Here is a 285,909-nt window from a genome sequence, read left to right on the forward strand (position 1 = left end):
TAGCAGTACTGTTCTGTAGCTTCTTTCAGAGGAACGTCTCAAAGCCTTTCACGGACTTCACACTGCTTTATACGTTCTATGTGAGACAAAGGCAAAAAGGGAAGAAGTCCCTGCCTCCCCCGTGAAAGGGAACTTCCTCCCTAGCCTAAGACCTTTAATGTAGTCTGCAGGAGCAAGGCAAGCCTGGATGTCACAGATCTGATTTTTCACAGCCTACGACTTATAAATTAAGACATTTCTGGGGCTTCCACAGTAAACAGAACAGATCTCTGCATGACCCCATGTGCATCATAATTTTTCTTCCTCCATTTTCAAACCATGGAGTGAAACTCGTGGTTCATCAGACTCTGGTCTCCCCTGGAGAAAATATTCCTGTTTTACATGCAGAAAGTCTGAGCTTGATGCATCATCCCCACAGTCAAGGAATGAGTCAGACCGAGGCCAGGTGCAGGACAGAGGGGTGTGACAGTGCAAGTGGTGACCTGCAAGGGGAATTGAAATGAGTGAACTTCTAAGGTTTCAAAAAAAGCTTCCTCAGCCTGGGGGAGCATGTAACTGCATCTGTTTGTTGTGCAGTTCTGTTACTGTGTGGTGCTGCGTAGGCCAGGTATGGACAAATGTGCCCTAACTTGCAGCCTGAGCCAGTTGCTGGTGTGTAATGCTTTCTGTGTCAGCAGAAGCACTGGCCTGGGCTGACTGGAGGCAGGGGAGATGCTGCACTGCGTAGCGGAGCTGATGACAGGGACTAGAAGATGGCTCTAGAGATGCTACTGCTATTACGGGCAGCAAAAACACGTACTTCCCTCGTGAGTTTAAAGGATAATGGAGATTGTTGGTTTTTTTTTTCCCCTTGATTAGGACTAGAATAAAAACTCCCGATCGCATTCCCGAGTGAACGGTCTATTCCATTAGTCCTACTATTGTTGCCTTACGATTACAGTATAAAGAGTAAAGTTACAAGCTAGCCACTCTGGACCTGCAACCCCTGTGCTACCTGCCCCCAGAAACCAAAGGTGGGCTGAACACTGGGCTGTGGTGTGCTGCGGGTGAAAGCCTGGAGAGCCGTGTGTCCCGTTTCGCTCTGTTTGGGCAATGGGGCTGTCAGGCCTGCTTGGCACGGGAGTCATTAATTTCAATGCGTATTAAGAGCGCTCACTAGCATTTGTCTTAAGTATGCTGAACTGTCAATAACTTGCCTCTCATTCTAACTTGTGGTGGTTTTTTTTGTTTTTTTTTTTTTTTAATAGTCAGATAGTTTAGGGGTGAGGGGAAGGCTAGGTTTTTGTTTGCTTGCTTGTTTAACATAGGGAAAAGCAGCTTTTCCAGATAATTTAGGGCAGGGTGATAGGTAGCATCAGCGATGGCTGAAATTTGGCTTGTGATGAGGTCCGAGAGGTGTATCTTGGCCTCACTGAAGGCACGCTAGTGTGTGGTACCTCTTGCTGCTTTGGGTGAGTTGATAGAGCTCGTTCCCAGCAGGGCTTGGTGCCAGCCAGGATTCTCCTACACAGTGCTGAGCCACGATCTGGCAGTCAGCGTTGCCAAAGAGGTATTGGTTTGGAGGGCAAGGTGGTTCCACACTAGCATTGACCCAGCCACTCCTGGTGATGTGATGGGCCGTACCAGCCATCATTTGGTGGTCCTGCTATACTGATCCACGTTTCTGTGGTGCCTGGGTCTAACAAAGTTCCAGAGACCATTAATTGGCAGATTACAGTTCATTTAGAGAAACTTGGGAGATACAGTTCATAACATGGTTGGGGTTTTTTGGGGTTGTTTTTTTTTTTGTTTGGGTTTGTTTTTTTTTTTTAAATCCCAAACTTTGTTTCAGACTGTTAAGTAAAATAGCACTTATTTGCTATTGCTTGCCTCAAAGCTATTCTGAACTGAAGGGCTACAGCTTCTTATCCTCTGCCTCCCGTCTATTCATCTGAAGAGGCTTTGACTTGCCTGCAGTCATACAGTTTTCTTCCACCCCACCTTTGCTTTCATGCGAGTTCCTAGGCAAAACCACACACAGCCTGTTTGGAGGGCACAGGAACTACTGAACTGCTGAATCCTATGGAGGATTTCAGATTTCATACGGAACAGTGAGGTGAAATGGACAAATGTACACAGGGGAAGAGAACCGTTCCACTTCGCGTGACCCAGGTCGTGGAAGAGCAGTAGATGATGCAGCACTGAACACTCATCAAATTTAGCCATACGCAGCTTGACTGAACAGCACATTACAAAACTTGCTGCACTAAAAAAAATGATCCACCAAAGTAGCTAAAACTAGAAAAGTAATTTTCTGTTCCTAACTTCTGTACCTAAGCATCACCTTAGAATGTAAAGTATTGATTGCAGGTCTGGCAACCAGTCCCAGGCAGATTATTGTTGTGATTTGTGTAGTCAGTTCAGGAACACAGTGTTCCCCCAACACTACTTTAGGTAATGTCAAGGGAAGTCGTATTTTTCTTTATGTCGTTCAAGAGACAAAAGAATGTCCTGTGCCAGTGCAGAGCATAAGGAAGCAAATACTGCTAGATGTTCACTGAAGAATAAACTGCCTTTAAACCGGACATTTGAAAACGTGCCTTCAGTACCCTGCCCTATCTTAACGCTATCTGCGGGACCTGGCAAAAAAGCTGGAGAAAAGCATTGCCCCAGCTCCTGGCTGACTCCCCTGAGCACGTGAGCTGTTTGGTTTGTACCTGTTCTCAGGATTTACATGATTCTGTCCTTCACTGGAACTTCCCTGTATGAGAGCCATCGGCAGTGTTTAAGAGGCATTTGAGCTGTATATCCAAATACAAAAGCAGTGGCTGATGGACACCTACTATGCACCATTTGCGCTGGGTGAAGAGTGTTTGTGTGGGGAGCTGAAAAGATGTGCTTAACTCAGAAATAGCTCTCTTCCTTGGAAAGCTTAAAGTCTGAATCACACTGTGTTGGCTCAGTTTTTAGCAGACAAGCTATCACATATGCCTCCCTGTAGGCGAAGAGTCGTCACTGGCATCAGGATTAGCAGCCAGGTTCTTTCTCTTTGAAAACTAGGGAATAATGATACTGAAGGCTAAGGCTGACTTTAAGCGTGGTCAGGGCAGGAGGCTGCCCAGGGCTGGTGGCGTGGGGAGGTGGGCCAGCAAAACCAGGAGCAGGAAGGGTCCACTCGTGCTTGGCCTGCGCTGGCCCCCGTGTTCCTCTGTTCAAAAGCAACCAGATAACATGGCCCGAAATTGAACTTTGTTATTGCAAAGACAGGGACAAAATAAGTTATTTTGCTCCAGATCCTTGAGGCATTAACCACTCCCCTGCTGTCTGTGAAGCTGAGAAGACTAGAGTCAGCCCTAACATATCCATGGTTGGTTGCCCTGAGTCAAGTGAAAATACTAGCGACGTGGGCAAATGGGAACACTGGAGAAAAATGTGGAAATCTAGGAGGGAACAAGACAGCCATTGAGCTGAGGTACCTGAAAAGTGAAAGCACATGAGAGCCAACACTAGCTTCACAGACACTGGGGAACTTAAAGCAGAGTCCGCCTGATAAAGACTACAGGGACAGAAATGCAGACACTTTTTTCTTTCTTTTTTCTGAAACACAGTGTAAGTTGATGCGTAGTCCTTAAATACGTGCTGCTCCTGATCTCAGCAGTCCAGAGGAAGTCTTGGGGGAAAAAGGGATGAAGGAGATTTGGCAAAGTTTTTGTAGTTAGCTCAAGAAACAAATTCTAGATACGGATTTTAAAACGCTTCAGAGATGCAGGATTTTTTTGATCTACAGTTTTGGACTCAGGGGCCCACTACTGCAGTAACATTGATTTTCAAGCCTCACCTCCAGGTTCAGGACTCGAGCACTGCCACAGTTGCAAGAATGTGGGTTGGGAGTTGCTGAACCAACTGGTCACTGAGTCAGGGGAGTGACCTTGCAGCAAGGCAGCTCATGGTACCTCTCGGAGCCATGCCAGTATAAACGGCACTGGCATCTCTGAATGCTGCTGAAACCATTTTGTGAGATTCCTGTGTTGCCCTTTTCTACTGCTGCCTTTGCACCAAAACTTTTGGGTGGGTGAGAACAGACTAGAATACTCCTTGCTTGTTCCATAACGAGGGCATCTTCACAGCCCTAGGCTTGGGACTGTCTGTATCTTTATACAGATACGTAGAGGATATGGGCAACTCGTAGCTCTTGTCTACATCTCAGTCCATTAGTATCAGCGATAAAGATACTTAACAGACTTAAATCTTGCCCTGCCCCCCCAGCCACACCCGTATTAAACTGTAAAAAAACACTCTGAACAAGTTTTAGAAAAAATACATGGCAGCAATGAATTTTCTGGATAGGTCTGGAAGTGATTTGTCAGAGGAGTGAGGGTAGAATACTTGGCATTCGGACATTTTAATGAATTTTCCCAAATAAGAAAAGAAAAACATTTGCTTGTAGACTTTAAGCTTCTCACAGCATCAGTAAAGCTCCTGACACAGAGCCCAACGCTGTATTTGTATGACATGGAAATTAACAGCAGCAGCAGCAGCAGCGCTGCAGGCTTAGCGTCTACTCTGCGAGCAACAAAATGGCTAGGGGTGCTGTCGTGTGCATTCGAATTCCTTCACCGTTTGTGGGTGGTGAAATAGGTGGATGCTGCTATCCCTGACACTTCAGGTACGGTTGTGAACTTTAAAAGCAATATTAAATTAATGTTTCTAACCGCATTCAAGCCCGTGCCCTCATCAGCTCAACTCCATAAAGCACAGAGAGGAACGAACAGCAAAATCGGACTGCGTCACAGATGTAACATGACCATCGGCAAAACAAATGCAGGAAGAGATCATGGCTGTCTCGTCAGTCAGAGAGCCTTCCTTCGATAGCAAAGAAGAACAAGATGGTAATCCTTTTAAATTTATGTCGTGAGCATTTGCAATCCTCGACTTCCTTTACCAAATTTTGCGGACCTTGAACATTAAAAACTCCCAAGAAAATTGCATGTATTTTGCCAACAGACCCAACGCATTAACAACAAACACTGCGTCATAATGCCGCACTAAGGCTGAAAGATAAAATAAAGCCCACTTTACAAAGGAAGGAATCCAAAATACAGAAAAATGAATCAGCTTACACAATGTCACACACACAAGTGTCAGAGGGAGGAAGAAATCACAGCTTTCCCAGGTCCTTTGGAGGCAATACGCAGAAAACCATCGAGGACCAGTTAGCCATGTACAGCTAACATACAGCAAATACCATCATGCGCAAATCGCTGCCGTCCTACAGAAATATGCCGTGTCCCCTTCTTAGCCTTGTTTCTTGCCAGTCCCACAGATTTACCTGCTGACAGTAACCTCAATTCCTGAGTAATGAGATTTACAGCTGAAGTTTAACATTGAAATAACTCCTCTTTTATCTCTGTCTCCTTAACCCTCCTTGCATTTAGTCGCAATTAAAGTACCACTGTGGCAAAACGATGGTAGCAAAAGGAATAAAAACAAATGCATCCCTACACTCAACACAGACACTCAGAAAGTACACATATGCCCGAGCAAGTTGCACGTCCGTTCAAAGGCCTGAGAAATGCCATTAAGAGGCCCAAGCTTTGCACATTAACGGGGTTCTGCCCCACAACTGCGATGGGGAAAAAGGCAAAGGGTTGTCCGTTCAGACGGCACTCGGTGAAACAGACTCAACCACCCGTCTTCCATGCAACTGAACCCCTGGCTGTACAGAATTACCTCCGAGGCTGCCTTGTACTGTTCCTGTTTGTGTGTATTTATGCCTGTCCATCTTGCTGCAGGGACCACCGTCGTCGCTGCTATTCCTGTTGTTCCCCTGCTCTGCGGAACTGGCGCTGCAGGAGGCAAGGATGCTCCAAGGGAGCCAGCTACAGCCAGTGAAGACTCAGTGAGTCAGGAGGGGTTGTGACGACTGCGGTAACAGTCTGAAATTCCCTATGGAATCTGGCAGAAAAGGAGGGGAGGCAAGAAAGGTGGAGATGGGAAAGGGGAAAAAAAGTGGGGAGTGGCACTGTCTGTTTTCTTCTTCCCTCCCTGTTCCTACCACCGCACTGCCGTTGGAAATGGCGTCCTCCCCTCCTCGGTACTGCGCAAAGGACTGGAGTCGGGGATAAAACCGCAGTGCGTACAGCCTTTGTAACCAAACAACCACAGTTCGGTTGGGGTGGGTGCGCGTGTGTAAATAGAGCCCTTCTCTCTCCCTCTCTCTCAGGCTGCCTTTCGGAGGACGGGCTGCTGCTGAAGGAATGGCGACGCTGGACGCAGTATGTTTGAGCCGGTTCTCAACCCAGCAGTTGTTGCTAAACAACCGGACCTGACGTCTGAGATGTCAGCAAGTGAGTAATATAGATTAAACGCTTATGCTACCACATCCTTCAACTTGTTTAAGCCTAGATATGATGAAAGGCTATGGAATAATGTTCCCTGCTGTATGAGAAAGCAAAGTTACCACTCCACTGCATAATCGGGAGACTTCCTCGGCCAGAAGGACCAAACTCAAAGCTGGTTGTGTCCTCAGCACTTCCAGGCAGAGTTGCCATCTTCATTGCTGGTCGCTTTAAGAAGAGAGGTGAAAAAATAGTACAGTAAATGGTTAAGAGAGAAAAGTTCTCCCCTTATTTCCTCATCCTCTCTGTGGAGCTGCTCCCTGCCCTCTGTCTCCCACTCATCCTTACCCAGTCCTTCCCAGTCCTTCAGTCCCTGCTTTCTAACGCTGTTATTTCTTTTGCGAACCCTTAGAGACCCATCGCTTAGGGCTGCCTCCAGCTCTCCCTGATGTTACCGTGCCTGCGGCAAACTCACACTTATGCAAACAAAAGCTGAGTTTGGGCAAGAGTCTTTTTCACTTCTTTAATTATTCCCACGGCATAATTTCCAGCTGCGATCCCTGCCCCGAGCAGTTTACCGTCCTGCTAACACTTCGCCACCTTATAAGGGAGAAGGAGGGAAGCAAGCGAGCGAGAAGAGCCCCAAACCCCAGCACTTTCCCGTTCCCCGTGGTTCGCAGTTCTGACACGTCATCGTCGCAACTGAGTGGTGAAACGAAACCTCACCGGCACCCATGCAGGGCACCCAGGGGTGCAGGATGTGGCGCACTGAGGGGGGAACTGCTTCGGTCCTGCCCGAAAGGGGCACCCAGGGGCACCCAGCCGCCCCGGGAGCCGGGACCGGGCAGGCAGCGAGCGAGCAGGGAGCTGCCGGCACTTTGAAGCAAGCGAAATCAACGTTGAGATTTGACACCCAGTCCTCGACCAATCCGGGAGGGCTTTTCACCTGCCATCACCTCCTCCGCCAATCGGACGGCGCCTTTGGGCTGAGAGCCCTCCCCGGCCAATGGGGAGCCGGCTCCGCCACTTAGTTAATGATGCAGCAGTACAGGGAAGACTATCACATGTGAGCTGGAAGGCTGCCAACATGGAGACACGGAGAGAGCAAGGTAAACAACTTTCCAACGCCAAAATGATGACATTTAATCCCTAAATGCTAGCTTCCCCCGGCTCGACTCATCCTTAACCCCTTTCAGCTGGCGTGGAAGCGTCTGGAAGGCACCCCTCTACCTGTCCCCGGTGCTTTTTAAAAACTGGACGACATGCCCTGCAATGATCACTGCGTCACCGTTTACCACTTTCCGAACTACGCAGTCACAAACCTCCTGGCTCTGAAACGCAGGGCGCCTGTTAACCCCTCCACCAAACCCTCACCACCGTGCCAGCCTTCAGAGAGATGGGGGGGGGAATAAAAAGCCCAAACAAAACACGAAAACAGCAGTCTTTGCAAAGTTGTCATCTCTCCCCCACGACTACTACCCTCCTCTGCAGTACAGCAATGCCGGCAAGAGCGACATTAGTACAACCTGTGCCGTCGTTCCATTGAGAAAACAGCTCTGACGCAGAACAGAGCAATCATACCCAGCCAAAATAATAATAAAAGCACTTTGGGAACCGAACTTAGGGACGCGGGGGGAAAGGGACGCCCTGTAAATAATTAAAATACGTAGCTGCAGCTCAAGCCCCATCCTGATCAAAGGGTACGTACGTGGGAAAGACGAACCGGACCGAAGAGCTCTGCCCGTGCACCATCTGCGCAGTCCTCAGCCCTCCGCTCGCTGTGTAGCGCCGCAGAATAGAAGGTTCCAGAAATTTCCTTTCCGTTAACCCTTTTGGTGTCTGCCCACTCTCCCTCCCCGCGGGATTAAGCGCGCCGGGTCTCCAGCATCGTCAACGGGCAAAGCCTCCTACGCCAACCGAGCCCAAATACGATCTTTAAATGGCAGTGGATGGTGGCAGGAGCCCAGTCCCTGGTGTTGGTGGTACTTCTCAGGCTGGAGCCCTCTCTGCCTCTCTTGCTGCCTCTCTCCCCTCTTGCTGCAGCAGGGCTGTTGCTGGTAGACCTATCGACGGAGCTTGCTCTCTCACTCTCTCGCTGAGCTCTGTGACGCAGCTCTAAATTCTCCAGCCTGCTCCCTGTGTTATAAGAGCGGAACTGCAGCTTTCCAGGGAGCCCGTGCCAGCGGTGCCAGGGCCAGGCAAACCGAGGGGAACGTCGCTCCTGGACTCTGCACCTTTTTTTGGTAATTATTATGTTCCTCACCTCTGTTTCTATGCTTCCTGCAAGGCTCTCAGCCTCGCATCTCCTTCTCTGCTTCTTAGTCATACTTACTAGGTTAACTCTTTTAGGATTGGTAGTCAGCAATACAAATCTCGAACAAGCGCAGCTGAAACCACAGCCAACTTTGTGGTGGTTTCTGCTTTAAAAAAAACCAAAGCAAATCTTCTTGGCTCTAAAAAACAAAAATACACACACACACATGCACACACACACGTTCCAGTAGAGAGTTAGTGTTTTCTCATTAACTGTTTCGGTGACAGGAACTACTACTTGACTTGCTAAAATAAAATATTTTAGGCCTACATCTTGCAAATGCTCACCAGGCATTTACTGTGAAGCACAAGGCAACTTGAAAGGAGCTGCTCCTGTGGACGAACACAGGTCTTCTGGGCGTAAAAGCATGAGGCTACTGCTGGGCCCACAAGACCCAGCTATGCTGGCCGCAAGACATTGATCTGAAGGTGGTTCAGCTGCCGAGCAGATGCGTGGTGTAAGATAAGGTACTGAAAGTGCTAGAAAGGTATAGGCTCTGCTTAATCTGAACAGCATTAATAAGTGTTATCACACACACAGATTCAAAATGCTCGGCGTAGGCAGGGGAACTAATAACTGCGTTCCCAGAGTCACTAGAATCTAATAATCTCTGTGAAAGAAAGTCCACAAAGAGCAATGTATTTCAGCACAGCAGGCATCACCAGGCAAGAAGAATTTTGCAGACGGACATTCTCTCCTTGCATTAGCTCTGGTGCCTTCAGTCAACTTCAGCACCAGGCAGGGGAAGCAGTGCCCTCCCGGCTTGTAGCCTCAAAACCGGGAAATGTGGAGGAGGATCACTGGTAGATACAGCATCTGGGAATCAAAGGGAAGCTAATGGAAAGGCAGCGCTGCGTGAGGGAGTTCGTGCGTCAGGCTGCATATACAAAAGAGCGAGGGAGAGCCAGCAGTCCATTTGAAAAACACCAATTCAGGAGAGAGAGATCACTACTATGCAGTACATCTGCCATTTTAATTCCAGACTTCAGAGCTGTCTGCAAGCTTTGGGTTTTTCACTACAACTAAAGCTGAAGTAACCACTATTTTTTCTCTTTGCAGCGTCTGAAGAGCCTGAGCTATTTTGGGATTTGTCTGTACTACACTGAAAATGACACCTGTTACGCACAGACACAAATGAGAAGAATTGCAAGCTCCCGGTTTCTCAGATACGATTCTACAAAAAAAAAAAAAAAAATCCTCTCAGCTAGGGACCTAGGAGAGCAGCGCAGGCTCTCAGTGTGGGGTGAAGGGGGTGACCCTTGCGCATGGAACAGTCAGACACCAGCACAAGAAATATAAAAGGTCCGTTGTAGCTGATGCAAGGGGAAATCAAACCTCCATGTGACCCAAAGAAGTAGTGCTTGATCAACTAAATGCCACAAGACATGGTTTCTTACGCAATCAAACCCATGGGACTTCAAGCCTTAACATAGGCGCTTTGTGGCCAAAGCTGCAAGCATTAACTACTTCAGTTAACGAAGGTAAAATTGTAAGAGCACTACGGCTACTTAAATGAGTCACCCAGCAGTGATACTCGCTGAAGTAGGCCAGTGTTTCATGTGATGGTAAGCTCTGTGCTGGTTTCAGTTACCTCTGAGTTCTCTCGGAAGCCCCACCAACACGCAGGGTCAGAGCGGATTTTCCGCATTCCCCGTTTTCCCCATCGGCGTGTGGCTGATTTACAACACAACGGCGCTGTGCAAAGGAGGCGGGGGCCGTCTCGCTGGACCTGCGCGACCCAGGGAAGCTCTGAGCATGATTGCGTGCGGCACTGGAGCAAGATAAAGGACTGGCAGGCTCAGAAATGGGACAGTTGGCTGATGCTTTTAGCTCAGCGATTTTGTCCGTCTCGTGGTATATTAAGACAGTAAAATAGAGCTTTGATTTATTTCAAATTATATCTTTTTGATTGCTTTCAGGGGAAAGGCAGCATTTATTTTACAGTTTGGTTTAATTTGAAAATCGCCAGCTGTGGAACATTCCTACCTTTACCCGACTGGCAGCATTTATGGTGGCACTCGGGCTCCCAGGAAGACCAAAGCTGCACTGCAGCGGGCAACGCTCACGTGCGCAGCTGAGAATAGATGGCACCGTGGAAAGCTTCAGCACTCGGAACTGAATAATGAGGCTCCCCCCCCCCCCCCCCCCCCGCCTCAGATTAAGGCATCTTCTCCCGGAGTTGGTCAGGATTTGGCATTTTCTGTGCGCTGAAGTAAGGAAATAGAGGCTGTGATTCCATGGTAGAATTCTAGGCGGCTTTTCTGTTTTAAGTGGAGCCCATGTGCATGCCAAACCATCTGTAAAGGTGCATCCTCGGTTCTCTGGCATCTCCCGTGCTGTTTTCTGCTGTCATGCTACAACGACCACACATAGCAACCACATATGAAGTGTGGCCTTACGAAATTCCAACCTTCATGCGCGTCATTATTGGTGTTTTGGGTGATTAAATAATCTCAGCCATCCACTGAGGAGGGTCCTTGGTCTTTTTAATGCCGAAGAAAACTCCGGTGGTACTGCCCGCACTTTCGGCTTCCTGCTAGTGAAGCCTTGGCTCAGGTTTCGGTTTAAATGCCATCGGCCACACCTTCCTCCAACTGCAGGAAACTGCGATTGTTAAAATCGGGGCATGTTCCTGTTTAACTAAAAGGCTGAGGTCAAATAATCCAAAGGCCCCGACAGTGCCAAACAAATACCTGCCCAAGACGTAGCAGGTCTGCGCAGCTGTAAATCTATAACCCCTCGCCCTCAATATCCATGTAAGTGCCGCTCGGCACGTCACCGCGGGGAGCAGTTGGGAGTAAACGGAAGGAGCAAAGAATCGGGCAGAAGCAGGCAGGGGAATGTAAAACTGAGTGATGACGCCGAGGACGGCGTTCAGGTTACCGACCGCAAGTCCCGAAAGTTGCTTTGAAGTGCAAATAGTACGTTTTTCAAATCCTGACGTGGGGTAGGTCTTTTTTGAAATGTGAAATTGGTCAGCGCTACCTCTGTCTCACAGAATGCTCACAGCCTCAGCAAAATGAGATTTTAAAAAAAAAACAAACCCCTGTTTTGGCACAGAATTCCCAGCCAGCTCCATTTGAGGAATACCAGCAGAAACAGCAATGCCATAGCCCATCTGCCAGGACTGTTTCCCCTAACCCTCACCAATCAAAGCATGATTAATTTTAAATTTTTTTTTTAATCTGAATGTTGTAATAGAAAATGTTCCTTCTTTAAAAAAAAAAAACTTACTTAGCTCTTTGCTATGATAAAACAATTGTCTACATTGACTGCAAATAAGGAAGTAGTGTTAGTTGTTACTTACAAGAGCTGGTAAGTTTTTAATGTTTGCTTACTTAAAATCGATACAATTTTGTATATGGGAAAGCTGAACTAAATAAAGGTTAACACAGTGTATGTGGAATCGGGGGGGGGTCAGTGCTGAGAGGGAAGTTATTTGTTAGTTCCTTGCCCCCAGATTTTATGCACGTTGTGCCTCTTGCTTAATTATTGCCCTTACTGAACAGCAGGCCCCCAGTCAATTAGTGAGACGTAACCCTCATCCGAAACAGAAGCTACCGGAACAGTGTGGCTTTTAGAGGAAATTGATAGGAAATGATAGCGAGGAGGCACTTGCTTTCATTTTTCAAAGAGAAGCAGAAATAAGACTTTGACATCTTCCTTCTGTTTTCCCGTGTACATGGACAACAACAGGCAATTCGCACTCCTATGGTGCTGTCCTGCCAGTCACCAGGGATGCAGATTTCCAGGAAACCGGAGACTCCAAAATAGGAATATTTGCTAACACAGCTACCGAAGTCCGTGAAGGGATATTCTACATGGTTCACCATGCATCGGGTTTTGTTCCACTGCAATAATTGAAAAGTTACAGAGTCACAACAAACATTTAGGTTCAGTTTTTTCTCCCAAAGGTTTATTGTTTTCCAGACAGGCTTCGTTAGTGAATGCCAGAGAATCGGCCAGCACTCCCAGTTCTTTGCCAGCCCCGTGCGTACACACACAGTTACTCTCACTGGGGTCCCAACCAACGGGAGGATGAGCAGGCAGGCGGATAAATAATAATTTAAAAACCCTTCTGCAACAGGTTTTAAAGTCGATTCTGTGCGCCTGCTTGGACGGGCACAACTGGCTGTGCACAAAGACCGGGGTGGGGATTTTTCCGTAGTCCTCTTTGGGGTTTGGTTCAGGGGAATTGGATGAAAGAGCTGGCGTTGGCTCAGAAGCCCGCAGAGCCAGAGGTGTGGGTTTGTTCCCCAGAGCTGCCGGGGCTGCGATGGCATCGAGTGGTCCTGTTTGCATAAAATGCTTGCATTCTTCGTGCTAACAGCCCACGCAATAAAGCAGGCACTGGAATGGAAACCTGCAGGTGAAAACCTGGCCCTCCCTTTGAAACCTGGAATTCTGGAATGTACCCTCTGCAGTCTAAGAAAATCCCAGCTGGAATTGCCGAGATCCTTTTCAAAGGGGTGGCACCACATTAAATACAAGCAGAGCTTACGCCTTGTGCTGAAGCCGGGTCCAAGGCGTTCAGCATCCTGCACCGGCAGCTCTGCTCTGCTCGCTCTCCCGCAGCGTTCCTGCTCGGCGCGATGACGGGACGCTGCGATGATGGGATGCTGCTCGGAGGTCGGCGTGACGGCTGGCCCGGACCCCCGGCCGCTCCCCGAGCTGTGGGTTTTGCTCAGTTCCAAATCGAAGGAGCCCACGGCGCTGAGACAAAAGGAATTATTTCAGCTGTTAGCTGCTAAGAATAGAGCTGGCGGGGGTGCCGTGCGTGGCGGAGGCGCTGGCAGCAGCCGGAGGGAGCGGGGCTGGCAGGGGGAGCACAGAAATGGCCATTCTCCCTGCTCCTGGGAGCATCATGAGTCACCCAAATACGTGGAGGGGTGGGAGACAGGCGGGATGTGGAGGAAAATACCCCCTGCCCCTGCGTGCGAAGCAGAACGCAGCCCTGTGCAGATCGCCGTGTTTGCTGGGAGAGAAGGGCGTTCTGCTGGGGAGCCTCGTCTTTCCAAAGGAGAGCATCTTCCCAGGACCGCCCTCACGCTTCCCACCCGTCCGAGGGCGCGGCAAGGAAAGCTTCAAACAGACCTGGTGTCCCAATGCCACGTAAAGGTACTGTTCTGCCCGGGGAGGGACATGGCCCCGGGAGGCACCGGGCCCGTCCTCCCGCCGCCCCGCATTGGGCGTGAGGATTTGCAAAAAAAGCCAAATGTTACCATGGTGGGGGGGGGGGGGGACAGCGGGGTGGAGGACTCTATTAAATATCTCCGCCAGCTGTTTCACGGTGTTCTCCTAGCTGCCTGCTAATTTTACTCGAAGTTCCCTTTACAAATACCTTATGAAAGGTTAAACACAGGACCAGCAGATATTTCAGTACGGGATCAGTGAATGCGAGACGCTCGGCTGGCTGTTCACAGATGTCTTGAGCATCTCGTCCGGATGCCATTTAGCAAACGCTGTGCTGCTATCTCTGTGTGTTTTCACTCAGCGCGGCTTGGAGGAGGCAATTTTCCTTCCGTGCTGTTTGTGCAGCCCAGGGTACAACACATTCCTGATCTATGACTAGGTTTCCAAACTGCATAGTAAAATGAATAATAATGATTGATAGTAAAAAGTGTACAACTTTTTTTTTTCATACAGCAACCTCTGGATTCCTTTAGGGCTGGATTTTCCAGCTATTGTATGTGGGAGAAAAGAAGGTATTTTTGTAAAAAAAACTACCACACACAATCAAAACAAAACCAAAACCCCAACACATTCAAGGTTCAAAAGCAAATCCTGAATGCAACTGCAGAAAGAGTCGAGCTAGATAGAATTAAACATCTCAGCTGGAGCCCGGACAGGGCACCAGACAGCTGGCTAAAAATAGATTAATCCTAATTACAGCCACACTTCTGCTTTTTCAAGGTTTCCCGTTTCACGTGGGGACGCGGAGGCTGTGCGTGGAGAGGGGCACTGGTGCCCACGGCGGCGGCAGAGGGGCCGGGGGCGCACGGTGCCCGTTGTTGCATAACCCTGGGAACACGCCGTGCTCCGCCGCAGCGCCGGCAGCATCCCGCCTCGCCGGCCTTGGCTGCCCAGCTCCAGCTGATCGGCCCCGGAAATCTGCTCTCCCCCGTTAGCAAACCCAGACCAAACCGCTGGAAAACAGGGTGTCAGGGAACGCGTGCTTTGCTGGTTAAAGATTTCCACATCGCCAGCGTCCTCCCGGCTCTCGGAACTGCCGGCAGCCCGGGGAGCTCGGTCCTGTGCCAGTTAAATCCCCGGCACGGTGCTGTGCGCCAGTGTGTCCTGTAAGAACTGCCGTAAATCCCTCCCCCTTTTTTTTTTTTTTTTTATTTCCTCCTGGACAACATTCACACAGAGCTGACTTCCTCTCTCATAAGCAGCATTGCAAAATGTTTAGTATGAAATAAACGTATTTAAGCCTCTGCTTTCCAAACTGCAGTAGTTTATTTCTCCCGTAAAGCCTATGAAACTGTGGAAAACACCCATTTTCCCACCCCAACGGATGTATATTAATCACCAACCTAAATATTTAGCCAGAAAATGTATTGCTTCAGCTAGAATAACTTAGTTCTCTTTTACCAGGAACCAGGCGTTGGTGCTATGTTGTGTTTTTTTTTTTTTTCTTTTCTGTAGCAGTAACTGGTAAGTAAGCACGAGACCCCTCTGCTCGAGCTGGATCTCGGTCCGCACACATCGCTGCTGCTGCGAAAAACAGCCAGCGACTGAGAGACCGTCTAGCTGGTAAAACGGGAAAAATTCATCCACACTCCTTAATATCTTGGATTTACCTAACTGAGGAGTAACTCCCCCCAGGTACAGGGGGAGCAGCACGAACTTCATTTAAAGTGTGCGACTGTGCCTCTTCGGGTGTTTCAGGCAAAAAAAAAAATGTTAGGACACAGCCGTCGCAGAGGGCAGGACCTGTAAGGCCGAGAGCATCGCGCCCAGGAGAGGTTTTGGGCACACGGGGTGGATTCGGCTGTGTTCCGCGGGGACACTGATGCTTACGGCCCGGCTGAGCGGTCGGAGGAGAGGAGGGTTAGGAAGAGGGTCTCTGGAAAATAGTGTCTTAGTTCTGAGCAGGACTGCCACTTCAGTAAATAGCGTTTTTACTTAGAGCTCATCAGAAAAGATTCCGTTTTCCATTTTTGAGATTTGTTTCCCTCTGCACTGGAACGCAGGTGCGGGGCTTGCTCTTGGCGTGGGAAGCGCGCTGCCGAGCGGCTGGTACCTCTGGGCTGCCCTGGGCCGGCAGGGATTCGCCCGCACATCGCTGCACATCTCCACGGAGGACAAGTCTTGCGGCTCCGGCCTCCCGTACCCTGGCTGAGGCCGTAGCGGAGTTTTTGGCCGTCCCGCAGACCCAGCTGCCAGTCCCGCTGCCGCCTCCCGACTCCCTTGTTACGCCTTGGGTACAAGAAAATCTCCCGTTAAGAGTTTCACTGACCTTAATATGACAAAGCAATATTTTCCAGTTGGGAAATGAATAAACAGGAAAAAAAAAATAAAAAATGGACCTTCCTAAGCAGCTTTCTTAGCAGGACACCAGCAGACCTCCTCCCTCCTCCCGACGCACACGAGGGCCCATCTCGCTGCCTGCCTGTGTCTGCCAGCCCCTGCCCGGAGCGGCTGCTTTATAAGCACAGTGAGAGATTGGGAAACCTGCTGTGATTCACAGGGATGGCTCCAGTCCCCGCTCCCACCCCAGCACAGCACCCACGGGCGCCCGGGAGCTGCCACCCGCGCGCGGGGGCAAACGCCGCCCCTGCCCGCGGCTCCTCGCCTGCCAGGACGCTCCCAGAATATTTAAAACCTGATGTCACAAATTATTTGTTCTTATCTGAAAAACTCCCCAAATCCTTTTTATTTTTATTCCTGAAAATTCCCACGCTCGGCGTGGTTCCGGCAGCGCGGCTGAGCTCACCGGCACCGTCCCGAGCCGGGGCCGTCGGCTGCCGCTGCCCGAGGTTTGTCGCTGCCTCTTGTCCCGGCCCTGAAACTGGGTTTGTAAATTATTTTCGCCAGGGTTAAGCTGCCTTTGCTGGTACAGCGCTGAGCCACACTGGCCCCTGGGGCTCAGCTACGGCTTCTGGATGGTTCTAAAAATAAGTAATTATAAGCTATTATCTCTTTAAAATACTTGTAAAAACAAGGAGCAAGAAGAGACTCCTTTCCCAGCGGTTTTCTCCTCAAAGTGCCGGGATTATTTTTTTTAAACTATGTCTTTTTGATCACTTCTCTTTGCAGCCTTTCATAGAACACCAGTTTAAACATTAGGACAGGTATTTTGCACTTATATAGCAATAATCACGTGAAAACCACTAGTAAGTTCTAAAAATCCAAGCAATTAACAAAATAAAAATTAATCTAAAAAAATATTTTTATGCACGAGTTGATTACTCTTCCCAGCCTGCAATTATTTTGCAAACAAATCTCAATTAGAGGTTGAACTTTTCAATTTTTTTTTTCCTAAGAAAAAATATATATATTGTTATTTTTCAAGATATTTTGGGTTTTTTCTTACTTGGCCAAGTCTGATTAGTCACATTAGTCCCACTGTAGATTTTTTTTTTTTTTCTTTTTCCAGAATGGGAGCCCTTTGCTTTGAGTGATTCCATTGTGTAATGCGTAAAGTAGAAACCAAAACACAAAACATTACAAAACAAAACAGATGAAATTACTTTCAGCTTTGCTCATGTTCCTGCCAACTATTTTCCCTTTTACAAAAACCCACACAGAGCGGCTCCGTCGCAGCCCGGCCGCGGCCGCGTCGTTTTATCCTTTGAAGCGGGACAGAGCGGGAGGGCCCGCACCTGGAAATGGCAGGGACTGGTTTTAAGCCTCTAAGTCAGCTTCTAGCTATTCCTTCCCCCAGAAGGGAAGGCAATAAGAATGTATTGTGGTGAAGGCACAAACTTCATGACTTCTTTAAATATATATTTTGAACAGCACACCAAAGATCAGTGAAAGAGAAACAGCAGCACCCCAAGGTGATTTCATGGCGCTTCCAAAACCAATAGCAGCTCTGCTTGGGGTGGAAATTTTTTTTTAACTTTTTTTTTTTTTCACTCCATCCCTTGGTTTGCCTGGGAGTTTTTCACCACATCCTGAAGATGACCGTGTTCTCGGGACACTCTGCTGCCGGAAGTGTCGCGTCGCTGGCTGGTCCAGCAGGCCCTGCATCACCTCCGTCCCTCTGGTCCAGCTGAAGACCCCGGCTTTGGCTCCGAGCTGCAACCGCAGGCTAGAGGTGAGGTGTGTGACTCTGAGAATTCCTTCTAAAATATTCAGAGCGTGAAAGCTCAGAAAAATCAGAGCTTATGTAAGGCCTTTAAATTTGGGGCGCACCAGTAAGTCACAGGGCGGAGACGGGCTCCTTCTGCCGGAGTCTCGCAGGGGGCCCATCCACGCCGACCCCAGTTCCGTCCCTGAGGCTGTTGCACACAATGGTTTCGTTTCGGGAAGTTTTGGAAAGTTTAACCTACACGCTCGGGGCTGGGCGGGGAGCAGGGGATTTGCGGCGGCCGACGCTTCGGCTGTCGCTGTCTCAGGTGCACGCAAAACGACGTGGGATGTTGTGCTTCATGCGACACTGGCCCCAGTTAACCCGTAGCCCTATTTTCCATCTGTAACCATGGCAACCCGAGTTATCTTGCAGAGGTGCCTGTCTCACCCCGTGGTAGTAACACCCGGCTTGTCACAGCCAAACCTACAGTCCCACCGCCGGGACTGTCCACGCACACGGCCCTGTTGCCTGAAACTGCACAAAAAAAAAAAAACAACCCCAAACCAACCCCACAACCCCCAAAGTGAGGTGGTGGTTGCAGGATCAGCATCTCTAACAAAATCCTGGCCGAGTGGGAGGTGGGAGAAGGCAGAGAAAGAGCGGGGATGCCGGAGCAGTTCAGGCACAGTCCCACCTCTCCGCACCGTGGCAACGGGACGAAGGGGTGCCAGGGCGGAGGGGACACAGACGCCGGCTCCCGCAACAGCTCCAGGAGAGAGGAGCATCCCCGCTGCCATGGCTCGTCTAATTTTGCCTTGGGGCACTTAAACAGTAACAGCTGGAAATAGCCTCCCACTAAGCGTGTTATACAACAGCTTGAGGTCCTCTGCTGTCCATTTTTATAAAATATTTCTCACACAACAGCATTTAATTGTGTTCAGGAGAAAGAAAGTTGCCCGTACTGACCCTCTGCCTACGCGGGAATTTTCTCATACGGCAAGGGAAGATGGCTGGTACCACAGAAGGAGAGAACAAATTTGGAGGTTGGACTAGATGGTCTTTAAGTGGTTCCAACCCAAACCATTCCACGGTTCCAAACGCATCAGCCCTTCAGGCTATCCTGTGGGATTTCATGGTTGCCATTCTCCAGGAGGTACTGCCCATCTATTATTTCTCATAAGAGGAACAGGCCTTCAAATCTTCTGAAGGCTAAATCCTTAGAAAGGTTTTACAAGACTTCACTGACTTTTTTACTGGCCTTTGCTGCACTAGTACGCTAAATTATCAGCGCTGAGAAGCTGAAGAGTCTCATAAAGTCTTTAAAACCAAGATAAGGGGAAGAGATGCATATAACTTAAATAATGAAAAAGACATGGACTTAAAAGTTATTATTGAATGGAGTCTAACTTAGCGGTAATATTAGAAGAAAAGTCATTCCTAAGCAGGCGATGGCTGCTGAGCTGGCAGTCCGACACTGTAACTGTGATACTCCAGGTGTGCGGAGGCACCGAGACTTTAATTCCAATTACATTTACATTGAGCATCTCGCCTCACACAAGGAGGACAGAAAACACAGCTAAATTCCTTTGTAAACACACAAATACGGTTTCCACACTCACTTTGTATTGCACAGCAGTACTAAAGAGGTTTCATCTCTGAGGTAAAGAATTGCATAGAAAAGTACAGGCTGGCACAAATGAGCCATCAAGAACCAGGCACCCGTGAGCAGGAGACGCGATGGGCGCCCAGCGTGGGGCTGTGAACTGTCAGGGACCTACAGCCAAAGCAGAACAGCGTGCTGGAGCAAGGTACGAAAAGCGAGCTGGCAGCGTGTGGTGGAAATTCTGCTTCCCCGTGCAAAGGCACGGAGACATGCCGCGTGGTTTGGGGTGGGAAGGGAGGCAGCGTGTGCGTGAACCTTGCTGCTCTGCACTGATCAGTTTTCCTACAGCCCCCAACCCCACAACAGAGCTTTTCTTCTTTGAAAAATGCTGTCTGGCGTTTCTGCCCGCATCCATAGGATGCGTTGCTTTGGAAGAGGGACATCTACGGCAGGCTGAAAGGCTTGGGATGTTCGTTAGGGCTCAAGAGTCTGAAATGGGAGCTTCTGCAGGAAAGTGTCTTCTGGTGTTAGGGGCAGGGTGAGAAGAGAGGTGCTCCAGTGGAATGCAGGGAAGCAGACTGGATACAACAGGTGAAAATAAAGCCACCAGATGTGCACGTGAATAAGCCAAGAATGATTGAGACCTAAGTCCCAGCCTTCCCTCTGACACTCGCTCTTTCAGCAGCTCTGCCTCCCAGCAGCTCCAGCATCCTGGGGTTTGCTTTCCAGCCTCTCGCATTAGCATTTCCCTCTGTGAGGTGGAACAGATGCTTTCTGTAAGGTTGTTCTGGAGATCTGCAGCTCCTTTGCTGGAGGTGGAGCATTGCTCCACCTCTTTCCACTGCAGCTACAGGTGACGTGTACGAGAGAGCGAACCCATGATGCCCCAACTGGTATGAGCAAGCATTTGGTTCTGCACAGCCTCAACACCAAACCCAAGGATGAAATGTGGGTTCTATGAAGCCATTCCTGCCTCAAAATGGTGAGGTTAAAATGTGGTTGTCCCAGATGAGAGCTGCCTTGGGAGGACGATTCACTGCCTGCGCCAAACTTCAAGTACAGGTGAAAACTGAAACGCTCAGTGCTCCAGTGTATAGATACAGGCCAGGATGCTGGGAGCATCTTGAGCATTCAGGGCGTTTGCAAATGCTCTGGGAAATGAGCACGTAGTGAGCTGACAACATCCAGAGATGACACCAAACCAGCCAGCCGCGTCCATGGCAAAGCGGCGAGGAGTAAAGGAAGGGTCTCATGATGTGCAGTGGCTGGGGAAAAAATTAACTGATTCAATTCAGAATTTAGTGATAGGTTAAAAAACACCCAAGCCATAACCAAACACATTCAAGTGATGGAGGTGGTGTTACTCAGAAGTTCACGGAGAGCTGCAGGATGGGGGAAGGACCGCCCTGCCTGCCGTGCCGGCGGGCTCCCTGCCAGGCACACAAAAGGCAGGCTCCTGGCGTGGTGGATTTGCACAGTCCCAGCAGAGCAGGGCTAATTCTTATATTTGCATCATTCCATTTCAGCGACAAGCTGTACTGAGCAGGCAGCGTGACGTCCACAATCACAGAGCACTGCGAAACCATAGGATGCCAGATGAACTCACCAGAGAGAAGCTTTATACCCTACCTCACCACAGTTCCTGCTGCTTTCACAGCCCAGTACTGAAAACCGCACAATTAAAACATTTTTAAAGGGTGCAGAGCTTACATTATCCCTTCTGTCAGTGCTTCCTGAGAACGGCCAGCTGACTGGTATGCTGCGGGAGGGCCATGACGTGAAAGTGGGCCCAGGTAAGAAAGTGTGGGACTGTAAGAGAAATGCGAAATCACGCTTTAAAGGCAGAGATTTCTTTTCCAGACTAATGTAGTTCCTACAGCACAAAGAACAAAAGCTTCCTTCTGTAAATCCATTTCACAGAGACCACGAGATGGGGAAATCTCTCACGCTGAGGTACCTGGTCTTGAAAGCGAGCTGCTCAGAGTGGCCCGGTGTTAACACACCAGCAAGCTGTGATGCTGGAGGTTTAGTCGTGCGATGCTGGAGAGAATGGCAGTGATGGAAACCACTAAAACCAACACACAGATGCCTTACAACTGTGGACCATCGCAAAGGAAGAGAGACAGAAGGTCATGTCATCAAGACCGCACAAGTTTTTTGAGGAGGACCTGTTGCTATTGGAATAGCATGGAAAAAAAATCCCACCCAGCTTTCCCTCTCTGTGGTGCTTCCTTCCTCCAAAAGCACTTTTAAAGTGGTTTGTTTCCTGCTCCTCTAACTTCTTTGATGGCTTTAGAATAGAGCAGTCAAGGCTGAAGTGCTGGTAGCACACCTGCAGCAGGACAGCGGATGAGAAACCACGTGAACATGTGTGGAATGATTCCTGACTGCAGAAAAAAAGCAACAGGTGAATTCTCTGCAGAAGAGGATAGCACTGCTTCAGCCTCTCTCCTAGCAGGAGCTGCTGCACGAGCTATACAGGGCACTTCTCCTGGAGGTCCCACCTCAGGATGGATCCCTGTGTCTGCATTCCAAAGGGCCTTGGCTTGCAACGGCAATGTTACTGCTAGCTTTTGCTGCCCTTCACATCAACACAGCCTTTCGTGGTGCTTGTCTTCCCTGCCCGCCTCAGAGGACAGGCGGGGCGAGAACTCAGAAGGGCCACAGCCAGGGCAGTGCCATCTTGTAAAACCCCGCTGCAGTCTGACAGAGCGATACTGCGAAAGGGAATTATCCTGAGCACAAATACTCAAACCGGCCATGAGCACAGCCGCGGGACGCTTTGGTAGCGGCCGATAACGCGGGCGAGAAGTATTTTGTCAAATGGGCAAATGAGAGAAAGAGAGAGAGAGAGAACGTGCCTGAGCGAAAGAAACTTTAGCCTTTTAAATATTAAAGTTCCAAAATGAAACCCTTGTTTGTATAAGGACAGGGTCACTGCTGCAGAACAGGGCGGTGCGCAGCGTTGTACCAAAAAGGCCCCACGGAACGCGGCCGGTCACACAGGGCCCCGTCTCTCACAGGAGCAGGCTCCGCAGCGTGCTTCCGCTCGCCTGGGGACTTTCTGCTCCTCTCTCTGTCTCTCCCTGACTCCTGTCCCCACCCAGGCAAGCTCCCACCCACCGGTCAGGTGGCACTGGGGACCCCATGCAGCGGGGATGCTCGGGGGTGGCTGGTCCCATTCGCCTCAGCAGGGAGCGGGGTCCTGGTACCCGAAACCAAAGGGCTGCTCGGAGACTTCACCCTGAAACTCAGATTTGCGTCCCTGCTGCTCGTTAAATTCCCCGGGGGTGCACGGGGTGGGAAAGCAGGGCTGGTGCCACTGGCTCTGAGCTAAATGTGTTAAATGAAGTCCATCCTCAGTGCCTTTTCCAAAACCATCCATCCCTTTTGGATGGTTTGCAGGCCAAGAGCTGGATTTTGTGGATTGGAACAACCATGCAGACGATGTTTTTTTTTTTCTTTTCAGAATAAGGAACAAAGCTGGTAATGAAGACAAGAAGTCTGCAGCCACTCCAACAAACAGTCAGATATCCCTGCTGCTTTAGCTTGGCTAATTACAAATACCACTGCAGCAAGCTACAAGTGAAAAAATTTACACACAAAATATAGAAAATAACTTTATGGAGCTTCTGTATTGCAGAGTATCTTTAAAAAGCATTCTAGAAAGCCTTTGACCGTGTTACCAAACACACCTTTATTTATTATTTTTTTAAGAAAAGAGCATAAAAGAACTTAATCCAAATTAAATATTTAACCAAATAGCAATTAACTAACAATGATGAATGGTAAATAGTCCTAGTCCCACGCTAAACTGGGACTTTAAAGCCCATTTATCTAAGCTAAAGCTGCTCAAGGGGAAAGGCAAGTTTATTGAGTAAACTTTGTCTCAGCCACCTCGCTATTAAACAGTCTACAAACAGAAAGTACAACATATATTCTGTGAGAGAAAAAAAAGAAGCAAGCACATTACAATCCAGCACACAGCAATTACAATGCTATATGGAGCAATTATCCCAAAATATAAAAGGGGAGAAAACACGAAGCTGCAAAGCAGCCACTTTCAACCCCCATGGCCTTGCGATAAAACAGAAATAAGTGAGTATCATGGTTCAGCCTGACTCGACAGCTAAAATACCATGCAGTTACTCGCTCACTCCCCTCCTCATCATCCCCTCGTGGAGGAGAATTGAGAAAGAAAAGGCAGCAAAACTTGTGGGTTGAGATAAAAGCAGTGTAAAAGATAACAACAGAAGAAGAGAAAACAGAGATGGAAAACAATAACAGGACCTCCCCAAGCACACAATTTCCAGTAGAATAGCTCACTGTGAATCCTGATGCCCAGCTCTCTCCCCAGTAGCCAAATGTACCCCTCAGCACCGTCCCCACTTTATACCCTGGGCATGATTCCCATGGGATGGAAGAGCCCTGGGGCTCGTTTGGGGAAGCTGTCCCAGCTGTTGGGTAACGAGTAACCCATCCCAGCTGTGTCCCACAGCCATGGGTGCCACCAGCTCAGCTCCTCGCCCAGCTCAGGTGAAAATTAACTCCATCCTAGCTGGAGCCAGGACATGAGGGACCCCTTACACTCCACTTGTTGTTCCCATTTGGCCCAGGACAGTCAGCCTGGGTAGAGTCACCTGAGGTTTCATCCGTGTGCACCCCTTTGTTGAACTGTAACAGAATTAACTGCTGCTGCTGCTTCTTCTCACCTTTATTATTGTTATTATTGTTGATGTCATTATTTTCATTATTTTTTAAATCATGCCCATCGCTCTGAGGAACAGAGCAGCCGGGGACACAGGGGCCGTGCCGAAGCCCTCAGCACCCCCTCCACCCTGTGCCCACCCCCAGCCCCGGTGCCTGGGATGGAGGGCTCGCAGAGCCTGGCCCGCCGCTCCCCACCGCCCCATCCCCCGAAACAGCGACCGGACCCGGCTGGGGGGGTGGATGTGCGTGGGATGGGCACGGGATGGCCACGGCCCCGGCCCCGCTGTCCACACACCCCCCCCCCCCGCCCTCCCCGTCGCGGTACCTGCCCGGCGCAGCATCCCCCGGCTCCCGGCGCTGCATCCCCGGGGGTCCCGGCCCAGCATCCCCCGGCTCCCCCCGGTGCCTCCTCCCGGCACATCGCGGCATTTTCCTCTTCTTCCCCACCGGACCGGGGTGTCCGGACCCCGGGAAATGGCAGAGAAATCATAAATCCTGCACGGGAGAGCGATCTGTCTCTTCTTCAATAAAAGAGCAGCAGGAGGAGAAATGCATTTCTAAAAGCCGGTTTTACAGTTCTACGTGCTCCGTGCGGGTCTGCAGGCACCACGCGTGTCTCTGGGGCCACCTTCCAGCACCTCCACGGTCCTTAGTGGGTGTTATTCTCACTCCCTCTTAGGAAGCGGGGGGATAATCATTCCCCATTTAACGAATGGGAAGCTTGGCACAGCACAGAGCCAGCGATTTGCTGACAGGCACGTAAGAAAATTGCTCTAGTCGAGCGTTCTCTCCGTTATGCTGTCCTGGTAACGGCGTAATTTCCCCGAGTGATTCCAAACACGGCGCATCCCCCTGCGCAGGGCTTCATCTCTGCATTAACCACGGCAGGATGGGTTACACTGGGCTGCATCCTTGGTGTGGGGGTCCCTGGAATGCAGAATCACCGCTCTGGGCCCCCAGACCACCCGGGGCGGGGGGCAAAGGCTGCCAATCTGGGAGCCCGGGACGTGCAGGTGTGAACTGGGGGGACAGGAGAGGCCTGGGGAGCCTGTGGGATGCCCGGGGATGCTGTGCAGACACCAGCACCGCTGCAGCCAAACGCCACTTCGCCTTTGCCGGCCGCGCAGGGGCCGGCAGCTCCTTCTGCAGCCCAGTGGAAATTCCCCAGCGGCGCTGGGGCCTCCGGAGATCAGCAAAACCTCCCGGGACCCGGCCAAGAATTGAGGCACTGCCATCTCTGTGCAGTCTTCCCTCCGCAGCCGGGGACAATCCGGAGCGGGGAGGCTGGTGGGTGCTGAGCTGGGGCTGCGCTTGCCCCCGAGCCGCTCCCTGTCCTTGCCTCGCCGGCTGCGTCATCCCTCGCGTGATTTTTCCAGGCTCCCCTGCCCTCGTTTGAATGGGCCCTGCCTGCCCAGCGCTCGTAATCTGCCACTAAGTGGGACTGCCGATGAACGCTGTGATAAATTTAGAAAGAAATCTTTGTGTGGGTCAGAGGAAAAACACGGCGGCCTGGGGAATCCGAGCTGCAGCGAAGCGGCGCGGCTCGGTTTGATTTCCCTCTGCTCTCTGCCTGCGGAGCGGGATTTAACGCTGAGTTTCTGCCTGATAAAAGCGAGAGGGGTCCGGAGGGCTTGGAGATGGTCCTTACTCTGCCGGAGTTTACAAGCCAGGGATGCCCGCGTATAAAAATAACCAGTTTTAACAAATCGGAGTGAAGAAGGAGCGGGGAGGATCGCAGCCTGCGCGGGCTGAGCTGCCCCAGCTCCCAGCACCACCCGACATTTCAGCCGGAGCCTCTTAAAGAGCAACTTTACCTTCCCCCAGCACCCGTTTTACGCAGAAGCGGGGAAGGCAGTTTTACTTCATTCCGCTCCCAGGCTCTGCCGCACCGCAGTGACATTGTTCCGTCGCGATTGCTTTTGTTAATCTGCCCAATTCTTTTTTAAACAGCGACCAAAAAAAAATACTATTAGTGGTGCAAAATCCCCCGTGAAATCACGGATCCAGCAGCATTTTCCTGACTAAAAGTCTGAGGGCTATTCAGAACTGTTTTATCATTTGCTGAGAAATTATATCGTACCAACGCAAGAAAGGGAAAAGAATTTTCTGAATGTATTTCCTTTAATAAGCTATTAAGACCTTGTACTGCTAATTAAACTATTAATTAGACGTCTTATCGTTCCTAAACACGTTAGCGTGTTGCCAAAGCAGCACTAAGCCTCTGGGGCAGGCAGAAGATAAGAAAAGAAGGAAGATGCAAACATGGAGATTAAAAAAAAAAAAAAGAAGAAAAAAAACCTCACAAGAACCAGAAATAGCAAAAAAAATAATAAAGGGTCAGTAGAGTAACATATTGTTTAATGTATAGCAATAAAAGAAATGTAACTTGAAAATAAATGTCCTAGGTGGAGGCCCTTGGGACATCTTCTATGTCTTACGCAGGACAAGCAGAGGCGTAACTGTTTGCAGACCTTTTTTTCCTGCAGCTAGAGTGAGAAACTGGAACTACTCTCCTTCGCTCTAAACAAAAAAGCTTTCCATTAGAACACTAACAGAAGAGCTGTTCAAAATTGTTCCCCCTGCAGACACGGGAACGGCTCCGTGTATTAGCCCAGAACGCCTTGTGTTTGCCACCCGAGTCCTGGCTCACGCTGAGCTGCGTTCGTCCCGGGCTCCATCGCAGGGTTTGCAACACGAGCATCTTAAAATGTTTTTAGAGCCCGATTCTTCAGCGTTTGCCTTTGACAGTTTATCTCAGGGGACAGATAATCTCATTTCTGTCTGTTACTCCAAATCAAAACACCAGCAAATTAAATGGATCCGAGGGCTGAGATTAAAGACAGAACTAAAACACCTGAGAAGTGCCTGTAATGCAAATAGCTGTAAATACCTTTTTTTTTTTTTTTTTTCCTGGGGGCTGGAAAAGCCCTACACAGATGCTGTTCCCTTTATGCTGAAGGCAAAGGCAGAAAGACCGCACCGGTGCAGACAGGCTACATACACGGGCGTTACGTGACGCCGGTTTCTTCTCCCTGGTTAGAAAAGGAGCGAAAAGGAGCTTGAGCATCACCCTTTACCAGCGCTGGGAGGCGGCTTCGCGGCCATCGGATGCTGACGGAGCTTTTGGCTGACTCACAGCTGGTTCCATGCATGGATTCACCTGCAGCACAACAGCAGCCGGTCCCAAGGCCTGCGGTGCTCCTGCGTTCCCTGTGCTCGGCCCAAAAATCCTGCCTGGCCCGCCAGCGGATGGGGCAGCGAATGCCGCCGAGCTCCAGCGCCAGTGCTGCTGGAGCGGGCACTGACCGAGCGGATGGGAAAAAGTCATTTGGGAAATTTTATTTTAGCTGTTCCCTGCTCCTAGAATATGGGCTTCAAAGCCCACTGTACGTATCGCGTCTTTCCTAATTTTGTAATGTTGATACGTCAGCACCCCTGGGTGCAGCAGGGGATCGTGGTGGAGATGGCTCTTCTTCAGACTCCTGTCCTCTACCCCGGTACCAGCTTCCCAGCGACGTATGACGTGTTTTAGCCGAGCACAGCCAGCAGATAGCAGCATCGTTATGTACAATATCCCCTGGCCTATTTCTGCTGCCGATTCGGCGCCGAGCGGAAACCTTGGCGCGTTCGGGGCTGAGGCCGTGGCCCGCTGCGTGGGTACGCCGGGCGCGAGCTGCCGCTGCGCTGGGCTGCAGAAGTAAAGATCCGTTACCAGCCAAGGGAAGCGGTATTTCTGTAGCCTTGAAGCTAAATTGCGTTGAACAAAATTTCAGAGTGGGGGCGGGGAGTGAAAATTTTGCAGCGCGACAAGGGCCATGAGCAGGAACCGGGCACCTCGCCGCTTGTGCGAGGGATCTGGGGCACGGGGCAGCTCTTCCCAGCGCTACACCAATGAAAAAGAAATTAACGGCCAGTAAACGGAGAAAGGAGCAACGTTTCCCTGACCTGGGGTGCACTGCTTTGCTGGGAAGGGCTGGCGATACTGCAGGGCAGGAGTTCTCTCCCCTGGGAGGGCTGTGCTGTTTTTATTAGGAAAGGGATGGAAGCTCCATTGAGGGACATCGTTAATAAGACTTAATTAAAACTTATTTGCTCTGATAAATGTGATTGGCTTCAGCAATGCACGGAGCAAGCCACCTTCAGGTCACAGTAGCGTTCTATGGCAGCTCAGACAGGAAGGGAATTCCTTCGTTTCTGACAAAATCTTTGATTTCCACCTGCGGAAGGATTCAGGGGCTGCCCGGACTGGTGTCAGCACTCCCGCTTCTGTTCCAGGCTGGGACATGGACATGTCATTTAATGGCTTTGTCATGTTCATATTTATATTTAACACCTTGTGTTTGCCACCATTATTCCCCAGAGGATGCTTACATGCTCATTATTTCCAGCAGGGAAGGGTCCCCACCAGCTGAATGGGACATGAGATCATGAACCACGCAAAAGCCCTTGCGTCAACCTTGAGCCACGTTTCTGGGAAAGCAGGTCGCTGTTGGAAGCTGAGATGGATTTAGTCCCCCAAAAGCCCCCCAAAGTGGCCCAAAAGCTGCTGCAAGCCTGCAGGCAGCACGGGACGGCGAGAGGAGGAGGCTGCCCGGCAGCCGGTGGGACCGGCAAGGAAGGAATGCAAGGACTTTGATAAGGAACGAATAATCATCATCATCATAACCTTTTCGGCAAGGCCAGCGCTGACCCTGCCTGTGTTTACACACAGGCAAAAAACTTCCTGAGCTGGAAGCGCAGCCTTTTCCGCTGGCTCGGCCCCGTCCCTGCTCGGCCACCGCTGCTCTCGGCATTTCCCTCAATCTGGACGTTTTAGAGCAAGCTTTTGTTCTGCCAAAGGAATTGACTGTAACTGTATTGTCTCTGCTTGGCTGCAGGACATACTCTGAGCTGTGAAAAACACACCTGACATTTGATTACATCTCTTACTTTTCATACAGCAAGTAGCGCTGATTAGATAAACAACTGCCAAAAAAAATAAAAGCCAACCCCGGCTCCCTTTCCTGCCCCGCAGCGCAAATCGCAGCTCCGGGAGAGCTGCCCCCGCGCTCCGCAGCAGCTGAGGCTCTCGGGAGACAAAGCCATTTCGTTTTCCAGCACCTCTTCCCCTTGCAGCCAGGCTGCGGAGGTCAGAGCACCCGAAATCGCGGCAGAACTGGCAGCAGGGGGTTTCTAGCCATACCCAGTGCCCCCCAAGAAGCACCCGGTGTGCCCCTGCCCAGGAGAGAAGCACCAGGAAGGGTCCGGCATCCCGCAGAGGAGGGGGCCAGGTCAGTAAAGGTACCCAGCCAAAACCCTGCTTTCAGTGGAGCTCGAGCATCTCTGCAAGAACTCAAGGGCCACAGCGCATCGCCCTGCAAATTCTTCAAGGCAGGAACCATTGCACAGTGCACAGAGTGAGGAAGCCTTCATCCTCATCCTCACGCACACACATGCCCGTCCCCCCACTGCCAGGTCAGACCCCAGCCCTGCAAATGGCTCCATGGGACCGGAGTCTCATTTATTTATCCAGGAATTAACTGGGCGTCTTCAACATCCGAAAATCAAACAAACGAGGTTTAATAATGTGATGTACGCCACTCGTCCTGCAAACGTGTTTGTTGGAAAACAGGGAGAATGTGCAGAGAACAAGCCACAGGCTTTAGTCATAGCATTTCTGCTGGGAACCAACCTCTCTGCGAGGCGTTGTCCTCTCATCGCGCTGGCACGTGCCGCAGCCAGAGCCACGCGTCCCAGTGGGATAAATACACTGTTGTTCCAAGGATACAGCAGAGAAGCTGATTTTTAATACTAATTTTTTTTTTTTTTCAGCTGGGATTATTTACAACAGCATTTGGGAGAAGTAATTCACACTAAAACAACCAAAACCTGAAACATTTTAAATCATGTCTAAATGACCCTTGCACTCGTGCAAACAGCCCCAGATGATGATGGGCATGGCTTTAAGTGCTGTACCAAAAGAAAAGACTTCCCCTCGGGTGTTCAGCACTGAGAAAAGGTTGCAATAAATTCACTATGGTGAGGGTAGATCAGCTTCAAGGGCTGACCCATCCCTGGGTCCCTGGCTCCCACCGGCTGCACGCAGCTCACCGGGAGCAGGATTGGCGCAGAGCGAGGTAGGACTTGCTCCTTGGTAAGGTTTTGAGGTTCACCTTCGCTTCCCAAAGGGAAAATGCTTCTTTTTTGTTCATGCTGATGCTGAGGGAGAAACAGCTGTAACAGAGCCAGGTTCCTATCTACCACTCATCTCGCTGGGAGCCCTTTGGCATCTTTTATTTCCTAGGCACTACCCCATGTATCAGGAAAGAAGGCAATGGGGCTGCCAGCCACAGGCATCCGCAGATCCCTCTGCAGCTGCATCGGATGTTCTCCGTCTTACTCAATCGTCCCACCTCAGCTCCAGCCCCTGACATGGAGACTGGGGAAGTTTTTTACTCTGAAACAACTACCTGCATACTGGTAGGACTGAAAAAGAAACAAGTTTGAGGTCTATTCACATTTCATCCTTCAATTCCGTGTGAAAATCTTACACAGAGCTTCAGCAAATTCTGCTGGAGTAGGAAATACTAAAGAAGACCTAACGCACAAGAAGGGGGTTAAACGCCTGATGTTCTTAACAGAGGACGAAATCCTGCACTTAAACATAAAGATGAGAGAAAAAGACAATTCCATTAACCAAAATTATCTGAAACCTGAGAGGTTTTTGTCACTGAAATCCCAAATTTAACTATTTTAATCAGCCTAGCACACTGCCACCAAAAATTGTGGCTGTTTGGAGTCCGGCTCAAGGCGGCTGTAGCTTCAGTCTGCCTCTGCCGACAGCTGCTCAGGGCTAAGGGCACTTGTGTTTCTTGTTATGTTCTTCTAACAACTAAAGCAGGGAAAAGCGGCGAAAAATTGTCTTGTGTGGTCAACAGGAGAAGTAGGAGGAGGCAGAGCAGCAGGTCTTTGGCAGATCTGGCACTTAATGTGACTTAGGCTGATTTTGAAGTTCTTCACAGAAATAATGACAAAAAAAAAAAAATTCTCTAACTGTCCATAGAAAATGCTTGCGTCTCTCCGCTCCCCTCCTAGATTGTGGTACGGATGCGCTTCTCTGCCCGGTTCACATTTCGGTGTCAGCGGGGCTGTGCTGCCGGGCTGAGTGGCCATTTTTGGAGGACGCTTGGCCAGTGCCGTTCTCCTGAGTCCCACCGTTGAGGTTTGGCTTCTCCGGCAGCTCGGCTTGCTCTTGCGGGGGCATCATCAACATCGTGTTCCCCTGGCTACTGTTTTCCGGGTAATATGGGTCTTCAGCCTAAACAGGTACATAAATAACAAAGGCAGGGTTAGGGGAGGGAAAGGGCTGACAGCACCCGGCTGCGGCAGCGGCAGCGGCTTGGCTGCCTGAGCTTCCTGGACGGGAAGAACAAACAACCACAGGCATGGGAACCTGCTCGCGCCGGCGAGAAGGGGAAGAGAGGGCCTGAACCATGTCGTGGCAAGACGGAGCAAGAAAATAACTCAGGAACTGCAATTTTTTTTTTTTTTTTTCTCCTGGACCTGAAAAGAGAAGTCATCAGGGTTTGTTTTTTGCTCATAACCAGGTTTTGGAGCTGCCCCACACCAGACCACCTCTGCCTTCCACTTTGGCACCACTGAATGAAAGCTATGGAAATTGCCTCGTTTTCTTTCCCATTCCTTCCTTCTTTCAGCCTGTAAACAGATAAGAGGTTCGCAGCAAGGTGCCAGCAGAAGTCCAGGATTGCACTCCAGCAAATGCAAAGACGCGCTGCGTGGATTGTTATTGCTAGCGTGATGGGGAGCAGACATCTCTGGAGGCCCCAGAGCCAGAGCAGAGCTGCCCAGGTCTCCCACCACAGTACCTCCCCGTGTCGGACGGTGCCAGGTCTGACAGCGATGCAGTGCTGGTGGTCCCGGGCTGCGGGTGGAGATCTCCAGCCAGGAGATCTGGGATGCAGATCTCCATCATCAACATCTCCAGGGATGCAGGCACCAGCCTCACTCCTTGTTTGCCCAGTGGCATCCAGCAGCACAGCAGGCTGCTGAGCATCCTACCCGCCCCATCGTTTCATTAATTCCTCGTCTTTTCTCCAGCCAGGTGAACTCAGCAGACGGGCACAGCTTGGCCCCTTTGCTGACACCCTCGTCTGTGCTGGACACATCTCGCCTAGAAACTGGATTGATGCTGCCGTGCATTTACACGGGCAGCTCCCAGCACTTCCCCTTGCTGCCAGCATCCGGGAGACGACACTCGGAGGCAGTGGGCTCGAGAGCCCAAGCTGCAGTGTCCCTGCATCTCACAAATGCGCTTGACTTCCCATCTGCCTGTTTTGAGAGCATCCTCTCTGGCAATGGAATAACCTAACAGCTTCCCAGGACACCGCTGTTCACGTGCCCGTGAGCGGCAATGGAGGCGAAGCATGGCCCGTCCTCGCTTCACCGAGGGCTCACGTCCCTGAAAGTCACGGGTAGGGAAGAGTCTTCGGCGGTCAGCCTGCCTGGAAAGGGGAAAATGGAAATCGGAAATTTCTTCTTCTTTCTTTCGTGATATATTTTATTACCATTGCTTGTTAAGTGAGGGGGGAAGTAGCCTTTATTACAGCATTGGCACAAGACGGACATAGAACTCAAACACAGGGAACGGAAAGTTAAAGTGTGTCACTTTTAATGACAAATTCATAAGGTCTCAGTGTCTCTGGAGGGGTCTTGCTGGATGAGTTCTTACTGCTGAGCAGAAATAAGAGTTAGACCTAGAAGGACGAGTGAGAAAGGGGCAGTTTTCCCACAGAGGCAATCAGCTAAGAGTTAACTTCAGAAGCCAAGAGAGGTTTCCCTTCACCCCGCAGGGTCTGGCTTCCCTGCTCCTGCCCTTCACCTTGCCCGGCCTGACCCAGCCCTGGGTCACAACACCCCGCGTGCCGGCCGAGCCGCCCCGTCGAGCTGGGGACACGCGCACAGGCTGAGGGCACCGAGCCGCAGGGCGTGGGGGAGCCCCGTTTCCCACCCGGGCACCCTTCCGCCGCTCTGCTGCCACCGGCTCCTCGCTACCGGCCGCTCTGCCATCTATAAGCACTAACCAGCCTCTCGCCCGCCGGGCTCCAGCTCCGCCGCTTCATCAGGAAATATCCAGCCAAGCCCAGGAACGCCAGCAAGAGCCCAGATGTGACCAAGGCGATCAGGGTCTTCTGAGAAAAGTCCTGGTGGTTCCTCACGCTCTCCCGCTTAAGGGATTTTATTCCAAGCTGGAAAAAACACCAAAGAGAGCTGTGAGTCTGACAAACAGGAAACGTGCATCTGCTGAACAGGCACCAGGCGTAAAACAATGCTGCTCTTCACCTCCTTGTTAAACTCCACCTAAACAAAGCTGGGCTTTGCTACCCTGGCTCCTGAGCTTTGCGCTTGCGCTTGCCCTGTCAGCTCTCACATCCTCATGGGTTCATTTCCATCCTAGCGTCTTCTGTGGCACAGGGAAACTTTCTGCCTTGGACAAGAGTGCTCAGGCCCTGAGATGCTCTAGCATTGATCTGCACGGCTGCTGCAGCTCTGTTGGCTGCCATTTATACAGGCACCTGGAGCTTGGCTTTACGAGCCGATGGCAGCCTCACCAGAGTGCTGGCAAGAGGAGTTAATTAATGTCAGCCTGGCACTTTGAAGAAGCCAAGTGCCAATTACATCCTAAGAGTTAATGTTGGGATCTAGGCCTTTTTTTAAAGAAAACACTACCAAATTTTACAGCACCTATTTGAGGCATTTCTGCCATCAGAGGTTGTATTAGGTCTCTCTTGATGATTCGCTGCACATCTGGCTCCAACAAGCCCCTCCAAGACAGAGGCAGGTTCAGGTCTCAGCTGCCTGCCCCAGCCTCAACTGACCATCTAAGCACCCCCTTTCTCCAGCCACTCAGGCCACCCATTTTTTTTTTCCAGCTGAATTTGCTCAAGGAATTTACCTGTTCCCAGTGAGACTCCTGGAGCACACCTGTAGCAGGATCTGCAAGGTTTAAAACAGGAGAGGCAGGTTAGATAGAAGGTCACACACTGCAGGTGATGCCAGCATCGAAGAACCTGGCCATCGCTGGACGCGGCAGAGCCTTTAGTCCCTTTGCTGCTCTGAAGGCAATGCCACGGCTCTGTAGCTCTGGCAAGACCCCAAAAGAATGAGCAGTAGGTGCAGAGAGAAGTCTCCTCCCCACAAACAGTCCCCTTCTCCCATTGCCCGCATCGTTATCCAGCAGTATTAACGACCCGCAAAGGAATTAGCCCGGCTGACCTTTCTCTCCGACGAGGACAAGGAGCATGCAGTCAGGGTCCACCTCGGATTTAGCGAGTTTAATCTGGCAGGGGGGTGGGATGCGGTGGGCACCCTCTTCACATATCGCACTCCATAAAACCGATCCCTTCATCTCCAAAAAATGGTTCTGCAAGATTTTCAAACAAACAGCCATTGAACCAACCCAGCCACCTAATTCTCCGTCTCAGCTGTGCCGATGATCCTACGGGTAGCGTTGTGCGTTCACCCGTTGTGTTTTGGTGGCTCCTCTCTGTTGGCAAAGCTGAGCAGTGACCAAGGGCGCTGGGCTGGGTGTCAGCCCTCCGCCTCCCACTCTGCCACCGCTTTGGGCCCCAGTACCAACACCTAGAAAATAGAGATGCTTATGTCTTGTCTCTTAACTTAATGAGAATACATTAAAATAAGATATTTTTAGCAACTCTTGCAAATGGCGTTTAAACAAAACTAAATTTAGGATCTGAATTGCATGGCAAGTCCCTCCAATTTTTGGACTGAAACAGCCGCTGAAGAGCCCTATTGTTTCGGAGTCCCAGGCAGGGGCTGGGAAAGGAGGGAAATAACAAAGAAGCATTGAGCCTTCCTGTTTAGGAAATGTCTTCGATGTTTTTGCTAGGTTGCTGATCAAAGGCTAGGCAAAAAAATACAAATTTCTCACATTTTAGAGCTGAGCCAACTGGAAGAGGAAGAGGAGTGAGGAGCTGCAGCCTTTCCCTTCTGTGGGCCAATTTCTGTCGGACAGGATAGGCTTTCTCCTTGGGTCTATTTTCAGCCACAGGCAAGCTTGGAGACAGAGCCCACAGTTGCTAAAAGACGTTATCAGCTTCCCCAACATCCTCCCAGCCGGGGCCGTCCTCCCAGCTGTGCCCGTGCCCACGCTTGAGACAGCCACCGGCTCCAGCCGAATCCCCTGACCCGCTCCCCAGGCGGCATCCACCAGCGTGGGGCTGCGAAAGAGGAGCAACCCCCTCGTCTCGCAGCCTTGCATGGAGCCTCTTTGCCTTAGAATTACCTCGGTATTGTGCTGGGACCGCCACATCCTCTTAGCATCCAAAAATGCAGAAACTTATCCACGGGAGAAAAACAAACAAATCACTTTCAGCTGTTTCTATAGAGCTTGGCCTGGGGTGAGGAAGGCCAAGATGGAACAAGAGACCCAAGCGTGTATTTTCCTTTCTCTGCTGTGGAAAGAACTCAGCAGAGTGTCAGAATTTCCCTTTGCAATTAACAGCGCTGGGTGCCAGCTCATTGCTCACTCGCTTCGGGAAGGGCCAGCGGGAAGGCGAGGCACGGACGGTCCCTCCTATCTGCTCTGCTCGCAGATGCTCTTATCTGCTCCCCGCGTTCTGTGGCTGCTGAGCCTCAGCCGGATTTTTCCCACTGGGTGACGAGTTGAGGTGGAGGCATGGGAGAGGTCTGCTGTGGGGTGAGAGCTCCCAGGAAAACACGTCTGGAAGCGGGGCGGTTTGACGTGGAGTGAGGGCTAAGAGTGCGTGCAATGAGGTGCAACGCTGTGGGATATTCTGGTGTTAGATATGCACCCGATGATGTGCATCAGGTACGTAATGTGTGCGTTAGGTGGGCGAGCCCTGCGCCCAGGAGGTGCCATTCCCTACCAGACGGCATCTGCGATCGGAATCCCTCACTCCGGAGGAATTCCCGTGTGAATTCTCGCTAAAGAGCAGTCCCTGTAAACAGGAGCAACTCTAAATGCCATTTAATTGCCAATGTGCAGAGAAAAGCCAAGTACGAATTCGCTGGCCCTAAGCGGTGGCAGTGTGGTTGCCTAGCAGAGATAAAATTAATAATTGTCATTTTCTACCCAGGGCATTGCCAAACCTACTGCCCCACAAGTTCCACACCATCTGGCCTCCGCGCAGGCTGTACCTCCTGCAGGAAAGGCTTCTTTCCTCCCACCCACGGTGCTGTCTCAGCCGGACCCTCTGCTGCTGTTACAAAGGCTTCATTTTCGGGGCGTAAGGCCAAGGGCAGTGACAGAGAGCCTGGGATTCCCTTGGGACTCACTGCAGATGGGGACACTGATCTACCACCCGTGCTCCTTCAGATGCCCTGCTCTCTTGCCTAGGGCAGTTGGCAAGACAAAAGAAAAGGCACTCGTCTTCCCAACAGGGAAGAGGAAGAAGAAGAACAAAGGCAATTTCCTGTTAAACATGGTGGGAGATCCGTTAGAAGCTAAAGAGACCCCAGAGCTTAATCACAAAAAAGGAGGTTTTATGCAACCAGGAGGTTGCATTTCCCCTGGGACTGCTGTCATCGTCCCTTTGGGATCGTCCTGGGATTGCTGTGATCATCCCCACCTCTGTTTGGCACAGCTCAAATGCTCTGCTCCAGGGATAACAGTGTGAGCTCCCCATCCCAAACCGACCCCCCAGGTACAGTGGGTGCCCCCATCGCTGCAAGCCTGCGGGTGCTGCAGGAACCTCCCCTCGGCTGCTTGCTTGCTTGCAGCCCCCCTCCTCCCGCCTGTCCCCCCGCTGCTCGGAGACACGTGGCCACCCAGGGCTTCAACTCACGCAAGTGTTGGACTCGTTGAGCTGCAAGCAGACGGCTCCGGTGTCACTCAGCTCTTTGATGTTGTGGCATGTGATGGGCTGAAAGGGAAAAAACGCAGTGCTGGTATCAAGTCCAGCCTCCTCATGGTCCCACAGCCCGTGTGCCAGGCTGCATCCTCACCTTCGGGCTGACCCTGCTCGTGTGCGGTGGCGTGGTGGCAGTCGAGACAGGAAGATGCTCTGAGGTGGCAGAAGAGCTCGTCAGAGCCGGCGTGGACCTTAGGGTTTCTGCCATCGTGCTGGGTCGCGTTGCTGGGCTCTTGGTTGTGGGGACCCATTGGCTCGCGTGGTTGGGCTCCGAGGGGATGCCCAGCAGCTGCGTGGGGGCTTGGCTGGGCTGCAGGCTCGTCCGCTCGCTGCTGAGCCCCGGGGAGGTGGGGCTGGCTGTCAGGGACCTGGTTGTAGCTTCAGTTTTGAAGAAACACAATAAAAAGGATAGATGAGAAAGCTTAAGTCCTCTCAAATCAACGCGTGGCATTGCGATGACTGCAGTACAATATTGATTTGTCATAGCCGGCGGTACCAGAACGTGTTATTGGCCGTATAAAAAACACGCATTAGCCTTGCTTCACTTACCTAATTGTTACATGCGCTTCATAATCTTTTAACGATGGGCTAATTTCCTGGGCACACGCTGCACCACAACAAGGATGCCATTGCCCGACATCGCCCTCGCCTCCCCCTTGACCCCTGTTCTCCAAAAGCTGTGCTGCTCCCAAACAGCACGCGAGAAAGGCACCGCGCGTCTGTGCAAGGGTCCCTGCTTCACAGCCCGTTCGCTGAGCAGAGAATAGGTGTGTCGAGATAAAAGATTGAGGAGCGCTTTGCCCCCTCATCTCTTGGCTGTTTTGAAAAGGTTGGGTCTAAGCCGCCCGTCCCGCAGCCAGCGACGCTGGGCTGCCCCAGGTGGGATGTTTCGGACAGGATCAGGCTCTTGTTTGAGAGCACCGCCCGTACACCAACTGCGTGGTTTCTTAGGGCGAGCTGGGCCTGTGCACTTAATCAACCTGATAATTAACGCAAACGCTACCGGGAACCACGGGGGAGCGATTACCGGATGTCTCTGGCCTTGGCTGGGCACTGCTGGACGTTGTGGGGGCTCCGGTGGCTGCCGTGCTGCCGGTGCTTTCCGTTGCCGTGGCCGTGAGCGTAGACGTGGCTATTGAGCTCCCAGAAGCTTTACCTGGGAAGAGAGGAAGGTGTTAGGGCCTGCCATCCCCCCGGCGCCTGCCTGTCCCCGAGGGTCCCTGCGGGCGGGGCAGGGAGGCGATAGCCGCTTTCACACATTTGCTTTTTTTTTGCCCCAAAATGGCAGGCTGCCTTGGAGCTCGTGTGGGAGAGGCTCAGAGACGGAACATTTTGGCTGGGCAAGTCCCGGATTTTGGAGCAGCCCTCGCAGAGGCTCCAGGGCGGCGCTGGAGGAGGACAGGCTCCTCTCTGCCCGATCCTGGCTCTTCCCACGGGACGCACAAAGCTCCACGCAAAGCTGGGTTTCATAGTACTTTGGGTTTATAATCTTTGGAGGAAAGACTCGGGCCTTGGAAGGGATCGCTCGTGCGCCTCAGGAAAAATAAGTTGGACTCGCAGTTGCAGGCACAATCTCAAAGTAAATAGAAACATTCCCACTGGCTCGGGCTCAGCTCTGACTCATGAGCAAAAACATCTTTGGAGGTGAAACTGAGTGTTTGGAGAACAGTTTGCTGTTCTAACTTAAAGTTTATATACTGCTTCCTGCTATGTAACCAAGACGACACTTCCAGCTTTTCCTTCTGGAACGAGCTGTATGAGTCAGTGAAAATGCATTTCTTCCTATTTCTCAACCTTTTCTGTCCTTCAGATCTATCTCCACTTTCACAAACAGCTCCAGTCTCTACTCCACGGCTGTTGCTGTTTCAGATTCTTACCCAGACACTAAAGAGAAAAATCATACAGAACAGGTTATTTTGTTTGTATTTCAGCCCAGGAGAGCCACAGCTCCAAGACCACTGACTTCATCCCTCCAAACAACCCTTGGAGATGGAGCAGCACGGACGGGTCCTGAGCAGCCGCCCATCATCGGCATCAGGGCAGCAGCTGGGCCGGACGCACCCGCTGCCAGTTACACACACGTTCATACGTCGGGCACTGCAATGATGCCCTGGCAGGAATTTTTCTACATTGGGATGTCCGTACGTTGCTGGATCAGGTCCAGGGGACCAGGATGGCTGATGAAAAGCAAAGACTGAGTTCATTTGGGCAGCGGGTGACAGCAGGCAGAGCGGCTCGGCTCTCCCAGTGGGTGGCTGTACCGGAGGGTGCTGAGGGGAAGGTGCACCCCATCCCATCCTGTCCTGTCCCATCCCGTCCCATCCGCAGCTGCTCTGGGCGCGGGAGCACCGTGGAGGCGGGGGCCCTGCCGAGGGCTCGGTGCAGGTGTCTGGAGCTGGGATTTAAGTTCTGGCTTCACTTTTATTTAACAGAGAAGTTTCTTCTCTCCAACACAATTCAGTTCCAACTGGTTAAATCACCGAGTTTTTCTGATGAATTTTAACAAATCAAAAGCAGGAGGCATGACTGCATGCCCAGAATAATGAGTAGCACAAAGTTAAATCCACGCTTGGCGTTCAGCTCTGTGCTTGCATGGAGGTTCGCAGGAAACTTTACATCACCAGAACAACGTGGTGCCTGCACTTGACCTCCCCAGGTGCCACAGCCACCCAAGCACCCGTGAACTGTTCCAGATGTTTGTAAAGCACCAGAGGTATTTCTAACCAAAGCCTTTTCACCACTGAATTTCATAAATTGAAGCCTGGATCATTGCTCAGTGTAATTTGTGAGAAGACTTGTCACATAGTATTGCTTTTTCTTCCCTCTATTTTAGCGAATGCAGGCACTTTTATAGAAAACACGTCTAAGTTTTTTCAAACCTTAGGACTCATGAGATAAATAATGATCCAGATGTGAGCTGGATAATCCATATGGTGCTCAGCTAAAGTGGGTCATTTATTGCACCATACATTTTTACTAGTTTTGCTCAACTTTGTCAATTTGTTAGTATTAAAAGTTTGAGAGTTTAAGCCAAGCCACTTATTAACTTGGAGAAATCTTCACCTGGCAGTGCTAGCACACGCAGGAGCAAAGGCATGCAGGTCTGTGAAAGAAAACTGTACTTCACGGTACCTCTTGCACCTAGCTTTTGAAAAGTAAATGCATCTGATTGTTAAAGATATTTTACTAATGAGGCTGAGGAAGTATCAGCTCAGATCAAATAAAAACTCCAACAATATAAATGTTAAAGTAGTTGGCTTGGCACAACGCGCATCCCTGGGCGCTAAAGCAGGACCATAGAAGGCAAAACTCCGCAGCGGCAAAGACTCAGGGAACAGGAGAAAAGTTCCCACCCCTCGTGCCCAGCTCTGCACCCGCACGAAATCAAACACGGGGGTTTCTCCCCAACACCTCCACCCCTGCAAGGTGGAAGGGGCAACCCGGAGGGGATTCCCGGGGAGTAGCTGCACCTCCCGTGTCGATACCGGCTGACGCACCCAGTCACCGCATCTCTCGGTAGCGGCGGCTGCGGGAGAGGAGGGTGAGAAACCAGGGGAGCCGCGAGCGCTGCAGCTGCGGCCAGCCCGGGCTTCCCGCAGCCCCTCCGGCCCGCGTCGCTCGCGCCTTCCCAGTTGTGCTCCCAGCCATGTGGCAGGAATTCAAGCGGGTGGAGCCCTCTTCCCTCTGGAAAGTTCTGATAAAAATCCCTTCCCTCCCCCTTTTCCTTCTCCTGGACAGGATGTGGGTGTGGGGCCGCAGTCAGGCTGGGCACAGGGGGTAGGGGGCTGCGGGAAGCCCCCCGCGCCACCCCGCCGAACCCCCGCTGCTGGGGCTCAGGGCCTCACCCGCAGCCCTGGCGCCTTCCCTGGGATGAGGATGCTCCTGGCTTGCGCAGCTACGATGTGCAGCTCTCTAAAGGATGTTAAACTCCAGGGGCTGGGAGTTTTAAAGCTCCTTTTTCCTTCCCTGATTTTGAGAGCTTTTCTAGATCTTGCAAAAGGAATGAAGGAAAGAAGGAATGCTTTAAAATGACAACAAACGATATTTTTTTTTAAAAATCAAGTTTCACAGAGATGAATAAAAAAAAAGATATAAGCCAGAAAGATAAAAAATAATTTAAAGAAGAAAAAATGTTTGTATTAGGTACAACTAGAATAGATACACTCTTATCCACGTAAATTTTGAGACAAGCCCAGGACGGCTCTGCACGTGGCTGATCAACCCAGCGTTGCCACCACGAACTGCTCGCAGCATCGCGCCGCCGCGCGGGCGGAGGGGTCTTGAGCGGCCCCGCAGCATCAGCCCACTCTGCGGACCAGGGACGAGCGTAAACTTCTCCCACGCTCACTGCAACCCAGCAGCAAGGACCAGGCAGACCTCAGAACTGAATATTTCACTTGCAATTCCCTCCCGGCGAGGCTGGGTACCCAGCTCCATCCTCCTCACATGGCATTTGTAGGCGACCTGCACCCAGCCTGGCGTGGCACGGGGATTTTTTCCCCTCCGTTTAAAACACGTGGCTTTAGCTGAAACTGTCCTGGGCTTGTCAGCAGCCAACCCGAGCGCAAGCGCTCAGAATTGGAATTTCCATCAGGTGATGCACAACTGAAACCTTCCGTCATTCACTCGGACTCCCCAAAGAGGTGACGAGCGCCAGGGACGGGCTCCCTCGTTTGCCTCTGCTCGGCACTGAACAGAAATAAACCTCCTCTACTTTTCCGCAAGTGCTAATCGAGGAACGTGGAGCATTGGCTGTGCCGGCAAAAGGAATGCCATTTTGCAGCGTTAAACCCTCTGTCGCCTGGTTTTTATCACTTTCATATCACTTTTGCTTTGTACTGCAAGGAACTTTGGTTTTTTGTTTCAGGTGAACACTTCGGTCTTACACCCTCGCTCCCTGCTCACTTCAGCCCAACCAGACAGTCCTAAATTTTATTTCTCTCAAATTAAATTGTGGGGTTTTTTTTCCTCCCTGTAAAATTAACATAGACTGGGGGGTCAGGGACAACAGCTCAGTGATCAACATACCCAAAGGGAACATGAAAGGAGCACCGGGAAACAGAAGAACGAAATACAGCAAATTCTCTCAGTAGATCTAGTCGCTCATATTCATGGGAGTAAGGAAAAATCACATTTGAGGAGACACCCGCAATTCCTGGCTCCCATCCCAGCACACTGTGCAGCACACAGTGCTGCTTCACTTTCTTTCGTCCCTTTTTATTGCTTTGTGGTTGTTGGGTTTGGGACAAAAGTGATAATATTTCCCTAAAATATAACCCTTTAAAAAGCAGTAGCTGTGGAAAATCTCTGTCTTATTATTCAGTTTTTCTATGATGAATATTGGAAGAGCCGCAATAGGAGATTTTAGTTTTTATGGAGATTCATTTGATTTTCAGAAAATGTTTAGTTCCTACCACCGAACAAGAGCAAGGCTAATTTACACCAGCGCAGACCGAGAAATGACTTGAGCTGTGGCTGCACGTCACAGCTTTGCGCGCTGTGTTTGCATCCCCTTGCGTTAGCCGGAGCTCTCCCGTCCCAAATCCCGACGGCTCTCCTTTCCCAACCGGCAGCATTCCCTGTTCGCAGGACAGGGCTGTGAGCGCGCTGGCCAGGATGCCTGACGCAGCGCTGCTCCGTACGATGTCACCGTACGGGACGTTCTCGTCAAAGGCATCCCCCCAAGCTGTGTTTCGGGAGTTAGAGAGAAGTTGCCCCACGCGCTGGTCTCGCGCTGCTCAGCGCTTGCAAGCCTGGCGTTTCCCGCAGTCAGTACTCACCAGACAGCTCCACCACACAGAACGCAATCCAGAAAAGCTGCCTCCACTTCATTATTTTTAAACTTCCCGAGAACAGCGTTGCTGCTCGCAGCTCCCGCCCGAGCTGGGTCTGGCTGCCACGGCTCTTGGCTTTCCAGTCCCGCAGCGGCGCTGAGCTCATGCAGCCTGGTTGTGGTTCAAGCCTTTGAAATCACTGGGTTGTGGGGTGGGCTTCTCTTCAGGGGTTGTGCTTAGGGTTCAAGACTGCGAGGTGGAGTTTCTCTGGTTTGATTTCACGGTTTTATACAGTTCGTGGCAAGCTCGCTATCACTTAGGTAATTTTCTCCTCCCCACTTTCCTGCCAGTGCTTCAAAACAAACAAAGGAGCAACCCTCTCCCCAGCAAAGGAGCCCAGAGCCTCGCTGGGCTTAACTCTTTCCTGAGAGCTGATTCCTTCCTTTCCAGCTAAAGCAAATGCAGGGATACGGCGTGCTCCAGCCGGGAGGAAGGATTACAGTGAAGCCTGCTGCTAAACTTCCCTCCAAGTGAAGTAATCACGATCTGATGAGAGTACAGAAGCGGTGGTCCGGCCACCGTCAGCCAGCCCCGTGCACGGTCCCAGGGCCACGGCAATGGGGGAAACTCTGAAAACCGACTTCAGAATCAGAAATTTTCTCAGTAAATTAAGCAAGGAACTCAAGGATGCAAAATCATCACTGACCTGAAGAGAAGTAACTCCATTAGCCTCACTAAATTGACTGATCAAGCAGAGCAGGACTGGAGTGGTCTGGAGAAGGTCTGGGGGAGAAAAAAACCCACAGGCAAAAACTTCTGCATAAATCCCGGGGCCGAAGAGGGACTCGAGGCCAACAAATAGCTTCCTGCAGCTCACGTCCATTAATAACGGATTATGGAAACCTTAAAAACAGCACAGAAATACTGACTTCACTTTTATTACCAGGCTGAACTTCACCAGGTGGAAATGGCTGGCCCTGGCCCTGGGGACGGCACCGCAGGCGCGCGAGGACCAGCGCTGGAACCAGCGGCACCGGGGATGCTCTGCCGCGGGCAGCAAGCGGGGCTGAGCCACTGCATCCGACCGTGGCCTTAGAGTAACACGAGTATCTCCAGAAGTACTGGCTTTTTTAAAAAAATAATTATTTTAAAATACTTTGGTGCTTCCCTTTCTTGATTTTTATGTCTGGGGACGGCAAAGACAACAGAAACATCTTACTAATAATTTTGCCTTTGGGAATTAAAAAAAAAAAAAATCACTTAGGAAACTAAACTCTAGTTAAGTCTGAATTCTTTCTTTCCTTTTACAGCTAAATAACGCAGTCACTAAAGGAGTCATTGCTAACAGGAAATCAAAAGTGAGGTGGCCAGGAAAATAGCTATGGAAGGAAGGACAATGAAGCAGTTACCCAATATATTATCTTTTTGTGGATGCCCCCATGACACCGCTACAGTCAGCAAAAGGATTAAGACAGAAAAGAAGACAGGGCAGTATTACCTACAAAGAAATCCCCCAAAGAGCCTTTCCATTACATTTATTGCTCTGACAAAATTCCAGTAGCTTTTGGTTTTAGCACGAGACAGGGGTTGGACGAGATGATGTTTAAAGGTCACTTCCAACCCAAACCATTCTGTGATTCTCTGACAGGAAAAAGTCTCTTGGTTGGGAATATCTGTAGCTAAGAAATGTGCCCCAACATCTGTATAAAGATTTCTGTTCAGTAATCTATTGCTGAGTGACAGAGCTATACAGCTCTATCAAAGACCAAGATACCCCGGTAAAATCCGATCTCCAGCGCAGTATAAACCCGAGCATGGCCACAGCCCCGCCATCTCCAACAGCCCCCCCAAGAATTTTCTCTTTTTCCTCTCAAACACACACCACACATTGGGAAACGCGTGACTCAGTACGCAGCGCAGGTTTGTGTGCATACCAGTTTAGAAAAGTATATTCAAAAGATGAAATGAGAAAAGCAGAGTGAGACAAAGGTCCTATTTAAATAACAGATTTGTATATTTTTTTTCTATTCAAGTGAGAATTTGGGTTGAATAACACAGCTAAAAATAAGAAATTGGAATTTCGAAGCATCAGCCGCTGAGACAGAACTCCATCTGGTGAGGACCAAGCCCATCCCGCTGAGCGGCACCGAGAAAAGCTGCTGGGCTGCCTCTGGCAGGACAGGGCTTGGGACCGCTCTCGTACAGCGAAGGCAAAAAGCTTAGAAACCCTTAGAAATTTTATTTCAGTCCTAAAAATAAAGTGAACTGTAGGAAAAGAATAAAACAAATCATCTCACACTGAGCTCCTGCTTTGCACAGGAGTTGCTGGGGAGCCCCAGACCATGAGCAGGTGCAGCCCCATGGTGGGACCCCGCCGGCAGCTGGACCCCTGCGCCCCCACCCCCCTCCTGCCCCCCGGGGCTCTCCACCCCGCCCTGCCAGGTTTCCTGCCATTCTCCTCCAGCGCTGCTCTGGCCTCCTGAATGAAAGAAACCAACGGAATCATCTGGGTTTGGTTGCCGGTTTCGTTTCACCTTTCAAAACCAGACTAAAAATAGAGAGCCGGGCTAAAAATAGGTGATGACTGGGTCTGCCAGACACCGAGCACGGGAAGCTCGCGGGTTTGGTTTCCAGTGGAAACTGGGCTGAGTTTAAATGACATTCCCTGTGTCACAGATGTAAGGGTTTCATTAATACCTATGTCCATGTGCGCGCTGAGTACATCAGACCATGCCTTTGAACACATTTTAGGGTAGCAACTCAGCTAAGCATGGCACAACAGGTAAATCTAACATATCCTCAAATAAAGAGCAAAAAAAACCAGAACCCAAATCAGTTACTTGAGACTATTCTTTAATTTAAAGCATTACCTTCGGAGGATTTTAAAAGAGAGACCTAGAGATGCTTCCACCCATCAACGACTCTGCCGTTGGAGCTTCCAGCGCGGGCATTGCCAAGCTCCCCGTCGGGTGGCGGCAGCGGGACGCTGCCCGCCTCCTGTGCGGCATCACCGGCTGCGGGGCTTCTACACGGCCAGCCCAGCCTAACCAGGAGCTGGTCGGGCTTTGTGGTCTGACGTCCATTCACAATCGTGGTTCAGAGATGCTGTGAAGTGGGTAAGCTCTTTGGGTGGGGAGTGTGTGTGTGTGTACACACCTCCAAGCATATTCCAAATATTCAGAATACCCAGCTGTAATCAGTTATTTCCGCCTGTTTATTCAAGATGTGGAAGATAACACCTTTTCTCATTGATCTGACGCTCCAGTTAAACCTCTGTATAAAGTGACTGGAGCAGGTTGCAAATTAATACTCTAGAATTATCTCCTCCTTCCAGCGTCATAACAAATTTTTATAGTTAAAAATTTAAAGACCAAAATAAGAAACATGCACTTGAATTATCTCGCAGCAGTCTGTATCAGCTGTATAAGGTTAACAACGGCTGAGCCCATTTCAATTAAACATTTACAGCATCAAGTGTCCAAATTTCAAACCCACGGTGATGAAGGCTTGTTCACAAGCCTGGGAATTTCTCCAAGTATTTAAGGGTGATTTAATTTAATTGTGAATGATGCAATAGACATATGGCTAGGAAGTTATATACCAGGAAACATGTTTTCTATAAGTATTTTAGCAGGCAGATGGCACACAATAGTTTTGTTGTAGTCATTTCCCCACCTCTTAAAAGTTGCTATTTTGGACAACTGAAATAATTGGATTCCCACCATCCTCCCAAGGCACCAGCACTGCTGTCCCAGAGGATGTGCAGCCTGAGAGGGCTATTTCTGTACAAAACCCCATCAAATAAACCCAACCTTACACTCCCCTATCCACTGCCATTCAAGAGTTTCAAAGCATTTTAATAACTTTCCCACTTAAGTGGAAAGTGAGTGAGTATTAATGCTTTACCACGCTCCCACCGCGCGGGCGAGAGCAGAGGAACTGCTTGGAGCAAGGCCAGACCACAACGAAACCCCAAAAGCCAGAAGTTATGCGTCTCAGTCCTCAGCCTTAGCAACCAAAACCACACCACTTCCCAGAGAGACCAACGCTTTCTGGAAATCACCACCCATCTCCTACGGCCACTGCGCTCGGGCCTCCGAAGAACTGCCGTGGGAGGTGCGGCTTTCGGAAGCGCTACGAGCATCCCTGCGCCTGTACGGGGTGGGACAGCCGGAGGGGAGCACAAAGCTGCAAATAAAATTATATTTGAGTGAAGCTTGAGTTATTTCTCCTAGTAATCCCAACAGGATCTCAGAAGCTTTACATCTCCTTTGTGTGAACGGGAGGCGCGGGACCAAATCCTGACGGGGCTGAGCAAGGGGAACTCCTGTCCACCGGTACCGCAGGACGCAAGCTCTCTGCTCCGAGCAGACGGCTCCTGAGGAATTAACTGATTGTGATTCATCTAAAAAAGGGCAAAGAGCTCAAAAGCTTCCCTAATATTATCACCGCTATAGCCATTTCCTTAAGATCTTGTCATCCGTTTGTTTTATCATGCTTGGCTTTGCACGTTTTATGTTTATACTGTAACTCTCGGGGCAGGAAACGCTTCCTTTCTTAGTGCTTCAGCACCGACATCCTGAGACTCCTAGCAAGGCAGCCTTTGGGCGAAAGCTGTTCTGGAGAGTCTCATTTCAATAGAGTTCTCAGAATTAAAGACCAAATTTTTTTTTTTTTTTTTTTAACTTGGGCAAAGCCTTGCCTCTTCATAATCCTTGCAACTGCATTTAACGGGCGCCTTGCTCTTTATTACCCCCTTCCACAGCTACTGCTTATTCATTTACACTCAGAGTTGTTCCTCGGAGAGGGACAGCTGAAAAAACCCAGGAATATCAGACTTTTGATCCGTAGATCAAAAAAAAGAAAAAGAAAAAAGATGATCGTTTAAATGGTAGCATACTGTTAATAAAAGTCGTATATTAAAACAAATTGCTTAGTATGATTATTCCACTAAAATCAATATCTTCAAATAATAAAGCAAATTTGAAGCGTACACGTGACTACATTCGAGCAAACCATATGGTGGATAGATTGCTGCACAGTTTTATGCCTTCAACTTTTACTTCAAGATTGTTTGTTGAAATCTAATCAAGGCTGCGCTCATTTACTACCTTCTGGCTGTTCAGCGATTTGTAGGATATTATTAGGTCTTTAATCTAGCTTTAAGGGGCAAGCTACAATGTAAATCAAGTGACTTAAGCATTTTTTCATGAAACTGTTCCCCAGACGCGCATTTTCCGCAGCCATAGCGGAGGCTGAACGAGTCAGAAGGAATTGCCTTGGAAAAACACGGCAAGAACGGGCAAAACCAGAAGCCTGCCAAAAGCGGCAGCTTTCCTAAGTCGCAAGAACAGGGACCTGAAGGCAAAGAAGGGAACTCTGGGACGACGTAGGATGGGCAAAGAGCCAGAAGATGCTCGGAAACCGCTCCCACTGCCCCAGCACAGGGGCTGAAGAAAAGCCTTTGTGGCCTTTGAAAGCAATTCCTCCTGGCTTTGTGACGGAAAGAGGGAGATCTGCGGTGACGCTATCTCACTACTGGACAGAGACAGTGATGGCCGGGAGCTCAGCAGCACCGTGTCACAGGAACGGGGCCAGCGGTGAGGGAGCCTGCCTGCTCGCATGGGAGCCGGCGACAGCAGTGAAACCTAGCTGAGAGCACCTTGAAATTGTGCTTTTGTCAGTGTGAGAGAACTGGCTCTCACCGGAGTCATGAAAATGCCTCGGAAAAAGCAAATGAGGTAATTAATCCTTGGTAAGGATGCCTGCGCTAGTGTGGTGATTTTGGATGGGTACCGCTGGCGCGCTGACGTGATGGGATGTCCTCAAGACCTGCTTTTGTGTTTTTCTGGAAATACCCACATTTGTTTGAACATACAAAGAGTGACAAGAGGCTGCAGCAATATCAGAAAGCGACCAGGAGAGGACGGAGATGGACTATTCCTATTTCCGTTACCATCCATCCCCACCTTCGGGCTGTATCAGGGTCTCATTAACCCGGCGGATTTCATTGACTGCTTCTCATTGCTGCACCGTCCAAAGTACTTAACTATAATAAACAGCAGCGCCACAAAACACCAATAAAAATCATTAAAGCATAAGTCTCGTAATTTAGTACAAAGATTAGCTTCTCCATCCAGATCTGCAGCCTGCTGATTGCAATTTATTTCTCTCATTTATGGATGTCATACGAACATGCAAGCTGGATTCATTGCTTGGGCTTTCCATCCATCACCAGGACTGCAGCAAGTCCATCTTGTTGATACACCAAGCCAACTGTACCTGAGATATACACGATGCTCAATTAAAGCTTTAATTCCAAATAAATGCTATTTGCAATACTGTTCATTTTAAATGTGATGAAATTACAGAATCACAGAATCGTTTAGGTTGGAAAAGATCTTTAGGATCATAGAGCCCAGCTGTAAACCTAGCAGTGCCAAGTCCACCACTAAACCATGTCTCTAAGCATCACATCCACACGTCTTTTAAACCCCCCCAGGGATGGTGACTCCACCACCTCCCTGGGCAGCCTCTTCCAGAGCTCGACAACCCTTTTGGTGAAGAGATTTTTCCTATTAGCTGTTTTTATATTTTTAATTTGTTATATGTGCAAATATACCTCAAATATAGACACCTAATATGTTGCCCTGCTGTCATGGCTTAGCCCCACTCGGCAGCTAAAATACCACAGAGTTGCTCGCTCACTCCATCCCTCACAGCCCCCTCAGTGGGATGGGGAGGAGAACTGGGAAAGAAAAGAAGGCAAAACTCATGGATTAGGATTAAAGCAGTTCAACAGAACAACAGAAGAAGAGAATACAGAGATGATAAACAAAACCAGAACATACTTAAGCATGTAATTTCCAGTACAATAGCTCACCATGGATCCTGGTGCTCTGCTCCCGCCCACACAGCAAAACCTGCAGCCAAACCTGCCCCTTCCCACATCCCCACTTTATACCCTGAGCACGATCCCACGGGATGGAAGAGCCCTGGGGCTCGTTTGGGGAAGCTGTCCCAGCTGTTGGGTAACGAGTAACCCATCCCAGCTGTGTCCCCAGAGCCGCGAGAGGTCATTGGTGAAACACCACTGACCAAGATTAGGGTGGGGAAGAAGTCTACACTGCCTTTACTTGCAGGAAGAACTCTCACTCCCGCTGTATTTTGTGTAAGCACAGCCTCAAAACTATGGTGGTATTTCTCAGAGAGAAACCCAAACTGTAATTAGGAAATAAAGGAACGGCTTTTGCTCTAAGTAAATATCAGGTTAGTGCCAGGTGTTACTGAAGCATCAGTGGAGATGTAAAACTCATCAGTGGCAGCGGTGAAAGGCGTCTTTAAAAGCACCGGGGGAAAAGGACTGGAAAGGGCTCTCATCTCCACCCTGGCAATTGCCGATAATAAAGTGCTGCTGTTTTCTGCCTGGGAAATGAGGTCCCAGAGGCACCAGTCTTTCCGTTTTTCAAAGGAGGGTTTGTTCAAACACGGAGACAGGAGCATCCTCAGTCATTACCAGCTCCTGCTGCTGCTGACCCACCGCCCTGGAAACCCAAACGGCCCGCATTCAGAATTATCCGTTTGGTTTGATTTTAAAGTCGAGTCCTCGGTCTTGGAGGGATAAATAAAATGAGACAGAAATCCAAGAGGCCCTTCTTTGGTTGTCTCCTGAAGAGAAGGATGCAACAGCAAAACTATTTCAACTCCAGTGCTAGATGACCTGAAAAAACGACGGGGCTCTGCTAACGGTTATGAGCACACAGCTAAATTCAGACACCGCTTATTTATTGATGTGTTTGTACAATAGCAGTGGCTGGGAAGGCTGCCGACTCCCAGGTATCTTCTGATGGCACATAATAAGCGCAGACAACACAGACCTACAGTGAATAATAGAACAAAAAGCTTCCAGTACCATTGCAAATCAAAGCGCATATGCAATCAGATGCTATCCGGTTAAACCTCCCGGGAAGGGGAGCGAGGGGCATCTTAAGAGCCCAGCTCTCACCACGGAGGAGGGGGCATTGCAGGACAGTCGCATTAGAATATAAACATCCAGCAGTATTAGCGTTTAAAATTATTTCACCAGACAAATTATAGCGTGTCTCATAATGCTATTGATAAGGTCCAACTAAAGGAGCAGCCTAAAAAAAGATGTCCAAACTGCGGACACAGTGCCAACCCCATATTCTCAGTACTACCATGATCTAGGGAGGGGAAAAAAAAAATAAATCTATTTATGAGATAAGAAAAGATGCATTAGAAATGACCAAGACGAATAAACTCCCCACAGTAACAGAGAGTTAACGACTCTGGTTTTCCCCTGAGCCGCAGGAAGGGTTTTAGGCCCCAGCAGAGCTGCTGGGCACAGCACCGTTGTCCGCGCTCCGCTCGGGATGGCACATCCCATGGCACAGCCCGGGTGCAGTGGGGATGCTCCAGCGCTGCCCGGCCTCTCCCCGCCGAGGGACGCAGTCAGAGCGACTGCCGGGCTGAGAGATTTCCAGATGGGAGGATTTTGCAAGCGATGCCACACGTGGAATCCAAAGCCAACGAGAAGAAAGGCTTCTTATTTCCAGTACCTCTGCAGACCCCAGACATCTACCCACCCACATTGCTCCCTCCATTTTCACGTGCGGCCGGTGTCACAGTGCAGCAGCATCCCCAGGGCCACAGCCATCCTTTCCCCGCTCCCCTTTGCCCACTGGTAATAACACCGTGGTGTCTCCTATTCCATTTTGCTTTCAGGTATTTTTCTCCTTAGCTCCATGAAATGCGTTTCCCCCCTGCGGCACCGCACCAGAACTGCTGCTGCTGGAGGTCCCGACACGACGCAGAACAGCCTCTGTCAGCTGTTTTCTGAAGAGCAGGACTCCCTGGTACGGGAATATTTCTGTTTTGTGCTTTTAGAAAGTATTTTCTGCAAGGATCTCAAGCAGCTATGATGAACAAAGAGCACCTTAATTTTATCCAGGCAGAGCCCAGGGATCCGTTAAGGGGGGAATAAGGGGAGGCTGGGGCGTGCTGCGGTGCAGAGCTGGGAGATGCTGCGATGGGGACTGGGGGGAGCAGGTCCATACATGCGCAAGATGCATACATGTGGATGCACAAGAGCAAACAGCATCTTCACGAGGCAGTCAGCAATGCACAGCCTCTGCTGCCACAGGAATTGTGTTTTCCCACCATCTCCCGTGCAGAAGAATCGCAACGGGCACGGCTTTTAGTGCTGCTCAGCGTGGCTTTGGCTGGGCGGTCGGAGGACTCAGGGAATTGGCGCTGTAAGTCTGGCATGAGGAATACTACAAATTGACTGGGTTTTTTTCCCCCACCTCCAAGAACTTTTCCTTGGACCCTTTGGGACGCAGCCCCTCTCAGCAGCATCGGTAGCCTTAGGGAGAGCGCCGGTGATGAGAAGCGAGGCCGCATCATTTAGCTAAAGCGCTCCGGTGACACAGGGCACACGATCGATACCTGGAGGCTGAGGCTCCATTACTTACAGCAAACGCTTCAGAGAGTGTTTGGGAAGCACAGGCCCTCTCCTGAGAGCTCTCCTGGATGCTTTCAGATTAATTGTTACAGGTTTGTTGGTTTGTTTCTATGGAAGAAAGAAGATTTGTTTGCTTTTATTCCCCCTGGAGTTTTACTATCATCTTTTCTCATTAGGACGGTGGCGGGAGGTCAATAGAGTTCCCCGCCTGAGTGTGACTCCTCCGTAATCTGGAAGGGAAACTTTCGGAGCTGCGGCATTGGAGGCACTCCGCGTTTCAGAGAGAACACTGACGACCGCCTCCCCGCTACCAGCTGCTTCGTGAAACACAAAAAGCTTCACCAGTGCTACCAAGGTGTAAGGACAGGCTGTGGCTGGGCTGGCCTCCAGGCTCGGGCTTGCTGGCTCGCTGGTCTCCAGCCGCGCGGCTGCTGGCATTTTATTGCCACACGTGGGAGCAAAGCCGAGCAGAAAAGCTCTGCAGCCTGGGATGCTCTGCTGAGGTCGGTCGGTCCCTCCCGCCCTGGGGACAGGTCAAGAGCTGCCTCCCTGCCTCGGCCCACCCTCCTCGTCACCCTTCTCTCTGGGTTTTTGGTTTTCTTAATTGTTTTGGAATCTAGAGAATAATCTGTTGTCAAATCCTGCAGAACAAATTGAATGTCAGGTTTTCCAGCCGTTCTAATAAAGCAGATGGTACCACGAGCCTGTAAATCTCCTCCCAACTTCAATGCCTCCAAACGCTGACAGATTATCCATTAACAGGCAGATTAATCCTGAGCAGCAAAAACAGTGGGAAGGAAAATACACGCTTTTGTCTCCGTAACCGGGAAAATGAACGCGCTAATATGTACAACTCACAGGAGAGGTGCGCTTACATCCGTTACGAGCGCACGGAGCGGCTGGCAGAGCCCAGAGGCACAGGAAGACACGCGCGGCCGCGGAGCGTGAGGTGACGGCTTCCTCCAGCCACCCAGTACCTTGCTGGGACCAGTAAAGAACATCAACTTAGAATCATAGAATGCTTAGGGTTGGAAGGGACCTTCAAAGGTCATCTAGTCCAACCCCCCTGCAAGGAGCAGGGACATCCCTGACTAGGTCAGGTTGCTCAGAGCCTCATCCAGCCTGGCCTTGAACGTTTCCAGGGATGGGGCATCCACCATCTTTCTGGGCAACCTGTTCCAGTGTTCTATAACTTGCATCATAAAAAATTTTTTCCTAATTTCTAATCTAAATCTACCCCCCTCTATTTTAAAACCATTACCTCTCATCCTATTGCAACAGGCCCTACTGAACAGCCTCTCCCCATCTTTCTTGTAGGCCCCCTTGAGGTACTGGAAGACCGCTATCATGATGGAAGGGGCAGGGCTGACCATCCTGATGTTGGAATCTACTTCCCAAACAGACCAGGATATTGCCAGGCTTTCTGATTATTTCCCTTCCCGCCGGGCTGGGACGGGACATGGCCTTCCCGCAGACTCTCTCCCTGACAAGGGTGGTTTCGCCGGTGTCCATTTTGGCCAACTCCTCTTTGTCAGCCTCAACGGTGGCCAGTGCTGCTTCACTGGCCGTTGTACCGCCAAGCGAAGGATCTTCGGTCTTCCGCGTGGTGAGCGCCGGCCCCCGCCGGCGCAGCGTCCCCTTTACAATGCCATCCCCTCCTCTCCCCGCCGCTGATTTGCTTGGCAGGTGTGAAATATTAATTGCCTCACACGGGAGCTTGGCTCACTGTCTGTCGCGTTTGACTGAAATATCATTCTCTGCTGCAAATATAATTACTGGGGGTCTGGATTTTAAAAATAGCCTCTCTCCTGTCTGTTAATTAGGAGCCATGCTTTGCTGCACAACAAGATATTTTGGTTAATTATAAAAGAGAAAAGGACAAATTTGTCACGTCTTTTGTTTTCGTTCCGTCGTGCTTCCCGGTGACAGCCGTGCTGGGCCGTGATGGACTGCTCAGCCGACAGCACCAGCTGCTCCCTCCCAGAACGGGGAGGGGGTCAGCGCTGGCTGGGGTCTCAGCGCTGGGGGGGGGGGGTGTGTGCTCCCACCTCTCCTCACTGCAGAGAAGTTTAACAAAGGAAATGAAAATTTCAGTCAAAACCTAGGGCTTCACTCAAACGCTCCCCAGCCAAGTCTTTAAGGACCCCCTGATTCAAAGCACTGATATATCCTCACAAAATCTGCCAGGATTCCCGACTTGAGGCGTTCTGGGCTCCACTGCCCAGCAGCTCTCCTGTCCACCCCCTGCTCGGGCCGGCAACACGGCAGCAGTGGCACGAGTGCATCCTTCCCCCGCCATTCCCAAATGAAGATGACCTATCTCCTCGGGCTTGCTGAATGCTCCCACCAATATCCATACACGTTTCCAGTTTGTTTCTTAAAAAGAAGGAAAATCCATTCCGTAGGTGCCAGCACAAACAGAAGACAGCACTGACAAGTTTGGAAATGGCACAGGAAAGTGCTAATGAACCTCCTCTTGGCCACATGTGCTAATTGATAATGTGCTAATAAACCCCCAGAAGAATAAAGATCAATAGAGCTGCTGCGTTCCCAGGCCCCCTTGACACCCGCAGCGCAGGAGAGGGAAGGGCCAAGTGCGGCTCTGCCGGTCCCGAAATCCCTGCGCACAGAAAGCGGCACCCACCCTTGGCACTCGCCAGATACAACACCGTTCTGGGTTAAACAAACTCCTTTTAACAGGAGCGATGGGAATAACCGGACGAGCTGCTGGTGTTTTAGGGATGCCCGGTGCCATCGGAGGAGCTGGCCCACGGCCGGAGCTCACAGCCAGCGTTCAGGACCCGGGCTGCCCAATGCAGCCCCGTTGGGTTCCTGCTGCCCGGGCTGCCCACTCCACACTGGAGACGCCTACGTCGCGGTCAGGGTTTTGGCGTGCTGCTCTGAATCACCATCCTAATCGCCAGCTCCAGAGAAAAGTACCGGCTCAACCAGATTATCGATGCCCAGGGACCTCTGCAGTGAAAAATAAATTTTCAGCAACCTGCAGGTGAGGGAGCCTCGGCCAGCTCCCGTCTGCGGACCCAGGCAGCAGCACGTGAGGAACCAAAAGGAGAGCGAAGGGAAGCAAGCGAGGTGGTGGCAGTTCATTTCTTCATCTGATGCTCAAATTGCCTGGTATTCGGGTGTGTGCATAAGGGAAACGACCCATGCAGCACGTGCCGTGGATTCCCCCTTCCTTTCACAAACGCTGTTTCTAGTTCTGTGTCGATAAAAGATCAGCAGCAATACTTTGCGTTGAGATGCATGGATGGAATGTTTCATAATTATTTATGTAATTATCCAGCATTTCAAAGAACCCGTGATAACAGCTTAAACTGATGTATTAGACGAGCATAATAATTATTCCGACAATATTGAATGCTGTTCTGTCAAACAATCATCTCGTATATATGAAGAAAGCTTTCAGAAATAGCTCCATCATTCGATATGCTACCAAATTAATGGCCCAAAAATTCCATATCCTTTTCCTGAAGGCAGACGGAACTTTGTACATGGAAAATCAAATGTGTATGTATGGAATATACAGAAATACCATCTATCAAAACCAGTAAGAAACAATAGAAAAGGGAGATTTTAAAAGAATGGCACTTATTCAGGCTAGAATAATTGTGCAAGGATTACGCTGCTTCAGAAACTTCTCCAGGTGACAAAGCAATCAGGAATAGAAAGTGTTGTCTCTAAACCAACTGGTGGCCCAAACTCCATCCCAAGCCAGGTCCATATTGTCCTCCCAGTCTTAGTTTTCCCCCAATAGTAGCTACTGGGGAAAATAATAATAATAATAATAATAATAATAGGTTCCAATATAACATAAGAAAACCCCATTAAATGAACTGCAGCAAATCTCTGCCTGCCTCCTCTTTCTGCTGATACTTCAGTAACAGCGTAAAGTTTATCACTGCTTACTACTCAGCTTTTTTTTTTTTTTTTTTTTGTGCACCCAGTTTAGAGCCCAGTAAGTCAGGAGGGTTTCTGATGCTCCATCTCTGCTGCTGGAACCTGCTCTGGCACAGAGCTCCAACCTGCCAGGGCAGGCACTTGCTGCTCCACTGTGTTGCTGCATCCTCAGCCCTGCAGCCTGTTCCTTTCTCTGCCTAAAGCACCCAATTTGTGGCAGCCCCTGTTCCTCATTTTGCAATACAGAGCTTTGAGATAAAAGTGTTGAGCTTGGACAAAAGGCGAGCTCAGGATTTATAAGGGTCCCACCCTTGGACGTGTCCACGCGGAGGGTGTGATGCTGTTGATAATGATCAAAACCAGCTGCTAACTGCCTAAGGCAGAGCAGAAAGGGGAATTTGGGGATTTTTTTTTTCCTGATTGCAGGAAAATGGACAACAAAAAACCCGCAGCAGGCACAATCCTTCTGCCCAGACCTTTCAGGAGGAACCTACTGCAATGGCCATGACCCAAGGGGCAGAGAGGCTTCCGCGGGAGAGAGCCACAAGCCCTGAGCGGCGAGCCAGTTGCCAGCGCTGCTGCTCCCGTGGCACTGCTGGCATTTCTGCTCTCCTGTGGGTATATTTGCGTGACACTTTGCCCATAAAGCACATCACGTGATGCACTGTGTAAGAGTGACACACCTTCTACCAAGGGGAAATTTAAGGCTTAAGTGCCCTTAAAATGCTGGCATCACTCACCATACGTGCTAGCCCTTTTGGAATATTACACCCATTCGATGTAATTCTTTTTCCTCTTGGAGAAATATTAGCATGTACTTTTCTCCTCATCAATCACTTTTTTGACCTTTGCATCACCAGCTGTCTCGAAGAGGGTCGCGTTCACTCCGACGTCTGCGCCTTCCAGAGCCTCTGCTAACACCACCGCAGAGCCAGGCTGGAATGAAGATTCTCCTACGTTTATACGGCACAATCCCTTCTGGGAATTCAGGCTGTTCTGAACTCGGTCCTGAGGCTCCCATCGCTCACCGGGGAAAAGCAGCCATCGCCAGGGCGGGGATGAGCTGAACAGTCCCCGTGCTCACGCGTGCGCAGGCTGGCCCCCAAGACCCTCTTGCCAAAACGTACAGATTGGGGGTTTTTGTGGTTTTTTTTTTTTTTTTTTTTTTTACCATTTGCCCTGCTACACAGATCACAACTGTCTTGCAGAGACAGGACACCTCAGACCATTAGTCAGGCTACACCTCTTCCCTGAGTTCATCACCAACATCTCAACTGGAGAGGACGGATGCGCTTCACTATCTGTGGGTGGGGGTCAGAAATGCGCCCAAGGCGAAACCAGTGAGAAGCAGAACCAGAGGAGAGACAGAGAGGTGCTTTACGAATAACGGCCCGATTTCTCCCCACCTACTGCTAATCCTGCGCAGTCTGCTGTCGCCTTATGTCCCTCTCGTCCCTCCGGAGCCCGGCCAGCGCTTCACGGCCGCCCCAGCGCGGCAGAGACCTGCAGGGCGGAGGGAACTGCGCCCGGGCTGCGCAACCAGCGGGAAACGGGAAAAGAAAAAAAGAAAAAGGCTGGAAAAGCCACTAGATGGCAGCCCGACCGCCAGCATCCGCTCCCCGCACGCTGTGTTGCTGCTCCTTGCCTGGGGTGGGAGCCGGGTCCCGCGTGGAACGCGCCCCTCAGACACCCGTGGGGCGATGGGCAGGCGGGGAGCAGCGGAGCCGAGTCGGAGGAGCCCAGGAGCAGCAGCCAGCAAACTCCACCATCATCAACTGCGTTGCATAAATTATCCCCATAATTACCCAGGGTGGCCCCAGCTGCAGGGCGTTAGCTGAGAAATTCCCAATTTCCCCAAGTGGGAGGCGCTGGGAAGAGCATTTGTTTTAACAAAGCTCCTTTGTGCGCATTTGGTGGCTGTTGCAGCGGTTTTGGGGTTGTCGTTGTGATAATGGAGGCTGGAGGAGCAAAGTTCCCGTTCTGGGCCTCTCGTCCTGCCCCTCGCACCCCAAAGCTGTACTTTAACGAGCCTCGCCCAGCAGCAATTAACACTCCACTTTGGCTGGGTCTCAGTACATGCAAAGCATTGAGTTAAAGCAAAAATAAGTGGAGAGCGAACCCTTGCCTGATCCTCCACCGTGGAGCAGCCCCACCAAACCTGGGCTCTGAGAAAACTCATGTTACCCATGCCACGGGACGGCTGCTGTCTCCCCTCAGTATCCCACATGCCGCTCCCCATCCCAGCCCCTGCCATGTTTCAGACGGCTCGTTCGTGAAACGTGCGGCGCGGAGGAGATGAAACACCGTCCTGTGTGTAAATGGGAACCCGCGCAAACGTGCTCGGGAGCTCTGGGGAAGGAGCAGCTGTGACCTGCCAAGCCGACCAGAAAATTAAAAAGATCGTTCTACAAACACGCAGAGGGTGTGCGTGTGTGGGCACACGCGTGTGCAGGGGTGGCCCTGGCTTTGGGCAGACCTGTGGGTCCTCGCTGCTCCTCACAGGGTGGGAGCGGTGCTGGAGCAAGCGCAGGGGAGGATTTGCAGCCCCTCGGTTCCCAGATCCCGGCTGCCAAAGGCCACGCTCATCCTGAGGGCAGTGAAAGGCAATTGAGGGGACGTGCTCTGGAGCTCTGAGCTGCAGGGTAGTCAGGCAGCTGAAAGCCTCCTTCCCTTCTAGGTCAGTGCTTTGCAGACAGGTCAGGGATCCATCTGTGCGTTTAACCCGCCTTTGAAGTGAGAACACCAGTGCTTTCAGGGCTCAGCAGAGGTGGGAAAACTCGGTGCACCTCACAGCACCTCTGGAGCCCCACAGTGGATGCTTTTGCTCAAGACAAAGCTGAGCCGAGCTCACAGAGGGTAATGCAGCCGCAGAGAAGTGGCTGGTGGCTGTGTGACCCCGGCCAGGAGCCGTGCGGAGGGCAGCAGCTCCAAGGAGCGAGGTAAAGGAGGCGGCAGCGAAACCCCGTGAGCAGTGCTGGGCACAGGGCTATGGGGCAGGAGGGGCCCCCCGCTTAACCACCCCGGATCAAAAGGCAGGCGATTCGTTTGTGTGAGTGAGGTATTTGTTTGAGATCTGCATTTAGCACAGCGCTGAGACCGCTGTGGATGAATGTCCTGTGGCCTTGCTATGCCACTACGCACCGAGCCCCGGCAGCAGGAATACCGCTCTCACGTGCTGGATGGGGACTCACAGCATCTCCAGAAGGAGATTTAGCTCAGCTGGGTGCCTCCTCCTCCAGAAGCACAGGTCTCTGCTGTACATGTGCAGCAGGAGAGGGGAATCTCACCCATGAGCAGGAGAGGAGCTGCTGGCCAGGGCCGTTCCTTCGCTGCCGGCCCCGCAGCCCACAGAGCTTCCAATCCTTCCGGAAGCATTGGGCCATCGTCCTGCTCCTGCCTGCGTTGGCAAAAAGGCCAGCCCATGCACAGAGCAATCCTTGGCGTTCTCTCCCAAGGTGGGTTTGAGCATTTCTGGTGCTTGACGTCTTTGGCATACTGACCCTGTGTGACCAGCCTTGAGCCGCTTCCCTCCCGGGCAGGGCGCTGGCACTCTGACCCCTGCTTGTCGAAGGCTGAAATGCTATTTGAGCAGATATAAAATACGCATGAAGCCTGTGACCTAGTCTATAAACTCCTGTACAGCCTGAGGCAATGCCTTTGTGGTGAGCTCAGAGAGATTGCAGGTTCCTGCTGCCAAAATCAAATGAACGTCAAAAGAACGCTTAAAAATGCGTGCGAGAGCAACTCTCCCCCTCGAGATCATCCCAACGTTTCCCTTTGTGAACGCTGAACACGGAAAAAAAAACCCCAACTTTTAAGCGTTAATATCCTCTCCTCGGCCTGATTGAGCGCTAACAAAAGAGAAAATGCTTTCTCCTCTCCGGGCAGCTGGAGTGGCTGGAGCAGCACGACAACACCAGCACCGCATGGTGCCGGCTCCGCACAGCCAAGCCCAGCATCCCTGGCCACCCACCGCCGCTCGAAGGGTGCGTGTGCCCGGAGCCAGCCCCGGCACCCGGCGGGCACTCGGCTAACAAGCGCCTCGCTCCCCGCTGCTTCTGCAGTGCCTTTCATCCGAGGCTCTCCAAGCAGAATTAAATCTCCCAGCACCCGCGTAAGGGATGGGAAGCAGCTCCGTTCTGTTTTTCAGAAGGGAAGGAGGCAGGCAGGCTGCTCACACGGCCAGGCAGCGGCAAGGCTGGGAGCAAACCACAGGGGAGAGTAGTTCTCCCCGCCGCAGGAGTGACCGGAGGCTGTTTATTGCTCGGAAGCTCCAGGAAGACGCGGCATCCCCAGCTTTTGTGTCTGTGGAGCCAGAGGTGCCAGGGCTGGGCTCTTCGCTTTAGCCAGCAGCCGGTTGTCGGTGGCCCTTTGAAGGTGTTGGGGAGTCGGAGGAGCTGGAGGGACTCTGCAGCCCCTGAGTCCCTTTTTCCCCTCCCTGAGGGGCTGGTGCTACTGGGGACGTGGCTCTGTGCACTGGGGCACAGAGGGACTGCGCCCGCATGGCAAGGAGCACGGCACAGCCCCATGGCTCCTGGTGAGGGCTGAGCAAAGCAAAGCCGTCACGGATAGGATAACTTTGAAATGATGGTGAGCATTGCTGCTTTTATTTAAACAGGCTACAAAGCAGAAACCCCATGTTTTGTATTTCATACCACCCAGACCCCCCGCTCCCTCCCCAGCCTGCTCCGAAACAGAGATGCTGGAGGAAGGATCCATGCGCAGCCCCAGGTGGACCCAGTTACGGAGCTCCAAGCCTTGTCTGGGTGATAAAAAATATAAATAGAATTTTACTAGGGAAAGAACGGGATCTATTTATAAACCCCTAAACATTATTCCTGGTGCTCAGGCCACGGAGAAGCCTATTTCCAGGAGCAATAAGAGTGAAATGGCCGTCATAAAACTCCAGTAACCACATGTGAAGAGAACAGCCCCATTCATTAACACCCAGACAAGCTGACGGAGACATGCTTAGTTATCAGACATTACCATGGAGTTCATTTTTACCTGAGTTCTTTAAGCCTGGCCATCCTCCTTCCCTTGTCTTAGACGTTTTGCCATAGGGCACCATTGAACATTTGTAATTAGATCCCTTCACTGGAGTTAATTATGAAGCGACAATAAAGCCTGAGTGGTTTCCGTTTTCACGAGGATTATTTTGAATGAAAAACAAATCCTTCGTTTTTGGCATCGATATTTGTAATTTGAAGTTTAACACGAACCCTGGGGTATACTCTTGATATAAATAGATACAGACACGTTCATGTATTGTGCTGTGCATCTATTTCAGATTGTGTTCTGATACTTTCACGTTATTTTATACACACTTGTCTGCACAAACATTTCTATACACTGGAGCAGACACAAGATTTCTCTTCTGGAAGATCTCGAAGTTAATTAGCTGCTCCTCATCCCCGTGATGCCAGGACCCCCCATAGCAACGTCAGCACATTGCAGGCTCCGGATTGACCCAGCACGCGGGGCAATGCGCCACCGCAGCGGCACGGTGAGGGTCCCGAGTGTCCCATGAAACGATTCTGGCTTAGGGAGGAGGGTTTAGCATGGTTATTAGTGATGTGCTGCATTTTAAGGGATGTCCAGTCAACACTAAGCTGAATTTCCATTACAAATGAGAGTTAGCCACTTAAATAGACCAAGGCCGTGCTTGTTGGTATAAAAAGCAATAGATTTTTGTGGTTATTATTGCCAGTTAAAAATAACTGTCTGATTACAGACAATTATATGCCACCCTCTAGCTAAGCATCCACAGAGGAGAAAAGATGCTGGAATTTAAACAGGTCAATATTAATGCCACGATTGTATTTGACAATGGAAAGTGTCACCTCCATTACTCGCCCTGGTAACCAGGCTTGAAATGCCAGCACCAGGATGTCCAAACTCCTTCCCGCTACGTGCAGAGCGATGGTGATCAGTACGCAACGGGGCAACCCCGTGTACTCAGAAGGTGAAGGAAAAGCCGGCCCAGGGGATGCAGAGGGCGAGTGCAGACGCAGCTAAAATGGGAGAACGGAGGAGAAACTCAAAGTGGTTTTTCTGCTGTTTCAGAGAGAAAAACTGCCCCAGGTGGTCCGCGGAGCTGTGGGAGCCCGGCTCGATGCTGTAGCTGCAGCCTTTCGGGGGAACGTTGGCTCAGCCCCACAGCCTGACCAAAGCAAGGTCCAGACCTGCTGCTCTGGCAATGCCTTCCAAAGCCTGTTGCTGTGGGTCTTTGCTCTTCCGCAGGGGACATGGAAAATGACAGAGGGCTCCACGCCATCTGCATCTTAGAAACACTTTATTAAGCATCACTTGACCTTGTCAGTGCTGATAAAGCCCTGTGAAGTGCATGCCAGATAAAATGTAATTTTTAATTGAGTATACTTATTGTATTACATATATTAACAAGGTGCAGATGAATACAAATGACCCCACGGTCAATGCTGTCGATTCATGTTGAAATTTCTTTTGCCCTTGCTGAGACGAGGCAGTCAATAACCTCTCAAAGGTCGCACGTGGAGTGGAAGTGGTTCCTGCCAGCTCCGTCCTGCCACCTGCCCCCAGCGACTCCGCTGTAACGCAGCGGCCACGAGGAATTCAGCGCAGCCGTCAGCATCTCCGGAGGTCCCCTGTAAAACACCACGCCCCGCTCCTCCAGCCTTTAGGACAGCTCTGGGAAACCCAGTTCAGGTCATATTTTATTCTTGGTATAAATTTAGACTAACCCAAGGCACAAGTGAAAAACAGTCATCTCCTCTTTTATTCCCTAACTTCACAAATAGTGTAAAAATTAACTCAATTTTGGTTTGACGGACCCCAGTTCAGCACTGGACCGGTTACAGGACCGCCAGCATCAGAGCTGGGAAAGCCTATGGGATTGATCTGTGGAGTTTAGCATCTACGGCAGGATGCGGCCCCGCTGCCTTCCTAAGGCTCGTGTCGAGCTTTGCTCTCAATTTGAGGAAAATAAGATGAAATGACCCGCCTGAGGAGCAGGCTGCCGCGCTGACATGATATATTTGCATTCGCTTCAAACAGGAGCAGCTCCCCCTCGCCCTGTTAGCACTGCGCTAAAACACACGGCCGCGGTGCCAGACGCCTGTGTAAAAACTACATCTCGGGGCAGCCCTGCACTCCCTGCTGTGATCCGCAGAGCGCCGTGCCTTCCCCTTCTGGGTTAGATTTATCCTTTTAGTACCTAATTTATACAGGAAAAAACCCAAGATCCTTCTGAAAAAGCAGTAAGACCTCTTGTTTCAGTTCCTCATGCTTCTTTTTTAATGCTTCCTTAAGGGTCTCCATTCTTCTGTCACTTATCATCATCCAGAGTAATTTTGGGCTGTTAGAGAAAGTTCATTGCTGTAATTGCAACCATATTGGCCATTAAAGTTGACAGGCAGCTGCTGAAGAAGTCACTTGCTGATTCCTAGCACTCAGCGTTTGCTCAAACGTTAGCTCGAATTTATGAAATAGAAGCAAATGCATTTTACCTTAAGTACCGATAATTTCAAGGAGGGGAAAACATCCAGGCCTTTTATTCGTCACGAGCATTTGCCTGCTCCTTCCCCGGCCGGAGCAGAGGTGCCCAGTGCTCCCCGCAGCCCGCGTGCCCTCTCTTCGCTGCGAGGACCGGTGCTCCTCGGGGACACGCCTCAGCCCCGCCGCCCCTTCTTCTGAGGCGATGACCTAGCACATGTCCCGGGACATTTGTGAGCTCGTGGCCAATTAGCAGCGATGCTAAAACTCTGCCCCGACGGCTCGCGAGAGGCCAGCGAGGACAGGAGCAGCCTCGCCTGCCCCGCTCCACGAAGCAGCATCGCTCGGTCCCTCAGCGCATCCCTGCATCCACTGCACTTTGTTTTTCATTTACTGCTGGAAAAGTTGTCTGTGCTGCCAAGGAAGAAGCTGCTTTTCAAAGGCTGGAGGCCGGGGGCAATGCCAGACCCCCATCCAGCCCAGCTGCACCCGCGGCTTCGCTGCGCAGGGGTTATTTCCAGATTTCCACTTACCCATCTCTTGCTGGTGTGACTCAGTCAGCAAAGATTTCTCACCAGTGTACTCAGCTTACACCACAAATGCCACACACCATGAAGTAGAAAATAAGGACCCACTCAGGAGGGCTTTTTTAACCAGTAAACTTTATTTATATATAACAACAGTACAAAGTGAGTCCTTGGCTTGCAAAATAGGAGTGTTTCATATTTACACTAGGTACACAATAATATATTAGAATAATAACAAAACCCCCTTTTTCCTTGGGACATTTTTAAATACTTAAACTTTCTTACATTTTTTCCACAACACTTGTAAAAACAACAAAAAAACAGACAATCATCTTAAAAAAAATATATAATACAGAACTCCAGTGTGTCAAGTATTACAAGGAGGGGAGGAGCCAGAGAACGACACGGCGGAACGGGTACGGATACAAATCATTCGTTATTCCTGCCAAGACACAAATCCCCTAAAACTGGCATGTGTTTATTTTAAGGATAGGGGGCAGAAGAAACCGGAATCTGGTCCATGGCTGATACCTCTACATTCTGTGACGCCTTTGGGGACTCCCGAAGTTTTAGTACCTGTACGTTCCCTTCCCCCTGCTGCTTCCCACCGCTTCTTGGAACGGCCCAAGGTGCCATGAACACCCAAATGCTCCTCAATAAGAGGAGGACATTTCACTGCAGTAATTTCCAAAGCTGTGAAATATCGTGGCAAAATCAGCTCATCGGCTCGTCTACCTTCCCTCAGCTCCTCCTCCAGGCACGCCTTTCTGCCGCGCGGTCTGTGAGATGGAAACATCTGATGGAGAAGCCGTTGCATAAACTTCCAGGCTCATTCAAACAGAGGTATTAAAGATCTCCAAGGAAAGGCCGTACAGGAGATCTCCTATGTGATCCGGCAGCCTCAGGAGGCCCGGTGAGTTTGGGATATTGTCCGTGCAACCGGATGGACCCTGCAGGTCCTCCGAGCACGTTCGCACGCGCTGCAGGAACGTCTGATTTTTCAGCGTTATGTTCCACTTTTACAAAGAAAGGAGAGGAATGGGTAACACGGGGGAAAGGGGATCTGAAAGGACAAGCACATAGACACCGCCGTGCTCGCGCCGTGGCCCAAACACCTTCAGCTGCTGCCTTCGAGCTGCTCCTGGTGCGACTGCAGCCACATCGGTGCAGGCGCCCGGGCGAGACGAGGAGCTGCTTTTTCAGCGTGGGAGCAGGGGGTCCCTGCCGTCCCGTGCTGCCCCGCTGCCCTCGCCTCCCCATCTCCCACCCTCCAGCGAAGCACCCCGGGCCGCAGGGCGCAGACGGGGAACCAGAGCTTTCCGCCGGCAAGGCAACAGGTACCGCGCGCAGCCGGGATGCCGGCTCTGCGCCCTGCCTTGCCCAGCACAGGACCATCGCCCGAGGTGGGGATTTTTTCATGGCGAACAGAGGCTTTGCACAAAGCCTTCCAGGTGGCAAAAATCAGTTTGAAGACTGCCAGGCTCTTCCCCTTCATAACTGATCCGACCCACCTACATTTAATCTGCCCATTCAGGGTTGCTCAGCTCAGCAGATCCTGAACAGCACCCCCTTCGCAGCGCACACTGGCATCACTTACTCTCATTATCTCCCCACTCAATGTCTAATTAAAAAAAAAACCAAACAACCACATCCTCTCCACATGGGTGCTGGGTGGCCTCGTTGCTGTCACCAGCGCTGAGCCTTCAGCCTTCTGACCCACTGGTCTCGGCGGCCTCGGGCGACGCGGGAGTTTGCACCAAAGACACATTCACTAAACGGACGGGACTGCTCACCCAGCGCTACCCGGTACGAACTATGTACAGCGTCGCAGCTCCCTGCGTTATTGGCTTGTGGTTTGTGGTACAGACGCAATTCTGAGACAGGATGGCTGAAGCTTTCTGGCATTTTAATGCATCTTTGATGTCAGTTATTTATCCTTCTCCAAACTTTTTTTTCTTCTCTCCAGGGTACAGTCACTCGTGAGCTTTCCCTGATGTCCCAGCTTATTCAAGTCAGTCTATTTTAGTTTAATTTAGTTTGGTGAGCCGCGTCCCGGTGACAGCCCAGCTCTGACAGCACTGCAAAGTGGATGGAGAAGAGCCAGCGATGGGTGAGGACGTGGCTGAGCTGCTGCCGGGGACCAGGCTCGAGGCACAGGCTTGGACAGGAGCATCACGAGGACCGTGCTGGGAGCCGCTCTCCCCTTTGCCAACCTGCTGCCCTGGGGACAGAGCGAGCGCAGCGGGCAGGTCCGTGCTCCTCATCCTGGCTGCTCAGGACTTCTGGAAATAAGACCTTGTTTGTAGGCTGTGCCCACTGGAGGAGGGAAGTGCTCCGAGCCTTTCCATGCAGAATTAACCGACTCGCACCGAGGCGCTCGGAGTCAGCAGCATACAGAAATGCACCCCAGAGCTCTACGTCCTCTTGCTTTTGTCCTCCATGTGCCCACCCAAATTGTTTCCTACATTATGACATTTTTGGTGAAGTCCAGTTGAAGGTAGGAGAGAGAACTTAGGTGGGGATGGGCCGTTAGGATTTTAAGACAGTGTGTGGAAGGCACTGCTGTGATGAAGGTCTCTGTTGCCACCGCGTCGAGTGGCTGCACTTGTGACCCCGACTGTGCCACAGCACCGAGACCCTGCGGGAAGCCATCGCTGTCCCGCACGGCCACGTCCAGCATCCTTCATCCAACCAGGCTGTGGAGCGGTTTTGTTTCTCGGTGCTGGTTCCCATGGTGGGTCTTCACGCAGCTGCGGACTGGTCCATACTGGATCCCATAAGGACTCCAGCACTTTGGCCGTGCTGATCTCTCCTGCCTCCCTTTAAACAGAAATCTGTCCTTTATGGCAAAGCGTGGACCGCTTGATGTCCACACCCTCTGTACTTTGGTGGGCTGCAGCGTTGCGGTGCTCCACAGCGGGGCTTATGCAGAGACAAGCTTGCCTCTAAGACTCTAGTACATGGTTTTTTTAAATAAAGGCTTTCAAGGTGGAGAAGCGTTTGATTAGCACCTTGCTCCCCCCTCGGAGTGGGTGCTTTGATAGCTCATGAGCAGAAGATTAAATGGAATTATTTAAGCAGTGACACCAGGCAGAGAGATTCCGGAAAATGACGTCTCCCACTTTGATGTCGAAATACCTGAAACAAAGTGAGCTGGAGAATCAAAACACCAACCGGCCTTGCAGGAGGAAGGAGGCAATGAGAGGGATGTGAAATCGTTTCATCTAAGGCAAAGTCACTGCCCCCTCCCGACCAAACCTCCAGTCCAGTTTGCTGCGAGTGTGAAGAAAATGCCCTTTTGAGATCTGAGGCTTCTTCCTCTTCCCGAAGGAGTAACTGCGAAGTCGGATGCAGACAGGGCAATAGATTACAAGCGCTTTGCCCCAGGGGGATATGTTGCTTCATTCCATATAATTGCCTGTAAAGATCCATAATTCATGTCAAGCACCCCGAGCAGACACTTGGCAGATTATCTGCAGGCCACCCCTTCCAGCCGGCACCGTGCTGTTCCCTGCGCCATCCTCCTGACACCCTCTCAGATGATGGAAGAAGAGATGCTTCTGCTGCTTCTCTCGGAAGTCAGTCAAAAGTGTAATAGCTTACTGGCTTGCAAAGTGCTCCTGCTGCTTTCTCTTTCCTCCTCTCCTCAAGTTCCTCCCACAGCACAGAAAATAAACTCCCTTGTCCACTTCTCTCCTTAGCGCTCTGGTGTATTCATGGAATACAGACCCCGTGGTGACTCAGCTTGGACACGTTGGGTTCTTTTAATCCTTGCTCACAAACCCGTCCCTCTGGGCTTTGCAATTATTTTTCTTTTTTCCCTCTCACCTTTAACCTTTGAGGATAATCCCAGTTTACGGGCCCTTTCCCAGGCTCCTGCCAGCAGAGGGGGAGAGGTTGTGAAGGGGCAAACCAGCCGAGTGGGGCTGGCAGCCCACCGCGCCGCACACGGAGCATCTCCCGTGTGCCACCTCTCCTGGTGCCTGCCCGTGGGGGGACAGGTAGCCAAAATGCATGTGGAATAGAGACCAGTAACCGGCATCATCGGCATCACCGCTGGGTGCCTGCGGCACCTGCCCTCGGCGCTGCCCAAAACCCCTTGCCAGAGAACCCAGGGGATGGTCAGGGACCTCCGCCTTTGCTGAAGAAATACTGGGGAAGGGGGAATGACAAAATATTTGCTTACAGGGTGCTCCTGGCCAGAAGGTAGAGCAGGAGGAAAGTAGGCTTAAATCAGCTACGCTAAAGTCTCTCAAAGAGTTGTGAAGAAAAGAAGTCGATGAGAGCCTGACTTGGGCTGTAGGGCAAGCACAAGTTCACCAGCACCCAGGCGATGAAAAGCCAGGTCTTTGCTTCGGGCACTACTCCCATCTTGTGAATCCTGCAGAAATCACTATGCAGACTAACATTTAGACGTGTTCTGAAACCATCTGGAGTGCTTTCTTTGGGTTTCAGAGTACCGTAAGGATTTGGTGAACAATCTGGATACGAATACCCAAAACAATGACCACAGATCTGGAAGTCACCCACATAAGCTGCATGCCAGATCGCTGTGAACAGCGCTAACAGGAACCGGTACAAAACGAGACCTGGAGGATTTCAAACCCTGACACTCCGCCGTCCCTGTAACGCCCCAGCAAAGAGCCGGGCGGGCTGGCGGCTGCTGCAACGGTGGCGCATTCACCAGATTTCATAGGGCAACCGGGACGTTTACACCATTTCTGCCTTTAAAATTACAATCACTGCGCAGGAGAAGGATCCCTGGAAGGGAATTCTCCCGATACCGGGCAGCACGAAACCCGCTCTGCTTCTCGGTCTCTCTGTCTCTGCCAGCTCTCGCCGTGCCTGGCTAAATCCGAGCCCTCCAGGTACAAAGCTCAGGCTGTTGTAAATGTCAGGAACTTATTGCACAAGGTTGATCATTAGCATTTTCTTCCAGAGTATTAACAGGGCCCAGAGAAACTCACAAAAGTGGATTACCAAAAGAAAGTGGACTTGGCATGGCTTTTACTGAACGGTAATTAAACCAACAAGTTTCCTGAGTATTTCTCTTCATGCTTCTCCCCTTGGGGCTGCGTCTCCAGACCCAGAGCCAGCAGCGCTCTCGGCGCACGGGGAGCCCACGGGCACCTTCCCGGGCTCCTTTGAGCGGGAACGCTGGAGGAAGGGGATGGATATGAAAATGGATTTTCCTTCAACACACACCCGGCTGCAAACTAACGTCCCAGTCCAGCACGGCACGGCCCAGACAGGCACTGGGAGCTATTCCGCTGCCAAGCTCCTGCGGTCAACGCTTCTGTTTCCATTAGACCTAACCAGCCTGTCCTCCCCACTGCAGCCAGCACAAGTATCAATATTTATTACAGAGAGAAATATTTACAGCATTCCTTCCCCTCCTGGCACTCTACAAAGGGACACACGTAAGCTTTGGTGTCTTGGAAAGAAATAACACTCACAAACACGTGCCTGCCACTGGCCGCAAGAACACGCGGCGTTGGGGCCAGCGAGGAACTGGACATCACAACGAGACGCCGAGACAGAGACAAGACAGCAGTGCTAGCTGGCCCGGGAAGCGCTGGTTGAGGTTCCCCCTCGCCTGGAGCAAAGATTTCCTTCTCCCTCCCAGTGGAAACACAAGTCCCGACCCCGGGCGGCACCGCGAATGCTGGCAGAGAAACCCAAAGGGAGCCTGTGCTGATCAGCTCCGCAAGTCAAAGAGAAAAGCAATAAATACCTCATCTCGCCACGGCGGGTCTCTTCAAGCATCTCTCGCTGTAAACATTGGGGTTTGTTGGGTTTTACTGCAAGAAAAAGTGGTGGCCGCCAGGAGCCACCACCAAAATGCACCCAAGGGGGCTTCATCCCAGCGGGGAGAGGGCAGCCGGCCGCTTCCGCCCAACCTGCACCCGCAGAAACCAGCAACGCGCCGGCCGCCGCTCGGCACGGCCGTGGCACCCCTCGCCTGCTGCCGGATCACCGCGGCGGGGCCGGCGAGGCGCAACGGGGGCGGACAAGGGGAAAGCATTTAAAATCAGGTCTTTCCTCATTCGACAGTAAATGGGATTTAAAAAAAATAGATATATTGACACTATATAAATACAGAGATAAAGCTGGATTTCAAGACAGGTTGGATGATCCGATGGTTTTGCCATTCAGGTAAAGGTCCTTCTAGTGCCTATAAGTTACTCAGCCACTGCACTATTTTCTGGCTAAACTGCTATTTTCCTTGTGTAAAAAGGTGTGGTGCAAATTTGTGCTCATATTTTCGTAAGATCCCAAAAAGAAGAACATTTTGGTTTTTCAGACTTTCCAATTGGCGTTGAGTCCGTTTGCAGAGCGCCTGAGCCGTGTCCCCGGGAGCCTCTCGAGGACAGGATTCAGAGCCGAACCTTGTTGGCAGGATTATCTCTGTGGCCTCTGTGGTTTTTGCTCTATTTCTTTTTTTTTCCCTTTTTCTTTCTGTTTTTTTTTTTTTAAAAAAAACCCCTTTAAATAAAGTTTTATTTTCTAATATACATCAAAGAATTTTCATGCAAAGCAGCAGTCATGGAGACATCCAGACTTTCCAGGTTCCTTCTTTCCATGTATGCTGGAAAAAATGCTCCATCTTCATTTGACTTGGATCGAGATGCTTCGTCTTTTTCTCTTCCTGCCTTTTCAAACCGGATCCTGTACGATTTTGAACACAGTCAGTCCTTGGGCCAGTCTCTGCTCCCTCCAGAAGAGCCTTGGTGTGTCTAGGTGTGCAGTGCCTTCCTTGCTTGTTCTCCCTCTTCATTCCCGAGAGTCCGTGCGATCCTCTGCCCTTTGCCGTCCGCGAGCACCGCGACCTTTCCTCAGCTCTCGATAGACATGGCACCAATGAGTTGCTCTACTTTGTATGCCAGACGCTGCCTACGCGCCTGTTCATCCTGCTCCAAAGCCCCGATGAGCTGGTACGGAAAAAAATAAAAAGGGAGGGGGGTGGGGGGGAAGAAAAGAGAAAGAAGTCAGCATGTGAGAGGGGGTGGGAGAGGCGAGTGGGCAGCAAGACGTGAGCAACTTGAAATGTGGATGTGTGAAACTTAAATAACGAACGGCAAAGCGACGCGGCGAGCGCTCCGCCGCGCTGCAGCCGAGCTCATTGATTTGTTGGACGGCTCGGCGCGTGTTGCCCACGCAACACAATCGTTCCCACTCTTGCACCTTGAACTCCACATCCCTTGTCTCACTGAGCAAGGAAGTGATGAGATTTTTAAACCCGAATCGGGAAATGGCTGTGGCATCGTATCACAAATGCACACACGCAATTAAACGACAAACCCCTTCCTTTTAATGGGCGTAATTGCAAAATAGATTCTTCCCGCGCTGGAATGAAGGGGTGGAACAGATGGCGAGAACTTGGTTTCAAGTGATGCATTCATTAAAGAAGCTCGTGCTGCCAGGGGCTCTTTGCAAACAGGAGCCTGCGTCACTGCAACACGGGATTTGTACCATGCTCTTCCCAAAAGACAGGGACATTTCTGGGGAGCTTCACTGGGTCACGATGATTTTCCACTGCATTTAGGAGTGGGCTGCACTGGGCGCATGCCAAGGCTGAGGAACTGCAGTTGCTCCCACAATATTTTGGCTCTCAGTCCTCCTGGGAATACGCAGCAGGCATGGCCAGGACTTGAAGCAATTTATGCACGAAGAGAACGGAGCGGGGCAGCAGTGGTTCGGGCACGGTGACGCTGCATCGAGGACCGGGAAGGAGCTCGGGGCGGCAGCGAGGGGGACGCGCGCCCGCCGCGGGGGACACTCACCTCTTCACTGTACTTGCTGACGTAGGAGTAGATCTCGTTGAGCGCGCTCAGCATGTTGAATTCGGCGGCGTGCAGGCGCGACTGCTCGGCGAGGTAGGCGTTCATGTCCTGGTCGCTGATGGCGGGGAGCTTGGCGATGTCGGCGTAATACCTACAGGAAGGAAGGGCCGAGGGGGGCCGTGAGAAACACGGATGCTCAAAATGCCCCTCTCCCTCTTGGGATTTAATCTAAGCTCTGCAGGAAAAGGGATCCTGCTCTGTAGGAAGCTGAAAATAAGCAGAGGGATGCTCGGCAGGGCTCTGCGCTGCAAGAGCCGCCCTGCTGCATCATTGGCCGCCGAGAGCAAAGCTGCTCAGCACGGGAAGTCGGGCCGAACCCCAGTGCCCAGGCCAGCCCCACGCTCACGCTCACCTCTCCACCCAGCTCTTGTAGCTGGGGATGTCCTTAGCGTAGAGCAGCTTGTTGGAGGGGGAGTCCTTGCCCAGGCGGTGCTCCGAGGTGGAGCAGGAATCCATGAAGGTCTGCGCCACGACGGAGAGGCAGGCGTCCGTGATGCTGCCTTTGTGGATATCAAACACAAACTGGGGGTTTTTGATTACGTTCACCCAGAATCGGAGAGGGAGGCTGGAGGGAAATCAAGAAACACAATCAAATGTTGAGACAAAGGCTAGGAAAGGGCACTTGCTGCCGTTTGTGTTCCCAAATGGTACGAAGCAGCAATAATCTGAATAGGAGCTGGGCCAGCTCCATCGAACACCAGTTAGACCAGTTCTGCCTGGACGCTGCTGCCCCGCTCCAGGGTCTGACGCCGTGCAGGGAGGTGGAGGAGGCGAGAGGCAGGCGGGCGGCAGTTGCGGAGGGCAGGCTGTCCGTGCCAGGGCAGAGCCAGGCCATGCTGGCTGGTACCGGCTGACCGGCTCTGCGAGGAGCCCATTAAACCAGGTTCGTTAGAGCCGAGTCCGCGGCGCAGGGCTGGGCCCAGGGCAGCGGTGCTGCCGCCCCCACGCTAATCAGCCACCGCCCAGCCACGCCGCGGTCCATCATCTGCCAGCGGTGCAGCAGGCATCAGAGGCTTTGTCCCCAAATCCTGAGGCCTTTGCAATCAAAGGGGAATTATTATTCCTTTTTTCTTTGCCTGTATAGCAGGATCAAAAAACCAGCTGCTGCTTTCTATTACCTTTCAAGTCGCGGCGCTCTGTCTACCCAGCTAGCTGCACGGAAGGTTTCAGCCTTAACTCTTGCACTGCAGGCACGCAGCTCAGCGGCATCCCCGCATCCCTGACCCCCATCACCCAGCTCTCTCGTCCGAGCCCCTGTTTGATTTGATCTGCTCCAGCGGCCTCCTCCCATCTCCCCACCAAAATTCCCTTTCTGGGGATGCTGCAGCTGACCAAAGCGCTCAGCAGATCTGTGGGTTCAGAGACCAAATTTTCGCCTTTCTCCTGAGCCCCCCGTGCCCCAGGGCAGAGGGAAGGACCAGGGCTCGCGTGCTCTGATGGCTCTGGCAGAGCAAACGCTGCTGGTCAGCGCCTTCTCTTTATTGCTTTAAGAAGTCTCATCTTTTATTTTTTTTTTTGTGATACTAGAGTTTTTATCCTAATAACTCCTTCTTCTAAGGCTTTCAATAAATTGTTTTCAGCTTCCCACAGCCTTAGCGGGGAACCAAGCTTTTGCGGCCATGACGATTAGACTTTTAAAGCATGAGGGATTCGGGGGAAAATACAAAGTCTTCAGGGAGCAACCATTTGCCGTGCTTTTTTTTCTTCCTCGCAGAGGTAAATTTCTAACCCACGGAGCTTTTAATCCTAAAATAACAGCAGAGGCAGAGACGTGAGGGCTCCCGTTGTTCGGGGAAGGCTGAGCCGGGCTGCAGTCTGTGTTGGCCGCACGCGGGGTGGCTGCCTCCCCCCCTCGCCACCTCCTCCCGCTGCTCCCCAAAGTGATGGGGAAGGTGCAGCCACTCCCAAGCTCTCCCATCCCTGGCATTTGTGTCCCGGCAGGGAGCCCTGCTTCCCACCAGCAGACCGGCTCCGCAAACCCAGCGATTCCCAAAGTCCAGGTATGCGGATCCACAGCCCAAGGCCAGTGCCCGGCGCCCACCTGGGTAGAGGATTCGGAGACAGCCAGGCTCATGGTTTAACACAGCACCGGGGTTCCAGCTCGTGTGTGCACAGGGGACAGCACGAACCAGGATCAAACCCCACCGCCACATGTGCATGGGGCAGCAGAGGTGCTGGATGAAAAGCAGCAGCATGGCTTTGTGGTAGAGTCATAGAATAAATCACAGGATGGTTTGGGTGGGAAGGGACCTTTCAAGCCCACCCAGCCCAACCCCCCCGCCAGGAGCAGGGACATCTCCAACCAGATCAGGTTGCTCAGAGCCCTGTCCCACCTGGCCTGGAACGTTCCCAAGGATGGGGCATCCACCGCCTCTCTGGGCAACCTGGGCCAGTGCTCCACCACCCTCAGTGTAACAAATTTCTTCCTTACATCCAGTCTAAATCTCTCCTCTTGTAATTTAAAACCATTACACCTTGTCCTATCACAGCAGGCCCTGCTGAAGAGTCTCTCCCCATCTTTCCTGTAGCCCCCTTTGGGCACTGGGAGGCTGCTCTCAGGTCTCCCTGGAGCCTCCTCTTCTCCAGGTTGAACAGCCCCAGCTCTCTCAGCCATTACCTCTCATGCTTTGGAGCTATGGGAGTTGGTTGTTCCTGGCCTTCCCAAGCTCTTCCCCATCCCTGTTTTTCCGCAGGACACAGATAATTGCTCAGTACTCAGGCCTGCCCCCCTTCCCTTCCACTCCCCTCCTCCATCCTTACCAATTGCTCTTCCACGTGTGCCTCACATCTGTGTCGTGGATGCCGTGCTTATCTGCCTGCTCATCCAAGAAATCGAACATATACTTGATGGCCAGGGGGAGCGCGCTGCCGCGGTGCACGGTGCTGAACAGCGTCTCGAACAAGTCGTCCACAAATTTCTGCAGCGTACCCTAACGGGAGCAGCAAGCGAGAAGGTGAAGGGAGGGATGGGCGCACGCTTGGTTGAGCAGCGGTGGCAGGGGAGGGGATGCCAGATGGTGCTGCCAGCCCCGCAAAGCACAGCCACGGGCCCCACAGGAATAGGGAGGGGCAGGGTCTTTACGAACACTGCCTGCACTGCCGAAGGACCCCGGGGAAACGCTCCAGCTACTCACGGCTGTACTGACGCCTTATTTCTAACCTGGAAAAACATCTTTCGCTTTCAGAAGCAAATCTGCGTTATCTACAGCGATGAACACACAGCGCAAGGCAGGAGAACTCTCCGGCCAAGGAAACCAGTTAAATATTTACAGGCGCTGCTGCCTCTCTCCAACTCTTTGCCTTTTAATACTGTGCAGAACAATGAAGCATTGCAGCAACTGCCTTGCAGCGTGAGGAAATCTGGGCTTCTGGTCCAGGAGCCACCCAACCCCTGGGGCCCAGGAAAGCCTGGCGGGGTCGGTCCCCCCGGGAGATGAGCATCCCCCCAGCAAGTACGTATAAGGTAGACCTCCCTACACGTTTCCCAAGGAATTTAGGGCACAGCAATTACCTTTGTAGCTAATAGCCTGGTCAGGTAGATTTCAGACACCATCTTACTGCCCCGGTCTCCTTCCTTCTGGTCTCCGTGGTCATGGTTTTTGACCAAGTGCCAGACCTTGACCCCGCTCTCCAGGTCGGGAGTGATCATGGGGGCCCGGGAGCGCAGGCTGTCGGGGCTGCCGGTGTAGCGGAACGTGGAGTCTGAACGTCGGGAAGAGAAGTCGGTCACGCTCAAAGCAAACCCTTTCTTTCATTTCCCCATCTCCTAGCGATGCCACCATGCTCGCTAATGCCAAAATCATCTGCACCATCTAGGCACCAACAAAATTTGGCATTTGCCAGAGGTACGTGTTGGTCTTCACTGAATAGAGTTCCTCAGACCTGAGCCTTTCTGTTTTCACGCTCAGACCTGTGACTTTTCTGCTCCATTCTCATCCTTTCCTTATGTGAACTCAATCACACGGTCTGTGCAAGATTCCCCCAGCAGCTACAGCTCACGCTAACCCCAGGCATCAGCTCCTGCGGCACCGGAGTCCCGATATCAGGATTTTGTAACTAATAACAAGCTGCCCGGCACAGCCAGCACAAAGGGCAGAAGAAACTGCTGTTCCTCCTCTGGAGCCTTTCATTAGAGCACCAAGGGCTCAAGCTGAGCATCGACTGCAGAGCCCGAGGCCAGCGCCGCATCCCGGCCGAGCGTTCCGGCCTCCCTGCTGTCCCCGAGTCTGCCCTCCTCCGCAGGGAAAAGGAGCAGACAAAGGTTTTTCCCTTAATTGCTCAGAAACTAGGGAGGGATGTGAAAAATATTTAATTTCCCAAAGAATGTGCCTCTCTGGATCCCATCACTATGTCTTCAAGCCGAGACATGGGGCTGTTGGGTCCTCCTCTCACCGAATTTCTTTGTTCTCTGGGAGTGAGGGGATCAATCACAAATCAGCCGAGGGAAATACGCAAGTCATTACCAAACTCGCTAGATTTTCATCCCCAATTAAGGCTTAGATAAATGGGTACTCCAACTGACATAATTAAGGAGACAGACAGGGGGACAGCTAGGGAAGCATCTAGTAATTCTATTTTTAAACAGACCTCTGTACTTATATAATGGGAGAAGTAAATAAATCCCTCATTTAAATTCTACCTGCACAATTAGAAGTATTAATCTTAATGTGAGCAGTGACAGTTCACATTGGTAGTTTGCAAAAGCTTTTCCACCTGGCATAGATCAGCGAGCACCGCGGGCTCGGGCTGCGCGACCCGGCCTCGCTTTTCCCATCACCTGCACTGCGGGAAGTGCTGGGCGCTCGAGGGGCTTACACCTCACAGGGAGAAACGCCTTTTCTCCTGGCTTTTCCCTAAAGATTCTCCTGTGGAGGGCTCCTCAGAACCCTCGCTTGAGGAAAAAAAAAACCACATTATTTTGGGAGCTATCGACAAGAGAAGGTGAGGGGTTTGTCAGGAGACCTCTTGTTTGTAAAACACTCTGTAAAATGAAAGACAACGAAAGATCAGCGCACTCGAGACGTTGCCTCTGCTGCCTTTTATGGCAGTACATTATTACCATTATCGTGGATTTAGCGCCATAAACGCACGCCTGGCACCTCGCATGCTCATTTACTGCGGCTGCAGCGTCTTCAGGGACTTGCAAAGTGCTGAGCCCTGCCATTCTGCGGATAATGAATTCCCAGTGCGCACATCCGAGCACACCGAGTTAAGCTTGCCGTTACCTGTTTCTGACCCATTAGCTAAGAATTCAGGATCCTCCACTTAGACGAGAAATAGATGAAGGAATCGGGCTTTTCCCTCGCGCAGCCCCGCTTACACGCAAAGGACACAGAGCCGCTTTCCGGCAGCGGGAGCCCCGTGCAGAGGGTGCTCTGCAGCATCTCTCCCATCTTGGCCAAAAGCCTTCCCCTGCCTTTTTCCAAGAGCCATGTTTCCAAAGGCTGCTCGTGTGCTTGGCATTTCCTTTTCCCTCCTCTCAGCTTCTCTGGTCTTTTTGCTGTTCTGCTCACAGATGGAAAAGCCTTTGCAAAAAAAAACCAAACCAGTAGCCAAGGACATTTTTCTGTTTGGCACATGAATGCACTTTCCTTTTGGCTGACGTGGTGCCCACCTAAATCCCTTAAGGTGTCGCACCTCCAGAGCTTCAAGAGCAGCCCCATCAGGACATCCTTTCTCCAGGAAAGCTGCACGCTCCAGGCTGGCTCCGAAATGTGTGGCAGTGCAGGAGCGATGCCCAGGTGCTAGCCCTGAGCCGTGGTTCCCCAGCCCTTAACTCTGCTTCTTACCGTATCTGCTAATGGACGTCCGGGATATACTGGCAGAGGCAGGGATATTGTAGGAGGAGGTCTGTTTGGGAACCAGCGCCACGACCGAGCGGTCCGATACCTGGGGAGGAAAAGGAAGGGAAGGAACGATCAGCGAGATCCAGCATTCGCACCGCGATCGCCGGCCGCTCCTCCAGCAAGGGCAGGTAACAGAAATCCACGGGGCACGGACTGGGCAGGGAGCTTGGGGTGCAGGGCTCCAGGGGAGCACGGGGGGTATGGGGGACACGGGTGGCCGTCCCCCCGCCAGCACTCGCAGAGACGCCGAGCCCCGCGCTGGGTCCGCAGCAGCTCGACAGCATGGGACAGAAGGAATGGAGCAATAAATCAAAAGACGTATGGAAGATGTTTTGGGTTGTTCTGATTTAAGATTACATTTCAGCCAATAAAAATGAGAATCTCAAGAATTGTTGTGATCCAATTAAAGTAACAATGCAGAGGGAATAAAAGGGCTATAATAACGTTATGGATCATAAAACATTGCTATTAAACCATTTTTTATTTTAGCAATTTTTACGAACTTTAAAAGTTTGATTTACAGCTGAGCAAGTCATAAAGCCATCTTTCAGGGTATTAAATTGTCAGTCCCTCTGCTGCACCAGAGAAGGAATTAAACACTAGGAAGTCAAACTATAAATGAACATTAGTCCTAACAAGATTTTGTTATAGCAGATTTTAGTAGCCATGTTTAATTTTATCCTCCCTATAAATCTAGTAGTCGCTGGAAGTTTTTTAACTTATTTCCCTTAATTAAGAATCTGCAGGTTTCCAGGGAACGAGCCTGAGTGTCTTTTAATTCGGAACGCGTGGCCCGTGGTGCCGCACGGCGAGGGAGCGGAGAGCGGAGTCACTGCATCGCACGGGCTGATGGACCCGCCGGGACCCAGCCAACAAATCACTTAGAGGAGCTGTGCGAAAGAAATGCTTCTTCGGGCTGGAGGAATTGCTTTTGGGGCTAAGTTCTCCGTTATTCGCTGGGAGTCCTGCGAGGGACGCGGTACCATCCCCACGCACGGGGAAGCTCTGGGGCAGCAGCTGCATTTTGTTCCCCCAGCATCTCCCTGCGCTGGCAGCAGCAGGAGCGTTCGTACAACGTCCTCTGCTGCGAGGTGACCTGCACACAGCGACTGTCGCTGCCTCCAAGGCTTTGGGTTCCATTCTGATGAAAGGTTTCATGTAAACGAGCTATTATTATTGCTAGTGATAATGGAAATAATAGTCACTTGCGTTTCACAGCACAAAAGTGAGATATTTCTAAGCAAAACACTTCAAACACCTCTGTTATTTCCTCTTCTGCTCCTGCCTCACTTCATTGAATTTATTAAGTCAATGGAAGAAGCAATCAGCGGCGATATTAATTTCTCAGGCTGTCATTAGCTGCCACTTGAGTTCAATTTCACCAGGGAGGAACCGGAGCTGCTGTGCCGGGATCCGTTTCCACCATGGCTGTGGTTAACTGGGAGAGAGGCATTAAAAATTCCACACACACACACACACACACACTGAGCACTCTCACTCTCTAAATTTTGGGTCGAATGACTCTTGACAGCTAAAAAACACCAGCCTGCAAATTAGCATCAGATGGAACACACATTCGTTTCCCATCTCGCTCTGCTGTTGCCACGCTCCCATAAAACCCCAGAGACGCCTGCAAAGCTGGCTGGCTGGTTTACAAATTTATAAATATTCCGATTCTTCTACGAGCTGGAAACGTGCTGCACAAAACACCTTAAAGAAAAGAAAACCTGGCGCAGGGACAGCGGCGGTGCAGGAGCCCAGAGAACACCACCACGTTTGCGTGGGGTAGCGAGGATGCGGTGAGGACGCAGCGAGGATGCTGGCTCCACATCCATGCCATCCTCAGCTCCTAAGTCTCACTTTCCACACAAATCTTCCCTCTCCACTTCTAATTTTTCATTTAAAACAGTTTCCTCGTCTCGCGGCCTTTCCAGACGCGCAGGGGCTGACAGGTACTCATGCTCTGCTGCCTCTGAGTTAACCCTGCTTGAGCCACTCTAAATCATTGGATATTAAATTCAGGGTTTCATTTTTCTTGAGTAAAACCAGGCAGGGTGAGACTCTCCCGTGGAGCTTAATAGGCATGAGAGCAAAAGGATACCACACAAATGTAATACAATTCCTTACGACATAATTTAAAAGCTCCAAAGAACTTAACAAAGAATTACACCTATTTAACCTATCATCTGCTTTTATAAATGAAGAAATAAGCAGCAGGCATACAGTTCTCGAAATAATTCTGCAAAGTGGTTCAAAAAATACTGCAGAAAAATGAATATTTCTTTCTAAAGCCAACCTGGCTTTTGCATGCAAAGGCTTCCCAGGAAAAATACATTTTATCGGTTGATGCAGATCTATATCGTATGTGTATCATCCTAAACATGTAGAAAACAAAGGTAATGGTGTCAAAATCCAGCAGCCAAGTGTGGAGCTGAGAAATTTTGGGAATTAAAGAACCGTGCTCCACAGAGCTGGCCCCAGCGCTCGGTGTGCAGGAGGGGGCCGGAGCCCCGGCCCAGGAGCCGCAGGGAACGGGGCTGCGGAGCCAAAGGAGCCCGGAGATCAGGAGCGGGGCCAAGGCTGCCAGGACCAGGCGGGGTCTGGTCCCGGTACTTCGCGCTCACGCCCAGGTACCGGCACCTCCGCAAAAGACGCCAAAACGCCCGGGGTTATCGGGTGGAGGCGTGGGCTGCACGTCTCCAATGACCAAACCCAGAGACAGCTTTGCCTGCCGATCAGCAGAGAAAAGTAGATGGCATCTGACCAAAAATACAGACACGACAGCTCTGAATAAAAGACCGAGGCAGCTTTACAGACAAAGCTTTCATTTTTTTTTCTAGAGATTTAGAAATCCTCTTCACTAGTCCTCCAGAAGCTGGAGAAACCTAGATTTCCTTTTTATGGCTTGAACCACCCCTGCTTTGTCTGTAACGCTCCTGGTTGAAGTGGTGGGACAGCAGCGCTCGAAACTCAAATGATTGTACCCCCTCTTCGGAGCCATGCCTTTGCCCATGTATTTGTTTTACTGTGAGCATCTGTATTTTTGATACCTAATAAAAATATTTATTACTCAAATAGAAAAAAAAAACTGGTAGGAATAAAAAAAAAAAAAAAATTGCTGTCTGTTTTTGGCAGAAGCCCTGCCTTGACAAGACTTCTGTTGCAGCGCAGAGAACCTGGCATCTTCTTAACGGCTGAAACGGCGCTGCTGGGCGGCGCGGCGCTCGGGCTGGAGCGGGGAGAGAGATGTGCCACCGCTACCTGCTCAGGTGTCTGGCAGCAAACTTCTGCTTTGTTCCAGAGCAAAACCGGCATTCAAATGGCAGGAAGAGCTGCAGCATCTTGAGTGCTGCAAGGATTTTGGTTTTTTTAAGGGTAAACTTGCGGCTCAGATTTTCCCACAGGCACTGAAATGAAAGCGCTCCCTCCCCTCGCACCCAACGCACGGCACACAAACGTGGCTTTCGCCGGTGACTCCCTTACGATGACTTTTAAAGATCAAGGCGTAATAAAGTCTCGCTGCTCCCCCGCATGTTGGTTAATCCCTCGCAACTGTCAGGTAAAACAGGTTTTAGAAACAATGGAATTCATCTGCACAGCTCCTGTGACATTTTACAGTAATCGGTGTTTAAATCCTTTGGGCCGCTTGGAAAAGTTGACCCTCAAGGTGCTTTTTTACATGCACTTTGCATATTGATGCCATTCTCTCTGCCTCGCTGCCTGATTCTACGGCTCCTGTCAATACCGGCTCGCATTCAGCTTGCACGGCGTGAGTCAGGCTGACGGACTTGAGCTGGTGCCTAACCAGGGGAAGATGCCAGATTAAATACTAAACACCTCTGCCTAGGTAGTGATGGACAGCAGTAGGTTACAGGTCCCGCTTAATGCAGTTATCCTCTGCTGCAGACAGGCTTGGAGTAAAAGTCTTTGATTCTCTTTAACCAAACCTTCCTCAGCTCCGTCTTTCCATCTTTCCCGCACCGTACGGAGCCCTTTCCAACAGACGCACGCCTATCCGGGGCAGCCGTGGCTGGGCTGGGGCACGCAAGCTGCAAATGCTAAAGACAGCAGCAATTCCTTAGGTCACCTCACCAACCATGGCTGATGCACAATGGAGCATCTTCACTGTCTGGGTTTGTTTTACATGAATTTAGCAGCAAAACTCCTGTTTCTGGGCTTGGAAGACTAGGTCTGTGACACAGGAGGTTTGATGTCACCCTATCAAGAAGCAGCCTCTGATACTTGCCCTTTCTTGACATGGCCCCATTCCATACCTCCCCGCAGCACTCCCTTGGCCCTCCCATGTGACAGTATTTGAAATATTTGCCCTGTTTCCCTTCTTCACTCCCTGCACGATGCTCAAGGGTCAACACGTAGGAAGATCACGAGCAAGAGAGAGACGAGTGGCTGCTGCAGCCTGGAGCTTTGCATCGGACTGCCTGACAGTGCAGTGCCTGCAACGCTTTGAAGGAAGGCAGCGACTCCTCTTCCTTCCCTGCTGCGCCCCTGGTTGTCTCAGAGCCCCCCGTGAAGACCTGAGCCCCGCGGGCCATCCCTCCCCTGGCCCCGCGTCTCCAGCAGCAGCAGCAGCTCAGCCCTCCCCGCGCTCGCTCTATCTCACCAGCACGGCTGGCGGTTTTAATTTAGCCAATTTTCAACTCTGCTAGTTTCTTTAAGATCCATGTCAAGGTTGCTTTCCCGTCTAATGCATAAGCACATTGAACCCTTCTGGTTTATCATACAAATGTGACCTCCCTGTCTGTCTTGGTAGACGAGATACTCGGGAATTAAATTTCTGCTCTGCTTTTCTTCCCTCCTGGCAGCTTTCTGGGAGCAGTCTGCTGGGGCTGCTTGCTTACCTGATAATGCATCAAGGTGTTCAAGCGCTTCCAGTCGCCTTCAATCTTGGTGGTGATGTCTTCATCCTGCAGGACCACACGGGCTATCCGGCCCTGCCGCCACTCTGCGGGAGAGGTAAAACCAGGCAGACACCATGGGCAGGGGGAAAAGGCGCTGACAGGCTCTGTCCTCTCTGACCCAAGTGACCATGGGAGAGACGAGCCTGTAGGAAAACCCACCGCCCAGGGAAGAGGCACCCCGAGAAAGCTAAATCCTGCTCTTTAACCTTACAACTGCAAGGAAGGTCACACCGAGAGTTTTCTTGCAGCTTTTTAACTCCCACGCAGGGGGTCTGCGGTGTTTGGCTCAATTAACGCGCAGGACCTTCCCAGCCCCTCTGCCTCTCGGAAGATACACAAGCCTGGGGAGAAGCTTTGCTCAGCAAAGCGAAGGAGGCTTTGGGAATGATTTGCTCTGTGGTCAGTGGACAATTAGCTGGTCCCACAGAGCTCAAATCCCAGCTGGCAGGAGCAGTGCCCACGCTTTCCAGCGACAGAAACGCGTGTGTCGTTGTGCAGCCTGAGCTCTCGCTTTCAAGCTCTGCAAAACCCACTGAGAATCACTGATGATAACACCCTCTCCGATCTTCCCCTTCCTACGAGGCAGGGAAGCTCCTACCCAGGTCCATGTCAATGGCTCTCGGTCGTTGAGAATACGGGACGTTTTTGTACACTGCATCCAGGATCTTCTCTTTGACCTGAGTGATGGTATCACAGTTCAGCACCTTCACCGGGATCTCCGGGCTGTTCTCGTTATCCGGGTTCACACAGTTTAGGATCTGGAAGGGAAGGAGAACCACACCAGGCTCTAAAGGGCTCCAGAGAAGCATCCAGAACTGTAACCACATCTGTCACAACCTGTTCTCATTAAAAAAACCCCCACTGCATCCCTATTTGCATCATAGCTGTTGCATCCAGTACATCTTTACATCGACTACAAGGACAGGAGTCCTGGATGTCTGTTCTCATTTGCTAGAGGGAGGGCAATGCTCAGCACAAAGGAGGTAAAATGCTCCCCTCAGACCCTGCCTTTCAAAACCTCAGCTCATTTCTACCTGGAAATCAGGGATACATCTGGCTTGGGCATGGGTCTAGCAGCAGGAGGCTTTACTGCACTGGCAACACTCGCGCTTCACGGAGGTGTCCTAATCGCTGGCCTAAAGGTCAGAACACCTTATGTCCAAGTGAGGAGGACAGAAGCTTCTACAGCGATCACTCACCAGAGTCTTGTACTCAATCTGCTGCCGGATGAGCTTGTCCTCACTGAGGGAGTAACGGGCCTCTCCCGTGATGGCATCGATCGGACCTTTCTCCATCTGTTGCTTGATGGCACAGTAGAGCATGAAGAGCGGCTCTCCAGCGCATTCCTACACAAGGAGACAGACAGCAAAACCAACGCAGCCGTGAAGGTGCGGCTCCTCCCAGGCCACTGGCCTGCGGGCAGGAATTGCACATGATGCATTTCAGCAGAGTCCCTTTGACTCAGTCTTCAGCACGTGTGCAACCCAGGCTCGGCCCTCAGCAGCTCCTGGAGAGGAGAGCCAAAACCATGAGCTCTGCTGCTCAATGGGCACGTTGTCTTTGGCTTGGTGAATCTCTACTGACTCTATATGGCTGTAAAAAAAGGAATGTGAGGTCTCGATTTCACTGTTCACGCCCATGAAGCAAATTCTGTGGGAGCTTTCAAAACCACAAATAAAGTTAAAAAATATGGAAGTAAGTGGTGTAAGTAAGAACTTCTCCTAAGTACTAAAGAGACGCAACAGAAACTCCGCTACGTGAGAATTGCACCAGGTGGTCTCAGGGCTGAAGAAGGTCGAGCACAGGGGCTGTGCAGCGGCCCCACGTGTAGGCATCTCCAAGCAAACTTCCAGCTGCCCTGCCTCGCTACTAGAGCGTTGGACTTGGAGTCTGACTGAACCATTTCAGGCCCAGATTCACCCCAAGACAGTTGGCGGGGGAAAGAGCAAAACAGCAGCAAGGTCTCAGCTCCATCCCTCCTTACCTTGAGGAATTTGTGGAGGAGGAAGGCAAACCAGTTCGTCAGCATCTTCTCCGCCACTGACTCGGTCCTAGGGAAGCCAGGAGGACACGTGTGTTAGGTACAAAACTAAACCAAACCTCAGAGGCCCCAAATCCCGGCTGCACCCCGGCCCAGCTCCCGCTGTGCTCCGACCCGCGGCCGCAGCTCTGGCGCAGGCGGGCAGCAGGATGCGGCCGGCGCTGTCCCCCCCGCCGCGCCGCACCGAGCTGATGGCAGCTGGCCCAGCTGACAGCCGTCAGAGCCCTGACGGGGCTGGTGACAGGGAGCCTGGTGACACTCGGCTCCCTGCACGTGGTGCAAATTACAGCCTGGCCGGGTAAATCACTGGGATTTGCAGCGGTCCCTGGCAATCAGGGACAGCAGAGCGACAATGGCAGGGAAATTGCAGCTTTCTCCCCGGTCCCACTCAACGCCCTCTCCCCACATTGTGCCCAAGATTATCTCTAATTTAAATACAACGGCTCCTAATGATAGTTTTTAATACTGGCTCTGCAGGACCCGGAGACTTTCCGTCCCTTTTCCCAGGACAGAGCGGCTGTGCTGGTGGCAGGGTGTCCCACGGTCCACCCCTGAGCCCCAGCCGCACAGCTCAGGCTGGGCTGGCACGGGAGAGTGGCTCTGCCGCTGGCGGCGAACACATCCCCGGGCAGCCAGGCTCTGCACCGCGGCACTGCCATCGCCACCAGCCTGCCCCTCATGCCACATGTGATACCAGGACCTGGTCCGAATTTCAGCATGCGAAGAGGGGTGGATCGAACGCCTTGCCCCCCTGCCGCAGCCTTTGCTCTGGGGACCATGCCCCCCGCCGTCACCGTGAGCAAGGCAGCATCCTCGCTGGGTCTGGGCACCACTTTGTGCCTTCATCCCCTCGGCCGGCAGCTCGGCTCCCGCTGCCGTCCCTGCCAACTGCCTTTTCCACCACCGTGCAAACCAACGTGCCCAGGAGGTGCCCAGCGGGCATGGGCACACGCCGAGCTCTGCCTGCACCCGCGCCCCGTCCCGGAGCGAGTCACCGTCCCGCTCCGGACCCATCTTCCCCATTCTCCCCATCTGCTCTGCTGCCTTGAATTAAGAAGGACTGCCCCTGGGCATGTATTTATACAGCATCCCGCACGTTTGAAAACTCCAGCATTTAATGAAAACCACACGCTACTGAAGCAACAGGGTTTGATCACAAAGTCAAGTAGATCAAGTATAAACAGGAGCCAGAGATTTCAGCAAACAAAAACTGACGCCAGTCTGCAAACGGACCCCGGGTCACATCATCTCTTAGGATCGCGACATCTGCCAGGAATGTGTAAAAATGTCTGCAGATCCCCAAAGAACTTAAGCCTGAATTGATTAACTGCCTCAAAATTCATCCTACAAAGTGACAAAGGCATTGTTCTCCTGTTTGAAATATTTCAGTCCCCCAGTTCCGGAGGAGAAGCGCTAGCACACTGCCGCACCAGCAAGGCACGGAAAACAGAGTCAGTAAGACAAACTAAAGAATAGGTGAAAACCTCAGAAAATGATACCTTCAGGGTGAATATTAATTTAATAAACTACTTGGTTAATAGGATATTAAATTAAGAACTGGCAAGCCCCTCTATGAGCTCTACCGGGGAGGTAACGCTGTGTCCCATCCCTGTTGGCTGCTCACAGCCCGACACCGACACCGTAAAAATAACTGAATCAGGGAGTGACAGAGAAGTTGGGGCATACTGTGTGGGAAAAGGGACCGGCTGCTCCGTGCCCAGCTGTTCCCTTTCATTTCCGTATCAGAATTACAAGATCAGCTGAATGGAACAGCAAAAAGTGAGCATCTCTGGAGCATCGCTGTCAAATCCCATTTCTCCTTCCCTTAAAGCACTGAATCTCACTTTCGTCTCGACACAGACTGACACCGTGATATCTGCAGCGCATCCGTCCCGGGGACGGCCAGCAATTAAGTTAATCATCACTGTCCTACACTGGCTGAGGAGCAGGGCTGCTTATAACCAACATCGCTGCTGGGTGCGGCTGCAGGAGCACCGCGGGCTCCTCATATACACTTTCCTGGGCCCCTCCGCCCCAGCAAGCCTTTGAAACGGGACGGCTGACTAAGCCATCCCTCGCACTCTGCCCTGCACCCCGGGGCCCGAGCGGGCTCTCTGCGGCGCTGGGGCTGCGGAGCCGCAGCAGGAGCTGACCCGCAGCAGGCATCGCTCCCACGCCGCAGCTGAAACACTGCTACAGACCTGCCTCAAGAATAAATAAAATAAGCTCTGGAAGATTAACACAGCAGGGGAGAATCCCTAGACTCGGAGAAATCCCTTCTCATATTGACCACATAGCAAGGGCAAAGCACCATCCAGAGATGACCTTCCACAGGAGCCCGACGCCAGCAACCCGCGCCTTGGCTGCTCCTCCGACTTTCTGAGGCACCGGGAAGAAAACACAACTAAACAAAAAGAGCTGAGAGAACCCAAAAGATAAATATGTAGTTTATTAATTTTCCCTGCTATATCTAGGTCTCCAAACTGCTGTGTGCAGCTCTCTGTGCCAGACACCAGAGCAGCAGTTTGATTTCATGTCAACGTTATTGCTGCCTCCCGTGAGGAGCAGTTGTGGAAGACAGAGAGAGGGGAAAACGAGGAAGAAAGAGAGAAAGAACTGAGTGCCAATTATCAACTGCTGCCACCAGAGAGCTCAAAAAAGAAACAAAACAAGAATCCTACTTTGTGGCTGATCGCTCCGTATCCAGTCAGAGCAAGAGGTTCCAGCCCGGGCTGGTTTGTGCACCGACACGGCCTGGGAGCCCGTGGGGCTGCGACAGGGCTGCACTGCGGGTTTAACGGGGCCACAGCGACGGGACAAGGGGCAATGGTTTTACACTGACAGAGGGCAGGTTCAGACTAGATATGAGGAAATGTTTTGTGATGAGGGTGGTGAAACACTGGCCCAGGTTGCCCAGAGAGGTGCTAGATGCCCCATCCCTGGAAACATTCCAGGTCAGGCTTCCCACAAAATGGGTAAATCCTGGCGCAGGACAGCCGGCCTTGATGCTGCTGGCGTTGCCCATGGCCCCGTCTCTTTGCTGGGTGCTGTGGGAAGGAGTGGGCAGCTCTGACTGCCAGCCGTGTACGTTTTGGAGCACCGTGAAAAGTCATTATTGGTGGCTGAGGCAGAAGACGCCTTCCCAGCGACTCGTCAAACCACGGGGGAAATTAAGACGGCTTCCTTTTCTGAGATGAGTTATTGCCTCCGCAAACACAGCCAGATTTAAAGCAATTTCCTGTCAAGTATACTCATTATGGCTGGAGGAATCCCTGAAATTTTCCTAGAGCTGTGAAATCCTCCCCTCTCCTTTATCCACCCACTCCAGCGAGATGCTGGCAGAGCCGCGGGTGCAGGCAATGGGGCAGCTGCATCCCTGCCGCCGGCCGAGGCCAGGCTCTGCAGCACAGCCTGGAGCCAAAGGGACGCGGATGGAGGTGGCTTGTGACACGGAGAAGAGGGGGAGCCTTTTACTTTTGGCTGCTTTTTCCCCTTTTTCCCTCTGCGATTTCCCCGCACGATCATGGGTGAGTTGCTTAATCCGTCCTTGAGCTCCTTCCCAGCTGGGAAACACGAGCGCTGCTGCTCCACCCAGGCAGGCACGGATGCTGCGAGGATAAAGCCCATAAATACCTGCGAGGTAGCGCAGAGTCGTGGGGGGAGGAAGGCCACACAGGCAGCCTGGCTGCCATCAGGAGGGGGATCAAGCCTGGCTGGGCAACCTGCCTTTCCCTGCCAGCTCCAGGGGCAACTCACCGCACTGCCCATCCGAGAGCTGCTTCTCTTCACTTTGATGCTTTACTCCCCACAGCTCGCGGGAGACAAGGACCCCCAAGTACTGCACAGACATGTAAGAAACCAGGCTCCTGCTCGAGCCTGGAGTCCATAAGATGACGGAAAGAGCTGCACCTCTGCTCCTGCAGACCTGCGGTACCCGAGCTGGTCCCTGCCCAGAGGCACAGGGCACTGCTTGGCACCAACAACCTGCAGGTGATGGAGAGCTCCAGGTTTTGTGCCGTTCACCTTCCTGCCATGACGCTGCCCCGAGGCAGCAGGTGTGGGCAACAGGGGCTAAAGCCCTGTGCTGAACCGCTCGGGCATCTCTGCTCACACAGGCGAGAGAAGCAGGAGCTGGGTCAGGCGGGTGCAGGTGGGGCAGGGAGCAAGAAGCTGAATGGCAGAGGTGACAGTGCTGGCATCACCACCAGCAAGGTGATGGGATTAGGAGTGAGAGACACGCATCAGAGGTAATAGCTCTCCCGGATCCAACTTAAGACCCTGTTCAGCCATCTGTGAAATCACAGAGTAGAGTCAACCCCGTGTCCTGGAGGCAGGCAAAGAAACGGATGGGTCACCTGAAGTCCCCCAGGGAGAGCAGCGCTTTCCTCCTGACACCAGCACCCCGGTCCCACAGAGCCCGCGTACGCCACCAGCAGCTGACCTCCCCGCAGCCCCGGCCCCTCACATTACCTGCGCAGGAGCAGTTTGGGGTGGTTCTTGTTTTCCAGGTTCTTCTCGATGAGGTCGGAGAGCAGCTGCTTCAGCACGTCGGTGGCGTACTCCAGCTTGCCTTGCAGACCCGTCATGATGAGCGAGGCCACGTTGCCGCGATCGCGCATGGAGAAGCTGCGCTGCAGCTCCAGCGTCCGGATGAAGGTCAGCAAGAAGACTTTGTTGTTGATCAGCTGAGCAAAGAGCTTCAAGGCTTTCTCCACGCTCTGCTGCCCGTTCCCTTGGACCTGCGGTGGAGGAGAGCACGCCCATCAGCCAAGGCACGGGAGGACTGGTTGCCTTAATCATTGCTCTGAGCTGCACTCTCTGCATGCCATAAAGCTGCTGCTTTGAGGCTAACGGCCCTATAAACGACACAGTTTTGCTTGTTCTGCACAAAAAGTGACACTCTTGTAAGTATATTAAATACTAATTTAGAGTACTGCTTTATTATGGGACAAGTGTAAAAAAATTAATTGAGGCTTTCAGCCAGTTGCAGATTCCACTAATTCATTACAAGTGGAAATGATGAACTACATCAAGCAACTCTTTACCAAACATCTTGGAGACTTATGTATTGGTTTTACTAATGTTACATAATTAAGCAACTGTGTAATTGGCAACACATTTATCACTTCTGCGATGCTGTTTTTCATGAGTAAAACAAATAAAAAGCATTCATATTTGTTTGCTAGAGCGTCAGCTTATTTGGCAATTTAAACAGTGAACATAATGCGTGGGACTGGAAAACTCAGGGCATGAGAACGGGCTGGGAGAGGCTGGTTCAAAGCCCGTGCGAGTTTTACCAACACCACGGCAAGGAAAGGAAGCTAATTTTTGATGCATTAATGCTGAGCAGTGCTTGCCTGGAAAAGCAACGCAGCCATACGCAGCACAAGGAATCAAGACTTCGTCCTCTTACACCTCTGGCAATGGGACTTTCAGGATTTGCTGGAGCAGCGCCAGCCCCCGAGAGGGAGCACCCAGCCCCATACCTCTGGGCATCCCAGGTGGAGGACGGCAGCCCCACGCTCGGTGGCACATCATGTTTCTTCAAGCACCATCATTTTTTTTTCGGCACTCTCACGGATGAGCACGCCTCTCACAAGGCGATCTGATGGACCCTTGTAGGCTACCAATTTTTCTACATCCTCAGTGAAAATCTCATGTGTTATGTTTACACACGCTGGCGGAACAGCCCGGGAGATGGCAGGGCTCGAGCACAGCCGGGCGCTTGCCCTCCCGTGGACACGGCGTGGAACAGCAGCAGGATGCTCGGGGCGCGCAGCCTTCCTCCGCACCGGGAGGACTGAGGAGGGCTTTAAAAGGACACCGATAACTCACCTGGCCTGCTTGCTGCTGGCCTAGAGCAATAAAAACCTCATGAAATAAAACTAAAGCAACAGTAGGGAGAGGAAATCAAGAGGAATCAAGCAGTGTGCAACGGAGATAAAACTCCAGGTTCTCACTTAAAATGAACCCGGGGCTCATCCTGGTAACCCTGTGCCTCTCATAAGATTCGGTGTGGAAGGTGTAAAGGTGCTTCACGGTTTCACGCTGGCTTCCCCGAGGGCTCAGGGACGCTGCGAAGGGCCGGAGCACAGCTGGTTCCTTACCTCCAGCTCCCGCAGCACAGGATGGTCCTCGATGCCAGGGAAAAGGACCCTCATGGCATACGTCCGATAGTCGAGGTATGGGATCCCGGCGCGATCCAGGTCGCTGGTTAATTCATTGATGTCCGTCTGCAGCTCCGCAAAAGCTGTTTGGGGAGAACAGAATAAGACAGGGACACACGGGAGCTCTGAGAGCCGAGGCGGCGGGGCGGCGGCTTTGGGGACGGCTTGCCTGCCTGCTGCCCTCGGGGGCACAGCAGCAACCAGAAACGGGCCAGCCCAGAAAACCAATTTGGAGGAGACCTTGCCATGTAAGAGAGTCTGTCTCAGCAGCTGAGAGCGAGAGAGCACACACGGCACGGAGCAGACGCCGGGAACAAAAGATGCTTATTAATTTGTATGCGGTTCACACCTATGTACACACACCTAGAACACCTTTAAAGGCTGCAGGCAGAAATGACAAACCATTCTCATCACTTGGTGCATCCTATATTTTCCTTTCTTCTCCTCCTCCTCTATCAACAGTTGCCAAAATAATAAAATCTGATGCAGATCAAATCCAAGCAGAAACTGCTTGCTGCAGGGGTCAGGAAGGAGTTTATTCATCCTCACACAACAAAACATCACCGTGCTATACAGCTTTATGGGCATCCTTGTGTTCATTCTCCAGTGTATGAAACGCTGGCTCAGTAAGCTCTCTGTACCCCAGCTATGCTGAAGCTGTGGTCTCTCCTGAATAGATCTCATTTTCTGTCCTGTGCTTTCAAGGCTATCCTTTTAAAATCAGCTGAACAAATCCAGAGCAACTCTCTATATACAGAGGTCACTATGAAATTTGCAGCTTTCTATTTATTTTTCTTTGATTCAGTAAGCTCCCTTCCAGCTGGAAGGATGTACCACACAACAGCAGCAGCTCTCCTCAGAATGCTTTTTCTCTCAACGCACCAGCTACAGAAACCACTGCCCCCCTCTGCCTTCGCTCCCGCGCGGAGAGGCCAGGCTCAGCTGCCTCCTCGCAAGGGACAGGACTTGTCTGTGCTGAAATCTGCAAGCGGTAGGCTAGCTTATCCAGCTAACACATGGGATTTCCCAGGAACAAGTGCCTGAGGAGCTTCTTCCCGTCCCTCAGACCTGCTCTGACTGCTCTGGGCTCACATCTCATAGCCTGGAGGAGTCTAGAGCCTCCAGCCCTCCTGCTTTCCGTTTGGGACACACGCCATTTCCTGGGGGTGCCCACCTCCTCCGCTCCCTGTCTCACTGTGCCTTTCTAAAACCCCTTTGCTGAAAGGCCATTAGACAAGGGGCCATGCTGTGCTGGGCACCCCGGGGCTCGCGCCGCCCTCGCAATGGGATCCAGGCACGTCGCTGACGCAGGATCAAGCTCTAATCCTATTCTCCGTGAGGCAGCGGAGCCGCGTCCCTGCCTTGTCGCTGCCCTCCCTCCCACGGCGAAGCAGGCATGCAGACTTCCCCAGGGCACGCACCCTGCTCCTCACCACAAAAATTGGGTGACTGGGGTGGCTCCGGTGGGGAAAGCCGGGGATTAGAGCATGGGAACGCCGCACACAGCAGAGAGTGCCCGGTCGCAGGCAGTACCGACCCTCCTTGCACTCCAGGGCCACCCGCGACTCCAGATTGTCCATCTGCATCTGCAGCCTCTTGAGGGTCAGGTCGTTCTCTCGGGACTTGCGCTTGTAGGCGATGAGGACAATGATGACAATGATGAGGAGCAGGCTGCCTCCGGCCGCGATGCTGACGATGGCCGGCAGGGTCAGGAGGCTGTCGGAGAGGATGCTCACCGCACCAGGGGAGAAAACGATGCCACCGACGCGCACCTACAAAGAATAAGGGAAGTAACCAGCAGCTTCGGGTAAGGGTGTCAGCCTGTCCCAAAGCCCCGTCCCTCCCGGCCGGGGCACACACTGCGCGGGCTGCGCAGACCCCTGAGGAAGCACCAAACCGCCTCTGTTTCAGCCAGCAACTCCGATCGCCTTCAAACACAGAGGGTGCAGCTTGTGTGAACGCGGCGAGGCTTCAAGTCATGATAAATGTGCCAGCCCTTCGCTATCTGAGCTTCCTTCTCATTATCTGATGGCTCCATTTGACTTTCATTTTATAAGCTTTCAACTCCCTTTTGTAAACCGTGGACACCAGCAACCCAGTGATAATTTCACTGACAAGATACCAGAGCGAGAGAACAGAGAAGGGAAGAGAAAGCCCCACGTGAAAGCTACAGAGCAAACACGCTGGAGGTCAGTGCTGGGACAGGATTTTCTTGGATGTGCCCTGGCCACAGATGCAGGCAGCTCTCAGCCAGGTTGTGCTTCTGTGAATCACACTGTGATAATCTGAACATGTTTTGGATGCTGAACTTAAAGGGAAATAAATCACAATTACAATCTCATTTGGGCTCCACTCGAGCACTTCAGCAGCTGCGTGCTTGCTCTGCGAGCGGATCAGAGGAAGCAGCAATGCCCAAAACCAAAGTGGAGGATGACACTGACTGTTATTTTGGACGAGGCCATTGATCCAACCAGTCCAGTGCTCAGTCGTCCCTGGCTGCTGCTGCCTGGGGAAAAGGCAAAACCTTCCAACCCGCTTAGCAGATCAGGTCTGCTGAGGAGAACACAGCCAATGGAAAATGCTCTCACCTACTGAAGGAAGAGCAAGCACCAGCAGAGAACGGTTGGATGGTACCTGGTGCTGAAGGCACTGCCAGAAAGATTTGTTTTTTCTGGAATGCTCTGATAGTAGGTGGGAAGTCTCAGGGAGGGAATAAGAAGTTTCTCTACACTAATCCACATCAACATTAATATAAGCTCCCAATTAGACAGCCATAAAGATCTAAAATCCTAGCAATCCTCGGACAAGGAACTGCACATCTGAGGGAGTTGGGGAGCTGGAGGAGAAAGGATGGGAAGGGATGCTGATGGGAGTGTTTGGTCCCTCACCACCACTTTGTGCTGTCCGGTGAGATTCGGCGGCTCGCACAGCAGCTGGGTCTCGGAGACGGTGACGGCGCAGGGCGTTTCTCCGATCAGCACGGTGTAGTTGAGCTTGGCTCCTCCAGGAGCGGGTGGGCACAGGTTTCTGCCCTAGGGACAAGGGGGGAGAGGACCGTACAAAGGTGCAGCACATTTCTCCAATTTTCATCTCATTCCCAGCTTGTACAGATGATAGGACTCCATCCACCCCACCTCGCTCTCCAAAGGGAGTATAGAACTCCTCTCTCTGGGATTTTTTCTCTGCTCCCCACCGGGTGAGGGTCTCCTTACCTTCAGGATGATGGGCGACCCCGGCTTCTGCTCCAGCACCCCAGTCGGGCTCAGGAGTTCGAACGTCGGGTTGGGGTAGTATATGAACTTGGTGTCGTTGTAGACCAGCAGTGACTGCACGTTGTTGAAGATAAACCCAAACTCGTCCGGCCGCTCGACGGCGTCCAGGCCGGGCCGGTACTCGGAGGTCAGGGGGGGCGCGAGGCAGGCCAGTGCCGTGGCGTTCACCGCCTTGCAGACCTGCGGGGAAGGCACTGCTTTGAAAGACGCCAAGGAAAACTCTACCCTGACCTGGACAGCGATGTTCCGATTCCTTTACTCCCTGGGAAGTCCAGCGGATTCGAGTTTAGCTGGAAATATGTAATCGAGGCTTGATTACAGCCTTAGTCTGGGGGAATCTGCATCCGCTCCAGCCAGCGTGAAGGCACTGGTGCAGAGATGGAGAACGAGCTTCAAAATGAGCAGTGTTTCAAAGGAGCTAGAAGCTTGCATAGCAGATCACTTAGCCCTTTTTCTTTATTTTATTTCTTTTTTTTTTTCCAGTTGCATCCTCTTTGGCAACGCTAGCTTGGAAACAGACCCATAGCGAATACCCGCTCCCTGCTACGAACTCGTGACCAGAGACAATTCCCGAACGCCAGCGAGGGAGGGGAACGGCTATCTGAATACTGCGGGCTGGAGGCAATGCCAAGGTCATCTCCCGCCGGGCTGAGGACACCCACAGCTCCTCCAGCCCTGGGAGCTGCCTGATTTATGAGGTTCTCGCCTTATAAAGCAGCAAGAGCCCAGCCGTTTGGCCTCCCTCTATAAGGGGAAGATTTAATTTCACTCAATTTCGTATCTTCAGGATTATTTTTGTAGCACTGTAACTGCAACTGCTAACAACAAAATTAGATGTCTTTTTAAAAAGAGCTCAGATGAAAAAGGTCTTCAGAGGGGAAGGGGAAAGGGAATAGGAAAAGACTGCTAAGTGATTTGCCCTTTCCAAGACAGTACAGGTTCAGTCAGGAAGATCACTGCATAGAAACAATATTTTCCAGTTTTATTTTCTCAAAATAATTTCTACAGGTCCTGGAGGTACAATTCTTATTCATATCACACAAGAACACCGCTTAGTTCCCGTTCAGCTGAGGATTCATTTCAGTTTCTCACTCTTGGACTGAAAAAATACAGATAGGGGAAAGGGGTGGCATTCCGGATCAACCCCAAACTCTGCTACCAGCTCCTTGCTTCAGGAACATCAGGGTGATAGGAGGGAGGAGGGGAAGGAGGCACAAAAATAACACCCAGCTTCACCAGAATACCTGCAGCCCCATGCCCAGCATCCTTCGCACAGCGAGGAGGGCGCAGGGAAGCAGCACTTGGCCTTATTCTGCCAAAGTGGCCTGAAAGCTGCTTCTTCAGAAGGGGTTCCCCTCTCTCCGTCCCTCCCCAGGCTGGTACAGGCTTGCCAGGCCCGGAGCTGCGGCAGTAGGAGGTTTATTTATAGAGGCAGCTAGGGAGAGACTTAGTTAAACATCGCAGCCTCACGGCTGGCAGGTTTGACACCCAGCTCTGGGCTTTGACAGACAGAGCAGGACTAAAACGGGAAGCGTGGCGTAGCTGGGGATGACGGGGACAGCTACACTTGGACTTCCCACCGTAACGTGCCTGTAGAGCTGAGCTGGGCGCGGGAAGGGAAGGATGCTGGGGATGGGAGAACTTTCAAGGCTCAAGGACTCTGGCAAATGTGGGAGTATTTCAGGAGTGAAACGAGTTTATCTGACCCAAAATAGAATTTGAGGTGATGGAGATGACCTAAAATGCAGTCCTCCATTTCTAGCTTTTAAAAATCCTTGGCAGTTACTGTGTTGCTGAGGAATTTCCCATTTCCATGTGTCAGAATCCCTCTTTCCAGGCTCCCCAGTTTGGGTAAGCCTGGGGAAATACCCCCAGAGCAGCTTTTGCCATGGCAAGTCTCACCATACAGAGAGCACCGGCACCAGCAACGCTACGCGCGCAACCGGGTGGGATGCTCCCCGGCACAGCCCGGCGGCACCGCGCCGACAGCAGTTACTTACGTTGACAAACTCCTTGCCGTTGTACTTGACGCGGATCCGCGGCTCCTGGATCACGTCCAGGTTGGAGCCGGTGACGGTCAGAGGCGTGTGTCCGCTGCGGAGAACCAGGAGACACTTGATTAATGCACCGGGCAGGAGGGGCTGGGGCTGCGCAGAGAGGCTGCGCTTGACAGTAAGGATGCTTGTTGATCTCAGAAGGATGTTCTCTGCAGACACTTCAGGCACCAGGCGACAGCGTGGATTAATACCCACTCCTCGCGTCGCCGGGGACTGGTGTCTCACAAGTGAGCTAGCTTCTCCGCTCTCCCAGCCAACAGCACTGCAAGGCAGCAGGATGAGAAATGGGACCAAAGAAGTGAACTGAGCTGAGACTAAATACGTAAGACAATAAATTAGTAACAGTGTTTAATGATTTACATAGAGACATTTTTAGGGAACACGGTAAATGGTATGTGCGGTGAAGGAACTGACGTGCGCTTGCATCTGGACTGCAGACGCAGCAAGTTGTCCCACGGAGCCAGGGAGGGATGAAGAGCGCGCGGTGCCATCCGGGCCAGGGAGGAGACAACCCCCGGGGCTAGAGCATCCCCATTCTCCTACAGCCAGTGCCCCCGAGCAAAGCCTTTCGCTCTCGGCTGCTCCTTTCACGCGTTAACTGGAGCAGCGCAGCCCGGATTCACCCGAGTCCCCAGCACCTCCAGAGCAGAGCCCGGCTGCTCCCTTCAGACCCGCTCTGCCACGGCCCAGACCCACCTCCCCCAAAACCAGGGCCGAGCTTGAATTGGGACTCAACTGCAGAGCCTGCTGCGAGATGCTTTCTTCTTTCATGGGCAATTTTAAAAAATAATTGGAATTTGAAATTAATAGATGCATAACAGCCCTTGTGAGCAGAACCATTACAGTAACACCAGGGGACGAGTACGGCCCAGGGTTTTTAGCAGCGAGGACGTCACGGCGATGTGACAGCATCGGCTGCCCTGTTCCTAGCGGTGAATCTGGGACAAATAGTACATTTTGATTAGCGTCAGCTTTTTCCTTTTTGGTGGCTGCTGGTTTTGTTTTATTCCAGGATGACAAGAAGGAGCCTTTAATGAGCAATTGTGCACCTCTTCAGCAGGTGGGAGCGATCTGGGAGCTTCCTTTGTGCTCCCAGAACCTCGGGTGCAGACTGCGACTGCCGTCACTGCCTTGGTAATCACAACTGCTTTAGCGACTCGGGACCCGATTTTCGGTAAACGCCGCAGACACCCGGCCCTGACAAATCCAGGATGCTGGGTGGGATGAGCATCTCCAGACAGACCCTCTTTTTCCCTCACTGAGTGAATGCTGGGAGAGAAGCAGGCGAGCTGGCTCCCCTCCCGCTGCCAGAGCCGCGCGTTACCTGGCGATGCTCCACTCGGGCTCGATGTGCTGCACCTTCGGGTCGTCGATGTACTCGAACAGCAAGGTCCGCTCCAGCTGGGCCCGGTCCACGCTGACGGAGACCTGGACGGGCCCCAGGCCGTGGGCTGATGGGGCCGACACGCAGACGATCTCATTCATGGATCGCCTGCGCAAGAGAGAAGCCGGGGAAGCGTTAACGGGCGGTCACGGCGCAGGGGCAGAAAATAACCCTTCGTCCTGGCGCTGCCCTGCAGCGGGGCAGCTCACACAAAGGCTGAGCCATCCGACAGCCCCAGATCCTGGCTCCCGAGATGGGCAGGAGGGTTTCACTGGTACGGGAGGGAGGGAACAGAGCTCAGCACGGGAGGGGACCCTGCCTGCCCACCAAAATAGAAGTGCACGCTCCCTGGAACGATTAGTTGTGCCAAATTGCAGCCGCCCGCATCCCTCTGCGAACCCGCTGCCTTCTGTCGGGCGTGTGAAAACAGATGGCTGCTTTTTAAATGGGCTGCATAAGCTCACTCAAAAGCCAGATTCTTCCCCTCCCTGCCCCACAGCACACACGGGTCCTTGTGAGCCGCATAATGGAGCCCACCGAGCCCCCGCCTGGGAAGGGCAATGCCACCGCCGCCGCTGCCGCCTGGCTTTGTCTCCCCGTCAGAGCAGCGGTGACCCCGGCCTCGGCGCTGGCTGGCCGGGCACAACAGACCATCTGCTGCCATCGCTGTTCGGGAGGAGGTCGAGGCAGTGGGGTAGCGAGGCACTGCCAAAGCACAAAGGCGCTAGTGGGTGGATGGATGGATGGATGGAGAAGGGGAATGAGATCCCAGTGGTGCTGCTCCAGTTGCCGGGACAGAGCTGGGAGGATCCACACAGCTCCATGGGAAGCCTGGATGCTGCTCCTGTGAAAAGTGCTGGAGAGGTGTCCCTGTAAGGCCAGTGTCCCTTCACGGCCACCCGCGGGTCATCCCGCCTGCCCAAACCTGCCCCTGGCTCGCCAAAAAGGCCGTGCTGTTTCCGTGGCTCATTCAGCTTTGGCTTCTCACAGGGGAGAGGGGGCAGGCAGGTCTTCGGCATCTCGCTGCCGGTTTGGCACTGAAATAAAAAACTGGCACTCCTGAACGCCCAGTCTTCACCATCCTCACCCTCCTCAGAGGCTGCACGGCTCGCGGAGGTGCCTGGACAGCTGAGGCTGGAGCGCAGCCATGGCCCTGCTCTGCTTCCAGCAAAGCTCCCGTGTCTCCACCTGGGCCAGCGGGTGCCACGTGTCCCCTTTTCGGGGCCCTTACGCACTCCTCACCCTCCCCAGGGAGTGCGGGCAGATCAGGGGGGTATTGACCAGTGGGTACCACAGCGTTCCCAGCTCACACCTCGGCACTCCCATCCACCACAACTGAGGGAACGGAAACAACTTCCTAAAATACCTGAAACAAACTGGACTCCGCTGCACGGATGCAATCACACATCTGCTCCTTCCCACCCTTCTCCTCCCTCCCTCATCTTACTCCCACTCTCCACTCAGGTTTAATTTAACCAGGAAGGCATCCTTGTGCCAGGAGCGCATTTCCCCACCCTCCTTGGCGATGCTCGGAGCACTGCCCGCCCGCTCTGCCACCCCACGCCGGCGCGGCCGCTCTGCCCCGCCGGCCTCCACCGCGCCTGCTTAGCTCTGGCGCGAGACGCAGAGTGACGCATGGCTGCTGGCAGAGCTGCTCTCAGCTCCCTGTGATCAGTTAATTAGCTTCCTCTGCTATTATTATGTCGTCATGGTGAATCTACCCACTCCTCCGATCAGAGAGGGGAGAATGGGGGAAGCTGTAATTAGAGTGAATCTCATTAGAAACTGCTTCATCTAATCAGGCTCGCCCACACCCCGGAGTACAATCGGAGTTCACCGCCTCAAAACAGTCCAAGCAAAACAACGTGCACAGCGTGACCCCGCGTGAAGGACGGTGCCGTTCACCCACTGCCGCTCGCTTTGTCGGAGCTCCTGCTCGCCTGCTGTAATCAGAACACACAGACAATTCCAAAAGGTCCTGCAGGTCAGCGTCTGCAGGTTGCCTGAATATAATCGTGTGTTTAAGGGATTACATTTCGGGGCTGATTCTGCTCCCAGGCTGCTTCTGCTGGCGGCAACGTCGTTACCCGCGAGCATCCGAGGATGCAGGCCGGCATCTTTGCTTCGGATACGGGAACAAACGTCGATGGATCAGTTACAGCGCTGAGCACTCGGAGAGTTCATCTGTGCTGGAAGAGCTCGGCGTGCCCAGGCCTGCTGAAGCACCGTTCCAGGGCGGATCTAGGATAAGCACTGCTGATATCCCAACACGCTCCCACGTCGGAACGCCCACAGCGCCTGTATCAGAGAACCTCTCAGTCTTCCAGATGAGAAATTCACCTCCGGGGGTCTTTACATTCCCAGAAACTTCCTCGGTCCCTCCTGGGAAGCCTGAGCGAGGATCTGAGAGGCTGAATCCCTTTGCACATCCCACCGCTTTGCTTTCGGGCTCCCGCTCCGCCTGCGCCCACGCTGTGAAACGCACGCTGCCAGCTGCTCCGGGGCACCCGCGCGCTCGGTACCGGGCGCAGACGTGCACGTGACGCACACAGATGTACGCTGCATGTATCTTTCTTTAACTAAGCCCCCAAGAAAACCCATTAAACCCTGCAAATGTCAACTCTGTGTTTACACTGCTGGGTAGAAAGCAAATTTGCCATCGAAATCCCAGAGGAGACTGATGGCTGTGCGAGTTTCTCAGCAGGAGGTGTGTGCAGACCCTGGTTTTGCTCCGCCGTGCAGAAGCCCACCCCTCGCTCAGACCACTTCTAGGAGGCTGCGGTACCTGCAGCAGTGGCTGCTAAAAAAGTAATGGAGGCCGTTGATCTGTGAAAAGAAAACCTAGATGTTTCTCAAACACTACATTTTTTTTTCAGATCAGCTGGGCTGAGACCAAGTCCTGGTGACTACCATAAGCATTTCAGAATTGCAGCGATATCTGCAGTTGATGTGCAGGACGCCGGAGCCCGCGCCGGCCCGGCTCGGCCCCTTACCCGTAGAATTCGCAGGTCTGGTTCCCCAGGAGCACCGACACGCGGCTGCCGGCTCCGAGGTAGTGCCCGGAGATAGTCACCATCGTCCCTCCCGACTCCGGGCCGCGGCTGGGATTCAGGAAGCTCACCGCCGGAGTCTGAGAAAGAAAAGGACAAACTCAGCGCTCCGTCTGCTGCGAGGGGAGCTGCCAGCGAGCGACTGCCCAGCTGGACAAGCACCGTCCCCCAGCATCTCCTCGTCTTTGGCTGAGCGGGGATACCTTTTTTAAAATAAAAAAGCAAACTGGGGATGCATTCTGGACATCTGACGAATCTCCTGCTAAATTTTCAATCCCAGCTCTGAGACAGACATGCATCAACCAATTTACCTTCGGCAAAAGTGCGTATTTACCTTCAGCTTTGCTCTTAAACAAAGGTAAGCTGTTTGCACCACAGTTTCAAAAACCAAATATATCTGAGCCAAGCAACCTGCTAAAATGGAAACTTGAACCCAGATGTTTAAAGCTTGACAATGTGTAGAGCATCAGAAAAACCCCACCAGGGTCTGGCAATGGGAAACGCTGCACAGCTTTAACAAAAGGCAGAACCAGCAGCTCCAGCTTAAGATGAGCCACCGGTGATAATATCGTGGGGGCAGAGCCTGTTTCCCACTGCTGGCGGGAAGACCTCCTTGGTGGGCGAACTCAGCTCTCACCCGGTATTTTATCGGGGATTTATTGCAGCAACGCCACTGCTTTATCCTGCCTTGCACCATCACAGGTATTTATGCCTCTTAATAGAATGTGCAGAAAGCAGGTACCTTTCGATTTGTTTCCAATCAGTGGATATTACCAAATTGTTTCACTACTGCTTTCGCACTACCCTCTCCATGGCTCTCAGCCTCCCAGCGCCGCTCCCCTGGTACCACCCGCCTGGCAGCTCGGTGCTCTCGTCCTCTTTTCCCCGCGGCTTTCACAACGCAACACGTGTTTTCTGGGTGCCACAGCATTCCCCAAAGCAGCTCCAACCAAAAGCCTGTTTGACCCTGACTGCTGAATGGAGCAGAGAAAAACACACAGCCCACCCTGTTGTGGGCGATTACGGAACGATGCTGCAGGAGGGAAAGATTCGTCCTTCAGCCGCTCATGGTCAGCTCACAGCTCGTATCCTCACTGGGGTCAGGAGTTGGACTCGACGAGCCTCGTGGGTCCCTTCCAGCTCAGGATCTGCTGCGATTACCCCAGCTAACAGCAACACTGGACAATATGGACGGTAACAGCAATCGTCACACTGGGCAGGCTTGGGAGCGCTTCAGACAACCCAGAGGAGGGATTCCAAAATGCAAAAAACCCTCCAAAGGATGTTCAGTGTACAACTGCCCATCAGAAACCTCCTTCAGCCTCCAGCCCAAGCCTGGCAACGGTTCCCAAGGTGAATTAGGAACGAGCTGCAGTGCTGCGAACGCTGCAGAGAGCGAGAGCCCGCGGCCAGCCACCCTCCTCCTCCGGCCCCGTCCCTGGGGCCAGCCTGCTCGCGGCAGCCGGGGACAGAAACGAGCCACGAGCCATCGCTTGACAACTCCATGGGGCCCGGCAGCTCCCACCGCACACCAGTGACAGGGCTGCATGCGTGTTGGGAAGCGCAGCCCTCCGCTGCATTCTAAGCGAATTACAAGCACCTCCTGGCTACAAGCATCTGACATCTCTGGTGTGAGCATCACCTTGTCTGAGCATTGCAAGCCTTGGAAATTCAAAGCATTGCCAAAAATAGAAACTCAGGCTGGAACCCCGAGCAGTCATTCTTGTAAACAAGGAAAAGACAGGGGAGCTGAGCCCCCACCCTAGGGACCTGCAAAAGCTGCCAAGGCTGGCGTAAGGCCGGCATCAGATGAGAGCTTGAAAGCTGAATAAGAATTTTCCGTCTTCGGCTCATGATTTGGTGATAATTATGACAGATTTACAGACCCAAAGTAGCTCCAAGGTTCCCCAGATAAAACGGGTGTAATTAAGGTGACAGCATCGCTCCTGCGCGGTGTCAGGCACCAGATGAGCTCACCAAGGCATGAACCCTCCCAGGGTCAGCACAGAGCTCTGCTGGAAGGTACCAATCAATTTTACTACTGACTTTAATGGCACAAACCAGCTGTAATGGAATTTGTGGCAGGGCTGAAGAGAAAAATAGAGGCCAACTAACAAAAGGAAATGATGTGCTGGAAGTTTTAGATGCCCGAGAAAAAGAAACGATGTAATCAGGGCAAGGGCTGGAAATCAGAAGCAACAATGCAAAGGATGATGATGCTCAGCGTACGCTCACCAGGCTGCTGCGAGGTACTGCTCCAAGATTCATCTCCGCAATTACCTTCCACCGGCTCCTGGTTATTATTTAACAGAAAGCACCCTCCTCGTGTCGCCCGGGAACCTGCCTGTCGATAATGGGAAATCTGGGACCATACTGGCAGCGCCCTGGGACCATCAGAGGGGTTTCTGGCATATTTGAGCAAAACGCGGTGATGCTTTGCACCCCTGCCACGTTGTTGGATAAATGAAATCCCAGGGGAGGGGGTCGCTTACGACGCCGATGGCGTGGCAGGGGCTAGCCTGATTTATCTCTCAATTAGCCTACAAATTGTGGACAATCGGTGAGTGCTGGCGTCTCCCTGCATGCAGACTCCACTAAGCGCAAAATCAATGTGGCTGGATGGAGTGCCCTGTTTAGGGAAAACCGGAGACATGAGAAACCCCAGCTGTGGCTTTTAAGTTTATTAATCAAAAGGCTGCTAATTAAACAGCAGAAAGAAACCACCCACTCAGCCCGTGGAAGCCCACCAACCCAAAGGGCAGCTCTCCAACGAGCAGACAGAGAAAGCCGACGCTGAACCAGCATCCTTGGAGGGGGAAAAAAAAAAAAAACAATCCTTGAATATTTGGATGCAGAATTACCATTCCATGCCAAAGGGCGTCATGAGGACAAAATTAAATCTATAGACACAGAAAACAGCTCAGATATGTTTAGGTTTCACAGGCAGTTGATTGAGTTTCTGCAGGACCTCAGCACCCCAGAAGGACTCTGGTGCTTGCTCTCCCTCCTGTGTGTCTCTGAGTTTGTGCAGAAACATCTCAAAACCAGCAAGAAGCAGCACCCTAGATTCACCCGCAGTAACTAAGCACTGAAGTAACAAGGTCCCTTCGTTACAAACAGAGGAAAACCAACTCCAAGTCCATGACAGCTCCTCGCGCGCAGACATTCCTCGGGTAGAGAACAAAGCCGGGCTCCGCGTGAGGCTCCTGCGGGATGACAGCAAGGCGCTTTGCGAGGAGCAAGTGAGCCCAGCAACTCAAAGGAGGTTGTCACTGTTTTGGAGGTGCAAAGCTGAAACCAAACGCTGCGGAACCCCGGGTTTATGTTCACACCTAAACCTTGTCTGCTCTGTAGGCTTGTGTGAGCTCCGCATCCTCAGAACTGGGCTCGTTCACCGCGCTACCAAAACTTGTGCAATGCCATGGGGAAAAGATGGCAATTCTGGGATTGTCTTTGGGTGTTGAACCCCATCCATTTCACGCGCACACTCGCAGAGCGTGGCTGCTCCCGCGGGGGACGCGTGCCGCCCCCGCCCCGGCACACTCACCACGAACATGTACTGCTGCGCGGACTTGGCCGTGAACTCCGGCTTGCACTCTCCGATGCACAGGAGCACTGGGCCGGAGCTGATCCCTGGAAGCGCCTGCCCCATTTCACAGACGATCCTGGAAGCAGAAATGCCGCAGCGAGGCTTTAGCAGGAGGTGCCAACAGTGCCCTGTGCAGCTCCGCACAGGGCTGGCTTTTTTTTTTTTTTTTTTCTCCTCTCCCTCTTTAACTTTGATATCTGCCTCTTTGGAAGAAGTTAATTACTGAGTCTATTTTTACCCCATGTAGTAATTTAAAGGAAAAAATCAAAATTAGACATAATTATTACAAGCTGTAAACTCCAGAGCAAAGCAGAGCACTAATGGCAATATATTAGCCAGTAGCAAAGTGAGTGCGAAGTCCTTAGAGTAACAGATGAGTTCATTAAGGGAACAGCTCACACTGCAGTCTCCCAGTTAATCACAAATGGAGAAACCTGCTCGGGGATGATAGAGACAGCCGCCGCGAGCAGCCCGTGCAGGGAGACAGGGCTGGCTAACGCAGGACCAATGCTGGTAAACGGAGTCAGCGGCACTCAGAGATCTGGTGCGGCTCGCGTGGTCCGGCTCAGCCCCGTGGGTGCATCCCGAGGCAGGGAACGCCGTAAGGACCTCGCGTGGTCCGGCTCAGCCCCGTGGGCGCATCCCGAGGCAGGGAACGCCGTAAGGACCTCGCGTGGTCCGGCTCAGCCCCGTGGGCGCATCCCGAGGCAGGGAACGCTGCAAGGATGGGGAGAGCCGCAGGGGCTGACCACAGTGGGCCAGGCTGGAGGATGGGGAAACAACTGCTTGTAATGTAAAAATCCCAGGGAACTGAGGAGGTGCAACAGCAACTGGAGATGAGAAAAGGCAAACGCCTGTCATGCCAGAAGGTTTGAGAAGAGTTCAAGGGACGTCGGCTGGCAGGGCTCTCTAGCTTCACCTAAAGGGGACAGATGCTGCTTGCTCCCACGGCAACGCTGGAAGGACAAATTCAAGAGCATCTTGCTAGGCACTGGGAAACCTGAGGACAAGAGTAACCTCAGGGCAGAGGGTGCAGTAACAAGGGTGGTGAGACCCTTGTTGGCGTCCGGCCTCGAGAGCGAGATCAGAGAAGGAGCCGGAGCATCCTTTCCCCAGCGAGGATGAAGGTGCTTTGGCAAAGCGGCGGGGGAAACGCTCGTTCTCCTGCTGATCACATGCAAACGCATGAAAGGCTCCAATTTGTGAAGGCAGCGCTTCAGCTGCCTTCAGCAGCATTAAATACACTACAAATGAAATAAAATACAAAGACTAAAGGAAAAAAGAGCGCGCAGATAGCATGCGCAGGTGATGCCAGGAGGCCTAATGAAATACACACACGCTGGTAAAGAGCTCTAACGCGAAAATCCTCACTGCTGCACATCAAACCGGGCTGCCTGGAAAGAGAAAAGCAACGGAAGCACCTCGGCTGCGTGCCTCAATCTGCCACGCGCTCCCCTCGCCACCCTTCAGCCCGCCATCGCTCACGCACGCCTCCCCTCTCCCCAACACCTCATCGCTTCTCCCGCCAGCCGGCCGCGGGGTGAGGATGCAGGGCTTCCACGCTGCGGGGGCGTGGGCAGGGCTGGCATTTGGGAGCGGAAATCTCCGCTCCCGCCAGCCCACGGGAGAACAACAGGAGATGAAGTGATGCCTGACACTGCACGGGCCAGGTAGAAGAGCAGAGGTTTTTTGAACAGGTTGCCCAGCGAGGCGGTGGATGCCCCATCCCTGGAAACATTCCAGGCCAGGTTGGCCGGGGCTCTGAGCCACCTGATCTGGTTGGAGATGTCCCTGCTCCTGGCAGGGGGTTGGACTGGGTGGCCTTTGAAGGACCCTTCCAACCCAAACCATTCCATGACTCTATGATTCCATACTGGGGGAAGCGCCAAATACCGGACTATTTGCCAGTAAAGCAGCAGCTGCCGTAGGTACCAGGCACAACGGGGCGCAGGACGGGGCACAAGCGACCTGGTACACCTGATCCCCATTCCTGAAAAAAGCCAAATTCCCAGCAGGTACCTTGTTACAACATGATGCATTCGGCAGAGCCGTAGGGTGCTGATTGCCGGGCTAAGCGGCCCTTTCACCAACATTAACCTAATTGCTGGCTGATAGATTGCGTGGCTGCAGCATATGGTGAGTCATTACAGCCCTGGAACTCCGTCTGCCCACAGAACCCTTCAGAGGGGCCTTTTATCCGGATTCGTCTTTAAAAGGCAGCTCTCATGCTAACGCTTGCTGTTATCTGCCCAGGGTAAATGTTTTAATGATGTTAACAAACTTTGAAAGCTCAAGAGCTGTAATTAGAGTCATGATTATGAAATCAGGGTTTCATACCATCAAAGGAGGATAATTTTATAATCTTCTATCCTTTATTTGAAAAATAAAATAAAACAAAACACTGCTCAGCAGAACAGCCCCAGCAGCTAGCAGTGGCAGTTCTGTCGGTGCAGCGCTCGGAGCCATTCCTGCATCAACACCAACCGTGCTCTGCGCGTCCAGAGCGCCCTTCACCCAGTGATCCGAAAATACCTCCTACCTGATAAACCGCACCCATCCTCGCTGTTTGGAAGAGGAGATTAACGTAATTTCTGTCTCAGAGGTGGGGAAACAAAGACAAGGAGCGAGCAAAAACCACACCACTGCCAACCACGTCCTAGTGACAGGCCATTCCACTGCACTGGGGGGATCAGGCTGGGACCCACCAAATGCATCTCGCCACCAGCGGACGAGCGCTCCCAGCTGCTGCCGAAGCCGGGGCAGATCTGTGCTGCTGGGACCGCTCGTGGGCCCGGGGCTCCCCCACGCAGCCACGGCCCTACCACGCACGACGCCGTCCTGGTCCCTAGCAGGTGAGACGAGACAGCCCAAGGGGAGACATCACATATTGGTCCTCTCCTGCCCTGCACAAGCGACCCCCAACAGACCTCTCCGCACCTTGGCTGCGCCAGGACAACTCCCCCCTGACAGCAACAGGAGCGCGTGTCGCGTCGGGAGGTTTATTCACCCATCCTCTGTTACATGCCTATTTTCTAATTTTCGGTTGACATTTTTCTTAGTGAAATAAATGAATTGACTCCAGCGGAGGCCCATTCGGATTAAGCGGCTGTCACCGCCTCACCCGCCTAACAAATGGCTGCGCGCAGGCAGCAGCGCCGGCTGAATTTCAAGTGCGATGGGGAGCGGAGGGGGCAGAGAGGCTCGGCGTCAACGGCAAGGTGCTCATCAAAAAAGTTGCTTAGCAAAGCAGGAACTGCGGTGTGGAAGGAAACAAAACACTGAATGAAAGCTTAAAGGGCTGCTTAACCACCCTGAGAGAGTATCCAAGCACCTCATCCCCTCCTGGTGCAGGAACCGCATGCCCTGGGCCAGGCACCGTCCACCTCCAGACCCTGTCCCGCAGGGCTGGAAAGGGTGCAGAGATGGTGGCCGGGGTCTGGATGAGTTGTGGTCCCCCATGCGTTTGTTGGAGGTCAGGGAAGAGGCTTTGTGCAGGCTGGCCGTCCCCGGGGACGCGCGGTGGGGACACGCGAGGTTTGCGAGGCCACTCACTGTTCCGCGACGACGTACTGCTCGGGCAGGGGCGTGCACTGCACCCCTGCAACCTGCACCCCGTGGGCGATCTCCGAGAAATCCAGGCCCAGGTTCACGCCGCGGATGGTCACCCTCGTCCCTCCTTCCGGGGGGCCCGACACCGTCAGGATCTAGAGGGAAACAAAACACAGGGAAGTTGAGCTGGTGTCCCCACAACACCCACGCTTCCTCAACCCGGCATCCGGCTTGGACACAGGCTTTTGCTCTGCAGGCTTCTGCAACCTCCACCCCCTTCTGCCGCCGTACCGTGGCCACTGTCACCTTCTCATGACTTCTCCGGATGCCTTGGAGAAGCCCAAGGATGCTGAAATCCATCTGTGGCGTGCTCTGAGAGAGGACAGGAGGCGTGGGCAATGCCATCCTCCAGAAAGCCCTACGGAGGATAACACTGACTCCTTTCTTACACGTACGGAAGATGGTAAGTCACCTTGCAGAAGTTGCCTGCTGCTTTAGAGAACTTCAGCTTCTGCCTTGGCTGTTCTCTGAACGTTAATGTCACATTTTATTAGTAAGTTGGCACCTCAAATCACTTACAAATGTGAAAGGGTGAGGTACGTGCTTTAAAGCTGCCTGTTTATAGCCTGCCTCAGCCATAATCATCTCTGCTCCTCTGGACTTTCATTAAGGACAATATCCTCTTCCATTACGAGTATAAATCACAATAATGTATTGTCACAAAATTTAGACCCAAGACTCTCAAAGAGTTGTCCTGAATCTGCCACCGGTCTGTTGTCGCTCTTGGGCGAGTTGCTAATCTCCTCCATGCTACGGCTGTTGTTAATAAATAAACATAATCCATAACAATGCAATTTAATTAATTTAATGGATAAATCTTGTTTACGCTTGTTTGTTCCAGCCTTGTCTTTGGCAAAAAAAAACCTGAGCTCTTCAAAACCTTTTCCTTAGCGTTTCTGGATAGATGGCTGCTTTTCTTCCCCCGTCGTAAGAGCTCAGTGTTCCCTGGACATGAGTGGGTTAGGAAGGCAGCAAAACTCTGACCCCACCATGAGAGCACGTCCCGGCAACCTGCTGCACCACAGGCCCCAAAGCAGCCCCTCCGGGACCCCCGGCACTTCCCGGTGCCACGGGGCACGTCTCTTCTTTCCCACCAATGCCAAGTGCTAACACCCTCAGGACAGCCCTGTTTCCCATCACCTCTGTGGCTCCAAGTGCCCTCGTGCATTTCAAATCCCAGCTGAAGCCGTTTTCCTTCTCCCTTGCTTCCACCTCTTCATCCCTTGCTCTCCATCTCCGTTCCCGTTTAAGGTCCTGCTATCGGATGTGGCCACAAGCGCTGGGGTTCAGCAGAGCCCTGAGCTGCCCCGTACCTCAGGCCACCACCTCCTTCCCCCGCGTACGTTTTAATTCCGCCTCCCTCTTCCCTCAGCCGAGGTTTCTCATCTATTCCCCATACGCTATCCCTTGTGCCGCTGTTCTCTGTAACTCACACCGCGTAGCACGTCTTGTCTCATTTCGCTCCGTGAAGCACTGTGTGCCCACAAAAGACACCACCAAATCAAGTTGTATTGCGTTACTCCGAGTCCTGAAGGCCTGCGCTGGTAACGTTTACATCGCTGGCTGGGAATCTCCTGAACTCGCCGCTTCACGTACTTGACAGTTACAACTGTCCTTTGCAGCTCTAGATTATGTTAAAACGCATTTACCGGAGCACTTACACGGCCGGGCTCATCATCTCATCGCTGCTCAAAAAAAAAAAAAAAAGTCACAGTTTGCCATTTCCCGACCTTACTACAACCAGCGGAGCCAACCGGCCCCATCGAACAAAGCCGAGCTGATTCTGTATTTTGAAAATGTCCTGACCTGGAAAATCCCCAATACGGAGCTCCACTCGACCTAGATTTTAGTGGCCGCTAATTGAACAGTTTTGAAGTAACTGTGCCATAAAGCAGCCCCAGGGTTAGAACAGATGCATTCAATTAATTACAGCTGGAGAGATTCAGTCAAAATCACAGAAAGCAGATAAGTCTTAAAGGTCCCGTCGCACCCCGCGCCGGCGACCCCTCCATCGGCCCTCGGCCGGGCAGCATCCCCGGGTCACCTCGCGGTGCGATGGACGCATGGCTGAGGCATCTCCAGCGAACCCAGCCCGGGGCAGCGGCTGCCAGCGGGGTCTGCTTCAACCCAGGGCTCGGGCTGCGGGGCAGGCTGAAATATTCCCCAATTTCCAGAAATACACTTTAGCAGAGTGGCTTTTCACTCAGGGGTCTGGGGAGGACCAAAAGAACCCGCAAAGGGCAGCTAAGGGAAAACAAGACCGTTACCAGGAATTGTACTCTTTGGGGGTCTGCACCTCTGCTGGAGGTTTTTTAGGTTGTTTGCAAAACCAAAGCAGTTTGAAAGTCACTGAGATCTCGAGTCGGGTGTGGGAGGCAGAGCCTTCGGTTTTGCTGATCTCCCAAATTATTCTGAGCAGGTCACCTCTCCCTTCTGCAGCAGCCTCGCCTTGCAGGAAACAAATGGGCAACCCTCCGCCTCTAATGAAGCACGTTCCCACTGCTCAGGGGAAGGACTCGTGCCAGCGCGAAGCATTGCATTATTCACAGAAAGGATCCAAATTCAGGGCCGAGGCTGGGGGATGGTGGGACCCTGGTTACCCCTACACTGCCCTGACACCACGTTCGGCATGCAGGTGCACTGTGGCACTTCCGTCGCTGCTGCTTCTTACCTTAAACCAAGGTAGGGATCCCAGAGATCCCTGAGGCTGGAATCCCAGGGATGCAGGAGCCCCAGCACGGTGCCAGCACGCTTCCCGCCCCAGCCTGCAGAAGACACCGCTATAACGATGAGGGATAGATTCTCTCAGCCTCACATCTTGCCGGTGGCACGGCTCAACGTTTCCAACACATCCAGCCTCCGGAAGCAGCCTATGCATGAGCCGGCTCAGCCGGGGCTCTCCTTCCAGAGCCGGAGGCAGGCCGGGAGCCGAAGGCCATCCTGCGCAATAACCACCTGGCATCTGTCAGGGTGCGGAGGGAGCACCCTGCCTACAGAATAAATGCCACAACCCCTGCCCCCTCCCCAAAATGTCATCCACCTTCCTTCTCTTTGTCTTTTTTTCTCATCCTGCTCTAAGCTAGCTGGATCCCAGCTGATGAGCCCAGCAGGGAACCGGCACATAAGCGTTGTCATCCCGGCGTGATCCCTCCTTGTCCCTGCCTTAGCCGATCGCGCATTCGGAACCTAATTGTCATCTCAGCAGAGCAACTCCATTATTCAGCCCGACGCTGCCCCCCCTTCGGCTGTTTGTTGCACTGATGTTATATTAATGAGCCCTGCAAATAAATGAATAGGAGATCAGAGTGCCGCTTGTTCGCAAGAAAACCCATTTTTATCTGTTTATTGCTGAGACCACAGACCGCGTGGAAGTTTTGCGCTGTGAAGGGGACACTGTTGGTGACAGCTGGGCCTCTCGCTCAGAAAAAGAAGAGGGCTGTGTATATCCTACTGCTCATTTACTTTTATGACTATTAAAACATGATCTCTTCGTGCTAATCATGCATCCCCGAAGGCGCTGGCGCCTGGGAGCCAGGCCCTTGACCTGCTGCTTGACTGAAAGAGTGATCCTTGCCAAACGAAACAAAAGGAGTGGAGAACAGCCCATATTAAAGGCTCTTTTAGCCTGAGCGATCCAGGCTGCAACATAAGCCCCGGTACGAGACCAAACACCGCTCCCCAGTCGAGTCTGATGATGCTGGTGCAGGCAGGTGGCACCAGGTCACCAGTGCCCACTTTGTTGGTCCCAGTAAGGCAGGGTGGGCTCTTCCCAGCTGTCAGCGCACGGCTCGGCAGCACCCGAGACCGCAAACGGTACCGGAGATGCTCAAAAACCCATATACCAGGAAAAATGACCCAACAGCTATGAAGGCTGTAAAGTTCTCACGGTCTCCAGGACAATCTCACACACTTTTCTGGAGAGGAAAGGGGATGAGCGAACTCAATCTGTGCTGTTGAGAGGTTTGGGGTTAGGAATATCCACCCTGCAGGGTTCCTGCTGGGACTTTGCCTCATTCTATAGACCTGACCTTCTCTGCAAGAACTCAGCAAAATGCTGCAGGAGTTTTTACCCCTATACAGTGCCCTTCCCACCGGTGGGTCTCAAAGCACGCAGAAAAGGCCACCAGTTCCCTCTGCTTTCCCCCTTCTTTTTCTACAACAGTGAAAATTGCAAACTTGACTTTCATGAAAAAAAAAAAAATCCAACCTAAAAGCTGTGAATTCATAAGGAGAAGAGTGGGAGGTGGAGTTCAAGGAAAAATACCACACACTACAAGGACTGTGATAAAATCACCACAGCTCACAGCACTGCCAGAGTCAGCTGAGGCCGTACATCCCCCTGAAATCCGTATTTTCTGTTGCTGACCATCACTCTGGAATAAGCCAATCTGCCAGTGAAAGCACAGACATTTCCTACTCAATTCTCCCATCTCCAAATCCACTCAGGGCAACCTCCCGAGACTCAGAACATCACTGCACGAGGCACGTCGCGCTTCCCGCTTTGGAGGCTGAGACACAGACCTGGTTACGGAGACAAGAGATCTGTAACGGCAAAGCTCTGCTCCTTTCTCCTTGGACAGAGACCAACAGCACTGCTTTCAAGTCGGACAGTGACAAAGCGCTCGGCGGCAGCGCCGTGCCCGCAGCAGCCTGGCAGCGCTCAGATGCAAGTCACTCGGTGGCTGGAGCACAGCGTTCTTCCCCTTCTCGGCTTAGCTCAAGGAGGGGTAAATAAATAAATCCAAGTCTTCTTCAACGTTACAACTGTCTGAACGGTTTACAATAAGGAAAATCTCAGGCAGAGGCTATTTTGCTTCTTGCATCGTGTAGCAGACCCTTGTGCAAGCAGAAAGCTTGGGTTTCTGACTACTGGCAGGTCAAGATGAACACCCAGGCAAGCCTTTAAGGCTCATTTTATCTCTCTGCAAAGACAGCTGTGACTTGCCAAACAAACAAGGAAAAACCCAAGGAAGGAAAGGACAGGCTCTCAACATTTCTTAACACTTTCAGGTCTCTGCAGTCAGCATCACCACCACCTCCGCGCCTCCGCAGCCTCGCAAGCTCTGCTCTGCAGTTTACAAAACCCTGTGCAAGAGAAACACCTGCCCAAAGGCATAACGTGGGCAGGCAGAGGGTCTAAAAAGAAATACCAGAGGCTTGGTAACGTCCCTGCAGGGTGGACGGACTCTCCTCAGCATCCTCCTCCTCCAGCCAGCCCCAGCCCTGACACGGCTCCACCGCGATTTCCTCCCCGACGCCTCCCTCCCAGGGGCTCTGAGCACCAGCCAGTTTAGCTAAGCTGGTGTAGAATTTGAGTTAAGAGGAAACTTCCACACGCGCTGGGGTACTTACTCAGCTGGCAGAAGTTTGTGTGCTGAAAAGCCCTGCTCCTGCCCTGCCAGGTGTTTCTGCAGCCACGAGCATCACTGAGCCAGGCTGCTTTGATCCAACTCTGTTTTACACCCGTGCCCTCTGCCTTCTGCAGTACGGACACGCGCTCAGGGCAAGGGAGGCTTTTTGGGGGAGTTAATTAAGTGAGAAACCCAAATCTGCTTTCATTCCCACCTGATACGAGTGTCACTCCTAATAGTAACGTTAACAGACCGAGTGCAGTTTTACTGGTAAAAATGCTCCTGGGAGACATTTTGCATCCCTCAGTGGTCTGAACAGAAACATCAGCACGATCAACTATAGACTAATTAGCTCCCTAGTTTAATTAGCATTCCCGCAACAGTCCATAGCGGTCACCCCAACGCTGGTAGCACCGCCGGCGAGTGACAGCTGCGCGGCGGGGCAGTGGGCTGCGCGTGCCAGCGGATCCGCACATTAATTTCACAGAAAGTAGCCAAGCATTTTATTCCCTGTTCTCCGGCGCCGGATGGACGACGGTGGGTTTTCAGATGAGAGGGAGACAGAGACAAATCCACTCGGGAAGGAGTAAGGAGAAGGGGCCGGAGATGCGCGCACTCACCTCGGTGATGCGCGGGTTGGAGCACTTGACGTTCCTGCTGGACCAGTCGAGCCAGGGCTGGGCGGAGGGCGCGACGCAGTGCGGCCGCAGCGTGCACTTGGCCTCGCCGCTGCACCAGCCGCACTCGAACTTGGGGTCGGCTTTCAGGCAGAGCCCGCAGCTCTCGCGCTGGGCTGCGCACTTGTAGAGGTGCACTGCGGGAAGAGGGGACGGGCGCTCAGGATGGAGGCAGGAATGGAAATGTTCATACGGACTACGGCTGCTCCGGGACTTATGGCAAAGGCACTTGTTGAGTTTTGACTTAACGAGCCGTAGAGTGGACTTGCAGACGTGGTTTCCACAGCCAAGGCTGTATTGATGGCGCGTGGTGAGCACCACTGCCACGCCGCTCTGCCCCAACAGCCACTTCCCAGCCCGCATCACCAGCTCCCTTCCTGCGACTCAAAAGCCAACTCAAGCAGACATTACCTTTCAGATTCTCTGGGTTGTCAATAACAAAGTTCCCGTTCCAAACCACAGCGAAGTCCACCGCCAAGTTGCTTATGTCCATCCCATCATAGAGATACTGAAGGAGAAGACGGAGAATGAAATGCTTGGGAGGATGTATCAGAGACACTAACAGGAAGATTTTTTTTTTTTTTTTTAAAGAAACCATGATTATTCTCTGCTTAAAAATATGTGCTGATGTCTGAACCACCACACTTCTACACTTCATGTCCCAGGTCCTGCTTTGACTCCCTCCTTCTCACCAGGAAGAGATAATTAAATCAGATCCAGTCCTTGTGAGAGGTAACAGATTAATTATTCCACTCTCAGCGGTTGCTCTTGTCACTCAGTCTCTAGCTTATCAATACGGCCCCTCCAGTTAATCAGGCTGGAAGGACCGCTGCCTTCAGGCTATCTCCTTACACAGCCACCACACACCCCAGTGTGACCGGGAGCTTAAACCCACGCTGCGCAGCGCTGGCTCATGAAACAGGCAACAGCTGAGAAAAAAAAGGACCTCTCTGCACCGTCTATTCTCAGTCTCTGCCTCAGCCTGGGCTAGAATAGCGCTGGCTTGAATTATTCACCTTCTCATGGACATTCTGGGGGCCTTGGCTGAGTGACTCTGGGTGCTTTCCAACCCTAACCATTCTATGATTCTATGATTCTAAGTCCCACTATATTCTGAAATCTCCACTATCACAATTAGCACCAACTCATTCGCTTGCTTTAAGTCGATCAACAGCTGCTAAAAAGACTTAAAAAGGTAAGCGAACACTGCCATCCTCTTTGGGATGGGGGAACAATAACTAAACCAGAGCAGACTGCTCTGACAGTCCCCATGCCGCAGTTGTACTGGTTTAACTTACACTGGGTTGTACTGGTTCGCCTTCCTGGGTTTTACTAAGTTGGCGTGAAACTCGATCTTCTGTACCTGTGACAGCTGTGAGTACAGAATTGTCCTCACATTCTCTGCCTACCACTTCCTGCAAGCTTGACGTGAATAAAAGTGCTTCTCTAATGTTTATAAATCGCTTTGGATAGGAAAGTACAATACAGTATTAATACATTTATTATCCGCCAAGCTGCAAGGCCCAAAGATGGCCAGTGACATATAAATATCCAGTGAAATTTTTAAAAATTCAAAGCTTCATTAACAATTCAACGCCATCTGCACTGAATATTGAAGCAGAGCCTCTTCTGCTGCCTAAACCAAACGGAATGTGCCCTGTTTGCCTGCAGACCTGTTCCAGCGCAGGGCGAGGAGGGGCAGGAGCAGGCTCTTCCCCGCTCATCCTCCAGCTGCGCGAGACCCAAACGTGGGCTGCGGCTCGGAAGGCGGCCTGCATTGCCACACGTGTTTCGGTGTCCCCACGTACCTGCCACGGGACTTTGGGCGTTCTGAGGTAAAATCCTGCCACGTCCACTGCCCCATCCTACGGAGGAGAGCTCTCTTCCCCTGCCCGTTCTCCGGCAGCATCGTTCAGACAATTTCCCTCTCTGCTGCGCTGTGCTCTTTCTCCCGGCAGTTTTCCTTTCCCCCTCCTTCCCTGCACCACGCTGCTTTTCAGCATTACTGTATTCAGCCAGCTACCGTGACCTGGAATTCGACAGCTCCCCGATAAGGGGTCTGCGATTCGCCTTATCTCCCCCGCACGAATTAGCCTGCCTGGACACCTTTGGCGCCTTCCTTCCTCTTCCTCCTCTTCCTCTCGCTGACCCCCCGCAGTCAGACAGGGAACCACCGGATAAAGGATTTTCTCCGGGCTGATATAATGAAACACCTTGCAGGTTCCCACCTGGAATTCAGGATTAGTTTAAATCCGGGATTTTTCACTCTCCCCATGGCTAAGCCCATCCCCTGTGCAGCTCTTGGGAGCTGACACCCACTTTGGGCACCTTTTTGGCGCGTTCCCCTCCCGGCCCCTCACCGAGCTGTTCTGGCACTGGACGCTGGAGCTGTTGAAGCGCAGGGCGGGCACACGGTGGACGACGCCCTGGATGCTGAGTACGCACTCGTACCCGCGCTGGCCGGACTGGGGCTGGGGCAGGTTTCTCGCCTTCAGTGTGATGGGTTTCACCTCTCCCACCGGGATCAGGATCTCCTCTGTGGGGAAGAGCTGGGGACAGTCCTGGAGGGCAACAAAAGAGAGGGGGAGGTTACAGCGGTGAGGCTGCGTCCGCAGGTCCAACCAGGTCCCCAGCAGCAGGGCTGATGTCCCAGGACACCCCCGGCACGCAGGACCAGCCTCCTCCCAGCCCACTTGCGCAGCTGCAGGTGAAGTGCCGAAACAAAGAAACCCCCGTTACAGCCAGCCCGCTCTGGGACTGGCGCTGGTTTTCTCACCGCAGTCGCAGAAGAAGGAACATCGCTATTCGGGGGATAAATCAGAGGCATCCCCCGGCTCTGAGCTTGCCGTGGGTTTTATCTGCGGAGACACAAGCTCTGGCCCTGGCCTCGCACAGCAGTGCGTTATCAGCTGCTCCCGGCCACACGCCACGCTCCCCGGGGTCTCCTCCTAATCCCATTTCACCCCTTGCACCCCTCGGAGTGGGCCGCTTTGGAGTGAGATTGATTGGCATGGGATGTGCTTCCCACTTGCTACACAGGCCCTGCTCCGCTCTGCTTTATCCGAGCGAAACGATGCCAGTGTGCTGTTAACTTCCGAGGCGACGTTCATTTCTGCTCTATCTGCTCTCACCCCTTACCACGCTCCAACACCTCTGGCCTTTCCGAAAGGCCCAGCCGGCTCTCGCTGCAACGCTCCCGCGGCTTTTCCTCAGCTGAGGGCTGCCTGGGCGGGATGCGTGCCTCCACCGGCCGGGTGGGCAAGGCATCGGCGCTGAACGGCCCTTTTGCATCCCTAAAGCAACGCCCTTCCCTGCTCCATGCTCCTGGGGAGCAGAGGATGTCCAAGGATGGAGGCAGCCTGCAGTCAGTATGCAGAACAGGAGATTTTCACAGATGGGATTAAGCACCCTAATCCTGACCCCCCTGGGCGTTCTGAAATTCCACCTAGTCTGCAAAACCGGGCTTTTCTCTTAGGAACTGCAGCAAAGGGCTTGGTATGTGCAATAAACTCGAGCCTCCTCCAGCAAACAGCGTCTGTAAAGATCTTACGGCTTTCAAAACAGTGTCAGTCTTCGGATCCCAGGAGGAATCTCTCCCAGAGGAGGGAGGACTGAAACAAAACCAAATTAATTTTTGTACAACGGTATCTCAGTAGGCATCAGTGGGGCAGATGCTGGGCCGTGACCAGGGGTGCCACACATCCCTTTGTGCACAGCAAAACCAGCAAAATTATCAACCAGCAAACAAACGGGCAGCAGCTCGGAGTCCTGCACTTCTGGGATGCAATCAGGGGCTGGTCCAGAAATGCCTTTTTTTGGAGACAAACGTAAATTCAGAAGTATCTTACAGCCAGAGCCTTCAGTGCCATCCATCACCCTGCCAGACCAGAGCAAAGGCATTTTGGGAGACAACCAGAAAAAGCGAGGGAGAGGAGCTCCCAGAGCAGGGAGAGGCCGCTCAGCTGGAGTCCGGGGGAGGAGAAGGGAGGGATGGGGAGGCTGAGACGAAACAGCACAAAGACGTTCCAGTTCCTCATCAGGAAAGCCCTGACGTGAAGTCTCTTGCATGAAAGGGGAGATTAAACAGGTCCTGCGCCCGCAAAACGCGGCCAGCGCGAGGGGAGCTTCACCGTCGGCTGCGGGAATGAAAGGGGCTCCTCCCTGAACCCCAAAGGCTTCCAGAACTCACCCAAGGGCAATAAACACTGTGACATGAAACAGTGGTACATCGTCCCCGATGGTCATTTTATAGGCACGTTAAGGCTCAGGAGCTCTCAGCTAGAGGCAGTGAAAAATGGGTAAGGACAACTCCTCTGTCCCTGAAAACAGCCTGATTCTTGACCGTACAGAACGCCATGGAAGTGGGAGCAGTCTGTTAAACTTTCCTGTGAAAACCACGGGAAAACATTTCAAACAGCTGCATCATTGCAAGAAAGGAGCAAAGAAAAGAGCTGCCTCCAAAACTGTATTCTGAAAGCTAAGCACAGCAATTAAAACACTAAGTACAGAGCAGCGTGGTTTGTTTCTACTTTTGCCACTATCTGGCCAAAATAACGCAATCTTAAATAAATCGCAAGTTTTAATATTCCGGTTGCTCAAGACTTCGCTATGCAAGATGCTGTGTGCAAAATAAAAGGAAAGTCTCCCTGCAAACAGATGAGCAGATCTCCAGCTCCCCACGAGCACAAACCAGACGGCTGAATGAAACCCTGAGATGAGCCGTAAAAAAAAGCCCTATCAGGGCCTGGCCATTGTATGACATTCCTCGCGTAAGATCTCAGCACCCTAAACATTATCTCTTCATAACACACCAGGAGATACAGTTTTTCCTCAATTTATACACCAGGAACCGCAGCACGCAGAGACGCAGGCTCTGACCGGCAGAGGTATTTATGTTCTGCTTTGCTCTGATTTGCTTTGATCTAACGGAACCAGGTACCTAAGTACCGTAAGTACCTGACACTAACTCATTAATCCCAAGCCAAAGTAGAAGTTTCAGAAAAATTGGACTGACATCTCCCTTCCCTCTGCCAAATCCCCGCCTGGCATCCCGAGCCCTTTGCCCCCCTTGCCTAGTGATGAACGCAAATCATCCGGACGGCGGCGCGAGGAGAGCCATCCCCTCCACGCTCCCACCAGGACTGCGCATCCAGGGAGAAAACCCCCGTCCCTCAGCGACGGCCGCTGAGCTCGCCAAGCCGCGCTCCCCCTCCGGCTCACGGCCAGGCCGACGGGACGCTGCCTCGCGACCGGCTCGGGCGAGTTGTAAATGAGAAACAGATGCTACCCTAGTCTGGAGGAGCCAGTAGCTTAAACTGCTGCCTCATAAACTTTTTAGTGGCACTTTTCCTTATATATTTTTTATTTTATTTCTAACAGGGACTTTCACGGATTAACAGCCAAGAGTGATTTTTAAACTCCAACAGCCAGAAAGCGGGCTGCGCTAGGAAAGCGCAGAAAAGCCCTTTTCTGCAGCGGAGCAGGTTTACAGGCTGGAAGGGAATGGCACCGCGAAGCTCAGCTCCGAGGCTCCCGCAGACCCTGGCACCGTGGATCCAACTCCAGCTCCTTCACACCACCACAGGCAAACTCCTAGGATTCATGGCGTTTTCCATGCAACTCTTCCGAGCTGACTTTGCCCGTGCGTTCCTTCCTCCGCGTTACGCACCGCACACCCATACCACCTCCTACTTGGGATCCGGCTGCAATTTAGGGTTTCGCATTTCACCTCAAAATCACATCGAGGACCCATCGGAGACAAATGGCTCCACTCCAGAGAGGTGCCCAGCTCTGTGGAAAGCCCGTGTTCGGGAGGAAAGGCAGCCTGCAGCCGCAGAATCCTTTATCACGTTACGATCGAAAACAAAAAATCTCCAACCACATCACCGGTGGGAGAACCTCGGTGCGCAGTCCTGAAAATAATGAATATGTTATGGACCGTTATCCTCCCCGGCCACTGCCATTCGTGAGACGACTGTTAAAGAAACACTTCTCCCTTCGGAGACACGGGAGAGGACTTTTCCAAAGCTGCTCTGCAGTGCTGAAAATGCTGGTAGCAAAAATTGCTCTGCCGTCATTAGAGATGAGTAGGACACAATAGATATTTTTTTGCCTTTGGTTTCAGTGGGAGAAAAATGTCACATTGGGATTCTGGTAAAAAAAAAAAGGCACGCAGCCCATGAGCGCATGCCGCTCGGGGAAACGCTGAGAAAAGCAGCCCCTCTGCGCTGGCTGACAGCTACAGTGATCACACTAATAAGCAGATATCCATTTTGGGATGAGGGATACGGAGGAGGATGCCACACAGCCGACAGCCCAGGGCACTCGTGGGGAGCCACGCTGCCGCTGGCAGCCGCTGCTGAATTTATCAGATGAGTGAGCGAAGACGCAAAAGCTGCAGGGGCTTGCGGAGAGCGCGAGGCTTGCTCGGACACCGCACGCCTTGCGGAAGCACTGCCGGAGGCCCTCTCCTCCCTCTTTGTGCCATTTCCCATCCAGGCTCATTGCTCAGCTTTCAGGTCTTTTTTTTTTTTTTTAAAATTGCTGCCGCAGTGATGTCCACCCACGCCCCTGCACACCCAGGGCTCCCCGTACAGGTCTGAGGTGGGTGCTGCTGCAGCACCAGCCCTGCTGCCGGGGCTGGAGCTGTGTGGCTGTGGTGAAGGTCTTCTCACGCCGGTCCATAGCACGACATCCCTGCTTTGCAGGGCTCGGGGCTGGGGGCTCCGTTCTGCGCTTCCCCGTGCTAGTGCCAGGAAGAGCTGAGCATCCAGAAAATGCAGAATAAAAGGGAGCCTGCAGCCAGCAGAATACACAATTTGTTCCATAATCAGTTTACTTTGTTTTTTAATTCATGAGAAGTAAATCCTGCAGTGAGTTAGAAAGGCCATTATTGCCTCCTCGCGCTAAGCAAACACGCGCCGAATCCTCTCATTATCCTTCTTGACTTCTGCACACCAGAATAAACACAAACCAGGAGGTCTGCTGGAGAAAGACACGGCTCCAGCGCATGAGTGGCACAGACTCTTGAGGAATATTCTCTGTATGAAGTATCATCACACACAATTTGCAAAGACATTTTATGCTTCTCCAACACTTTTTAGCCTCACAGACTCCAAGGTCTATAAATACCTTAAAGACCCGCGATGTGCATCTGCCTCTGGAGTAGAACAGAGCATCCATGGTTATTATTTGTGTTTAACGGAGCAGTTTTAGTAGGTCAAATCTTCTTGCTCTTATTTGGAAAAAGCTGCCTAGAAATGGCAGGCATTTCTTTTGACTGTGGGATTTAGCCCAAATGGAAGAGAACATAATGTTTTCATCCTTTTAATCTTAAAAAAAAAAAAAGTCCTGTATGAATGTTAACTTGCCGCACACACTTTAAAGTTATAAACATAAACGAATCTGGCACATGAGTGTAAACCCTGGCTCACAGTTGTGCTCCCAATGATATAAATTACAGTCCCCATCACTCATGGAAACACATTGTTCCTCATTTATGCCACTGGAAAGCAGAGCAGACCTTGCTCCTTAGAAACCAAACATGAAAAGAAAGGCAACTGAAGCGAGACTTTTCCCTCTGGTAAATCCCTACCCAACGCCCTGAGCTCTGCGCTGGATCCCAGGTCCTCGCCATCAGTTTGTGAAGCCCTGTGGTATTTACAGCCATGCAAAATATGGAAGGCTGGAGAGCCTACTTCTCTCCTATAAATGACCCTCCGCATTCCAGAGGTGAGGACAGGAGCAATTCCCTGGAACACGGCTGGGTTACAGGTGGGAACAATCTCCCTCCGGTCCCTGCAGCCCCGCCGGCCGAGTGCTGGCCCGTTCGCCTTCCAAACACCAACCGCTGTAGGTTATACACATCTACTGATGAAAAAAGTCTTGCCAACAAGCCCAAACAAATCTTCTCAAGTTGAGATGTGTTAATCTTGCTGCAGCTGGGCTTTTTGTTACTATTGGTACTTTCTCAGACAAACACATCTCTCTAGAAGCTCAATGCGACCCAGCAAAGCCACTTGCTGGACTTAAATGTGGCTCTGAGTTCTCTCTGCACATCAGAGTCCCCATTCAGGTATCCAACAGCGGGGATTCTAAGGACAGATATGAGGAAGGTTTGATTTTGTTTCCTTCAAGGCACATCAAGCCGCACTCGGCATCCGAGGGCACAGCCAGCTGCAAAGGTGTTGCTCTCAAAGCAACGAGAATTCAAAGGAATCAGACGAGAGCCGAAATCTGCACTGAACTCCCGGCATCTGAAACGCTCCGTCCCCCTGAGTCAGCATCTCACACGTGGCAATGGCATTATCTGCACACAGTGGACATCAAAGAGAGACAGATCCCACATTTGGGGAAACTAATAGGATTTATTTGGTTCTAGCTCTCCACTGGGATGGGGTGGAAGGATATATTTATGTATCTACAGTCCTCTCCATCTGCATGTTTTATACATTGAGAGAGAGATCTTATAGCCTCCCACATACACAAACCCAACAGCCTCAGACACACTCAAATTCTATCACAGGCCTGATTTGAAGCTTTGTAAAGTGAGACAATCAGCGCCACACATCTGTGAGGCTTCTTCTCGGAGAAACTCAGCTTCTGGGGGTGCAAGCCAGCCCCAGACCTTTGCCTTCTTGTTGCTCTTTGAAGAGCACGTCTAACCAGGCACCTTGGGTGGGCAAATGATGCCTCAGGCTAACAAAGGGCTGAGAAAAGAGAGTTTCCTATCCAATTATTAACTCCTAGAGAACTGCCACCTGGAAACAGAAGCCTCAGAAGAGCTGGGTTTACCTCACGTCAGAAATTTCCCACCAGACGAGGAGATGAAGAGCCAGCTCCGTGCTGAAGACAGCTCTGTGTTCAAGGCAGAAGGTTCTGTATCTATCTATCAGTGATTCCAAACCAAACGTGCCTCGCACACCAACAATAGATTTTCACTTTTGCAAACGTAGCAGCGTGATGCAAAGCAGAGACCTGGCAGTCGACGGGTGTCCTTTCCTAGGCATCACAAATGCCTGTGGTCATCGCTTACCCGCTCGCTACCCCGCCACAGAGCACCCACCCATCTTCAGCAGCCGTCCTCCGCATCCCTGCCTCTACCATGAGCTCTGCCCTGAGACTTTTACTGACCAATTCCTGCTGGCAGGGCAGGCAGAGACACAGAAAAAGCTTGTTCTCTCTGCTGCATTTTCAGGAAAGCAGGGCAAAAAGGCAGCGTTTAGCTTGGCCAGTACAGCCAGGAGTGTGCAAGGAGCGAGCGTGCAGCTCGCGAAGAAGGGCTCTCTTTCCCCCATCACCTTGTAAAGCGGCTGAGGCTTTGAGCTCTTTTCCCTGCTCAAGACAGACGACTCCTAGGAGCATCAAAGGGAGCTCGTTACACATCGAATTCCGCTGGGACGCATGTTCTGATGGGCCAGGAGTAAAAGGGAATATTCAAGATATTTTCTCTTGAATTAAATATAACGGCATGAGAAAATTCCCAATCCCGTGTGAACACGTGTGCAAATCTTAGGTAAGAAGAGGCACACGGGACTGAAAGTAGGGCAGCACGCGCTGGCACCGCCACGGCTAGAACCGCAGCACCGCTCCGGCTCCAAACACAAGCTCTGCGAGGACGGGCGCGGTGCTGGTAAGCACAAATACTTCGCTAATCCGTCGGGCTGCGGCACAGCGAGAACATAGAATCGTAGAATCATAGAATAGTTAGAGTTGGAAGGGACCTTCAACGGTCATCTAGTCCAACCCCCCTGCAAGAAGCAGGGACATCCCTGACTAGGTCAGGTTGCTCAGAGCCTCATCCAGCCTGGCCTTGAACGATTCCAGGGATGGGGCATCCACCACCTCTCTGGGCAACCTGTTCCAGTGCTCTACAACTCTCATTGTAAAAAATTTTTTTCTCATATCTAATCTAAACCTACCTCCTTCTAATTTAAACCCATTACCCCTTGTTCTATCACAACAGGCCCTACTGAACAGCTTCTCCCCATCTTTCCTGTAGGCCGCCTTGAGGTATTGGAAGACCGCTATCAGGTCTCCCCGGAGCCTCCTCTTCTCCAGGCTGAACAGCCCCAACTCTCTCAGCCTGTCCTCATAGGAGAGGTGCTCCAGCCCTCTGATCATCTTTGCGGCCCTCCTCTGGACCCTCTCCAACTGGTCCATGTCCTTCTTGTGTTGGGGGCTCCAGAACTGGACACAGTACTCCAGGTGGGGTCTCACCAGAGCAGAGCAGAGGGACAGAATCACCTCCCTCGACCTGCTGGCCACGCTCCTCTTGATGCAGCCCAGGATGCGGTTGGCCTTCTGGGCCGCAAGGGAGCATTGCCCACTCATGTTGAACCTCTCGTCTACCAACACTCCCAGGTCTTTCTCCTCAGGGCTGCTCTCGATCCAATCCCCGCCCAGCCTGTATTTGTGCTTGGGATTGCCACGACCCAGATGCAGGACCTTGCACTTGGCCTGGTTGAACTTCATGAGGTTGGCACGGGCCCACCTCTCCAGCCTGTCCAGGTCCCTCTGGACGGCATCCCTCCCTTCCAGCGAGTCGACGGCACCACACAGCTTGGTGTCATCGGCGAACTTGCTGAGGGTGCACTCTATCCCACTGTCCATGTCACCAACAAAGATGTTGAACAGGGCCGGGCCCAACACGGACCCCTGAGGGACGCCACTGGTGACCGGTGATCTGAATTAAGAGACGAAACTCTTCATGAGGCATTGATTTGATGCCTTGTGCTAGCCAGAGCGAAATGCCCACAATAAAGGCATTAGCACTGCTCTGTGTACGCAAGCAGCAATCCATTTGCCTTACAGAAACAACCAAATGCGGTTTTGGCGGCTGGCTTTGCCCGTGTGTTCAGAGGTCTGGAGAAGTCATGGCAAACAGTGGAGCATCTATATCATCATCATTAGCCCTCGTCAAAAGTAATCACCAGGAGGGTGTTAGATATCACACAGTGTCCCCTGGCAAGAAACAGCCCCTACGAGATGAAGACGACGGAGGAAATTCTTTGGAGACGCGACGGCGCTGTGATCCCAGCGGGAACCGGCAGAGATACCAACTCCTCCACTCGCTCCCTCCGTGTGATCTCAGGCAAGTCCTGCGTGCTCCCAGGAGGAAAATGGGGATAATGGGATTGTCCTACTTTACCAGAGACTTGTCAAATGCTTTTGAGATCATGGGGTTGAAGGGCTACAAACCCAAGAACTACAACTGTAAAGCCTGGGAAGACAGCGATGCTTTGAGTGTGAAGGAGAAACCGCCCCCATTGCTCCAGAGAAGAAAAAGCAAAGACTTTTGCTTTCTCTTGTTATCTTGAAAGGAAGTGCCTTGGCTTTCAACCGGACTGAGAAAGCTTTTGGTTTGTCCCCAGGGTGGACGCTTCTCCCTGGGCACGGGGCAGCTCTTTGAGGCTCTTTGTCCACCTCAGGACATAAGAAGGTCCGCAGAGCCGTTAACGGGCTATGCCTCCTTCCAACCGCTAAAAGCATTGCTGGACTCGAGCCCCACACCTTTTATTGACTGCTAAGAGAGACGGCTGCTGGTCCACAGCGCTGGAACCTGAATCAATTCTCTTTCCCAAAGTCTGGGGCTGTTCACGTCTGTAATTCCCTTCTCAATCAGGCAGGCTCCTGCCAGAAATTTCAGATCTGCCAGCACAACCCACCGAATGAGTCCCACCAGGTCCCATCTGACCCGTCGCTTGCCGTCAGGCAAACCCCTGTGCGCTCTGCGCGTAGAGCAGAGTTGCTGCTACGCGCTGGCCTTCGAGGAGGCTTTGAGAAAAGCCCCACAGCAATTACAGTTGTTACTGAACCTGAGCACGCCCAGGTATCAGAGCTGGGATCAGCTTTGGTGTTCAGGTCACCACGTTTGTGTTAAACTGACACCGCGCTCCTCTAAAGCCGTATCTGTGCTTCCCGACGCCAGCAAAGAGAGGAGCGCCAACCCACGGAAAGCCGAAAAACCTCACGTAAGCATGGCTTATGCTAATTGTGCCACAGAAAAACAAAGAAGAAAGAGCTGAAAGCCCAGCCCGGTACCTCAGAGACGTTGATCCGTCCCTCCTGAAAGGAGCAGGTGGTTGGGTCGTGGGTGCAGAGGTTCCGGTATTTGCACCAGTGGCAGCGGAAAGCGCTGTTCACGCAAGACAGGCACCTAGGGAGAAAGGGCACGTTACAGAGGAGGTTATCGCCCCAGGCAGTCCGTACGGACACAGACAGGCCCGGCCAGAAATCCAGGCTCAGGGTCCTTCACAGGAAAATGATTTCTTTGGAGCGATGTTTTGGTACAACAAAGGTAACGATCAGGTCTGAGAAAACACACGCTCAAAAGACAATCTTTAAACACCCTCACGCTTCAGTCAGTAATAAAACACAAGCTGGAATTTATTGCACATCATTGCATCCACATGAAATAAAGCACAATATCGCACAGACACCAGCCTTCATTTTCAGTTTCCAGAAAGTGGAAAACAAGGCAAGCCTGGCAGAAACTGGATCCGCTGTTTTACAACTCAGGAATGCTTCAAGTCAACAGTAACACTCCTGCCTGGCCTTGGTGTGCAAAGGGGCCAGCGAGCGCTTTTGATTCATGCTGGAAGAAATTAATTGTTTATGAAATGTTTCTGAAGGAACGCAGACCCTTTTCAGACACGGGGCGGCCCAGCTGCCAGCGAGCTGGCTGGGTGGTTTTCCTCCACACTAACCGCCTGCCAGACAGATGCACCGGCCACGACAGCTGCGAATATTTGCAGTCACCACCTCCTCCATCTCCGCGGCCAGCCCCCCGTGCCGCGCGGCAGCTTTTTGGTGACCATCTGCTGGCACAAGGATGAGCTGTGCCCGTGGGATCCGGCTCCATGTCATAACCTGTGGCTCCAGAGACCCGGGTGCTGCCAGGAGCGGGCAGTGCCCGGGGGCAGGGATGCACCGGAGCGAGCCCAGGGTCAGCACAGAGTGATGAGCATCACCAGGGAAGTGGAAGCGTGGCCTTAGGTAGGAAACTCTGGGAAAGCGGGTCTCTGGGCAGAAGCTCTCCTGCCAGCTGGGCAGAGGCACCAGGGCAACGCCTCTCGCGGGCCGCTGCCACGAGCCTGCGGGTTTTAATAACTCAATTGTCTTTTCCTTCTGATGCATTCGCAGTGACCTTAATAGCTAAGGAAGCTTATTCTAATCACGCACGTGCAAATCCAGGGAAGAACATCAACTCCTGCAAGCTTACTTAATTACTTGTTTGTCTGCCCCATTTCTGCCTCCATTGGGGTCTGTAGCAGTTCTCCTCCCACCCTCACCTGCCCTGGCCGCCGGCTTTCCCGTGGGTGCCGGTGGAGCTCTCTGCTTCCCAGAGCCGGGTCTGAGGGACAAGGACCTCTCTGGTCACCCAGGCCAAGGGCTTGGTTCAGCACCTCGCACTGTACCGTGGTTTCCCGGCCGCTGCCCAGCTCAGGATGCTGAGCTCTCCGACTTACACCAGGTCACCACCTTTGCTCTTTCGTTCTGGTCCAGCCTTCTTAAGGATCACTGTCTCTCTTTGACTTCAGAAAGCGCATCCTTCCACTTAATCTATTCCTTATTAAAAGACACTTAACACAAAAGCCATCCCCATGTTCCCTGACCCCCCTGCAGCTCCCTGGGGACACAGGAGCCCATGTGAGCGCTGAACCATCTTCAGCCCAGGGGTTCGCAACAGCTGGACCCCGCACGGGAGGTTTCACAGCACAGCCTGCAAAAGCAGCACGCGCCTGCCCAGCCCCAAACCCCTCCTGCCCTCCTTAGCCCAACGCCAGCTCCCGTGCTGGGCTACGTGCTCCACACACCACAACGGGCACGGCTGCTCCCGTGCCCCCCCTAGACCCCTCGGCCCTTGCCATGAGGGGTCTTCGGGTCGATAGGTCTCTTCTCCTCTGGCTGCGACCTGTATTCCTTCTTCCTCTTTGCGTGCTGCGATTCGTTCCTGCCAGGCTGGCTCCTGCTCTCGCTGAACTCCCTGATAACGAGTCCGGTGCCACGTAAGTGCTGCAGAATTTACCACGGCGTTAGCGCTTCATCTCCGAGCAGGAGCCGATAGGAAGGCATGGTCAGATGAAGCCAAATGAGACCAGAAAAGATGCACTGCCTCTGCTCCTATGTGAAAACAGGGGGCCCTGCGATGCCACCCCTCACACAAATTCAAAACCAGGAGGATGCTGAGGAAGCGCTGGACGGACGGCAAGCACTCGCAGCCGGAGGAGAGGCTGGTGCTGCACAGCCTGAGGGATGAGGACGTAAGGACAGCGCTGTCACGAGGGGCAGGGATGGCTGAAGTAATGGATACGGACCACCATGAGAGGCAGCATGGGGGCACTGAAGGACTCACAGGGCTCCTTTCATCCCCATACCTCTGCTCTGCACTACGGCTCAAAAGTGAAAAAAAAAAAAAAAATTGAATGCATGCCTAGAAAAACTGCAGGCCAGCCAAGCCCATCAGTGCACACAACCCTCTTCCAAGCGCAGCAGGGATGGCCCCGCAGCTCGAGGCTTCAAATCCAGTGCAGGAAGATCGGGAATGACCCTGTGCTGGCACTTCTTGTGTCCTACACCAGGCAGCTGGAGCAGCAAACCACGCTCCCGGAGCAGAGCCGGCAGCCGACCCTGCTGCCGGAGATGCCGCCCAACCTCGCAGCTCAGGTCTGCTGTTCCCTATCCGACTTCTGGCAGGTCCAGCCCGCATTTCGTTTTGGTGCTTTGGGGCCTGCTGCGTTTCCAGAGAGAAGTCTATAAATGCTTCAGCTCTGTAAATGCATTTTTAAGGGCAGCCATCTGCGTGACGCCTTCCAGCGGCAGTTGTGCCCATGGAGGACACATCTCCATGACCTCAGCAGCACCGAGCCCCGCAGCCCTCCACGGAGCAGCCCACTGTGCCCGTGCTGCTGTCACAGGGTCTCTGGGTTGCTCTGCCAGATTCCAGGCACAAGCAGGGTGTGGGGGGCTCCTAATGCCAGCGCTCTGGCTTGCCCCAGCTGAAATACAGACCCCAGGGCTGGAGACACCCAAGATCAGACCTCACCACCATCTTCTCCAACAGCCGTGCCCTCCTCTGTCACCCCGTGGAGCATCACCCGCGGTGGCCAGCGCCCTGCTCCGCCCGCAGCCCACCGCCCCGCTGCCTGCAGCCCACCGCCCCAGCCCCTCTGCTCTGCCTGTGGAGACGCATCCCAGTTCACAGTTGCAGGATCGCGCAGCTTGGGGGCACCAGCAGGTTAAGGTTTTTTTTCAGGCTCGCTCCACCTGCCTCTTGCAAGGCAGCGAAAGCCTCACATGCACCCAGAGAAGTTCAGAGAAGACAGGGAGCGGTGGGCTCCCCTTCCATCGCACATGTCTGACGGCTGAACCCAGTAGCGTGAAACCCCGCCTAGTTGGTCCCAGAGCCCAGCATCCATTTCCCAGCCCGGGACTGGGAAGGAGCACTCACAGCTGGTGGGCACTGCAGTTGTAGAACTTGAACTCCGTGCTGACAAACGTCCTCCCCGTCTCTCGCGACTTCAGCTGCAGCACCACGCCGAACCAGTCTGGGGATGCAAACCAGAGCCCGTCAATCCTGCCAGCAGCAACAAGGGAAGCAACAGCAGACGCGGAGGCACCCACTCCCCGCCTGCCAGCGTGCTGAGCCATCTGCTTCTGGGGTAGAAGGTGGAAGTCAAATGGCTTTCACCCCCCTGCTCCCCCAGGCGTCAGCCTCCCACCCACCATGAGTCTGCAGAGGTTCCTCAAGCTGGGAGGCTGAGCATCCCCTTGGCCGGACCGTGAATCGAGCACCCCAGGGTGCTGGGCTGGCAGCCTCCAGCAATGCCTCCAACCCAAACCAGGCTCTGGCAAAATGCTCTGGAGACACAGGGTCTGAACACTGCCTTGGGTCACCGCTGAAATGAGCGTGGGACCTCATCCCCTTCCCCAAAGGATGCTGTCTCCAGTATAAAACCACTCATTCAGCAGCCCAAGACTAGGCTAGGAGACAATGCTGGAAGCATTAGGGCATTAGCAGAGCTCGTCAGGAGCCTCAGCTCTGGGTTAATTAACAGCAGATTGCTCTTCCGGAGCTGCTGTGGGTAAGCCTACGCCAGCCCTGCTACCGCGGCGGCTCTCAGCCCCCAGTGCTCGCCAAGTCCCAGGCTCCCTATAATGCCTTGGAAATACAAAGATATCAGCAGGGGAGCACGGTTGACACCTGGAAGGGTGCCAAGCAGAAAATGAGTTTTAAGCAAGTAGCATTTTGGTTATGGGAAGAGAAAATATGACAGCAGTGACATTAATGAAGCAACAACCCAAAGATCAGGACCGAAAAATAGAAACTGCATCCACCTACTCGTGGGTGCTGAGCCAGGCTGAGGGGAGGGCTCTGGCATTCCAGATCCACCCAGCGTGGCACGGCTGTGAGCCCCTGCCCCGCTCGTGAGCCACCCCAGGGGGCACAGACAGCTCCTGCAGCCCCAAATCCTGCCCTGGGGAGAGGTCTGGCAGCGCAGGGAGGGTGTGGGGACGGGGCAAGCACGCGGTGCTGCCTGCTCCCAGCCCACCTTTCCCTGCGTGGGATTTCTTAAGGATGAAGCTTATTTAGCTCCCTGGGTTCAGTGGTCTTTGACAGGAGCAGGGGTTTCTCCAGCAGTAGCCCCGAAGGGTCCGCTTCACCCAGCAGATACTTCCAAACCCGTGCCGCACTTTCTGATGGCGCAGATGTCGTACTGCTGTCCAGAACTCAGTCACTTACCTTGATCCACAGGTATGGCAGGAACGTCCTTCGCCGCTGGCGAGACACACACCACCCGGCTGCCCGAAACCTGCCCTTCCACCTCCGTCAGGTTTCCGAAGAGGCAGGTGACGCCAGCTGTCAGGTCTGGAGCATCGCTCACCAGCAAGCTGAGCTGCAGCCGGGGAGAAGAGGGGCAGGAGGGGAACAAAACACAGCCAGCGACCTGTCAGCAGGCACAGCTGCCCCAGGTTCCTCCATATTTTCATCACCTGCTGTTTTCCCATTCAGTGCTGACCCCCTGAAATTACCCCTCTGCCCACAGGAGGTGGCCAGCTGCCCTTTCATGGGAAGCGCAGGAGGAAAAAGAAATCCAAGGATGCAGGGTCTCGGCTGACACAAAAAGGCCTTGCTGAGCCTCTGGGTACCGCAGTTCAGGGAAGGTGGCAATGGCAGCTTTTTGTCCCCCTGGTTGCTCTGCCACCCTCCATGCCTGCTCCAGGAACCCCTGACAGCAGCACGTTGCCTCTTACGCACGAGCGCGGTGATGGTCCCATCAACCCTCTGCACGCACAGCGGCTCCAACAACCGCCCCGCTGCACGCACGGGAGGGACAGCCCTGCCCGGGCACGCGTGGCCCTTCGAAACAAGTCCCCTCCAAGCCCTGCACGAATTGGGACCGTCCGTCCCCGCAGCAAACCAGTGGGGATGCGTGCCCTCCCAACAGCCCCGCGTCGTTTCCACGGCGGGCAGGGAGCGGGAAGGGGCTGCGGCAAGGCCAGCTGCCGCGGGGTGCTGGGGGGCTCGGAGAGCAACAGCTGGGACGCTTCAGAGAGCCAGGCACAGCTCACAGATGAGGGCTTTTGGGAAACAAAGCCTCTCCTTTCAACAGCGAGTGAAACCCGACCAAGAGAAATGTGAGCTGAGGCCCAAGGGGAAGGGGAATTTGTTTCTGCCATCCCCACCCCCTTCTGATCCCTTCCCTCCCCAGTTCCTCTGTGAGGCTGACTTCATGGGAAAACACTTGTGCTGCTGGGCAGGGAGAAAGGCTGGAGAACGGACTGCTCACTGCGAACCCGAAACGTGCTGGAAGTGCCTGTCCCCAACCCCTTCCCGCTCGCCAGCCGCACCTACCGGGAGGCTGTGCTCGGAGACAGAGATGCTGCTGGGCTGCACGGCGACGCTCATGCACTGGCTGATGCTGCCCGCGAACCGGTACGGCTCCTCCGCTCGCTCGCAGCTGTCCCTCGGCGAGCACCTGCACGCGGGAGCACACGTCAGAGCACGGAGAGCAGCCCGGAACGGCGTCAAACAGCACGAGGTGCTGCGGCTGACCGGACTACAAGTATCTCGGGAGCAATTCCCGGTCCCGCCTGCGCTGGGACACAACCCAGAGCTGCCCAGTCCCGTGTGCCGGCGGTGGCAGCGGGAGCTGGGGTGAGCCAGGAGCTCTGCTGATGCCTGGCAGCAGTCTTGCAAGCTGTAAATTCATAATCGGCACAGAACCTAAACCGTAACGCAGTAACAGGATGACGCCTCCATTCTAATTAAAACAAAACCACATAGTTCATTAACCATCTCCTCCCGGAGCTGAGGAGCGCGGCAGGGCCAGGACCGGGATTTTCCTCCCAGGTGGACGCCGGCTGCGCTCTGGCCGGTTTTTTGCCCTTGGCCTCCCAAGCTCTCTCCCGTTCTCACCATCAGGAATGCGAGCCCCTGAGTGAGCCAGAGTGCCTAGGACAGCTCCTGGCACGCGCGTGTTCCGGGATGGCTCGCCGTCTCTCTCTTTCTATTGCAGGTGTCCTTGGAGCAGAATGAAACCAAGTTGCTTCCAGCGGGCAAAGGAGTGCCCAGCGGGAAAGCAAGGAGGAATGATCAGTGTTTCAAGCCAGGGATGAGAGACTGCGGCACAGCACTGGCATCCCTCAGGGATTTTCTATTTTATGTCATTGGGAAAAATCCTCTTCTCCCAACTCCCCTCCCTGGGCACAGATGACACATCGGCCTTTGGATGTTAATGGTCTTAATAAGCCACCAGCAAACCCCATCACTTTTCACCCATCGCTGATCTCGGACCCTATTTCCAAGGGTGGTGCAAAGGTCAGGGGATCGAGGTGCTGTCACCAGCCCCGCGTGCCACCAGCGAGTTCCCTTCTGACAGTGCTTGAGTGTGTATGTTACTGGGATGAACAAGGTGCTGTTGTCAAACTGCTTGTTTTCCCGGTTCCCCGGGGAATCTCGGGCGGTCTCAGACACAGGCGCACATCAGCAGGAACACCTCCTGCCCACGCAGAGGCCGAATTTTGCCCGCACATCCAGCTCCGAGCAGCTGACGAGCGCCTGGCAAAACCAGGGCTTCCCACGCCGGAACAGTGGAGCCGCATCCTCCCTGCAAGGCTGTTTGCTTTGGATTAAGGAAAGCGGAGTTTACACGTTCCCTTTCCAAACCACCCGTGTGATCCCCAGCAAACACTCTCGCTGCTCTCCTCGCCCTCTCGGGTTTTTTTCCTTTTTTTTTTTTTTTTAAGTATAATGGAGCTAAATATGAATGCTGCCAAAAGAAGAATTATTGAGGTTTAAGTGAGTCTGTAAGATAGCTTTAAAGTGAGCTCTTGACTGGAGCCTTTATCTCATTGACTCGCTGGAACGGCTCTTTTTTATCATACTATTTATGGCAACAGCCCTAACAGAGATAAATAGGTCTGTAGACAATAACACCCTTGCAGAGAGCAGCATATGGAAGCCTTGCAGGTTTCAAATCCCACTGGGCTGGAGAGACTCTTTAACAATCTCCTCGAGGCCTCAGCTTGCTCCCCAAGAGCTGTCTGTAGGAGAGGCGGCGCGGAGCATCCCTCTCTCACACGGAGAGGATGCACTTGCACGGCGAGCAAACCCGGCCGGGGGGACACAGCGCAGGCGTTCCGCAGCAGGACCAGCACCTTTCCATCCTGCTGGTTTCTAGCACTGTCTCAAACGGTCCGTGTCCAGAATTCCTCAAAGCCCGGCGCAAGGCACGTGCCACCCACAGCCACCGTCTCATCGAGCTCCTCTCTTTGGGCAGGCGTTATCGGTCTGCTCCGCTGCCTGCGTCCAGCCTGGCCGTCTCCCGGTTCAAGTCCATTGCCAGAGCCCGCACCGCAAACACAACCGACACCTGCTTCCAGAGCTCCTGGATTTAATCCTCACGGAGAGCTCATTCATGAGCATCACTGCACTCACTGCCCAAATTCTGGGTACACGCACATGCACACAAGCACCCCACCGCACAATAGAGCCTTAAGCCCGGACTCAGGCCTCTAAGACAACGGTCATACATAACGAGCACACAAGGAAAGCTTTATGTAACATTGGATAACGAAAGCTTATCCCAGGACAACTCAGGTGTCTTTACTTTTCCTTTATTATTGCTCTCTGGCTGGAAGGGTGGAAGGCAGGACACCATCCGACACCACCCTGAACGGCACACCTACACCTGCTCAGCCATTCAACACATCATACAAAATTCCCATTTTTTCCCGGTTGCCTGTTGGCTCAGTACCTGCACGTCCGTGCTCTCCGCATCGGCAAAGGCGGATGCCGAGCGCTGGCAGAGGAGCTGCCTTGCGCTGGCCTGCCCGGCTCCTCCGCGGGGCACAGCTCTCACACACAGCTTCCCCAGCTCCCGGGGGGCTCGGTACCCCAGCACACGTGGAGCAAAGCCCCACAACGAGCAGCGGACAGAAACAACTGAATTTCAATCCCTGACGGAGACCTGGTGCTGATTTTCACCATACCCGTGGCTTGCTTGGGCGGCCAGCCATTCTCTTGCTCTTCCAAGGACAAAACCCTCTCCTTTTCCACCCCTCACCCTTTCAACCAGCCCTCAGAAACCCAGCGTGAGCATCGCACCCTGACCCCTCGCCCTTCCACTTAGCAAAGGCGCAGCTGCTCCATCTGGCAGGAGGGAGATGTCAGAATTGGAGGCGAGAGATGACAAATTAAATACAAACACTCCGGTGCTTGGGGCCTCCAAACAAATATGACAGAGGCTTCAGGAACAGCAAGATAAACTCAATTATTTACAGCTTAAGACAAAAGCTAAAAAACGATCGCGGCTCCAAGCCGGCCGGGAAAGTGCAGATGGCAAAGGGAGGGTTGAGAAATACCATCAGGGAAGGAACTCTTGTTGGGAACAGGTTAATGCCAAAATGTCACGGCCGAAAGGGCAGAGGAAATGGCGCTTTCCCCTCCTTCTCTTGACATTGAGGGTTTTCTCTCTGCAAAATGAAGATAACAACCTTTACCTGCTTCCCAGGTGGTTTATGAAGACTCGGTTCGTTAGCATCAGGGAAGCACTCGGGGATCCTCGCAGAGGAGCTGCCGCGGGGGTCCAAGGAGCAACGCCGGACACCCACAGACACCTCAGGCAGCCCTCCCCTCCGGCTGCGTGGCAGCTCCGGGCTCCGAAAGGCCACTGTCCTGTGGGGGGGATGCTCTTGTACCCCAGATGCTGAGTAGAGCACATCCCCTTGCCTCACTTCCTTGTCCCCTCACTATCACAAGGCCACGGTGGCTTTTGCCCCAAACGCTGGAAAGGCACCGGGGATGGCTCTCCCCAGGGAAAAGCCAAAGGGATGGGAATCACCAGGGATGGAAATCTCTTCCTTCTGACAGAGCCGCTGTAAAGTAAAGACTTTTGGACACAACAGCACATAGGGTGGCTTAGCTGTAGGGCTGGACAGGCTCTCTGAAAGGAAAAAAGCTAAAAAAATAAAGACGCCCAGGGTGCCTACGCCCCAGGTTGCCTGCGCGGAGCCCGCAGGATGCTCGGGGCCAGCGGCCGCACTGCTCCCCCACGGCTCCCCAAGCGTGGCACCGACTCTCTGCAAACCAAGCCAGCCGCGGGGAGCCAGCGGGCACCCCAAAGCCCTCAGGTCCCGAATCCAGGCCGGATTTACGGAGGAGCCTGCCGTCCCCGCTCCAGCACCTGCTGCTCAGGCAAGTGGCCAAGCTCTGCTGTGCGGGTCCCTGAACTCTGCCTCTGCCCCGCTTCCCCTGCATTTAACGGGGATGCTCTGCGAGCTGGCATGCAGCCGAAGGGATTTCTATTCCTCTCCTCCAGCATCCTCAGGGCTCTCCCCTCCTCCCCTGAGCCGCCTCTGCCCGGTGGTCCCCCTTCCGCCTTAGGAAGCGATCGTTATTATGGCAGGGGAGAGAAAGGAAGGACACAAACACCTCCTGAATGCAGAGAGCCCTTCCCGGAGCTCCCCTGAAAAACAAAAATAAATACACCAACCCTCAGCCCTTTGTGCCTGTTGATGTGCGAGGGGGCTGCCAGCCCCCAGCCCTGCGCTGGAGCACAGACCCCCTGACCTCGCCGTGCAGAATTTAAATCTCTCTTCCTGACGCGTTTAATAGGGCTTGGCGCTCTGCTCTGTTCCAGCGCTGCAGCCTCTACGAGAGCAAAGTCCCGCTCACATAATCGAGTCAACTATTCCCTTTAAAAATTCCCCACTAATTGGGAGGGACTCCCGGAGCGTGCAGGTCGCGAGGCCTCCATTCCCCCTGGTTTGAATTCTGCTTTCCCATCACGTCCGCAGCACCCTCTCTGTGCTGCGCGCGACCCACCGCTCCTAAAGAAGGGATTGGTTTTCCTTTACCTCTTCCCAGGAGCTCGTGGACTTTCAATGGCAATGCGGGGAACGTCCAGGGAAGGGAAGAATGGCTTTGAGGAACTTCAACCTAATCCACTTTTGCAAAGATTGTGTGGGAGGCGCCTGGGGGCTTTGAAAGCTGCTGTTATCATCACCCGAAACGGCCGAGGCCGGACTCACATGTGGTGGAGCGTACACCAGCCGCAGTGGGGGTCTCCGGAGCTCAGGCACTCCCCGCAGGTCGTGTACTGCTCGCAGGACTCCACGGGCACCCGGGACACCTGCGAAGGAAGCAGACAGATGGGCTCAGCGCTCCTCACCGCACTGCGGGCACGCGGAACCAGAGCAGCTCCAGGTCCTGCTCTGCCAGTCTGAGCCGAGTAACGCAACAGCGTCTCGCAAACTTCCGTGCAGAAGTCAGCCAAGAACGGGAAATATTGGGGACCGAGTCACGAAGTCACTCCGTCCCTCGGGCACGGCCATGCCGTGAATCATGGGCGCAGCAGACCCGCAGCCCGGCCGGCCTCCCACCGCCGGCGCCAGCTCGCCGGGAGCTCTCCCGACCTCCCTGCCCGGAGATGCTGCCGGGGCGAGAGCTGTGCCTGCTCCTCCCTGATTTACAGTTTGCTGTCTTACACTTGCCATGGGGGAAGCTACTTCAGGGAGGAAAGCTGTCAGGGAATAAAATTCATTAGGATTTTGCACGTTGGCAGCTTATTTAGCCTATGTGGGTATCTCACCACTTACTCCTTGGCCACCCCAGCCCTTCCAGTGCGGAGTTGGCCGCCCATCTCTCCCAGGCAAGGGATGCCAGAGCAGAAGAGAGAGGGAAGCGCGCGAGGGAACACCAGCCCAGACCGCTGCTGCAAACCCCCTCTCGCACTCATCGCTCCGGAGGAAGGTCCCCGCGTGATGCTGAGGTGCAGCACGGTCCTGACCCGTTTATCAGCACTGCAAACCCCACGGGCTCCAAAACGACACCAAGCTTTAACCACGGGTCATTGCTTGGCTCCAGTGAAGCGATCCCACTTTAACCTCGCCAACCAACCCCTCGCCACCTCCGGCGGGCACGCTATGGTTGCATCTCCTGTCCCGACGCCGCAGCGCGGTGCTCCTGCATCGGCCCTGCCAGCGCCGGTCCCCCTTCACCGTATTTACATTTCTACGATCAAACACCGCAAATAATTATTGCTGTCCCCGGCACGGGGCCCTGGGAGCGATGCCTGCAACCGGCTGAAAATTAAAACAACTGTCGGCATCGCACTCGCTCTGTCCGTCAAAACAGCGCCCGGCTCCCAGCAGCTGGGGCGCGCGGGGTGAAAGGAGCAGTGTCTCGCCAAACAACGGCCACTTTCACGCCAAGTGCTGTTGACACAGTGAGAACCCAGTTCCTCTCTAAACACGACACCAATAGGGCTGCTATTCTCCTTGTTTCCTCAGCCCTACTTAACAGCTTTTCCTAAAACAAAAATCGCGTGTGGATGCCGTGGGGATGGCTATTTTTTTTTTTTTTTTTTTTTTTTCCCCTCGCTGAGGTGAAGTTTGTGGGATGGGCAGAGGGTTCATGTTGGGGTACGCTGAGAGCAAAGCAGCCCTGGAGCTGCAACAGCGGGGCAGGGACCAAGGGGGTGTGAGGGGCAGGTACACGGGGCGTGCGTTTAGCCTGGGGTGGGTGTAGAGAGCTCCAGAAACGGAGGAGAGAAATGCAGGGTGATGGAATAGCACAGAGGTGTAAAGAAAGGGCTTGGGTTTGATTCTTGGCTGCCAAACGCCTCCGAGGTGCCCTCCCGGCATCTCGCCTGCGCTTTGGGAGGCTGCACGTGACACGCTTGTACCTGAACCAGCTCTATCCTACCTGCTTTGCTTCTTCCCTCTCGGGATCTCCAAGCGTTCACAGACATCACGGCTGCGTGCGAGCAGCCCACTGGCCGGCACAGCCTGGGTTTGGGCACGGCTGTGGATCCCACCCCATCGCCAGCCATAATCCCAAATTTCCCACCGCAGAGCAGAGACGCAGCCATCACACGGCTCCTGGATGGCAGCCTAGGAGCAAACCTGTGTTTTTCAAACCAAACAAGCAGCTCCCCCGGGAGTCACCAGCCGCTGCAGGATGCGGCAAGGGAGGGCGCTGCATCTCCCCTGAACGTGCCCAGCACTCGGAGCCGTGTCGGTGGGACACCCGGAGGTCAAGGCAGCCCTAAATCCACCAGGCACTGCTGATCCCCTGTCTCTTACCCACACCGTGAGGCTCGACGGGATCTGTCCCTGCGATTTATATGCAGCTCAGGGCTTGTTTCACGTTTGTGAGGAGCTGGATGCTCTCATGGCACTCTACAAATAACGGAGGATTTGAATGATATGAATAACAGTTCGTTACCGATTATTTTATGTTAGGCTTTTGGATTCTTTTTCTGCTCAGAAGCTGTGGCTTCTGCACATGATAATTTTTTAAAAACCACGCAGAAATATTGAACAATGCCTAGAGTCACAGCATTGGGTGGCCAAAGCAGACCTGGCAGAGGTGCGGGGCCGGGCCGGCACCCACTGAGCTGGGTACCTGCTGGTACCTGCTCGGACCAAGCACGGTATCATCAGGGCAGCAGAGCCCCGAGGGTCCCCCTGGGTCACCAGTTCTGCACCCCCAACCGCCCGGACACAGCCCGTGGTCCCCGGCTGGAGGAAAGCCAAAGACTTCAGGGAAGAATAAACCATCTGCCTTTCTCCAATGCTTATGCCCGTGACTTTGAAATTCACCCTTCATAAAAATTCATGCATCGCTCCAATACCCACGCAAATGTTTAAATGAAGAAGTTCAAAAAGATTATGAACAGAAGGCATTTAAATATTCGCATGCACGAAAAAGTTTGGGGGGGTTTGCAGCATTTGCCCAGTTCTCACAGTACAACCGCATAATCAACCACCCTGACCATCCGCCATCCAAGTATCAAAAATACTCCAACTCTCTAAAGAATATGTTTCATTTTAAAGGAAAAACAATAGAAATACCATGAAGAACAGGGTATATCCATATGTTATCCCACCCCATCATGAACACAGAAGTCTGAGAGCTGTGTTTCCTTCACAGGCAGTACAGAAGTAAAGCTCTGATGCCCTCACTCCTCCTGATGGCAGGCTGGACACACTCTCTTGGCTTTAGGTATTTTTAAACTGTTCTCTGCCAGCCTAATTATCATTATGAGACCAAAGCATTTGTGCATGCGAACGGCTGCGCTGGGGAGAGAAGAGAAGGAACACCAGTGCCTGCAGGCGGAGGGAAAACCAACACGGATTGCGGGGGCACAGCGGAATCCTAGGTCCAAGAATGTCCCCGTGCCCCCTTCAGCCACCAAGGAAAAGAAAAAAGAGAGGCTGCAGGCAAAGAAGCAGCTGAATAGGAAGGAAACAGTAAGAAAATGAGACGGGAAAGCACAGAAGGGAAAACCAGAAGGAAAGACAAAGAGAAGACAGCAGAGGGACGGATGGCTGAGAGTCTCTGGTATGGCAGAGGCCATTGCTGTCACAAGCACGGCCGCCCGCATCCCCACGGTCGAGTATCGCGGCACCACGCCGACCTTCCTAACGATTGGTGCGGATCCGGCTTGGCCTTGGAAAAGGCATCTGAAGAGCCCCTCTCGCACACCCCTGCCCACGCTCCTGCCCACTCAGCTCGGCAAAGGGGGAACGAGGGCCCAGAGGATCGGTCTCGGCAGATTTTTACAGCCACAGGTGGCTCAAGTGAGGAATGAAATGTTTCTATCAGCAGCCAGATACAGCAGAACCAACAAAGTTCGGAGCGGTTTGCTGCCTGCAGCAAGGGCAGCGAAGGAGGAGGAGAGATGCTGCCCGAGAGCTGTGCGGTGCTGGCTCTGCGGGCCCACGGCTCCCCAAAGGCCGGGAGGAAAGGAGTGGGTGCAGCCATCAGGTACTCGCTCAGCAACCCCAAACCGCGGCCACCGCCGGGTCCTGCCTGCCCAGCCCTGCTCCGACGGCTGCAGGCACTCGCGGCATCGCCATCCCGTCATCCCCATCCCAGCACCTCCAGCTATGCATAACCAAGGGGACTCCCATCTGTCACAGCCCGGTCTGTTTGCTCTCTCATCCCGCCAGCCCCCGGGGCAGCTCTGTGTGCAGCAGAATGGTTTATTTGGAAAGGGCTTTGGTTTCCAGTATTTAGTTTTTAAATGCAAATACTTCTCTTTGTTTACATTAGAGAAGATAGGTCAGAGGAACGCTCCTGGCACTCAGAGCAAACATCTGAGAAGGTCTATCACCACTTCAGGAGTGTATTCCCCGTCGCAGACGAAGCCCCAAGAAAGCTGTTGCCTGAACTGATGAACTTATCCGCAGAGCGGGAGCACGATCTCCTGCGGCACCTGGAAAACAGAGCTCCCGGCTCCAGCCCCCATTCCGGAGTGCTCACAGACATCACAGTGACGCCTGAGCTCTCAAAAGTGGATCCCAGTTTTGGGTACCTTGAGATATCTGCTCCAGCTACCAGAACCATGAGGTGAGAGGTCCTGATGTCATGCAGACGCATGCAGGAATTTTCCAAACACAGTCTCAAGTCCTGCGCCTCCTCGCCTGCGAGATGGGCCGCTGCTCTGCTGCAGAGCCCGGAGACGCCAGTGAGGCCAGGACACCTCAGCTGACTGGCAGCAGGTCATTTTGGGGATAAGAGAGGGAGAACGGCACTCCACACCAGCGCGGTCACAGCCAACGCAGAGCGATAAAGGAATTCGGCGGGGCTGAGGAGCATCTGCATGGAGGACAACAGCCAAGAAACCAACACTCCTGGGGAATTTGCTCACTCCGGAGGGCAGAGCCCTCCTCCCCCCAGCCAGACTGTTACCTCTCTTCCTTCCGACTGTTACCTTTCTTCCTGCCGAAACGAACCTGCTTCTCAATAATTAAATGATAAAGTCTCATCACTGCTTTTCTTGACTGCCTGGCCCATAGCATTGTGGAGGGGAAATCAATACAGACTCTCCAAAACACATGAATCCAAACTCTGCCGGCCTCCAGAGAAAATAAGATAAGTGCAAGAATCCAGTTCCAAATAAATAAATACATAAAATAAACAAAGTCAAGTTTCCATAGCTTACGCCTGCTACCAGCACAGACCTCTGACCTCCTGGCTGGAGCCAGCCCCCAGCGCGTCCCACGGCCACGGCACGCTGCCTGCAGACCCCTCGGGGTGCGGGAGTTCAAACAGAAAATCTATTTTTAATGACTTTGGGGAGCGCAGTGGAGATGCCAACTAGTTCAATGTAATTAAAGCTATCTATCACTCAGCGCGCAGGAGCCCACAGTTGATGAACTTTCCAATGAGATTTTATTCTTCGCTCTGTTCATGAAAAAGCACCGCTTTGTGCTGCAGGAGACATGAAAAAGTGTGGGAAGGAGCAAGGAGGACTCATCAGTTCCAGCCGTTAATGTGTCAGGGTGACAGAGCTGGGGAAAAGAAAGCCAAACTTTCCCAGAGGCTCGTAAAAAGTTTGACAGACTCTTCCTGCTGCTTCTCCTCCCTGCGCCCTCATGCAGAACCGTTCAAATCTGGAGTCCTCCCGTGACACCGCGTCTGCCGAGGAGAAAACCAGCGCGCAGGGCTGTGAGCACTTGTTGCTTTGCTGAGCGAGACCTGTGGGACCAATCCGCCCCACGCTCCATGGAAAGTCCTGCCAGGAAATGACTTACGCTCGATCCGAGCGGAGCCGGTGGAGATCCCGGACATGCCGAAACCGATGCCGGCAGCGGGCACGGAAGACCCAGCAGCGAGTGGGATGCAGCCAGTGCATCGTGTGGGGCAGCAGCCAGGATGCAAAGGAAGAAGGCAAAGGGAGAGCGTTTTAATGGAAAAGCATTGAGGAGCATGCCCAAAGTGCTGCCGAGCCTCTGAAGACAGGACTACCTGCTCCAGCGGGGACTAAGCCGTTGGTCCCTGTGATGGATGAAGGTACCACCCAGGCACGGAGCGGGATGAGGACCCGTTCTCCCAACAGAGACATCAGCTACTGGAGGACCTGGGTCTCCTCTCCCGTGCTGCTCAGCAGAAGAGAGAAGATGCTCAGAGCTACCCAAGCACTGTCAGAACCAAATCAATGCCTGTAACTTTGGGCAGAAAAGCAGCGAGTGGGAGAGGACACAGAGATGACGTTTCCATGACTACAAAGGGATTATTTAATTCCAGTGCTGCAGATGCATGTGGAGAAAGTTCTTTAAACTCTGATCCAAGCAACCCTTTCAATGGGTCTGGCTTTCCGGCTATAAGAACCTCGTTAGCGTCCTACGAGGACAAGCCGTGTCTGAGCACAGCAGACCTGATCGCTTGCTCAGCCAGGGTGACACAACAGCCCTGCTGCCCATCGGGATTTCAGGATAAGGGGCTGATATCGCCAGAGCGGCCACGTGCGGGGGACATCACCGCTGCCATCAGAAGTGGCTTCTGCAAGCGCTGGCACCGTCTTCTGATGAACGGCGAGACCACCCTGCCACAGCCACCCAGCCGCATCCTCTGCAGCACTGATTAGTCCAGGCCTCGGGGGAACTAATTAATAAGGATAAAAAGGGAGCAGCTTTCCAAAATTTCTGGGCTCAGGTGGGGATCATGCCAACACAGTAAACTTTCATCTCACATCAGTTCGCGGCCTCGGCGTTCAGCACTTTGCCGTGCTGCCACGTAACTCACAGCATGCTCCCTGCAGTCATTTAAAAGTTTTAAGAGAAGCTCAGAAAATTAATTAAGGTGAATAATTATGAAGTGTGTGCTTCTTTCCCTCTCTATTTTGCAAAGAAGGGGCAAAAATAGAATTCTGAATAATTTTGGAGTTATAACCAACGTAATTAGGTGTTCAGCGAACACTTACAATTGGACTGCACTTATTCAAATTACTGTTTTACTCAGAACATTGCCAGAGAGTCATTAACAGCACAATGGTTCCATTCCCGGGGATTCTAATTAGACTTGGACGCCTCGCAGCGCAGGGGATGCCCAGCGCCGCCCACTCGGCGCCACAGGTGATGCCCAGCCGCGCCGCGGGGCCCCGCCGAGGCTGCCTGGGTGCTTTGAGCCTGAGGGTGCGGGGACCCAGCCAGGAGGAGAGGTGGGACTGGGGACACAGCCCCTGGTATCAGGCGGTGGGAAGAGGCCGCTCTGCAGCACAAAACCCCCCGGTCACAGCTCTGGCTCAGTGCTTACGGTTGTGGGTGCATCGGATGATGCAGGAGGTGGCATCTCCAGCTCTGCTGGTTCCTCCTCCTCTGAGGATCGCAGCTCACTTTATAGAAATTCCTTTATTCTGTGCGATGCTCTGATGCAGAAAAAGGCCAGGCTGGTGTTAACTCTGTCCCTGGACCATACAAGCTGTGCCATCCACAGGGCTGACGCTGGTACGGTCAGGCGATGCCCAGCTGGGAATATCTGCCACACGAGCTACAGCAGGACAGACCTCCCCTCCCGCCACCTGTGGCAAACAGCCGTCCCTCCGGCCCCGGCTCCTGCGGTGTCCTGCTCCGGTACAAGCACCACGCAGGCGGGTACCGGCCGCATGGATGCAGCTTGCTCCACCTTGAGAACATCTGTGGATGTTCTGGGGGTTAACATCTCCATGCCCATTCCCGCAGCCCTCCTCAGCACCTCGCTGTCAAGGAGCACTCCTAACAACTGGAAGCGGCGATACCTCGGCGGGAACGGTAACGCCTGTCCGGAAACACCCTGAGCACGTCTAAACACCAGCACAGCTCCCAGCAGCTTCTTACACTGGTTGGGAAATGATGGAGGCTTCAAACCAGGTGTCAACGCACTCTGTGTCAGAGCAGGGAGCTCCACGCTCTGAAACGCAGACGTCCCGATCTGCTGCGAATGCCCTACATCTCAGTGGTGCGTATCACGGTGCCTGCTGCTCGCGGTTGCCTTCAGCAGTCTGTTTTTCCTCTCTCCCCATAAAAACCACATGGCAGACAGCAGAGGCCCCCTCCCCAAGCTGCCAGCCTAGAACGCATCAATTCAGTTAAGTTGTTAAAAAGGATCGTGGCAGGCTAAGATAAAACAGAGGAGTTTAAAATGACAAACAGACTCCTAAATGGGATTAGAGTCTTAATGAAAACAGTAATGAATGAATGAGGCAACCAAATATTACCCATTAATATTAGACAGATAGATTAGATCCCTAGGCGCTGCGTTTAAAGCCGACATGAAATTACTTCAATTACTCTGCATTGATAAATAACAAGGCCGTATTTACTGTTAAAACACATATCCTCCACCCTCCCCACGCTTGCCTGGGCTTCTGCTTCCCCAGAGGGAGAGCAGACCATCGAGAAGCTGGAAAAAAAAAAAAAAAATAAAAAAAGCACCAGGCTGGAAGCTGCCACCGCTCCCCTCCGTTCCGCAGCAGACCCGGGCGAGCCAGCATCCCAATAGTCCCAGTTGCCACCACCAACGCCGCTGTTCCAGCCCTTGCACTTCTGTGAAAGAACCAAAGCAATCGCTGACCATTCACCGAAAACCTGATGCGTGTGGCATCCTTCCATCTCAGAAATTCAGCCCGCCTTCGCGTCCTCAGGCACAATTAACCTGATCAGAGGCCTCTTCTAATGGAGAGATCATAGCTGGGTAATTCCTGGGTGACTGGTGGCACTTACACGCTAACGAAGAACAGCACACCAGTAAAGGCAATGTCAACAAGAGTCCCTCATCCTTGCATCCCAGCCTCCAGCCCAACCATCTGTTCTCCGGGTTCAGGAAAGCCCTGGAGAACCAGTTGCTGCTAGGAAAGCGGCAAAACATCCTTTCCAGCTCCGCTGCCTTGGCTTGTGAACCTTTTTGCCTGGATGAAGCCTCCTCTGGGTGACCAGGGACGCTTCCCAGCAGACGCTGTGCTCGGGGCTGGCCGGCCAGCCGAGCCGAGAGGATAAGCGGAGCACAACTGTAAGCGCAGCCACGCTGGCGTGCGAAATCACCGACGCTTTGCTGCTACAGCATCTTACACATCTTTGCAAAAACCCCTCATTCAGCCTCATAACTTATCAGTAAACAAGAAAAACATCAAATATCTCATTTCAGAGCCAGAAGAGGAGCAGCCTGCGGAAAGCGCGCAGAGCGACCCGTGAGGAGCACAGCGAGCCAGAGAACCTCAGCCCAAACTCAGGTCCTCCTGCAGTCACCAGATACATCACCTCGGCTTTTCTCAGCGAGAGGAGCGGAACAGCCTCCCCTGGGGAAAGGCCAGACAGCAGCCGCTCCAGCCGAAATACCGCTGAGCTTGGGTGTGGGAACAGGGGACAGGAGGGCTGAGCGGGTTGTGTGTACCACACAGATATAAATTAACTTTCCAGGACGGCAACAAAACCCAATCTTTGTGTTTTCCCACCCTGAAACGAGGGGTAAAGCAGGAAAGTGAAGAGGGAGGAATGCGCGAAGCTCTTCCCACAGCTCAGGGGATGGATGACCTTTCCAATACCATACCTGTATAAATCTTATTTAATGAAATAATAAAAAAAAAAAAGAATAAGTGAAGGTTAAATCATTCCCTGCAGCAGATTTATATTGAAAACAAAAGTCTGTCCAGACAGTGGTTGGTTTACACAACAGGCCTTTAACATTCCTTTCCTAACTGCTCGGGTGACTCCTGACCAGCTAACCGCAGGAGGAGCGACTGGAGCCCTCGCAGCAAAGGCAACCCGCCAAGACGGAGGCAAAAGAAACCGCGCTAGCCTGGCGTTTACTTTCAGCACACAATTAGGGGTTTTGCTGGGTCACAAGTCACAACACGGTGGTTTTCCCCCATTAAACCTTCCTCACAACACTCCCGTCCGTTGGGACATGACTCCGTTTGCAGTGCCGCCACCGAGCCAGCGCTTCCAACCCCCCCCCCCGCCCCCAACCTTGGCACGCCGCAGAGCAAACACCGCCGCCTGCGGCTTGGAAGCGCCCCTGGGAAGCTGGGAAAACTAACCAAGGGCCTCCCATTATCCAAAAAGAAAAGCTGGAATGGTTTTTGTAGCCAGAGAAGGTTGGGCAAAGAGCTCAGCTTTCATCTTTACCTGCTTTTCCTGGGGCTGCTGTTGTGCTGCATGGGAGAAGCGGAATCAAAGAGTGGCTCTGGGGCTACGGCATCGCTCTGACGAAAGGCAGAGGTGAGATCAGCTCAGAGCTCAGACATAAACTCCAGAATTGCTGCATTAATGCTCCCAGAGCTGCAATGCTAAGTCACTTGTCCCTAGAAGCCATATCAGCTCCTGCTGTAAACAGTGACTTTGACATCGGCTTCTCACTGTCCGGATACAGCACTCAAAACGCTGGCATTTTGGGCAAATAACGCCATGAAACTATTTCTGCTCCATCAGAGCCTGAGGAACTTCTGCATACATTTCCATAAATCTCACTGGCGTCAGCACAGCAGCAGAGCCGACGGACTGCGAGGGGGATCCTGCTACGGCTGCTCAGCCCACCTACGGACCAGTTCTGGGGTCGAACAGACTCGGAAACCATAAAATAAACCTGCTGGCATGAAAACTGGGCTCCCAGTGAGGCTGGAGATGAGGGGGAAGGTTCCCCAGCCATTGAAATGTGCGGCTTGTCCCGGGAAGCTGTAAGTACACGGCACTGAACAGACCCACGGAAGATTAATTCATTAAGGGCCAACGTGGGAAAGCCAAAAAGCTGTGAGGACGCACCAGGAGAAAGACCGGTGGGGATGTGACCTGCTTTCTGTCTTCTGCCTCGAGACAGCTGCTTCTGGCAGGACATCAGGCACCACCGCGGTGGTTCTTGCTGCCATATGGAAGAGATGAGCCTACCAACGCTTCTAGGCAAAATTTAGTCCCTGGCATTACGTTTTTTAGCCGCAAACCTCCCACGGGAGGCGAATCCCCACCTGTGTGCAGAGCAGTGGAGGTGGAAGAGGATCTTCCCTCCCCTCAGCTGCCTTCCTGTGGGAAGCCTGCACCGGAGCAGCTGCTCCAAGGGCATTTCTCTGCGGGGTAGCTGCCAAGGGACAGGGTTAATAGGCCCACTCCACGCGTGACCTCTCTTCCCTCTCTCTGAGAGCTTCTAATTACCAAGCTAAAGAAAGCGGGGCAGCCAGCGGCATCAGCCAGATCCCGCCGCCCGCGCCCGCCCTTGCTGATCCGATCGATCGCAGCCCGCCGGCAAAGGCAAGGGCTTCACCCTTGGGTAGAGGCTGAGCTCTCCAGGAAAAGGCAGCTTCTCCCATCCCGCCTGCACACGGAGCCAGCTAATCAAGGCCAAAGCCGCCCTGGAAAAAACAGGAGCATCAGCAGGTCCCTTCTTCCAAAAAAACCCAGAGCAGCTTGGGGGGGCCATGAATAAATAATGCTGCTAATGCAAAGATGCCTGCGCAGCTCCAGCACGGCGGAGAAAGCAGACCGATGACTCTATTTCTGATGCACCGGCGGCCTGACAATTGGCAAATGAACCTCTGCCGTTATCGGTTTCCCCTCTTTATTCTCTTCTCATAAAACTGGCAGGAACAGGGGTAGGAGAGAGATGCTGGCGGCAGCTGGGCTCAGGATGAAAAATGAGCAGCATGTGTACGGGAGGCAGCTGGAGCCCCACGCTCGCTGTAGAGCAGGGACCCCCGCTCCCTCCCGCTCCCCTGCCACGCTGGTTATTTTCCCTTTCTCCAGTGGGGCCCCGGGCTTAACTCCTGCCCTGCTCCGCTGCTGCACGGATGGCGATGGAGCAAGTTGGCCAAACCCACCGGGACCCGAGGCCGCACCTGACGGTCACCAACACCTGGTGCCCCTGAATGGCGGCGCGTTCCCCGCGTTTCTGGCGTGCCCGGGGGCTTTAAGAGAAGTCGTAGCCCTGCTGGAATGGGCAACATGTGCACACACAAAATAATAGACCACAGCTGCTCCCAGAAGCAGATGACACATTATCCACAGCTTACAGATGAGGGACCAGCGCTGGTGACAGCAGAAGGGCTGCAGCCTGTCCTGGGCAGCACCGCGTGTCCCTTTCCCAGGCTGCCGCCACGAACCGCTGCCGCTCTCCCTCCAGAGCCGGTGTGGCCGCATCTCCCTGCACATCACTTTCTAGGGGCACGCAGACGAGGTCTGCAGCAATTTGCCCAAAAACACTTGGGACACCCTGTGTTGAGACCAGTGTCCCGATGGCACCCTTCTGCCCACCACGGAGGCAGACCAGAGCTCCCTCTGCCATACGGCTTCTCCCCATCGCTGCCCTTCCCGCGTCCCTCCGAGGGCCTGGCCACTTGCCACCCCTGGCACGCACGGGGACACGAAGGCCACATTTTGTTTACCCTCCGTGCTGAGGAGAAAGCCCAGGGCTGCGCGGGAGGACGCGTCTCACCACCCACCTTGAAAGGGATCCCACGTGGCCAACTGGCCGCGACACAGCGGGGTGGGCAACCCCGCATCTGCCCGCTCCGAACAGACTCGCAGGCTGTGCTCCGCCACAATGCGGGCTTTGTTCCCGGCGCTGGCACGTCCGAGGGTGTCAATGACACTGAAAAGCTTTGACTGGCCCTTTCTGTTTGTTTTCTTGGCACACGCAAGTATCATTTAAATGGCCCGACCTCGGCTCTGCCCCGCACCTCGCGTGTGACTGACGTTATTATTCAACAGCAGCTTTGCCCAAAGAATGGGCTGAACCGAAAACAACAGCTTGCAGCCCGTCCAGCTCCTACAATGCCCGCTTACCTCTGCCTGCTTTCCTGGGAAAGCATCACGCATCCCGGGCCAGGCGAGCAGGAACCTGGCTGGGAGCACTGTGGGGTTCATCCCTTGGACAGCCACATCCCATGGGACATCACCTTTCCAAGGGGACGGTGAGCGTTGGGGCAGCCTTGGGGAGATTCAGCACGGCCATCCCAGACCCTGCTGAGCTCTGCTCCGCTGCTGGCCATGAAGGATGGCTGCACGCTGCGAGGCAGGCACGTCAGCAACCCTCAATTCCCCGTTTCGTGAACCGTTTCAGGGTTCTTCTAATTATTTAAACACTGCAGAAACCTAGGAGGAAAGTCACAGGCATGACCAGTTTGTGTAATTTTGTAGAGCCTTGAAAATCCAAAGCATTTGAATGCCCTAAGCAGCTTTAAAGGTCACGGAGTCGTATCATTACTGTTCGCACAGCCCGACCGCGGTCCTACAACTCGTTTGCTCCAGGAACACTGTCGTCTCCACGGCTTTTTAGTAAGAATTGCTCTCTAACAACATTACGTTGTCCTTGCCAGTCAATTTTCTGCTACTCCACTTTCCCATTTGTACACCATCACATACCGCTGTCAAAAACATAATTTAGGAACCTGACCACCAGTGTGAGAAATGAACCCTCTTAAGTACATCCCAAACTCTCTAATTCTGGGAGATAATGAGCTTTAAGTCCTTTCCCTCAAAGAAGAAAACCACTGTCCCATGGCAGCTGTAGCACGCCGGCCCTGTTATCGCAAAAGAATAACGTCTCAGGAGACAACACAGCAAAGCTGTGGGCCACATCAAAACGGAGGAAAACAAAGAGCTGTTGGAATATGCCGTTTGCTCGCTCCACGCAGGCGGCCTTCCCTTCGCTCCCGCCTCGAGCCGGGGATGGCCGGCATGGCAGGGACCCAGGCAGCCCCTGCACACCTTCCGCCCAGGCCACCGCCGGACCACGGTGGGCTGGACTTTAAGCTATTGCTTGCGTTGAAGCCTCAAGACAATACAGACGGATTATCCCAATGTGGGTGTCTCGCCCTGCGATAAGGCGCCCGGCTTGCTCTCTCAAGGCCAGAGAGGAGCCCTGAAGGAATAGTTGAGACTGGACGAGCAAATTTAAACAAACAGGAACATCACCGCTCCTCTGTTTTGATTCCCAGGCCGTGAAGCAGAGGCCACGGGACCGCTCTGCCTCGCCGGGCAGCTGGGAAGGAGGCGGCGAGCTGCAGGCAGAGGAAGGGCGGAAAGCTCCAGGGATGCGTCTCTGCCCACGCACACGCCCGGCAAAGGGCAGGGGCGCGACGGCACAGGGCGGGTGAGCCTGCGGAGGAGATCCCATGAGGCAAGGAGAAGGAAACAGGGTGAGGGCACGAAAGTCACATCATTGCCCCAGCAGGTTTCCAGTCCCACAGAAGAGCTGGACGCAGCCTCGGGCACTGGGAACAGCCCAGTAAGGCAGCAGAGACTGAGCCCAGAGCAACCCCTCCTGCACGGATCCGTTTCCTCCCCTCTCCCACACACATGCCCTCCTGGCAGTGCCGCACACGCCGTTAATTAGCTGTTTCATCACAGGCCAGCATTAACGCTAGAGCTCCCCAAGATGCAGATGTACTCGCCAAGTACAAAGGACACCCGTTAGGTGCAGGCGGCTTCTGCAACGAGTTACAGAAAATTTGTCATCGTTATAATACATTTACTGTGGGACAGCACTCGTCTTGTCCTCCTGTAACAGAAGGTGCCACCAGGACCTTAAAGTCCATCACGAACACCAACAGACACAGTTGGCATCGCTGCGCCTTCCGCTCTTTGGAGGCTTTTCCACCGCGCCCGAGTCTCTCCCCTTCCCTTCACCCGAAAGACCCCTGGTTGGAGAAACCTGCCGACGGTGGGAAAGAGAACGGAGCACCTGCAGACGCTCTGCCTGTCCCCACGACGATCAGACCAAGCCGCGTACCCAGCTCCTTTGGTCACCACACGCTGCAGCACGGAGACCTTCGTGGTGGTTTTCACCGACAGCTACGGTCGCTCCAATTCCTTCCGGCATCCTTGGAAGCCGTGGGACAGATTTGCCGCTTTAATTAATTTCAATAGATTTATGCTGAGACTAAAGTTGGCCCTGAATATTTTGCTCCCAAGCCTAGCAATCAGGAGTGGAAATAATTTGCTGTTGACGTCTCTGATGTTGCCATCTTTTGCGCATATCAAAATGACAAAGCCGTCAGGCCCTCAAAGTCCGACTGAAGAATAACTGGAAATCCCAAGCGGCACTAAATGTTACTTTCTAAATCCAATGCCTTCATTTACAGAACATAAGGCTGTAAAGCATTAAAAAAGAATCGAGTAGAAAAAAAAAAAAAAAGGATTCAAACCTTCAGAGACTTCATTCAACGCACAGGACGCCCCTATTCTTTGGGACAGGCGGGAGATAAAGCGAATGTAAACCGATGCCAATATTTCCAGCAGTCGGGATGCTCCGGCACTGCTGGATCTTCACCTCAGCCGTTGCACATTCCTGCCGCGGGCTTGGTGTTTTCCCACTGCCAGGGCACCGCTGGCTTTGCCTCCTCCAGCCCCTTTTGTTACACAAACACATTTCCCAGGCTGTTTTCAAACACAGAAAGTTTGTTTCCTTAAAGCAAGCAGGTGTTTACCAAACACCCACGGCCCGAGCCGGGGTCCTACAGCCCTTCCCTTCGCCCAAGCGCCCGAGGTGCCGTGGTCTGCACTGGGACGTCCCCGTCGCTGGGCACCGGTCCCCAGCCCGCGGGCTCGGCCGGAGCTTTGCTCTCAGCAGCAAAAGCCAACAGACGGACAGCGAACCCTGAGCAAGGTCCGGACCAGTTAGACATGAATTGGGAAATAAGCTTCACCGGGTCTGCACACGTTAGATGAGGTGGGTGAAAAAAAAATAGAGGAAACAAGAAAAAACAGAGAACAGAGCAATAAACAATTCCTGCTTCAGCTGCTGCAATGGGAAGGGAAGGCAGGGAACGAGGATGGGCTGGCACACCAGGGACTGGGGATCCCTGCGGGGGCGCAGGCAGCAGCGGGCTCAGGAGGTCCGGGTCTCCGAACGGCCCCGCGCCTGGCAGAGGAGGAACACGATCGGGCACACAGCCCGGCACGGGCAGCGGGAGCCCGCGTTACGGGGTGTCCGCCACGTCTGTACGGTGATAACACCAATAACTCAGCAGATGCCCCCAAAACTTCAGCAAACAGCCTAACGGCCACTGAGCGCAGAGGCACAGAGACAACCGCGTTTCACGCAGAGGAGCGAGCGAACCCGGGCTTCCAGCGGCAAAGTCGCAGCCAAACAGACGTGACCCCAAGCGGGATGCACGGCTGCGGCAGGCGCGTCCGCAGCCGACACAAACAGGGGAAGATGAGCTGCATTTTTCACAGATATTCTGTTTCCACAGCTTTCCTTAACGGCTCTGGCCCCTTGCGTTAACACATATTGCCCAGCAAGCTGCGGAGCGGGCTCGCAGTGCGCGGGGAATAATTATTTACATGTCTGATCACCATTTCCATCCGAGAATTAACGACCAGGTGAGATTTCTTTGCACACTAGGGTTTTTTAGTTTTTTTTTTTTTTTTTTTTTTTTAAGAGAAGATAATTGTCACCCGAAATCATCCAAGTGCAGATGCAACAAATTGCTGACCCGCGGCTGATCTCAGACAACGAGGATGCTGTCGGCTCCTCCAATAAATACACCCTCGCAACGGGGGAGAGGGGAGAGCCGCCCGCACGCAACCAAAGATGGATTTATTCCAGCCTTTGCTATAAGGCTGAAGGCTGGGAAGCCAAATCCCTCTCTCCCAGGGTTTCATTAGCTGGGAATGGCTTTCTAACGAGATTTACACAATCGAGCCTGGAGCCTACACATTTTGCTCCGCACCCAAAGACAATAACAACAGGGAGCTAAGGAGATGCCTTCTTTTCCTCTGGTCACCCATCATTCAAGACCGTTACACTGCTGCCATCAATGTGATTACACAGAGCGGAAAAATAAAATAAAAACCTGCCCTTCTATAGCATTAAGTCTCCAATTTCAGCTGACCCAAGCCAGGAAAATTTATAGTTATGGGGACCACATTCAGTCCATTAGGAAAGGAGGGAAAATTGCCAGCTGGGATCTACGTGACATTCTCACCTCTCCTTCCAGCGGCCGCCAGCCCAGCTGGGGCGGGCAGCACGGGTCCTGTCCCCATAAGCATTACGGGAGGGGACCAGGGCTATTTCAAGGGGGGTGACAGGGGAACTGGGGTCCCAAGCCCCGCTGAAGCCTGCGAGGACAGGGAGAGCCCTAAGCCAGCCGTCCCCTTACGCGCTTTGAGGGACCGAGGTCCTTTGTTGGACGGGATGCGGTTTTTCTGGAACGGCGCATCCTCTGCCGCAGCAAACCCACAGCCAGCCGAAGCCTACACCCAGACCCCTCCGATACCACGCTGCTGTCTCCCGCGGGTGCCTCCAGCGTCCTGCGTGGACGAGGTGCCAGGGACTGAGCCGGGTCCCAGGCCGCCAACCACGCGCATGGAAAGTCAAGACCTAAAATGGGAACACCCAGCCTGCTGCCTGATGACCGCAGCCTGCACGCTCCTCTGCGCAGTCACAGGAATGCTGTTTCTGGCAGTTTCTCCAGTAACACTATTCTAGTGCAGTCAGCTCTTTTTGGATGGAAGGATTTTAAGCAAATTTTTTTTTGTGGGCAGGACTGTCGGCTCGCTCACACAGAGGCCCAGCCACACAAGGATGAGGAGTTATTTTTTAACATCCATCCTCTCCTCCAATTCCTCCCCAAATTAAAAAAAAAAAATATATATACATATACTTAACATCATGGTGTTACGGAGATATTAATAGCACCCAAGACACTGACAGTTGCCTGCCTGAGTCACTTCTTAAAGGGATGGGAAAAAGCCTGCAACAACTGCAGCTGGTTAGGAGAAAATGAAAATCTCATTTGTGAACCGTAGTGCTAAATATCACCCTTACCATGGCAGGTTAGATGGGAGATGCTCACATGTGTAACGTCTGTCTAGCACAGCCGTGTCTGCAGGGGTGACTCCGTTACACAGCCTTCGCCCAGACAACCAGCAAGGGAAGCAGCCAGGCAGGCAGCAAGTTGTTACCAATTTCTACCTTAAAAATCAGTTGACTTTGGCCATTTTGGTTTGGATTTCTATCACAGTAGCACTCTGGGGTCCAAAGCACCGACCAAGATCGTTAAGTGTGTTGGTAATGGAGCAAAAGGCATGTCCCTGTCCCCGACAGTCTTCTGGGTCATCGTGACCCTGGTCTGAGGCAGCATGGAGCCCACCAACACCCGCATCCATCCCAGCTGGATGGGCACCCGCAGTGCTTGGGTCTTGTTTTCCGGGCCCCTCTACTGCTCAACTCTTCTCATTTCTCCACTGCTGGTATGGGATTCCAAACAAGTCTTTTAATTCAATTATTTGAAAGCATCTCTCATGCCTTGACAACCTAATTTGGTCTCCTCCAGGTCTTTCAATACCACATGTGGGAGAGCAGCAGGCACCATCCCGCCCACGTGACGCGCTCCAACACAAGTCGCTCCAGCTCTGAGCACTCAACTCAATTTCTATTTGAAAGGAAACATGAATGCTAATTAACCAGCCATAAGGGTACGGCGCAGATAAATATGTGTTGCAAGAGAAACTGGAGAGACACACTCTGAAGGGGAGCCAGGGAGGGGAGGAGGCAATGTGTCATTGTTTTCGGTGGCACAACTTCAGAATAACGCTCATCGCTTAAAATACGGCTGTAACCAGCCAAACCCGGCGTTGCGCGAGCACGCTGGGCTTCCTTCACTGACTTAGAACCTTCCTCCTCCTCCACTGCGACATCCGCGGCTGTCCCGACCCCAGTCACGCACATGCAAACCAGTATTCTGCTCCATCCGAAGGCTGGGTGAAGCGGTATTTTCACACGCCAGCTTCCAGCACGTTCCAAAACGCCCGTGCCAACTCCTCCGCAACTGAGCATCCCTCTGGGCGGCAGCCGACAGACTGGAAGGATAACGATCATCTGAAGCATCATCTTTTCCTGCCGCCTCTTAGATCAGAAAAAAAACCCTAAAAACCAGCGCCTCCATTTGCTGTCTAACAGAGAAAGGTGAGCAGCCGCAGTAGGAAGGCTGGATTATAGAGTGGCCCTGGCTTGTCCTCTGCCCAGCCCTTTACAAATACAGCAGAAACCTATTGATCGAGCCCCTACTCAGGGCAGAGCTAAGCACAAAATCCTCTGCTCTGCCTTCTCTGCATAGACAAGGAGCAGCTGAAACGGGTGACGCCGGCCTGCACGCGCTTCAGAAGGACGGCGCTAGGGAGATGCTCCGCGGAACACAGGCACGGCAAGGCAGAAACAGCAACATCCCACTCCAGCTTTGGGTTTTGCCATCAAAACCAACACTTAGGCCCTGCCAGAGCTCAAGGAGGTTTGGAGGAAAAATAAAAAGTTCTCAGTCTGAGAAGAAAAAAAAAAAGAACCAGAATCTATTAATATTCACAGGTGTAGCTTGGAAGCAACAACGCACACAAAATCTCATTTGAAACTCGAGGGCTGCCACGATGGATCAGCCTGCTGCTCAACCAAGCCTGGAAACGCGCCACCGGCTACAGCCACCTCCAGCTGCCTCGCCGGGACGGGAACGCGCTGCCCCGGCGCCGGGACCCGGCACCCCAGCCTCCACCGCGCCAGCATCGCCTTCAACGAGCGTCCCTCTTCGGAACGAGCGTCCCCCTTCGGGACGAGCATTGGGGGATTTCCTGATGAAGGTTAAACACTTTCAAAGTGATTTTGTGCACCGAAATCACCTGGTTATGAAGATTATTATTTTTTTTTAAGGTACATTTCTCAGAGTCCAAATGACAAACTGCGATGCTCACATTGATGAAGACTTTGTAAACTATTTGTCACCACAAACCATGACTGGTGCCCTCCCTTCCTGCATTCATGTCCCCGTGACTACGGAGCACCGATGAAATGAAGAACGGTCCTTTGTCGCGGGAGTAAGGATTTGGAAGGTTTCAGTTCAATCTCCCCCTCTGCCCCGCATTTCCTGCGCGGCTTAGGATGGGTCACGGAGCATCTCTCTGCTTCAGTTCCTCATCTAAAAAGTGATATCGCTGCTCCATCTCGCAGGGCTTTGGGGAGGATAAACCTGTTAGCAGGCAGCAAAATGTTCACAGGCTGGTGGTGTTTGCCGCAAAAAAGCCAGGGAAAATTAGGCAGCTGTGATTCCAGAACAGGCCGGTGAGCGCAGAGGAAAAGGAAAGAGGGAAAACATCCATCTCCCCGTGCAAGGAGCACTTTCTAACTTTGATTACAATAAAAATTGTTTCTGCTACGCCCGCGCAGAAACCTCCAGGGTCCCTCTGCCATTTCCCCTCGCGCAGCCCCCTCCAGCTCTGAGGAACGCTGTGCTCCTCTCCCCAGCAGCTTTGGCAGGGGAAAGCCCCCAGCCCAGCCCTGGGCATGGCGGGGGCTGGCACGCAGCCCCCCAGCCCCGTCGCGCGGAGCAGAGGCCGTAGTGTTTAGTCTGCCGGGCACATTCCTGCGCGCTGCTAAAATAAATAGGAGATTATTAACGGAGCGCCTTTCCCTCGCTAGCGTCAGCCAGAAATGCCGGAGTTATCTCCCAAGGACGGCGCGGGGGTGGCGGGGGCTGGAGGGACCCCCGGGGCCGGAGGGGTTCCTCGCTTTGACAGCCCCGGCCAGGAGCTGTGCCCGGTTTGGGGCTCAGGATTTTCACGGGGGATGCTGAACTCGCCTGCTCTCCAGAAACGTCCCAGGCTTCCCAGGAAAGCCCTGGCCCTCCCTCCGTACCCACGCTCTAGAAAATCTCAGCACTTTTGCTACAGCCAAGTTTTTAACAGGGGAAATATTCTGCCAGGGACGGAGGAGGGAAAACAAGAATGAACTCCACAAATAGTTGTTTTTCTGCTTTGCAACCAGTCTTAGCTTTTATATTTAGTCCCAGCTTGCAACCAGTTCCCCTGGGGCACATCCATCATTTTCAACCTCTCTGGAATCTGCAGGGACTTTTTCCTGAACATTTCCAAACCTTTTGCATAGTTTGGTGGGAATTTGGTTTTAAAGCTGAATAGTTGTTTGCGTTAGAGCTGTGCCAGTGCGGCTGGCCTAAGGGTCCTGCTGGCTGAGCGCACGAAGAGGTCTGGGCTGGGACTCAGGCGGCTTTTCTTTAGCCCTGCTCATTTCAAAATTATCACAGGAATCTGTGTTTGTAGCTGTGTTTCCCTCAACTGATCTGAGATGAAACCAAAAAAGGACAGACACAGAAAGCCAAAACCCATCCAAGTCTGATTGTGCAGAACTTTTCACAACCTTCAGGGGAAAACCAGAAAAGGGCAAAGGATGCTCAGAGGTTAAGGCTCAGAGCGGATCTGAGCTCTCTTGAACCCTCCTGCCCCTCCGTGCCACAGAATGCAGTCTGATGGTGACACTGAGGTGCGAGGAAGAGCCAGGAGCCACGCCGGGAGCGAAGGCGGCTGGAGGGGGCTCTCAGCCTCTCCCCGTCCCACTCCGGGCACCCGAAAAGGGGCCAGGTCGCCCCGAGCCCTCCAGGCTTTGAGGTGCACACGCAAAGCCTGAGCCCAAGGGCAGTGAGCGCCACGGGAGACAACCTGCCGTCCGCCCTCGCCGAGTGCTCGGGTGCGAGCTCCCGGGGAAATGACTCGGCGGGACAAGCACCTGCACATCATCTGTGCTAACTTCATCATAACGGAGAGATCCTCCATAGCGTTTCCCTTTTTCCATTTCACCCTTCGCTGGATCATTTTACGCATCTATTCCCATTGCTAATTCAAACTAATTAAAGTATAAAATAGAAGAATTTGGGCAATTTCAGAGCTCCCCTCACCGCATTGTGAGTTACGTTTCTTTTTTTGCTAGTGCCCGGTGCGAACAATTCCCCTCCTCACCAGCTGAACAGCCGCCAAACCATCACAGCAGCACAGGAAGGGGGGGGGAGGAAAAAAGTTAAAAAAGCTCCAGCAGAGAGAAAGAGGGATCTTGAGGGTTGCTTTTAAATTTCATAGCAGAGCATCGAGTGTGAAATTTCAGATTTCTCCTCCAAGTAATTTTCTCTCTGGCGAATACAGCGCTCTCCCTCTCTCATTGCTCCTATTAGGGACAGGAGATCTGAGACGCATCAGGAGCCCCAATTCACTCTCACGATGGAGCAGGGGGGATGGCATCAAATCCCGAGGGACCTTAGACCTTCCCGCAGCTACCGAGGACGTCACCGACCCCTCACAAGCACCCGCTGCGCCGAGGAGGGTGCGTGCGTGTACGTGCACGTAAGGGAAATTCTGGAAATATTTCAGGACTGCGGTTGCTTGACTGAAAAAAATCAAACAATAGGTCTGCGGTAGAGGAGGAATTCGAAAGGGAAGCAAACGCCGAAGCAAACGCATGGGAACCCTGTGGCTGTGACTGGCAGGGGAAAAAATAGCCTAATACAAAGAAAAACCAAAGGAAAACAAACAAACTCTGCAAGTAACCCTAGCAAGCACTTGAAAGAAGCAGCCACATGACCAACATCTGAACTACACCTCGCTTAGAAACACAAACTCGCTGCCCCCGATGATGGATTTCCGCACCGGGGCATTTTTCACCACTTCTTCCAGGAAAGTTTACTTAAGTATTCCTTACCTCAAAGACTTCTGCGCTTAACTCTGCACCCTCGAATGCTTGAAGGGTCTGCGCGTCTGGACCCAAATCTCAGCAGGGAGGAAGGGACAGGAACCAGCCCGGATCTCAACACACCAGCCCCACCGCGGCCGCAGCTCTGCGCGCGTGACAAACGGACTGCAGTAGGAAAACGAGACAGCACGCCATCTCACCTGGCCGGGCTGGGGGGCTTTTTCGGTCAATTGATGTTAATTAACACCTCCTTCTTGTCAGGTAGATATTGTTAATGATCTCAGACAAGTTTTTAGCTGGATTTCTTAATTATTCCTAATGGACTACAGCGAGGGAAGTGGAAAAAACCTGCATCATCTCATGAATTTTAGGAGAGCAGCACGAGCAGGTGGTGATGGAAGAGCAGCTGGTGACGCCGAGGGGCTCAGCAAGCCGTGCCCGGGGCCGACGAGAGCCGCTGCCCCCGCGACCCTCTGCACGGGTGCTGGCATCCACAGCGGTTCACGGCAGGCAGGACTTCGGACACTTCTGGTGGGATTCAGCTGAGCCATTTTCCTGTCCCAGTGGTTCAAACTTTGCTGGGATTATGTCCAGCTAACTGGCTGTTCAACTAGCAGATAATGGAGTTAAAAAATTAATCAGTTCATTTTTTCCCTCCTGATGACTCCAGACCCTTTTATCCACATCTCCTGCATTTTTTATTGTGTTTTCTCAGTTCTTTTCAGGACACCATCAGTATTTACAGCCGGGCTACTCCAGAATTGATGGACTTTGTTTTTCTCAGCCCTCACTCCAATTCCAACCTCTTTTAAATCATCGAGGCAGCCCCGCCTGCCTCCTGCTCAATCAGCATCCAGAAAGTTCGGTCCAAAGCCAAGCGGTTTTCACAGGACTTAACCATCTGGGGGTTACAGGACAGGGAGCCGTGCCACAAATCATCCTCAGCGACTCCTGCAGATCTGCAACTCCTGACGTGGGGGCAATTTGCAAAGCAAATATGTCACAGCTCACAGAGCGGACTGAAAGACGCTTTCTGTACCTAAAACCACAATGATGGATGGGGAAGAGGGAAGGGAGGAAAAGCAACAGCTTTCCCAATTTGATGGAAAAGCCACAGGTCTGAGCGAGCTCTGGCCACGCTGCCCGTTCCCGCTGCGGAACGAGGGGCCAGGAGCACGTGCCCACGAGATGCTCGTAGCCAGGCCAATACTGGTCACGCTGGGCAATGCCCCCAGAGCTGATGCACACATGGTAACGATGTCCAGAGCATTGCTCCTCGCCGGTTAGGAGACAAGGCTGGGATAAAGCATCTCCAGGCACATAAACCCGCCCCTTCCACCTCTTCCATCCAATAACCTTCAGCCACCCAGCACACCTGAGGGGAATCTTTCGGGCCAGCATTCATCCCCGCTGCCTCCCACCGAGCTCCGCTCATAACGCACCACATGAGGGTCTGAACGGCATCAACCGGGTGTAAAAACCTCACATCGGCCACGAGAAATCCCTCGGGTGCTCTAATGAGCTCTTGCTTAAAAACAACAAAAAGTCAGCCTGCACCCTCCAAAACCCTCCCTCCCCTAAGGCAAGGTTACCCTGCAATGGGTACCCTGGGCACCACACGGGGCTCAGCACCGCGCAGGCAGACCGACCGCGGAGCAAAGGATTCCTCACTACATCCCCGGCTGCGGCGGTCCCTGGTCCCCCGAGCTCTGCCGCGCTAATTGATGTTATCTGCATTTCACTGGGTGATGATGAGTTATTATTTCTACCACGGGAACGGCTAGGTTCCCGCTCACGGAGCGGGATGCCGCTGTGTTACATACCGTATAAAACCAGAACAAAATCATCCCCCTGTGGCAGAATTAACCACCGAAGTAACTACGGATGCGCTGAGAGCAGCGCTGTTTCCGAGGCAATGGAATGTGCGGGGATATTGAGGGATGGCTCAGGGAAGATGAATTTTGCATTTGTGACGCCCTGGCCAGGTCCCTCATTAGCAAGGTGCTGCTTCACCCATCAGGGGACAGACCTGCATGGCGTGACCTCCGCACTTCATCAAAGTATTTTACGTGATTAGCACCAGCAAGTGATAGATTGTTAGCTGATAAAAAAAAAAAAAGGCGTTGGAAATGGAAGAAGGAAAAATATGTCGGAGCGTGGTGTGTCTGCAGGAAGAGGCAGTGAGAGCATCCCGTGCCCATCGCTGCCTCCTGCACCAAGACGCAGGGCTCACGGCTCTGCGTTCGGGAAGGGAAGAGACCTGTGAGGCCACGTTTCTCTTCACTAGCACACAGATATTCCTTCCAACCAGCCCTGCGGTATTTTGATCATGCTGCTTTAAATTTCGTGTTTGGAGCCCTTGATTAGGTGGTGAAATCTTTTGGAGACGGCAATCCCTGCCCTGGTGCCTGCCAGGCGTTTGATTGAGCCCCTGCTCGCTCCCAGATTAAAAATAACCAAATTTCTTCTTCTAACCAAGAGCTGCAGAAATCTTTGGCCCCCATTCTGCTGATGCTTACATAACCCGTGCGCAGCGTGCCCACCGCCTCTCCCAGGGCGGGCTGGCGGCGGCTGGGGGCGTAGGTGGGAGCAGAGCCAGCCCCGCCGCACGCGGAGCCAGCGCCGCGGCCGTTGGAACCTCGCAGGGAGCGGGTCCAGCGAGGCAGAGGGGCTGCAGCCCTGGCATCGTGAAAGTGCTCTCGTCCTACGGTGCTTATTTAATTGAAATGCACTGAGTTTTCATACGTTAAAAAAAACCTACCGTCTGCCTGCCATGCAGACAATTAATGCTTCAGGACTGAATTATAAAGCCACTTTACTCAATATAACCAGTACTTTTCCTGTAAGCTTCACATTTTCCCTCTGAAAGCCAGAAATCAAAGCAGCTTTTCTGCACACATGAGGGCTGTAGGTGTGGGCTCCATGACAGACTCACCATTAAAATGGGAAGATTTTTAAATCTGGGGCTTCTTGGTGGCCTCGGGAGATTCACTGCTGGTTTTGCCATTAACCCCTCGCCTGCTTCTTGATCTCCAGGGCTCCCAGCTCTGGTTCACCCTCACATCTCAGCGAGGCTGCAAAGTGGCCGACAAGCCCCTCATGCCAGCAACGCTACCGATTCCACTTCAATATTTTATTTTGGTTTTTTTTTTTTTTCTTTTTCCTGACAGAAACCATTAATTGAATTTGTCTGCCTGTGAAAAACAAGAGGCAGCTCACGCTGGGCAGGGGCCGAGAAGAGCCACAGCGCGAGCCCCTCGCCACCGCTGTGCCGGTTCCCCCCGCACCGACCCACCCCAGCACCCACTGCTGTTCCGGTGGGGGAACACGGCGCGACTGCCAGCGCCCGGCTGTTCCCGTCCCGGCGCCCCGCGCAGCTCCGCTCACGCAACGCCTCTCCATCCCGGCAGCACCGGCGCGCACCGAGCCTCGCTCAGCTGGTGGGCAGACGCGGTGTTTGCTGGCGAGAGCGATGCTGAGAAATGAATTTCTGCTTTAAATAGGCAGGGTCAGAGCCATTTCTCTTCTGCCCTAAGAGCTGTTTGAAACCAGGTGCAGCGGGAGGAGAGCCTGTAAAAGCTCCTAATAAGCACTCTTAAATCATGCGGCTAAAGAACTCGGAATAAGTGGCTGGAAGCAAAGTTTCTTTATCCTTCTCTCCCCCAGACCGGGCTGTGCGACTGTTGCTTCTGTGCTTTGTGGGAGGGAAATCAAATGTCAGATATTCTGCTTTGGAAGAAGTTGGCAACGAAACACGAAAGGCTGACGGAGAGCTCAAAAAGGACCGCGGATAAACCGGAGCGAGGCGCAGATGGGGCTGGGATGGGAGCCAGGGGGAGCAGGGAGGGACTGTGCCTACAACCACAACTCCCAGTTTAGGGATGAAGCAACCACTTTCCCTCAGGCGTTTCAGCATAAAGCTGATCCTAGCTGCCGCGAGCACAGAAGGAAGACGAGCTTCAGACCGGAATGTTATTGGGAAGCATCCACACATCTCAGTTTACGGTGCGCAATCACAGCCCAACACAGCATCGTGTCCCATCGCCGGTCCGTACCTGACACCACAGCCGCAGGAGCTCAAGACTCGCTACAAATCACTACTGGGCAGCACACGTTTCTTAGCTGAATTCCACCAAAAACCCCCCATTTTCTGAAAGATGTCTTTTGACATCGGCACGTATCCCATTTCTTTCTCAGCAGATATTTAAAATCACAGGCTCTGGACAATCCTCCCCCAGTTCTCAACATGCAGCAGATGAACGTTAAGAACAGCTGCTCTCTCTGTCATTTTACTGTGGCAGAATTTCATTTTGTTCCAGATTTCAAGACTTCAGAAGGTATTTTTACTGGGTGCTCTCAGTAATTCTGAGGGCACTTCCCACCATTTACAGTCTCAGACCTCAGAAGCCGGTGGACCTTTCTCCTCCTCTTGATACCGACCCTTTTTCAATCATCAGGCTCCTTCACATAGCACTCAGGAAAAAAAAAAACCAAACATTTTCCCCTCTGCTGAACTATCACACTGCCAGGATTAAGACAGCGGGGTCACAGGAGCTGACAAAATCCATATGTAACGGCGTGCTGGGACTCCTGGACCCAGAGCACGCAGCCCTACAAGGGCAACAGGCAAATCCTACAGCGAGTCCAGCAAGGAACGAGGGACCACATCCCCCTGCTCCTGGAGCCTCCCCCAAGGCTTTGCCAGAGCCGTGGCTGGAAGCGGAATGAGTGTTCCAGGAATGTTTTATTATTTGCTAATTCTCTTCACATCTTTTTGTTTCACAATTAAGCAAATTAGCACTCTGATGAATATTAAGGCGCTGTCGCCTCATAAAAGATGAGTTGGAGGCATTCCCACTGGATTTTCCTCCTAAGGAAAACAGTTCCTCAGCTGTTTGAGATAAACACTGGATCGCTTCCTCCCTGGTGAGAGCACGAGGAGCGCGTGGCTCCTGGAGAAAATGACCACAGCATCAAGGTTTTAACAAACCATTCCCGAAAACATTCCAGGCCAGGTTGGACGGGGCTCTGAGCAACCTGATCTGGTTGGAGATGTCCGTGCTCCTGGCAGGTGGGTTGGACTGGGTGGCCTGGAAAGGTGCCTTCCAACCCTAACGATTCTATGATTTTATTCTATGAAAACAATTCCATTTCAAAGTTTGCATAGATTCTCATTACTGCCATCCAATCCAAGTCCAAGCCGGAATGGGATTCTAAATGTGCGGCTGCTGGTGGCAGCGTCTAGCACCGAGTCACTGTAACAAGCACACAACGCCTTCTTTAACCACGGGGATTCACTCAGTTGAGTCTTTTAGCAGGGAGAAGACTTTGCACTCCTCTTACACTCCTTGGCTCTAAATAGCGTTCTAACCAAGCCAAGCACTCGCCCGTTTGTTTCGCCCCGGGTGAGCAGAGCAGCTTTGCTGGCTCTGGGAGGAGCTGGAAGCTCCCCGGCGCAGGGCAAGCCGTGACGGTAGCTGCTGGCTCCACCTGCACCAGGAGATCTCGGAGCGCGTCGCACGGAGACCTCTCCGCAGCACATCTCTTGGAGCAGGTGGGAGGGAGGACAGATATTTGCTTACCAGCAGACACGGAAAGCTATTAGTGACCAGGGGGTTAACTCAACACAGAACATTTTAATAGCATCCAGACGTCTTCAGAGGCAACCTTTCTCCTGTCTCCACCACCCACGAGGCACCGGCTCTATTAATCTGAGTTACGCACTCCTGAGTAACAGCCAATAAAGCGCTCAACAGCCAGTGAACCCAGCAGTCTGGCTTCACGGCGGGGACTTCGCATGTTTTCTTGTCTCAGAGAAGAACAGAAGGTCCAAGATTATTTACATTGCCCGGGCTCCCCAAGCAACAGACTCCCGTGGACCGCTGGCCATAAATCCCCATCATCATAATTCCCGTTTTGCTTTCTCCAGTCTGGTCCTGCTCGGCAGAGCAGGAGTTTATCCAGCTCAGCAGCAGGCTCAGAGGGAGGGATGCGCGGACAGCGGTGAGTCCCAGTGGCCCGGCCCTGAGATCTCTACTATATAAAGTAAACCAATAAATAAATAATAAAGCCATCATAAAGAATGCTCGGACCAAACTACGCAAAACCTCAGCCTGCCAACCTCACTGCAGAGCGTGAATCTGCCACGCTTGCGGCTCTCGTTATCGAGGCAGGGACGGGTCACAGCCCCAAACCACGTTTCCCCACAGCATCCCAGCTCAGTTTCCAATGCAGACAAGGATAACGGGGGCACAACTCTCTCCCCTGTGCACTGGTGACAATCTCTGCTCGCAGGCAGATAAAACTGATCTTCTGCCGGTGCTCCATCTGCCCGTGCTGCCCTCTGCACCGCGGGGCTCAGCACACCACCTCAGCTCCGCCTGCTCCAACACCACGCTCCTTACGGAAGGAAGTCACGGCCACGGAGGTACGGAAGCAGACGCCTCACCTGCCGCTCCGACATGACGTACAGATACTTGTGATCGATGGAGAAGGCCATGTCTCGAAGGACTGGGCTCCCATCCTTGAAAACTGTCACCATCTCGTACTGAATTCCACCGTGGGGAGGACCATCTGCTCGGATCTGGAAGAAGCACAAACAGATTACAGGTGACTTCATAGCAGCCAAATTCAGATTTTATTTTGGGGTTGGGGGGTGAGGGGAGGAGGACAAGGTAGGAAAAAGGAATCGAATTCAAAATCTCAGCTCACAAGCCGGAGATGGAGCAAAGAGCTGGCAAGCAACGTGCACGCACAGGAGTTAAAGCAGAGGCTCCTTCACTGGAGTTGGCACAATTTCCCCAATCCATGAGAAATAATGAGAAGGTTTTGCGGTTGCAAGGGGAGCACGCAGACTGTCAGCGTGCTACGACTGACCGCGGGCATCCAAGAGTAACAAAGACTCTAAACTTTTTAGATTCTCTCCAAAACAAGCCTGGAAGAAGACCCCAAGGCTCCACAGGCAGCACAACAAGGCCAAGCTATGGCAGAGATGTTTGTTTTCTCCAGATGCATAAAGAATGAGACTCAATCTCCATCACCCCTTGCTGCCACAGAAGCTCCTTACAATACCCTCTCTGACTAAAATTTTGGAGATGCTGCTGCCATCCCATTACTTCCAAATTTGCAGGATTCAGCGAGGCGAACGCAGGCCAGCCCGCACCGCTGAGCGAGCGGAGAACCAACGCAGCGGCCATATGGCTTGTTCGGTCTGACGGGCTCCCAGTATCCACCCACCCCAGGAACACACAACCCCCCGCTCCTGCAGGAAAACCTGCCCAAGCTGCGACAAACCCCGTCCCTGCCAGGAGCGGCTGCTGTTGAGGATACGCCATCTCTTCCAAAATTTAATAATTTATGGCCTTGGGGGCAGTGCGAGGGGAAGGGAGGAGGATAAACAAACAATTTACATTGTCTTTCCTACCAGGATTTGCATACGTGAATAGCCGTTTGATTGCAACACGGTGTCTACATAGCTAAAAACACCGGCAGCCGTCGGGCAGGGAGGCGAGAGCAGCCAGGCGAGCCAAGGGCCGGCCCTGCGGCTTGCAGCGACAGCGATGCCGTTCGACGGGGGTCCGGAACACGCTGCCCCGTCCCTGGATAAACCTCTCATCTCAAAGATGCCATCTGCCGCAGCCTGACGCCGAGCTGTGCTGCTGCATCCCGTTTTGCTGCTGGATTGCTCCCCGTCGGGCCGTGGTACGGAGGAAGAACCACGGAGAACCGGCTTTGGACAAGCCGAAGCCTTCAGAAGAGGCAGGACGCAGCAGCAGAGAGGGATGTCTATTTTTTCCAGTTCCTGTCCTCAGGAGGCAAGAGAGCAGGTTGCTAAGCATCTTAAGATTGATCTGAGATGTGCCACCCCAGCTGGAAGTACAATATCTTCACACTCATAGAGGAGAGATGCTCCCCTGCACCCTCCTCTAGACAAATCCTCTTCTTGGAACGAGCCCTGATGCCTCCTGCCACATAAAGACATGCTGGGTACACAAACACATTTATTCTCTCGATTTCCCTCTTTCCTCCTTACCTTCCGAGTTTCTAGTGATACAAAAGAACGCCAGGTGTGAATCGGAGCAGTCTGGTCTAACACCCATGGCCCAAGGCAGGGAGCTGCCGGCAGCCCAAGCCTGGCTCAAAAGCCCTGAACTTCCAGAAAGGAATCCCCAAAAAGGCAGATGGGCAAACCCTGCTTTAGTTACACCTGTGCGAAGCAGGATACTTCACCGCTGCCATGAAACACTAAGAATTAGAGGCAGGTTGAGACCAGTACGGGACCAGTGCAGTGCTGGGTGTTGCAAACCTGAGCGACCAGCGCTGCCTCCCGCTGCCGCCTCCCGCACCAGCCCACGCCACGGGCACAGGGACAAGGCTGCAAAAATCACCTGAGGAATACAAGCAGGGACACCGCAGTGTCAGGGACACATGGCTGTGTCCATGCAAACACCTGATTAATGGCCAAACGGGAATGGAAACGCCGGACATGAAGGATCGGCAGCCTTTGTGAAAAACAACTGTTTTTCAGAGTTCCCTCGGGGCACGGGCAGCTCGTTAAATTGAGCTTCCTTCTAGTAATGAGGTCAGACAGGGCTAATAAAGAGAGATACCACTGGACAAACCTTGTGCAGGCCAATTCCAACTGGGAATTGTGGCTCTGGGCTGGAGACAGCACCGCGTGCGTGATGGCTCCTCCAGCCTGGACAAGCGCTTGGAGCTGCGCCCAGCATGGGTGTCTCGGGACACAGCCAGAGCCCTGCGTGGGGTGCAGGTGCTGCCTGCACCCTCCTGCCTCCCCCATGAGAGGCCCGCGGTCTCTCACTGAGCCTGGTGAGGTCAGCTGGCTCCACATTACCCGCAGAGCACAGGACAAGAGGAGAGCAGAGCCCGTCGCTCTCCCGTCCCGCACGCTGCGGTGTGCGAATTATACCCGTCCAGGTATCCCACAGCCCCGTGTCCGGAGCACAGCTCCTGAGATCCACCCACCGAAACCAGGATGCTCCACTACAGCTCTTCCTGAGGGTTTGGTTTCCATGACAACATATGATGATGTCAGATGAGAAAAAATGATGATTCCTGTGAATGTGGAGGAAGAAAGGGATCAACTCCACAGCAGGAAGCTTCTTGTTGATGTTTGAGACAGAAACCATTCCTCTGCCTAACTTAGGAGAGCCCTTCCAGTGCCAAACGACGACTGACCCATCACCGTAACAGTGCGTGGTACCAACGCTGCAAACCCGGGTTCATCCCGAGCCCAGGCTCCGGGCACAGCAAGGTGGGAGAGGGAAGGAGCAAGATGAGGCTGGTGGTCGTGTTTCTTTACATCCCCCTAACTCTACCAAGTTTTCTTCTCTCACGACGCGACGATGGAGCACGTGAAGGGTTTAGGAGACAGATGGGGGGGAAGTGGTGCAGGTGGGAGTGGGTGGGAGCACAGCGAAACAGGGAGCAGGTGGGTGCGGGGAGAAGCACGTCAGCGCATGGGAAACCAGAGGTGTCCAGGGTCAGAGACGTGTTCAGCCACCTGAAAGACTGCGGAGACGGGCAGGACACATTGCAAGCTTGCACACTCGGACTTGAATTGGAGAAGCCTTTGGGACAGATACAGCGCTTTCCTCAGCCACTCCTGATGTGTGTTTACAAATACGGCTTGGAAAGCGCCTAACGACGTAATCTGCAAATCCAAATATCATCCCCGGCTCAGAGGACGCCAGGCCAGCAAAAGGCCCCACGTGACGGAGCAGAACGCCGCTCAGTTCAGGGAGCCGCAGCCCCGCAAAGGCACTGCACAGATTTATGTGCCTAATGCTCCCACAACGCAGGCTGCGGGCGTAAGCTCTGCATCATCCTAACAGATTAGCAAAATACCACGTTGTGTCACGGATACGCTGCAGCGCAGCGCCCGTGGCGATAAGTGTACGAGCCGTTCAAGGATCTAATACGATGTGAAGCTCCAACATACCTACTGCACTAACTGTCAGGTATTTTGCCCAGCGCGTACCAGAGCTAACGTACATCTGGATTCCCTTCCAGTTCCCCCCAGCAGGCTCCCATTAGAAGACATCGAATCTCTTTGTAGGAACTTTCCATGATTAAATTACCTGTCTGTTTTCATTACGACTGTTTCCACGAGGCTGACTCATGATGAAATGCCTGGTGCCAGAAAAAACAGCTGAATAAGCCCGTGCATGAAAGGACTGATTCCCCACCCTGGATGCAAGGCCACCCGTTAACATCTCCAGAAGCGCCGCGTCTCCCCACGTACGCAGGCGCCAGACGGGAGATGGGTCGCAAAGCGCCTCGCTGCCAGCCGCACCCCTCCACCTGAAACAGCCCACGGAGGCGTGGGACAGGCTCCTGCAACACAGCTCTTGGCCAGGAGGCACAAGCACTGGCTGGATTTGCTTATCTTTGTCTGTAACGGCGACAAAGTGAAAAGGCCCGTCAACCCTGGAACCTTAAGACTGCTCCTTTCATGCTAGGATTTCCAGCCCTTCGGGGTGAATGCTACCAAAGAACATCGCGCTCGTGTAAAATGGACGTTTCGAGTAGAGCTGTATCAGCTCTGGGAACGCGCACCAGAGCGTTGCTGCATCTACTGCCTGAAATAGAAACCAAAGACAACAAGGAGCAGCCTTCACTGCCAGGGCGCATCTCGGCACAATTGCTGCTTTTTTGCCATTTACGTCTGCACATCTCGGCTCTTGGGCATTTCCCGTTAAAGCTTCCCATACAGCTCTAGGATGGATTTCTTGCTTCAGTGCTGGAAATTCAGCAGAAAGACTGTCACTGGCGGCAGGTTTCTGAATCAGGCTGGAGCGCAGTGTTGTTTAACCAGCCTTTCCCTACTTCTTTCTGTCCAGGGTTCTGTGGAGTCTCTCCTACCCAGACCTGCTACTAAAAGGAGCTTCCACAAGCGAGAGACTGAGCAATGCAAAAGCTCCTCAAAGACAGGACGAGACCAATAAATATCAGTCCAGATTTTCTCTGCGTGCCTCCACCAAACAGTCTTTGCAGAAAGGATTTACTTTTGCTAATCCAATTTAATTAAACTGGGCTATTCTACGTTCACACCAGACCAAAAAGGAGGTGAGATGCACATGACGACCTGCCGCTTTTACTGTCCCCCTCAGGAGCATCCTTTCTCACAGTGTCATTTTACAGGGTTACCCATGCTGGCATCTGCCTCTGACAGCCAGAGAGAGAAAAGTGCAGCAATCTCTAGGAGAGGAGAATCCAGAGCAGAAATTGCAAATGCCTGCACAAGGAGTTCCCAAGAGCCCTTCAGACCCTATATGAAATCCTTCTGAGAGTAAAGTACGCCTCAGACTCCCTCAGGGTCCAACTCTTGGTGCTCAGGAGCCAGGTCAGAGCCTGTTACCGGTCATTAATAAACCACGGGGAAGGCCAGCGGTTTGCTGTACAGCCAGCCCACAGCAGATCTGGGATCCCAGTCTCCTGCAGATGCACGGGGCCCTGCCAGAAGCGATGGCCGCATCCCTCCCCGCGTCTGCGTCGGCGGAGGAGACACGCTGCCTTCCCCTGCACGCACACCAGGACTGCCGTTTAGCTCACTGCAAGGAAAGCCTCGCCTTGAAATTAAACTGAAATAGTAATCCTATTAAGTATCTTTCCTTTAAATCATAGATATGTCCGTGAGGAAGTTAATGACAAGCCTTACATGCACATTCAATTCAAATCAGCATATCCAATTAACTTCATTACCTGGAGGCTCCCCTCATATTCCAGTCTCTTCTCTCCTGTCACATTTTCTTTATGCATTTTTCCCAAATTAGGATCGAATACATCTGTCACGGCGGGCATCACCTTAATTTCTACCCGAACGAGAGCGCGGGGAAGCCTCGGGAGATGGGTTCACTCCGGAAAGTCACGACGCTGTCAGGCTGAGTGCCTCGTAGCAAAACAGCTCCTCAAGACCAAATGATCTGGTCTCCGAGGGAGGAGAAAATCCATCCTTTCCAGAATTACACTGTCTGACTAAACATTAAATACACTCACTAATCCCCACTGGGGTTGCCCTTACAAAACGCTACAGGATCAGCTGGGGAGGAAAATCAGTTTGGTAAAGAGCTCTCTGCAGCGAGCCCCGCCAGCGCGCGGGCGTGGGGGCCGCACTGCTACCGAGGGGCTCTCGCTGGTACTGTCACCCTTCCTTACATTTCCGCAGACACAGATCTTTCTTTTTTGAAGCGCCAGAGAGGGGTGAGAGCAGGGCGGCTGCAGCCATCAGAGCGATGGGCAGCAGGTCCGGCCGGGAAGGGAAGGAACCAGTGGGACCAGTAACACGCAGCCGGGTGCCATCGCATCGGCATCTCGCCTCGTGCAGCCCCTGGGCACCGTGAGGACTCCATTTCGGAGGCAACACCGCGCGGCGGGCGAGTCGCCGGCGCTTTGGTGGAAACACCCGAACACCCCTCACAGCTCCCCGCTCCCCTCCAGCGAGGGCTGCGGCTCTGCGAAGTCCCGGTGTTCGCATTTCCTCTTCCTTTCGAGCCTCAAAGAGACAGGAAAGCCCCAGCCAAGCAAACCCATCCCCGCAGCCCGACTTCTCCCTCCTGCTGCTGGGGACAACACAAAGCACCAAGGCAGCACCAAGCCAAGATCGTCTTCTCCGCTGACATTTTCTAAGCCCTAAGCCCCTTTTTTGGAGACATTTTCCTCCTCCATCCCCTCCCTACACCTTAGGGAGGCTGCAGGTGCGAGGACACAGATATCCTCTGTCCCTGCCTCGCCCGGATCTCGGCTTTCCCAATGGATTCAACTGCCGGCACCCTCGGCTCAGTCCATCCCTCTGCGTTTCCAGGACCTGCAAACACCGCCCGCTCGTGCGGCTGCGCGCTGGAGTTTCCACCTTCAAACGGGGACGGGAATGGGGCCGTGCCGCAGGTCTGGGGAGCGGGAGGAACGCGGCGTCGGCAGCTGAACGGGCACAGCGCAGGGAGCAGGGAAGGTTCGAGCCCGAGATTATTCTGATCAGGCTTCACGACCCGAATTATTTATAGATCCAAGGTTTCTGCAAATTCAATACTCATGTCAAAAGCGCCTTTCACACCCACATGTGTTTCCCATCTCTTCAGCTGGCGAAACGTTAGCTAGGTGTTCAAAGTCACAACCTGGGCACCCACAACACCCCGAGGAGGAGCAAGTCGGACGAACCGCCGGGCTGAACTGGGGAAGAGCAGAGAGAAACCCCCGGGGTCCCAGGGGCTCTGCCAGGACTGGGGGCTCGTGGGCTGCAGCACAGGCACCCACGTACGCTGCTAAGCGCAAAAATGCCAACCCAGCAAGGAAACCAACCCAAATTACCTCCCACTTCCCACATCTCCAGCGCTGAAGGTGCAGAACGGTTCCCAGAACAAGGCTTTCCCTCACCCTGCGGGACAAGGCGGCTGCGAGCCTGCCCAGAATCAGCACCAGCAACTACAGACCTGCACGCGTTCAATCGTCCTGTTTCAAAGAGTTTGAACCCATCTACAGGGAAGGCAAGATAGATTTTTTAAAAAAATAAAACAATATAAAGGAAAAACCACCCTTCCCTCTCCGCTAAAGCTCAAGGCGCAGTACAAAAGCAACCCCATGCGTTCCCGGCTGACAGCAACCAGTTGCGATACCAGCGCTCAAGGTGCCGCTTTGGGAGGGCACGCAAGAGGCCGGGCACCCGGATCTGCCGCGGGGAGAAGAGCTGCCACGCGCACAGCCTTTCCCATCCGCACGCGGAGCGTGAACGCTGGCTTCCGGAGGGGAACACAGCGCATCACGGGGCCAAAGCCGCGGCTCAGACATCCCAACAGGTACCAGCACAAAGCCTTACGAGAAGATTGCCACTGGAGCTGTTCTCTCCCTCTCTCCTAAGCCTTTATTTCCTTCTTCTGCTCCCTCCACCCTTCTGCAGAGCTGATCCTCCAAGATAAAACAGAGAGGATGGTACAGAGGCACCATGCAGAGACTAATCAGCAGCCCCCATGTCTTTAATTTATTACTGCATGAGAGGCTCGTTTAGAACAAAGCTGCCAGTTCAGAAGATCATTCCTTTAAAAGACTTTTTATTTGAAAAGCTGTCAGCTCACACCTTGTCACAGCCCCACTTGCAGCAGCAGAACTTTAATAACGTGCCACCTCATGCAAATGAGCTGCTAATTAATTAAGTAGTATTCTTCCGGGGATGGATTCATTAGAATCAAATTTGGAGAGGCTGGCTGGCTAGGTCGTGTTGCTTCGGATGGAGCTTTAAATCCGCAGCACTGCCTTTTCCCTGAGACCCAGCACCCAGGCGATTCCCAACGGGAGGGAAGCTCTTCCCGTCCCGGCTCAGGATGCCGTCACACCGCGACCCAGCCACTTGAATGCCACACACCAGGCCTAACTCAGCTAAGAACAGCAGCAAGATGGAGGAAAAAAAAAAAAAAAATTGAATGAAGTGCCCAAAAGATTGCCTCCTCTCCTATTCAGGAACGCCAGCGTAGAAGAGGGCCCAGTTCAAAAGCAGGAGGCAGAGCCGATGAGCTCGGGGGGGCTCCGGGGATGAGCTGCAAAGGAGCAGTGCTCTTTTTTTTTTTTTGGAGCACTCGTTGCAAAGAGACAGTTGCTGGGGGTTCAGGGCCACCAGCCTTGCACCTCCCACCAGCATCAAAGCACAACTCATTAGCGGCGGGAACGCGCCGGTGTCCCGCGGATCTGTTCCCCGGAAGGTGGGCAGCTCGGGGCGCGTCTGCTTCTCGTTTGTCCCCTAATGAAGGGCCACCACGCGCAATGACTGCCCTTTTCTTTCGCTCAGCAATCAGCACCCCTCTCTCTTTAAATTCCCGTGCGATTTTTGAAGAGAAGGCTCAGAGCCGCGCTGGGAAATGGGAATCATTAAGTTAGCAGCACTTTGCTACTCACAGGCTTTACGTTTTGGCACTGAGCATGGAAACCATCAAAGAGACCAAGCGCTGGCCTCCAAGAGAAAGGAACGAGGTAGGAGTTGCTGTACCGCACGGCGCTGCACGCTCACCTCTCCGCGATGTGCTCCTTCAGCCTCTGCCTTTCTTTCCCTGACTTACCCCCGCTCCTCCCGCTTTGTGCGGCTTCAATCCAGCTCCTTCCCTTGCAGCAGGGAAGTAAATGAAAGTGGAGGCGAGCAAAGAGGAGGACAGCTCTAGGAACAGGCAGAGGTGGTTATTTTTTTCTTTTTCTTTTTCTTTTTTTTTTTTTTTGCTACAGCATCCTCTTCTACACAGTGCTAGCAGTCTTTAGCAGGGATGCACAGCCGGGTCAGCTGTGCCCTTCTGCCCTCTGCCTCTTCCAAACCCCTGTGTCATCCCCCCGTTGTGTCTCCTCTTTGCCCCGAGCCCACAGCTGGGCTTAGGGTTAGCGGGTGCCCGAAGGGACGCGTGAGCACGGAGAGGGGAGAGGCAGGGCTGCCTGCAGGACACCGCTCGTGACGGAGGGAGCTGTGAGCAGCGTTTTGGGGAGCGAGCAACAGCCACAGAGAAGGGTGCTACGCCTACGACCCTGCGACCGACAGAAAACACGAGCGGAGACACGGAGCTGGTATCATTTATGGCGACAGAGGGACTGGGTATCTGCTGAGAATCGCTTGTCACGTACCATTTGCAGCTCTTTTTTCACCAAAGTCCCCAGAACAGCACCGTGTCCATTCCACCCATCCACACCTCACCTGTGCCCTCCCAGCTGGATAACCCACAGCGCCGGGTCAACCTCCCTCCCGCCGACCACCCTCCCACAGCCGCGCATTCCACAGCGGAAGGGATAGGTCTTGCTTAGTTTGGTTTGTTGGCCTTGAGCGGCCGTGTAAAATGGAATAAAAAGCCCCTCAGACAAGATGATTGCCTAATGCGGAGTTTGCTCTAAACAAGCAGCAGTGAGTTGTGATTCTCCCCAAGGAGGAAAAAACTAAACGACTGTCAAAAATCGTCACATGAAAACCCTGCTTCTCCCAAGTCACAGCGTCCAGCTGATCAGGTGGGAACGAGAAAGTTCCTCAGGAAATGTCATTCTCTTTCCTTTCCAAAAACATTATGTAAGAAATAGATTTCAAATGACTTCAACTTCCTGCCCACCGCCTCCTGGGAATGCTGCAGCACCAGCCGAGCTGCCAGCCGCTAAGGGCCAAAGCCCAGAAGGAAATAAAAAACCCTAAATTTTGTTACCTTTTGGTTTTACAAACTTGCGGAGAAACCCTGCCTGGTAGTTTTGCGATGCTTTAGGTCAGGCAGGGCGATCAGGTGAACAAGGAGGCTGTGCATATTTTTGGTTTCACTTGCGTGTGCAGAACCAGTCATGTGTTACTGATCAGATCCAACCTTGCTGGGGCAGAGGATGCGGGAAAATTACAGAGCACGGCTCAGCCTCCATCCCAGGAGCCGAGGCTGTCCCGCATCGCCCGCCGCTCTGTCCCGGGCACGGGTGGGGAGCATCACGCACCCCTGGGTGACAACCACTGCAGATGCAGGCGGAGGTGCAGACGGCAAACGCGTATTTTCTAGCTAAGAAATGGGCCAGAGCACAAAGGAGCCGAAAGCTCTCGCCAGCCGGTGGCTGACCGTGCCGTTTGTACACAGGCTGGGTTTTACTAAAGCAGCAGCCTTGCAAGCGAGGTCACTTCAGGACGGGCAGAGCCACAGCCAAACTGGCACGGCCCCACGGCTCCCGGAGCGCGGCCGTGCCGGCAGGCTCCCGGCGCCCTCCCCATCCCCGCGCGCCGCAGTGTTCAGCTCCCGACCCGGGGGTACACACGCTGGGTCCTGTCCATCCCCGGGCACGCGGGAGCTGGACCACGCGTGGTTTCATCAGGCAAAGCAAGATGCAGAACCACGACGCACAGCCGGGCTGGCGCTCTGCTCAAGGACATTTGCTTATACAGGGCCCTGTACTGGAAGCGTTAAAGGCTCCTGATAGGATTCAGACAAGTAGAAATCCACGGGAGCTGGATCTCTCCTTACCTTTCCTATCTGCTCGCTCACACTCAGATCTGGTTGCCAGCACACAGAGACTTGAGGTAGCTCATGCTGCTGGGGTGCGTGGCACACGCTGAGGAAGATCGCTTTTGCCCCTGGGAGCTGCTTCCCAAATGCTATTCTGGGGTATTTCAAGAATTTAGAATAATAATAATAATAAAAAAAACACAACAAACAAGAAAAAAAAAACCAAAACAAAAAAAAAAACAACATCCAAACCAACCACCTCTTCCATCTCTGCGCTGTCACTCACAAAGCCTTTGGCATATGCCCTTCCCAGCACCTCAGAATTAATCAGCAGATAAGCAAATGAACTGGCTCTGAATAATCTCTACGTGCAACACGTGTAACGCTGCTGAACACTGCCCTGAACGCAGCAGGGTGATCGCTGGGCTCAACGCACGTGTCCGCCCCGTCTGTCCCCCTCCCAGGAGAGGTGGTGCAGCTACTGGGCACACGCTGCGGACCTGGGACAGCGTGAACCTGCTGTGCATCAGGCTAGAGACAAAGAAAAGGAAGAGGCTGATGGATGGACGGATCAACACTCTGGTCCTCAAGTGCCCAAATTCAGAGTTAGAGCTCCAGTTCCGCGGAGGAAGGAGAGGAGCCTGCAGGAGCTTGGTGCTCCACCTTTAGTCTCTGAAGCAGTCAGGACGGCACTGCCAGCAGCGCTCAGGGAGCGTGTTTAACACGTGAAGCACTTTGCAGCTCCAAACCAGGCTGCGAGCAGGCGGTAACGCAGCCCCGCAGAGCAGCGGCGAGCTGCAGCCCCCCAGAGCAAAGCCCCAGCCCCGCTCCGGCAGCAGCACCCGGGGACAGAGGGACAAGGAGCCCTGGGCTGCCCTCTTCACCTCAATCATGGTGAAATAAAATAAAATAAAATAAAATCCAATCATAAAATAAGCGATTCAATGTGCTCAAGGCCACGCTGCTTGACGCACGCAGCATCCTTGGTGACGCACCATGGGGTGACTTAAGCTGATGGCACAGCTCTTCCTTGAAGGCCACAGATGCCACAGGCATGCGAACACCAAGAGCAGCTACAGCACCGTGGTAACAAGATGGGATGACCCAGGCAACGCACACCAGCAACATCAGACATCCCCAGACTGGGAGGAGGGAGGGAAAGAGGGGCCACAGCTACAGGGCTGGAACTAAAGACGACTGCACTGGTGCACAGCAGCAGCACATCGCTCCGCACAGCAACCTCGAACGCCTTGGTCCAGCAGAACCCAACCGGCCCCTGCCTGTTTTCATGCAGAAAGGTCTGGTTTGTGCTGTCCGCTGCACGATGCGGTGCAGCAGATTACCCCCAAAGCTGAAAAAAAAAAAACCCAGCACAAGGACCGGGGCGGCTCCTTCCCCAGGCCCCCGCTTCTCCACGCACACCAGCCAGCACAGCTAATCCCTTATTGTGCCCGTGGCCCAAAATCAACATCAGGAGATAGGTTCAGGCGGGGGTCCGCAGATGGAAAAGACAAAGCCGCACCACATTACTGCTCTCGCTTCCATAATTGACCTGTAGATAAACACATGGCTTCCGCCTTAATCCCCTGCAGCCTCATGAACATCAGCCGCGCTAAATTTTTCATGTAATTAAGAGAAAAACCCTAATCCAGTGTAATTAGCTCCCTGATTGCCAACGTCAGGCAGAAAAGCACTGTTTGAACAGCAATTCAGGTCTAGCTGGTTAGGCAAATACCACACGTGTGTGGCTCAGTAATTCAACACTGGAACAACTCCCCCTCTGCTCTCCTTACGGGCTTGCTTTCCTGAACAGCACTAAGTGGTTTCATGACTGCAATAGGCCTGATATCCCCAAAACTGCTGTTCCACCAAACTCTGGTTATGTCCCTGAAGGGCTGGTCATGAAACAAAGCCAAGCAGTTCCCTGAGAACCACACGAGCTGCTGATTTTGGAGTGGTCTCCCCACCCCATCTGCATCCCTAAGGGATTGCCACCAAGATATTAAGACTGTACCACCCCTAACTGCCTAAATTCAGGATCTGATGGTCACAATTAAGACCCTGACGGAGAAACAGTCTCTTCATGAGTGATGCTCAGCACCACAACCACTGGCGCTGGAGGCAACAGCAACAATCAGAAGACATTTAATGGTGCAAGTCAAAATTCATCCCAGCTACTCAGCCTTTATGGTTTACCATGGTATTTTTCTTTTCCATTCATATACCTGACTGCGAAATTTTAAGAGTAAAATGTTAGAAATTTGGGAAGTGGAAGCAGATGGGAGAGGAACAGAGAATGTAGATGTACGTGCCAACGGGGAGGCAGGGAAACCAAGAAAGCGTGGCTAGAAGAAACCTCCGTTTAACCATTTAATCCATCCGCCAGCAAAAAGGAAAGGATCTGAGCTAGTTAAGGCACTGTCAAATATTCCTTTTGTCTTTTTAAAAGTCTCTTGTGATAGAAATTACAGACTACTCCAGTTCTCCACTAGTTACATCTTTCATCTTCAGACTTAACATTAGACAGTCTCCTGCAATCCGGCACTTGAAAGCAGTATTGTTCTAGGAGGTGTTTGCTGGGGTCTCTCTGAGGAGGATTTAATCCTCATCCTCGACTACGTACAAAGGTTTTATGGTTTTGGTTGGTTGGTTTTGGAAAAAGGCATCAGTCTGTTTGCTAGTTTTGGTTAGCGGTGCTGTAGAGGCCAATTTCTGTGCCTGGGAGCCTGCAAAACAAGCATCCCGCTTTCTGTACGGAGAGAGCTGAAAACCGTCCCGCAGCTTCAGCTCTGCAGGCTGAATTCTGACCGGATCGGTTGTTTATACGCTGTGGCAGGCGAGAGCCAGCCATAGATGCTTTTCCAGCTCTAACCCTCAGTTCTGACGGAGGCCACGGGCAGGTGAAAGGCGCAGGGTTGTGCCTGGCGTTGCCCCTGTTCGGACTCCAGGCTCCGGTCTCCCCAGCACCGCTCCTCTCGCCCGCTCTCATCACACCGATGCTCCGTAAACAGACCCGCAGCGAGCAGAGCAAGCTGCTCCTTTGTATCAAAGCCAGGGAGATTTCTTTATACAAAAACAAGTGAAAATTTATCCACTCAAAGCTCCTTTTAAAGAGAAGCCCCTAAGGAGAGCAAGTCCAGATGCTTGCTTGCATTGCCCTGGTAAGCCAACTCCTTCCTCCTTCCCTTCAAGCACACGTTATTTTCCATGGAAGCCACTGTAGATGAGCTATCGGCTGCGAACAGAGCCTCCTGGTTGGATGGCAGCACATCAATATGGGTTGAAGGGAGCAGCAATGATATGGCACAGCTTGGTGCTTTGCCATCGTTCCCTTTACACGGGAACAGCGCTTCGAGCCAAGCCAACGACCTTCTGCTAAAATGCCTCCCTCCAGCCAGCAAGCCCAAGCCTCGCAGGCGCCCGGTGACCACGATTCAAACGGCAACACTAGAAATCGCGCGTCTCCCTCCTTGTCGCTCCAGCTCGGGAGGTGGGAACCCGCAGGCGCGTCCCGAGTCGCGCTGACAGCCACCCAGACGGGCGATGTGCTCACCCCTTCCCTTTCTGACCGGGCTTTCCGCACCAAGTCAAACTCACAGATGGGGACGCTTCGGCTAACGCATTCCAGATGGGATATCACGTTTGCGCGCTGCGGTTGTCAGCGGTGGTAGCGATGCGGGTATATTTCATTTTTCTCTCATAGTAATTATTCCAGCTTTTAGTCAGCTTTGGGGAAATTCTCCCTGCCAAAACCTCCAGTATCGAATGCCAGCAACACATGAGTCTGTGTGTTGACTGCTCTGCGGTCTCTTTGCCTTAGATCCAACAAATTCTTCTCTCCATCGCCTGTGCCTTCCCAAAGCAAGGCATCTTAAAGGTCTGTGGAGAGCTGCTAGCTGATGAGAAGAGCCGTACACAGCTTGTTGGGGGCTGGCTGCCTTTTTTGCTCACTTTCCCCATTGCGCATCCATCAACGTACAACTGGGAACGCAGTCCCGGGCCTGCCTGGCAGGAGGCTGGGACCAAGGCATCGGCTGGCTATGTGCAACAGCCACCCCAGCATCTTCTGCTACGGGCTCGCAGAAGATAAAGCTGCATCACAGCTCCATCCCAGCGAGCTGGGTATTTTCTCAGCCACCGCTCAGCCGGAGGGCGGTGGAAGTGTCTCCAGACAGACCCAGGAGTCTGGGAGTCGCTGCATTCGTGCTAACGAGCACTGGCAGGAGATTTGCAGCTAGGCGGTAAGAAGTGTTGGGGTGGATGAAAGGGGCAGAGAGAGGTGTTGGGAGGAAAGGGAGCTGCTCAGCTTCACCCATAGCCAGCTTTTAAGGGACCCGAGGGACCATATTGGGCTGTGAGGCTTCCAGCTTCCACCTTCCTCCCCACAGCAGCTGAAGTTTCTAACAAGGTAAGATATCTGAATTGCTCTCGCTAAAAATAGACCAGGCATCAAGCGTTTCTAAAGCTTTTAGAGTAAGAGCTATAAACCGAGCCAAAAAACCCAAGAGACAGAACTGAGATGGAAAGCTCCCTTCCAGGACAGATTTTCCCAGAGACTGAGCGCTGGTAACCACAGCAGCCTCTCTGCGACCGCAGCGCGATGCCGCTGTTGGTTATCGGAGGAGCTGAGCCACTCCTTGCCTTTCTCTCCCTCCCGCACCGCAATCACCACAGCCCCTCTCCATGTCCGTACATCTGCGTAACGTCATCCGCTCACGATTCCAGGCCTGGTGCTTTGTCAGTGCCATGATTCATCTGTTACGTCACGGTTTGCACTCAGCTGCAAAGAAATCTTCCAGTGACCTAAAACCACAAAACCAGAGTTTTGCTGGTGTTGGGCTCCTCCGGCCTGGCAATTTCAGCACACCGAGTATTCCACCATCTGAAGCTGGGATTTCTACGGGAGCGGAGCGGGAAGCCTGGCTGGGAGCCGAGTCCCGTTCTCCGCATCTGGAGTCCTGTGATTTCTGCCTTAACCAAACAGCTGAGCCAGCCTCCAAAGAGCCTGCTCCTGAGAGGTTTTATGCCTTGAAAATTTATTCAAAAGCGGCTTCAAAAACCCCAGTTTCCATTATTAATACGACTTCTTTCATTGGAGTCCACTTATCTTTTGGCTTTCTATTTCTGCCTCTACGCTTTCATTGTTTCCCCGCGCGCTTCCATGGGAGCGCTACCGAAACCCAGACCCGGCGACCGCAGCACCTACCCGCTCTTCTCTTTACCAGCGTGAATTTATTTCCATCAAAGGTTCCTTCTTGAATCAAGCTCTTTTTCCTTTTAATTCAATCTGTATTTAATCCCAGACAAACACAAACAACAATCGCAGCTCCCTAAGGCCATCGCTTTCCAAATCAGCTACAGCCAACTCCAATTAGCAGGCGAGCAACACGAGCAGCTTCATACGCTCCTGTGTCTCTGGGAACGAGCCAGCCCAGAAGGTCCTTTTCCACAGACTGTCCCCTTTTTCCTTCTGAAGAACTCGCACCGTCATTATTCGCAGGCTCCGCGAGGTAAAACACACTCACCTTTGCTTTTGCCACCACGGAAGAGCTGGGGAGGATGCTCTGCGGCCTCATTAACGCCGTTTTGTGGTTCTGCGCTCCCACACCTGGAGGCTACCCGCATCCTTTGATTCATAAGAGGATCCCAAAGCCTCTACAAGTGCTAACGGGATATTTTCTTGGTCACTTTACCTTCCCTCTCAACCTGCACTTGAAACAGCATCTCCATAGGCTAAGCCAGGCTGACGGAGAAGCAGCGGTGCCTCCCGTAGCAGTGCCAGCTCCTGCGAGGGCTGCGCGAGCAGCGAGCCTCTCCCTTCTCAGGCCATGTGAGCATCTCCCAGAGATGCCCCAGAGAAGAAGCCATCAGCCCTAAGCAGAGCCCACCACAGCCGCCATGGAAGCGTAGCAGCTCAGGGGTTATCCGGCTCAACCCGATTCTGAATTCTCTGTCTTCAAACTGCTTTTCGCTGCTCCCCCCTCGCTGGGTGCCCGGAGGGTGTGGGGGGCAGCGGCAGAGCTCGGCCCTCGGACCCTGGTCCGAAGGGACACCGGCACCAGGCCTGCCAGCAGGCACGTTAACTCAGCAGACAGCTCGCCCTCCATCAGCGAGCTATTTCGGGCAATGATTTCAGATGAAAATCTGTATTTTATTAATTATGCGTCTGCTTTGCTGCTGAAGTCTTTAACGTGTTTCCCAGCTGTATCAGTCTACAGCCATGAAGGAAGCCATTAAATCTAAATGCTGTCAGCGTGCAGCATTTCTGCGGGGACAGATCCGTCACCGGGGTTAGCCCAGGTGTGCGAGGCCCCGGCCAAAGCTGCCATCTCCCCTCACCTGCGGGAACATCTCCCATCCCACCCAGCACCAGCAAAGCAAGGGATGCTGCGGGACGGGAGCGGAGGATGCGCCCCGACAGACCCATCAGGATTGTAAACGATCGCAAAGCACGGTCCATCTGGTGACGCTGCCGGGTTTCTCCATCTTTGACACCGGCTGGCAAGAAATGCAAGGAGCCAGCTCCGGCGCTGCTGGGCTTCAGCTTAGCGTGCTGCCAGCAGCTGTCAGAGAGAGAGGATGAGGATGAGAATCATTTGCATTGCTGCAAACTCTTCCTGCAGCCTCATGTGCTAACCTCAGTGTCTGGGCTAGCCCTGCACGAACGAGTCCCTTGTACTTCTCTGCTCATCTCCTGTGGCACATACACACCTCTTCAGCAACTGGAAAAAGGATTTCCCCAATCCATGCCTTTTCCTACCACGTACGGATATTGGGGAGCGCAGCGTCTGCAGGCGGCAGATTCATCCACCTGTCCTAACCAGCAAAACTGACGGGCTTTGACGGACACGCAGGGATGTGCGGATGCATTAATGACCAGTTCAGCATGGAAACTGGCAAAGCAATGCACCTCACAGATGTTGTTAGAAGTTTAACATAAATTTCACAGCTGTGAAGAACGTATTAGATCGGCAACCTCAAGAAAAATCACTTCAGGCTCCTTTCCTAACAAATACATTAAAAACTGTAAAATAAAATAAAACAAAACATCCCTCCCCAAAAAATGCAACACAGATAGTATTACAAACCAAATACTTCACCTCTGAGATGGCTTCATCTCTTGGGTGAAAACTAAAGAGGTCACAGCACTCGGAGCAGAAAGGGCTGAAACGCGTCAGCCGCGCCCAGCCCAGCCCCGTCCGCGCGGATCCTCTGCTGGCAAACCGGCCGCTCGCGCGACCTGCCTTCCCCAGCAAGCCAGCCGTTGAAGTCACGTTATTTTAGAGTGTCCTTGAGCCAGAGCACCACTAACGGGCTCTGCTGCCTGCAAACCGCCCTCGCTCAGACACCCGCAAAACTGAGCGAGAGAGGCACGAGGCTAGAAATCTTCCCTCTCAAGGAAAACAGACTCGCGCTTGGATCGCACAGAAATTAAAGCAACAAAAGGTCTCTGAAGCCAATTGCAACATAACCGAGAAATGGGCTCATCACCCTGTACACCCATCTGGCCAGGACATCCTTTCCATTTCAGCAAGCGCGAGGACGGGCGGACAGCAAAGGGAAACGTGGAAACGGCAAAGACCCACGAAGAATGGAAACCTGCGGGACAGCCCTGCCGCCCTGTCGTGAACACTGTACGGCTATTCAGATGAAAATCCATACGGCTGCTGCTGCTGCATGCGCTCTTCTTACACAGCATGAAATTAAAATTCCTCTTCAGTATCACATTGCCAGCGCCACAGAGCAACTTTACAGTAAGCTCGCAGACAATTTATCCTTTGGCTTCCTCAGGCGGGCTTGCGCTGGGATTGAGAGCCAGCGGGGTGAGGGAGACGAGTCTATTGCCCATGGTAAAAAAATTCTGCTTCCAAAACAAATCCCAGAGAAATGTGGCTGGCCTGGAGTCTGACTCCGGGTGCTAATTTCACAGCGCAGTCTCACATGCGTAATTCCCCCCCGTCCCCCCTGCCACTTTCCTTCTTATCTTCCCCGAACAAACTCAACGCGCAGGCTAATTTCAAGGAGTGCTTCACCCAGAGTCCAGCCAAATGCCAGTGGATCTGCTGGAAATGCAAATGGAGACAATCAGGCAAGAGAGGAGGGCTTGCAGATTGTGCGTAAGGGCAACAGAAGGCAAACAAGAGCTGACAGAAAGAGGCAGCGAGGAACAAACCTCCCATCTCAAGTTGTTGAGCATTTGCACGCATGCTCGGGGAGCAAAGATAGATGTCCAAAAACATGCAAGTCCCATGGATTCTCACCGTTAAATTGCCTAGGTGCTTCTGGAACCCACATGTCTCAAAGCTCCTAAACCAGCACCCTGCATCCACTCACATCCGCTCCGCGGGGCTGGAAGTGACAAGGGAAGACACGAAGCAGCCGAGAGCCGGTGCTGAACTGGGGAGACCAAATGGTTTTTGTGACTTCCCAACTGCAAAGAGCCATCGAGTTGTCAAAAGCAATCACAGCTTTCATAGAAAGCGTTTTATTTTGAGCTTTTGAGAAAGTTGGGATAACTGTGGCTCCCTGAGATCACCTGGGGACAAACCAAGGAAAAGATGCTGGAGACGGGACCCTGATTAGCCCAAACCCAGCCACCAAATTTTTCAGATACAAGCAAATTTATAAGAAGGTTTGCTCATTACGTATGCAAAGAAACAGCAAGAGGAGAGAATCTATACTATGTGCTGTAACATGATATAGAATTAATCCCCCTAGGTTACAAAATTCCTCATAAATCGCAAATGGGACGATATCTACTGTATTATATTTTATCACGCTGTCAAAACATCCCCTGCAGGGAGCCTTTCCGACGATGCTATCACAAGCAAAGCCTTATTTGGGGAGGAAAATTTGAACTAAACACTAGCAAACTATCAATATGTTCCTTGTGAGACTGCTAGATAGAAAAACCCTTACAGCAGCGTTACCGGTGTCTAATGTAACGCGGCTCTTTCTTAAGCAATGCCATCTTCTGTGTGTGCTCAGGCCCACACGGAGCACGTACGCGATTTAGTTTTTATTAACAGCAATACAACCCAGCTGCCACGCTTCAACATGCCCCTAAGTCCCCGAGGGCCTGCAAAACCCTTTACAAAACCACCTGACGAGGAAAACCTGGCCGCCTCTCCGGCGATACGGGGCAACGCACGTCACACGCTGCGACTTGCGAACCCCAAGCGCTGTCGCTCTGCGGGTTGGGCTCCTCCGTCCCCGCCATCGCCAGCCTTCGACGCCGACGGGCGACCTCTCCGCGCGGCCGGCTGAGTGCTTCCGCTTCGTTAGGCTCCGCACTTTTGTGAGGCGCTCCGGCGTTTTTGGCAGCCGCTGAACTGGAAGGAAAAGGGTCTGATTATCTCCTCCACCACCTCAGTGGCGACCCAGACCAGTGACCCCTCTCCTGTCACTCTCCATTTTTTACGCAGGGAAGGGGCAAAGCTTTCACCACTGATCCAGGCTACATCCATCGGCTCCGTCCTGCGCGTGTGGCATGGAAGGCAGATGCTTTGTTGATCGCGTGGTTTCGGCTCCGTTTCTCACTCAGGGGCTCATGATCCGCACGCTCGCCTTAGAGGAACGATGTGGGAGGCAACGCTGAGGCAGCAGCACCGGGGTCAGTGGAGCCGGACCTGCTGACAGCCCGGATCCAGCGCAGGCCTGGCAGTTTTAATCCAGAAAAAAGCTTATTCGCTCCCTCTGCCTGCTCAAAAGCCAGCCAGATGACACAGCCTCTATTTTGCTTTTGCTATCCAAAACACAGCCATCCTCAAACATCCTGAAGTGCACCCTGAGGTTCTGAGCTGCACAGCACCAGTGAACACCGGGCAGCTGTGAGAGGAGACGTCCCACAGCTGGGTGGGAAGAGGAGAGCAGAGCAGCAACGTCCTCCCTCCTTCCACAGCAAGCACCCAAAATCTTCAATAATGCCTCCACCAGACTCTCCCTGGCCTCACGGCTTCACTGTGGCTTTGTCTATGGACTTGTCGTGACCCACTGACAGCAGCTTTGTCACGTTAACGTGAGTGTCCCTGAGTTGGGGACATCGATCAAGGCACCTGCCCATCCATCAGCTGGCACTAACCGACTCCGACAAGACACTCCCCGTACACCACAACAAGCCTTAATTATTTACGTCCCTGTGGCTTTTTCAATTATTTCCTTGGCAGGGCGGAAAGGTGCCCTGTTCTGCAGGGGGGGGAGAAGCAGGGACAAGGGGAGGCGAGAGGTGCCATTAAAAACCACCAAAAACCTGCACTGAAAACCGTCCTGAGAAGACTTGCTGCCGTTATCTGACGTGACCCCTGACTCACAGCTTGGTCTGCAGCTTCAGGGTAAAGCTCTCTGCAGCATCCGTACGGCATCCGAATCCCCCAGCGCTCCCGGGCCCGGCGTGATGCGAGCAGAGGTTTGCCAGCCTTTCCATGCAGATGCGCTCACCTCTAGCTGAGCCCAGCGTGACCAAATTGTGTGAAAAATGAAAACCAGCCATCTGGATTCCTGTGGTGAAGACAGGCAGGAGAAGGCACCGTTCTGTGGGAACCGGCCGAAACGCTCCGGAGCAGCCGGCGGTGCCAGAGGAGCGCGGGCGCCGCGCAGCGCGGTGCATCGCCATACAAAGCCTTTGCCCACAGAGCCACTGGCTCCAGTCCAGTCCAGCCGGGAAGATGCCGCTGCTCTGACAGCGGTTTGGCAGTCTGGGCGATTCGGGATGGGCTCACATTCAAACTCTCCCTGATGTTTCAGCTGCCGGTCAAGGACAGAGGTCTGTCAGGGGTGGGAAGGGGACCAAAGGCCACGGCAGCCTTTCCCTACAACAGGAGAGAAGCTGGGAGCTACAACCTTCTAAGCCATCTCCAGCAATCTTCTTCGTGTGCCCTTGCGCACGTCTCTGCGTCCTCCTTTTCCCGTTGTAAAATGGACATGAAGTTTATCTCCGTTTCCATCCCAGCATAGGCTCTTTGGGGCTGTGTACGGGGAACAGCCAGCACAGCGGTGGTGGAGGGATTTGCTCTGTACTGCTGCGGTATAAATAAATAATGCCCAGGTCCCTGCTGATAGCTGAGCAAAAAGCCTGAGTAGAAGAAGGCAAAAGGAGGCATGAAAGAGGAGCTTGCTCAGGTGCTCCTGTGCTCCCTGCACTGAATGCATTTTAAAACCAAAGTGGCACCAGTCAGGCCCTGATCTTTCTTCCAAGAAGTTGTAGAGCAGCTGGGAGATGCAGGGAGAAACCAGCCCCTTTTAAAGCCAGGAAGGCCAGCAGAAGTGAGCGGAACAGGAAACATGAAGGATTTGGAGAGCAGATGCGGTTTCAGCAGGCCATCCGAGCTCCACTGGCTTTCTCAGCCTAAACAGCTGCTGTGTCACCATCTCTCCATCCTGATGCTGGTGCTCTGAGAAGCCTTTCATGGGACTTGGGATGCGTGAGGCTGGAAGCAGAGCCACGCAAGTCAGGGACACATGCAGGAGACCCGGAACCAGGCGATCACAGCCAAAGGCTGTCCCCATCCCATCTGCGGGGTGCCACGGCGACGGGACGCTGAGCAGTCCCAAACAGACCTGCTCAGGCACCAGCACTGATGGCAGAGCTCCCAGCAAAGGGAGCTGAGCTGGGGGGCACACGGGGCAGCTCCCCAGCTCTGGGCAGGGGGACGGGGATGGGCAGGGGGCTGGCCAGGACACTGCTGCGCGTAGGTGGTGGCGCGGGGTCCCCACGGACGTGCTCACACCGTGCTGACAAAGAGAGGATCCAACACCTCTTTAACAAATGAATCGAGGTATTTTTAAATTAACTCCGGCACGCTTTGTATCACCTGCGCCCCCGCTCCCAGCAGCGCCTGTAACAGACCTGGGTTTGCGATACCATTAAATACCAGCACATGTATCCTGCGCTCAGCGCAGTTCCTGTATGTGCTTGTGTTAATTGGGATGTGAGGTAAAGCGTCTCACAGCAGAATCCTACGTGCTTCCAGACTTATTTTCCCCAAAGATTTAGACAGCCAAATCCCATCTGGCCATGCTCCACCTTCCTCTCCCATTCCGTTCCCCAAAAAAAGAAGCTGCCTGGCATTTCACTCCACCACCTCCTGCTCAAATTAACTCCCCTCTGACGGAGCACCATCATCTCCGACGTCCCCGTATCACACACGCCTTTCTCTTGGGCTCATCTTTTCTGCAGAAACCCACCCGTGTCTCTCCCTCGCCCGCTCCCAGCGTCTCCCCTGCGTGCCGGTGAGGAGCAGAGGGAGCCACGCGCGCTGAGGTGCATGCGCATACACGTGTGTATAGGTGCAATTTTGAGCAATTTCCCTGCCAGTCTCTCTGCAATCTCACATAATCTCCTCCCAAAGGGGATCAGAGATCCCACGGTGCCTTCGCTTGCCCATAAAGAATGCAAATCGCATCCCCCGATGGCTTTGAATAATGCAGGCGAGAGCAGCCAGCAAAACCCAGGAAGGTGAGGTGGCTGCTCGCTGCTTGTTAGCTCACGTCTGTGGTTGCTCCAGCTCGGCGTTAGATCAGAGACGCACAAAGAGCTTCAGCGGCGGCTGGGCGAGGCAAAGAATTTGTTTAGACCATCCAAATCGCCAGCTTCCCGCAGGTCCCATATTTAAAGCTGCTGGGGACCTGTCAAAAGGTGCCCTGCGGGGTTTCATATCCAGCGCCATGGATGAGGGCTCCTTGTGCCGTCCGCGCAGGAAAACACCACTCAGCAGCGCAGATTCGGGGTTTGTCCACCGAGGCTCCGAGGGGGACGCGCAAAGGAGGGGAACTCACAGTCGGGGCTCGGCGGGCTGCGTCTTGCCCGGAGGGTGCCCCGCTGCTCCCTCCAGCATCATCCCTGGGCACACTGGGCTTCCACACACGTTTATCTGCACGTGCCAGAGCCAGCAGCTTAACGCGCAGCTCCTGGGGGTGCAGGAAGGTAAAACGGGGGCTGCTTTTCTCCCGGCGCTACCAAACACACGGCAACTCCATGCATTAAAAATGCCTGCTCCTCGTAACACAAACCGCAGCTATTCAACAGTCCAGCTGGCAATTCTGCAAGAGCACTACAGCCCAAATCCTTCTCAGCCCTCGACTTAAGGAGGAGGTGAAATTCCCAGATGCGCCTGGATGCTCCCGGTGCTCCGGTTCTCGCCCCTGACCCTCAGACCGGCCCGGTGGGACGCGGAGCTGAACCGACCACTGAACTTCTTGTTTCAAAATTGTCTCTAACGAGCAGCACTGAGTCTCTAGCACGGAGCAACGCCGCCTGGAAAAGGCAAATGCAGGGCAGCAAAGGAAATAAGGAGGGAGCGACCACCAATATATCTTACTTTATTACTGCAAATGGGACCTAAATTGGGAGAAAGTTCCCAAGGGCACACAAAACCCCTCTAAAATAATTTTTCCTTTTGAAAAATCACACTCAGGCTGACAGAGCACTTCAGATTAAACAGAGATTTGCTCATTCGGAGATTTTCCTGTAATCCAAACCACAATTCCTTGATAAGCTGTTACCACATTTGTGAACTGATGCATCCCAGATGCTCAGGCTGCCAGAAGAACCCACAAACCAGTTCCTCCTGGGACTGGTGGCCACTTCCCAGTACTGTCAATCTCCCTTTCACGGATAAAGCCAGCAGAAACGGCACAGCCAGGTAAGAACATGACAGCCCTGGGGTAACCATCACATACCGGAGCAAGTATGCAGTATTTATCTGCCCGGGCACATGGGAAACGCGTGTGCTGCCCAGTCGTGAGCGCACGCGTCCCCACACGCAGGTGGAGGTGGTGGGGAGAAGGCTGATGCTTGCAGGGGAGCTGCAAACGTCAGGAATCTGAGCTATTTCTTCTAATTAAACCAGCAAGCTCTTCTTGCCTAAAAGTTCCTGCTTCTATTTGGAAGTCTATTCCTTCAAGGCGTATGCATTCAGCCTCTTTTAAACTCCTCCCTCGCCATAGCAGCACTCAGATGAAAAGCTCCCATCTTCTTGAAGACACCTTCCCAAGAGGCATTTCCATCGGAAAACGGAAACTAGATGGGAGCAGCGCGGGGCGGTCCCTGCCAGCACCAGCCCTCAGCCTTCACCCCGCACCGCTGCCGGCCGCAGCAGCGGGGAACCGAGGGGCACGGACGCGATGTCGCTCTGGGCTCGGACCCATCCCACACCACGTTCACAGGCACGCCTGAAGAACGCAACCGGAGGAGCGCGCTGGCAGCAACACGTGAACAGCGCAAGAGGTTCATCTTCACCTTCATCTCTCCCTACAGCAAATATTTTTTTCAGCACCTCTTTTCTTTCCCTTAAGGGAACAAAACCCAGCTTTTACTTTCCTCACGAGCCTCAAGAAAACACAAAACTAACTTTAAACAAAGGATGACATGCCTTGAAACAATTATTGCCCGTCTAGGGGGAGAGGGAGGGATGGCAAGAGATTATTTTTAGAGACTAGGTCTAGAATGACTGACAAAGTGATAAGCAACAGCGTTTGGTTTTAATCTGAAACAGGTTTGGGAGAGAATTTAAAAGAAAAACAGAAAAAAAAAAACAGGCAACCACCCACCGACAAGAGCTCCTCAGAGGCAGGAGAGCTGCAGCCAGCACTACCAAGGTTTCTCGGTTACCAGCCGCCCTCTCCTCCACAGGAGACACACGTTGCCGTTTCCAGCATCCACGTGGGAACGTGCCCTCCCTCCCAGGGCAGCAGCCAGACCCACGCGCGGCCCCGGGAGAAGCCATGCTGCAGCGGAGCCGCTCGTGGGGCATCGGCCGTGGGCACCCCCAGCCCCGGGCTTGAGCTCAGCCCCATCCCACGAGGGGTGACCAGGAGCACCAAGGGATGGGATACGGGGTCCGGGGAGCGCAAATATCAGCAATTCCTACCCTCAGCACAGAAACAACCCCGTGCTGGGGCTGTGCACCGCACCTCGCATCCATCAGCCCAGCTGGGGACCGGGGACAGATCGGCACCTTCTGCCACCCAGACACCATCGCATCTGTCAGGAGGAATCCATCGCCCAGCCCAGGCTCTCGCCCCACTGCAGCCCACCCTCCCGCTCCGTCCCAGCCATGGTTTCCCTTCAAGCTTCCCTGTTTTTAGACGCACTCAGAAAGGTCCCAGCTGACACCAGCAGCGATGGGGATCACAGCCCAGCAGCTCTGCAGGGCCCTTCTCAAAGGGGTTGTGTTACCCTGGGCCGGGGGGCTGCATCGCATGTCTGTGGCTCTGTCACACACCAGTACGTCCCTTCGAACAGCACTGCAGCGATACCAGAGAACACCAGTCTTACACAAAGTCCACGCTGCTGGAAAAACAGAAATAAAAATATATATTGCCAGGCAACGCGGCGGGGAGGAGGACAACTTTTGAACTGCTCCACTCCATCAAAGTCAAAATGTTCTCAATTATTATTAGAACTTAGAAATATTTTTCTTCCTTCCCATCCCAGCTGCCAGGAATGGGCAGTGGCAGCGGGAGGTGACAGAGGAGCCCAGCGTGGCCGCATCCCGCAGCAGCCGGTCTGCTGGGATGAACCACAACCCAAGGGTTTGATGAGCTCCAGCACAGGCCAGGGACTGAATTACGCCAATAAAAACACCAACAGATGAACAGGCATACACCAGCTGCACGCGAAGCTTGGGGTGAAGGCTGGGAGAATCAAATTAATCCCTTCATTATCAACCTGACCCCTGGAAAAATCTGAAGGAATGGCTGTGAAGGTTCACAGCGGAGCACTAAAGCCAGAAGATCAGCTAACACAGCATCTGCCAGCCCAGACGGGCTCTGCTCTAATCTCCCCTGCTCCAGCTGGGACCGCGGTGGCTGGCGGCTGCTGGGAGCCTGGCGTTCCCACCGGTGAGAGCCCGCGCCGTGCCACGCTCAGAGGGGAGAACCGGGCTGCGGGGGAAAAACACGGCGAAGGGATGGCAATGCAGGGGCTTCCACGGGAGGATTTCGGAAATGACTTTCCGTACCTCCCAGGTGCAAAATACCCCACATCCCGCCAGCAGCAGGGCACTCTGCGGGATGTCTGCTGTTCCCGTGGCCCTGGGGTGGCTTTGGCTTGCCCTTTTCCTACCCCTTTAGGAGGAAATTTGGTGGTTTTTCTTTCACTGGCTCTGATTATTAACAAAGAATTGGGCTGGTATCTATCAATGCATTACCCTGTCTCACTAATTAAGTTGACACCGTACACCTATGTACAGATTTAAATATCGGGTGAGCTCTGGGTCAGTGGAGACGGGAGGCAGGTGTGGCCCATTGGGAATGGGAAAGGAGGTGAGGATGGGTCACTTGGAGATTTTAGGGAGGAAAGATCAGCCATCAAACATAACTCCAGCGGAAACCCGAAAACCTTGCATCATCATCTCCCTGGTCTTACAGCCACACTTGTTGCTGTTGTCAGGGCCAACTCCCACAGACAGCTCCGAATGTGCCCCAAAATGCTGATCCCTCATCCCTACAGCACTGTGGACCGGGGCAGGGGAAGGTCTGACCCGCACCCATGCTCGGAACCCGCCCAAACCTCCGCCCTGGCCCTGCCACGTCCTGGGTCTGACGCACGACTGCGCCTGCCCCACCCAGGGGCTCCTCTAAGCTAAAGATGGCTCGGTACCAAGAGCAGCTGCCTCAGTTCATCCTTCAACAGAGTTTTAATAAAGTTCTTGAGAGATTAACAAAAAAAAAAAAACAAACAAACCCCAAAATCCACCCCAAAGAAACCTGAACAGCCACAGCGCAGGCGCACAGGATCGTGGGTGCTTCCTTGCATCGTGAGAGGAGTGTGGAGCGGAGAAGGCCACCGGCAGCGACGGGCAGGGAACAGGCAGTGCTCCAAGGGCAGATGCCACATGGCAGGAGAAAACCAAGCGCACAGTGTGGAGGGATTTCTGCTGCTGCAATCCAATCCCCGCCGCCAAACTGCCTGCCAAGCGCCCTCCCGGCCCCGCTGCTGCAGAGCGGCTGCTGCCAAAAGATACTTGGGTAAAATTTTGGAGGAGGGGGAAAAGAAAAGAAAGAAAAAAGAAAAAAAAAATCCTCTCCTTCCTATGATTAATATCTCAAATTAATTTTATTGTGAATGGGTCGAGAGCACCAGCCCCCGGCTCGTCTCTGCACCCCGAGCAGCGCGGTCGCAGCGGTGCTGGACGGCGCAGCAGAGGCAGCACACCTGGGGGGGGATTAACGCAGCGGGCTGCGGCACGCCGTTCCCATTCCCAGCACAGAAAGGCAGCTGAAAGCAGATTTATCTGCTGGATAATAAAGGCAAAAGATTCTCAAAAGGGACAAGATTCGAGCCAAATTGCTAGGCTTCTCCACTTCTCGCTTAATCCTTCTTAAAACCGCCAGTATTATACATGGCGGGGAAGGGGGAGGATAGGGGGATCTTCACCCAAAAGGCAAAAGAGCAGAAGCCGCTGAAAGGCAGCACCCCGGCCAAGCGCTGCAGAGGTGTCTCGGAGGCACAAAGAGGAGATTAAGGCTGAAAGGCTGCAGCCCCGAGCCAGGCAAGGAGGCTGCTGGAAAGGATGGGGACGAGCGCATGGGAAGCAGTTTGGATGCCTGACAAGGAAACGCGGAGACCATCTGGGTGAGGGGAGGAAGGGCAGGGCGCCAAGGAGAGCCATGGGAAGGGTCAGCCCAGCCAGGGAAGGCAGGTCTCCCCAGCTGCGCCTGTGGGACCCGCGCCCACCCTCCTCTTCCTCTCCTAAAGAACGGGAAGCAACAGGTTGGAGCTCAAAGACAGGCACATGGGTTTGGTACGGAGGACCCGGCTGGTCGCACAACCCATGGGAAGCACAGGTTTGCTTCCTTTGACCTGTTTTTGTGCACCCAGGTGCATCCATGGCCAGTTAAAGCACATCGTGCGGGCGGAGGGCTGGCAGCCACGCAGGGGAACGTCCCACCCGATGGCCAGCACGGCTCGCGAGCCATGGACCTCGCTCTTTGCTGTCGGCCAAGCCAGCGTCGAGTCCTACTGCTTGAGGGACAAGATCTCAGGTCCATCTCGGGTCCTTGCGGCAGATCCACAAAACTGCCACCTGCTCTGCCTTCCAGCTTGCTCTAAAGGCATCTCTCAGGACGCAGTCGCTATTAAAGGAGGGTAACATGAGAGAAGTAGCATCATTCTAACATGGTTTTACTCTTCTCTTGCTCTTTCAGCCTGAAAGCACAGCACAGAGCACCCGTTCCGCGCCAATCCACCACGCCCTCCAGCAAGCTCGGCCTCCTCATCCCTCGCAGGGGGACAGCAAGGCTCTGCCTCTTCCGAAACAATCTGGGATGTGCCGATGGGAAAAGCTGCGCAAGCCTGCAGCGTGGTTACAGGTACTGCTGGGCCCAGCTGGTCTTTCTCTCGCCTCCTGAAGGCCACCAGAGATAGTGGTGGCAGCAGGTTTTTGGGAAATGGACGTCTGCCCGCGTTGGCAACGGGACCAGGACCCAGTGACTCATTTTTCACGGGGCACTGAGCAGTCATCAGACGTTAACGGCTTTTGGCAACTCCTGACCTGGGCCAGATTCAAGCCAATGACCCAAAAGGGAGAGGTTTTGCTTTCCCATCAGCAGCCCCTGGGAGCCATCCTGCACCGCGCTGCCTTGAAAAAAAAAGAAGCTTAGAAAGGAAAAGGCCCAGAGGTCCCGGGCTGCGGCGCAGGGTAACCCTATCAACATGCACCGCAGATAGAGGCGGCTTTTTCCCCGGGAGGAATCAAAGCCTCATTGATACGTGAATTATGAATGAAACCTTAAGCTTTTAAACTTTCAACCTGTGCATTTCTAAGAAAGTCTTAATTTAGCCAGAGACACGGCAGGGAAGAACAATGGTTCAGTGGAAGGTACTGGGTTTTCTGGGCTTTTAAAGCACACCCTTGTCTGAGATGAATACTTTGTTTACTGAACCGTTCCCAAGGGAAAAAGAAAATCCTGATCCACACTGACCAAAGACATGGACTGAAAGCTGTGTTACGCTAAGACTCGTGGATGAGACTGACACCGACATCATCGCCCCATCCAATTCCAGCTCCCATGGCTTCCTCAGCGGCACCCAGGGCTTCTGCCTCTCGCTCCCTCCTCTCTCCCCAGTTTCCAATTTCAGGGCGTGCTGTGAAAGGCTTTAGCGAGGAACAAACCACCGGAGAGCTTCCACTGCCCGACGGCGGGCGAAGGCAGCGCCCCAGAGCCCGGCTGCCACCCACCCACCCTCCGTACTGCACCGAGCCTCGTGCCGTCCCGCTGCGCCGAGCGCAGGGCCAGGTTTTATCCAGCTCCCGCTGCTGGATTTATCCCCCGGCCAAAGGCATTGAAAGCCGGGAGTAAACTCCGGGGAAGGCAGCGGCGCAATAACAGTGATTCAGCACGACAGAGGTCAGGTCGCCTCACAGCAAAGAAAAGCAGGGTGGGTCGGCACGGTGGAAGTAACACTCGTTAGAAGAATAAACTATATAACGAAGAGGGTGCGGGGTGCTTTGCTCAGGTTTAGTGAGGCACTGTTCAACCTTACACCATCGATTCAAACCCTTTCCAGCTTCCATTCCACTGGAATTCACCCCCCTCCCAAAAAAATTAAAAGAAAAAAAAAAAAGAAAAATGGCCTTGCTGACCAGTGCTGAATGAGAATTTGTTTATTTTCTAGACAACTGCGGGCACATTGCTTCCATCGGCAGCGGAGCTGGCACAGATCTGGGATGCGAGCGCAGCCAGGAATAAAACAAGCCAGAGACTCAAGTCTTCTGCTGCCCCACATCTGAGCCATCTCCAGGACACGGGCGCAGCGATTTGCCTGGGCAGAGAGGCTGTGCCAAACCCAAACCCAGGCAACGCACAGCAGGAGAGGTCAGCTCTAAAGAAAACAGCTGTGTTTGGGGACATCATGTCCCTCCATCAGTAAATATTAGTTGTTAGACCTTACAAGCCTGGTGGGTCCACGGATCAGGACTGACAGGAGGCGCGGTGGGCGAGCCCACTGCATCTCCTTTTGGATGGGAGAAGATGTTGATGCTCAATGGGGAGGAATCAGGGCAGGAAAGGCAATGCAGGTCTGCAAGGATTAGACTTGGCCACATCAAGAGCCAGCAAAGCTCCTCATTTTCAGAGGAAGGAAGAAAAAAAGAAAAAAAAAATTAAAAAAAAAAAATCAGCCAGCCACAAATTATAAATAAAAGAGATGAAAGTTAAGAGTGAAACTCAACAAAGCCCCAGGTGGCCCTCTGCCTGGGGCGCTCCTGCTAATTTTAGTTTCTCTGTTCTTCCCCCAGCCGTTTGCTTCGATGACTGTATGGTTTTAGAGCATCGGCTTCACCACAGCTGCCTAAAAGGTTACGCGCCGGGATGGTCCAACCCCAGTGCGGAAGGGGAAGGTGAGGAAGAGCCGCTCAGGACCCACCCCCGCCGTGACAGAGCCAGCGGGTCTGGGTCCCGGAGCCGGTCTGGGTGGCCAAAGGGTTGGTTGCCGGCCGTGCCGTGGGGCGCACAGGTCAATACATCCCCAGACAGCAGGGACGGCGGGTCCACGCCAGCGCAGATGTGCACGAACCCACAGCCCCTTCCAGTGCCCAGCCGCCCACACACACGCCTCCTGCTCGCCCGAGCGATGCTCCCACAGCCCACCAGCACCTCTCCCATCACGCTCCTCCACCAAAAACGGCGGCGGCTCTGCTGGGTGCTGGGGAGAACCATTTCGCAGCCACATGGATTCCGCAGAGAGAAAAGGCAGCGGGCTCACAGAAGCATCCTATACAGCAGAATGTATTTAAATACCTAATGAAGGAATAAATCTGCGAGAGGGAGACATTTACTGCATACTTATTCACACAGAGCCTTTGTGCAGGCGGGGGCGGCGGGGGGGCACCGGGGCTGCGCACTGCACCTGCGCTCCTGGCCGACAGCCGCTTTGCCAGGGTAATGAATATGGCAGGATCCTATTAAATGAGGCTCTACCTGTCAGGGAGGATATTGAGCGCTCCCAGCCTCCGCATCCATTCCGGAGGACTCGTCTCCGCTACGACAAGACGCAGCGCCTTATCGACAGGGTCCTTCCCAGGGGTCTCGGAGCAAACACCGTGCCGGGGCAGAGACAGATTGGGCCACTTCGCGGCACCGCTTTGCCTCTGCACAAGACAGCAGGGATTTTTTTTTTTTTGTTTGGGTTTTTTTTGTTTGGTTTTTTTTTTGGTTTTTTTGTTTGTTTGTTTTTAATCCCCCCCAGGCAATATATCAGAGGGCAGAAGTCACAAACTGGCAGCTCATCACACAGCACAGGCAGGGCTGGAGGCTGCGCTGGAGCCCCAGACCCAGGGGTGTGGGTGAAGGTCCCAGAAGGACAATTAAGTCCCACCCATGCCCCAAAAATGTGCTTCCTTCAGCCGGGGCGCAGCCTGGGCCCTCTGCCATTTTACCGCAGGTGAAAGAGCATTTGGCGGCTGTTGTTCAGCCCCCGGCCACGCAGGAGCAAGCCGAGATGGGGTGCCTGTACCGAGCCCATCACATTTGTCTGGGTGTGGAAGCAGAAACACCACAGCCCACCAAGGCCGAGCCGTGCCCTGCGTCCCCAGCCCTCGCTGCTTGAGAAAACACGGAGCGGGAGCTGCCACAAACCCGCACGCTGAAAGCGTAACGCCGTGAGCATCCCGCGCAGCTCTCCGTGCCTCGTGCCATCGGAGCCATCGCCCCACACCAAAATCCCCACCTCAAACCCACAGTGGGCTTGCCACTGGGCAAGGTGGTGGTGACGAAATACAAGATCTTAGCCGTTCGCTTGCATTTCACATTTCAGGACTAAATGCACCAGCAAGTATTCAAGACAGAGCAGCAGCACCCGGCTCCCATCCCAGCACCGCACAGCATCCTTACGCCTCCGGCCATCGCTCTGCTTCCCGTGTTACCTCCCCCACCCCCAAACACAGCCCAGCTCATCGTGCCCTCCGCGTGCCCTCTGCCTGCCCTCCCTCACCATACAAAAGGTCAGTTTTGAAATTCAGGGGTCAGGAAGAAGAAATGTGGCGGGGTCAGGGGTGAGAGAGGCAGAGAGGGGAGGAATTCCACCTCTCCAGCCATTTGCTTCCATGAATCAGAGCCACAGAGCTCCTGCCAGGCATGGGGGTGATGGGCTGAGCGGAGCAGCGCGGTGGTGGCTTGTGGTGACATATGAGGGTCCTGCTCTCCTGAAGGCTTCTTTTTTTTTTTTTTGGGTTATCCCGAGCTTATCATGCCAGGAAAAACACGCCTAAATGCCAAACCCTTAAAGCAAAGCTCCAGCAGAAGCAGAGCGAGAGGAAATGGGAGGCATGCGTAACACAGCTGGAGTACGCATCTTCCATGTACAGAGCTGCATGGGGCACCCCAAAAAAGCCAAGGTCCCTCAGAGAAATCAAATGTCCCTATCATATATACGCGCTATCTGCAGACATCTCCATTAGCTCTTCCTTCCTAAACCACTCCTGGGGCTGCCCAAAGCTCTGCAGCCAGAGCCGGTCACTTGGGGAAACCCCGAGAGGATTCCTCCCCGCTGGGGGCTTTCACACCGGCCTCCTTCCGCCGAGAAGGTACAAACAACCCCGTGCGCGGGAGAAAGCGAACGCACGGAGCATCCCAACCGACGTCCAAGCTGGCTGAAAGAGATCAGCGAGCAAGGGGCGGGCACGGAGCTGTAACATCCCTCTCCGGAGCACGGGAACGCAGCGGCTGCCACCCTCGGAGATGAACCATCCCCACATGAGCATCCTTGACCCAGCGCGTCCCCGCACACCCAGGAGAGCGGGGAGCCCCGCTGCGGGGGAAGGTAGAGCGCTCCGGCTGAGGAAACACAGCTGCAATGGAGGAAATGTGCTGCGAGAGCAAAAAATGCTGTTTTCATGTAAATGGCCCTAATAATAAACGAGTGAATGAAGAAAGCAACACATACAAACAAGAAATAGTACATTTGTGCTAGAGAAGCAGAAATGATTCTAAAAAGAGAGCTTTATCAACATTTTCCAGAAGGCACGGGCTGTTCTTTAATGTTCCCCGAGGAATAACACACTGATCCTGCCGAACCTGGGCTGCCGGGTGCCTCTCAGCGCAGGCTGCCCAACAATCCCAGTCTGGATGCAGCACACTTGAAGAACATTAAGCTTGTCTGTTTTCTCAAGCAAATATTGAGGCACTGTTCTCGCACCCTGTAACTGGCATTTTGTGCCGTCTGCCCTGTATCCACACACGGCGTCGGCAGCCGTTCCTGCTGCATTTCCATGGCAATCCAGACTCGAAAGCTGCTGGGATCAGCCTAACCCCAGTCCAAGCCCACCAGCGGCAAAAGGGTTTCCCCTGTACACAGAGGACTTGATTGCTACCAGTATCAAACACTTGGCTTTTATTAGTTACGTGGACCCTTTCCTCTCTGACCACGCTGTAACCGCTCAAGCCTCACAGCTTTGCTAAAGGTCAGTGCTTCCCTCTTGCAGGGAGGGGTAAATCCAGTCCCAACTGCTGCAAATAAGTTCAAAGTCAAGTCTTTGGGATTTATAGCTGGTAAGTCCCCAGTCGCGCTCCTGAACGGCTTCCTGGGGTGAGAAGAGGAGCTCAGGATCCCCAGTCCCTTCCCGCATAGCAGCATCCCACGTGCCGAGTTCAACAAGCGGCAGGGAAACAGGAGACAAAGACCCTTGTACCTTGATTAAACGTCCTACCAGTTCAATGGGAAATGTGCTGGAAACTAGAGGTTGGCTCTCGGGGCAGCTGGGCTGTAGCACACCGAGGGAATTTCTACTTCAGCTTTTAATTAATAAGCACAAGCTGCAGGACGCAGCTCCAGCGGAAAACAAAACCACCGCAAGGAACCCTCCAACAGCTCCTCAGAGGACCAGCACCATGAGCGAGACGCCGGTGCCGTGCTGGGAACACCGGGCACGGGGCCGCTCTCGCCGCCAGCCCCACCCCAGCACGGCAGCGCTCCGTTAAAGCCGGCAGCCGTGTAAAAACCAAGGGCAAGCACGAGCTGTGCCCTAGGCAGCGGGACACGTTTTGTTCTGACATACAGGACAGGTAAACATATTTATCAGTTGATTACTAACACTGGAGCTCAGTATTTATCTCGTTTTCTTTGCATTTTGGATTACAAATTAATTTTCATACAAACTCCCTGGAAAGGGAAAGTGCGTTATCCCCTTTCTTGGTGGGAAAAGCGCAGACAGAAAGTCTCCTCGTCTTCCAGACTCCTCGGTCTCTCTTCCAATGTATCTGTCCCGCAACCCGTACCTTCCAGATTATTCCAATTATTTATTTCTCCATATCAAGACCAAGTTCCCAATGTGAAAGGCTCTGCACAAAAAAAAAAAGTGTGGGGAAAAAGAAACCAGAGAGGGTCAGCCTGCTGTCCTCTGGCTTCAAGGCTCTGCAGAATGCCTGAGCCCAAAGGTACCCAAGGGGTGCAATGGGTCTGAGAGGCAAAAGAAAGGAGAGGGTGGCAGGAGACTCTGGTTTTAGTCCATCTCTGCCGCTCACTAATTTAAGTAGATAAGACTAGGGTTGCCACTTCACTTCCGCGTGCTCTCGTGCGGTACAAAGCCTCTCCGAGCGGGAAGCTTTAAGAGCGTCAGGCGAAAAAGCATCAAAGAAACCCAGAACAGGGAGCAGGCAGAAGGATGCTCTGTTTTCCTGCTAATAAGCCACGGCGGCAGGATGAGTAGCAAAAGCAAACATTGCATTAGTCAGCCAAATGTTAACTCGGAGCCGCGAGGGCACAGGCTGCGAACGCTCCTGGCCGCCCGGGAAGGTACGCGCTCCCAGCCGGAGGCACAGCCACAGTTGTTTGGAAGACCTTGTTTCACCCCAGCGCCTCTTCCTCATCTTCTTCACCCTTTTTTCTTTGCTTTGAGCCGCTCAAGGGACCGACTCACAGGGATCTCAAGATTGGCATCCTCTCCAAGCAGCAAATGCAAATCGCTCCCCAAGTTGGTGGCAATGGCCAACTTCGCAGGCCCCGCTGCTTTTAATGAGCTGACGAGGGGGAAGAAGGGGCCGAGGCGAGACGAACAATTACCACCTACAGTCGCACCAGAGCTTCACGCTGCCTGGCTCTCGTGCTTATAGGATGCTCAGGCTGGTTTGCGTAAGGCCTGCAGGCAGGTTTATGAGATTAAAGCCCAGCACACAATAAATAATTTAGCAGCTTACTACAAAAAAAAAAAATTCCCGCGCTGTAGAATAGCTAGGCTGTATGATGTGTACATTCATTTTAAGTGCACATCACTTTCATCTACGTGTATCTAGCTGATACAGAGACATGTAACCAGGCGAGAAGGAACAACTGGGAAAGGTGACAGGGTTCCCGGCTGAGGAGCCGGCAGGGAATGACGGGACAAACGCTGCCGAAGCCACTTACTAACTATTCCAGGTCTGCCCATGCTGCCGCCTGAGCTCCCCTGTTTGCACGCCTGTGTCAGAGGAATCTTAAACCCTCACTCAGCCAATTATTCCTCCACTGCCTCAACCCCACAGGATTGACAGCTCTTGGTCCCACCAGCCATCGTCCCCTCCTCCCGTGGGAAATCTGCCCAAGAGGGAGAGCTGCCCAACAGATGGGAGTCACTGCCACATCTCCTCGGTCCCAGGCCAGACCTTGGTGACCAGACTGCCAGTCCCTTCAGTGTCCTCGGGGCTCACCAAGCCCCGGGTGAGATATGGCCAGGTACAGGGGTGTAAATCACAATGTGCAAATTCAAGTTATAGAGCAGAAAATTGCAAGCTTGAGTATCATATTCAGTGTCAGCTCCATAAAACCAGTGGCTAGCATGAGAAGAAGAACGCAAGCATCCTTACCCTCACAGCACCACCACGCTTCTCTCCCCCAGACATTAAATGTGGCTCCCTCCCCTCACGATCAGCACCACCCGAGATTTCTTTGAGACACACCTAATGAATAACCATAATCTCCCAACCTACAAGTTAAAGTGACAGTGGGGAAAAAGCCCCCCACAACCAAAACCCAAACGCATGGGAAGACTGAACGCATCCAACCTTGGACAGTGCGCGTGCAGCGGGGTGGTTGGGAGGAGAACCAGGAGTTGCTGCCAGTGCTGGAAATAAGTAGCGGTCACATTCAACCTCAGCATTTCGTTGCTCTTTTCAGCCAAGCCGCAGCCAGGAAAGCCCATGGCCCCACCGAACCACTCTGGTGCCGAATTCGGGCGGGCTCTGCTCTCCCCAGCCCCAGGAGCTCCGTACCGCGCTCAGGGGTCATCTCCCTCCTTTATTGCTGCCGGCAAAGAGCTCCCTGAAGGCCTGAGAAACGCAGGCATCTGCCTGTCCATGCATCTCCGCAGAAATGAGAAGAGGGTAATAAAAGGGAGGGGGAGGTGGGGAGACCATGCATCATAACAGGCGTAATGGACTAACGCTGATAGAGAGACCGGCCGCGTCCAATCCAGGCCAGTCTGGCACGGCCACAAACACCGGGCAGATGCTCCGGTGATGGATTTGCCTTCACACTCCATGCAGTATTTTATGGCCCCGCTAACACTGTCGTCGCCCCGGCCGGTGGCAAACAGCAACCGTAACAACAATGGGCAGTAAACCTGATTGTGGGACTGAGGAAATATTAAAGGCAGCATCAGGCAGACGCACACTGGAAAGCCTAACAGCAAGTCCCACCACAGTGGTACAGCTCCTGCACGGCATTTTCTCCCTGATCTTCCCCAAATCCCAACCCTTTTGTAGCAGCAGCAGCAGCTCGGGGGCTGTGCCACCACGCGTGACCCTTCCTGCGGATTCCCCTTCCCCGCCCCTCCCGGCACATTTGTGTTTTCCACATCCATTTTTGTTTTACCCCTCAAGGAAGCATTTATAGAAGCAACATAGCATGGTCTTCTCACAGTATTTCTCGCCACCCGGGGATTTAAGATCTCACAAATGGACCAAAACCCATGTTAGTTTGACCTCGGAGGATTTTAAAAGCCTGCAGAAAAAAAGAAATATATATATATATATATGTAGTAAAGAACGCATGAACTTCTTGACTCATAAATAGAAAGGCAGGAGGCTAACACCGCCCTCCGCCCCAAAGCCAACAACAGCTTCTTCAGATTTGCACTCAGAGGAAAGCAGGGGACAGTCAGAAAAACTAAGATGGATTCGCAAAATATTCTGGTGAAAAATATCAGGAAATACCAAGATTACTTCAAGAAGAAACATGTTACCGAACTAGATGAAAATCTAACTCTGCTTCTAGCATGAGACGGAGGAGGAATAACTTCTGCCTCACTTCATTCTCATAAAGGAGATAACACCTCTTCTTATAAAATTGTGTGGATAAATTATCCTCTAAATATGTCAAAGAAAGAAAAGTGCACAAGGGAGAAAAACAGCCTCAATAAGAGCATCTGAAAGGGAATGCCAGGACCAAATCCCAGAGGTGAACCTACACAAATCGCTCTTGAAAAGAAACCCTTCCAGCATGTGGAGCCCGGCCACGCGCAGCCTTTGCTGGGCTCCACTTCATCTGGAAACGAACAAGATGTACTGGTTGCACTCGAAAATTTCAAGCTGATTTTTCAAGGTGCCTGAACCCAAGTACGAACCAGAGTGATCGCCGTCTCATGAGCCAAGAAGCAGATGCAAGCAGACTCCAAGCCCACCTGGCTCCATTTCACATAGCATTTCCTTACTTGCCCCTCAGCTCTCCTGCAGCTACAAAAATACATCCCAGCTTCTGTTTTTTTTCTTATTTGACTTGCTCTGCCAGGCAATAGATAACAGAAGTAGAGAAGTAATGCCGGGAGAAGAGGAGGCCAGTTCCACGGCTGTAAGTGTTGTAGGGATGTTCCCGAACTGGAGTCTAGAGTGACTTGCCAGCTCTGCCCCTTCTCCAGCCCTGAAACACGTGTGCGAGTGCTCTCCTCTGGCTTTGCTCACTTTTCCTGTCCTCTTGCACAAATTCCAATTAATAACTAAGACTCCAACTTCTAGCTGCTAACGATAACAAATGTAGGGGACCATTGGACATTGTGGGGACACGTTTCTGGGGTCACCGTTTGACAGCATCCTTTCGACACATACAGAAGCAAAAGGGAATTACTGTCTGGGAAAAAAGAATCCCAGCTTCCCCGACCACGCCAGAGCAAATCGCCAACAATACCATACCAAATAAACACCCCCTTATTTCACATCCTGAGGCAAGAAACAGAGACGTGTTTCTCAGACCTTTCAATTAAACAACTTCTTCAGAATCACCTGCCATCTTACACCTCTGCTGGGACACAGAGGTCCGCGCTCTGAGGGCGATGGATTGATCCTGAGTCAGCAATCACCTGACCTCACAACCCACGGGTCAAACTCGGCGTCTCCTTTGGAAGGCGCCTGCACCCGGATGCTTTTCACCCGTTCAATAACAGCCTGATGTCCTCTTGCCTTCTCCACACACTGATGCAACTGACTTGTTCCTGAAGTGCTACAGAATGCGTGCGGGGGCGATAATTAAGGATAAATTAAAAGGATGAGATAACCATCCATAGAATGAAGTCAGATAAGGACAGGTTCAAACGTATATTTCATTGGGAAAGGTCTGTTTTATTCCCACTAATGGAACAAATTAAATCAGCCAAGCTGAATAAAACCATCACATACCAAGACGTAACAACGCACTTAAAGTTCGCCTTTCCCCTGACTGCGTAATCCGATCAGTTATCACTGTCCCTTGCGAAAACGGAGATCTGCCTTTGTTGAAAGCAAGGACAGACATTACACATCACGCACTGGGGCACCCAACAGCTGAACAGGGATGCACTTCCCATCATGAAAGCTAGGTACAGCACTACACATTTTTCCGTGGCACTTCTCCAGATAGAGACCCAAGCAGCTCTTCACGGGTGACCTTGCACGCCAGAACTGATTCAAGCCGTGCATGGCGCAGCTGCCATCGGGACAGCGCGTTACAGGAGCTCAGAACATCTGATGCCCACGTATCCGGCAGGATCGGGCATGAACTGAGACGCAGACACGATCCTTCACCTCAGGGCACCTGAAATAACCAAACCTGGGCTCCTGCCTCCAGTGCCAAAGTTTCCACTGAAGACAGACAGTGCTTTCTGTTTGCTTTGCAGAAGCAACCCAACCCCTGGATGCGGAGTCCAGCCGTCAGAGCGGGCCTGGATGGCTCTAATGCAGCCTCCAGCCGAAGCACATCCCAAACCTCCCAGCATCTCCAGGCACACAGATCCAAGCCTCGTGGCCACCGGAGCAACTCAGTGCTGGGCGAAAACCAGCTACCGCGCCACCGTGACCGCTTTTCCCCGTGGAGTCATCCCACGTGGCAGCCAGAACATCCAGCTCACGTGAGGGTAGGGAAGGGATGGCGATGCTGCAAGCTCCCGCTGCAGGGACTGGTTCTCCTGCAGCAGGCGTGAACAGCATGACGGTAAAATAATACCTAGACAGTGCGCTGTCAGACACAGAACAGACATTTATTTACTCTTGATCACAAACAATGTCCTCTATTGACAAGCCGAATGAAGGGCACTTCACTGATTTATTAGATCTAATAAGAAACACACCTCTCGGGATGAAATACAAGATTGATTTTCAGCGGCGAGCCACGCTGCTCTCCCAGCCGCTACGTTCAGCCTGATGAGGTGAAACAGGGCACGCAGGGGGACGGAGCCGAAACAGCGCTGGGTGCGGGAAATAAATGGCGAGGCTTGCACGAGGAAGGGGAGCTGACATGGAAACAAGGCTTGCAACAGCAGCCCTTCTTCCTGCAGCCACTAAGACTACGTATCTTCAGAGAAGAGCAGCAAACAACTATGAAGTTTTAAGGGCAACTCCAGCACAGCTCTTGGGAAACCTCTGAGTCAAGCCCTTCCCATGCATCTGCCTTTCAGAGGAACCCCTCTGAAGATAGCAAGCATAATTTTCACATCAGCCTCAGCATCTACCAGGCCAACCACACCAGCCGAGTTCCACGGATGCCGTTTTCCATTAGGAAAAAGACAACTATAGTGCAGCAGTGCTTAGCTTGAGGCCCTATTAATAGCAGTCCTAATTATACGGCTGCAAATTTAATTCATAGCGATGATTAGTGTCAAAATCAAAGGCATCACACATCAATATTGATGGAATTGCATGAAGCCCATAAACAGAACGAGCAAGCCAACACATCTCCCCCCAGCAGTTAGTTGCTGTTAACCGTCGCATTAATGTCTCTTCTAATTTTGCTCGATGAAAATTGTTTTATTGCAAGAATCCACAATTCTGAATGATTATGTCTCTAACATGACCCCCTTCCCTCTTGCTCCCCCAGCCATGGAGCTGGGATGCTTTGGAAGGAGAGCTGGACCCCCAGCTGCAGGGAGAGCTGCATCCCACGTCCCTGTGCTTCATCCGAAAGGTCACAGCATCACCAGTACGTTTGCTATTCACCCACTTAAGGAAAACTGCTGAGGAACAGGAGTTCTCAAAACCAGTGGGCTGCCGGGGGGCAGGCGGTGTCGCGGGGCGCAGTTATTCCGCGTGGTACGCACACCGAGGCATGCCCCGCGTACAGGCGGGCTGTGATGAGAGGCAGCCAGCTGGCCAAGAAAATCCTTCCTCCAGCACTGGGTTTTAATGGAGAACAGATCTACCAATTCATCCTTCTCCCCCTTCCACGGTAACCGGGGACAGAGGGTGCGCACACGCATGTCACACGCGTGTCTCCAGCTGTGTGGGGAGCAGTCCAGAGCAGCCACGGCGGGTACAAGCACACCCTCAACCCTGAGCTAAAATCCAGCAAACGCTTTGGTTCCCCGCAGGAAAGACGCCAAGTTCATTGCCAACTGACTTGTCCCTCATCACTGACTTATTCGTCAGCAGCTCCGGCACCAACGCCCCGCCGGTGCGGCGCGGCCATGCCGAACTCCCAGCCGGGCCGTGCAGACCCCGCGGCCAACCTGCCCAGGCTGCCCGCACCGGCCGGACCCCGCGGGGCTCCGAAACCTCAAAGCAAGGGGCAGCAGGAAAGTTGCGAGCCTCGCCACGGGGCTCAGCGCTGCCAACAGAAACCTTCGCTCCTTCCCTTACACTCCAGCCAGCGCTGGCTGGTAAAGGAGCAAAAAAGGGGCTTCAAATGTACCCGGGAAACGGAGAAGGGGCAGGGCGAGACGGCATGGGGCTGTACCAGGCAGGAATGTCTGGGGACCTTCAGCGTTCAGCTCCTTCGGAGGCTGAAGCCACAGCAGCCGCTCTCCGAGGAGACGTCGCACGAGGCAGTTAGGTGAATAGCTAACGGGAAGAAGGACATCAGTGAGATAACGCAGCGTCCTCAGTAATGAATTCTCACAGGGGAAGCACAAACACATTTGAAAGATTTCAGAGCTGGCTCCTTGACTTCTTTCCTCCAGCTACACAAAAATGTCGTCTTTGAAGCCCCAGACTGAGCCACCAGCTTGTTTCCAAAGTAAATAAATGGCTGTGGGAGAGGGAATAGGTGTGACGCAGTGCTCAGACAGGAATTGTGTAGGTAGATATGGAAAGGTGGTGAGCGGGAGGAGAGAAGGCATCTAAGTTCCCGGCACTTACAGAGGTGTGTACATTTTTGCCATCCTCATTTCACATATGGGGAAAAAAAGAGATGGAAACAGCCCCGAGCATCCTGAGCACTCACTGAGTTAGAGACATGTCTGCTCTTGGAACACACACAAAAACTGGAGACAGCCTGCGAACTTCCCACCAGGCCTGCAACGCCCGCTCTACAGCGAGACTCCCTCCGCTCAACGCAAGGCTGCTTCCTACGCTTCACGCAACCTCTCTTAGGCCATGTAAAAGATAATCCCACACGTCAAATGAGAAAAGATTTACTAAAGGTGTGGGCAGGACCACGAGGCAGAGAAAGACAACGCTCCCAGCCCCGTACAGTGGCGGACAGGACCACGATTGCTCCAGCTAACGACAACAGGAGGCACGGGTCTCATCAGCTGCAGACGACACTGACACAGGTTAAATCAGGGTGCTTGGCAGACGCCATGAAAGACCGACTGTAGCGAACGCCTGGAGTGAATTTGCCCGAGAGATGAAGCAGTTTTCTCAGTGCCCGGTTACCGCTGGCTCAAACACAGGTAAAACGCGATGGGTTCCCGCATCCCTGCTTCCCCATCGCCCCCGGTCCTGTCCAGCCCCTGCCTCCCGGGCAGAGCGAAGTGGATGGGCGAGAACAGATCGGCCTCGCCTCAGAAAGGTAAGTGTTCCACGAAGAACAGCACAAGGAATTAACCTGTGCTGGAGAGCCCGCTTCTTCTGCGATCCCACATCATTCACGGGAGGCGACGGTAAATTCCGAGCGCGCAGGCACAAGCTTTTTGCTCTAAGTGCCTCGAACAGAGGCATCCCCCAAAACGCTGCAAACAGCGAGTACCGTGCTAGCACACGCATTTCCACTACGCTGCGGGAGCCTCTCCCACCCCTTTAGCCAGAAAATCCCAGCGCTCCCCTGCGCCACGGCGGGTGGGGTGGGCAGGGAGGAGAGGGGCTCTGCTTCCAAGCCCGCTTCTCCCCCGCGTTCAGAATCGCCCTGCTGCAACTGGAGAGGCGCAGGGAGGCACCTAATTTACCACTACTCAGCACTTGTAAGGCGCTGAATGAATATTAATGAACTGATGTAATTAAAATGATGCAGACGTTCAAGTGTAGTCTCTGCCTGTCCTTGTATCTTCCTGGATAGATGAGGAAGAAATTCCCTGCTGCTTAAGGACACAAAAAATTAACAACCTGCCGTTGATTACATTCGTTAACTCTTTCCCTGGTATGAAGAAGCAGGGTCTGCATTCAGTGGGTGCCCCTAACGCTGACATTTACATTTTAGGTTAATGTGAAGGATCTCAGCTCTCCAGAGCAGCCTCTCTAAGGCTGGTTTTGCTGGAGCTGGATCAGACTCCCACAGGTGCTGATGAGCTGGTTTCCAGTTACAGCTCCAGCTGTAAAGACCAGGGAGGGGTGGGGTGGGGGGGTCCCCTCTGCTTGCACGCCCCAAGGCCCTTTCCACACTCATTTTAAACACCAGACTCCTTAGGACCACACAACAGGCAGGACTGGGCCTGACCAGCCTTTGCACTCCTCTTACTGAAGAGCAGTTCAGAGGGGACGAAAAAAATCCCAGCTGGACTTCAAAATCCTATCACCCACTGGAGCCCCACCCCCGCCCCAGTCCCTGTGCTGGGAGGGAAAGCAGCAGGAGCATCCCTCCGCCCTGGGCAGCCAGCCCCAGTGTTTGGGATGCAGAGGGTGAGGAATGTCATCCAGGACTGATCAATCACCCAGCTGTCAGAGGGAAGAGCAGGAGGTAAGAGGCAGAGAGAAGCAGCAGGACTTTGCCTGAGGCTTGGTTTCCAAAAGCAGCCAAGTTAACCCATTCCTGCCCATGACCAAACCACCTGCCACCATCAGCAACTTTGCCACCACCCAAAGCTTGCTAACCGGCAGTCTTCTACACAAGTTGCAGAAGGATTGATGGGAAACAATTCAAAACTAGTGCAAGATTTCCACCAGCACGACAAAAAGGAGGAAAGATCCGAGAGCTTGGATAGAGCTGGCTGAGATTCACCCAAACTCAGAAACTGCAAGCCAGCGCCTCACTTGTCTCTAATCGGAGAAGTCCATGACGACCCTGGTAATTTCTGCATCAGCCCCACGCGCACACACAGAGAGTAATTTACTTTTCCAGGACCAGGCTGCAGCAGTTTCCCCTGCACCTCTCCACTCCAAAAGAAAGCACAGCCACACCGCTCTGCACGAACAGTACGGACGCTGACCTTGGCATCACCAACGCAAGGCTCTCTGCGACCCAGCCCCTGGCATTTTTGCTCCTGCCTGCCTCCCAGTTTCACGCTGGGAAATATCTGTAAGATACAGCTGCAGCTCCGCGCATCAGAGACTCCTGAGAGAGGTGAGAAATGGATCCTGGCTCTCCAAAGCCATGGAAAAAAAGCTTACCTTCTTCAGCTTGCCAGTCTTGGTCCCCACAAACACCACGCTGTAGCCATTGTAGACGTAGGAAGCCACAGAAGTCATCCGGTCCCGGCTCGAGGTGAAGAGCGTCACCCCGTCCACCGGCGTCGAGCCTCCCAGGGGCTGGTTGATGTCGAGCCCGCAGAAATTGTCATCGATGGGGACTGGCTGGAAAGACGAGGTTTGGGGCAGCCATGAGTGAAGTGCAAAGCGAGGGGCAGCCCCACGCACCCAGGCTCACGCGGAGGGGAGCCCGCGGTGCCGACAGCAGGGCGGGAGATGCCGCCACACAACCTCCCCCCCCGAGGGACCCTGCCAGCTTCAGCCACCTTCTGCAACGGCTTGTTCCCCTCACTGCCCCAGGCCAGGACACCCTGCAGTTGCTCCAAAATGTGTCTGGACAGGGCTGAGGAGGAACCCCAAGTCCAACAGACATTTCCACTCATTTTCTGAATCTACGAGGCGTCTCATGGGTGTAGCCCTGCTGCAGGGCCACGCAGGAACTCTCTCCTCCACTCATTTCACCTCCTCTCCTCTCGATTTCCAGAGTATCGAGCAGTATAAACAGAAAGCTGCTCAGCATTCCCACCAGGGAAGACGGGGCTGCTGGAAAGCACCAGGCTGTCTGCCTGGAAGGGTGGGTGGTCACACAGAGAACGGGCTCTGGCAACATAAAACACCCGAGTGATAAACGGGAAGATGCGCTCTTGCTCCTTCCACTTGCCCAGCTGCGTGTTCTCCTACACATCGCCTCGCTGTGCCTCAGTTTCCTTTCTACAGCACGGGGAACATGGATGCTGCCTTCTACAACACCGCTTGCCAGGAGTAAAGGAAAACCATTCTGCCCACAGCTAAGTGTTACGAAGCCGTATCAGCTGAGACCGCTTGAGTGAATTCCTAAGTGGGACAGGCAGCGGGGTGCTGACACGGGTGGCCACTCGCCATCATGCTGGCTGCCATCCACTTATTTCCCACAAGGGACATTAACTACCAAACGCTCAGGCACATTTGGCTGCAACTGCAGCGGGACGACTCTCCCCTGCGCAAGCCAGCGCTCAAGCCCCTGTTCACCTCCCTTCTTTCATTTTACCCGCGTTTCTCTCTTCCCAGCAGACAGACTTAACATGCTTGGCAAAAGAAGGCCTCAGGAATTCTCAAGTCAACCCAGGAACAACGTGCATGTGAATCAAGACTAAAGAAACCAACTGAATAAAAAATACAAAAGACAAACTGTCATTTGTATTTATTATTAATTTGTTGATGCCACCGTCCTGCTTAGGGAAGGGCGAGGGCCTTCCTCCAGCTTCCACAGTCCCGGGCTGGGAAAAGCAAACACTCCCAGCAAGCTGCACACCTTTATTCATCTGCCTGAACGCCACCCCTTCCTTTCATCGCCATCACCAACTGTCTGGTATCAATAGGGATTAAAGAGAAGAAGGACTGCTATGTCTGCTCTGCATTCAAGGAAACTGAGGCACAGAAAAACTGGTCCTATTCTGCAAGCTCATGTGCCACAGGGCCAGGCATTGATACTGGATCTCAAGGGCTACCATGGTCAATAGTCGGAGCATCCTTACCGCTTTGGTGCACTGGACGTCTTTCCCCAGCAGCCAGTTGAGCTCCAGGTTGCCTTCCCCCTGGTAGCAGGACTGCAGGCGGTCCTTGATCTGAGCGTTGATGGTGCGAATGGGGAAGACGCAGAGCGCAGAGTCATCGGGCGGCTGGTGGTACTGCTTCTGTCCCTTGGAGAAAATGGCAAAGAGGACATCCTCCTGGGCTGTGATATTGAGGGACCTGGCCAGCACCTCTCCTGGCTTGGAGAGGTACGCTGCTTGCAGGAGGCGGTACTCCGTGTCCCCCTTGACGCAACCAAAGGGCAGAGAGACGTAGGAGTGGAATTTGGGGTCGTCTTTGCAGAGACGGACTATGCGAGACGTGTAAAAGAGATCACTGGCGGAGTTGATGGACACACCCTCTGGGGTCTCTGGCTGGACCGTCAAAAAGTAGACAAAGTTGCCGCTGGCAAAACCATAGATGTAGAAGATATCAAAGTGCGAAACAAGGGCCAAGGTATCCGAGGGGATTTTGATGAGGGATGAGACAAAGTCACTGTGGAGCTCGTAATCCAACATAGCTGATGACTCTGGGTCCCGGGGAAGTTTGCGGCTGGAGAGGGTGGGGAAATAATCCTGCTTCCCATCCACCGCTGTGCCGATGAAGAGCTTCCCATCTTCACCTTCCGAGCGCACGATCACACCGTACATTGTCCCCGTCTTGTTGACGCTGGAGAGGTAGTGCTCCTTTTTGTGCGAGGGCTCTACCAAGATGAAGAGGTCATCCAGGCGCAGCAGCTTGCAGACCCCCTGGTAGAGGCTGCCGCAAGCCAGCAGCCGGTTCTCAGAGTAGTCGATGATCAGCAGCTTGTTGACATTGTTGGTGAGAGTGAGGATCTCGCTGCATGGCTGGACGATGAGGGGTGGGTAGCAGGATTTATTGTCCTCCTCGGGACCAGTTTTATGAGCCACCAAAATGGTTAGGTTGCCCGAAAGCTTGTAAACCCTGTTGATAGCTCCAACGTAGACCGCTCCGGTGCCTTGGTGGACAGTCAGGTGGTTGAATGTCCAGTCCCGGTTCTCAGAGTGGAAAGTGCTGAACAAGACATTGCTGGACACATTTCGGGAGAGGGATGCCAGGAAGAGACAGAGCAAAGCCACCGACCAGCCATCAGAGTCCAGTACCCGAGGCCAGTTCTTCCTCTGATCCATCCTGGGAGAGGCAAACTTTGTGTTCCCCGCGTGTGTCCTGTGCCCAGGCAACGTTCCTCACATGGTTCTGGGGAAAGAAAAGAAATGCACAGAGCAAAGGATTAGATCCAGTGTGCCCTGCAGATAAAATTCAAAGGAGGCTTTCTAATTACACAGTCCTTGAGATAAAGCGAGGACATCTCTAAGCCCAACAAGAATTAAGCAGGTCTCCTAACTTATTGGTAAACAGTTCAGGCACAATGTTTTGCCACTTGGTTCAGCCTCTGCGTGTTAATTCGTTGTGTGGTTTAGCTGTTTATGATGTACGCTGCTCAGCCACAGGAGGGGATGATCAGCTTCAGCCCAAGACAAAGCCCACAGCTCACACACCCAACCATCAATCCGCAGTCTTGGCTAAAAGGATGTCTCCTGCAGGGAATGTTGTTGGAAGGAACAGGGAAATAAGAGGTGTTCTCTACCTTTAAATCCTCTATGATTTAATTGGGAAACCTGAAGAAGAAGTCTCACGCAGGCAAGTTCATTGAGCATAGACACACCAAAGCCGCCAGCATCTCCCCTCCACCACTCCCTGGAGCCAGGAGTGCCTCCATGGGTGCTTTTCCAGCAGAAACTCCTCACCACCTTCACGAGGTACTCCACTGCTGAAAATCAGCCACCGCCGGGGCAGGGGGACACAGTTAGATCAGTGACCAAACACTGCCAGCAGCACCACGTGCAGGGGAGACACCACCAACCCGGGAGCCTCGGACAAATTTCCTGCTCTAGCAAAACTCACAGGCGATGATCAAAACTGAAACGAAGCAACAGCTTGGACACTGGGTCCAGAAGACCCACTGCCAACTGAATTGCACACACACCCTTCCCGACAGCTCTATGGATAACAGTTGGAAGTAGAGTCTCCTCCGACTGACATGTTTGTCCACACGGACAAGGCAAGGTAAGATTCGAGCTGGGGACCTTTGGCCCAAATCTACGTGGAAATGGTGTATGAAAGTCAGACAAGTTTGCTTATTTCGTTTTTGTAGGTGCTCCCGAAGCACCTAGACTGCATTCGAGCCCAAGGGACGGCTGGAGCCTGCCAAGCCCCGGCCCAAGCCTCATCCTTCCCGCTCACAGCTGTCAGGCTGAATTAGGAATCACCAGGCTGGAATTTCCTTCAGAAGCGGGCGCTCGCCTTAGACAGGCTCTGGCTGCATGAGGCACGTTTACATCAGAGCTTTCCATCCGCCCTTCCGGACAGCACACGTGGTCGCAGTAGCTGCTGAAAAAAACTCTCATAACCCTCTGCCTGCTCCACCTCGTCACCTAGCACCTCCGGTTTGGCGGCAGACTCCCCTGGTGAAAACACAAACATTACAGACAACCCGAATCCATGCATTTCCACGTCTGTCTCATCTAAGGGGGGTCCGGCTTGGACCATCCCATGCAGGAGGTATTGGCTGAGTTCCCACCTCAGCCCTGGACTTCCAGCAGCACCCCAGGCTCCCACAGAGCAGCTGGAAGCGATGCCAGCCGAGCACTCCGCAAGGCAGCAAGGACCCAGCTTCATGGATCCACTCAGAGGAGCTGTGGAGCCAGCAGAACAATGCTCTGAGGAAGGCACCACGCAAGGGCCCTGAGAGCATCCCCGCAGCGGGGCTCTGTGCCTCCCTCGTCACCGCAGACATGCCTGGAGGGCACCAGATCATGCCTCATCCTTGTCACCATCTCCAGACCTGACCACGACTCGTGCTCCTCGCCTGACCTCAGCCTTGCTCATCACCACAGCTACATCTGACTGCCTGGACTCAGAAAACCATTACAAAGTTCTCCTTTATCCCAAATTATGCATTCCTTGCACGCTCCAGGCTGGACGATTAAAGGAATCATTTCAGCCTGCCTTGGGGAAGAGATGTTCTCCACCACAGAGAACATGAGATGCGCTGGTCACACTGGTCCTGGGAAGAAGCTGAGGACGAGCCACCGTTCCACCTCTCTCTGCACCCAAGTCTCATCACCTCCCACCACGGCCACGGCAGCCCAAGCACACACGCTGGGGAGAAATCCGCGCTCTCTGCGGACGGGACTCTCCTCCCTGCCCCGTGAGCAGACGCGGGGGGCTGCTCGCTGGTACAGCCTGCGCTCAGCTGTCCCCACCAGCGGGCAGTGATGCCCATCTCCCTTCTGCTATTTGAAATAACTCGCGCTGCCGAAAGCCTGCACCGAGCTGGCAAGTGAGTGTCAGCGAAGGGCCGCTCTTTAGGCTTGTTAACGCCGGGAGCCGGAGACGGCGTTTCTGAAAGGTGACAAAGGAGCCCTGTCCCCGGGCTGCACATCTCTGTGCCACTGACAAGACAGGAGAGCGCGGTAATGGCTTTCTCATTCTGCTCAGGGACACATTTCCCCGGCTACTTGCTTCTTATTTCCAGTCTCTTAATTGCCACCTTTGGCTGGAGCAGTTTCTCTCTCCCCCAGCCGGGACGCAGGCCCTGCCGCGTTATCGTTTGGAGGGCTGGGGGAGAAAGCAGCCGCCCGCGCTACCTCCTGGCTCTCCTCGTTAAATATACAAATGGACATCCCAAAACTGAATAGGGAATCTTCCAAGTCACACCGTGGACCTGCTCAGAGGAAGGCTCTCCATGCCACCCGCCCACCCACCGACGGGCTCCGGTGACCTGCGGTGGGGACACCGACCCGATCACGGGCACTGGGGGTCCCGGAGCAGCTTTGCTTTTGGATATTGCAGCAGCGTGGTTCCAGACACCGAGCAGCCTGTGCGTCTCTGGCAGGGAGATGCCAGCCGGCGGCACGGTGCCATCTCAAACCCCCGGGGAACCCCGCGCTGCGGAAGAGCTCAAGGGAGCCCAGGAAAGCTGGCACGAGAGCTGCAGGTTTGGTAGCCCCACGGAGCGGGGCCAAGCACCTCTGGATCCAGGCGCGACGAGCCTCCAGCAGCACGGTGCCCTCAGCAAACGCTCGGACACGGCCACCCAACCGCCCTCGCCTTGGGCAGAGCACGGAGGAGGTGGCTGCGGGGCTCCGCGGCACAGAGGGCTTTCCTCTAGACCAAGGCATCCCTCACCAACAGGAGCCCCAAAACAAAGCCTTCCTCAGTTTCTCGTTCCCTGAGAAGAGGAGAAGCTTCTGGAGCAGAGAGCTTTGGTTCAAAGGAAGCCCAGAAAGTGAAGGAGATTCTGCAGGGAAGAGGGAGGCTCCGCTCTAAAGCCCGGCACACAACAGTTTTCCTACTCGGCAGCTTTCCAGTTTTTAAAAAGTTCCATTGCAAAGTGAGAAAAGAACAGTGCAAGCTAGAAATGAATAAATTTAAGTAATTTAATTTCATATACATATGTACATATGGGACAACAAAAGCTCTTCCCTTAGACCACAGCAGTTTGGTATGGTTTCCAGCAGCGTTTCCACCCAGAGCCGGCACAAGAGCAGAGCCAGCCAGGAGATGCTGTCAGCTGAAGCCCAGCGCCCACGCAGCGCCGTACAGCGCAGGTTTGGCAGAGCATTTGCAAACAGCCATCGCCAAAGGCACTGGAGATCACCCAGGAAGGAGAACCTGCGCCTTCCAACATCGCTTGAAGATGGCAGAGGACAGCCGTGAACTGACAGCCTGCTCGAACGGGCCGGGGACACGGGCACCAGCCACCGACAGAACCCACGGCGTGCCCCGCGGCGGGGCTCGGGACGCCGGAGCGCAGCGGGGAGTTAACACCAGAGCGGGCGATTTTAACTCCGATCCTTAATGCTATTTGACCATTAATTTTTCCTCTTTTTCTTTTTTTTTTTTTTTTTTCTGGAAGCAAGTTTAAAATACAGCCCTAAAAGCAATCTGAAGCTATTAGTAACGCAAGGTGAAAGAGAGAGTAAATTCAGGGACACAATATAAACCCAAGCAGCTGAAAGGCCTCAATTAGGCTGAAAGCAGTTATCTGGTATTTAAATAATTATTAGATTGAAGGAATAATCACAGGTCTGAGCCGATTTTTTTCCCCCACTGTCATCCTAATGGAGACTATAATATTATTATTCAAATGCCCATGATTCTTATTGAGGGGGGAAGAAAAAAGGGCTCATTTAATCTCCACGCGACAGGGCTTCAGGAAGCCCGATTAGTCATTTCTCTTATTCCAGCTGTCACTCACTCACGGGCACCACAGTTTGTCATTAGTGGCATTTTATGCAAACGAGACAAAAAAAAAAAAAAAGAAGAGTGAAAAAGGCAAATTAAAGCAAAAACAAAAAGAGAATCTCCTGTGGAAAATGACGGATCAAAGGAACAATTTTGATGTCAGCGGCGCGGCAGCTGCGTTTGCTCGGCGGCGCGGGTATCTGTTCTTTTGGGGCAGGGTCGGTCCCGCCAGCAGTGATTTAAGTGATTTACACGCAGCCCCGCGCGTGTTTGGGGAGTTGCCCCCCCGGAACGAAGCCTCCTGAGAAATAACCGTGCTTGCGGGGAGGGGGACAACGGGCCCGCGGCTGCTTTCTGACCCCCCCCGCAGGTCACTGGGCTGCCAGCAATCCCCTCAAATTACCAAAAGGGTCACCACAAGGGCAGGCTATGCCATATAAACAAAAATACATGAACAAACCGTTGGGAACAACCTCACCCTACCAGCAGCCCGACCTTCCTCTTCGCATCAGCTCCGTATCATATCTGCCAGCTGGAACGAGGGGAAAAAGCCGAGAGCTTGGCCATTTCTTCGTAGCTAGCAGGAATGGGCATGCCGGGGGTGCATCCCTCCTGGACCCCATCGGGAATTTTTCTGTGAACCATTTCCAACCATCAAGTCTGCCACAGTGATTTATCCCTTCTGAAGAAGTGATATTCAGGATACATTTGTCAGCTACGGAGCAAGACCTTACAGTAATTAACAGGGGTTTGTTTTGTTTTAATCTGAGCCAAACTGATCTAAGCATCCCTGAGCTCTGGGACTTTTCCAGCCTGGATCGGAGGTCTGGGTCTCCGTCCTGCCTCCCTGGCCAAGCCACCACAGCCAGATGGGCTCCGTGATGCTGAAACCCCCCTCACCCCGCAGAAACCCGTGCGCACACTCACCCAAGTCCCTTCCCTGCTCTCGGGGTCATCTTCATCTCTTTCTCCAGTAAAAGACTCACAGAATGGTTAGAAGCTGTGGGACATCCAAGCCCCAAGCAGAGAGCTTTCCCGGCCGTCCCGGAGCAGGGCTGCCGGGACCCTCAGCGCCCATCGCAGCAGCAGCGCCGAGGAAGCCCCGGGAGCAGCACCGGGGCGTTACAAACCCGGGCAGCACGCAACAGCCAGTGCAACCATTTGCCCGAGAGATTGACAGCAACCAAAGTCACCGGCAGCTTCACGTGAAGTAATTACAGTTTTGTAACACAAAGCAATGCAGAGGACTCCTAGCACCTTTTCTTTTTTTTGGTTTTTTTTTTGTTTGTTTGGGTTTTTTTAAGAATATTTTGACTCTAAGAACAACCGCAAGTTGTAAATCACCAGCAAGGCACCTGGTGTCAGGTCTGAGGTTTCCACGCTGAACCACAGGGACGGCAAATACAAAGCCCTTCCCAAAGCACAACCTGCAACGCTGAGCCCTTCGGGTTTCGGGCTGGAAACCACCTTCACCCTGCAGCCCTTCTGCTTCACCCATCCCCAGCTCCGCAGGGCTGTGCTGGCAGCCGCTGGCAGGAACCGCGTCCCCGCTTCCCCAGAGCCGCTTATTCACCGGGATGGTATTTCACAGGCTTTCTGAGAAAGAGTTAAGAAGGCAAAATACAGTATTGTGATTATTGCTTCCTCCAGCCCTGGGACAAGGAAGAGGAGGGGAAGAACGAAACCCAGCCACGAAAAGGCATTTCCCTGATAACAAATGCCATGGCGTGAATTATGCACAAAATTTGCTCATGTTGTCCAGACTTCAGATATTGTTTGTGCAACGCATACCGGATAAGCCACCTCTCCCCCCATCTCCCCGTTGAGCACACACATCTCAACAGGTCTGGGGTAAAGAGAAGCAGAAAATCCCAGGGAGAGACCTGCTGTCAGCCCCGTCTTTGCAGCTGTGTTTTGGGGAGCACAGTGCAGCACCCTGACCCGACCCGACGTCACTCCCGGCTTTGTCCCGGCGTTGCTGAACAGCCTTGGACAAGCCGAGTTACGCAGCCTCAGTTGTTCCACCTGTGAAATGGGGATAACGCCTTCGTACATGCGGCACCCGGATGGTCAATCCTTGGAAAAGCCAAAAGGGAGTCCCCAGGCATAAGCTGCGGTAAAGTACGTGCAAGGGATGGTTTAGCGCTTCTTGGTGCCCCTCTTCACAAACCCTTTGATGAGAGATGGTTCAGCAGAGCAGGGCTGCTCGCCCCTGACAGCGGTGACAAGCAAACACAGGCACGGCCACCTCTGACCCCAAGGATGCTGAAACCTCCCTGCAACGCAGCAAGGAGGCATTTCTTCAACTCTGACAAAACAATCACCATCTCCAGGAGAGTGCTGGCTCCTCCAACAAATCCAAAGCAGGACAGCAGCTGTGGCTCCAGCATGGCTCACACCCAGCTGTGCCCTGCAGCTGGAGACATTTAACCCACCAACCCCAAAAGAGGTCCAGAAAAATTCTTAATCAACCTAGGACACCTAGGTGGCAGAAATTAGACACCTTTTTCTTTCCCTGCGCTGATACTTGACACCTGCTATCTGAGAAACCCCAGCTGGCAGTTATTGAGCTTCAAGTACACTGCTGTGAAATAGCTTATAAATTACCCTGCATCAGGAGAGGTGCTGGGAAAAGAGGACTTCATTCACCAAGCAGTCCCCGAGGACAGACCCGAGACTGGCGACAACAGCACGCACCGGAGCGCGGAGCGGAGCAGACCCTCATTTTCCCGGCTGCCTGGAAGTATGACACAAAGGGAAAAATTTAACACTTCTGAAGTTTCATAGCTGGTTTATGCAAGTTTTGGGAAGTCTCAGTTTCACCCAAACCTGTATAAACAGGCCAATGGCTTTGGATAACATTAAGTCATACAAACTTGTGGCCAGAAAGCCGTGATTCTCTAATCCAGTCTCCTGCTGCAAGCACCAGCTGTAACCATAATTCAGGAGATGTCCCTCTAAACCATCCTTAAGGACCTCCAGAAGCAAGTCCACAACCCCAGGCAATCTAGGTCAGGATATCCCTCAGAAAGTGTTTTTTCTCATTTCTTACTCAAGTCCTGACAGACCGAGGTTCATCCACCCCTCTTCCCTGGCGCACCTGAACACTGTTTGATTATTCATGGACTTTATCCTTAACAAAACAAAATTTAATGGATGGTGACCCTGGGTGCAAGCAGATTAAATGATTTGCCCAAGGCTAGCCAAAAGGTCCCAGTGGCAAAGCCAGGAGTTTTATCTCCTGAGCCTCAGCCCAGCGCTCTCCCTCCCCAGGTGCCATCCAGCTGCGGTTTATTACTGGAGAATATTACAGAGCAGCACGAGGGAAGATCACAGAGTGGCCACCGAGCTGGAGGAGAAAAATAAGCAGCAGCTTCTCCTGGCCTCACTCCAAGCACACCACAGGCAAGTGAAGAACCCCAGCTTCAAATTAAATGGGTCCCCAGCCACTCCATTAAACAGAAATCCTGAAACAGGAATCCTTTGGCTGCGCCAGCGCCGTACAGCGAGCGGTGTTCGTTATCCCCACCGCTCCCCACGGCAGCCAGATGTATTTACACAGTAGCCACGGCGCTGTTACCTAGGTAAACCAGGAAATTGTACATTTGTTAAAATTAGGTTCTGAGATGCTGAATCCCCAACTGTGCAGCTATAGATTTCACTCAACCAGCAGCGCTGAAATTAAGAGCACGCAACCGCCCACGTGCAGTTCAGGCATGTTTCCCCATCTGAGAGCTGTTTACTGGTTACGATGCTCCACACCACTCCAGAACAGGATTACCTTTTCAGATTACAAGCAATAAGCATCCAGTCAAGCCCTCATGCTGTCCACCACTGTGCTTCCCCCATGGCACGAGAAGGGTAGCGGTGGTCCAGCACCGAACCAGGGCAGGACCCGTCAGGATGAGAAGTGGAGGAACACGCAAAGGGTTCATCCCTGGTGCATGACCAGCATCATCCACTCGCTGCTTCGCTCCTGATATCAGCCGCCAGTCACAACGCTGGCATTCCCACCACAGAAGTAGAAGAAATTATCATTCAGGTACTGCCGTGGCATCACAAGGATTTGGAGAGGGAGAACACAATTGCAAAAGCCCTTAGATTAACAACAAAACTGAAGCAGACAGGTTGATGCAGGAGAGCGCCAAGCAGCACTGAAGAACCCTTCAGGGACCATTCACCAGCCCTCCTCGGGCCCATCTTCATGGAAGGATGTGCTGTGAACTACAGTCAACACCAGCTCCATCAGCAGCACCAAGGAAGTGCCTGTACCTCTCCAAGCCTCTCTACAAAGGGTTGTCTGCCCTTTTGAGTGCATCACTGGGCTGCTCGATGCAGGTTTTGAAAGTGTTTTGAGGTTCCCAAACCCTGGTTAATGCAAAGCATCTTCATTCCCTGCCCAGTCTGCTCCACCAGGCATGGCAAGCAGCCACGCCCACAGAGCTGCTGGCAGGATCCCAGTGGGTCTCCGGCATCAGTTGCCAGCCCTGGGAGCTCCTCGGGCACCGAGTGCCCCTGTCCTTGCATCCTGAAGTCCAGCCAAAGACCCCAAATAGCCTGGAGCCATCTCACCTCTGTCCCACCATCAGCTAAACATCGTCTCCTCTCCTACAGCATTCAGACATCAACATCTACTCAAGAAAGTGGCTTCTTCCCATTCATCTGCTCCATGCTCCTCTGCCCTGCTTTTCAATTTCAGAGCTCTGGCAGATCACTGATTAATGCAAGCCTGTTTAATAACCCTTCTGTTTAGATGAAACAAGCTGTCTTGTTTTCTTTATTTTTAACACCAGCTCTTGTTTCCTTGCTAAGGATCTTTCTGTCATTTAAAAACTTCCCTCTGCCACCCAGCTGACACTAAGATGGAGAAAGCATCTGCTTACGTCCACGTCTGACGCCAGCCAGAAGTTACTGCGTGAGGTTAAAGCAAGGCTGGACACCTCGATGGGTACGAGCTCATCTCACAAAACCATCAGCATCTCTCCACTTGCTGTGGCGAATCCCTGGGATAGCTCAGGCCACGGCACAAACACAGGGAACGGCGTGGCCAGCTCCAGACAACATGGGTGAGAAGAAAGGAGAAACAGGAGCTGGAACGCCCAAACTCCTCGCACAGCTCATCTACAGGGAAGGCTGCCGCGCTTTCCACCCTGTTGCGGGTGGGAAAGACGCCTTGGAAAACCAGAAAGCTGTTACATCGCTTCAGGCTCTGCTCCCAGCCATGCCCCCGGCACAGCAATCGATTGGCAATGGTCAGGCGGGCGCGGGGCCCGACAGCTGCTCCCACAACCACAGACCGGCCTCATAGCGTGGCCGCAGCCCTCTCCCCTCCGCCGGCCCCTGGCTTCGCTTGCCACCACCTGCTCTCTCCCGTGGCATCCTCACACCAGAGGTTTGGAGGCATCGGCTGGCTCACAGCGTGACCGCTGCCCCACCCGCTGCCCCGTCCCGGCGGCGACCCCCAAGTGCTGCGCACAAAGAATAACAGACACGCAGGGACCCGGCTCCCGATGGGAATGAGTTGGAGCCTCTCAGCTGTCTCCTGCCTCTTTGAATTTCAAAGCTGCACTTGTCTGTAGAGCAACTGAGTCATTTCCTTCCTATATCCAGCCTATCGGACTGCATCCAGCAGTGCCCGGAAAACAATAAATCCTTCAAGGACTTGGAAGGCCATATTTCACAGGAATGCAGCAAGCCTGCCTGCTTGGAGAGCTTCTCGCACACCCTTTAATTCAGCACTCCTCCGGAGAAGCTGTCTCACCCTGGCCCCAGTCCCACCTGAGCATCCTGGTCCCTGTCCCTCCCCGGGCAGCGCTGGGCACCGCAGAACCCAGGTGTGGACCAGCGCTTGTCACCCACGCAGGTCAACAAGACTGCATCACCCCCACCCAGAAGCATCACCAAGGGGCTGATGGATTCAGAACCAATGATGAAATTCCCCTGGTTCCGTAAAACATTGGGAGAACTACAGCTGACTTTGTTGCTGGACTTCACCGACACTTTGGCAAAGCGAAGGAAGGCTGCAGCTGCTAAGGACCTTGCTCTACAAAATACAACTAGAAAAAGCAACATGTGAGAACCAGGGCAGCTTCTGAGAATACTTTCAATTTTATAAGTTTCTCCTTTACAACCGCAAATAAGTCTTCCAGATCCACATATTGTGGGGGGCAACCAAAGACCAAACTCAATGATTTGAGCTACCTATGGCCTGAAAGCTGCAGAACTTCCATTCAACAACAAGGTTGAGATGCTTGGTCAAAAAGAAACTCTCTCCACACCCAAATTTGAGTTTCCACACAGCTCCAAGGAAAATTGGTGCATTTTCCAGGATCACTGCAGTGCTGCTTCCATTGTCTTTTCAGAGGCCAGAAGCAAAGCCCTACTGACTTCCATTAAGATTCATAACACTGTTAACCAAATGATCCCACATACATGAGAAAAAACAAGTGACAAGGAAATTAATACGATCTCGTCCTCAGTAACAAGACGGCTAAAGCAGATAATCTGGCAAAGCCTCATGTTTATAATAGGAATGTGCAAGAAGGTAACAGGAATTGTCAGGGGTGAACAAATGAGTCAATATTTTGAGTTCTCTCATGTTGAAATTTGCACTGTTTGTAGGAAAAACATTTTTACATCTTGGGGGGAGAAGGAAATTAAGCTGGAATGGTTTGGTTTTCAATAGGTCTTTGCAGCTCCCGGGAAGGACAGCGTGGGAGCGGGCGCTGGCGGGGAACGCGAGCTGCTCAGAGCCCCGTGCCGGCAGGGCCCGTGCCCAAGGAGACTGCACCTTTGCTTAAAAGTAAATCAGAGCTCATATGAAGAAAAGCATTGACAGATGGCTCATTTTGTACAAGTCTGCATGGAAGTGAATGGTTAAAAAAAAAACAAAACAAAACACCAAAACCCCCCATATTGCTGAATGCACACTCAGAAGTGAAGAACTCCATCTGCAAAGTCCGATCCCCACAGCTCACCGCTCCTGAGCTTAAGCCTCCCAGTGACCCAGTACCCTGGGCAGGGCTTTTTTTTTAAACAAGTTATACAACACCCTTGGAAGTCCTTAAAAAGAGCCTCTCCTTTTGTTTCTTTCTGAGAATTTGTTCTAGCACTTCTCAGCTCAGCCCGGGACAAGTCGTGGCTCCCTCTGTCTCAGAAAATTTATTTGGTGGAACCGATGGAACAGATTTGCCCCCGTCACACAATTTATGCCTTGAAACGCCGAGTTACGCAAGCACTTGTACAGCACCTTATTATATCCCAGAGGACAAGCAACGGGGCTCCTGCCTCTTTCTCCCGGTGAACTCCGGAGTGCTTGCCCATGCACCCGGGTTGCTATGAGATTGTAAAGACACAATCCTCGCTCCGTAAGGCTCCTCATCTGCCAAACACCACTGGTCAGAGAGGGGCTCCTTGCTGCGTTAACTCCTTGCGAACTGCGGAGAAAACTTTATGATAACTACGAGAGAAACAGCCGGCAGCAAACCTTTTGCTGCTGTATCGCATCCCAGCCAAACAGATACTTGGGATGGTTTTAATCTGGCCCTTCCAGCCTCTGTAACACAAATGGGTGCTGCCTCCCTGAAGTTAAATTGATTTTGAAATACAGAAGGGCAGAATGTTTAGGGCAAACAGAAGCATTTCCCTTTCTGAGGTGGACTTTGAGCAGCTCCGACTCCCAGTTTGCTTACTCCAGGTTTTCAAAAGAGCTTATCCCCATCTAAGCATGTAAGCAGCATCTTTGGAAAGCACTCAGTACACAACAAACCAGAAAAACCCTGAAGTAAAACCAGCTCTCCTCCAGCAGCCTGGCCACAGCAAGCAGCCTTTCTGGCTGCCCTACATCTCCCAGAGTCAATGGCTGAAGGGATTTAGGCACCTTCCTTCTTACCCGTGCCCTACCCTCAGCATCCACGCTTTCTAAAATGAAAACAGCAGAAGAAATGCTTGGGGGCCTGCAGCAATACTGGTAAAGTTTGCACCCACATACACTGATAAACCAGCGCTCCCCCGTGCCCGCATGAATTTTGACAAAGCAGGTGTCTGCCGCACCCACGGAGTCGCCTCTCGTCACAAGCCGGGGTAGCTGAGATGCTCAGGGCACACGGTCCCAGCCAGCCGTGCCCCAAGTCCCACACAGCCACCTCCAACACCTTGGCGGCACGAGGGAAACCCCGAGGCAGGGGTTTCGCTGCTGGGACCCCCGTGCTCCCAGCCCAGTCAGGGCTGCAGCTCCCCAGCCGCGCTCGGCCCCCAGGACGGCTGGGTTACCGCGTTTTAGCTTCAGTGAGACGGCAAATCTTCAGCGTGAGCATGATTTAGCCGGTTCGGAAACCTACAGGCACGCTTCCCTTTTCCTCCCCACCCCACCTCTTCGCACTTCCATTAAAAATGAAAAGGAAATTCACAGGCTTTTTTTGTTTGTTTGTTTAAATACCATCGCAGGTTATGACATAAACCAGCAAAGGCAGGAAACACCATCAGGAGGGCAGCGCTCCATCCTCTGCTCCTGTCACCGCGACTTTTTGGGGACTTGGCAAATGAATGAGCAAAGGAGACAGCCTGTGTGTTTTATGGGGTTGAACTGTAACATCCCTGTTAAGCAGCCAACTTACCATTTCTCTGCTCTGACATCAATAAATCTGCCCAGCCACGGGGAACAGAGCTCTTCGCATGAGCCGGCCACAGGCGAATCCCTTGTTCTTCCCTACCTGGGTGAGCAATCAGCCCACTGTGGTCTGCAGCACCTGATGCTGCTTTTGCAAAGTTCTCAGAGAAGTGGGAAGTGACCCATTTCAGAAACGTGACTTGGGATAACCCTGCTAGCAACACCCGCACACCCATTACAGCACCGGCTTTTCTGACAGCCAGCTCCCACAACCCAGAAAACCTCAGCTTCCCACTCCTGGCAAGGGAAATGGCCACTTGGGGCTTAAAAAACTTGACAGGGCAAACTCTGACAGCCCAGCAATCAGAAAACAAATAAGAAGAATTCAAAGCCTCTGTTTTAAGTCTTATAATTAATCTCAAAAGCTTGGAGCTCAAACTTACTTTTTGGAAGCTCATTCCCAGGTTAACAAACCGAAGCGGTGTCAAGCACGAACACCGAGGAAAAGCCCTGCACGCCTCCAGATTTCTGCCCTTCTCTCGCTGGATGCCCAGTTCCCTCCACCACCTCCAGCGCGCGGCACGCGAGGGATGGCTCCGAGCTCTCTTACAGATGACACGAAACTGCTCCGGAAAAAAACCTACACATAAATCTCTCTGGGAGGCATTTGTTCCCAGGATCACCCAGCCTGGAAATAACACGAGGAACTCATTCCACGCTGAGTCAGGCTCTGACGGCGGCTCCCGGGCCGGCCGCGGTGGATCCGCTTCCTTCCCGGCGCGCATCGCGGGCGGCAGAGCCAGCGAGCAGCAGCCCAGCGCTGCCCCAGAGGTTTCCTGTTTTCCCCAGTGCCGTGCAGTACAGGGAAACGGGGCTCTGGAGCCTGACACTGAGCTGCTGCAGGAATTAAAACCGCTGTTTTTCAAATGCTGTTAAGAGCCAGCCACGAGCCAAAGGCAAAATAAGCCGTTTCCTTTAACCTTCCCTCACATACACAGGTCCAACGACCATCACTGCCGCATCCAACCATCCCTTCACTGGGAAAAGGGAGTAAGGTCTGCATGTGCATCCCAAGGGCTTCGTGCCTACCCCACACATCCCAGCACGCCCACTGCCGAGCCTCCCGCCCAAGCCGAGGCCACGGCAGGCGGGAGCTGGCCCAGCCCTGGGGAGCCCTCCTGGCCCCTCCAAGACACCGCGCAGCGGCTGTGGCCGGGTCCACGCTCAGCATCTCCCGATTCCTCTGAACAGTCTCCAGCTCACATGGATTTTTGCTGGTGTAACTGCTCCCACAGAGGCTTCTGCTAGAGCAGAACCACCCTAAACCAGCACCTCCCCTTGCTCCCACCAGCACCAGTAGCCACGGCTGGGCTGTGAGTGCAGCTTTGGCATTACACGGTGCCAGAGCCCACACCACTCCCCACCGAGCCCCAGCAAAGGCCAATCCAACATCCACGTACCGTGCTCAGCCTCGGTGGCGGCCAGGAAGGAAACTGCCCTTCCCGTCCAGCTCCCAGCCGCCGAGCTCGTGCTCCAGCACCGAGCCTCTGCTGTGCTCCGAGCCCCCTCCTCGGCCGCGCAGCCCCGGCTCTGTTAATGAGCCCCGAGACAGAAACAGCGGTGGTGGGAGGAGGCGAGGTGAGAGGTCAGTGTAATATTTACTCAGACATCACCTTTCACTTTTATGAAGCCGGGAAGCGGTGCTGGAGCAGGAAAAGGGCTGCGAGGGACATTCCCGTCTGGGATGACGCTGTCACACCAAGCACAACAAGGCTCTGGAGAGCCAGGAGCCCTCCATCAGATCTCCACTGAAAGCACAGATGGCTAAGGACAGGCTCTGGGCTTCCCCAGGTCCCCTGTGCCTCAGGAGATCCCCAGGCAGCCAGGAGCCCATCACCCAACAGGGCTCAGCACTGCGATTTTAAGGAACCCACGAGGGACAAGGCACACGGTGCAGGGAGCTAACGCAGAAATGCACCAGCTGGTAACGGCATGTGCTCCGTGGACCCATTTCTCAAAAGAAGCATCTCCCCTGCCAAGCGGCAAGGTGGTACCCGGCGCGGAGCATCGTCAGCGCCCCACTCAGCATGGGGCTGCTCACGGGACAGGGCCGGGAGGAGCAGCGCTGGCTGTGCCCTGGCACAACATGGGCTCTCCCCGGCTCGCTATCGCTCTGCCTTTGGAGATGATCTGGACTTTTCTTATAACGTGACTCTGACGCCTGCTCCAAACGTAATTTTAGCCCAGGCAAAGCAGGATTAAATTTTCATAATATGACACATTTATCTTGCTTTTCTTTCCCCCCCATCACCACCTCACAGGTCGATTTCACCCAAACAGAAGCAGCAATTACGGTGAGAAACACGAGATGGGCTCCATCCGATAACGGCGGGGAGGGCACCTCTTTCCCAGCACCCTGGCCCTGGCAGCTCCCCCACCACCCAACATCCCGCCACAGGCTGAGCACATCGCTCAGGCCCTCCGAGATGCACAGATGGATGGTAACCCAGCCTCAAACCCCAGCAGGGAACACGCAGCAGATTAGGAACATCACCGGCATATGTTGCTCTCCTGTGTTGGGCAAACTTTGTGCTCAGCGGCACAAAGCGTTGAGCCGGCTCCCAGCGTTTGGGCTCAGACCGCAGAAGCCACGAGCCAGGTTTCCCTGGACAAGGAGCAGGGACAGGCTGGCACAGCCAGCACATCTTGGTCAGGAACGTCAGAAAAGCCCCAAAATCCTCCTGCCCTCCATCCACCAGCGCCAGGTCAGACCCGCTGCCCCTGTGACCCACGTTCCCGCTCTGAGGGGCTCATGCGCCAGTCAAAGGCTCCATCTCACTGCAGCTCTGCCAGTTGCTGGGTTTTATGTTCATTTTTCAGCTGGGCTCTGCCAGCCTGATCCGGAGGATCCCCTCTAGTGGGATAAGGAGGAATTTCAAGCCCACATCCCCCTCCCATCTCCTCCCAAGCTCTCTCCGCACCAGCCGCTGGCCGTCCCGCTGCCCAGCGTGGGCGATGGGCCGCGGTGGGGAGCAGGGTCACGAATCACTCGCCCCAGTTTGCCAGAACCGTTGAGGGCAAAATCCAAGCCAGGTGGGAAAGGCAGATACTGGGGAAATGGCGCAGACTGGAAAGAACCAGAGGAGGGAGAAAGGAGACAGCAGAGATCAAGAATAAACCCCTTCACGGGAGCAAAGGGGGTGATGGCTGCCACCAGCCAAACACCCACCTCCGGCAGCACCGCACCAGCCGGGCCGTGCGCCTCCTCAGTGAGCCCCTGCAGAAAGCGGGGCTGGAGGCGTCGCGGTTGGCACGGCGGCACGTGGGAGCCCGGCCCGAAGCACCCACCGGCTGCGCTCGCAGCCCATCTTCCTCGCTGGCACCCAACCACGCCGTAAATACATATATTTTCACTGCAGAGAAAGAATCCAAACACGAGCCCCGGGCAGCCGCCTCTGCCGCCCAAGGACAGCACGCTGCCCTCAATTCTGCTTTTGTTCCCGCTCCGCTTTTCATCCCGGAGGCTCCTGCTGCACCACTTCTACAGACAAAGAGCTCACGGCTTCCTCGGACCGAAACGCCTTTGAGTCCCGCGCCGCCGTGCCGTGCCCAGGAGGGACGGTGGGCACCCGGTCAGCAGAGCCGAGGAGGCCGCACGCAGGATGCTCTTGGTGACGAGGACACATCCGACATGGCCATCGGCGTTTGTGGGAAGAACGCGGTAGCACCTTTTCCCCCTGGGTCCCCCCCTCGCCCTCCCCTCTGCTGCGGTGGCAGTGGCCTCCTAGCCAAGCTGGTTAAGAGATTAACACTCTAAACCCCACATTTACTCTAATTAGCCATGAAATCTTTGTAACTAAGTGAAAAAATGTTTCCCTTGAGGGATTTTTTGTCCATTCATCACTGTTTGAATCTCCAGGGAGAGGGAGGGGAAAAAAAAAAAAGCAGAAGAGAGGGGGGAAGAGAGAAAAAAGCCCCTCAGACCTAATGAATTAATAGCAGAATGCCCCGGGGGAGCAGCGGGCTCCTACAAAACACGGGCGCCTCAAAGGGGGCTTTTCACAGGCTCGCCGAGGGGACGCTCATGAATTATTTCGAGTTACCAGACTGTAACGCAACGCTCCGCTCCCCGTGCGAGCCGGGCAGCTCGGCCAGTGCACCGCGCTCCTCCCGTCCCTTCCACGGGGATGGACAGACGGACGCTGTGGCCAGCCGCGCGCGCCCGCCCTGTGGAGAGCCAGGGCTCCACGGCCAGCACCCCCAGTTATTGCTTTACTGGGGAAAAACATTTCAGAGTTAGGTGGGAGGAGGGCAGAGAATCTTGCCACAACTTGGGCCCATAAATATTTCATATCGCCAGAATAAGAACGATTATATTCCTGCCAGCACTTTTCTTGTGTATTTTAAATGTGTCACCGCCTTCTACTTTCTCCCCCGTTTGTGTTTCTTGTAACAGGCCCATGAAATAAAGATTAGCTGAATAATCAAGAGTGTTTAGAAATGTGAAGGGGCTTGTCTCAGGAGCACTGCACGCTCAGGTTCATCTTTTTATTTATTTTTTTTCATTTCTTTTTAAGGATGCCAAACACAGATGGGGGAGCGTGGTTTCCACACGCCGTAAGGGACGGGCTGGAGCGGGAGCGAGCGCGGCGTCTGAGCGCACGGGGACGAGGAGAGCGGAGAGCACATGCTTCCCCATCACACCAGAGATGACAGCCCCAATGCCAGGCGGAAGGGGGGGCACCCTTCCCCATGACATATTTATTGTTCAGACTGCAGAGGGGCCAATTAAAACAGCTTGATCGCCACCACGTCCCAACAGCCGCCTCTACTCTCTGAGAAGCGGGGCGAGAGAGGCAGGTGTACGCTTTCCCGTTGCGATACGGCACAGCCCGTTCCTCGGAGCCACTAAGACCACCTCACCAAACAAAGGTGCTTCTGAGGGGCAGCCCCGCTCCCCCCGGAAAGAGCCACATCGACCTCCAGCAGCAAGAACAGCTTTCCACCTTAAGCCTTCGTGCCACGCGCCCCGTGCCATTTCTGCATATTAGCTTTTGCCTTTTTCCCAGTTCAGTTCTCCGTACAAGTCACCTACAGCATGAGACAGCCTGCACCCACGGCTGCCCTAGCTTTTGGGCAATTCTGCCAAGACACACTCCAGACTCCCACACTGAGCCGCAACCGGGGTTCCCGAAGCAAGTTCTGGAAAGCCTTGCAGTGGCAGTTAAATTGGAGATCTCGGGAAGATGCTGCAAACCGCATGTTTCCCGGAGACACCACAGGGTCTGCACGGCAAACTGCCTCACATGTCATTTCCATTTAGCTGCTTTGCAAGCCAATTTGTCACGTACTAATGCAATTTGCTGAAGAGAGTTAAAGAGCACCGGGCAATGCAGCCACCTCCTCTCAGGCTCCCAGAGCCAGCCTGGATCTGCATTTTCCCTTTTGCGTCCAGCTGAAGCTCCCCTCAACTGAGGGGCAGGGGAGGCTCGGGGTTAACACAGAGAGCGAGACCCAGCCTGGAAAAAGCTGCTTCTATCACATTGCTGGATTGCGTGCAGATCTTACGCAGCATCTGCTACCTGTTTCCACAGCGCAAACTTATAAGCTGGGGGGAAACCCCACGACTAATTACATCAAAGACAATTAAGAGTAAAATGGGTTACTTCATCTTCTGACAACAAGCGCAGTGGAGATGGTTAGAAGAGTTGAGAAAGATGACTGCTTCGCTAGATAAGCCGTTTCACAACAGCAGTTGTACGCTCACGTTTCTCATTGCTCGCGTCAAGTTTCCTAAATCAAAGCTATTTTATCTGGTTCCTTGCACCACCCCGAAATACCACGTTGCAGCTCTGAGGGTCCTCAAAGCGACAACAAATGGCAAAAGGACAGCAATAAAAACAAGAAATATCACATTTTAAAGGATCTAACACCTCTGTGTTAAAGGAAAAAAGCTAAACATCTGTTCTGCAAATGGCACAGATTTCTTCTGAAGCATCTGTCTTTCAGCTGCAAAGTAGGTCATTCGATTTAACTTTTAGACACCATATCAACGAAGCCATCCAGAGAAGGAGAGACCAGACCATCTCCCCAAGTCAGCTGAGATCTATTAAACACATTCAAGCCACCAGTGAAGCATCAAGTGCTCTGCAAACACCAGGGAAACCCTGCCAGCAGTAGGTTTTGCCATCATGGTACTCCTCTAACTTCACATTCTCTCACCTCCAAGCCAGTATCTTGAACTGTAGGTCACAGATGCACGTTTTTTTTCCTCTACCACTTACTATTCACCTCACTTAATATTAACCTATTGACTCTCCGATACCCCTTAGAACACAGATTAATTGGACATCATTCACCTCACCTCCAGGAACGGGAAAGCATTGGCCACAGCTTGACTGGAGACACAGCCCGTGCCCCGTTAAACGCAGGACACGCCAAGAGAGGACAGGGTGGCACCACCGGGTCCTCCCCCGGACCAAGAGCCCACCCGAGGGCTGGGGCTGTGGGAGGCTGGGAGCATCGCCCAGCAGTTCGGGCTCCCCTGAAGGCAGCACAAGGGCATTTGCCCTCCCTCCTCTCATCGCCTTTCCAAAAGGGTCTCGTGAGGATTTAGGAAAGTTTTAATGGGGATTTTTTCCAAGATTCGGGGATGTTTAAGAAAAAATAAAATAAAATACCTCCTTGCCAACAGTAACTTTTCACGGAAATGAGTTTATTCTGGTGCATTGACTGCTCCAGACCGTGACTGAGTGCTGACAAACGCCAAGGGAATTACCGAGAAAACACCTCTCTGAACAACGGGCATGCGGGCAGGGGGAGGCCGGTGACCGGGCTTCAGGGGGCTCCTCACGGTACCGGTGCCGCCAAACAGCGCCCGGGGTCCGCAGCCCCGGGGGAAGCGGCCGCAGTCGGCACGGCGGAATGGGGGGGGTGGACCCCGACACAGACACGAACCCGAACCCAAACCCTTCCCCGCACCCCCCACCCAGCCGCGGGGCGCCGAAGCCCCCCGCCGCCACTCACCAGCCCTCGCAGCTCCGGTGCCTGCTCGCAGCGCCGGCCCCCGGCTCACGGCGGGGCGATCCGCCCGGCTGCCGCCACCATGGGAAATCCAGGGCCGGGCTCCCGCGGCTCCTCCGCCTTCCGCAGCCCCCCAGCCCCGCTCGGCTCAGCCCCGCCAGCCCCTCATGCCTCCGCAGCCCCGGCTCCCGGCATCCGCACGCCGCCCAGCCCGGCCGCGCCGCGCTCCGCTCCGCTCCCCCCGCCCGCTCTCCGCCCGCCCCCGCGCCGCCCCCGCGCTTTAACCCTTCCGCAGCCTCGGCGCCGGGGAGCGGGGCTCAGCCCACCCGCCCGCAGCCACAGCGCGGCGGAGAAGCGCGTCCCGTGTCACGTTCCCCCCCCCCGCCGCAGCGCACCGCACCGCACCGCTCCGCGAAGCCGCACGACTGTGAGACAAAGCCCGAAAGCGAAGCGGGGGGCACCGGAGCTGCCCCACCTCGAAACCTGCGCGGCACTCACCCAGCTGGGCTGGGATCACGAGGGGGTGGCGTTAACGGCCCCCTCAGCTGTCCCCTCTTAACGGCTCCCTCAGCTGCACCGCATTTACCGAATCACAGGGCGGTCTGTGACGGCCACCCGGTCCGACCCCCCCGCCAGGAGCAGGGACATCTCCAACCAGATCAGGTTGCTCAGAGCCCCGGCCAACCTGGCCTGGAACGTTTCCAGGGATGGGGCATCCACCGCCTCTCTGGGCAGCCTGGGCCAGTGTCCCACCACCCTCAGCGTAAAAAGTTTCCTGGGTTACAGCCTCCCATCAGCTCTGGGAGGGAGGGGAACAGAGGCTGCTGGCTTCTGCTCCCAGCTGAGACCCCCCCATACACCCCTCGTACCCAGTTCTGGTGGGCGGAGTGGCACTTAGGCTTTGTATTCCTCAGTTTCCCCATCCCCGCAGAGCAAAATCTGTACATGTGCAGCAGAGCCCCTGAAGCCACTGACCTTCACACCTCCTGGCCTCAGACCAACCACAGCAGCCGCAGCCGGCTGGGTCAGGGACCCCTGCGACCACCCACCGCTGGGAACCAGGAGATCCCTCCTTGGGATGCAGCGGCTCACCACAGAGCCGCCACCGGACCTCTCTGTGGGTCCAGCACAAGTGTTTGGAAAACACCTGGAAGCACCCAAAGCGAGGAGCATCCTCAACCAGCCCTGAGCCACACTGGTTACCGGCATCGGCCTGCAAGGGCTTGGGAACGCCTGCGGATAGGGAGGCAAAGCCGGCCACGTGCCACAGCAGGACAGCACGGCCACGCTGCTCCAAAACCCCACAAGCACCGTGGTTCAGCCAAGCCTGCCCCAGCAAGGCGGCATGGGAGCAGTTTTGAGGAGTTCAGCTGGCAGGGGGAATCAATAACGTGATGGATTGCTGTTTTCCATTTCTTATCATCAAGAATTTTTTAACAATTTGGTTATTACATATTGGAATATTTGCTAGAGAAAATGAGAGCTGGGCCTCTTCCACAATAAAACTAAGTGGCTAAACCAACCCAATCTACTTCTGGGAAGTGGTGCACCGGGCAGCTCCCCTCCAGCCCCTCTCACCTGCGCTGCCGTGGTCGCTTCTGCATCTTCCCGCGGTCCATCTCACGGAGGGACAGGTCTGGCGCAGCGCTCGGCACAGCTTAGCAGGACTCTGCAAGAGCGGTTTTGGGGGGCGGGGGAAAGACACAATTGCTGTTAGTTTTGCCGATTGCCTCGCGTACAGGGAATGTCTTTGCATCCCACTGCGCAGCTCTGGATCCTGCGCTTTTCCCCGCTCCTGGGAGGGCTGTAAGCCGGAGCCTGCGCTGCCCGCTCTCCGGGAAGAAAATGACCGGTTAGCTCGCCTGTGTTTCTCCTCTTCCTCACCACATTTACCACCCTTCAGAAAAGGATTTCCCTTCCCATGCTGCCTGTGTAACCGCCAGCGGAGCACGGGGATACCCACCAGCACATCACAAAGCGGAGCACAGCCCCGGTCCCGGGGAAAGGGTCCCCGCGACTTGACTGGAAGCTCTAGAGCGGGGATTCTGACGTCCTGGCAAGACAGATAGGTTGCAGCTGTTTAGCCGAGGAGAAGAAACAGAAGACACTCAGTGGATGGCAGCATTGGTTCCTTAGCAAGCTTTTCTCTTTTGCTGTTCTGTCCCTGATACATTTACTGTGTCACGCATTCACAGCGAGTGGTACCAGATCCTATCACAAACACCATCCTTGGTTAAACGCACACCCACTAACGCAATTTCTCCTTTTGCAGAAAGCAGTACAAGGCAGGTGAAGGCGTCTCAACGACCATTGCTCTCCTCTTTGCAGGTCTGCCTGCACCCTGTCTTCTGTTTATTATTTATTGGTGGTCAGTTATGCTCCTGTATGAAGAGCCTGTCTCAAGCTAATTACAGGCTTGCTCGGCTGGGGAGCGGCCCCGAGCCTTGCAGAGCAGCTCGCGCACAGGGCACGTGAGCAAAGGGCTGTTCCAGCGTGTGGGGAGCAAAACGGAACGGGAGGGGGTTCACCTGGTGTTGCTCAGGTGATGGATGTGCTGCTGGGCTAATGAGTCGTCTGTGTGCTTTAAATATTAGCAAGCTCCGTGCCGAAACAACTGCTGGAGAAATCCTTCTGTGTATATTTGCATTCACCTTTTCCTGAAAAGGGTGACAGGGGTTAAGTCTTGGAATCGAAGTCTGGAGCTGTAACAGAGGAAAGGGCCTGCCGTAATTCAATCAAATATAGGCGGTGACAGACGTATAGAGATGCACATACACGTACGTGTCCAACCCCATGTCCACACGCGCACCACCTCTGCACACATGCATATTTACGCACACACACAGCATCACCACACGGAGACACCAACTAAACAGCCAGGAGTGCAAAGACTAGTCCGCGCCCGACCCTCCCCATCACCGCCTGCATCTGGGCACCTGACCCTGGCGCTGAGGGACAGACAGAGCCCTGGGACCATGTCGGGATACAGCAGCGTGGGATCCACCTGGGTGCCAGCGGCCAGGTCCCCAACACGCGCACCCACGGCTTTGCCAAAGAAACCGCGGGCAGCGCCGGCGTGGGCTCCTCAGCCCGTCCCCGGAGGCTCTGAGCTGTGACATGAAGCAAACCAGGAGCTGAACAACCGCTAGCCAGGCTGGGCAGGTTGGCTACAAAGCTGTCTTTAAACTCTTGGCACAAAACTTCTCGTCCCCCTTCCCTCTGCCGCAGGGGCTACGCCGAGCGCTCCTTTTCCGCGGGGCAGGATCCGGACCGCAGATGACAAAGCAGGCTTTAAGCAGCTGGTGAAGCAAGGCGTCGGTGAAACATCGGTCTCTGTTTCTAGCCTGTGTATTCACAATTTCTCTCTGTCCTCATCTTTGATAAACTCCCTTGCTTCAGAGCGCAGGGGTCATGAATCTGTCTGAGCCATGTGAAGCAACGAGCCTTTCAATCCTTCCGGCACCCGGCTCTTGATATTCTCTAAAAGTCCTGGATGAGGTGGCTTTATACATTGCCTCTGGCACTTCTCTTGCTGCCTGCAGACGCAGCGGGACCCGACATCAGTATCAGCTTTACATTTGCCGTTCCCAGGGTGGTCTTCCCTAATTTCTAAAGCAGGAAAACAGCCTTTTTTTTTTTTCCCCCCCTTCACTGTGTGTATTTAGGACGAGCCGCTGAGTTGAGGAAAGCCCAGTGCAGGCCTCTGATGCACAGCCAGGAGTGACTTGGAGCAGCTGCTGAAGCTGTGCGAGGGGAAGAGCACCATCTATAGGCACCATCACCGTAGGCACCACCATCCATAGGCACCGTCCCCCATAAGCACCATCCATAGGCACGGGACCCGGCTGCTCGCCGGTGGAGCATCAGTCGCTAGCGCGGTTGCCAGCGGCTGACAGCCCCTAGTTACTCGCATCATATCCATCCGTGCAATATTCAGCAGAGCTAATAATTATTCAGCACTAATCACTACAATAGAAGAATCACAGGCAGTTATTTAGAAATGATTGTTTCCACTCAGTTATTACCTATGACAGTGAAAGGAAATATCAAATAGTCAAACCCACATGTATATGGGAAGCTGAGTGAAAGATCAATGGGAATTTAACCAGCACTTTACGCTATTCTTCCTCTTTAGAAGAACCTTGTCAAGTATTTTTTTTCCCTCTCTACTGTTCATAATACCATTATTGGGGAATGAAAAAGATTTTTCTTTTCCTAATGCACTTTATCCTTTCCTCTCCTCAGATTTTCTCATAAATGTGAGCTTCAGTTCCTGCCATCATATCCTCTGGTTTGAACTGAGCTGAAATTAACTTAGAAAGATTTTTTTTCTTTCTAAAACAAACTCTGTTTTCATTAAGTGCAAGAGCAGGAGAACAGAAAGTCTCCGAACCCTGAGTTACAGAGCGTCTTGTTACTGTCAGAAGCACAATTGCCGACAACGCCTGTGCTGAGGTTGTGTCAGAAACTCCAGCTGCAGACAATATGCCATTTCTAATCATCTTCCTACGGCTAAGAGCTGCCTCTGCTGAAATAAAGGGGATCATACAGGGAAGAGCAGAAAAGCAACCCTGCAAAGATACTAGTCATTTTTAGCAATTTCTAAAAAAAACAGAACACTGAAGCGCTGGTCATATTGGCCCATACCCAGAAGGTAACTGGGATCGCCTTTTCCTAGCCCTTCCCTTGGCCCCGTAGTGCAACCACTCAAGGTCTACACACGGTGCAGCTCCCATCTCCTGTTTTAAATAAATCTTCTGCTGCATCCTTGTGCGGCACGCTGCTGGGGCTGCACGCCTCCCTTCGAACACACTGCCAGAAGCAGGGAGAGGATTTCCATCTCAGTCATATGCACAGCAAATCGGCCCAAAAAAAGGCCATCTGACAAGGCTGTCAGCTCTTCATGGCACTCGGGTCTGACTCTGAAGGAACTGTTTTCAGCAGCACCTCCACAGTGATTTGCAAGCCCATGGCCATGGCGCAGAGCTGGGCAGAGGCATCAGGACAGACGCTGGGAGTGGCGGGTGCCCAGGAACAGGGAGCAGCACCCTTCGCCAGAGATGAGCCATGGGATGAGGAACTCCTGCTTTGGGAACCGTTACCTGTCCCGGCTGCCAACCCCCGATCCAGCTGTGCCGCCACAGCCCCCAGAGCGGCCCCTCCAGCTGCCGCAGCCGCTCTTCAGGCCAGGAGCTGCTTGGCCGGAGCCTCGCGGGGCTGGGCTGCACCTCCACCCCCGGACTGCGATGGAGCGGGGTGAGCGATTACAGCCCATGGAGTCAATTATCGACCCTCTAACGAAGGAGTCTCCGCACAGCCTTTGACATGAAACGGAAGACCAGCGCTACTCCGGCCTGTCACGTTGAGAATTTACAGCTTAATGATTTCCTGAGGGCCAAATCCTGTTCTGACATGAGCGCGCCTGCTTCGCCATCGATCGGCGGCACATTTCCCAGTGAGGAAGGGACGTTTCCCTGCTCATGGGGTCACTTCCGAGCTGCACACCAGCACCAGCCACGCCTGGCCGTCTTCACCGGCTGCAGCAGATGCAGCAAGAAAGACCGTGGGTTTTCCCATCACTGGTTTGTCTACATTATTAATTATTTACTAATAACGCAGTTACTAACAAGCCCACCGTGCTTGAGGCAGCCATCGAAGATATCCAGTCTGTGTTTGTTCTAGCAACAGGGAAAAACTCTTTATTGCTCTGAACAGCAGACACGCACAGACCCAGGCGCGTTATCCACCGTTATTCCAAGATGCTGGTGACAAGCGTGCTCCCGTTTCCCACCACCTCCACCCCAGGCTGTTGCTGGTGAGCCCTCTGGGCAGCTTTCGGCATCGCTGACACCCACGGCTTGGAGAGGAGCTGCCAAAATCCTCGGACATCGCAGCAGCGCCCATTGCGACACCAACGTCCAGGGTTTATGAGATGGATATCCAAGGAGAGGGTGGTTTTAACAGTGGTTTGCCAAAATCTCTGCCTCAATATCTGCACCTGAGCTTCCTCAGGACCCACCGAAGTTCATCTGCAGGGTTCCCATTTCCCCAGTACGCTGAGGAGGTGACTGGGGGAGAAGCGTCCTTACAACTCAGCTACGCGCCTTGCGAAGCCTGAGAGGTGGTCGCTGTGATTAACAAGCTGCTTGAGCAATAAATCTCCCCAGCACACTCAGTGCAGCGTGTTCATTGGAAATCTTTAGTTCCTCCATCATAACGAAATGAGTATTTCAGGCTCTCTGTCCTAATGAACGTAAAATATGGAGCATATTGTCAGATAGGCTGTGGCTCTGCCTTTCATTTTACAATAATCCTTTTAATTTTTCTATAGGCAATGTGTATTACTGACAATGCAAAACTAAATTAAATGCAAAACTAAATTATTTTAAACCCTAATTTCATCTCTTTTTTTCCCTCTTGTCTGAGGAGATCGAGATTTTTTCCCTGCCTAATGGGTGGGAGGGGGGTGGAGCTGGAAATCCTTTGATTTGTGGGTCTGAGTGTTAATCTGCTGCTGCGAATTCTGCAAAGCGTTTTGTAAGCGAACGAGGAGCACGGAGCCTGAATTCTGCTTATCATTTCATGCTCTTTTCAGGATCTCTTTGGAGTTTTTTTTTCAGGAAAGGGAGGGGAGGGAGATGCTCGTAGTCAAATGCAAACTCAGAAGTTTGTAGAAACTCCTTCCTCTTCTGGGAGTTCAGCCGAGGTCAGAGAAGGGCAGAAGGGGCGCAGGTTCATTTCAAACACTCTTATTATCAATTTTGATATAATCATGAAGAATACAGAGTGACAAAGAAAACAAAAAGCAGACTTCAAGCGCACCAACCTCTTAATTTACCTCCTAATTTAGCAGGACACCTCGTTGTCCAATCTGTTTCTCCAGAACCTCCTCCCAGCGCGCTCGGTGTGCGCGCGCATCGGGCAGGGCCGTGCGAGGACCACGCGGCTTCGCACCCCCAGGGAGCCGCGCTCCGGGACCAGGCCGCGGGCGAGCCGGGGGTCCCCTCTCCCGCCTTCCCCCGCCGCGCCTCCTCTGCAGAGAGCCGGAAAAGATGGATCGCACGGAGTGATTCCATGTGTGTGAATGATTATTGCAGGAAGGTCTTCGGTTTAATTGATGCATTGGATCACGTTTGATAAGTGTATCCAGGGAGCTTTCACATCACAGGCAGATGTATAGAGAGGGACCTCCTCTGGTTCCTTTCTCTGCCTCAATACCCAGCAAGACGCCCAGGAATATTGGGGGATTAATGTCACAACAGAGGGAAAAAGTCTGCCATTCAATCTATTTAAACATTTTATTTCACCAGTGCACCAATTAAACATTCCCTGTCTGAAGAGAGCATGGATTAAAGCAATAGCAATGCCGAAAAAAAAAAATAATCTCTTTGGAGATCTGTCTATGGACGGATCTTTTCTCTCAAATGATCAAGGAAAATATATGAAATTGGAAAAAAAAAGGCCTCTTAGAAGTAAACTTTAGGGCTATGTGAATAATTTCTCCCTTCCTTGTCTGTGCTCCCTTTCATGAGCTTCTTTTACTTTGGCTGGCACCTTCTCCCGCGCAGCCCATTTGCATCGCTGTAATTAAGGGAGCTGGCAGCGACGGCAGCCCACAGCCGGCCGCCCTCGGCGGGGTCTGGAGGAACCGGTTCAGATGCTGAGCCCCAGCGCTCCGCTCCAGCGTGGACAGTCCTAGCTCACGCTGGGATCAAAGCCACGACCATAAACCGAGGAATTCCACTTCAGCTTACACCAGGACCGGGAGAAAACACGGGGTTTCCCCCAATGAGAGCCCTGAGAGCTCTCCTGGGCTGTCTCTGCTGAGCTGCTGGTGTCTTAGCAAGCCAGTCTGGTTTTAAGCAGTTTCCTTCTCGGCTAGAGAAGGCCCCAAAGCACCATTTTTTTCTCCCAAAAGGCCACTCAAAGCAGCAGCAATGGCACCTCCCCGGTGCCAGCCGTGTGGGCAGCCTACCCTTGCTGCCTGGGATCTGCGATGAAGGACGAGGGAATAAAAAAGGTTCCAACGCCCATCCAAAGCCCTGTGCTACTCCATGACTGACACCTGAAACGATACCGTGTGGTCTGCAAGCTGTGCACCCACCTCTTTCAGCAAAGCAACCCACCATTTCAAAATGCTATAAATGGACTAGATAAAAAAAAAAAAAAAAAAGGAGATCAAGTGTATTATTTTTCCCAACTCAAATCTCTCTCCATGGCTGTGCCAAGACCTACTTCCAGCTCTTCTCTGTTTGGATAAGTGGAAGGTTGAAATGAGAAAGTTTTCCTTGGCAAATATGGGACCAGTTAAATATACCCAGCCAGACAAAAGGAAAAGGCTGTTTCTAATTATGAATGCTCGTATTTTTCTCTTCCATGATTTCTGATGTTGCCTGGGCCAGAGGATTAACTCGGGGAGAGGGGAAAAAAGGGGCAAGGAGAAACCAAACACGCGGCTTTGCCAATGTCTGATCAACACCTCTGAGCTCCTCAGCACCGCTGGCCCCACAGCATCCTCAGGCCCCCACCGCCCATGGCATTTTCAGGGCTTGAATCATTTCAAGTTACTCACGGTGACTCCAAAAACAAGTCTTAGAGCCCATTCCTCTGTCTGACGAGGTAACTTCCGCGCAAGCAGAGCCCTCACCTCGTGTCTGCCATCCAGGTGCCGGTCCAGAGCCCTCGCTCCCCTCACAGGCGGCACCGGCAGCTCTTCCACGAGAGCATGACCCTTCCCTCTCTCGCCTCCCAGGATGCAGAGAAGAACAGAACTCCTTTGCAGAATTCCTTAGCCCAGAAGTAATTCAAACTAAATTTCAATAAGAAGAGATTTGGGCAGACTATCCGAGATTATTTTATCATTTATTCCTTCTGCGGCATTGGACACCACGCGTGCGATACTGCGTACCCGTTTAGTAGTTATGGCACTTGCTGTGAACAAGAATGAATTTACTTTTGGTTAAAGAGGCTTTAGAAGAATTACCCCAACGTGCTGCAGTGAGCGTTCCACGGAAGAATCCCAGCTGGGTCTGTATTCCGCCTTGGTAAGCTCTGGGCTGTATTTCATTGCAAGGTATCGCTTAGCGAGAAGCAGAAGAGACTACAACAGCGTCCCTGGCAAGCCATAAAGAAACACAAGTCATTAACAAATCTAAACAAAAATAATGAAACAGAGGCAGAAAACCTGAATGTGCTTAACACTGGAAAAGAAAAGAAAGGGGAACCATTTGTTACCTAATAAAGGCACTGGAAAAGGAAGCCTTTGACGGTGAGGGAGGACGATGTGCTCTCATGGGCCAGTGAACATCCAAGTACATACAAGCTGTTCGCAGCAGACTGACTGCAGCTAGGCCATACTGCTATTGTACATGCTTTAGAAAAAAAAAAAAAGGAAAAACCGCTACCACAGAGAGGTACTTCAGAAATAGATGATGGTCTATTCATTAAAACAGATTATTTTAGCGGAATCTATTTTTCCCCCTCTTTATTGCCTTGTTTTCTTTTATGTTAATTTTGCGTCTGTTTAAAGTTGAATTCCTTGATCTGCAACATCTTTAGCTTTAATTTTTTTCTCTTCTTCTCTTACCAGTGAAATTAATTCAAACCATTTGCATTTATTGCCGAGAACATACAGCCTCGTCTGTAGCCTTTAGTCTGACCGAATTGCTTTTCTGCTTCACGAGGCACACGGCGTAAGCCGGAGCGTGCCCCTCGCCACTCCGCTACAGCCAGAAATAATCTAGTTGGCACTGCCACGCTTCCGTAATATTTATCATATTGATCATATATAAAATAAATAAGCAGAATTCTATTATTGGAAGCAATGATCTGATGAACCTTTGGACCAAATCAATCACTTAGCAGAGACTTGCAGCAGCTTGCTCTCAACCATTTCCAAAGTCAATTTTCCTTACAAATAGGATTCTCATCAACCTAAGCACCCCAGAGAGCGAGCGTGTCCTTCTGCTAGACCTGCTCTGAAACCAGGGGCATTGCACGCGGAGGCTATGCCAACTCTAACTTCTTTAAAGTACATACTTCAATTTCTTTAATTAACTTCAAAATCTTCTTTTAAAAATACTGTCTTTTTTTCATGGATTTAGCTTACAGAAACCCAAAACACTCAGAGGGAATCATGACACACGAAAACAGAGCTGGTTCCAGGCGAGGCCTACTCATTTAAATACATTTGTAAAAACTATGGATGTAAATACAGAGAATTCGCACAGCTTATGGTACATTTTCATCTCCTGTGCTACAGGAACAATGTTCTTCCTGCAAGCCCGTATGGAAACGGATAACTGCTGGAGCCAGGGGAAGGAAATTGGAGAAATTCAGAAAACGTGAAAACTGACCTCAACAAATACACCATTAAAACATGGCGCTTGTTCCAAGCAGTTCTCTGCAGCTCTAAAGCCCCAAGTGATGCATTTCTCCACCAACTTCCAGCTCCATGGTCTCCTCCTTGGAGAAACTGGCTCTGGGGCAGAGATAAAAATTGCTAGGAGAGATTTAAAGGGATGGGAAGGGAACTCCAATGCAGTGGCGGACACCCAAAGAGAAAAGACACTGAAGCGTGTGCTGATGGTCAAGCACAGGCATTCTGTTGTCTGCAGAAGATGCTACACTGCCTCAGAAAATAGAGATGGACCCGAGCACATTACAGTTAGGGTCAAAACTGAGGCGGGTGACGATGGCTCCAGAGCACTGCCGCTCGCCGGGACCCACCGGACGGCTGATGCCCAGGCTGCGGCTGATCCCTTCCCAGTTCTTTTAGCAGCTTTAGCAGCAGCAGCAGATGCTGCTGCAGTCAGATGGAAACAACACAAGGAACTTTCCACATGGCGTCTAGTCAACGGGAAAAAAGAGGCTCTGCTCGAGGCTGGCTGGGGATGCGGGGGAATCTCACCGCGGGAGGCAGGCGCAGGTTTTTCAGGTCAAGCGTTCCCTGCTGCAGCGACACGTACGCCGTGGTCCCGAAGCGCTCTGGGTGCAGCACGAGGTCCCGGCTGTGCCTCTCCAGCCGAGAGCTGTTGTACCTGCAAAAGATTGAGCTGAGGAAGTGACAGCAGGAGGGGACGCAGACAGGAGAAAAATCTGAGCCTCTTGGCGATAATCTCATTGCATATTCTGTATGTGTAATCTGTCTAATGCCACGGGATTCACATTTCCTATGAATTCCGAGCCGACATGTTTAGCAGTAGCACTCACAATACCTCAAGTGGTAACATGTTGGTCTTAATCCTTCTTTTCTATCTGTCCCTGCAAACCTGGAATATCAGCCGGCGAACCATGCCAGACCCTCTACACCTCACTGAGATCCGAACCCTCTCCCTGGTGTCAAACTCCCACCGACGACCTTGGTTCTCTTCTCACACAGCCCACAGTGAAGAAGAGTTCCAGGAGAAATAAGCGTGACTGGGGAAAGACTCGATTATCGATCCCAGTATCAGATGTGCACAATGGCTGTAATTAAACACCGCGGAGGCTCTGCACCGGTTGTCTGCTCTTGGGTTTGTTCCATGAATAAACTGCAGACAGACAGACGGCTCCCCAGTCGTGGCTGCAGTCTTGCGGAGTAGGAATAAATTAATCAAGCTCACCTCTCTTTGCAAGAAAGCCAATCAAGCTGGCTTTTCAAAGTATACCTGCTATAAACCTTGCATAAAAAAGGGGAAAAAATGCAGCTGGGACGTACACATAGGCTTTTTAACAGCTGTTTGTAAATATAGCTAATAATTTATCCTGTCAACATGCTCACTTTTCCATTACAAGGAAATATTCATAAATGGTATTCCCAGTGCTGCCGGATCCATTTCCTTAATGAAATACACAGTTTACTTTACAAAGTTTAATTGCCTGAAGAACGGGTATCAGGTTTCTTTATTCGACCTGCGGTACTGAAATCCTTCCAGCTCGTGTGTACAACAAGTAAAGAAGTTAATGGAGCTTTCGCAGCAGTGGCTTAGTAGCTAAGCCACCTTTAAGCAATAATCCCAGCAAAAATAGATGGAGATGCGGGAATCGCCTGCCTTCTAGGAGTGTAGATGTTAAGTAATATGAAATTCAGTCCTGCTAATTGCCCGAGCAGGGGATTTCTATAGGGAACACCTATAGCATCAAAATCAAGTCATTTATATTTCTTAGATATAAATGTCTGCAGCAGGACTGAGCAGCGAGGAACGCTGAGCTGGGTGAGGAGCAAACTGGAGGAGAAGTCATCAGGGCCACGCAGGGATGGGGTAACAGCATGGCACGGGGGTGTGCGGGCTGAATCGCCATACCGGTAATGCGCACACAAAATTCCTGATGTCTGTCAGCTTCCACCTTTTATCCCTTAAATCTGTGACAAAGGGAAGGCTGAAATTGCTGGAGTGTCTGTAGCCTTCCTTCTGAGTTAGCAGAGAACCCTGCATTTTCCCACCAGCAAGGTGCCCCAGTCCCATCGGGGATCCCAGACCAGGTAAAACCATCCCCAAATGGGGCAAAGCACACGGAAGGTGAGTTTTAGCAAACACATCGCCATACACAGGACCCGCAGACTGCAAAGCTCCTTTCTGTCAGCGTTTCTGGCTAACACGGCTCCCGGTGCATGCATCTTCCCGGCGACGGAGATGGTAAGCCGTGCGCACACACTACTGGTGATCTAACCTGACACCGAACAAACAGAGAGACGTTTAAATCAAAGCCTGAACGGCATCGCTGAGCCAACCGCGGTGGTGTCATTTTTGGAGACATTAAAAAATGTTACTAAAAGCTAAACAAACTTGTTTAAGCATGATCTCTCACCTTCTGTATGCTAATAGAGAGAATGGAAAGTAGCCTAGAAAATACAGTATGCTTTTGGCAGCAGAGAAGGAAGGTGCCAGCACTGAAACACCATCAATCATTCCCGAGAGCAGCCTGAGCGCGCGAGCAAACCTCCCCGCACGCCACAGCAGCTTTACGTTACTGGGGTTTCTCTAGTTCTGTAAAATTAAGCTAAAGACTTACTACTGACAGTCTGAGGTATATGACAGGAGCAGAGGTCCAAGAGATTTCCCATTAAAATAAAATATCATGCATTAAATCAAACCCTGACCACAGCGTTTCCTGGTGCTGTTTGCGAGTTGTTAGCTGGACTCCTGTAAGCTTTTAGATCACCTAAAGATTTTCCTCCACAAAGTTCCAATTACTGTCAGAAGAAAATGTGGGTGGTTTTTTCTCTCTGAATTTTTGTAAAGTATTGTTGTTTCATAACATTTCACGGCAGAGATGACTGCATTGTCAGAATAGGTCCAAAAATTGGTTGGGATCTCGCAGGACAAAGAACGACACAGACGTATAAGTTGGTTTTTTTTCCTGCAAACTCCATGTTCTCCATTTCCACCCAGGGGCAGGCTGGGGATGGGATGAAAGCCGAACGGCACGTCCATCTCCTCTCACCCTCCGCGCGGGACGAGCTCCGTCTCTCCATCCGGGATCAGTGAGGTCTGCGTTGGGCTTCCCCTCCTGCCGCGGGATCTGGAGAGCCGCGCCTCGCCGCGCAGCAGCAACCACGATGCGCCTAAGCAGCCGTAGATTAGTTACAGCCGTTAATCAATTCGTGTAACGTCCCAAGAGCTGGGAAAAGCCCCAGTGAAGCCCCTGGGCATGTGGGTAGCTTGGACACACTTTTCAGCCAAACACAAAGGTCAGCGATGGAGGCTGCCCGTCGGCTCGCTGGACGCAGCGCCGCAGGAGCGTTTCCCCTGGCCCTGGCTGCGGGGGGGGCGAAGGAAGGTGGCCCACAGCACGTCAGTTTGTCCCACAGGTAGGTTTAGCACAGGGAGACCCATACTCTGAGTACAGGGGGATGCTCCTGCTCTAGCAAACAAACATCCATGTGCTGGAACCACCACGGTCCCAGCTGCCGCGGCCCTGCTCCCGCCAGCGCGGTCCTGGGGCACGTTCCCCATGCGCGGGAGAGCACCGGCTCCCTCCGAGCCCTGCAGAGCCCCTGCCAAGGGGTGACCGTGTCCCCGCGGGGTCCGGCCACATCGCCGCCCTGCTCAGCACTGTCTGCGTTGGCTGGGTCCGGCCCTCACGCAAGAGGAGGGAGGCGATGGGCGAGCATCCCCGCGGCGCAGCCTGGGCGCTCGCTGCTGAAGGGGTCGGGAACGGGAGGGGAAGGGCTGGAAGCCTCCGCAGGGAAAAAGGCCAGGGGACTGTGTGTTAACCAGCTGGACCAGGGAACAGAGGACTGTTTGTTTTTACTTCTGCCTGACTCCAGCAAAGCAGAAGCTGATCGTATGTGAAAGAGCCAGGATTTGAACAAGATCTCAGACAATAAAAAGGGCACGGCAGAGGACCTGGCAGGAGGAAGACTGATGCGGTTTTATTCCCAGATGCTCGGAGGGAGGCATTCTCTGCTGCTTCAGATGTTAAGGTCAGAGGAGGACAGATAACTGAATCCCCTTTTAAACCTCGTAGGGTGAGTGACCCTCGTGTAGCCCCTCTCTGAAGGGGAAGGACTATTTTTCCGAGTCCTTGTTGAAGCACACAGCAGAAGCAAGGCTTCATCCTCTTGGAAAATCAAGCTGCGAAGGCTGGCACCGCTCAGGTTTCCAAAAAGGGGGTGTGGGATCTTCCCAGGACCTGGCTGCCAGCCCACGGCAGCAAAGCCGGCTGCGAAGCAAGGTGCTACTCGCAGCACTCCCGTCCCGCAGCTCAGACGCTCTGGCTGCAGCCTGGAATAAGGGATCCAGCTCACATATTTTGGAACAAGAAGTGCTGTTTAACACAACCCGCACAGGAGGCAACCTTGGCTGAAAGAACCGAGCAATCTTCCGCCGCCAACTGCAGCGACAGATGCCGGTTGCTCTGCCTCCTTGCAATGGTTTGTACAAACCGGCGCGGGAGCTCCTGTCTGCCAGCGCCCGCGTCCGTGCGGATCTGGGAGGCAGCTGGGGAGGACGGAGCCGGCCGTGGGGATTTTTGGAGTGGCCACCTGGAACCGGCCGAGCGTGGGCTGCTCTGCTTTGGTGCTGGGCTACCGAGCTGCCTGGGAACCGCCCAGCGTGGCTCCGCTCGCCTCTTGGCACAAGTGGGCTCCGCACGGCTGCCCCCGCTGTGCCACAAGTGCTCAGGGCTCTGCTAGGGCTGAAGGTTTTTTTGTTTGTTTTCTTTTTTTTTTTCTTGTTTGTTTGATATGAAAACCAACCTATTTCCACTCGCCTCTGCTCTTATCCTTTCATCCCATTCCTCTTTGCTAAAGTGACACCAGCCTGCAGGAATAGAGCACAGCTGGTCATTACAGAGCAGTAGCGAAAAAAAACCAAACCCAAGTATTCTCCAGTTTGTGCTCCCAGACCATCGTACAAGGCAGTCCTGAAAATAAACACGTGCTAACGCTTGACTGGGCTAGAGCAGCTGACAAGATGGATTTTTAAGCCAAAAAGTGTACCTGTTAACGTACATCCTGATGGCTCTGCGTGGTCCTCAGAGCCCCTCCTCAGCAGGCAGGGCCGTGGCCGGTCACCCAGCCCCGCAGCACCCGTGTCCCTGGAGCCAGGCTCCGGATGCCCAAGGACTCTCCATCTGCTGCCGGAACACAGAGTCACAATTAACTCACACTTGAAAACGAGCTCTCAGGCTTCCATCTGATCTTCGGGTTTGTTCTGAGACAGAAGACAAAGGGCTGGAGTAACAGAGACTGATCACTTTCACCTTCATTAGGTGGGCACCTAAAGCTCGTTAGGTGCCAAGCCCTCCAGGTGCCCGAGCACTTTCGTCAGTCTGTCCCCAAATATCAAACTCCGCAGTAGGCAAGTGCTGCAATTTCCCACGGAACCTTTTCATCCATTTTTTATACGGCTCACTTTCTTCAAAGGCAGACTGGGGCTGGATGTGAGAAGGGAAACTAATACTTCACTTTCATTCGGTTGCATTTTAATTTTGAAGCTTGGCACCTGGCTGAACGCTGCCCCAGTTTGCCAGGGAAGACATCAGGAGTCAGTAGGTAACGGAGATCAGAGTCATTAGTGCAGAAGAGGACAGAATCTGTTAACTACATTAAAGGCTACTCAATTTTTTTTAACTTTTTATTTTAAAATCAAGCTTGCTGTTTGATCCTTCCCATACCATCAAGTAGTTGTCCCATTTGAAGAAGGCAGGTGGTTGGTTTTACCAAATAACACTCTTCAGGGAAGCAAGAGTGAACTGAGCACTGAAATGTGGGGAATGGTGATCCCTAACTTTTACCTGATTTAGCTTATTTGGGACTTCAGCAGGGCTGGCAGGTGACAGTCTCCACCAGGAAAAGGTTCCTCTGTGGTAAAGCAAGGATAATGCAGTTTTGGCCAATCTGCAATTTTTTTCCCCTAATATAATTTTATTAATTCCATGCAGACATTCAGTTGTGGGCAGTGTATCAATCTGGGAGGGTCTCTTCTAGCAGACAAGCTATTTCATCACTAAAAAAATGGACTTTGTTCCTGACTTGTGTAACAGTTGAGATTAATGTCCTGTCTCTTCAGTTCAGGAACCTCAATTCAAGCCCTTTCCTGTTAAACTTGATCAAGAAAGGATCCAGTCTGGTCCCGGCACAGAAATTAGTCTGTACAGCCTCTGTTGTTAATAATTAATTTTACCTGGTGGCTGCTCAAAGCAAAGGGAAGCACAGCCAGGAGCTGTGCAGAGCACTCCTCCCTGCCCCTGCCTTCCTCGGCTCTCACGTTCTCATCTTCATCATGTCTCGATGCTGTTCATTTAGCTTAAAATGTTTTGGTTTTAATTAAACCCAGAAGCAGATCCAAATAAATGTGAAGAAAGGCAAGATTAGAGGCTGTTATCTCTCGAGTACAGTCTGTATGAGATATTTGGATAACAAACAGAGCACGGCGTACCTACAGAGCGCACGCACTGCGGTTAATTCACCAACGCGGTCACACCTCAAACGCGTTTCCACGTTGGGCTTTTCTTCACGGCGCAGATTTGTTACCTCCTTCCTCCCTCACAAAGAGCCTCATCGACTTCAGCTCTGAGCAAAATAAATCTTACCTGACCCGAGCATTGCTTCCAACTCTGTGCAGAATTTATTTCTCCCGTCTCTCTGTTCAGCATCACCACAGGCTTCAAGCACATCCTGTTTTTTATGGCTGCCTCTGTCCGTGACATCTGACTGATGATGGGCCGAGAGTGACTTCTCCATTCTCATCCTCAGCTCTTTCTCTTGTAAAATGAACTCTAATTAATAAATGTCGGTACGTCAGCTTGAGCTCCTCAGATGAAAAGCAGTAAAGATCTACAAGTGTCATTAATTCAGAATTAGTTCCAGAGACATCATTTCTTTAACTTTATAACTGTCTATCCCTTCACCAATCCATCTCCACACAATTTTACATCATGACCGTTTACCAAAATATCCCAGAGGCTGTTATATTTGAAGCCTTTCCCATTTTTCTTTGGGGTTGCTCTGATTTAGGATGCGGACTCTCGGGAAAGACGGATTTGCCAGGCAGCGAACGGCTCCCTGTCAAGCATGAGGTTGTCTTCTCCAACCCCGCACCGGCCACAGCAGGATGCAGTCCTGTGCCTAGACAGCACGCAGCAATTGTTGTTTTTATCAAAATCCTGATCTATAATTCATCTTAAAATGCTTCCCCTCCTTGTCGCTCCCCTTACGCATCCATCCGAGAACGCCACAGTATGCATATTTAATTGGGGAACTGGAGAAGCGCTCGGGTTCAAGGTGAGTAACTTTAAAGAACAGAGGACAAGAAAATTGAAGCACATGTAGTTCTCACACTTATCTCCCAGGCTTGCCCAGACCAAAGCGATAGGATGGGAAATCATCACGCTACTGCAAAGAAACAAAATGCTGTTGAAAGTTGCTAACGTTCGGTACGTAAAATAGCAGCAGCAAGAGCCGGCTGTAGCTGCTCCCTTTTACAGGAGGTTACAGCCACCGTCTCAGAGCCTCTGTTGCTACTTTTTCCCCTTCTTTTGAATTCTATCTCCTGGTTTGTTTTTATTTGTTTTTTAAAAAGGGGTTTAGGAAAATAACTAAAGATATTTCCAGAGAAAGTTTTGTATCCAGAAAGCTGCTCATGTATGCATTCACGTATTTAAAAAGAGGATGGTCTATCGATTGCAAATTGGCAGATCTTTTTGCAAAAACCCACCCAACTCCCTCCAACATTATCCCCTCAGCTAATGTGAAATCCCTTTTATTGAGTTAAAAAAAACCCCAAACAAACAGTATTTTGAAGTGACACCGCCTCCCTCTAGTCCCAGCTGTTTGGTAAAATAGCAAGCCCCTTGCACTCCACTCCGACACACAAGCACGGAACCGGCAGCGCCCAAAGCCCCCTCACGCTCTTGTACTTGGTCCCAGCCACACGACCAGGACCCAGCAGCCTTCTCATCGTCCCCCTTCCCACCCGTGTTGTCAAGCAGATCCCGCCGTTCCTGCAGCTGCAGGAGCAGGACCCAGGGCATCTCAGCTTTGCCGGGAGCCATCTCAACGGAGAGCTCAGCAAAAGCCAGCAGCCTCGGGATGTTTGGTTCATTATTTTTTCCCCCCTCTCTGCACATTTATTTCTTTGGCGAAGCAGTTTTGGAGACAGCTGCAGGATGTGGAACACCTCACACGTGGCCGTGCTCCATCCCGCCACGCAGAGGACGACCTTCGGGGAACGGCGTGGCACAGGCCTCCAAACGGTTCTGTTTGATGAGAGAAAAATTGATGCTCTTGTGTCTCTTCAGTTGAGAGCTCTCCTCAGGGGGTTTCATCTCCGCTTCTCCAGGAAGAAAAATCAGAAGAGTGGGAGGGGTGGTGAGGATGCACGCGCTCTGTCAATATTCAGAGGTTACAAAAATCTTTACTGGAGGAAATGCCCAAAGCGTTTGCGCTCACTCCATGCAGCAGGGACAGCAACACCTCCTTCACCACACCACTCCTTCTAATTCTTTTTTCCTTTTCTTTTTCCATCTCCTGTTGCCCTCTATCCTTTCTCCCTACCACCACCTCCCTTCCTCCTACAGTCCGAACGCTCACAATCTCTTCCTCCTTGCCAATTTTGGAGATTAAGTTTCCCGGCCAACTCCCAGGGAGAGAGGGAAATGGGAAACGCACCCGACAGGGATGTGACAACGTTAATAGGAAGAGAAGTCACTCACGCAGCCTGCCACCGGCACTCCGCCACGCCGCCCTTTCGCGCTTGACCCCATCTCATCTTCAGAATTTAAAACAATTTAAGATCACGCAGCATAAATGTATGCCTGATCTCATTATACTAATAATTCATAGGTCCTGATCCGCAGGAGTTTCGCAGATAAACGGGAAGAGATTTACAAAAGTGCCCATCATCTTTAAGAAGTCGCGTTTGGAACCAGATCACCCTTCCCGCAACGCTGGCTCTTCACCCGTGCCGTGGGGCTCTGTCCTTTTAGCTGTCGCGGTTAAACAGCCCTGGAACCAACACAGAATAGACAGCACCGGGGTTTGTGCGCGAGAGCCATGCGCAGCTGCGCAGGGTGAGACCCACAGCTGCCTTGGGATGCTCCGAGGAGATCCGCTCACGCTTTATGGGACATTTTATTCCCCAGTTCTCTATTCCCTATCTTACTTTTGTTAGGAAATAGATTATTACCACATCAAAAATTACCTGCATAGGGAAAACACTGATCTCTAATGGCTGTTTCTCATTATTTCTGTGTTGGAAACCAGGCTAAAATTCTCCCGCGTGCAGTGGAGCCCTGGGTCTGGGACGAGGCACCCGGGACTCTCAGTTCGGTACCTGGTTGATGGCTGCCGGTCAGAGGCTTTTCTGTTACTGCGATTATACAAAACCACCTTAAGCCATTCAGGAAATGTGAGAGTATGAATTTAAAAGGTTGAAACAAAACTGAAGGGCACTTGGCATGTACCAGAAATACCTGGAGAGACGTTTTGTGAGCGCTAATGCGTCCGTCGGGGCTTTTCCTCTACTGCAGCCCCAGCTCAGCCCCATGTACGCTGGCGGGGGAGCGTTTGCTTCGGTCACACACCAAACACCTTCATGAGACACTCTAGTTGAGCAATTTGAAGCTTTCACTGCCATTTGTGCTGCAGTTCCCAGCCGGTCAGAGAGGACGGTGACAGGGGTCGGTTCCCCGCATGGGCTGTAGCACGCGCCGGGTCTGCCTCTGCAGCAGCCGGACCCAGAGGGCTAGTCACTTTAGTTCCTTGGCTTCACAAAAGCGGGGGCTAAATCCTATTCTAACATTAGGACACACATATAATACAACTGGTGTCACCTAACTGGTGCGCAGATAAGGTGGAATCCCGGCCTCAGCTGAGACCGGTCGCCTCGCCGAGTTGCGGGATCCATGGCGATTTGTGTCGCCTGGAGATCTGGGAGCTTTGTCTGACTCAGAACTAGATAAATATTGAACAAACAGCTCAGGAATTGTCCCAGTAGGTGGGAATTATACTACAACCAAGCTCATAAAAATGTAGATGTCAGTAATAGGAAAGCTGCTAGATTTTTTCCATCTTAGCCTGCTGGTCCCAGCCCTGGACGGTTTTCAAACGCCTTTGGCCAGCGCGACGCGTACGTCTGTGCACGTATGGCCACTTCCCACACCAGCCAAACAAATCCCGACTTGTGGAGACACACGAACACAAAAGCAGTCAATCTACTCCAAAAAACAATTAAAAACTAATGTTATTAGCCTACATTAAAACCGAGTAAGGCTCAGAAATGAAGGAGAAATTGCTGTGCATTAGTTTCTCTGCATGCCATCCTGTTCCTAGCAGGGTTTTAATAATAAGCATACTTATTTGAATAGTTTGCTGATCACACTCATCAATCCTAAAACGCAGACTCTTGCCAGAAGAATTTATAACCCTTTTAATCTGGTCTGACACGGGAACGCGTTCAGACTCAGAGAGGAGAACAGGCGGCAGGGCCCGGGGCAGAGGCGCCGGCTGCCACCGCAGCCATGGGACACCCCGTCCCCTTCCGCCGGGAGAGGGAACAGGAGCCAGAGACGCTCAGGATCAGCGATGGTTACACCGATGGTGACCTTCCAGGGGCACCAGCAGAAAACCAGAATAAATGGTTTGTAGAAAAACAAACCCAGATTTTTTTTTTTTTAGATGTTTTTGAGAGTTTGCCTGTTTTCTTGGCCAAGTCTTCAGGGGCAGCAGAACATTTTCGGGCTCTTTATTACAGACAAAATACTTCTGAGAAATAAGTGAAAAAATATCTTTGCTGTTAAACTTTAGTTGCTTCTTAAATGATGCCAATATAGGAGAAAAATACAAGAGAATGGCTGCAGATTTAAAAAGAAAAAAAAAAAAGTGGTTGTGTATAGCCCTGGCAGCAGTCTCTGGCTCCAGTGACAGCGTAAGCGTTGTATCACCCCATCACATATCGCCAGAATTACTTGTCCCTGTTGGCTTTTTCCCCCTCTTAATCCTTTCCTGCAGCTTTACTCTGTTCTTTACTTTCATTTTATTATTTCCGGGGGCTTAAGTCAAGTTTTCAGTCAGGCTTTAAAGGTCCGTATATTTTCTGTGCCTACAATTCCTGGAAACCAATAAACGCCAGAATAAAGTTTGGGGTCTCTGGAGGAGCCGCTGGCACGGGTAATTAGACATTCACAGCTGCAACGGATCCCCAGCGCGCTTCCAAAGAGCTGCAAGGAAAAATGCGAATCCCCAGAGGACCCGTAAGTGCCGAGGTTCTACACCAAATGGGGATATTCACACCTCAAGATATTGCCGCTGGTGGAGGATCTCGCCTCGGACCCGAGGAAGCCAGGAAGATCATTTTAATGAGTTTTCACCTACGCCGTGGGAGCACCTGCTCAGAAAGACGGCTGGTTGCGTGGCTGGGACAGATGCTACTAAACAACCCTGCGTTTAAATAATTCAGGAAGGTGCAGCAGGGTTTTCCTGAACCCAGCACTGCAGCAAGTGCTCATTTTTAAATCCGTGAGGTCCAACGGCTCGCGCAGGAGCGGGCACAACCGGCAGCCCCTCTCTCTCCCGGCTCCTGGCTGTGGTTAAGCAGCAAGAATGCCAGCGAGCAGCCACGCAGAGCAAGGCGCTCGTGTCAATAAACTCACTTAGTTATTCCTCAGGTGTTGCTCATTTTTTAATTATTAACGAAGATGCGCCATACGATGCCAGTAGGCACCCAAGAGCCAATTGTGCAGCATGGCTGGCGGCCAGGTCTCTCAAGGACAGCGCCGTCTCCTCTTGTGTTTCTGCTCAGGAGTGGGAAGAGACTGTTGTTCTCCCTCCAATAACTTACGAGCTCAGTGAAATCCGTTTTTCATGTGTAATAAAGTTGCTGGTGGCATGCAATTTGCATTTAAGTTGGCTGTATGCAGGCTGACTGGGACTTCTAAGCACTGTTCACAGAGCTAAAATAACACAGCAGTTGTCTGCCACTTCAGCCCATTCTGAAGAAAAGAATCCATGAGAAAAAGAAAAATTTAAATACAGTATCATCAGCAGATCTTCTGTCTCATATTAGATCCCTTTGATAGGGTTTAGAGCAAGTCAGAAATTGTTAATAACAGGTAATCTCTCTTCTGGGGCTTGTGGAGAAGCACAAAACCAGGCTGCAGCGGTGGGAGAATGAAGGAGCTGGGGCCTTTTGTGTGCTGCTGGATGACCTGGGACTGAGCTGAGCCAAACCTGTAACACACAACCTGTGCCTGAAACGGAGCACGGCTGCCCGAGAGCATCTCAGACAAGGTCTGTCTGCAGAATCAGGAAGCGTAACGCCACGTGGAACCCCTCAACAAACAGAGGAAAAGGGACCAACAGGTCTGAAAGCACCATTTTGCTCGGAATAATGATGGGCTCATATGGCAAGAAAGACCCCAGGCGCAGGTCTGGAGAATAAGGTCAAGATACAGAGACTTCGAGTCAGTGTTCCTGAGAGAAATCACAACCTGCTGCTGCTGGAGAACGTCACCTTGTCCTTCAGCCCACACCACGGCCAGCTGCCCGCATCTGAAAGCAAATGGAACAGCAGAGAGGCGCTCCCATCAAACCAGACCAACAACTGAGAGGTTTCCTTTACCGAGAACCGGACCGCAACCCAAGCGTGGTGCCGCTCGCTGCAGCACTCTGCCCGCCCCAGCCTCCCTGTGCCCTGCCCTCTGAAACCATCTCCATTTCATTTGCAAACTGATTTCATGATGGAGCAGAAATGCCAATCAATTGTACAGCCATCAGCACGAGAGCATCCCCAATCTGCATTAGCCAGCTGGGCAGCCTTCCAGAGCATCATCCACAGCACATGAATTATTACCCAAACATTACTGCTGTCAGCACATTCCTCTCCATACAACTTCCTATTATTATTTTTTTGGCGGACAACCCTGAAATTTTAAACAGCTCAATCTTGCTAAAGCAATGCAACTGCCTACTGCCTCCAGGATGAACTCTCCATAAAAATCAACAACAATCCTTCTACTGAGAATAGCAACAAAACCCCCCAAACAATCCTTTTATTTTTTCTTTGTTTGTTTTGGTGTCTTTAGCAGCTCTGACTTTCATCCTAATTTGCAATAACAGCCTTTTGTTTGTCTTGCGGAGGAAAAGGAGACTTGAGGGATCCTTAAGCCGCGGTGACGGAGTACGACGCAGCTCATAAATCAGGCCGCCGACAGCAGGGTCAGCGCCGCTGCCGCCCGCATCTCGGCTCATTAAGAGGAACACGCGCTGAGTACCATTTGCTTCGAAACCATTTGTGCTGCTGTGATTCATTCAGAGAACGCCAGAGCCCGAGAAGCACTAGAAATGGTTTTAAAAACCCAGAAAACAGGGCTGGTAAATTAGTTAGTTAGTCGTTACTACTCCTTTCCATGACAACCGCAAAAAAGCGATGGTTGGAGTGAAAAGCGAGCCCGAGCACTGCGTGGCAGCTCGGCCAGCCCTTGTGCGGTCCCTGGAGAGATGTCAATGCCGCAGCGTCCCAGCCTGGGAAATGAAAGTCAAGTTCAGCATCTCGGTTGATACCACACAGACAAAACAGAGCTTTCCAACGCTACACCCCGATCTCCAGGCGTTCCCAATCCCCCGTGAAGGATCATTCCTTACTTCCCACGTCCTAGTTGTTTGAAAGGAAGAATGATGAAAGAATCCTGAAAGTTGTATTTACATAGAGATGAAGGTAGAGATCTTGCCATAATTACATGAATCAAAGCTTTCATTTAGTTTCAATAAGCAAATTACCTTGATAACTCTTCTGGTTATGGAGAACAGATAGATGTATTTCCTCCAGGTCCTGAGGAGCATATGTGCTATTACATAATTAATAGACTGCACATTTCTTTTTCTTAATCAATCATGGTTGAATTTACAATGCAAACTTTTAGCATAACAAAAAAATGCAACTGATTATCCAAAAATATTTATTCAAGATTAAAAAACACGTAGCATATGAATATTTTAATAAATATTAAATATTTATACCTCCATTCCAAAGCTTCCATAACTGAGCTTTTAATTAATTTGTCATAAAAAATTTATACAGCCAGGTAGACTTTTAAATATAATTATTAAATCATATCTTTAGGCTTCAAGTATTCACTTCTTTCTTGTGCCAGCACTGAGCAGGACAAGCTCCAGCAATGCCAGGGAGGCTGCACCGGCATGAAAGATTCTGCTGCAGGCCAGGAACGGACAAAAACGTGTTCCCAGCCTCTTTCACAGCAGTTTGTGAATCTTATGGATACACCGGATTAATTAGCATCGGCATTTCCCTACGGCATGGAAAGGTTCCCTGGAAGCGGGGGGCCCTGTTTGCTGGGAGATGCACGCACTGGGGAAGAGCAGGAGGCTGAATGGCTGTAGCGAACGTGAGCCGGAGGGATGGATGCAGGACCTGGGATGCGTTCCCAAATGGATGTTTTAAGGAGCGAGGAGCCTGCGCTGGCTGTGGTATCCGGGTCTCCGGTCCATAGGTGGCTGCCAGCAGCGACTTCGCAGCACTGCGTGCAGTGAGGAACCAGAGCACCCAGGGCTGGGTGCCCAGCACAGAAAGGAGGAAACACTCTGGTGAGGAGCAGCCCTTCCCGGCATGGCCGAGCCAGCCGCTCCCAGGACAGGTCGCAGAAACCTCTTCCCTGCACGTCCACGACATCCCGCATCACAGGGACGTCCTTGCACCATTACAGTAACAGAGCGCGTTTGCTGGGACAGCAATGCCACGATTTGGGCAGAGGACAAGCAGCCCAAGCTGTCTACGTCTGCTTGATCAAGGATGCATCTTCCTTTTCCTAGCTCCCACAATGGCTCCCAGCAGGAGCAGCTCCGTGCCAGAGGAAGGTGGGCTGGAGCCCAGCTCTGTGCCCAGGGATCCGAGCAGACGCCGCCACGTCTGAGCTCGGCTGGCAGAACCGTGTGTCGATATGTTGATACAGCCTTTTGCTGCTTGCCACAAACCTTCCTAAACTTCTTGAGCAAGCTGCTGCAAGGAAAACAGAAGTCACCTTTCCTCAAATCACAGAAAGGAGCACGCTCTGCTCGCTCTGAACTCATTTGACCCGCTGGCAGCCGTGGAGTTGAAGGAGAAAGAGACGGAGTCAAGAACTGAGATGCTGAAGCCCATTATTTTCAGGGAATTGTGCCACGGGAAGCCCTGGTAGCTTTTGTAATCACCTCCCCGTGCCACCGAGTGAACTCAATTCTGCAGGAAAGGAGTTCACGGCCACGCAGGCACGCGCTGCGCTTTCTCGGGCAAATGCTGAGTAAGAGAGCAGCAGCTGGCTGTCCTAAAAGAGGGAAGGACGGGAGGTTTTACTAAATTATTAGGAGGAAACCTGCAGTCAGGGTTTCAGCATCTTCTATTAACTTTAGCTGGTGTTCATGCGACACTTCGGAAAAAGACAGCATTCCTCATTTCCTTGCATTTTAAAATTCCTGTCATCTGTTACAGAGATGATGTCAGACAGTGTCTGAGCGCCAGTGATGGACCTCCAGAAAATCCCAGAGACTCCAAAGGAGCAGGTTGGCCCCAGTAAGAGACTTCAGGTCAGCCCACGGACTAACTACCACGTAACGGAGATCTTTTTGCCAAATGAGCACTGAGATAAATTGCTCATTGTGCTGCCCGGCACAGAGCTCGGCCACCTGGCAATGCCACTGCCCTCAGAGGAGAGAAACAGATGCACGGAGCCCAGATCCAACTGCCTGACTTCCGGGAGCTCTGCCGCTTTTGTCCCATGGGACTGCAGCTAAACATGACCTCAGCCTTCCACAAACCAGCCTTGGGATTTTTGGGTAAGGGCAGAGCCACCGGGAAGTTTTTGCACAAGCAATCCAAGCCCATGCCTGTCTCCACTGATTTGCCTGCACAGAAGCACTCCTCTTACACCAGTATTCCTGGCCCTCTGAAGGGAGTTAGGATACTTGATGCCGTACGAACGGACCTTATTACCCACGGTACGTCCGTACCCCCGGGGCACCATGGGCCAGCCCTCAGGATCAAGCCCATCTGTGCCCTCCCCTGTCCCTGCCGATGGCTGCGGTCGCCCGGCTCCCTTGGCTGCACACTTGGTACAGGCAATCAAAACAGTTCCAACGAGCCTTCCTGAACGTGGCCAACGCTGATTTTATGATATACTTAGCACCCCATCCAATAGCCATTAGTTTTACTGTCAGGCACACAATGTGTGCGATCCATCTTTCTTCCCTGGCGCCCCGTGTGTCCCCTCTCAAATGACATTACACTGCAGCGGCCTTTATTTGTTACCACAGGGTTTTTAAGCACTAACATTAAAGCTCTTATCTTTTTGGTTTGTTTGTTATTATCGTCACGTTTTATTGAACCGGGACAGGCCCGCCGTTCCTGTTCGGGCACTGCAGAGAATGGCTTTGATTTCCTCTTTGGCACGGGCTCCCGCCTCGGCGCTGCCCTGCGAGAGCACAGCCTCCTCGCTGCCTGCTCTGAGGCACTGCCAAACTCCCCAAATCCCGTCCACAGGCTGGAAAAACCTTACTTCCTTTGTCACTGTCAACCTCTTCCCTTGCGCATCACCACAGTAGGGGAGCACGTCATCGCCTATGCTTTTTCCCGCAGGTTTTCCCAGGTTTTGGGTGCAGGAGGCCGGCACAGCGCTCGCTCTCGGGCCGTCCGGAGCAGAGGTGACAAACTGCTCCAGCGAGGATGAGAGTTACGCCTTCCATCATCCCGCACGGTGCTATTAGCCAAAAACACCTGCAGCTGCAGCAAGGATGCCCCAGTTTCAGGATCAGCCTGCATCGCTTTGTGCCGCAATTCCCAGCGAGAAAGAGGCGCTGGGAAAGCAGGGTCCAGTAAAGCGGCACGTACAGCTTTTCCTACCCCAGGCCTAAACCGGAGCCGCTTGCAGCGGGAATCACGCTGGTTCTGTTTACATGCAGAAGCATTCAAAGTTGTACAAATGTCCATCAAAGCTCAGCCCCAGACTCCGTTAAACATCAGGGCTGTCAGCCAGAACACTGCCACATCTAAAGCCTCCATGAATTATTTCAGGAGCATTAACAGAATAGGTTTGTTTTTTTTTTTCTGCAAAAGTGTTCAAGCTCTCTGCAAACAGCCTTAGGAGGCACGAAATCTTACCCTTGCAAAAATAACAATTAATGCTTGAGCTGTCAGTCTCTCAATCCTATCTCTGCTCACTACAAGTCAAACAGCAGCCACAACGCGAGCAGAGTTAGGACAGCGTACACCACACGAGGAAAGTGTTCATTATCCTCATTTATTTTCTTGTCCGATCTGGGTTTATTTCCACTGATGAGCCTCCCTACTGCTGCCTGCATCCAAACGTCCCGAGCAGCAACCAGCGCGATGCGCTGCAGACATCGCCACGCCTGCACACGCTACGCACGGGCTCTCATTTCTGGATACGCGTGTCTGTGCCGCAGACAAACCCTGCTGCTCCAAAACCCTTTTACACGGAGGATGGTAGAGCAAGCCTTGCATGCGCAAAGTACTCAGAATATTAAACTAAATAATAGCAATTAATTAGGCTTGTGTAAAGCTATTAACCCTCAAATCCCTATAGAAACAATAAGTAATGCTCAGATCCCCTGGGACACACATGATGTTGCCCCGTGCCACAGAAGAGGAAGCGGAGCTGCGGGGCGGTGGAAGGATTTCTGCCCAGGGCAAGGCTGCAGCGGGGCGGGGGAGGCTGTAATCATCTCCAGCTCCGCGGACCAGGCTGCCGCTTTAGACCACACTTGGTGGTGGGATACAAGTGACACCTACAGATGCACAAGCACTGGGCACCCCATTGTTCACTGCTTATTACAAACTGGCACACTGTGCAGACTGGTATTTGCATCCTGTGACAGCGATATTGTCTGAAATAGGTGATCCCTGAGGTAATTTGGTTCTCCAGTCCCTCCTGCTACCCTGTGCAGCTGGTCACGAGTCTTTCTCCCCACCTCCTCCCCAGCGTTAGCATTGCACCCATATGGAAAAGGAAAAAAAAAAAAAAAAATCTCAACCTTTTCCTGAGCACTCTTGCCAAATCCCTTCCTCAACTTCTATAGGGAACACATAATACAAAAAGCTGAGCATCAGCTTAAAATCCGAAGTCTCTCCAGGGCATGATATCCACAGCACCAATAAATCTTGTGCGGTTTTTTGCATAGTATCTCTAAGATTCAGCCTTCCCTGGGGCACACAGCTAACCTTCTCCAGGTTTTCATCATCTTGTGGTCTAATTATTGCAACCACCACATCTTTTTCATCTTTGTTCAGAACAGCAGTAGGTTTTGCTTGCATCTCCCTTTTCCGTGCATCCCTCCACCACCTCATCCCTCCTAACTGCCTCAAACACAGGTTGCCTCCGTTTTCAGAGCCCTTCACAGCTTCTCCTCCCTTCCCACCTTTTGTTCAGCTTGGCCCAGGGCGCCAGGCTCTATTGAACGCCGATTATGGTAAAAGCCGCCTATAAATACCCACAGAGCCACCTCAGAGCTCTGCTTCCAATCTTGTCTCAAACCTCACTTACTGCCACGTGCGAAAACGGCTTGAAAACAGTTAGACTGCCTGTGTCCCGAAACCATTAATTTTAAGGTTGGCTCCTAGTGCCATTATTTCCTAGGCTAGTTCTGTACTTATCCTCTCACGGATTATAAGCATACTTACAATTAAACTATGCCACCGCCCATTCTCTGGTTTTGGTTTTGCACAGCGCTTATTAACACAACGCTGCTCCAGCCTGCGACTGGGTGCCCCACGCGCTGTTACATTAAAAGGGAAATTAATGACAACACTCCCAGGGTGGGATCGTCCGGCCAACAGCGCTGATGAATCCTGGGGCGGGCCCTCGTGCTGCTGTTTGCGTGGGAATTCCCGCTCCCAGCTGCCTCCCTCCCATTTTGGGGCAGGAGCAGCGCTTTGCTGGAGCACCTGATTTGCCTTTCGTGGTGGCTCAATTCCCACCAGAAACAATGGTTCTTCCATCAAAAAGTCTGTTCAAACCTTTTCCAAAGACCCTATAATTAGTTGGTAGGATGGCTTCCAGAAGAAAGGAGAGAGACAAAACGCAGCTGAGGGCATCTCAACAAGGGGAAGACTCGGCTCTGAAAATCCGTGCTCTTCAGGGGTGCAAGATATCCTGCTTTGCTGTAATGAAAGTCCTCTTGTCCAACGTCCTCCAACAATCTGCCTTTAATGGGGTTACTATTGCAGAGGTAAAGCATTTTATATGGAACCAGGTTTACATTATCCTGCTATTCGGCGATCTAGCTTGCAATGCTGTTCAAATCCTTTAATCCATAAATAGGATTCCAGCCAGAGCTGGGCTGCCTTCCAAAACTGTAATCTCCAGTATATGAATTATTACAAAAAGATTAGGGTGTTTCGAGTAATAACATTTCAAATAAATCTGCTTTCATGGAGGAACAACAAACTAATATCGGAAATAACAATATAAAGACATTTATATAGCCACTTGCTGGAATAACTTCACTAACCAGAGGGATTCTTTTCTCATTTGCATCGCTTTCTTTGAGAGACCTACCTTCGCGTTTGTCCCTTCGCTACTGGGCTGCGGAGCAAACAAGGTGCTCCCAGCCACAGGTCAGCCCCTTCGAGTCGCCAGCTTTCTGTTTTTCGGAGACAGGGAGGTGCACTGGTGTCAGCGCGGATGATGCTGCTCTCTGCAAGCCTTCAGCTTTACATAATGCCGCGTTGAGGCCGGGCAGATAATCCCGAAGGCCAGAAACATTCCCCTAACTCCATTTTAATAATGATGAGCTGTGAGTTTAATTATTATTCCTAGGGCATTTGCAAAAGCCCTCCCTTCCACACACACGACATGTACCCGCATGCAGGGAGAGCTGAACAACTGTCCCTTCTCAGTTATTTCCTGCTTGTTTTGGGAACACCGTTATATGACAAATTTATTGCGCCTTTCTTCCCTGCAAACTGTCTTGGCACAGTAAGGAACCGTGTCTACGGAGCTCAAAACAGTACGGTGGAGAGAAACGACGAGGCACAGAGCGGGGCAGGTGGGATGGCAAAAAAGGAGCGGTGGGAACGAGCGGAGCAGGGCGACCACTGTCCCCTGAGCTCCCCAGGCTCCCCCGGTCCGAAGGCAGAGGCTCGGGCTGCGAAAGCGAGGGGACGCGTGCTCTGCACCGCCGCCAGCCGTGATGCTCCAGGTTGCTTAGTGACAGATCTGAAGTCCAAGGTGGCAGTGGATTTATGGCACTCCTCCTCGCCTCCCAAGCCCTGTGAATAAATGACATCTCAGTTCTTTATCCATCCATTTGTGAGCTTAATGGGCAGTTGTGGAGAAAAGCATTGAGCCTTTTATGGGGTAGGGCAGGCTAGTTTCCTGTTTCACGCTTGCATCACTCAAGAGTAGAATATGGACTCTGCAAACCTTATTTAGCTAAATAAGAAACCTAAACAACACAGCAAAACTGTGCATCCTAAAAAATGAACTAAACCTGGTGCCAACTAGGAGCCCCTGGCTGGAATTCAGACCTGATAACGCTGTCATAACGGCAAGAAAGCTCCTGGCAGATGTGGCCCCAGGCCAGAGAACGGGCTCGTTCCCTGCGCAGACCCCCCTGCACCACCCCGCGCTGGCTGCGGTGCGCGAGGACGCCGGGCAGAGAGGCCGGGGCGAGGACCCGCAGCTCAGACCGCACAGCTGCACCCCAGCACACGCCCAGCTTTAACACGCTCGTCTCCCGCTGGGGTTAATGGGCCCGTTTTAAGAGCTGGAGTTAAATAACGCACATAAATGTTTTCAAAATCTGCGACTAAGTTACAGGCGGCCCTTGCCCGGTATGCGGACCGTGTCGTTGCCGTGTGACATAACGGCCAGCGCGGGGCTGCGGGGATCGCTGCCCGCCACGGTCTGTCCTGGGACAGCCAAACGCACGGATCAGCAGCTGGGGAAAGCTATCTCGGCAGCCCGCTTTCCTCAATTGTTCTTGTTCTCCTAAACCAACCCCCCGAGACCTTCAAAATCCAATCACACCTCCAGCTCCTGAAATAAGATCTTCTATTAAAGATACCTACGGCAGCATCAGAAACTGCTCACAGACATTTTATCATAAAAAGCAGTTTGATGGCCCCCGTCATTTTTGGCAAGCTTCTTCAGCTACTCAGCTGTGATTTACACAGGACATTTTGCTCTCGTAAGACAAATTACAGCAGGACACGAAGGAGAGCGCACAGCAAGTGAATCAGTGCATCTGATTTTCAAAGGCCCTGTGACAAGGAAAATTAGAGTTAGAATTAATTAATTTTTTAAAAATGCTGTGGATTTAGGGAAAACATTAAATCATGCAATTTTCAAAGCAGCATTACTATAAAGTTAGAGTGCTGAATCCTTGTAGCGCGGATCTTCCACCCTCGTCCCCCAAAGCAGTGACACCACCATCAAAACTGTTATTTTTGCAAGTACGCCAGTTATTTCAGATCGAAACACTTTCAGGACAAGCCTAAAAAAGCAAACAGAAAACCGCAATGCCTTTTCTCCTTTTTACTTCCTAATGGACAGCAACCCAAACAATCCATAATCACTTGAAATACAGCTCTTTTTGCCAGCCTGTAATTTTTTCTGCAGTGCATTGCGGTGAAGAGGAACACCTTGGTTAGAGACTGTCAGCACCACCACCACACACCAGCATCATTTTTCCCCTGGAATTCATCTTTCAGCCATTTCAAATTGAGCTGAAACTTTGACACGCAGACTGTCAGTTCGGGGAAGAATTATTATTATTCCCAGAAAATTAAATAAATCAGATCAAACTTTACAACCAGCTTTCCCACCCACTGTGCGTAGAGCTCCCAGTTCCTTCCCTCCCCCAGTTCCGCCGCTCCTGAATGCCGTCCGTTTTAAACAAAGCTGGAATGCTGTTGGACATGGGCTGCGGCAGGGTCTCTGGCATGAAGGATGGCAGCACGTGCCGGAAGGATCGGGATAGCGCATCGACACGACGCGGGCTGCACGGGTCGGGCTTGTCAGAGTCCGTACGGTCGCTTCTCTGAACACAAATTGCACCAGGAGCATTTTACAGAGAACGGGGTAATTCAAGCTAAGGAATTCAATGAAAAAAAAAACCCAACCAACCCCACCAAACCGCAGAAACAAGGAAGGATAGTTGTTTATTGTTACGAGATCTATAGCAGGCCAGCTCCAGCACAAGAGGAGAAGCTGTCACCGTGGACTTACTACAGCCCAGCTCCCTCAATCCTATTTCTTCCCAGCCCTCCAGCAAAAGCCAGAGCAATTAACTCATGGAAGTCACCTCCCAGCCTTCCAGGTTAAACAAAAGACCAAACGTTTGATTTGAGCAACTCTAGGCTACACACAGCAATGATTTCTTGCATTTTATACCTCACACAATGAACTCCTGCGCCCACGCAGGGATTCACAGCATAACTTTTTTTTTTTCACACACTATTATTTGTCATACTTTTTTTAGCTGAAGGAGATACACTGCTACAACCTGCTCGTGAATGAACCTCAAGTGACTCTCCACTTCTTCCTTCTAAAACATCATCTCAGCAAGAAATGCAGCAGGACCCTCCAAACAGAGATGCAGGACCTTTAAAGCCAAGCCCATCGCCCAGCACCCACGGGACCCCCTCAGGGACCCCCTGATTCCTTCCAGCTGGGCTCAGCCCTGCTGAGGACACACAGGTGGGAAGCTCCCCACCACAACTCCTTCCTTGGAAAGCTTAGGGTGCTCGGGCTGTTAATGCCATGGCAATGATATTTATTATTTCGCAGACAACGCGCACTGCGGCATCCAGAGCACCCCTCCTGTCCAGAGCATCCCGCCGTCCCCCGTCCCGTCCAGAGCATCCCGCCGCCGCGCGGGCACCCAGCGGCAGAGAAAATGCAGAGAAAATGGCCAGAGTGGTGAACATGAATAACGCTGTTTTACCGATCTGCCAGCATTTTTAATGCCTATCATTATGCACTGATTGAACTAGATTAAATAAAAGCCACCTTGCTCAGCTTCTCCTTGCGGCTGCAGCCCGTTTCCACCTGACTCACACTGCTCAAGGAGTCAATGAGGCTTTTCTGCATATATTACACTGGGATACAGCACTCGGAAAAATAATAACAACATCTGACAACGTTTATTGTATTAAATAGAAGGCTGAGAATTCTTTTAACCCACACTACATGCCGGAGCTAGCTGCACAGAAACAACAGCAAATAGCACGGATTGCTGTGAGATAATTTGCTATTCATTTAGCTGTCAGGTGTACTTCTGAACAGAAGTTTGAGCGCAATTCAGCTTTAATAAATAGATGCTTAAAATACACTTTGTACGGTGTAACCATCTCCTTGCATTAAACTGAAAAACTCAATCAATAATCCAGAAAAACTCAACCTAACAGCAGGCTGTTTTCCTTTTATTGAACCTTTTTGTCCCATAACCTACAGAACCAGATTAACTGCAAAGTATGCGCAACGTAATAATTCTCCACGATGAATATTGCATTGCTGGGATCCATCAACGTTTTAGACAGGCTGTAATTAGGCACGATGGAACCATGTGGATTTTGCAGTTTAGGCTCGCATCCAAAAATCCCAGGGCGAAATTTTTACCTAGTTCCAGAATTTTGGTGTTAAGTGACGACAGGACCCACGCAAAGCCCGTTTCCCCAGAGGCGAGCCCTGCCCCGAGCCCAGCATGGGGACAGACCCTGTCCTCCCCGCAAAGCCCTCAGCAGATGGTGAGTCCTGGGGAGGGGAGCTGGAGGTGAAAGACACGTCTGTGGGTGAGCCGGCAAAATAATTAAGGGACAGGCTACAGCCTAAAAATCACCCGTGGAAGTGCTGCCAGATAACTGTTAAATCCCTGCCAGAGATCAGTGCCCAGCTTGGCTCCCAGTCCAAGATGGGTGAGGAAAAAGATTTTTTTCCTTATTAAACTTTCAGACAGGCCTCCAGAAAAAACTTGGGTTTTTTGAAACATTTTCTTTCAAATACCAAGACTTTGATTTGAGGTGTGTGCCCTAAGCTGGGAAGGTTTCGAGGAGCAGCCGGTCTCCGTTTGGACCGTGAAGCCCTTTCCCCATCACGGATGCCCAGGCTCTGCAGTTCGCTGCTGGCTTCAGCGTGTCCGCTCATCCGCCCGCAAGTAAAATCAGAAACACTAACTCCTAACGCTTTGTAGCTCTGTGGTTGTTTTGAAACCTCTTCCAGCCTTTCGTTGCTGGGATTAAGATCTTGATTGCTTGTGAATCTTTTTTCCTCCTCTCGCGTGCCCGCTCGCTCTCTGATCTCATCTCTCACTCGATGTTGGCGCTGCAGCCCAGCACCAACCACGGGCGCTCAGATTTATGTAGCCGTACCCGCAGAAGACATCAAGGTGAGATCAGCTGCTCTGTGAATTTTTCATGGCAAACTTCAGCTTTGCTCGACCTGGCAGGGCTTTTTTTCTCCTCCTAACAACCGGGGACGTGGCGCAGAGGCTAGAGAGAGATAAATGTACTTCATGATGATTTGGTTTTCCACTTTTTTGACGGGGACAATATTCCAAGGACACAGCTTTCAAAATATTGTCCTTGGCCACCGAGGTTTCTGACTGATGTGTCGTATATTACCCACTGCTAGCGGTGGATGTGTTAAAGTTATGATTATAGATTTTTCTTGTGACCCTAAGTTGGTATTGAAAATGTCTACCTTTGCGTTATCTAAACTCTTTTTTTATATTCTTTTGCTTTTGTTGTGTAGATCAATCAATAAGACGCATTATAGCTCCGCTCTCCCCCTCTTGGGCAGATTCTTCCTGTTTTCAGTTCACAGCAGCGCAAGGCGAGGAGCCAGCGAGCGCACGATGCGCGGCTCTGCTCTCCGTTCTGTCCCCAGGAGCTGTCTGACAGGGCATGGCTCGGGTCTGAGGACCGAAAGCACAACCCCAAGCTTCCTATTTTATTATTACACAATAAGCTCCTAGAAGGATATGATGTACTTAATAAATGAACTCTGAATGGCATCGAGGAAATCAATGTCCAAAATGGGCTTGAACAGTCCAAAGAGATGATAAAGTGTATGAACTATTTTCTGTAACAATAAACACAGCCTCTTGCTTAACATCACTTCTGGCCAGAGGGGTGGGGGAAAAAAAAATAAAAAAAAAAAAAAAATCACCCATTAACTTTGATCTCAAGTTTGCAAAAAGCTGTGTTTGTGTTTATCCTCTCACCGACGCGTTGTTAACACAGGATTTTCTGTGTGTACGCTTTGTGTACGTTCGGGGCCAGGTGTATCTGTGGCAGAAAGATCCATCAACAGCGCCCGTGCGGTCCAGGCCTGCGCGGCAGGGATGCACCGCGCGCGGAGGCAACTCGCGCAACAGATCCCAGTTCCCGCAGCTTTCCAGGAGTGGGAAGCAGAGGCTGACGGATGACAAGTGAGCCAGTAACGCACTCACGGGGTTGGCGCTGCTTTGCCTTACCCCGGTGTAAATTTGGAAGAAATACGCTTGTCTTCAGCGGAACTGACGTCTCTCTGGAATTTCCCCTCCCAAACGTTAGCGCCAGTAACGTATGGTTGTTTCCCCAAGATGCGGTGGGTCTGATTCTGCTCTGTGGCCTGCGTTGGCCCAGCACGGCGGTAAGGGCCAGCGCTCTCTTTTATTTAAGACGAGTCTGAGCTTTTCCGATCTGCTCGCAGCCTTAAAACTAGCAGCAGCAACCTGCTGTCATCCTCCAACCTGCTAATTGAATGCTCGTCGGTGTTTTTCAGATGGTATCTCATGAACATCTGAAGTTCTTTTTGCCACTTTCATGCCTTTTTTTTTCAGTAACTTTTTCATTACTTAGTCTTTTTTAATAGAATTCATTTTCTTTGATCCTCACAAATTTTTCTCCCAGTTCCTCTGATAATTTTTTAAAAGAAATCACGGTAACTTTGAAATGCCTCTCCCCATGTCCATGCTACACAGCATGGCTAAGTGAGGTTCCTTCCAAACCTTTAAGAATTGTAAATGTGACCCTGCTAAGAAAATGCAGAGCATCATCTCTCGTAACGTATAAGACAGAAAAGACTGTAATTTATAGGGCTAAGTACAAAGGGCTGTTTTTCTTTGAGCTAATTAACTGGAAGAAGAGCATAACTAATTAACTGCAGAGAGACAGAAGGAAATACGAGGTTGTAGCAAAGCCCTGTGACTTTGGATGCCTCGTTTCATCTTGGGGATGGACTGCTGGGATCGGGCTCCGCCGGCGGCCGGTGCGTGGCCTTTCCCTCTCCTCTGCCCTTCCTCGCAAACTGCCGGCCCGTTAGTTCAGTTCCTAAACCCCGCAGATTGGGATGCTGACCTCACCCTCCCGAGGGGACCAAGTTTGAAACCCACTGCATTTCACCGAGTCAGATGAGGACCATCACAAGGGAGAGTTGTTCTTTCCAAGATGAAGTTGTAGTTAAATTCCTATTCACGTGTCCAAACAATTCCACTGATTTCTTGGTACCTCCAAAATTCCGGCTGCTGCCATTTTAATAGTTCAGTACAGCACACGACTAGGCACCAGCCTTTGGGGCATCATCTCCAGTGACAGCACTCATTTGTGGAGTCGTTATAATGGAAACTGAGGAATCTCAAGTGCTCAGTCTCTTCCCCTCCCTCCCTCCCCTGGAAATCCATTAGAAGACATGTTTAGGGAAACAGGCTTCAAAAATAAGTAACCAGTGTGCACACACCTGATAAGACCTACAAAATTAATCACAATAAATGGCACTGTTTAACGGAGAAAATGGTGCCTGCTATGGCTGTCACCTAGAAAGGAAGCCGTTCAGCTAAAAGCTAGAGGAGTATTTTAGGAATTTTCTAGGCAGATACAGTTTCTTGCTGGATTCCTCAATCTAGTTAGAGCTGTTAAAAGGGCAGCAGAAAAATCCGTGCAGGAAAAACCCCTTGTCCTAAAGAAAGAATCATTTTTCGCGTTGCCAACAGCATGTATTTGCTTGGCACTATTGTAGCGTGCACCACGGTGCAGATGTAGCCCGGCCTCAGCACTCACGCCTGGTTCAGCGCTGGTTTTGGACCATTCTGAGTGACTCTGAGCCTCAAAGCAACGCGCTCCAGCGCACTGCCCGGCCTCTAACCACTGCCTTTCCCAGGACACATCCCAGATCCCATCAAACCCTCCGAAGTCCTGGGCTTCTCTCTGCTTCCAGTGCTGGCTGGGCCGGGCAGCCCGTCAGTTAAATCCCCTCTCTGCTCCGTCAGCACGACGTGCCGGGGTGACACACAGTACAACCGAGGGGATTACACTTCCCAGTTTCCAGTGGAGCTCAACCCTAATCGGGATTTCTCGCACACGGTGGGTAACGAATGATTCCCTCAATAACGCTGTGCTGCCCAGCACACGCACTGCATGTCAGGTGCCATAAAGGTAAGAGAAAACAACATGCAGCACAAACATCTCTCATTATTTTATGCTAGCTGCTGCAATTATTTTTTTCTGTAACACCGGGAAAGAGTTCCATAAATTACACAGTTATCACCCATCTGATCTGCTTCTGAGTCTGCTCCGGACCTGCTTCCAGGACCAAGCTGTCAGGCAACCGAGTGCTGAAATTTAATGTTTGCAGACACATCCTGAGATGCCTGGGAGCAAAGCTGAGGCAGAACGGCTTGTTTAGAGACTGCTCTGCACGCCCTCCAAGGATGCAGCTCCATTAGTATCTTTACCATGACTAGGCGTGTGCTTAATTTTGTTAAATTCATTAAATTGCGTAATTGTATTTGCTGCTGAAGTAATTTTTCAAGGGAGTCACACCCCACGCGATCTCTGGGGCAGCAAGGACCCAAATCATACCCCAGGCCAGGTCTTTTCTGCGACGCCTTGGCGAGATGTCCAAGAGAAACCTCTGGGAAGGGATGCGACACACAGACCCGGACTGAGAGGTGGTTGGAAATTTGATTTTCCCGTTTCTTGACAAGAAGGAAAAACAACCCAGGGTCTCCCTGGGGAGGAGGAGAGGGAGATTTTCCCCTCCGCTGAGTGTATCTCGCTTTGCTGGGAGCGGTGCCGCTCCTGGCCTCTCCCATCAGCCGGGGTCTCCTCTCGCTGCTAATGAGAGGCCAGGCCGAGTTGACGGCTGCGCTCTGATCTCATCAGCTGCCCTCCTTCGGCAAGAACGACCTCATTTTCATCTGCTCTGACATTTTTCTTTCCATTAGTATCCAGGGCCAGAAACAATTTGTCCAGGTGCTTTGCCTTTTCCTTTTTATTCCCACAGCAGAGCTAAGTGAATCATAAAAATCGCTGAAATTAGAGCAGGGAAAAGACCTTTCAGGCCATTCCCGTCTTCCCCCGGGGCTAAACGCAGACAGGATTCCCACAGTATGTTTTCTAGTGCTTTAATCAGTTCAATTTTTATACTGTGGGTCACAGAGGATTAGACAAGAGGAAAGTCTAGAGAATCGGCTCATCCTTTGTTTTTATCAGCAAAATTCTGTTCTGGGCTAAAACAGTGGGAAACTCAAGTATTTTGATGAAGGCTTGATAATTCAGAGTTCATACGGCAGGGAGATGGCAGAGAGGTATCCTGAATCTGAAACACTTGTTTCAGTCTGGTATTACGGCTCGCGCTAACAAGGACCCATCATCACTCGTGTTTCCCGCAAGGTTTGATGTGACTGTCACCGCACGGTGCCCCTGTAATGCAGGCAGCTGTCCCTGCCCCAGAAAAGTCATTAAAATCACTACAAGACGGACTACGGTAACTTTGCAAAAGATAACTACAGGATTTAGAACCTAATTCCCTCTGTCTGTCAAAGCCACGCAATATCTGTCACTCGCGAGCCCGGGAGCCATCCCCTGCACGTCCTCTGGGACGTCCTCCCCCCGTACGGGGCTGAAATCCCATGGGCTTCAGTGGGAGCAGCTTTGGGTCCCGGCTGGGCTACACCCCCAGCAGCTCCTGGGCTTTCCAGAGCTACCCAGGGTGACCAGCCCCAGAGCCATACGAGTTGTGTTGGGTTACCAACGCACAATTTCGCAAGCCCAGCCTAAGTTGTGTGTTGCAGAAAACCTCTTATTGGAAGTGGCTAAATAAGAAAAAGGAAACCAGTACGGACACACCGGCGAAAAAAGTGCACCAAAGGATGGATGCAAAGCTCGCTGAAGATCATGGAAATTCATCTCCTGATCTGAATGAGTGTTTGACTCCTGAACTTTGGGACTATGCACACTGGTAGGGGGAACCGTGTAGCTGCTTAAGCTGGGAAACCAGTTTCCTCCCCAAAAACGCCGAGAGGTGCGAAGGCGGCGGTGGGGAGAAGCTTTGTGGGAAGGCAACCATGATCAGCAAGGCACAGAGCGAGGCTGAGGCTGGGTTTGACAAGCGCCACCACACGCTAACAAGGGTTTATGAGTCCCGATGATAAACAATAATGAGAACAGCTGCATCCCAAATGAGTCCCTCCTCTGTGAGAGAACGCAGGAGATTCCAGCTTATTCCAGTACCATTAGCTTGGGGCAGGGTTAGATTGTTCTGCATTTTGACCTGATTTTGTAATTATCACTCTTTCATAGAAAGATGTGTTGTTTAAATATCCTCTAATTTGCTTTCAGAGATCATAAACCCCTCTTTATTATCTGCTGCGATGTATTACAGACAGATAATGCCTGACTTTTGCCTTCTTTACTTGGGAAAGCGCATTTAATTTTGTGAAATAATGGAGGTGTTCGTTCATCTTTAATACCATTTTCTGTGCTTCATTCCCTTCCACCTAATAAAACAGCCTCCTCTGGAGGTCCACTCCATGCGATTACTCCTGATGCAGATGCTGCATGCGGCTGAGGGCACCGATATGTTAGATATTCATCAAAACCGCTCTATCAAACTGCTGCCAGAGCACCACACTGAAGTGCCCGGTCTCAGGTTTAATCTGTTCCATTTAACGCACGCGTAGCTATCAAGACTTTTTCCAAATTACTTGCAATTAAGGCGTTTGTCATTACAGAATGAGAGTGTCTGAGGCCAGTGCTGAGCCCACGTTCAGCAGAGCGGGTGACGGCTAGGACCTCTCTGGAGAGCATCTCTGCCGATGTGTGGAAGCCCTTCCCCAGCCCAGTAAAGAGGGCTTGGGTACCAAAACCCAGGGCTGACTCCAGGTTCTGCAGAGCTACAACACAAAAACCTCCAGCTACCGGTTCGTGATGCACAGTCACAGTTATTCCCATCAAAGAGGGCTTCATTGCATCATCGGAGCAGATTTTAGCTGTAGCAATATGCATGCGCAGCACTTTTTCCTGGATATTTGCAAAGCTTTTAAAAATATGAAATAGTTACTGCTTGTGCTTTCTCAGATGTATCAATTATTTTTAATTTCTCAAAACTGCTACAGTAGCATACAAATACAGCAGAAATGAGAAGGGCTTTTTTTTTTTCCTCAAGAGCAGGGTTTAAGCATCCCCAGACACATTGAGATGGGGGAGAACTGTAATAGCTTGTTCCCTACATATTTTCATCTGGTTTTAACGCAATCTCTGTTTATATATTCTATTATACGGCTAATTATTCATTCTCTCTTGGGCACTTTGAGATGCATTATATATTTTATTATTATTTGTAGTGTAGCGTGATTGTTTAATCATTCTGCAGACATGCAGCTGGAGCCAGATCCGCAGCCTTCGCGAGCGGCTTTGGACTTAGAGCCGCTCCAAAGCCACGTGCAGATTTTTACTTCAGGTAAAGGCAAGTGAACGGGAGGGAGCTTGCCCCCGAGGAAAGAGGATTAAGGTCCCTTAAATTTAACAGGCTAATAACAAGCGTACGTACAGTGATTGTGGAGCTGCTGAAGCACCGGCCGGCCCATAGTGCCGTGCCTTGCTCGCATGGCTGCAGGCAGAGATTACACCCCAGGGCCCAGAATTTGCCCAAAAGCCCTGGGAGACCCCCCCCTGCCCCATGGCTGGTGGATGGTGGGGCAGAGGGAGGGTGGAAAACCTGCAGCCAGCCTCCCTGCAGTGCATGGCTGACCGGATCCCGCCACCCACTTCATTTCTACTGCTGATTTTGAATTTATTTTGATGCCACCATCCAACAACGCGGGAGACAGCATCACTCAAAAGACCGCCACGCTGTGACCCGTTATCTCCCTGTTATTTGCTGCCTGTCCCTTCCAGGAACACATCCACTAGCGACGACACACGGCACAGCTCTCTGAACAGCAAACCAGACAGAATCTCTGCGCACGGGACCTCACCGCTCCGCAGACGGGAGATGGGTCTCCACCTGTCCGCAATCTCCGTTACGGGTAACAAAGAACCACAAACGCGGGCAGAGGAAGCCCTCCGGGTACTTTTAAGCAAAAAAACCTCCTTCTACGCACACAACAGAAACAATCCCCAGTGCTTCTGGCTGAGTGACCTAGCAACACGGCTAAGAACGGTGATAATATGCGATGTTCAAACACGAGGCTGGCATTTCCCATAACTGCACAGAAATATGGGACACTTTCCCTCATTTTACTGTATGTAATTGATACGAGGCCAGGAGCTGCTGGCAGATTAAATTTTACAACACATGACACACCAAGGCCTTGACTCAAAAATTACTTGCACTCGACTCTAATTATTCACCTTCTCCCAGGTCAGATGTTAGGGATATATGCCATTTATTCTCAAAGAAAATGATTTGCAAGCCCACCGCAGAAGGAAACAGAAAAGCAGGGGCTGAAGAACTGTGGGGCTGCAGAGCCAGCGATGCAGGAGGGTGAGAGGAGGAGAAAAGAGCAAACCAGCGAGTACCCGACGTGGGGAAAACACCTACCAAGGGGTCTGCATCACACCTTGCCACCTCTGCTCTCGGAGGGGAGGCACGGGAAAAGTTTGAGCGCACTAAAGCCATTACTGACGGGCAGAGAATAAAATCTACTCATAACGAAGAGGCTTCTTGGTGCTCGCAGTCTTGCTCAGGAGCGAGCAGAGAGGTTTGAGCAAAGACCAGTCGTGCCAGGAAACCCATATGCTCCAAGCTCTCCCAAACCAGCACCCACTGGAATTGCCAACAACCGCACAGCAAATCTGACTCAGCAAAATACAGCTTTCTACACAAAATCGTTCAGAAAGCAAGCAAGCTCCCATACGAACGGTTTTGCCGTGTTTTCCCTGAGCACGGGGAAGGTTGTGTCCCCCAGAGCCCCACCAAACTCGGCTTTCAAACCACGCTACAGGCCACGTTGGGAACAACTCACAGCACGGCTCAGCTGGCTGGGTTCCTTGTGTAAAAACACAGGATGGATGAGGCTGGCTTTTTTCTAAATGAAATTCAAAAAAAGAAACTATAATTATGCTAGGAGAACATTCATTTGCTTGTTAAGTGAAATTTGAAGGGGAAACTTTAATGATGTTAGGAAGAAAATCAGATTCTCTTGTTAAACTAAATTCCAAGAGAACCCTGCGCGCACGCTGGACAGCACATTAAGCATCAAAGACTCATCAGTGATTCATAGAAGACTTTTTTCTCAGTGACATGAATTATTTCCATGGGAAAAGATATGAAGATATCTTAGATGAAGACGAGGAGTGAATATTTTTTTATTTCTATCCTTGGGAAACAGTGTATAAATAAGCCTTAGGTTTAAGGGCCATTTGAAAAGATCCCAGCAACTTTATATTTATTTTTCATTATGTTAACATGGAAAAATAGGTTCTAATCTGTCAAATTCAACTTGGAATTGCAAACAGATTGATCTGTTTTCAACTAAGCTAAAGAAAAACAAATATTCAGTGCAAGTCCATTTGGATACATTCTCCAGAACTGCTTTGGCTACGGGACGGAGCCTCCTTGGTGGGTGCAATCTGCTGCCCGCGCCCGGACCTGGTCAGGCTGCCCTGGGGCACTGCCCATCGCTTCTTGACTTCCAGGTCCTAATCACCTATTCACATAAGTTCAGCTAAAACCAGCACCAGTGGAATAATAATATTATTGTTATTAATAATCCTCTTTTTGAGGAAAGATCTTGAAATGTTAATTAGGCACAACACTAATAAATTAAACCTGACTTCACATCAGCATTAAAGTACTTGCCTAACGTTAGATCACAAATGGGTACACTGAGGCAAGGAGAGCTAATCTGCTTTCATTTGCACACTCCTAATTCCAGAATAATTCCTTTGCAGTTCCTAATATGCTTTAGAAGAGTACACAACAACCATATATGAGCTTTTCAAACCCATAACCTGGTTTTGAAGCGAAGTGAACGCAAGCAAAATGCATTTTCATGGGATTTGGCACATGAGGAAGGCACAGAGATCTAAACTTTGTCTTTTCCTTCCACCCCCCAGCCATTCCCAGGGATTCTCCCTGCCTCCCAGTACCTCGTTGTCACCTCAGTTCCTCAGTTGTGGATGCTTGCGAGCTGCTCTGCTCTGTTTGCCCATCTCCTCAGCAAAGCAGAGCCTGGATCTCAGAGGTGGATACTAACAATTACTGTAATACAAACAATAACTCTGGGATGCTAATGAAGGACACAATTAAAGGCACTCAAGCATTTACTCCTGGAAACACACTCGTAAATCCCGCCATCCAGCTCAGATGAGAGGAGGACCGTCCAGGCTGCACTCCGAGTCCTGCTCCGCAAACACCAAATTTCCAGATTTAATTCATTAATTGGCATTTAGAGGACAGCGTAGCAGGAACACGACAAGCAAGCATCAAATGCAAAGGTATTGAGCGTTATCACACATCAGAGGCACCTCGTGCCGTTAATTGTGGATACCGCGGTTGTGCTGCTATCAATCAATCACCAAACGTCCCCCTCTCCCCTCTGTCATCCATCACCAGAGGTTTCCAACTGTATATCCATCACCTCCCATTCCTCGGGAATGTCCATCACGCTGCTATCTGAGGACCGAGCCATACGGGAGGAGGCGCAGCGTGAACCCCGGAGCGGGCAGACAAACCCTCTGCTCTCGCGCCACTCCTCCTCCTTTTTTTAGGAAGCCCATGGCAATCTTCAGAGGGCCATTTCTCTCTAACAGTCTCATTCTTCCCTTCCCCAGCCGCCATCCCTCCCCTCCTCCCACCCGTGAGTTATTAGATGACATAACATTCACTTTGGTGAAATATATTATTCAAACTGAGTGGCTTAAAATTGAAATGCTTACATGGTCATGAACCCAGGCTGCAGTTAAAAATAAATCCCTTTATCTGCGCTGCATTCTCAGGCCAGCATTTTCCACGAAAAGTCCTTTAAAATACTTCGGACTCTGAGCCTGAACGAGATCAAATGTGACTTTTTAAAAATAGGATGCCTGGTCCTCTCCACTTTCCTCCTTGGGTCGACAATGGGAGATAAATTTGCTCCGCAGGAACCTTTTGTGGGCCGTGCTGCTGAGGCAATTTGCAGTTTGCTGTGGAAAAGGCATCTTACGCTACATTTATCACCCCCCGCCGCCGGCTACAATCCAACCCACTTGGAGCCACTGAGCAGAGGTGCCGAGCAGAGCTCCTGCGTTATTATTCTACATAATAATGGGTGTTCGGGGAAGCAGGAGACAAATCAGAGTATATTCCAGAAAGGCTCAGCTCAGGAAGGGAGGTAAAAGGGCCAGGGTGTGGGCTGCAGGGAGGGAAGGTTAGCAAAAAAACCTGAATAAGCTTGCTCATCAAACGAGGCCTTTCTCTTGCAGCGTCAGAACGCCTCTGCCTCACCCTGCGACGCTGGATGTCATTGTCTCACAGCGGGCGCTGGAGCTGCCCACGTGGACACAAGCATCCTCCATTGTGCTCTCTTGGCAGAGGTATTCCCTGTGCCCTTCCCAATTCCAGCCTCATGCAGGAGGGGAGAGGTGGCAGAGCTCAGCCAGATGCCACGGTGAGGGGCTTAAAGAAGGGACTCGAACAGGAGATAACAGAACAACTCATCACATCTGAGGTCAAGGCACCGAGAAGTTAATTAAGCAGCGCACAAGCATGCTGTAAGTCAGTAAGGAATCCAAAGTTGCTGTGTTTTAACCCTTGAAATTCAGGCACCTTCTACCACATACAGATGGATCTATGTCCTCTACCATAAAACTCAAAGCCTTCTAAGGTATCCTATAAAGAGAGCAGAAAAAGCTACATAACATGTTGCAAGCAGATACAGATGACTAGAGGACAGTTCTGTATTTTTATATGGTCATTTTTTAAGGTTCAGAATCAAAAGAGGGATGACTCTTTACTAAACAGAGCTTCCAGGCAGCTGTGCCTTGTCCTGCCATCCTACACACTTGCATCTCAGAGCTCTGTTGAAAATCTTCGGTGAGTATTTTGGGGAGCAAATGTCTGGTGAGGAGATGTTCCAAGTATGTCAATTGCAGGAATTTTTCTCATATGCCTAAAAAACCCGACATTCCTCTCATGTTTCAGAATTTCACATCTGTGAGGATTTTTTTTTTTTAATACAAGAACGAAATACAACCTCCTGTCTGAAGAAGCAGGGTTTGATCCTTTGATTTCATCATCTCTGGTCCTCGTAGGTGTCCCTGTCTGACAGCTGTCATTACCCTCCCTCTGCACAGGTCGCCCCTTCCTCTCCGTTAGTTTTTACAGTTATGCCAATACTAATTTCTCTTTTCTGGAGTAAGTTGGTTAATCAGATCTTTGAAAGAAAACTTTCAGCTCGGTATTTGTATGCAGCCCTCGACAGAAATGCAGATTTAAGGAGACAGCCATATGCAAGCACGAAGGGAGCAGATGTTGTACAATCAAGGGTAATTTAAAAGAGAGGGGGAAGGTGATAGAAGGACAAAATGAACTCAAAGTCAAGGAATTTTTTGTTGTTGCTACAAAGGCAGAAATGATGTACTACTTTGCACCTTCAAGTCCCATGCTGAAAACACTGGCTGTCTTCTGGGTCACTGCCACCAAATGCCATCTCTCTCTTTACAGATGGTGTCATCCAGAGCTGCGCTATTGGATCTCGCACTGAACATAGAATTCATCCTCCACGTCTTTCCTCTCATCTTCCAGTCTCTTTGGAAGATGGAGAACTCCCTGCCTTCGAGCCATGGAGACTCCTGACAAACACGGAGTGAAGGGATCACATCACCACTTCCAGCAGTGGAGGCAAATAGGAGTCAGCCACGCTGTAATCCATCATCCCATCCATTTAACCCCCATATCTGTTTTCTCCTCCCTCTAAAAAGTATGAGTACAATCAGTCATGTCCTATGAAAGACATTCTTGCACAGGAGCCTGCGGGGATGCTGCTGTGCTCCATGGCTCACCGCAGGGACCAGCCTCCTGCCAACGGCCCTGCTAACCCTGCTCTCCTGCAGACACAATGTTCAATGTGGTTGAGCCACGAGCATCCCCGCAGCCTGGCCAGGGAACAGGGAAAGGCAGAACTCACCGAGAACTGCTGTGCCTTGCTTGCCTTGGCCAGGAAAAAAAAAAAAAAAAAAAAAGCAGAGATAGGACTAGCTCCTGTGAAATCCAGAAAGGATGAACTTGGCAGATCAGGATGAGGTAAGGGCAAAGAGTTGTGTTGGCTCCAGACCCAAAAAGTCAAGGCAGCAGCCAGAACTTTGCCTCTTTGCTCTACTTTTAGCGCTGTCAGCTTTTCATATCTGTGGGGATCGAATTTTGCCTTCCTTCCATGAAAAGAGATTGAAAAAGGAAAATAAAAGTAATTTTTTCGTAATTCAATGCAATACTAATCAATTGTGACAGGATCTAGAGAATATTTTCACGGTGCCAATTACTTAAAGGGCAAAGATGCCATCGTACCATTAAAGTAATAGCGCAGACGGCTCTCTAGGACATTGTGGAACAATGTACTGAGTGTTGTTCAACTCGCTCAATGAGATAAAGTACTGGGTCATTAACCTCACCAATGTCAATGTGTTGCCACTATCAAACTCAGCTAAACGAGTGTCCAAGGTAATGAGTAGGAGCACGCTTCCCAGCCAGGAATGCATTAATAAAGAGGAACCGTAATGCAGCGTGAGGAACTCGGAGAGGAGCGATAAATGTGCGTTAAAGAGAGGGGGTCAGCCCGGGCGGGACAGGTGGAAACCCATCGGCACGGGTGGCTGCGCACACAGATCTCTGCACTCCCACACACACGTTTACAATCCATGAAGTGAGTAAACAGAAAATTTACGAAAGCAAACTCCAAAGCTGTAAACATGCATTAGGGGAGCAAGTGTTCATGAACTTCCTTTGGAACAGGGTTTCATAGTTGTATATCAATATCTCCAACAAGTTGCTTGTGAAACTTCTCACTAAGAGTCAGTTTTTTAATCCCTCCGCTGGCAGTGCCGGTGGGGGAGCTCTGTTTTGTTGTGTTTCTCCAGAGAAGAAGGATGGCTCCGTCGTTCCCGCGTGCCAGCTGAGGTGCCCGCTCTGGGAGCTCGTACATCACAACACAAAGAAACCAGCTCAGGTATCACTGCAGCTCAATCATCTCTTGCAGTGACATGGGCAAAGAGGAAAACAACATTACCAATTAAAACAAATATTGTTCCAAAAGGAAAATGTTGGCACCGGGAAAAAAAAAAAGTATCAAAATACTTGGCCACTCTAACATTTCAGTAAGAACTGAATTTTCAGGTAAAGGGAGCGGAAAATGAAATTTTCCTTCCTGATCATTCATGGGAGCAGGGATAACGTTGTGAGTAGCCAATGGTTACCAGAGCAGATGTCCTTCCATGCCTGCAATCCTATTTCCATTTTATAATGAAATGGAAGACAGAAAATACATAGATTTAAGATATGCAGAGGTGTAAAAACCATCAGGATACCGGGCACCGCTGCCATTATTTCTGGGCCCATTTGTATTTCATAATTAATAACTTAAATGGGGTAATTTAGAATTGTTAATTCTTTTCACAGAGTCTGCATGAGCTCAGGTGATGTCAGACACGCTGTCACCAGGAAGGTTAAATACTCCTGGTAGTTGCTAATTACCTAATCACCATTACTATCTCACATTAATTCCACCCTAAGAACAGATTTCATTATGACTAACCCGAGTTATTAAAGAAAGAGCTGTAAAGAAAACCCCTGTTGTTTGCATTCATTTAAAGGAGAGGAAAAAAAGCCCCTAACGAGAGCGTTCCTCCCCGGCATTCTGCAAAGCTAAAGGCATCGGGCTCCCTTCCCGGTGGTGTGCGGGCACAGCGGCTCTGCTCCCACATCGGCTCCGCGTTCCCAGGAGCGAGCCCTTCGCAGGCGTCCATGCTGGGTACGCTCCAGTGTGGCGTGCAAACAGCTTCTTGTCACGCTGTGCGCCCCACGCAGAAACATGGGGGGGCTTCAGCCTTAATCGGGTGCCACTTCTGTCTTCTAAATGCGTATTCCTTTGACTACCTTGTGAACACCCTTGAAGAGAAACCCTTGAGTCCCTGGTTAGCGCGGAAGTGGGACTGAGTGGATCTCGTTGGCCACGTTAGCCTCTTGTTCTCCTCAGCACAGGGAGAATTCCCGTTGTTCAGGTCACCTCTCGAATATCTCCTTGACGACGTCAGAGACTGTTGATAAAATTTGTGGCACTGACTTAGCTCTGCTTTCAACATGGCCAAAACAGATATTGTCCCTGACTTTGGTGGGCTCAGAGTTGCAGAAATGATGGGTTTTGCTGAAAACCCTGTTCATCAGCTCCCTCCTGGGCCAATTCAGCTTCCCAGTAGAGCCCATGCTTGCAGCACGTACATGGAAGGCAGACAAAGCTGTTATTTTACCGTCTACAGCTAGAAGTGCCCAAAGTCATAGAATCATAGAACAGTTTGGGTGGGAAGGGACCTTCAAAGCCCATCCAGTCCAACCCCTCGCTACAAGGAGCGGGGACAACTCCAACCAGATCAGGTTGCTCAGAGCCCCGGCCAACCTGGCCTGGAACGTTTCCAGGGATGGGGCATCCACCGCCTCTCTGGGCAACCTGGGCCAGTGTTCTACAAGTCGTCTTGTGACGGAAAACTTGATGCTTTTCCAGTGCAAGTCTATGTCTCACAGCCCTTATCTGGGGTGGAAAGCAGCTCCAGGCAGTGGTGTCTGCTCTGTGCAGGGACATGAATGTCCCTGTCCTCTCGCCCCACACTGAGGATGGCCAATGTGTCATGGCTACGTGACTCAAGATGTTCATCTATTAGAGAGTCAGCAGGAACTCTTCCAAGGCAGGTGGATTTTACGGCTGTTTTTAGTGCTGCGCTATTAATCCTTACATTTGATTCAAACTGTGCATTAGGCGATGGCAGCTACATAGTTGCAACCTTTTGAAATGCTAATTGTCAAACCAAAGTTTAGAAAGACGATTTCAAAGCAAAGTTGCCATTATTTGTAGGCTGTGCTCTAAATGCAAGAGCTCAATTATCTGGAGTGTCAAACTTCTGACAACTTTGCAGATCCATAAAAACAAGGCAGATTAAAGAGTTTTCCGGAGTAGAATCTCATTTTTATGCTCAAGCTTATTTCCTGAATTATACATCGTGGCCAATCCCAAAGCCAGCTTAGTGATCAGGTCAAGATATTTACGGCCACCTGCAGCACCCAAATCAAGGGACAGTAGTCGGTTTGTACAACGTTTCCATTGTTTTCGTGGATTGTTTCAAGCCACGAATCTATGCTTTTTGAGACCTTGAGAAGAGGAGCACTGGTGACTCTTTCAGGCTTTTGACTGTCTTTTTAGCAACAACAAAGGATTTCCTTTATTGTTGCCTTGACTATCAGCGGATGGTAGAGAGCATCAGCTTCTTAGAGGGACAGACACAGAGTTATGCAAAAGATGAAAGATACAGCATGAAAATGCAGTTTGGGTAGGAATTTGCATTTGCAATTCAACGTTCCTCTAGAAAGCCGTGTCTGTCGTATCTCCTACGAGCAGAGGAAGATATCCTAATTCCAGTGTGCAATGAGTTTTCCTCGTCCTGCACTAGAAACCGATGCTCCCCGCTCGCTGACTGTGCACGAACAGGGACGCAGCTCTGCCCTCCAGCCACAACCCTCCTTACCTTCCAGTACTTCATCTGGAAAAGTAATGGTATGACAGTTAAAAAAAAAAAAAACCACCAAGAAAAAACACCTACAACTTATCAGAAAATGTGAAGTAGAACAGCTATATCTAAAAAGATACTGCAATGGGCCTGAGTGCTGCTTAAATCCCGCTTGTATCGAGGGTGTGATAGCAAATATTAACTGACAGCGTCCTCCTCTTCAGTAAAAACTCACTCATGAGTAACCTTCCTGCTTTTGGCGCTATCAGCTCTGCGATACTAATGAGAGACTCAGCCTAGCGCTAAGCTGGACCTCAGCGCCGAGCAGACTCTTTGCCGGGTCCTTCCATCCCTCCCGCGGATTTCTGTGCTTCAGTCAAAACTGCATTATTCTTGTTCTGCTTTTGACTCTCGCCCTAAAATTTCAGCTTAATTTTACTTATTTCCAAGAAGAACATAGCACGATGCCCTGATACAAAAGAACGTGACAGGCTATATTCTGGATGGTTTGCGAGACGAAACACGACATTTTTTGTCACATTCAGGGTATCGCGTTGCACTCTATAGCTCCTGAAAATTCAAAAGCAATCAAAGGTCATGAGCCACATCAGTGACCACATTGCTCACGCTTCAGTTCACCTAGGATTTGTAAATTGTGTTTTTGCTGGACGGTGCATAGGACATGATTTTTCAGAACAGGCTTTCATTTCTTGGTGTCCCTCTAGTGACGAGAGGGTTCCACTTATCACAGTGAACCCTTCTGAACACACAGCCTTCTGCCGTTCCCCTTGTAGAGATCTTATCTGGATGGCACAGCATCTTCTCATTACACCCTCAGAGAACCACAGATCATTGATAAAATGGAGATTCCTTTGCCGTGACACGCCACCCGTCTGGAGACTGAGTCAGACTTTGCTGCTATCTGCAGGGACATGGAGAAGCCAGCGTAGGTATCACCACTGCTGGACAGTTTATGTCTGTGGGAGTCAGAGAACAGACCCCAAAGAAGAACCGCAGAATAAATCTGAGTTTCAGGGAAATTGCTCAAGGAGAACACCCCAGAAAGTGCGTCTGCCAACGCTACCCAGGCACCATTCACCACTTCCACTGAACATACCACATACAACGCATCCTGGTACTCCATCAACGTCAGCCGAAGCTTAATGGGTACAGCAGAGTAGTTAAGTGTCAGGATTATTAATTAAGGGGTTAATATGCCTGGCTGAACTTTTGTCTCCATTGTTAAGAGGGTTGCAGATGCCAGGATTTGATTATCTGATTAAATGGACATGCTGGGATACAGTTGGAGAACTCTCATCAGCTGGGTAACTCCATGTTACAGCCATTCAATCCCTTTCACGAAGCAGTAACGCAGGACCAGCTCTCCAGCCAAACCCCACACAAACCCAGTCCTTCCAGATGAAACAGAAAAGTTCAAACACACACCCAACTTTGTTAGTTCTCTTGGCTCAGTAGTTCTCCAGCTGAACAGAGATTCAGCTACATCTTTATTGGCCTTTATCATCAATAGCTCTTTTCTTAATGGTGTCCTTAAGATGATTTTATCTAACTTGAAAAAAGACTGAAGCTGTCTTTCTCCATCTCTTTTCAGCATCCCTCCTCTGAAGCTCCCAAACAAGGCCAAATGTCAACAGCAGCTTTCAGCTCTAACTAACTCTGCGCTGCAGCCTGCTTCCTCTGCTTCCCTGGTTCCTGACATCCTGACATCCATGCTGGAGAGCCCTATGTAGGAGCTAGCTGCTCCGGAGAGCAAGGGGTGGTTTCACCCTGCTGCGAGGAAAACCTGTGCTTCTACATCCCAGCAGCCCTCGCTCAAAGTCACCTTTGCAAAAGCAGGGAGGAAGGAAAGCCAGGCATGAGGTACTTTCGGAATTTAAAGCTCCTCAGGTTTCCACAGAAATTGTAATAATTTCAGGGGAAGCTCGGGAGCTCCACGTGTAACAAAAAGCTGCTATTTCCAAGGAAAGCTTAAAGTTTTCACCGAGCTGCTCACCGGATTAGCAAATTGCCTCCCTTTCTGTTTTAAAATGCATAAACAGAGCTGGTAGGTAACACTGAGCAGCTCCAGCATTGCCAAGGAATACTATAAATCAGTTCCCTACAAGCTAAGGACTCCAGCCTTTGGCATATATAATGTTATTAAAAAAACCGCTAACGCTCTTCTGGAGCCAAGGCAGCAGAAGGACGTCAAATGGGGATGTACAACAGGGCTTGGAGTGCCAAGTTTAACGCATCTATAATTAATAACCTGCTTCAAAGATCCAACCAAGGCTCTGAATGCCCCCTGAAACCCCACGGAGACGCTCGTTCCGAGCAAGGTGGTCCAAACCACGCGGGACCCGGCAGTGCCGGAGCACTGGGAGGCTGAGACCGCTTTGTGGTTTGGAGTCGTTCCGCGTTGGATACCTCTGGCAAAGGGCATCCGTCTCAAACTGAAGTGCAGCCCTTCGCCTGGATTAAAGCACCCCCACCCTCTGGGCACGACCCACAGAACGGAGCCAGAGTCCCGGCTTTAGCACCTATTGCCTTAACGAGCTCAGGCTGGGATACAGCTGCAGCCTGTAGTTACTGCTGTGTTCCAGAACATTTAACACCTCCTAAACGGGGATAAATGGAAAACCACATATACTACTGCCTCTTGCAAGTTTTTATGATTTTTTTAAACTGCAGTAGATAAACTGTGCAGTCCAAAAGAAAACTGATCAGTGCAAAACCATTCTCAACACTCAGGCGTTCCTTTGCCCCATTTATTACATCCCTGGCATCCAACCTGCCTGGGAGCCAGGATGAACTGCAGCTGCGCCTCTTGGACACGATTATTATTTGGAATGCCATGGTAATGTGACCTTTGGCTGGTGAAAGAATATCTAAAAAAAAAAAAAAAATCCCAATTTTGGGGGGAGAATAAACCACGCGATCACAGGTGGAGATCTTTGCTCCAAACCACTGCCTCTCTGCTGGCGATGCCGTGCGTGAAATACAACCAGGCAGCCGAGCGACTGCTTCTGTACGGAGCTCCAAAAGTCAGCGTTAAATTTTCCATTTCTGAAGCACCCACTGAGATACTCCACCACTGGTGTTTTAACGGCATGTTTGTTTTCATTTGTAACTTACAAAGCTTATTGTCTGCGGATACGTGGGAAATCTGAAGGTGCTAGGGGGAAACTCAAGGGAGCGGCTCGCTTCCCCAGCTGCGGGCTCCGGTGGTTATGAAAACCCACGGCACGACCATGGTGCTCGGCTTCTAGTCCGGCACCAGCGCTGCAGGAGGGCACCGGAAAAGTTCAGGAGGCAAAACTGGGCAAGACCACAGAGAGCTGGCTCGGAAACCCC

At 52.3% G+C, this 285,909-nt stretch overlaps 2 protein-coding genes across 5 annotated transcripts; both read right to left on the reverse strand.

Annotated features, from left to right (window-relative positions):
- Positions 1-29,949: 29,949 nt before the first annotated feature.
- Positions 29,950-43,272, reverse strand: CD34 (CD34 molecule). 4 transcript variants are annotated; one of them, XM_086765837.1, is made up of 8 exons: positions 42,856-43,268; positions 38,103-38,231; positions 37,170-37,453; positions 37,010-37,087; positions 34,458-34,605; positions 34,138-34,178; positions 33,266-33,430; positions 29,950-31,482 (listed from the first exon to the last, which is right to left on the reverse strand). In XM_086765837.1, the coding sequence occupies exons 1-8, from the start codon at positions 43,013-43,015 to the stop codon at positions 31,291-31,293; spliced, it is 1,197 nt and encodes a 398-aa protein (XP_086621963.1). In that variant the 5' UTR covers positions 43,016-43,268; the 3' UTR covers positions 29,950-31,290. The 4 variants fall into 4 exon arrangements, with proteins under 4 accessions (XP_086621963.1, XP_086621966.1, XP_086621965.1 ...); XM_086765840.1 differs by lacking the exon at positions 29,950-31,482 and adding an exon at positions 32,832-32,912 and having other exon boundaries at positions 42,856-43,272; XM_086765839.1 differs by lacking the exon at positions 29,950-31,482 and adding an exon at positions 32,832-32,915 and having other exon boundaries at positions 42,856-43,272.
- Positions 43,273-64,367: 21,095 nt separating this feature from the next.
- PLXNA2 (plexin A2) lies at positions 64,368-232,279 on the reverse strand. The gene is made up of 32 exons (XM_086765428.1): positions 232,175-232,279; positions 211,233-212,487; positions 209,641-209,823; positions 165,228-165,362; positions 136,594-136,694; positions 131,915-132,038; positions 130,802-130,955; positions 129,509-129,605; positions 126,100-126,214; positions 116,418-116,618; positions 114,469-114,565; positions 114,001-114,194; positions 107,973-108,124; positions 104,379-104,496; positions 100,775-100,911; positions 97,722-97,889; positions 96,341-96,434; positions 94,281-94,520; positions 93,957-94,100; positions 92,606-92,840; positions 91,009-91,151; positions 89,372-89,640; positions 84,845-84,911; positions 84,060-84,206; positions 83,459-83,618; positions 82,801-82,904; positions 77,885-77,984; positions 75,607-75,797; positions 74,856-75,025; positions 72,448-72,660; positions 72,036-72,186; positions 64,368-71,183 (listed from the first exon to the last, which is right to left on the reverse strand). Exons 2-32 carry the CDS (start codon positions 212,418-212,420, stop codon positions 71,088-71,090), a joined length of 5,688 nt encoding a protein of 1,895 aa, XP_086621554.1. The 5' UTR covers positions 212,421-212,487; positions 232,175-232,279; the 3' UTR covers positions 64,368-71,087.
- Between the last annotated feature and the right edge of the window lie 53,630 nt (positions 232,280-285,909).

The sequence above is a fragment of the Chlamydotis macqueenii genome, chromosome 23, assembly GCF_036417535.1.
Source record: "Chlamydotis macqueenii isolate bChlMac1 chromosome 23, bChlMac1.mat, whole genome shotgun sequence".
Classification (NCBI taxonomy): domain Eukaryota; kingdom Metazoa; phylum Chordata; class Aves; order Otidiformes; family Otididae; genus Chlamydotis; species Chlamydotis macqueenii.

Coding starts and splice junctions, on each gene's coding strand:
- CD34 (XM_086765837.1), bottom strand. CDS start 43,015: ATGAGCTCAGCGCCGCTGCGGGACTGGAAAGCCAAGAGCCGTGGCAGC. Junction 38,232..42,855: donor CTGTGTGGTGGAGCTGTCTG/GTGAGTACTGAC, acceptor CTCTCTTCCCAG/GTAAAGCTTCTGGGAGCTCA. Junction 31,483..33,265: donor GCCCGGCGGGCGAGAGGCTG/GTTAGTGCTTAT, acceptor GTACCTGTTTAG/GCTGAAGACCCATATTACCC.
- PLXNA2 (XM_086765428.1), bottom strand. CDS start 212,420: ATGGATCAGAGGAAGAACTGGCCTCGGGTACTGGACTCTGATGGCTGG. Junction 165,363..209,640: donor AGACTGGCAAGCTGAAGAAG/GTAAGCTTTTTT, acceptor TGCTTCTTCCAG/ATCCGAGCAGATGGTCCTCC. Junction 72,661..74,855: donor CACACGTGGAAGAGCAATTG/GTAAGGATGGAG, acceptor ATTTCCCTCCAG/CCTCCCTCTCCGATTCTGGG.